At 41.4% G+C, this 288,358-nt stretch overlaps 4 protein-coding genes and 4 long non-coding RNA genes across 24 annotated transcripts; 3 read left to right on the forward strand and 5 right to left on the reverse strand.

Moving 5' to 3' along the window:
• The first annotated feature begins 42,737 nt into the window (after positions 1–42,737).
• Positions 42,738–48,666, forward strand: LOC113996964. Its single transcript, XR_003543953.2, has 2 exons — positions 42,738–42,833; positions 47,275–48,666. It is a non-coding gene; the product is annotated as an uncharacterized LOC113996964 (long non-coding RNA).
• SNX10 (sorting nexin 10) lies at positions 44,580–82,953 on the reverse strand. The gene is made up of 7 exons (XM_027738422.2): positions 82,916–82,953; positions 66,246–66,301; positions 60,978–61,064; positions 56,221–56,321; positions 55,535–55,633; positions 47,217–47,432; positions 44,580–46,773 (listed from the first exon to the last, which is right to left on the reverse strand). The coding sequence occupies exons 2-7, from the start codon at positions 66,267–66,269 to the stop codon at positions 46,695–46,697; spliced, it is 606 nt and encodes a 201-aa protein (XP_027594223.1). The 5' UTR covers positions 66,270–66,301; positions 82,916–82,953; the 3' UTR covers positions 44,580–46,694.
• A 1,550-nt stretch (positions 82,954–84,503) lies between these two features.
• LOC120325212 lies at positions 84,504–86,121 on the forward strand. Its single transcript, XR_005567109.1, has 2 exons — positions 84,504–84,607; positions 85,918–86,121. It is a non-coding gene; the product is annotated as an uncharacterized LOC120325212 (long non-coding RNA).
• Positions 86,122–92,881: 6,760 nt separating this feature from the next.
• LOC120325223 lies at positions 92,882–93,935 on the reverse strand. The gene is made up of 2 exons (XR_005567119.1): positions 93,622–93,935; positions 92,882–93,180 (listed from the first exon to the last, which is right to left on the reverse strand). It is a non-coding gene; the product is annotated as an uncharacterized LOC120325223 (long non-coding RNA).
• An 11,404-nt stretch (positions 93,936–105,339) lies between these two features.
• CBX3 (chromobox 3) lies at positions 105,340–116,231 on the reverse strand. 8 transcript variants are annotated; one of them, XM_027738383.2, is made up of 7 exons: positions 116,118–116,231; positions 112,612–112,761; positions 111,216–111,359; positions 110,621–110,763; positions 108,949–109,114; positions 107,524–107,618; positions 105,340–106,001 (listed from the first exon to the last, which is right to left on the reverse strand). In XM_027738383.2, the coding sequence occupies exons 2-7, from the start codon at positions 112,651–112,653 to the stop codon at positions 105,875–105,877; spliced, it is 717 nt and encodes a 238-aa protein (XP_027594184.1). In that variant the 5' UTR covers positions 112,654–112,761; positions 116,118–116,231; the 3' UTR covers positions 105,340–105,874. The 8 variants fall into 8 exon arrangements, with proteins under 8 accessions (XP_027594184.1, XP_027594185.1, XP_027594188.1 ...); XM_027738384.2 differs by lacking the exon at positions 112,612–112,761 and adding an exon at positions 114,544–114,594; XM_027738387.2 differs by lacking the exon at positions 111,216–111,359 and adding an exon at positions 114,544–114,594 and having other exon boundaries at positions 116,118–116,224.
• A 17-nt stretch (positions 116,232–116,248) lies between these two features.
• On the forward strand, positions 116,249–133,026 carry HNRNPA2B1 (heterogeneous nuclear ribonucleoprotein A2/B1). Of its 9 annotated transcripts, none has more exons than XR_003543948.2 (12): positions 116,249–116,503; positions 121,424–121,534; positions 122,501–122,647; positions 123,971–124,181; positions 124,518–124,619; positions 124,702–124,791; positions 125,211–125,273; positions 125,737–125,856; positions 126,128–126,250; positions 127,239–127,321; positions 128,637–128,767; positions 129,599–133,026. XR_003543948.2 is itself a non-coding variant. In XM_027738377.2 (11 exons), the coding sequence occupies exons 1-10, from the start codon at positions 116,474–116,476 to the stop codon at positions 127,298–127,300; spliced, it is 1,059 nt and encodes a 352-aa protein (XP_027594178.1). In that variant the 5' UTR covers positions 116,249–116,473; the 3' UTR covers positions 127,301–127,321; positions 129,599–133,026. The 9 variants fall into 9 exon arrangements, 7 of the variants coding, with proteins under 7 accessions (XP_027594178.1, XP_027594180.1, XP_027594176.1 ...); XR_003543949.2 differs by having other exon boundaries at positions 124,702–124,782; XM_027738377.2 differs by lacking the exon at positions 128,637–128,767.
• A 1,376-nt stretch (positions 133,027–134,402) lies between these two features.
• Positions 134,403–152,855, reverse strand: NFE2L3 (nuclear factor, erythroid 2 like 3). Of its 2 annotated transcripts, XM_039390921.1 has the most exons (5): positions 152,809–152,855; positions 152,535–152,596; positions 140,844–140,948; positions 140,037–140,120; positions 134,403–137,221 (listed from the first exon to the last, which is right to left on the reverse strand). In XM_039390921.1, the coding sequence occupies exons 1-5, from the start codon at positions 152,816–152,818 to the stop codon at positions 136,013–136,015; spliced, it is 1,470 nt and encodes a 489-aa protein (XP_039246855.1). In that variant the 5' UTR covers positions 152,819–152,855; the 3' UTR covers positions 134,403–136,012. The 2 variants fall into 2 exon arrangements, with proteins under 2 accessions (XP_039246855.1, XP_027594174.1); XM_027738373.2 differs by lacking the exons at positions 152,535–152,596; positions 152,809–152,855 and adding an exon at positions 152,095–152,432.
• A 25,916-nt stretch (positions 152,856–178,771) lies between these two features.
• LOC120325218 lies at positions 178,772–183,954 on the reverse strand. The gene is made up of 3 exons (XR_005567115.1): positions 183,556–183,954; positions 181,470–181,558; positions 178,772–179,327 (listed from the first exon to the last, which is right to left on the reverse strand). It is a non-coding gene; the product is annotated as an uncharacterized LOC120325218 (long non-coding RNA).
• Between the last annotated feature and the right edge of the window lie 104,404 nt (positions 183,955–288,358).

Below are 288,358 nucleotides of genomic sequence, written 5' to 3' on the forward strand. Positions count from 1 at the left end.
CTTTCTTGCTTGGTTAACATTTTGTGGCTCTAGATGAACTATCTTCATGAAAGGTTGGATGGGCACCAAAGCCAGCTCGGAGGTGGGGGTGGCAGAGCACGGCATGGCTGGAAGCAGTGTTGGCAGGACCAAGATTGATCTTTTCTGCAGGAAAAAAAAGTTGTATTGCTCAGTCATAACATTACATCCCACCTCATATCTATTCCATCTCTGTGCAAAAGCTGTAGGAGTTACCATACTTCTGATGTACATTTGCCAAATTTGACTGACAGGTCAAATTTCAAAACAGTTTGGGTAAGACCCAAAACCTATAGAGTGTGTGGAAACCCAGCTAAAAGCACATACATCTAAACTTGGATCCTGTAGATAGGAGCATCTTCATATAGATAATGTCAGCCACAACAGTGTTCTGCAGGTTCACTTTAACAGAATTCCTTGTTTCAGGATATGAAGGTTTTGGGGGCTGCCTCCCTCCCTCCGTTCCTTCCTTCCTTCCTTCCTTCTTTTTTTTTTTTTTAAAGAGAGATTCACTAGAATATAAGATCAAAATACTTGTTGCAGTAAATTTAAATAATAGTCACTGGATAAGCAGACCACGTTGGTTAGTGCATATAGTACATTTTTATTTACTTTTTTCTGACACTAACATTTTTATTTGGGGTCATTTGCTTTTACAATCCTTCATTTTTATTCTCCTTTTGATCTGGGTTTATGAGATCTCATCAATCACAGTAAATTTCAATCTGTGAGGAGACAGCCCTCAATTCAGACAACTGTAACAAACAATCAATAAGATTATTTTGCCTTTAATGATTCACCTGCGTGAAAATCAAAAGTTGCTCTCTTCATTAGACCTTGCTATAAGCATGCTTTCTTTTCCTCCCTGGATATTTTCACAGCTGACAAGACATGTGCCCGGGTCTTGAACGACCAAATATTTGAGTGATTCAGATTGCTGTGCAGTGCAGAGGGCCAGACAGGAACACACTGCAGCACAGGAGAAGTCAGCCTTGCCCTGCAGCCCCCTGTTTGTCCCACATGCACAGAGAGCCCACACAGGAGGGGCAGCAGGCTGAGAGTGTCTTGGAACAAGGAGGGAGCATGAAGACAGAACTCTTCCCAGCAGAGCCCTCTCCAGCACTTCCACAGCCATGTGGACCAGCTGGCAGGGGAATTTTAACCCTTGAGGCAAGGGCTCCTGCTGGAAAGGGGCCCCACGGCACATCATTCCCTCTGTGGGATTCCTCTCCAGGTCATCCTGTAGGAAGCATGGAAAATGCATCTGCTTACCAGCACAGCATGCCCGTTGGGCCTTCTTCATCCTGTAAATTTCCTTAAAGTGCATTTTTGTCCACGGTGCTTACAGACACAGGGAAGGAGAAACAGGACTGTATACTTACGCTGGCTTTTCATTTTGTTTTCAAATTACCATGCAAATCTCTCAACTTTTCATCTAATTTAGTTGAACCCTCAAATTCCTCATGAGTGCAAGCAGAGGGTCTGGCCTCCGATGAAGTTACTTACAGAGATTTACTGCGTAACTACTGCGGAAATTATAGCTGTTGTTCATTATTAATATTTTATATTATTTAATTCATTTTATTAAATAAGAGTAGCAATAATTTAGACCAAAATATTTTGGAAGGTTAATAAAGACTAGAGACCAAATCTCTCTTATGCAGTCCTCAGTTCAGAATCATGTTGTGCCAATAACTGCAATAATGGAATAACTCACAGGAGATCCTGGCACAAGGCATAGCTGAAATCTTTGTCCCAAAAGTCTACAGCAACATAGTCACTGTCTTTTCAGGGACAGAATTTCAGACAAAAAGCCATTTCTATTATATGCTAAGGAACATCTGACCTTGAATCAGAGATGAACTCCAGCCAGAAATAAGAAGCAAAAGGTTTTCTTCAGAAGTTGACTGAAAGTTTGATTAGCAGAGATGATAACTCAGATTATAAATATTTCCCAGACAACAAACAAAATGAAAATACCCAACACATGCAAAACTGAGATAGAACAAAACCAGAAGATAACTATCTTCTAAATCAAACATTCCTGCTGCAGTCATCGTTCCAGTGAGACTAGGGTCTAAATGATCACAGCAGAAGTGGGTGTAAGTAACTCTGGTCTGAAGATGCTTTTGAAAGGTGGCAGGAGGGTTCCAAGATGCAAAAATAAGTAGCTGATAACAATTTCTAACTCAGCCAACACTCCTTTTTTCCCCTCACTGTTTTGACACTGAGGAGAGGTTCAGGTTAGATATTAGAAAAAGGTTCAGGTTAGATATTAGAAAAAGGTTCTTCGCTCAGAGGGTGGCTAGGCACTGGAACAAACTTGCCAGAGAAGTGGTCAGAGCACCAAGCCTGACAGAGTTCAAGAAGCGTTTGGACAATACTCTCAGACACAGGGTGTGACTCTTGGGGATGGTTCTGTGCAGGGCCGGGAGTTGGACTCGATGATCCTTGTGGATCCCTTCCAACTTGGCATATTCTCTGATTCTGTAGTATCTTTGTTAGTCCACAAAAACAATTCTTTATAAATACACCGAATAGTAATTACTAGTGTGGTAACTTTACTGACTACTGTGTGTGCTTGTTTGCACGAGGGAGAATTTGACCTTCTTAGCCCCACTCTAAATTATTGGAAACAATTGAATTTATAGTTCTTTTATAGCATAAATACACACATAAAATTTTGAGATGTTTAGGAAAACTTAATAGCAGAGCTTTGTGTAGCATCTTGCCTAGGCAGCACAGATAGAGGCCACTTCTAATGTTCCTCCAGAGTTTATACAGAATACAAAGATGCCTTTGTCTTTTCTTGCCTTTGTTTCTGCCTCTGGTACCAAAGTTTGTTGGTACCATCTTAAATAAAAAAGGGTTGCTTTTCCAATCCATCAGAATTGCTGTATGAACACATTTTGCACTGTAACCTTAAAAGTAGTTATGCTTCTTGCTTTTGTTCTTTCATTATGTGAGACTCACAGTTATTCAGTATTTTATTCTCATTAGAACACTGCTTGTCACATGTTCTCAGCAGATACATTCATCACCAAGGTCAAAGGGTGAATATCGTGATCTATTATGCTTAGAGGAATCTAATGAAAAGCCACATAATTATCCAATTTTAAGAGAAGCATGTTAAAAAAAAAGAGGGGGGGGCACTTGCTATAATTTAAATTGTTTTGTTTCCCTGAAGCAAAATTCAGCACCTGATTGACAGGACATAATGATAATTCTTATTGATATGGTGATGTTAATTGGGTAGAGATATTTAATAAGTCCCATATTCCTGAAGTAAATGCATGCTCTTAACCTGCACCTGAACCTGATTTTTGATGCAGTCTGAGGATGAGGCAAAGATACAGATAACTGAGCACAAGTGGATTTTCAGTCTTGTGTGGCAGAATGGAAATTGGAATCTTCAGAATCTATTAGAAGAACAATTCTGCAGTTGCTCACACTTTTATAAATTATGCTGTATATGATGCTAAGAAACAAAGTCAGGAGTTTCAATTGGGGAAAATTACCATGACTGTACTGCATCTGCAAGAGGAGGCTTTTTTTTCCTTTTTTTTTCCAAAAAGGGGTTAAATAGCAGTTTGCATTTTAATAGAGACATACTTAAAGAAGATGAAAAACATTCTATCACTTAACCCACTGACTGGCTTGTCCTCTAAATGTGGGACAAATAGCAGAAACAATAGACACAACAAAAGCATGTAAGGCAGAAAGCTACAAACAGCAGAACCATTTAAATGTATTTTACATTCACATTTCCATTTTGGTGATAATCACCAGCTGTAACAAGAACAGGGTGGAAACATGAAGGGTTACTGAAGTGGTTGAGAACAGGAGTGGGTTTCAGAAAGAAACAGGTTATATATCTGGATTTCCCCTGAGGACACATGCCTTGACATTGACTAAGTTCTTCAACCTCCCTGTGTACCTTAATTCTTCTCTCTTTGCAATGGAGATAATGATTCTTTTTTTTTTTCTTTTCCTTTCTTTTTTTTTTTAACACATCAAGTTGGAAGCCCGCAATTTGAATAATGTGTTGAGATTGATCCATTTGGGGCTTGATAGCCCCAAGATGCTCAGCACTTCAAATACTGATTCATATTTCAGCACATGCCTGAAGCTCACTGGGATCTTCCATGCATTAAGAACTAAGCACATGCTTACTTGCTCCGCTAGAAGGTGCCCCCAATGTGCTGCAGGGAAAAGGCTTCAGTTCACCCTGAGGAATATGTCAGAGGGCTCCCTGTGTTAAACACACTGAAATCACAGAACCTGATGTCCTTTGCTGCTAAAGCTCTTCTTTCAGAAGCCATACTATGACACTGCAGGCACTCAGAGGGGTGACAGTATCTCTTGCTTTAAGCTGTCCACCCAGAAGAATCCATAGCTGATTCAACAAGGTGTTGATATGTAAAGTAAAGCCACATCCTTCCTTTTCTTGGGATGTGGGGAACTTGGCCTTGCCTATGCTTACCGTATCAGAGAGCCTACAGAGCTAGTCATGGTTGAGCACTGGACCAGGTCCTAAGGATCTCTCTCTGACACCTGCCCCAACATTGTCACCCTGTTACTGATACCAGCCCAGCTTGCTAAGCCCGGCTGTGCTTTGCGGTCTCACTCCATCAAAGGCAGAGAGGGGGGTGAGGATGACAGTTATCCAAAAGAGCCGAAGGGTGTGAGACCTCCCAGCAGAGTTTTTCTGCCAGCTGCCCCTACTATAAACTAATGTGTGCGCTGCCCTACGCATGTTTATTTCTCTCCGGAGGAGGAGGAGGCGGGTTGGGAAGCCTGGAGCTTGCTCCTGGCCACCCACAGAACAAAGGCCGGGTTGTCCTTCTCCTGAAATCCAGGACAGAAACAAAATTACTTCCTCCAGAGCAAGGTGGAAACAGGGTAGAGACTGTGGCTTGGAGGGGAGCCGCAGGGTTATAATGCCTCCCTGGGGTGCTCTGGGTTTGGTACAGCGTGTGTCCCACCCTGTCTGGGGGCACTGACCGAATACAAACCCAAACTCATGAGGAGGGCTGGTCCTTACTCTTCAGGCTTAGCCACACGCTTTTTGCAGTTCCTGTAGTCTGGAAATTGATCCTGTTAATGTAATTCACAAAGACTTGCAATTTAGGACTCAGAATGTTCCACTATGGTAGCAGAAGTGACTTAAGGAGCAACCAAGATTAATGAAACAATCAGGGACAAATCCAAAATGAGGCAAGCAACTTCAAAAATTATATATATGCAGCCTGAACACAGAGGGGAGGATAGGAGATAGAGTGTTTAAAACTGAGTAAAACACCCATAAACTAAACCCCAAATCACATTTCTAAACATTAATAACACTTTAAATAAGCTGCTATAAAGCTGCCAAAAATAATATATTAACTTTGAAAATAGCATTTACAGCACTTACACATAAAACTGAAATGCACTTGTGGTCCAATGTGTAGTGTGCTCATTAGATGAGCAGCCAAGGATCAATAACTCTGCAGGACAACTGTTAAGAATGGCTTAGATAAGATAATTTCAGCCTCTATTTTTTATGAACATGTGTAGTAGTTGGAAGTACCTCATGTAACAGCCTCCTAGCTTTGGATTTGGTTTTCATCTTACAACATGTAGGCAAGAAATTATTATATTTTAAATGTACATCTTGCAGTCAAATATTTCCTTGTTAAGTGAAACCATTATCAGAAGATGCTAGCTGTTTATTTTTAAAGACAGTCTTTGGATAACAGGACAAGGAGCGAACATTTTGAAGAGAAAAAAATGTACTTAACTAAGTGCCACAATGGTCAGTGGGCATACACAGGATAACTGTACCAACCTCAGCCACTTCACTGAGAAATCATAGAATCATAAAATCATTTAGTTTCAAAAAGACCCTTAAGATCATTGACTTCAACCATTAAGATGAAAGCAGAGTACAAAATACATCATTTTCATAAAGAGCTAGTCTTCAGCAGACTCCCCCATCATTAAAAAAAAAAAAAGTCTGAAGATAAAAAATCAAAGCTATTTTGGCCACTGAACAATCATGACATGGACCATGGACAGTGCTTCTGAGACTGCACTACAAATAGTGTTCATTCATGTTCCAACTGGGAAAAAATTATGCTAAAAAGCTCTATTTCATCTTCATGGGTTTTTTTGCACTGATTGTTTAGCAGACTTGTGCTTCTTTCCATCAGAACTGTTATATCTATCTAAAGAACCCTTACAATCAAGTCTTTAAAATATTGGACATCTTTCTACGCACTGAGCATGCCCATAAAGAACTAACAAAAATAACTAAAGGTCAAGAGGGATTGATGTGTAAGGAAAAAATAATGAAATAAATTGGGATTGATCTTGAACTGATTAACTCAAAGCAGCATATTGAAGACAGTAAGATTTTACTATTTTAGATCCATTGTAAGTGAATAAAGGCCCTTTATTATCTGACTTGAAGGTAAATGGGAGGAAGTTACTGTAATGCGAGATGGCCTATTACGTCAGAGAGGGGAAGAGATCAGATATAGACTAGAATATAACAGTTTGCAGGGTGGCAGATCTATAAACTATATTCTTAGAGGTATCACAGACATGTCATATGAAAGGGTCTCCTTGAAATCCAGCTACTTGGGCAATTCCTACATTGAGTGGATAGGGCTAAGGATGCACATATCCTTCGGTGGCCCATATACTGGATTTTTCTTTCAACAAAATCCAGTGTGAAAGTAGAAAAGAAGCCAATATTCAGCCTGTTCTCACATATAAGTGAAACACATATCCAGACTCATGAATTTTGATACGTTTCTGGATCCATTGACATAGACATAGTTCTGATTACCACTTGAAAAGACAATTCAGATTCTGAAGAGGCAAGAGGATCCTGGAGCAGGCTGTAGGGATTTGCCCAGTAACAAAGCCTGACAACTTTAGTAAGGGCAAATATCCACTGTAGAAATAGAGTAGTCAAGGAAATATGTCTGCAGAGGCCATAGGATCTTTGACAGATCAAGTAAGTTCATTTTTATAGGCATGACTTGCTGTACCTGAATAGAAGTTGAATCCAAACAACTCTAGGCTTTATGACAGTGCTCTTTTCTGGTCAGAGATCTGCTGGATCTCCTGGAAGAAGCAGAGTCACTAACTTAGCCAGATTCCACAGATATGACCAGGTCTGCATCAAGGTTTATCACCGCCAACAAGAAATTCAGAATTCAAATTCCAAATTCTCATACATGTTATTCTGTGTAATTATCATGAGGTGACCCTAAAGTTTATGGATAAGGTCATTGGAGAAATTCCCCTGTGCAGGGACAGTGTCACACAGGCAGTTAAGACAGTACAACACCCTTCTGCACAGCTTTACCTGTAGTTCCATGGCTAACGAGAAGGGACATACCAAGATGGGTTCAGAAGAAGGAGGTAGACAGCAGTGAGGCATAACAGAACAGCACTGTGTTATGTACTACAGTCCTTTTTACTTGCTAGATATCTAGCTGTTATAAATTAACTCAGAGCTGGAATGCTCTATGGTGCTAAGAGTTTAATAGAGTTAAGAATTAGGGTCTGTACCATATGAAACTTGTATGTCCCTCACTTTTGACCACAGAAGAGAGTCAGCTTCAAAGCTGGAGAGGAAGCCTTCATTAGGTACAACACGACATAATTAGACAAAACAGTATAAATGATGGCTGCCCAGCAGTTATGTGAGATGTTCAAGTTTCTAGTCTATCACAAACTTTTTGTGGAGCCTAGAGCAAGCTAGCTACCCAGCTGTCCTCCATGCTTCTTCCACAAAACTGGAATAGCAATACTTTCCCTTTCCCTTTTAAATGGATGAAAATGATCATGCAGCTGCAGAGGGGATCTTCTGCTTGGCAGGCAGCTTGACAGAAGGATTTCTTACAAAGTTGACCCAAAAGAGTTGTGGTGGAAATCCTGTCATTTGAACTGTTCCCAGAGGAATGAATATGGCCTAGGAGAAGCCTGTCTCAACAAGCTGTTGCAAGTAGATTGAAAGTTAAACTTTTGCACCTTGTAGACTATCCTTTTGTGTCAAGACAACAGATCAGATAACTTTGATTTATGAGAAGCAAATCCTGAGAAGTGCTGGACATGCCTAACAAATTGATGGGTGACACCTACCCTGAAATGCTCCCAGACTAAGAAAACTGTGCAAGTCAGAAGTCGAGTACAAGACTACAACAAAAGGCAGATAACTCCAGAGCTGACTAGTCTTAACAATCAGGTACTGAATTCCAAACCCCCGCCAATGCCCTCTAAATCATATTTCACTATAGGAATCCCTTTGCTCCTGGGATTAGTTTAGTCACCTCGCATGTCACAGCCCAAATCCACAGGGAACAACTACCAAAATGATTGTTTTGACCAGGCGTCATAGATTGTAAGCTTTTATCACAGTAGCCTGTGTACTTGTGGCATAATAGGAGATTAGGACTCACTTGAGAAAGAAATAGCTTGTCACTGCATCGACCAGAAGGTCGTACAAGCGACCAGTGTTGCCATCATCTTGGAACAGGGGCAAGTTTCAGGAGAGACAAGGAAGTTACTGTAGCTACTGAAGAGACATAGACTGCCTCCCTATTCACACCTGGCCAGTTACTTTAACCATCAAGTTAAGGTAGAAAATTGCATGACAGATTGAAGATATGTCTATGTCAAACTGTGAACTCCATTTTGTTCTATGAAATGTGTTTTGTGTCAATGCCTTTATATGCTGCTGTGACCTTCATTGAAGAATGTCACCGTGTGTCGGACTGCAAACTCATTTGTAGATTATAACATAGATTTTACTGCAGAAGCAAACAAGACATCAGACATAAAAAGCTCTTTCCTTTGGGAACAAATGTATTTTACTGGATTTTATCTTTGGATAACACTCCCAACCACAGCTAAGGTGGAGGTTGATGGTAAAGTCTGGAAGAAGAAGCATATGGAGCAATTAAAGCAGAGCTCAAAAGCAAGCCGGATGGAAGAAAACTTGCTGACTCTTGGGCTTACGACTTCCTCAGTATTAGACTGCAGGAGAGTTGTGCTCAAGATTTGTGTACTTTCTAGAGTGATTTGCTAATGGTGAAGTGTTTGAAATTAAGAACATCCTTTCCTCCTGATCCACTGTTCCTGGGATGCTGCTAGAGCGTCCTGCATGTAGGGCCTAGGGAAAACTGTCTAAGCAGCCAAGGAATTGGGAAAGCAGAGATTAATTTAGAGGGGCATACCTGCACTCAGAGGATCATGCCCACAAGGGCCAGAACTAGGTAAAACCACCAATTTCTAGAGATGTATCTATCAAATTTAGAGGAAAAGATGATTACATCATATTTGCCAAGAGGGTAATACTCACTGCAGATGGTTCTGACCATTACCCCTCTGCACGTGTAATGCTCTTCACTCAGACCATGCATCCAGACCTAAAGCAGTGGCTTTAAAATTGAACCTTCAAAAAAAGAACCTCACCCTATGCTTGTGTGAGCAGGAAAAGGACATTTACATACTGTTCAAACAAGTAAGACAGATGCACTGTCTAATTCAGGGGGACTGATTATAGGTTGCTGTGCTGGCCATAACAAGTTGTGACTACCAGGAGACCTTTCCATGAAATGCTCTAGGACAATCCATAAGCACTGCTCCTCAGGAATTTCTTTCTGACAGTTGTTCTGCCTAAGAACCAGTGAGGTTTGGCAGCAAAATCTATGAGGGACAAATGAAAAAATGTTGAATTACACAAAAATAAAAGGAAATAGTCTCTTCTGCTGTAGGATATACCCCCCTGGTGTCCCTGTTAGGGTTCCCAGCCATCTGTTTTATTGAGTTGAGATTACAGTCAGAATTTCCCTGTTTGAAAATCTTATTTCATCCTTTCTTTTTTCTTCTACGGATGAAGACAGAAAACTGCACCTAAATCTGGAAGTGGTATTGAGGCAGCTTACCCATCAAAAACAGTAGGGGCTGAGGGTCCTTCTGCTTTATCATGTCTGTTTAATGGTTTGATGTACTCACAGTAAAATTCATGGGAAGAAATAGCATAGTCATGGTGATTTCCTTCCTGAATTTTAAAGGCCCACTATATAAAATTAAAGATGGTAAAATCTAGACCTTTATTTAGTCTCTCTCTCTTGACAGTCATGTCTGTGTGAGCCAGAGACTGAAGGGAGGCATTCAGTGACCGTGTCAGAAAGCTCTGTGTGTCTCTTTGTCAGATGCCCCATGAGAGAGAAATGCCTTTCATTACAAGTCTAGTTCAAGGAAAAATAGCAATAAGATGAGAGAGAAATATAAACAGATAAACTCACAGTGAGTCTGGCTGTATATTTTTTTGGAAAATTTCTCAGGTGTCTGTGCCCAAGTGTGTGGATTCTCCAGCAATGGGATGAAATTGGAAGATTTTTTTTTGAAATCCGCAATTACATATCCAAACTAATCCTGCCTAACTAGTAAACAAGATGTGAGTTAGGACAAATACATACTGTCAGATGTAATACAGTGAAACAAATCACATTTTATCCTCCTTCATCTGATTATTTCCGCATTGTATTGTTTATCCTTGTAGACCACAGAGTTTTGGACTGTGAGCTGGGATATGCTCTTGGCAGTATTTTCTGGAATAGAAGAAATGTTTTTGAGTCTATCTAGGTAATTTGTGGGTTTTACTTCTCCTAATGGACCCAAGGGCACGTTTCTGCTGAATTCATCCAGGGCAAGAGACAGCAAAGCATGATGCATGGTGCTTCTCGTCAGGACACAGGGTTAGCTAAAAGGAGTGGAAGGACATAGCTTGAGTAAAGGCAAGAGAAGGCAATGGAAGTTCACTGGAGAAAATTACTCAGATCTGAGCAAAATTTCTCAGTGGAACATAACAGCAACCACCTCTTTCAGCTATTTTTAGATCAAAATACTGCGGAACAACACACATACTATGTTTCTCAGTGCAGAAGAAACATATGGCATCTGTATGAATAATCTGTGTTTTACAATGTGGGTATATGGAGAAGTACTTTTACTCACACAAACTGACAGAGAAGGTCATCATATTTGACAATGAATATACTTGTGACAATGCTGACATGCTCCTGGGGTTGCAGAAACACATGTTCATTACAAATGGGTTATAACAAAGAAAAAATGTCTGAGTCAAGTTCCAAACTTGAAAAGCATGTGAAAATATGGTGAGCCTAATTTATATATATTTAAAAATAAGACTCATACCTACTAGACATAGGATCTATTACAACTAACATTTGCTGTAGAAAACATGCATTGAAGATTTTTTTACCCTGCATTCTTACAATTTGCTGCACATATGGTATTTCTACACATGCTGCTGCTACCTCTGTAATACTAAGGTACACTGGGAGTAGCATAAGGTCAAAGTCTGAATGTACAGGACAGAAAGAAAGACTGTATTTTCTGTCCTAGTATATTGGCTGAAGGGCTGAATCTCGCTGGACTGGATCCAGTTCTCACTGAAGGGAACGCAAGAGAACAGTGCAGCCAGCTGGACTGCTTGTCCTAAATCAGGCAAGATTCAGCAGCCTGAGGGTGGACCCACAGTGCAGGACCCACTCTACAGGCAGGGAGCTGCACCCAGAGAGCATACAGTATGTACACTAAATGCTGCTTCTGAATATACTCCGTATGTCTCTGGAAGAACCAGTCGTTTATGACCTTAAAACATATACCTCATCCACTTCTCCTCCCCTGCCACTGGGCCAGAGACTTTAGCAGTTTAATTTATCCAATAATGAAGTAGTGCCTGGTCCTTGGTTTCTTTAAACGAAAAGTTCCTTTACAAATGGAAGGAAAAAAATATAGATTCCTTCTTAAAGTTGTCATAAACAACTGCAAAATCAGGGTACAGATTTAAACTTTTTGCTACTGTTTTTTTACAGGAAGGATATCCTTACTGTAAGTATTAAATATTAAAAATTAAGTGATCAAATGCTTCATGATATTCACAGAGAGCTGTGAATAGGCTTTTACATAGGCTTTTACCTGGGTACATGTAGAGATGCCTACATGCATGCACACTCCAAAAGCTAGATAGACATACATTCATTCAGTCACCGTTTATCCTGCAAAGACTACACCTCAGCTGGGATCATTCAGACATGCTCCTTGGTGAAAAAATGCTGATTTACATAACTGAGGCCCTGGCCCTGGAAACACTGCTGATCCAGTCATTGTTGCTTCCTGTTTCCCCAGCCATTTCCAAGAGGTGGAATAACACATTATGGAATTTTCAAGCCTAACTCCCAACCCCAGGAAACCCATCAAGCTAGGAGTGCCAACTCTGGACATCTGCAGTGTGGGGCAGCATAGCAGTTATGAGCAGCGACTTACAGCAACCCCCCTGGCACCCCACAGAAAATGGACTGCTCTGCCCTGCTCTGAGAATGTGCTCAGGCACCACTTCCTTGGAGTGCCACTTTAGCAGTGGTCTAACACAATACATCTCAAGGAGCATTTATGCTGTGTTCACTGCGCATTCAACTGTGGCCACTTCAAAGGTTTAACCAAGTATTTTATGGCCATGGTAAAGGGTTCTTATTGATTTAAATTGCAAGCCTGGCTCCCATCAGCTTCACTTGAGGGCAAAAATGCAATAAAATATCCCACACTAGAGGGACAGACGTATCACATTCAAAATCTTAAGACATCCTTTTCACTATTATCACCTTTAGTGGTGTGCTGTTTTTCCTTTTTTTTTTAAGGACAAGGTTATCATAGACATTTCTTCATCTACAGATTTGATAGGGGCTGCCTCTAAAACTTGCCAGCAGGCCCACTCAGCAGTAGGCATGAACCAAACCCTCGTGTGTAACTTCACCAGGATGACATTGATACACTGGCAAATGTTAGCACAGAGTTGTAGAGTTTGGTCATTAAATCATTTGTATACACTGCAAGCAAACCCCAGGCAACTCAGAGAGGTATGGGGGCCCTTTCTCTGCCCCCGGAATCCTCTGCCATCACTGGCGTACCTGCTGCCATGTCAGGGAACCCCGCTCCAGTCTGGGAAAGTCCTTTCACTTTGGCATGGTTTTAATAAAGGAGAAATGCTGTCAGTTCAGAGCATTTTTTATCATCTGCTCGTCACAGAGATGCTCTATTGCAGCCACAAAGGAGGTCTCCTTACTGGAGCTGCGTGAAAAAACAGACAATACTTTTTTCTGTACTTCACAGGCAGTTTCTTTAAAATAATTTACCTGAAATGCACCCGAGGTGAAGATAACCTCCGGACACATCCGGAAAATAGGAAACGATTGCTAGGTATCTGACATTTGAAATAACATGTTTCTGGAGGGTTGACATTACAAGAGTCATTTCACTTCAAAATGTTATTCCTAATGTAATTTTTTCAAATTCATAAGAGGCGCTTGCTAGGATTCAACGCAGCACTGGAGTCACTCGAAAGACAGAGGTCAAATTCATTTCATTTCTTTTATGTTTTCCTCTCCTCGCTAGATGAAACAAATGATTGAGCCGGGAACACTTGGCAGGTCGGTGGCTGTGTGCGGCGGCGCCATCGCAAGATCGATTTTCCCCATCCGGGGGGCTTGGGCGGCGTGGGTGACATCTGTCGCAGTTGTCATGGCAGCCCGTGGCGCGGCCAGGGTCAGGCCTGACAGGGAGGGCCTCCCTGCCTCCGCCCGACGCGCTTCAAGGTTAACAGCCAATGGACCAAAGAAATAGGCAATTATAGTGCAGTCAATTCTGGTTAGGGAAATACCCGAGAAGTAAATATATCTGATCAGTGGACGAAAATGAAGCAGCCCGGTGCTGTGGGCGGGGGGGTAGCAGTGCCCTCCGGGCATGGGGCTGTGCCCTCCCAGACTTAGCGGCTGCCATCACCCATCTACAGTTCTGCCTCGTGGGCGGAAGGTGCAGAGGGTAGCTCTCCTCTTTTGCCTATGGATGGTTTCTGTCTGGGTCTCCAGCCTGGTGAAGGGCCAATGCTACCTCCAGGGGAAATTTTCCCTCTCGACGAGTCTGTGACTGTCTGTCTCATGCCTGGACACTTGTAGACACTGCACAACCCACCCAAGGGGTCTAATCAATGGCTTCAATAAATTATACCTCAATCTAACCAGCTACACACGTGTATTCTAATGTTGATACCTTTTCTGTGGATAGGCTGGTTGTTCAAGCAAGAGGGGGCAGAGGTGAGGGTTCCACAGCTTCAGCGCCTTAGCAGGAGTGGACATCAGCCCTCGAGGCAAACCAAGCCACCATCATCCCCAGCAGGGCACTGCAGCAGAGTGTCAGAGCCCAGCACCTTCAAAGCGTCACAGTCTGCCTCTGCTTTGTCTTCCCTGAAGAGAAGGGTAAATGTAGGAGGCTGCCCTAGAGCAGCTGTGATGCAGATGGGGGAGGAGAAGGCGAGCAGCTGGGTCCCTGGGCTGGTGAGGTCCCTGCACCTTCAAGTCAGCTGTAATGTTTGAGGATGACAGCAATATATTTTCCCCCTTCCACAGGGGCAGGGGTGAGGCATCAGGAGGTAGCACGCAGAGACATCCAAAGATGCCTGGGCATGAGAAGTCCCACAGCATCCAACCCATCTCCACTCCTCAGTGATTTTGGAGATGAGGCTGTTTGTTGTGGACCTCCTGTCCCTCAAGCAATGGATCCCCCAGCTAACTCCAGAGATATGCTGTCTCCTGCACGGATTTCCTGCTGCTGCTGCTGAGAACAGCCCAAGGAGGATGGGATAGAGGCCACCTTAGGGACAGCAGAAAAAGGCTGGGACTAGCTTCATGGGCTGTCTCTGCATGCCCTATCATCACAGACAGGCTGGAAACACTTTTCTCTGCCCCTTGATGCTCATGGAAAGGAGGAAAATCCCCTCTGGCTCAGTGCTGCAACGGCTGCTTTTGCTGAAATGCAAGCACCAGTTCCTGTACCTCGGGTCTGCCCAAACCAGAGCCCCTTGTCAATCACTCCTGGCTCCCAGAGGGATCAGCACAGCAGAATGGAGGCTTGTTTGTCCCGGCAGCTGCAGCTTCTCCAGAAAAAAGCTTTCCAAATCAATGAAAACATTCAGTTTTAATGACCACAGAAAAGAAATCCCTCAAGATCATGCGTGTGTTTCAAATGATGGATCAAAAGCAATACTGCCATTTCTTTCTGAAGACATTTTCCCAATATCTCAGTGTGGTAACAGACTTTCTCCCTACACTTTTGACTTTAATCCAGAGCTACAACTTGAATAAGATAAAACTTTCGAATTCCAAGAGCATGGGGAACTACAGAAAAATTTTCACAATTCTGAATTTTGTCTGCAATTCCAGTTGATTCATCACATCTTTTTGCCTGTATCTGTTTTCCACTTGATCACCCACAGTGCTCCTGTGTGCAGCCATCTGTGGGATCAGAGCAGGGTGCTGAGACTCAGCCTCAATCCTGCGGCCTCAGCGCAAAGGTCCAGCCACTGCTAATCTCCCTTGACAATGTTCACGGTTCCAAAAAGTTTCTTGCTAGAGTTTATTTGACCCCATCCCTCTTTGTTATCACATTTTGGATTTGTCTTGCACACAAAATAAACATTTTTATGGATCTTGTGTTTCTAAAGAAATTAATGATTGGGGAGCCAAGCTTTGCTGCCTTTTTTTTTTTCTGAGAAGCCTTTCTTCTCATCTGCCCTAAACAGTCTTTTCCACTGAGAAAAGCTTGCATAGAACTGATTGCTGCTCACAAGACTTGTTATTGATGACAAAGGGAAGTAACAAAACCTGAAGATTTTATTTCTTTTAGTTACTAGTGTCTCAGTTGTCATCCTGGTCTGAGATTCTGTTGATTTCCTGTTTCCCTGCTACCTTTCTGTCGATCTCCTCAGCAAATTGCTTGGGTACCAAATTATTTGGCATTGCCCATCAGATACCCTCTAGATTCATTACATGGCTAATAGTGTCTGTGTTACTATCTCCATCTGCTGAGGAATTACTTCCAAAGTATACTGTGTTTTCCTTAAGATCTCCCTCTGGTATGCTAAAAAAGAAATATTTAGTCCTAAGAAGGTCACCACCTCTATTTAGTTACCTGTTGAATGGATTCAAGATGCTTTGATTGCAAGCTTTCTGGGGCAGGTTTTCTTTGTGGTACCCATTGATACTCAGCATCTGTTAAAATGATCCTGTACTTTGGAAGGAGTCTTCATCTATTACTGCAGCAGAAATAAACACACAAAAAAAAACCGCTTTCCAGATCTGGGGTCAGAGTGATACCATTTTTCCCCATTTTGGTCATATTTGTTGTCCCACAAAAAATGATTCATGAAGTCATTTAATTTCTCAATCCTTTATGTGATCTACGCAGCAAAATTTATAATGCCTATATACTCTGTGAAAGGCACCAGCATGTTGCAGCATTTTAACCTTTTAAATATTCCGTATTTCAGCTGGCTAGCCATCCTACCCCTTCTGCACAGTTCACTGCAGCTGTAAATAGTGGAGGGAGAGGAACAGACAGCCAATCAAATTACAAAAAGCTGAAAAGGTCAAAACCGCACAATTTACTACTACCTTTTCCAAAATACAGGAGACTTTAAGATTCCATTATTTTCTCTTGAAATACTTAATTAAAAGAAGCAAAAATTGTGTAAAGGAATATGTGGGTAGAAAAATTAGTAAGTCAGTCCTTGTGTAATATGTGTCACCAGTGTAACTGTTTCTTTACAGTCTTAATGTCAACTACTTCTGGTCTTTCTCCGTTATTAAGAGCCAGTCCTGCAGCTGCCTTCCTCAATTTTCTGTAGGGCATCCCAGTGACTGGCTAGTCCTTAGCTCTCCACCCTTCCTCTGCTTTTGATCTGTTCTTATGAGCGATTCAGTGAAAAACTGGCAATTTTCTTCAGGGAGAGAAATTTTGCTAACACACAAAAATTCACTGCACAGCTTCCATTGTACTGCAGAGTGGAGGACACCAATACTTAGAAAAGGAAGAAGACAAGAATCTATCTTGAGATATGCCACCCCTAGAAAACACTATAATCTGCATTCACTTGAGTGATATGCATGGAGCCCTCTTTTAGGCTGAAGATGACACGGGAAAATGTTCCTCCCTCTATATTTGCAACACCACCTCCATATTGCAAGTCAGTTTGCTCTTTTTCCTGGCAGGATCAATGTCTGCAGCATTGCACTAGCATCCCTGTCCTCTCCTCGCAGCTGTCCTTCCATCCATTGTAAATAATTCAAAAAAATTCCTGCTGTAGACAGAAAGTAGCATCACCCCTCTGCTCTTTGGTACACGAAGAAACAGCTCAAGGATTAGAGACTGGCACAGCTCTGTCGCCCCCAGGTGTGGGCTGCTCCCAAGACTCCACAAATTGCAAGCAGAAAAGTAATTTTTGTTCTGAGTAACTTACTAAACCGTTTCAGCATGTGGAAAAGAGGCCGCTGCTACTTAGTCATTTCAGTTGACTGCTCTTTTCTGTGCAAATGTTGGCAAATAATCATTAGGATGTGTTTTTTTGAGACTTCTTGCTTTTTTCCTTCTGTTGAAATCACATTCATGTCATTTTATGAATTTCTGCTTGGATATCTTTGGCAGTAAAATAAAGCAAAAGCAACAGAAAATGAACGGAAGATAGATGCTTTGAGTTTTTTATACACTAGAAACAGGGAAAAGACAAAAAAATAAATGTAAAAGGCGGAAAGGAAATATCCCCACTCCTGCTTTTCCACAGCTATTCAATGGAAAAGTTTAAAGAGTACCAAAATAGTTTTTCTTCTCTCAGGCCCTACATATATTTTCCTAAGGAAAAAAAATAAGAGCTCATAGAGGCTTACTCATTTGGTCTTATTTTCTTTCCTTTTTTTCTTTTTTTAATAAGAAATTGTGCAGAAAGGATCCCCACTTTTTTATGTCTGGTCTGTATTGTGTTTGGTAGAGGAGATTCAGATGAGGATGTGCCCTTGCAGCGCTACAGCTCTGCACCAGGACAAGAAATCATCCCAGTGCCAGTGTGGCTTAGTGGACACCACCTGTCTTCCTCTAGGGCTGAACAGTGGCCCCAAACATGTAACTGGGAAGGATATAACTATACTGGGGCTTGGATGAAGGGGCCCCTGCTCAAATCAAGCTGGGTCAAGTGTTGCCAGTTTAGCTGAGAGGGACTGAAGCTGGAGCTGACACGGCATTGCATCCATGCAGTCAAGAGGCAGAGGTCAGTCACAGAGCGTGGATGCCAAGAAGGAGGCAGCAATGTGTAACCTCATGCCCAGGGTACAAGGGACTGACCACAGGTTGCACCAGGCTGGTGGGCAGTGATTCTTCTGAGATTGCCTTCAGGTCATGCTGTCTGAGGGTTCACAAGTATAACGTGGAATCATGTCATTAATAGAAAGGTGCCATTTCCAGATGTCTTTATAAACAGACCAGCTTTCTATTCACTGGGCTCAAAACACTGAAGAGAGAATTCTCAGACATCCTATTTTGTTAGAAAAGCATCTTAGTCTGGACTTTGCATGCTCAGTCATGGGGAAATGGCCCCCACTCCAGGTAAATCATTCTAATGGTCAGTTACTCTCTGTGTAAACACTTCAGTGTTTATATGATGAAAGGGAGCTTTTGTCATCAACCTGTAGCCATTTCCTTTTACTTCCTACTTTACTTGTGTTTTCTACTTCCTCATCTCATTTTACTCTCAACTATTGTTTGTCGTCTTCCCCCTCAGCTTTGCTTCCTACCCAATTGCTATTGTTTCTGTTTTCTCAGCCTTTTTGACCCTGTACTCCTTCTCCTTCCCCATTTCCTCTTACAACATCTGCTGTATTCTGAATTTATCTGCTCTGCAGAATTCCACGGTGTCCAAATACAACCCTGGCACAAAGCTGACTGTGATTTAGTCACCTGCAATCTGTAGCTTAACCATACTGAAACCCTGTCCTGAACAAAATTCCATCATCATATGAGAGGAATTTCCTGTATGGAAATTATATTATTGGATGAGAAGGGCATTTCTCCCGTGGCAACTCTCCCCCCAACACCCATTCTTTGCAGAGCCAAAAATTGCATTTGCTTCAGTTTAAGAGAATGCCAAGCAGGGCCTTTTGGGAAGGGAAGAAATAGTGTAAAATACTGATAATAAAGATAGATCAAGCCATGACGTAGAACATAAGAACTAAGCTCCATTCAATTCAGCTAGGGAGCTCCACTTGTTCAGCACTGTAGGTTATTTTCCATTTGTAATTAGAGCAACAAAGAAACAGCCTTTCCCTGTTCTGCTCCATCAGCACAGCCCCAGCAAACATCCTCATTTTCAATAACTCTTCCCCTTTATCTCACTCTGCCTGATGCCTAATAAGCTGATTGCTATTTACTTTAGACCAACAGCTAATCTGTTAATGATTGATTTTAAATTTTTACAGCCATTTGTCTTTGGCAGGACTTGAGAGTGTGAGCAGCAGTCTTTCCTACCTGATGAATTGGCTTTTCTTTAAAAAAAAAAAAAGATTTAAGTCAAAAGTCTTCACTGTTATGTTTTGCTGACAAACAGCTGACACACAGTGAGCAAAGCTTAGACAAAAGGGTAAATTTTCATCTGAAATTTCATCAGCCTTTGTAACCACCAGCAAATAATATAAGTGGACATTTTGTTAATAGTTGTAGAGGGGTAAAGACCTACTTATGAAGTAAAACATAATTGTACTATAAATTCATGGGGCTTAAAATTCTTAATTAACAAAATTGATGCTTGTAATGATGGTAAGGTGGGGAATAAGAACTAATATTGCTACTGTGCTCCAAAATGATCTAAATTGTATACCATATGATATATGTATTACCATGATATATGCCTAAAAGTGAATTTCATTTCCCATTAAAGGACTGCCAAATAGACAGTAGTTATTTTAATTGCTACAACACAGCAGTGCAGTGCAATTTAATCGTTGATTCTAAAAATGGAAAAGTGAATAATAACATCTTGGCCTGTATATCTGAAAAGAATAGGAAAAATTCTATACCAGGAAGCTATGCATATTTATAAATGTTGTTTCTTCAATGAGCCATTTAGGGATAGGCCCTGCAAGGAAATAAATCATGCTTAGAATGCCTATACTGTGTCTTGCCCATAGATCTCAAAGCTCCTTACAAAGCTATGCAAGTTGTGTGATTATCATTTTACAGAGGAGAGAAGCCAAATATCAAAAAGTGATTTCCCTAACATCCAGAATGATCCAGATCCAGAGTTTCCTTCAAGACTCACAATGAAAAAGTAATCCCCATTCAGGAAGCCAGTGAAACCACTTTGTGCTAAATTATCAGCAAGTTCTAATAATAAATGCCTTTTAATCAGTCAACAACCGATTTATACGTTGATCTTCAAAGCTGTGTATGTTCACTTGTGCACACATATGCATCCAGGATCAAGGTATATAATGACAAATAATCTGACAGAAACAGGTAGGTAACCCAAGTGGTTGTCCCCCTGCTCTGTCCCCTCACTGACAAAGAAATAGCAGAGGAGAATGTTGTTTAATCCTCATCAGTCCCATACCACAGCTGTGGTACCACAGATAGTCTCTGGCAAGCTTGAGTTAGGGTAGCCTAAGAACTCCTCCCAAAAAACCCCAAAAGCAGGCTAGTGTACATGGAAGTTGTGAGCCACCATTTCCATATATATATATATATATATATATTGCATAATTTGGCCAGAACAGATAAGCTGTAACAAAACATAAACTCTGTATGTACAGCCAAACCTCTCAGCTCCAGACTGAGTTATCCAAAGCTACTATTTTCTAAAAAAATTCTGAACCTGTGGCTAGCTTAAAATGCAAACTGGCATTTTCTCAAAGAAAATGAGCACCAGTGTAACCAATAAAATTTGGGCAATACCAGCACAGGACAGCAACCATCGCTACAGGGGCTTTGCATTCTGTGGACTGGATGCATAATTGCAAAGCACTGAAAAGGAAACACTGAACCGTTTGAAGGATGGAAGCTCTAATCTCATTAATATTTTAGATGCCACAAGACATGGAAGCTCCACCTGCCGTCAGCAATATCATGGAGAGAATCAAGGTGACTTGGGAACAGGACTCATGGGCCTCCACAATGGTCTATTGACCTTCTGGTGAAGCAGATACCGTGTGACAGAGATTGCCTATCTCAGCAGGCAAGATGGAAACAGGAGAAAGTGTTAAATATAACCAGGTAGACAGTGATGAATTGACATGCTGAAAAATCGAACGCTTCAGTAATCAGCCTAAGGATCTGATATCAACAACATTTTTCAGTTTTGTCTGAATTCATTGAAAGGTGTAGTTTAGCAAGCTCACTTCTCGTTGGTAAGACCTTTCATCTTTATGCAGGTTTTCTGATTGGATTCTGAGACGTCATCACTGGGCTCTGTGTCATTGCTGTTCTTTGCATAGAAAACAGAGAAAACTCTTGCATGAGAGCAAAGTGGCCTGAGCAAACCCAGAACTGGAGAAATGACTTGGTTTGCAACATTCATTAAAAAGCGTTACCTCACTCCACTTACAGTGAGAAGTTAGGGCCAGATTCAGCCCCAACATTCACACACATGGTTGTGCAAGACCTCCACGTGATTTCCAAAACATAACTGTGGTCCTTACCTGATGTCAAGGAAACATCAGCCTGAGAAATGATGGATCTATCTGAGCCTTTGTTGCAAGCTGGAGATGACATTTAATTGAGGCATGCTCCACAGCAGCCCGCAAAGAGAGGATCTTGGAAGGCTGTGGGTGGCCTGGAGGAGCTGATCTCCATAAATGTAGTTTCATGGGTTATTTGCCCGGTTTGAGAGGAGGTGAGCCCTCTCAGGAGTTTGGAGGTGAATTCCACCTCCACAGCTCTGAGTTCTTCCCCTGGATTAAATCTGTTTACTAAAAATTTGAAACAATTAAATACTGCAAGTATATTTAGCACTGAAGCTTTCACAACTATAATTCTAATTACAGAAGTCTAATGAATGTTTTTATGGCTTCATTAAATCTTTGGGATATTTACATTATCCAAAGAAATAATCTCCATCCATTAAGAGTGCATAAATCCTGAACCAGAACTTTAGATATTGCTACAGATATGCTTATTTCATTGCAGAAGACATATAGAGAATTTAAAGAAATCCGTTAATAGGATTATATACCTTTCTCCTAAAATATATTTTGAACATAATATTTTATTGCAGAGGTCTGACTGCTAGCAAAGCAGTACAGGAGAGGACATTCTAAAGTAATTACTCAGATGGTCAAATGGGCAAAAATTATTCAGCTAATGTTTGAAAGATCTTTCATAAGGGAAAAGTTCAGTATAGTTTTCATCTGCATAAAGAAGCCAGGTTCCTTTAATCTCAAAATTAAATACTAAGGGTACAAATGTCAAAATTTGGAAGTTAAAAAAAAAAAAAGAAAAAAGGGGTATTTTTCAGGGTATATTTATCTCAGGCATGCGCACAGGAATGAAAGATTCTCAAGATAGCTATAAATTGCACATGCAGACCACCAGTTTTGCAACAAGATGTGTGTTTTTTGTGGGATTTATTCTATTACCCAGATAAGGGGGCTGATGGCCTTGGGCAGCTGGGATAGCCTTCAGCTGCCACTACAGATGGGTATAGATCTCCCACAGCTCCTGTGTCAGCCCACCCAGCCCTAACTGACCCCTGAAGCGGCTAAGGACATCTCCGATGGAATGAGACAACCATGTATAGATAACTGAGTTTCACCCCATCCACCTTCATACGCATCTCATGCAGCTTTATCCCAGAGTGTGTCAGAAGGTGTTCCCAGTCCCTGAGGAGCTCTTCTCTCCAGACACCCACTGAAAAGTGAGTCTTACCACCCGAGAAAAAAACCCCACTTCTAAGGCACAGGTGTATTTCCTGCGTTCATTCTTTAGTGGCCAATTATGTCCCTTTTCCCTTTCTCACTTCTGAGGAAAAACGAGCCTCATATCCTTCCCTGACCTGACTCATTCAGATCCAAGTAGATCCTGATTGCCAAACTGAAATCAAGAACGAGCTTTTCCTTTCCCTTTTCCCTTCATTTCTGCATCTATTTTCTATTTGGACTTTGCATTCTTCTATATGTACCAGGACTATGGCCACACTCTTTTATTCTTTAACGACTTGAGAGATGGGGCTCTAATTTGCAGCGTGATTTTGACCACAGTAGTAATTGGCATTCTCTAGGTTTCTCAAGAAGGAGAGATAATATAATTATTCTTCTTCTGGCCTTTCAATTTCTGTATGGGCTGCATCACATCCATCTTAGGTTTTACATTCTTGCATAATTTCCCATTAATATTGCAAAGAAAAGCAGTATTCTCCCCAAACTGGCTGAAGTGTGCAGTACATCTAGGAGCAACCTCAGCAAGAGATAGGTAGTGGCTGTCCCCAGTGCATCCTACAGCTACTGATGAGGGCAGATTCAGCCCTATTCAGACACTAAGTGGTGCTACTGAAAGTATACCAAGCATCTCTGCACGGAACATTTTCAGAAAAATAGGAATTTGCTGTAAAATTATATGTGCATGTGTGTGCGTGTGTATGTGTGCGCTTATTCATAGGTCTCTTACTGAGAATAAACTCTGTGGACTATGTCAGAAGGCTAAGGCCATGGCAGATCGATGTGGAAAGCAAGTAGGTACTAGGGATGCCATAACCCAGAGGGGTTTGCTAGTATCATGGACCCAGATGTGCAGAGATGGTGGTTTGCAGGTGCTGGTATTCTCTGAGCAGCAATAGCTGAGGGCTGCACTAAGCAATACAGACTATGCACTATACTGAGATAAAATCACGGAGCTTATGCTGAGATTCAGCTGGAAGAAGGCTGAATGACTCTAACAGGGCTCATCAATGGCAGCATTTCAGTTTGTAGCAGAGGCCAGAAGAAGCAGAAGCAAAAATCTCTTGACTGTCCCCATTTACTTCATATTGGGTCAGGCTGCGAAACTGTCTTGGAGCACTGAACTAATTTTAGAGGAAAATGAACCAGAAGATAAGCTTCAGGATTGTACCTGATACACTTACTAATGGGTGTTCAGTCCTCAGGGTCAGGCTAGAGTTCATCTAAAGTAAAACCCTGAAGAACATAAAGCGTGTGGTCAGCACTGACTATTTTATCCCGCGCATCCACTACTGTTGGGTGACATTACTTTTTCAGGTACACATAGCACAGATAACTATCAACAGCTAAAAAAAATTTAAACATTGATATGCCTGGGGAGGAAATAGAAATGTAGAGCTGTGTCTTCCTGCTGCCTGCACTCTTCATCTTTCTTTATAGAAATAGGTACCATTTGTTGTGCTTTACCCCAGCCCCATTGAACATACAATAGTGACTCCTTGGACTTTGGTCAGCTTAGGTGAAATATTTAGTTCATTTCTGTATACACCAGGAACTGGTGAAAGTGCCTCAGAGCAAGATATGCAAGAGGCTCATTCTGGTTAGCTTACCAAAACAATCATATAATTATTTTTTTAAGTAGTAAATAATGTGGGAAGTATTATTTTTTCTTTTTGATAGTGCAATTTCACAATGTGCATGTTTACGAACAAAGGAGTGAAGAGGAAGGTTGGCTAAAAATGGAGCTAAAATTTGTAGAAGGAAAGTTCTTGACCAGAAAAAGTCTTTATAGTTATCAAGATGGATGAATTCAGAGTATATATATACATACAGGGTGTGCTTAGAGTGTTTGTGCTAGTAATAAAGAAATTCATAGTTTGTCTCATGTATAATGTATTCATTTAAATTGTAACCACAATAAAAGACTTGCTCTTCTTTTCAATTAAATGTATTCAGAGTACTATGAGTTTCTTCTGAGATAGCTCTGTCGAGGTTGATGGTACTCCAATTTTAATCGTATATTTAAAATTTTATATTTTCTTTTTTCAATCATCTCCTGGAACCTTCAGAATCACCTTTACTTATTAAAATAATCAAGCTCCCCAATATGTTTTCTACTAAAGACAAATGCACCTGTAAATGATAAAAATTATCTGGCCCACTCTACGTGCATTAACAGGACAAGTGCTCTGTACTTAGCAACTGCTGTTCCAGTGAAACTCTCCATAATTGTGCCCATGATTCTTTCTGCACAAACAGCACTCACTGTATCCATGGCACCTGCCCTTTTCCATTTTCTCCTCATGATCCCGTTACATGCACGGTGTTTATTCTGGCTTTTTTTGTCAGTCATCTGTGTCTTTCCTTCTTCTGGAGAAGAAACAACTCCAAGATTTAAAATGCAAAGCCAATTCAGGAATCTCCTTTGAAATATCTGCTTTATCAGGTTCAGAAGAGAAATTCCCAACACAAGTGTTGGCTTAGATGTCTGATTTCTTTCACCTGCATGTCCAGGAGTTCTGCTGTTTGAATGGGATCAGGTAGAAAAAGCTAGGTGAAGCAGATAGATAATCATGGCCCCGAGACAACCTTTTTCTGTCTTCACTATAGCACTTTTTTCTTTTTTATAAAAGGTTTTTGACTCTGCCTCTCCTGCTGTTGCATTTGCAACCAGATTTTTTTGTCATCTTAACTTTTCCTCTGCCCTAGCAATTTTAAATCTAGAATAGCTGAAGGTGAGAGTGGTGATTCAGGATGCTGCAAATGCCAGACTATTTGGATGGTAAACACTCCCTAAGACTCTCTTCTTACCTGTCTCTAAAGGCCTTCCTGTCTTCTTCTCTTGCATAGTCTCCACAGATATGGCCCAAGGACTACACAGTCTTTATTTTTCTCCAACGTGTTGAACCACCACTCTTGGGTTTGAGACATATTAGAAAAGGCTGTGTTTTGGTCCCAGTTGCACGGTGGTCACAGGTTTACCAAATTAAACTCGTTATATCCCAACTTTCCACTTTGTTCAAGCAAAGGTTTTCAGCTGTTGGAGAGGAATTTTCTGAAAAGCAAATAACAGAATAATTATGCATTATTATGGTTTGGGTTTCCATGTCCTCTCCCCATCCTACTCTGTAATAGGGAGAGCTTTGATCTTTTGTATAGGAAGTCGATCTATATCTAGGATGAGTCTCCCTCAGTTTGAGCCTTGCTATCCTTAATGACAGTGACAAAATTTTAGTGTGAGAGTCCTTCTCTGTATGAAGAAAGATATATGCATATATAATGTATAAAATTGCACTTGTCCATAGCTTTTTATATGAACCCATGTACATACACAGAAGTCACCCAGACTACAGAACTGCACTACTGAAGGCATTCCTCAATTAATGTGAAGGAAAAGAATGTTGTGAAAACATGGTCCATGTTCCTGTAGTACCCAAAATAGTCAATATGACTTAAGTGGGACAATTTTGGCTTTTCCATTAGGAACCAAAACAACTCTGGTCTCAGTGGATCTGCACAAGACACTGTCATTATCACCGGATCATTGACACGATAGACCAAAACAGCTCCAGTCTATCGTGTCAATGTGCACTTAGGGAGTCCTTAATCCATGGATCATTGGCATACGATGCTGTAAAATCTCTGTAGGAGACGTTATGGTGTAGCAAGTCAATGCACACTTAGGGACTCCTCCATTTGTGAATCATTTACAGTGCATCACGCCAGTTTATACTCATGGAGCCTTTAATCTGCAGGTTGGTGCTTGTAGCATAGCCCTGTATACTGGAAATACTTGCAGGTTAGCTGTTGTACTGTAAACATAAAGTTCACTTACGTACATTTCGGTTTGCTCAAAAAGGAGCTCCTGAAGGCATATGAATTTCAGTGGCACAATGATGTAACATGCCATGAAAATTTGTAGCTTGCTGGGGTTCTACGGAATCTTTCAAAATCTCATTGTAAGAACAAAGGCCAAAAAAATGCTGCTGCTGAAACCTTTGTGGTTTTGACCCTCCTGTAAGTTTTTAAAAAATGCTTGAACCAGTCTTTTTAGCACGCTGCTTACAAAATAAATTAATCCCAAGGGCCTTCTGTGCTAAAGGATCATTGATCATTTTCATAAGAGCACAGAAAGTATCCTTTTCTGCAAATAATGAATGAGCTGCTGATCCAAAAATAAGACTATCAAGGCAGCTAAATATTTACCAGAATGATGAATTTTTTTAATGGTCTTCAGTTCCACAATGTATATTTGACAACTTGCAGATGCTTACCTACCTACTGACATGGCTCCATTAAGCCTAGAAGGTATGATTGGCTCCTGCAGGCTTGTGACCGCTAGTGGGTCCAGTTACTGAAAGCAGAGAAAAGGAAAGCTTCCTTTTAAGTATCCATTCCTCAAGCCTTCATCCTGGTATAAATCACTGTCATTCCATTGACTTCAGTAGGTTTGTGCCAATTAACACCAGCTGACAACCTAGCCCCATATTCAGTAAAAGCTAGTTTCCAAGGCTAATGGGGTTGAGTCAAACGTTTTGCTTACCAGGCAGCTTTGCCACAGGGAATTTTTAAATTTTTTTCTCCCCAAAATGGACGTAAAATTTACCAAACGCCAGTTCTGACTGCCTTGTTATTATGATCTCGTGGTTTCTTTTATGAGGACAAGGTAGGTCTACAAGGCCCTTTGCCAACATCCCCTCAGCACTGGTGAACACAAATGCTGTGTACCACTTGGTTACTGTCTCTCTTCCAGCTGCATGCACAGTTTGCATCATGCTCTGCTGCTCCACAGCAAAAGGGCATGGTAGGCATGCCAACCACGAACATGCCACCTCATTTAGAGAATCTACTGAAATGTGAAGCCTTTCTCTTCTGTTTGACCACAACAAAATGCCCCAGATGTTCAAGCTGGGATAAATGGGTGCCCTGGGCAGCTTTCCCTGCAAACTCGGCAGGACTGCTGCTGCAGACTTGCTGCAGGCAGGGCCATGGCATGACTGTCCAGGGCACTTGCCACTCATCATCAGGCAGCCCATGACACTCCATGTGTGCAGGCAGCATGGTGCACGTGGGCCAGCGTGGGAGCGCGGGCAGCAGTGCGCAGGCAGCTGAAGCTGCCTGTTCCCTGACTTGGAAACAAAAGCTCTTGACAGGGGCAAGAGTGCAAGCACAGTCAGAACTGGGGAGCCAGTGAAGCAGTAATCCAGGGAGTCAGTAGATCAGCTGTGGGGATGGGGGGAGAGCGGGGAGCAGAGGGTGGTGGCAAGGAGGGGGGAGAGCTGGCAGGTCTATTTGAATATCAGGCTCTGCCACACTCGAGGCTCCACTGACAACTTCATTACCTACACATATAAAAATGACTGCAGGGTAATGCAAATGGCTTTTGCGTTGTACACTCGCCTGCATCCTGCATGCTGGCTGCAGGCTCAAAAGACCTGGCGATGGAGCCTGGAGGCAGATGAGCTTTTGTCCAATTTAATAGGATATCTCTTCAAGGCATAATCCTCCCCTCCCACTCCCCATGCATTATGGAGTCCGGTCACCTGGCTTTTCAAGCATGGGGAGAGAAGGGGGGCTGCCTCCATCTTGACCTCATCTGTCAATCACAAAAGAAAGAAAGAGCAGGGGGAGAAGGAGGGAGGGATGCCTATCTATCTATAAGAAATTTCTAATGAATGTTAAGCAAATTTCTTACAGCCTGACATGGTGATCTAATTAATATTATAGAAATGTCGACGGAATATCATTCTGCAGATAGGATTTATCACCTTGAACTGCTGTATAACTGATGGTGAAGGAATAGGCACCCCCGTCCCCCCGATGCTGATTAAATTAGACATAAGCATCAATATGTTACTTATTGGAGACTAGAATTTCATGCTATTACTCTTCAGTTAATCAGAGAACTGTATCTTTTTTTAAAAGATATCAGACTCACAGTTCTGCTTGTCTGATAAAACAGATGAACAATTTGACTATGCAACACTCACTGTGTGGGCAAAAAATTCAAAAAGAATTCCCACCTAAAGCAGGCTTAAAGGTCTTGCAACGACTTTGGGTAAGCTCATCCTGAATCCACCCAAAATTTGGAATGGCATTGATTCAAATGAAAGGAGCAGGAATATAATAATTATTGTCCCTTTATTCAGCATGAAGAGACTGTTGAGGAGGAGGTCTGCCATTCATTTGCCCAAGGTGTTTAGAGACAAGTCTTTTCCTGCTATACAAGATGCACACAAGCCTTATTCCCTGGAACAAGGGCACCTGAGAGTGCCTGAGAACACTGGGCTGCAACAGAGTTCTGCTGCCTCTTGCCTGAACCAGTCAGAACCCACTGAGCTCTGACATTTACCTATCTACCAAACCCTCAAAATACAGAGTGAGCCTTAAGGTCTTCTTCTGAGGAGTTTTATCCTAATTATTTTTTGTTAGGGGACTCATGTGTGAGCAGCAAACTCCTCTTTCCATAGTAGTACATAACACCTGAAGTTGGTGGGTTTTTTTCCTAGACTTCCCTTTGTTCAGCCTTTATCATCCTTCCTCAAAGGATGTGTGCAGAAAACTCTTCCTCTTGGAGCAACTTTGTTCAGTGCTGAATGATCAGGGCACCTCAGCACCTGAACATCACCAATAATGATACCAGTGGTTGAAATAACTGACTTTTCCTTTATGTGTTTAGTGGCCAGGAATCATTATACAAAAAAAAAAAAAAAGGCAGGCAGGGAGGACGATGCTAGCTCTCATTACGTTTTGCAACGATGTGGCTATGAAAGAAGGTAGAGCTGTTCAAGAATGTGTAACTAGGCAAAAAGGGATGAGTCTAAGCATAGGAAAATTGTGACAGAATATCAGGAAACATTTCCTCACGGTGAGGCCTTCAATTGTGTAATGGTCACCCCAGGGAAGTGATAGAAGTCTTGGCACTTGAGTAATTTAAAATTAGAGTGGGTAAAGCACAGGGGAATATCCTGTTGGGAGCAATCCTGTATTGATAGTTGAATAGGCAGAGTCACCTAATTGGTCTTTTCAGGCAGAAGTGGGAGTCTGTGATGACTGATCTGTCCCTTAGGCATTAGGTTGCAGAATGACCATTTTGCATCACTAAATGCCTGTTCCTGATTTTCTGGTTGGACAGTTTAATGCATTTCTAAGCTTGACTAGCAGAGATGAATATTGTTGCATCCTATATGGGGCATAAAAATGTTAAGCTTGAAAGAAGCTCTTACGGCAGATAAGAGGATTTGTGATTCTGATCCAGAATGTTGTGATTAAAATCTAACAGCGTGATACAAAATTTAATGAATGGCTGTCAGCATCCTTTTGCTCAGGGTTCAATTTCACAATTCGTTTAATTTTGCACTGCTACCAGCAGCAGCAACCCTACCACTTCACAACACTGGCAACTGCTGCCTTCCCATCTTCTTTCTCCCTTGTGCCAGCACTAGTGACTGTGGGGCTGTGTGGTCAGCTAGATCTCTAAAAATGAAAAGTTACCCTGTGATACCTCCCAAAGACTTGTGCTCAGCCAAATCAGCTCTCAAAGCAGCTGCCTGCTGTGCTATGTGGATGCTGAGGCCAGCAGAAGCGAGGGATATGGATATACAGTTAGGCAGCTTCAGGTTGGGGGCTTTCAGTGACAGCCCAGACTTAGGTCAGTCTCTGCTGATCAGCAAATCCAGTCCTTTTTATTTTAATGTTTTGGAGAAATAAGGCACAGCCAGCATAAGCACTTTGCTGTGGTTGCATGGTCAGTCTCCAAGAGCTTCAGTTACCTTGGGGTCATCGTGTCATAACCTTCCCTTTAAGATCATGGGTAGAAGTCAGATACAGCACAGATGCGTAGTGTGGGATTCAGCTCATCTCATTTAGTTAGTTAGGCTTCCAGTATCAGCTTTCTGCAGCCCAAGAAGAGACACAGCATCTCCAGAGAGTGATTCACCTCCTGTATCTTAGGCTTAGCCTCGAGCGCCAGTTTCAGGCTGCGATGAATCTCAATGAGTGTAGAGGGAGCCCAGATGACTAATTCAGACTAGATATCTAATTTTCCACAGCAAAAGTGAGCTGGGGTGAATGCCTATCCTTGGATATAGAGAATTAGCCCATGAAGTGCTTGTGATAATGATAAGCTTCAAAATGATATTGAAATATTGTTTTAAATATACATTTAGCAATCAAATATTCTTTCAGAGAGGGAGCTCTGAAAAGTACCTTTTGGGATTGAGAAATGTTCTTTGTGGTCCCACAATGACAGTTCTCTGTCTCAAACAGGTGTTTCATCTCTCTCAGACATTCTTCTCAGACCCCAGAAGGAATAAACTCGCAGATTAATTTTGTTTTGTTTTTTATTAACTAGAACCATTTCCCCCTTAATCTGCAAAAAGCAGAAACAACTTGATAGCAAGCTAAGGCAAAGGGGTGGTAAGAGTGACGTGGGACATAGTCCCATTGTTAAAGCCTATTAGTGTGGCTTGTATACTCCTGGGTGCAGGCGCAGCCACACAGCTCCTCGCTCAGGTCACCACCCTTGGCATTAAGGTTTGTGATCGTGTGGACCACACAAATCACCCATGGCCCAAAAAGTACTCAGATGCACCACTTCACTTGTAATAGATGGTCTCACAGTTGTTACAACTGGCTACGAACTTGGACCTTTAAAAGCTGAGCTTTTCTAATACGTGTATGTTCTAGGCAGACACATTGTGTGAAGACTATGGCTGTGTGACTTCTGCTAATGCAGGAGATGACACACAACACAAATAAACACGGGCTGGATCACCCACCATTTTGTACTGTCTGTGTCCTATCCCCCTTACAAATGTACAGTCACATTTGTGGTTGTGTATAAGCATTCATTCATCACCCTTAGTCCTAAAGTACCAGGAGGCAAATACAGTGCAGTTCATCCCCTTTAAACATATAGGAACTCCTGTGTCCTAAGGAAAGCAAGGCTGGGGTATAACATTATGGGCTTTAAATTACACAAAGCTGCAAAATCCCTCTACTTTGATAGCTGTCTGTTTGCAGAGTGATGACAAAGTGCACCTTCCCAGCACAACTTAAAGACTGATCTTATACATTTACAGTAGAGATGAGGAAAATATATAAGGATTTACTAACATTCTGAAATGATGAAATGCAATAAGAGAGGAATGATAACTTTCCTTTTCAGCAACTGCTCTAACCTACACTAATGAGTAGACTGTTAGGAATTTTCTTCACTTAGCATTTCTCATTATTAATAAATTTTGCACTGACAACTATAAAGTGAACACTCTGGATTTATGCACCTAACCTAATTACATATGCTGCATGTACGCATTTCATTATTTACTTGACAGATTCATTCCTTGATACCATAAATAATTAAAGAAGGATCAAATATTAACAATCAGATACATGTTAATTCTCCTCAAATCTGGGGAAACAAACACATTTTATTTTCCATCCAATAAAAATGAGGTAAAATAAAATGCTTTCATTAGAAGGATTTAAAAAAACAGGTAAAGTTCTAAAGTGTCATTTTTATTTTGTATAGAGTGAAAATTAAAATGTCCAGCTGCTCTCTAGTTCCTTTACATGAACATATATAGCAATTTTAATAAGTATAAAATGTTAGTAATTCCTTTTTGACAGTTTCTAAATGAAGCATTTTGGTTTAGTGTTTGTCAGGCAATCTCAGAGCAAGGCAGCTTCAAATAAAAAGTCTGATCCTGTCTCCATGAATGTCAACAACAAATTTGTACTGAACTTCAGGTAAAACAGCATCCATTCCATTATTTCCTATGTATTAGCGGTTCATTTCCTTCCAGACTGGAAACCCAAACTTTCCCTCTTCCACCAAGCACTATCAGCTGAGCAAGTGCCTGATCCTATTCACTGGGGAGGGCCGACAGTGCCCAGGGGTAGCCAAGAGCCCAATGTGTGCAGGATTCAGCCCTAATGTGAATAAAAGGGGAAATTCTGCTCCTACCCCTTTCTACTGCTATGTTACATCCTCTCTGGAAGCATCCTGCTCTGATTTGGTGGCGTTTTCTGTAGAGGGTGTTGCACAGCAGGAACCAGGCAAGGCAAGGAACTATGTGGCCCTTCCTGTGCCAGCAATGGCTGGGGGGCAAGAGCTGCCAGACAGCTTCAAGAGCTGTTCAGGACCTCCAGAGTAAGGGCTCTTCTCAGAAGAGTTACTGCTTAAGCTTTGAGTTATAATTAAATCTGCAGGCGAATTATTTGTGACGGAAAGCTGCTCCCAGTCACAAACCCGTACAAACTGTCTTGCCTGCTGTGCAATTTAAATTGATGTTTAAATATTTTTCTACACATTATTCAATATCTCCATTTGATCAAAAATATTCTCCAATTTGAACAAATTTACTTTTGGATATCACATCCCACAATTTTATCATTTTAAAGGTGTTAAAAATTCATAGATTGCCACATTATTCATCATGCAAGATTAATGCCAGCCTGACAGGTTTTTCAAAGATGTGGGTTTTTTTTTCCTAAGTGCATATACCATATCTGTATGAGATGTACCATGGTTGTTGAATATTGATTATTCACATCCCCTTTCTTATTTTTGATGCTAAAGAGAGAATATTAGGGTGTGATTGTCAGGGTTAGCGTCTCTCTGACCTACACATGTACTATTAATAATTTATGAGTTGATTTGAAATAGATCTCTGCAAAATGAGCTGGCAATAAGCAGGGCTGTCTAAGATGACAAAGATTCAGAACAGGCCAACTCATGTACATTAGCTTCCTGGTTTCAGATTTTCAATCTGAAAACAAAACGAAACAAAAACTCAGTGTGGTTTATGCAGTAGTTAGGAATTTATTATTTGAATACACCAAGAAATATCAGTGCTACATATTAAAAGCTAAGTCTGGATGATGAAGTTGATATATTGATTGAACATTCTAAAGTATTACGCTTGTTCAACTGTATAAATATATATATATGATGCATGAAGAAGCAATAAAAAGTATGGCAATCTGTTGGTCAAGTGGATGAGCATCAGCTTACAAATACAGAGCCAGCTCATAGACTCCTAATTCCATTTAAGAGTTGTCTCCTTGAACCCAAAGAAGATAAAAATAACAAAGGTCAAGACCTGCAAATGCAGCTGCTGGATTGGCTTGTGGTTGCCAGCATCTAATGGGAGCTCTTCAAAGATTAATATCACGGATTTTTTACTTCTTTCTTTGCACTTTATCTCTTAAATTAGAAAGCAACCCTGCTTATGTCCACAGACTTACTGAGGATGCCCACATTGCATTTAAGGGGTGTCCTCAGGAGCAGACCTGGAAAAGGCAGCCTGTCCCCTTTCACTGATGTCAGGCACACCCTGACAAGGTGCCTCTGGCAGAGCTGAACCCTGCCACAGCACTCATGGAGAGGAGGGTGAACCCTGGCAAGGGACAGTGAGAGCACAAAGTGTCCCACCAGAGCAGGGCAGGGGTGGCCACACTTCAGGACCTCCCAGACAGGATTATGTGTGATGGCAGCAAGTGAGACGGCTAAGAAACCACAGCAAGGGTGCCCACTGCTTTTCAAAGGGCATTCCTATCAGTTTTGTAGTAAACAAGTAAACTCCGCCAGCTCCCCCAAAAGAAACAGATCTAGTAAATGTCAGGCCTCATCACCTGACGTTGGGCTTCTCTACGTCTGCCTTTTTTTCTTGTCTACTGGACTAAGTGTTTTTGTTACTCACTGACAAAGTGTATTTCTGGTTTCCTTGTCACACACACTGATGTGATCCTGAGCCCTTAACCTGCATGGAAATATAGCATATAAGGTGGAAGTTTTTTTTAAAATGTGATGCAAAATCAAATGGCAAAAGCAGAAGTCCAGCTGACCTGAAAAGGAAGGATACTGTTACTTAAACTGCTAACAGCCAACAGTTAGGCAGAGGGCAACTAGTTAATACCTTGTTACAATTCTAAAATAAAGATGTTCAACCAAGGAAATTACACTGAGCAGCATAAGCCAGAGCAGCACAGAGCAGCACGTCAAGAGTCACAGGAGTGTTGCAGTGACGCAGAGACAATGAAATGGGATGACACCAGCTCTTCTCAGTGGGAGGATTTTCTCCATCTGTCTCCTGGGAGTTTTGCTGCACATCCATTGCAGGAAACCTTTCCACCAAAAGTGCCAGCAAGCCTTTTGGGAATCTTATTAATATTCTTCCTCAGTGCTGTAAAGTATGCTGCAGACAGGAGATGACAGTTGCCTTACTATGAGCAAGGGATGAGCAGGAGGCTAACACCAGCGCTGACACACTCCAGTAAAACTGCACTGCTGGTATCTCGAAATAAGAAATGAATCAGGAGGGAGAATTGACTCATAAGCGCAAGCCCAGCCAGCAGCTAAAGTGGTTATTTATTATTTGCAGTATGGTGCACTGAACACGTGCTTCCCAGACAAATCGCAGGGCAAGGTCCTTGCCCTGAAGAACATACAATTTATGGAGCCGACCCTGCAAGATGCTGCAGGCCCTCCCGGGAAGACCAGAGCAATTTCATCTCAGGATCATTTTGGCACATCTTGGGAGGTCTTGCCTCTCCTGCTAACACAAATGGTTCTTTTGACCCCAGGGGATGACTTCTGTAAGTGGGGGTGATTTGGTTGTTAATCTGTGATTCATGAGAAGTAAAATCTTTTATCTGTCTGCAGAGTTTCTGCATGTGCACAGTATTAATACCTGCCTAAGTGAGAGGGAAGCTTGAACTCTCCAGATCTATCACGAGAGCTGCAAAGAGTCATGCATTCAAGTGGCAGAGTTCAGCACATGTCTCTCAGCAGACCTCAAAGCACCATTTCCTGGGGGGAATCTGAGCAGGGTGAAACCACATCAAAGTGGTGCAAACAGGGAATGAGCAAGAGAAGTGACTTTCCTGCTGCTGATATGCCTGACACTAACCCACAGCCAAAGAAGTCTCCGTCAGCTGTGGCAGGAGGGTTTCATCCAGGGGCTCCTCCTTGCCTTCCCAGCTATGGCAAACAGAGAAACAGAGAACTGCTGGAAGATCCTTCTCTAGGAACTACATTTCACTTTACAAAGCCAAATCTTTGAGGTCTCTCCTTCTTGAGCTATTCCCACATGGGAATTTGGACACTGCCTGCAAAGAAATTTCAGGGCATGCAAAAGTTGATAGTTACGAACTAGTGCAAGCACATCGCCACCACGGCCATGAACTGGCTCTCCAAATTATGTTTCACTAAATTTAACATTCAGGACTCTGCTTCCTTGTGTTGCATCCAGAAAAACACCAAGTACTTGGTTCTCAGACCAGCAAAATTCTTTGTGGAATCCCAAGCCCTGAAGTAGCCCAGAATACTCCTCTCCTTACAGGATGCAACACATCAGGGCACATCCAGCTCTTCAATACAAAGCATCAATGAGTTTGCCATCTTCAGAAGGAAACATAAACCTCATCTTTTTACAATGGCTCCAACATTATCCAGGAACAAGGAGGGACAAACTAAACCAAGGAATTTCCTAATGGCTTTCTTCTGTGGGAAAGAGGAAAGATAACATTGTACTTCTGGCTCTTGGAAAGGACAAGAACTTTCTTATTTACAGGCAGTGGCCTGTGCTGATAAATGCATTGTAGGAAGCCATTGTGATTAGTAAGGAACAAAGTGGGAGGGAAGATCCAGTAGAGCTCCAGCACAGCACAATGCCCTGTCCTTGGCACAGTCTTCATCTCCTTCTCAGAAGTCATTGACTCTTTCTACAAACAATGCAGAATTAAGGATAGGCTTGCAGAGCCTTCTGGTGAAGTGTTTCAGTCACCAGCCACCTCAAGAAAAAGATCTGCCCAGAAACTAAAATATGAACCTTAAAAGATTCTTCTTGGTTTTAATTAAATGAGCTGTTGTAATCTAAAAAAAATGTATTTACCTATAATGTTTATATTTTAAGTCAATTTTTGAGACTTTTTTTACTTATGAAAGGTCAGACCATACATCCCATCAGCAGAAGAAATTCACACCATGAGGACATCTGCTGGAATCAGCTGAACGGGCAACACAACTTTGGTAAGGGAAGTTTGCTGTGCTCATTCGCACAAATGGTCTTCAGTCATGTTAGCGGCTCCAAATTGTTTTAGTAAGTACTGTCATGGATGGATGAGTAAAGACTGAAAGATCTGGCCAAAGTCAATCTTTCTTATACTTTTCAGTCAACATCAGCTCCACTTCCTTCAGTCCAGTTCCAATGTTAACACCATCTGATGGCAACAAAACCACAGCACTTCTCCAAGTACCCCTCAGAGAAAATCCTGTCAGTGCTGCTTATTTAACCAAGCTAAACAAGGTACCATAATTGCCTCTCTTCTCTCCTCCTGATTTTTTAATTAGCGAGAAGACTGAGTAACTCTCTTTTTACAAAACAGACATAAATTTCTGTTCTGAACACTGCAACCCCAAAGATAATTAGCCCAAAATTTTCAAATGCAACAGATGCCAGAGGGAGTTTGATTTCCAAGTGCCGGAGTGCCCAGTGCTTGGAAGTAAAAGAAAAAGCCTTTCAGGTGTTTTAAATCAAACATCAATAACTGGGACCCCTCTGCTACCTCTTAGAAGTGCTTCATGCTGATAGCTGGGGTGAGATTTTCACAAAGAGCATGGCACTTTGTCTCTCTCATCAGGTAAAGCAGCGGAGCCCAGCAGCAGGAGGAACGCTGTTCTTCCCTTATCTGTGAGAGATGCCTGGTACATCATTGTGGTCACTTCACTGTTCCTCAGTTTCCTCAGCTGTAAAATAGTAGATCCTGTTTATTGTAAGGATGAATTAATTCCTCATCACAAAAGGCTTTGAAACTCTGGACGGGGAAGTTTTATCCTAAACACAGACAAATTATTAACTTCCTATATCCAGCCCATGATGTGCTGACTCTGGTGCCAAGGTGGAGCTTTGACTTCGCAGCAAAATTCAAACCATCCAGGATCAAAACTTGCTTTTATACTTCTTTTTGTGCGTGACCAAATTGGCAGCATTTTTATGGGTAGACAGTCATATCCCACCTCCTCTCCCATTGCTTTAGATCACTAGAAGTAGCAAGAGTTTTAGGTCTTTTGGAGAGCAGAAAATAGTAATAAAATAGAAGATTCATAGAAACAGCACTTAAAAGGCATTTCTTGCCATGCAATAAGAAGCTATCCTATTACTATAAACAGGTTACTCTTCCAATGAAGTTACTTCTTGTGGTTAAGTACTACTGTTCCAAGGTGGACATTCACACGGTTACTTTTCTGTCATAAGACTGGGTCTTGAACATCAAGACCCTTGAACATCAGGGGTGTGGTGAGCTTCTTCAGGGAATGAGTCAAAGCAACTAAATTTGTTTAGGAACCAATCTCCCTAAGCCAATGTTAACTTCTGAGAAAAGCTCTGCCCACATTTTTAGTGCTTCAGTCTCATAATTCAACACGCAGAGCTTTCAAATGATCATTGGAAGTAAAAGGTGGTGTGCAGACACAAATGGGAACACAGGAACCTGGACCTTGTGGGTTAACTCCTGTCCCACATTGAGATCTCTTAATAAAGCCAATTTCAAGGGATAAGCTGGATCCAGATCAAGTTGTATCTTACTACCTGACAGCCATTGTCTTCAAAAAAGCAAGAACTGGGTCAAACCAGCAGTTACTGTGACTCTGAATCTGCTTTCAGACAGGGGCCACCAGCAAATGCTGAAAGTAGACTGCAAGGGCAAGACAGGAATAGGGAGAAGCCTCCCTCCTGGGACACCTGCCCATCTCTCAGCCCCACACTAACTGTTTTCATCTCCACACAGGGATAAATACACAAGCCCAAAATTTGGGAAAAAAGCCTCCAAGAAGTAATCACATATCCAGATGAACACAACTCAGGGAGTGAGCTGTTAAAATATCTCAGAGCATCCAGGCCCAAGTGAGAAGTGCTCTGAAGAACTCAGGGCTGCATTTTCAAGTTTTTAACACCTTCATCCAACTCAAGCTTTTAAGATGTTTGGCCACCTATGGCCGCTGACTGCCTTTTCCTCACAGAAACCTGTTAAGAATGTATTGCTTAAATAGAAAATAAAACAGAATCAAGATTCCTGATGCTCAGCTCAGAGGCGTGACTTCAGAAAAATCACAAGTACTCCCTTTCTGAAGAACAAGGAGATACTGTCTTTTGAAACAGTTTTCATTACCTGTTCAAGTAACAGGAAACAAGAACCTATGCAAGGTCTTAGCAACTGGAAATACATGGCACTTTAAAAGCACAAACATACAAAAAAGAAAGGATAAACTTCACAGTCCACTTTATCATCACTATTATTGATCAGTTAGGACAAGGGGTGATGGCTTTAAACTTAAAGAGGGTAGGTTAAAATTTGATATTAGGAAGAAATTCTTTACTGTGAGGTGGTGAGGCACTGGAATAGGCAGCCCAGAGAAGTCGTTGACAACCCATCCCCCAAGTGTTCAAGGCCAGGTTGGATGGGGCTTTGAGCAAGCTGGTCAAGTGGAAAGAGTCTCTGCCTCTGGTAGGGGAGTTGGAGCTAGATGATCTTTAATGTTGCTTTCAACCCAACCCATTCTATGATCCTATGATACCACACATTGAAGACTCATGACTTAATATAAGCATAAGTACACCAAAAATAGAAAATAAATCCAGAACTTCATCTACTACCTATTATCTTTCACAAACAAAAAATGAGTTTGCACCATATTTGAAAATGACTGTTTTAAAATGTTCTCTATTTCAAAGCAGACATTTTTTCTGTTTTGAGGGAGAAATTAACTATAGCACATTTTAAAAGGCCACCTATTTGTTCAAACAAAAATGTCATTTTTAATCTGAGTGCCTTTCAGAAGATAGAATGTTTTCACCCTCAGCATAAGAAGCATGAAGTTTTTACCATTGACTTCAACTGAACCAGCACTTGATATGTCTTAACCAATTCTACTGTGAAATTTGCATTTAGTATTTGTACTGGTATTGTTGTAAGTTACAAAATATCTGAAGCAAATATGTTTTTATTCAGAAGGCTTAACTGTTTTTTTTTTCTGTATTCAGTTTTCTGTATCATGTTTTCACTTTGTTTTCCGATTAACCATGAAAGAATAAAAATAACGTAAGAATCTGACAAAATATTCATCTCAGCTGATGACTGTTTTCTTACAAGCAAAAAAAATAAAAAGGAGAAGACACTATGAGTAATTTTGCAAGCACTCAAGATCATCACTGCCACAGGAAAGTTCTGCCACTCAGGCATGTTTTAAATATAACCATGGGAAAAAATCAGAGAAAGTGCAAATACTTGTAATTACAGCATCCATTTAAACTTTACAATGTATTTTATTGCTGTTAGAAATAATTCTAAGCTCAGGCATATGCTGGCACATTTAACATGGAAATTAGCTGTGACTGATAAAAATTTAGTACATTTTAGTAAAACCTATAGCTGCAGCACTACCTGAGTAGTTTGCTCCTCCTGATCATTAAAAAAAGCAAAGATAAACTAAGTAAGACAATGGTTGAGTTTGGTGTACCATCACAAAAGATAAATTATTCCCTACCTTTGGGGAAATGTGTGATAGCTGACACATGTGAAGATTTTTTAATTTATCAGGAGACAGTAAAATAAAATACATTCTTTGAAGGAGCACAATCAAATTGCAATCTCTTGATCTGGATTGGGTTTAATTGTTCTTTTGAATGGAGGAGATTAAAACTATGATCCAGATTATTAGCTGACAACTACAAGAGCAATGTGAAGCATACAATGGAGCTAGATCTATATGCCCAAGACACAGCAGCCCTTCTTCAAAGAGTTTACAACGTGGTGAGGACTCCAGCACTAAGTGCTTAACTCTTAGAAGATTCCCAAATTTAGGACTGAATGCTCAAGTTTTGGTACTGTGATTCGTGTAATCATTCCAATACAATGATGGACAACAAGACAATATGTATATGGCCAAAGATGTCCAGAGGACTCAAGCCACATAGGCCTTATTAGTTGTGTTTTATTTTTAATCTGCATTTGCCCTTACAGTCGTTGCAAACAATTGTGTTTTTACTGTCCAAACCCCTGTTTTACATCTTTTCCTTTCTCCACAGAAGCAAATGGCAGATCTAAGCAATCATGAAGGGGAAATGTTCAACTATCAAAGGGCATAAAGAAAAGAAACAATAAGAAAAGGAAAAATACCCCTCCATCTCTGCATAGCATTTATCACAAGAGCAGGGAAACACTTAGCATGTAGAAATATGATGATGCATCATGAAAACCTTTTAATGTCTTGGCTAACAACTGTATTCACTACCAGGGCAGTCATTAACAGGTTGCCAGGAGAGAAAATAAAAGCTCCTAGACTGTTTCCATACTGTCTGCACTCAATGGTATTGGTAATTGGTATATATAACTATTATACCAATGCCAAGAAATTATAATGGGATGAGGGCCCGCCCCAGCCAGGCACCATGAAAAACCATACTGAGAGGTTGTCAGGAACCAGTGGACAAAGGGAGTTTTCTTACTCTTGTCTTGAAGTTGAGGCATATCATGTGCAGCAGAGCCACGCTTGCCATGGCTGCATGGAGGCCTGTCCTTGTCCCTGGATCTGGTTCTTACCCACCCTGAGCATCCTTTTCCCCACTGGGGAGGGAGTCTCAGTTCAGGCTGAAAGAGAGGTACCTCCCACTCCTGCCTTCCCCAGTATCATGACATCTCTATCTCTAAATCCCTCCAGCTCTTGGCAGCCTAGACCCTGTTACCAGAACCTCTGGCACTGCAGCCTCAGGTGCTTAGTGGCTCCCAGGAGACCCCATCTGAAGGTCTGCCTGAGGCAGCAAGGCCTATGCTGATGCTACAGACCTTCAGGCACTTTCCCTATACATCATCCCAGGGCTGCCTTTGAGGCATTTTCATTGCCACGGAGCTGGGAAAATCCAACTCTGGTGCCAGTGCTCTCCAGGATATATCCCTCCTCTCCCTCCCCTGCTTTGCTCCATACATGAATACATTTCTCTCTCTCTTTTTTTTTTTTTCTTTGGGTATTTATTTTTTTCCTCTTTCCCATTACCCCTTTAATGCAGAGCAGGGCTGCTGATTACAAAAGAGGCAGTTTGACTTGAGCAATAGGTCTTCTTCACTAATCCTCACTGTCATGGAAATTCCAGCTGCTACAAGAATAAGAGGCTCAATCCATATTTGCCAGCTCTAATATGAAATCTGTCAGGGCCCAAATTAATGAGTTCCAAATTCCTTACATCACGATAACAGGTTAAGACTGGTCAATTAATTACATAAATCCTTCCCGATTCATTGTGCATTTTCAGGAGAGATTGTGTCTTACATAACTGGGTGACACAAGGCCTTTTGGCTCTTGCTGTTCCGCAGAAAGGCCTCCATTTAAGAGCCGCCTGCCTGCCACCGAGGCTGGCAAATGTCTCGCCTTTGCTCTGCGCTGCGCCGTAATCGCTTTTGTATAAAAATATAAATAAATAAACGACACGTAAAATATATTTTAAAAACACAGCAGAGCCGTGGGGGGCAGGTGCAGCCCCTCCCTGCCCCGGCTGCGCCCCATCCCCAGCGCGGTGGGCACCTCCCTTGTTTCGCCCGATTGCGGAGCTGCGCGGCTGCGGGAGGGGCTCAGGGGTGGGGGGGCTGATGGGGAGCATAAAAAACTAGAAATAAAGGAAAAAGGCTCGGTCGCCCCCGCGGAGGGCCGCGGGCACGGAGCGGGCGCGGAGCGCGCACGCAGCGCGGGGCCCCGCCCGGCCCGGGTCCGCCGGCGCGCTCCCGCTGGCGCACAGCGCCCCCTGGTGGCCGTGCGGGCCGCGGCGGGGGCCCGGGCGGGCTGTGCCACCTCCCTTCCGCGGGGCCCTCGCGCCCCCCCGCCGTTGCCATGGGCTGCGGTTGCCACGGTTACCGGATGGAGGCTGGGAGGCCCCGCTCCCTGCCTGGCGGGCGCGGGGCGGAGCGGGGCGGACAGCGCGGCGGCCCCAGGTAAGGCTCTCGCCCCGCTCCGCGTCCCCCGGGCAAGGCAGGGCAGGGCGAAAGGAAGGGCCGGGCCGGGGCGCAGCGGGGAGCGCGGTCTGGGATGCTGCCTGCCCGCCTTTTCTCTTTTTTTCCCCTGTTGGTTGTTTTTTTTTCCCCCTCCCTCCTTTTTTTAAGTCCTGCCCCGCGCTCGTCGCTCGCACCGGCGGCAGAGCCCCGCGGGCAGCCGGCGCTGCCGCTCCCATCCCCGCCGGTACGGATGCTACGGGCGCCACGAAGTCAAACCCGCGGGATTCGAGCCCAAAGGCGAGAGTTCGATTTCTGTTTTACAAGGCCACTTGAATTAATTTCTAAGGAGGTTTTGTTCCAGAAGGCAAAGAAGCGAGCTAAACCGTTATACAGCATTTTTAACGCCGAAGAAGAGAATAGTTGTGTCTTTCCTAAAGGTGTTTAGGCCTTTCGTGAAAAGAATCAGTCTGAGACTGGAAATCATTATTTACATTTTTGCAACATTGTAAAAGCTAGAGAAGAAGGGTAAAGTCCCGTCCTTCGCCCTGTGCCTAGTCCTGCAATTACAGGGAGACGACACAAGAACATGGAAGGTTTATTCTTTTGACTTTATCTGCACTATGTAATTTACAACAGAGCGAGTCACAAACACTGTGTTTTAATAATTCATAATAATTATAAAAATTTAAATATTCCTCTGGAGAAAAAAAAAATATCGGTATATCACATGTCAAAAAAAGACCTGGACACTGAAGTTTGCAGTGAGGCATTCTGAGTATAATTTTTTCTCGGTGCTATAGATCTACATTGCTATTTAAACATATTTCATTCCCAATACACCAGCTTTCTCATCTTTCTGTTGTTTTTTTGCTGTTCTTTTTGTAAAAATCAAAATGAAGTGAAAACCCAAGCACAACAGTGTGGGTGTGTATATATATACACAGTGTGTGTATCTCTCTCTCTCTCTCTCTCCACACACACATATATACACACTGTATATATATAGTGTATTTACATATGTGTATATATATACATATTACAAAAATAATTGAAGAGTAAATCACACATGATAAGTCATAAGGTGATTAGGATATTGATATTGAAATAAAGGAAAGCTCACTGTCAGGTTTAAACATGAGCTAGAAAGTAGTAACTTGTTTTATTTAATTACTTAAAAGCTTTTAGGAAATCATCATAAAAATGAGGATATAAAGTTCTAAGCAAAAGATAAAGCACAGCTTTTGAGGGCAGAAATACTGCAGTTAGATAGAATGTAATCTGATTACTATTTCTAATTTATAAATTAGATATTAGCCTGTTAAAAACAAAATAAAACAAACTAACAGGAAATGTCAGCATTATTTAAAACTAAAAAATGAGAATCAAAATACCAGTGATCAACTGATCAAACTGCATGCCAGTGTTGAGAAATCACCAAATCACTGAGGTCACAAAGGACATTAAAAATCTTTTTTTTAACATTTAAATTTGTAATGAAACAAAATGTCTTAAAGCATTTATATGCCATTACATACAGCTGATACAGAAAGTGGACATACTAGAGAGCATGGAATATTTTTCCTCACCCTTTCATACAAAAAATTCCAGTAATACTAGCTACACAAGCAACATTCAAAAGATAAATATTTAAACAAATCTCTGTCAAAGCTGAGAAGAAAGTTCTGTTATAGTAGTCTTAAAATTTTTTAACAGAGTGACGAGAAAATAACAGAACAACAACAGAGCTATTAGAAAACAAATATTTATTTCAGAAACATCTTCATTTGAAAAACACTCACTGGCCTACAGATAAGCTCCTAGAATTAAAAAATCAAAAAACCACCACAAAGGCTTTCCAAACCTTGTGTTTCTGTAATTTTTTGCAGATCTTGAAGATGTCCTAGGAGGCCAGAACTGTAAAGTGCTTCAACAGTTTAGCTCAATCTTTTAAAACAAAAGAAAAAAACCACACTGTATTAAATAAAAACATTAGTATCCTTCTCAGACATTATTCCAGTTTTTGGTTTTATATCCTTCCCGTTTTTTAAATAAATTCGCTAAACAATTTTTCTTGTAATGTGCCAACTTATTTAAAAAAAAAAAAAAAAGAAGAGAAGTCAAGAAATCAAAATCTGTGCCTGGCAATAACAGCTACTTTTAAGCTACTTTTTTATGATAACTTGTTGCTTTAATTAAATGTTATCACTTTTAGATTAAAATAACATTGCTGCTAACTCACACACAAGCTGAGAAAGTGAATAGATACATTTGTGCAAATCAGTACGACCAAAGGAAAAGAAACATGGATATTTATCTTTAAAAAGTGCTGCCATCAACAAAATACAGTGGCTTAAAGTAGTTTCCTAAGAGATGTTATTCTCAAGGCTATTAAAACACGGTTCTAAAATTACACAGATTCCCATCTGGATGCTTTAAAAAAGCATGCCCACACATGTCTATGCTAGCCCTTATTAGCTGGCCATTTAATAATCTATTGTTTCTGTAATTCACAGGTTTAAAATGTTCCTTCTTTGAAAGTAACCACATAATTCTTACCAAAAAAAAAAAAAAAGCAAGCATGTATTTATATCCATTTCTAGGCCGGTAACTACAGCACTGAAGTTAATGGAAGCTTTGCTAGGGTGATCAGACCCCCTAGCTCTTTTTAATAGCAGTTAAATGTCAAATATAAATACAACACCACAGTGAAACATACTCCTTTGACAGAATCTGGGACAAGACACTACGCAGCTGCTGTGAACAATAAAGAGCAAAACTGACATTTAATCAAAATAAGTGTTGGTGGTTCCGAAGTTGTGTTTAAGCCTGCCTTTTGTTTGTGAAAAAGTCAATATTCCAACGTGTTAACTACAGCCACAATGAAATAAGCAGCTCCTGTTACTCCCAAAGAGTGGAGAGGACAACATCCGTACGGCGTGTTATAGCTATGTGATTATCATCACATCTCCATTTCAGCTGCTAAACTAAAACATCTCTCCCAGCATCTTCAATTATAAGTGCCAAAAGTAAAACATGTTGGGTGAAATCCTGGCCTTAGCAAGGTCATTGCAAAATTCAGCCATTGGTTTCAATGAGCCTTATCCAGGATTTTCACTGCGAATGAGTATCCATAATGCTCTGGGAACTGAGAACCTCCATCAAGCCTAGAAATGATGTAATTTTTATTTATATTTCTAAACTTCTAAGCAACCATATTCGAAAATTTTTGCCTTCAGTACTCGCGCATGATAAAACCAGGCTTTCTGTAAACACTACAGAAAGACCATGGAAACATGTATTTATTTATATCTCAAATTGTCAGCAGCATATAGTTTGTATGAATGTTGTTTTGCTGATGTTGCTGAGCTACTTTAAAAAGTGAGTACCTTGGTGGGGTGTGTAATTTCATCACCAGTGTTAAATGACTTCTAAAGATGAAACTTCTCTGCTGCAAATTACAAAAAGATGCTTTGAATATGTTTAATACGATATACCAACTTTTAAGATGAGGAATTAAGTTATCTTTATTTTTCTGATCCAAGACGTGCACTCACCGAGGGAAATATTTTAATTGCCACGTATGCCAGAAAAGGACTTACCCAATACTGAGATTTTAACAGTCACAAAAACATAAACAGGTAACATGTAGACCTGAATCAAGATACATTAGAAAAAAAAAAATCAACAAAAAGATAGTATCGAGGTCTGTTTTGACTATTTCGTAAGGACATATGGTTGTACTGATGATGGGTCTTTAGGTACATGTTACCAGACAGCCCTGCTTATGTGGCACACGTAACCAGTAAACAGAGCAGGAACTGCTTTGTACTGTCCTTAAGATAGTAATAGAGGAATGATTTTTCATGATTCTTCAGAAGCTGGGCTTGCTTTACATCCACATGAAATGCTGTCATCACTAGGTCGGAGCCCGGAGGATGAACTGCAGAAAAGGGGAGAGGGGGGGAGAAAAAAAAAAAAATAAAAGGAGGAAATTGGTTTTCACAACACACTCAAAGCCTGAGTAACAGAGGAGAACTTTAATTATCTCCAGTCACAAAGAGAGACAGGAAATTTGGACTTTTAATTAGCCATTTGGAGTGCAGTTGGATATTTTTTTAGCAAGATAATTTAAACGCGAATAATTCAAGTCTGACTAAATGAAATTCACATAATCAGAATGCAGATAATTGAATTTCTACTGCATTCATTAATTCAGTGTGGAGGTGTGTGTGAAGACTTCTATGATGAGCTGTCACAGCTCAATAAAATCTCAGTCAATTAATTTTTTCATTATCTTAGTATTACATCAACAAAAAAAGTGAAGCATGCGCGTGTGTACGTATGGATATATAACCTAAGAAAGTAAGGAAATACAGAAATCACCTCTCTGAATCAGAGCCTGCATCATTTTTTCCTTTTTTTCTCTCTTCATCTTCTATAGGAAAACGTCTGTTCAAAGAGGCGAACTCGTGAATCGCATCAGCAACAGAATATTTGGTCTGTCCAGACACACAAGCCTCCATATCTTCTGGGCTAAGCTGAGTCTGTAAGAAGAGGTGAAGCCTACTATCTGAAAGCAATAATGCGTCTTGTAGGATCCTGGAGAAAGAAAAAAAGGCAAATGTTTATATATAAGCTGCGCACAGACACATATATTCTAAACTGTTTTCTCAGAACGAATTCTAAATTATGTCCTGCTTTTAAGTTTTCAGATGAATCCTAAATCAGTAACAGAAGGTAACGAACATATTAAAATGATTAGGTGCGTGTTACTTTCTTATTGCATTATTTGGAATTTTAGGTGAGTAAAAACACGAAGCTAATAGTTAGGCACATCTGCTATTAGAATAACTTCAAGGACATTTCTTCCATTTAACCATCTGTTATTACCACATGGATCAATTAATGAATTTTAGGCAGTTGGAGGCATATACTCTTACAAAAACTTGGTCTTTTTTGTTTGTTGTGTTTTTTTTTCTTTTAATAGCTAAACTTTTATAAAAATTACAAGTCATCAATTTGTTTGGTGGAATAAAGAAGTATGTAGAGAGACAGTGTGTAGACAGAACAGATTTCATACACGTGCAACATCAAGACTTTGCCATACCTGTAAACAATAGAGCCAACATTAGACAAAATTATTTACTCTGTTACAAATATGCATATATTTAAGCTAGAATGAAAATGTTAATACTGAATATCGATTTTAGTTTACTTGCAAACAGTTTTCAGGGACTCTTAAATTTTATTTAATTCCAGCTATTATTTTAAAAAGTCCATTTTAATATTTAGTTCATATATATTTTAAGTCTCCAAATAAATTTAGCACAGTGTATTTACTTAACACACATGAGAGTAAACAAAATACAATCCATTCCAGTAACACAGAAAGTTGCAGAGTTACTTTTTCAAAGCCTCAGAATTGAGGATCATCATCACTATTTTGAAAAAAAAAAAGATATGCAACTCTTCTTCAACATTCCTTTACAGAAGGAATTCTTTAATATGTAAATCCTAGAATGATTAACAAGAGACTTCTTTTATATGTGCACGTAATTTTACTCATGTAATAAAGATATCAGAACCTATGACCATGCCAAAGAGTGCTTCACAGAAAATTATTAAAATATCTTTAAACAACTCAAAACTATTAAGAGTCAGTCAATATTTACCTATTTCTACCCATTTTTACCAAAAAAATATTACTATGCAACAGGAAACAAGAGATTATATTAATGTAAGAACTAGTAAGAGCAGAAAGAAATATTGCATTTTAAAGGTACTCTGACTAAAATAAAAAGTATAACTGATTAGTTCCTTCGCTTGGATAAGATTAATGGTGTGTTTGGACTGTAATGTTTTAAAACACAAATACGTTCTGAAAACTGTTCTCTAAAGTGGCCAACATTACAATAGTGTTTAATAAACACACAAAAGGATTTTTTGGCTTCATTCAAGCCTATAAAATCCGTCAAATTAAAAATAAGTAATAAGAGGTATCTACTTGAAAACACGAGATACTTGCACACATGCACATTTCACTGGCCTAGGTAAACACACACACACGCAGTCTCAAACAAATAACTCAAACTCTTACACCTTCCAGTGAGGAAATGTCTGCAATGACCCTAACGATCTACCCAGGTACTACTGAAATTCAGTCTCAGAAAGACCAGATTTTGCTGAAGTTCAAAATAAGCACACACTCATACCTGGAGAAAGACTTTTTAATCCAATCTAAATTCTGACAATTTTACTTAAATACAAACATAGCAAATAGACGTGTAAAAATCAATGCGTGTAGTGTATTAATACACAGAAAAACTTTGTAGTCTATAAGCCAGCAAATGCTGTGTAAAAATTATTCAAAACACAGAATTTAGAGGTCCACACACCTTGACAGCAACAGCTTCATGATTACAGTTTGAAAAGCCATCATTCAGCAGCCACTAAAATAGGATTTCAGCCTTGACTCTTGATAAACACACATTCCAAACAAAGACAAACATTGCAACAAAAAGTAAAAGTATCATTCCAGACAATAAATCCACTTTTACAGTTTATGCAATCGAGGGAATAAATATCCTCCTTCCTCTTCCCTTCCCCTCAAAAAGAAAGAAAAAAAAAAGAAAAAAGAAAAAGAAAAGAAAAATAACATGCTGGAGTTTACTGTAGAGTAACTCTACTGTTACTGTTTTTCACAGGCACCATGAGGGGATGCACATTTCTGCAATTCTAACATTTGCGTGTCTAATACCAAGTAACCAAGCAAAAAGCGAAGTCATTAAATTCTGTGGATGGCATTTAGTTTCACGGATTTTCCTCTTGCCGTACTTTCAAAAGTTTCCTGCCAACCAGCAGAAACACAAGTAACTAACTGTTCATGAGATTACACTACACTTACAGCTCTGTTGCTGTTTGAAATGTATTTTATTTTCTTTATAAAATAACGGCTAATCTTTAAAATTGATTTAAGATGGTTTGAGGCATTACACCAGAGAAGTAATGAGCACTAATGTCAATGATATTGGACACAAATTCATTTTAGCTTTATTTCATGTCCAGTACAATTCTGCTAAGCCTTGAACTGCTAAAGCACTGTTATTAACTCAGCAGTAACCTAACATATGGAACAGCAAACAAAAGTGATAAGAGTACCGACTGATCAGGACCTCAAGGCTACTTTCCTTTTTCTGCAGCTATAATTCAATTTCCAATTTTACTTTACATTGGACTCATTATTTCACAGTAATTTTCTTTTCTGCTTCATAGTGCCATCTGGAGGCGAAGGGAGTGAAGAGAAACCAAGGCGAAGAAACGGAAAGATCTTTATAAAGCTAATCACACACACACTCATATATATGTGTGTGTGGGGGGGGTGTACATACATATATATATGTGTATGTGTGTGTGTGTTCACAATGTGACCAAACACTCAATGCATTTTGCAAATCTTTTAAAACCATCCTGAAAGCAAATATATGAACATCTTTCACCTGGTTGTACTCTTGAAGCATTTCTTTTTTCTCTTAATTAAAAAATAACTCCTGCTTTTCCCACCCCATCTGAACCAACAGGTTAGACTGCTTTTTAATTGCATTCTCCAAGCAATGAAAATGAAAAATAAATTCTGTGCTACCCATAAATGTTATGCTTTCCTGTTCAAAATATTCCTTCTTCAAGGAAATAACCATATATTTGTCACCAGATGGTACTAGTAGCATTAAGTGCTGGTATAGTAGTTGCACTCTGGGGCTTTCACTGTCCTGGGGACTCACTGTGTGAAGGGCTGTACATCTGAAAAATAGATTTGGCTCCAAGGACTTTAAAAATCAAAATTACAAACCACTACCTAACAAATTAAAAAGGCAAGAGGAAGGGAGGAGCATCATAATATTAATACTGGGATGTCTTCACAGAGGCTGAACGCGTGCGCAGTCTCGACATGACCAGTAGCACTCCCAGTGCTTCTTCAACACTTTTATTGCAGCCGGTGTCAGCACAAGGCTATGGTTACAGTGATGTAAATCAGCACTCGCTGCCGTTGCGCTAATGGAGGAGTCACGGCTCACGGTAATAATTCCTATAAACTGACTGAGCATATTTAGGAGAACAACAGACCTTCTATGCAAGCCTGGAATAAGAACGAAAGGCTAAATCCTGCAAGTCTTGATCCCATCAGTAGTCATTACTTGTCAGAGATCTCACTCCTCTTGGCCAGATTGCTCACATGCATAATGACTGCTTATGTGATTAAGGGGGCTGCAGGATAAGGCTCTACATTAGAATTAGAGATAATAAAATCATTTTTTATTCACAGCCATGTGAATCTTTGTTTGTAAGCTTTCAGTAAATGCTCATGATCTCTAGACCTTTAAGGAAGCAGGGTCGAAAAACATCACTTCACAACCAGAAGAAACAATGTCATTTTTGAGGAAATGCTGGATACTATACAAGGAATATTTCTCTTTCCCTGTGTTATGGCAAAAATATTTACAAAAGACAAAACATGTGTTTTGTCTTATTTGGATAAGGTCCAAAATCTGGTTTTCTTCAACATGATTTTATTAGGTATATTATACACTGTTCTGCTGGAGGAGAACAACATATGGCTGAACAGTACAACTTAATCCTAACTAAAGATTTCCTGTATCTCCTGTAACCTAATACAATGACAGATGCATGCTTGCATGTGTGTGGAAGGTTAACACTCTGGTTTTGTTTTCGACAAATTTACTCTGCCCATTTACATCATATCACGAGAGCAAGGTTAAAAACCAAGGAGCTGAGAGGCGAGGGATGACGGCCTGTGCTGTGGTGCCCTCTGTTGAGCATCCAGCCCCTCAGCCCCAGCCCACACCAAACAAAGCCCCAGCTCCCACTTAGAAAAAAGCCGACTCTGTTTCCTCCTTCATTTTTTATAAGGGAGGAAATGTTACTGGTATCAAGCAACTGCGAAGCAACTGTTGGGTATCTGATAATGTGTGCGTTTAGGAAAAGATTAAGTGACACATGCCTGCTAGACATTATTCACTCACCAGATAGGAAATACTAGCAAGGCTCCACTGGAAAGAGGCAACCACCACTTGCTGAAGGAGATCCACCTGCCCCACAGCTGCTGACGCTCCTGCCTGAGCCCCTGGCAGGAGCAAGCTGGTATCCATCCCTTTTGGAGCCAGCCTCCCACTTTCCACATCCCTGAGAGAGCACCCAGTGGGGACAACTCCAAAAGAAACCTCTGATCCTGTACCAGCTTCTGCTTGTGGGATTGCAGTGGGGAAGGCAGGGAGGTGGGAAGAAAAGGGCAAAACACCAGCCACCTTCAGAGAATAGCTCTGCCTTAGGCAGCCAAATTTTGAGTGGCTTGCTCAATCCAGCACCAAGCAAGTCCAATGCATGGCCCTCTGGACCACCAACACTGTGGATGTCCTTTATCTCCTGTGGATCCAAGCACTTCCTTTCTCAAAACTCCTGCTATGTCTTCCACCCCATCATAAACTGCATGTCTGAAAACTAATTGAAGAGTACTCCTTTTTCCTAAATCACTTAATTTTTTGACATCCAACTATATTCAATTAAAAAAAAAATAAAGTCAGTGATTGAACCCAACTTCATTCAAAATATCTTTGTTAATTAGTTTTCTCATAAGCAAATCCAAATGATCTTCTGTGGGGGTAATCTAAATCCCAAAGTTAAACCCGCACGGCTACAAAGGGATGAAAGCAAAGAGGATCTTACAGAACCTAGTATCACAAGCTAGTGTTTTAATATTGACCCCTAATTTAAGAATAAGCTTTTCCTGTGAATTTACAGGCATCCTTGAAGTATGAGGATACTTACCAGGAAAAACACATAATTTTCCTTATTCTTACTGAGTAATTCATAATTGAAAAGGGGCTAGCTGACTTCCGTTAATGCAAATGGCCTCTTGAAATATTAAATTATGTCAGACAAGAAGTGAGCCTTACAGCTCTTCATCACTCAGAGATAATAACCTGTAAGACAAGTAGGTCTTACCCTGCATTTGCGCAGCAAAACCAAATCTAAATGGGACACCTGTTTCCAGGTTTCACCAAAATCTAGTGCTTTGCTTAAGTTTTCAGCTGTTGGCCCAATTCTTATGCTACTGCGCTCAGCACAGAGAGGCTTCACAAATGCTCTAAGTATGCACCTTGCCCTTTGCTAACTTGTCCTGGAGTGAGATGCCAAGGAGGACAAGAGAATTCTGTAGCCATCCACATACAGGCAATATGGAGGTGTTCCCAGGGCCAGAAGCTGAGTACTAGAGAGCCTCCAGCTGATCGATCCTTGCTCCTCAGGCACATGGCTCCTGCATGTAGATACTACAGTAACCTGCTCATGCAGCAACAGGCACGGGGCACAAACCAAGACTTTGAAAGATCTAACCCCCCTTTTCAGAGATGGCTTGGATCCTGATAACATCAGAAGGCACCTCGTGCAGAGACGAGCTGGGATTCCTGCATCGCATGCGGGCATTTAAAACTGTTACCTGCAAACGTCTCCCTTGACAGGTCCACATAGGCTCGAATCCCATTTCTTCCTGCTGCCACAAAGAAACACTGGTGGGACTGTGAGCTTGTGCACAGTGACTGCTGGGGCGAATGGAGCTTTCAGCTTTGCAGTTGTGGGTTACACCGCCTTTCCAACACATCAGAGAGGTTCTGCTTCACCTGGCACGGCCACACCACAGAACATGCAGCATCCAGACCCACAGCTTCAGTAAAGTCAAGTGCATATAGATATATAGATATATATACGCATAATATATGTATATTATACATATATGCATATTATAAATATAGAACATACACATCTACAAAATATATGTGTATATTATACATATGTATATTATACCTATATATTATATATATGTACATTATATATATACACACACTTCTTAAGGAGTCCCACAAATTCAATTTCAGAGAAAGAATCATCCTTCGATTCAGAGTCATAAAATGGGGGCAGGGGGGAAGCATCATGGCAGCACGGCTGAGCCACTGGAAAGATGCTTCCTGTGAACAGCAGCAGCACGCAGGTGCCAGCCAGCAGAGGGCAACGGTACAGCATGTAAGGTGCCAGGCCAATTCATCACAACACAATCTCTGAAAATTCCTCCCAGTTATTCCCCAGGGCTGAGAGAAAGCCGATACCTTTCTAGTAGTCACATTCAAACATTTAAATCCTTACCTGACAACTGAGTTTGCCTCTTTTCCCAGTCCTGGACTAACAGCAGCAAAGTGAAACGCTCCATATGCTGTCGTTTTCTGCTGCCAGTACCCACTTAAACTGCAGACATCCACAAAACTGGAGCATGATGATGTGTTTTAAGAGACTCTACCTCTCTGTTTTGCCTTTTAAAGCACTGACAGTGGTTTTGAACATTTCTGATGCTGAAATACTGTACCTTGTTACCAGATTGGCCTCTTCGCTATTTTAAAATGAGAGTGTTTTTTGAAATGCACTACTCCATGGGGCAAAACAGCTAAGCTAGACCTGCTCAGACCCTGGAACTTGAGCTACCACACCCTTTGTATCATCATTAATATGCTTCTATGAGCACAGTCATTCCATTTCACTGTTTTTCTTTCCTGAGATGCAGAAAAAAACCTCTGATCATTTTCTGCTCTCCCTTCCCTGTCTCACATGCCTTCAACCAGTATTTATTGGCTGACCTTTTGGCCACAGATTCTATATAACTGTATACACAATACTATTCCTGCAGCAGTTAGCTCTCCCTGCCTTCAGCTGTTAAGCCTAACAAATGTAGCTCAGGACCAATGATTTGTAATCTGTTAGGGAGGCTTATAACACACTGACTGGAAAGAAGATGAATAGTCTCTACTTGCAGTGTTCCACTGTGCCCTTACCCCGAGCAGCAGCTAGACAGCCTGCAGATGTATGCACAGTTCCTGCCCCAGCAGCTGTGAGCAGCCTGCTCTCATTCCAGCAGTGCCAGGGCACTACAAGAATGGCAGAGAAAAAGCAGAAAATTACACCAACAGGGTCTCTGCCACTGCAGAAGGTGAAGTGGTTACAGCCGTGGGACTGAAGGATGCAGTACTGAAACTCACAGTACTGCCTTGTAACACAGGTCAGGCTCCAGCTAAGCCTGATGAATGATTTTAGACAGATTGCAGCTATACTGAAAATCGTCACAGCTGCTAGAGGTTGCTTATATTAGCGGGACTGGTAAACAAAGTAATTTGCATTATGGAAAAGCTCTGTGTTAGGAGATCTCACTTGAGAATTTTCCCAGGTTCCCAGGGGTTTAGCCCACCAAAGACACTGATTTTCCATGAATGTAAAGAGGGAGACTAGTCTGCATCTTTGCATGAGAATATCTAGCTCATTATTGAAAGCTAGAAACAGACATCACAGTGAAAGATCTCCCAACCTCCAACCTCCCAACAATTGCAAAGTGAATTAAATCCAAAACATTGCATTTATAACCAATGCAATGAAAAGGAACGGAAAGGCCCCAGTTGATGCTTCCTTATAACCAGTAGAGCTGAAGTCACATGTATGAAATATGACAGTGCAAATAAAAAACATAACCAAAATGTGTAGCAATACAGATGACCACACGGTGGCTCTCAAGTACCAGAGATGAGCTATTTTGAACCAGAAATTGATGACCTCATAGAAATTCCAACATTTCTAGGATAGGCTGTACTTACTTTTCCAGGAATTCTTGCAGACCCTGACGGCGATGGTCCACGTGATGAGGATTGTTCATATTGAAAAAGGGAGTCTTAGATGGCAGTTCAGGTAGCTGTCTTTATTAACAGGAAGAAAATATGCAGTTAAAACCAAATGTGAAACAGCAGAGAAAAATGCAATAAGCAAATGCCAACCCCAAGTTGGTGAAAATCATGGGCCATATTCCAGAAGCTCTTGAAATCAATTTGGGAACATAAGGTTGAGAAACTGGAGGGCTTCTCACACACCTCAAAGGGGAAAATAAATTAATCTGATTTTTCTGGTCCAGTTATTAAGCCTGCATGCATGTCTGGCTGGGTCTCTTATGGTGCTTGCAAAACCTAAGCAGACCCAAGAAGTGCAGAGAGGAAGTGCAGACACCTATGCTAGATTGCTATTTCTGCTACCTGTGCATAGCAAAAGAAAACACAGATCAAATCTCTTACAAATTAGAGGGGACCTCACCAAACAAAGGCTATCAGTACAAACCACATTCTTCTGGGTTTAAAGCACATAAAAAGCCTTGTACAGAATGAACTTGTCCAAATAAGAAACACAGGACATTTTTCAGATCTGATTTCTGTGGTTCTCAGAATTAAGATGAAACAATCCTTCCCTTCCTTGCCTGACAGATTATGAAATAGCCATGTATAAAGTTGCTCACATAAGCACCGCATTGCTCTGAAGCCTCTGACGAAGCCAAACAAATTCTCTAAAGCGACGTCTAACACAGGATGTTTTCCTTGTAAAGCACATACTGTTTGTCTGTTGAGAAATAAAAAAACATTTTATTTTGTGAATCAGTGCAGGCATGGTATTAAAAACACATCTGAGATTCTATAGTAATGGCCAAGACACAAATGGAAAGCTTGACATTAATTCAGTTTATGTTAAGGACTTTGCTTTATCTCAGGCAGGACTGGTGACAGTTTCTACTGCTTCCCAGGGAAGTATTTTTCATTTGCTTCCTTTTTAAAAGGAAGAGATTTGGATTACTGTACAACTTACACTAACAGGAACAAAAAGACCTCAGAAAAAAAGTTTCAGCAGATAATGTCAATCTTTGCAGGGGAAAAAGATCATCTTTAGCTATTCTAGTTATAATCCTGCAAACAGCTACATAGAGGTCTTCCAGTGTGCAGTCTCACTTATATCAAACCAAAGAAACCAATGTGATTGCTCTCTGCAAGTAGCAGCATTTGGAAATTTTCCCAAAGAACACTCTTAGTTCACTGGAAAAATGACAATTCATCAAAAAAGAAACAATTTGTGGAAATTAAATACTTTTGCTAAATTTTCCCATGGAGTATACATTTAGCTGAAATCCCACCTACCACACAAGACTCCATTAGAAAACTACCAGCAGCCCAACCTACCCTCCTCGCCTGTCAGGAGCCATAGCCCCAGAAGATGCAGACTCTAGAGAGCACAAAGATGACAGCTTTCTGGAATAGAGGAGTATCCAGAATCATGGCTAGGCTTCGCGAACGAAGATTTGGGAAGGCTCTATCCACATTTGCTGCAGGCACGCTGGTGGCTTATGAGGCCAATACGTGACAGACAAATCCGATTGCAAAAGGCACAGCAGAAAGACTCCTTAGATGGTGTATTCTGCAATACCCGGTTCTTTCTGCGTTGCCTTTTTTCCTCGAGGGTGATCCTGCGTGTGTTCTCAAAGGAGACAGCTGCGTTATAGATGGTGTGTCTCCAGGCCTCCCGATTTGAGGCCAGAGTAGACCAGTTATGGTGATCAATATGGCCAAGGCTGAGATGTTGTTTCAGGGAGTCCTTGTATCTTTTCTTCGGGGCTCCTCTCAAGCGGCAGCCAGTGGCAAGTTCACCGTAAAGCAAGATCTTAGGAAGGCGGTGGTCCTTCATCCTGGAGACATGACCTGCCCAACGCAGCTGTGTTCTCATCAGCATGGCCTCGATACTTGTGATAGCTGCTTGCTCTAGAACAGATGTATTGGTCACATAGTCTGACCAGTGGATGTTTAGAATTGTACGGAGGCAGCGTTGATGGAAGCGTTCTAAGAGACGCAGGTGGTGGCGGTAGATGATCCATGATTCAGATCCATATAAGAGAGTAGACAACACTATGGCTTTGTAAACACTGATCTTGGTGCTTTTCTTCAAGTGTTTATTACGCCATACTCTTTTATGGAGTTTTCCAAAAGCACTATATGCCTTTGCTAATCTGTTGTCTATCCGTCAATCTTACCATCTGAGGAGATGAGGCTACCGAGGTAATTAAACTGTTGGACTGATTTGAGCTCTGATTGACCAATGGTGATGTGGGGATGATGGGGGACATCCTGAGGTGCAGGCTGATGGAGGACCTCTGTCTTCTTTAAGCTGACCTCCAGACCAAAGAGCTCAGCAGCATCTGCAAAGCAGGATGTTAAACGCTGCAGAGCTGCTTCTGTGTGGGCGACAAGGGCGGCGTCATCAGCATAAAGCAGCTCCCGGACAAGATGGTTTCAGGTCTTAGTGTGGGCCTTCAGTCGCCTTAGATTGAATAGACTTCCATCAGTATGATATCGAATGTAGATACCGTCCTGATCATTGAGGTCTGCTGTGGCCCTTTGCAGCATCATGCTAAAGAAGACGGTGAATAGGGTAGGAGCGAGAACGCAGCCTTGTTTCACACCATTCTTAATTAAAAAGGGCTCAGAAAGTGCGTTGCCATATCTGACTTGGCCGTGCTGATCCTCATGGAGTGAGATAATCATTTTGAGGAATTTAGGGGGACAACCTAAACGTTCCAAAATCTGCCACAGACCTTTTCTGCTCACAGTGTCAAAAGCCTTGGTGAGGTCGACAAAGGTTACATAGAGACCTCTGTTCTGTTCCCTACACTTCTCTTGCAGTTGTCTGAGGACAAATACCATGTCTGTGGTGCTCCTGTTGGCTCTGAAACCGCACTGACTTTCAGGAAGGATACCTTCTGCTATAGTGGGTATTAGTCTGTTCAAGAGTATTCTTGCCAGGATTTTGCCAGCAATGGAGAGCAGAGTAATACCACGATAGTTTGAGCAGTCAGATTTAATTCCTTTCTTCTTATACAAGGTGATGATGACTGCATCATGAAGGTCAGATGGTAGTTCGCCGAGTTCCCAACAGCGCACCACGAACTCATGGAATTTGGTGTGGAGTGCAGGGCCCCCATGTTTCCAGATTTCAGGTGGAATTCCATCAATCCCAGCTGCCTTGCCAATTTTCACCTGCTGTATGGCCTTGAGGGTTTCTCCTAAAGTGGGGGCAGTATCCAATTCATACTTTACTGGTTGTTGTGTGATGGACTGAATTGCTGAGTCTTGGACTGTGCAGTTGGTACTGAATAGAGTCTGAAAGTGTTCAGACCATCGATTCAGAATGGAGGTTTTATCTGTCAGAAGTGTTTGACCATCAGCGCTGAGTAGAGGGCTTTGTACCTGGTATGTAGGCCCGTATGCTGTTTTCAGGGCCTCATAGAAACCTCTGTGATCACCTGTATCTGCGCATAATTGAGTTTTTTCAGCTAGATCAATCCACCATTTGTTCTGGAAGTATCCAGAATATCTCACAGTTTAAGAAGCCAAATGCTCTAGGAGCTGGGTAGAAGAGGAACTCAACTGGCTTAAGAGCATGGCAGACAGAACAACTTAAATCCACTGAGAAGTCTGGATGGTAGGACTGACCTAGGGAGTTGGTCTCCAAAAGCCCTGGCATTGTGATGGCAGGAAGCTGAGCTGGTGCTTAACAGCTTCACAGATGCCCAGTGCTGGAGAGTTAATTTTCTTCACAGTAGCTGGTATGGGGTGTGTTTTGGATCCATGCTGAAAACAGCATTGATAACACAGGGATGTTTTTGTTATTGCTGAGCTGTGCTTGCTCAGAGCCGAGGTCTTTTCTGCTCCTCATCCGTGAGCAGGCTGGGGTTGCACAAGAGGTTGGAGGGGACACAGCTGGGACAGCTGACCCCAACTGACCAAACGGATATTCCGTATCATATGGTGTCATGCTTAGCAATAAACTAGGGTGGAGGTTGGCTTGGGGCCGCTGCTCAGGGACTGGCTGGGCATTGGTTGGTTGGTGGTGAGCAAATGTTTCCATTTGCATCACTTGTCTTTCTTTGGTTTTATTTCTCTGTTGTCTTCCTTTTTAATAATGATGATGATTATTATTGAAAATTATTGAACTGTCTTTATCTCAACCCATGAGTTTTCTCACTTTTACCCTTCCAATTCTCTTCCCTCCATCCTGCTGGTGGGGCAGGGTGGGCAGTGAGCAAGCAGCTGTGTTGTGCTTAGTTACCAGCTGGAGTTGAATCACGGCACACTGGGTCTAAATGCAATCTCCCCAACTTAGCAATTGCAGAGAAAACCAGTAATACACTTCTATTCAGAGGCACCAGTGCCAGTGAAACTAATATAGCACTCACCCTGCCAAATCCACAGAATTTCTATTTACCAGAAATCAAAAATATAATTGATTTGGAACCAGCACTTGCAGCAAATTGCAAAATGTAAAAGTTTCACAGTTCTGATTGCTACACAGGAGAGAAGTACTTGTCACACAGACATTTAATAAGTCATCATTTGACTGCTTGCTTTCATTACACTGAATGCTTAACTCTTCCACACAGGAAGGAAATGCTTTTGGTCTTGTGCCAAGCATTAACCATGTAACTTGGTGCTCTCCAATTCTTTACCTTTAGTAGATATAATTCACAAAAAAATTATTTTACACTGCAGTTAACATCCCTGGATCTAGATTTGGTAAATCAGGATAATGCCTTCCATACGTCATCCATCAAAGAACAATCAAGGAAACAAAATTAGGTATAGGACAGATGTAAGGCACACAAGAACCATAATTCTAGGTGCACTTCCATTACATATGGTGGACTACAATCATAAACCCAAATGCACTTATTTGACACATCCAAGCACAAGTAAACTAGCATAATATGAATGTAAAGGTATGCTGAAAACAACCACCTTGCAGCAACCAAATAACTTGGCAAAAAGAACTGAGGAGAATTTGAAGTACAAATAACCAAATAATTACTCTAAAAGAAAGATTTTTCCCACCAATACCTGAACATCAACATTGTTCTATAACGGTAAGATGTCACTGACTCTGACAGTCTTCTGGCTGATAAGTAAAGCTAAGAATCATCTCTGTTGCAAGACATAGTGGAATGCACATGTGAACAAAACAGGTCCAACTTCCAACCCTCCCAGACCTACTACATGGCTATTGGTCAACTCACCTTACCTGTTTCACTGCATCTCAGTTGCTGAAAGGACAATAATAGCCTCCAGCCTTCCAGAAGTAGTATACAGAAAATTCCACTAATATCCCAAAGACAACCCTGGCTTGGACAGAAACAGCAACAAGAGCACAAAGAATCTGTGGTGATATTTTTATACTTACATGTATAAATATCTCATAGTCTATGTAAGAATGCCATGAGTCTTCTTTCTGTGTCCTGGGGTCTCTCACCAAGACAGTTACAAATTCCTGCAAGGGCATAATAAAAATCAAGCAATTAATTTCAGAAAGCAAAGGCAGACTTAAAGACTCTCTTGATTGTTCTCCTGTTCCACAAACTACTGTGCTCAGATTAAAAGCTAAACTGCTGTTTTATTGAATTTTGCAACCCTATAAATGGAGAAGCAAAAAGCAATGAATCATCTGAGCTACACCATGTGTCTGGGAAATTCCCTGCCAAACTGCTATCTGAAAAGGAGTATTTCAGATTAAGTAATACTGTGAAAACTCATACACGTTTCATGCATGGGAGATGTGTCTTGGTAGCTACAAACTAAAAACCTAATATTCAAAGCTGCACATGTAAAGGAGAACTATGCAGGTACTTTAGGCTTTCCCCACACTTGTAATCAACATTTACAGAGAGACGAAGATGCAGCACCTGGGCACTTCTGTTCCGATCTGCCCATCCACCTGTCCAAGGAAGCAACACAGCTGCACTGTAGAGCATAATTCCCCATTTCAGGGGGACAATGATATAGCGTATTTGTTGTAGAAATTGTCATATCTTGTCTATTACCTTGTAATTTCTACATTTATATAATAACTTAGAGGGATTCCAAAAGAGAAAAAGAAGCCTGTGTGCATTACTGTAATGTAACTGGTCATCTCTAATGGGAGTCAGAAGAGACTGAAGAATTAAATGTTCCCAAGTATCATCAGCTAATGATCAAAACTTGTATTTTAGAAAAAACAGAAAACGAAAACCAAAAAGCCTGATAAATCTGTATATTTATACTAAGATGGAAAAGACTCCTTTCAAATACAAAGGTCAAAACTGTGCTTAAGTACCCGTTATTCCAAAGCAAACAAGCAGGCTGCCCTACTCCAGTTGCTTACATAAGCTATTCACCCAAAAAGCTAAGCCAATCACTTAGCAATGACTCAGTTAAAGAAAAGCATATCACTTTAAGCTGTAGATACACTCCCTCCGAGAGAAAGGCACTGCACAAGATCTCCAGGTACAGGATTCAGCTGTGGGAGGAATGACAGTGCCTCTGGTAAATAACATGCTTTTTTAGTACATATTTGCATAAATCAAGAAATCTTGAACTAGAAAGCTCTCAAAATGTGTCTTCCCATGCCCAAACCAGAGACACCAAAATAAAAGCTTTTCTCTTCAGACAAGTCTTCTGCCCCTGCCACACACTTCAACACGTCACCAATGGCAACTTTCAATGGACCAACAGGGGAACAATGACAACCTTGAAAGGAAAAGATATATTTTTCCCTGAACAGCCATTGCACTCAGTACATGGCAGGGAGGTATTCAAGGTCTGGATTAAGTTATTTACTACTCTGATTTCCAGGTGGTACTGCTTCAGGCTGTGCCTGATGGCTGGACACAACCCACAGTTTTACGTCACTTAGTCCAGCTCCTAGTCACAGCAGCGTCATCTGCATAATTGCTGGATACCATCTTGGTGAGTAACATGAGTACCTCGCCAAAGAAAGACCATTTGAAAGGCTCCCACAACCTCTGCTGCTTCTTTCCTCACTGAAGAGCACTGGAGGGCCAATTCTCCTCTGCAGCTTTTAAACCCCGTGCCAGTGTGAGACAAGAGGAACAAATGAACAGAGCTGTAATCATTTCTACCAGCTGAGGGTCATGCCTTTCCTTTTACGAAAACACCAGTGGGAGAAATGAGGAAGTTATTTCCACTCCTGAGATGATCATGAGCAATGTGCTGGACACGGGAGAGACGACCATTTTTTTGGTTGCTTTTCTCCACCTGCCTCACTGTCTATCATATTTGGCATGCATATATAGACAGAACATACTTTCATACCCACTGTAACATCTTTTCGTATCCACAGTCTGAGGTTCTCCCAAGTTTTTGTCTTCCCCAAACTCCTATTTCCCTGTGTCCCACTCCTCTCCAGAGCTGCAACCACTTCTAAACATACTGCCTTTTCTTTGCTGAGCACTAAATGCATCGGTCCTGCAAGAGGAAGAAGAGGAATTATGCCAGGAAGCTTCCAACAGGATGCTGCTTTCCTCCTCCCTTCAACTGCTGCAGCCCTGGAGTCACAACTGCAGTCAGCCTGCTTATAACCTGATCTCAGTCCCTTTCCTCTCATCTACTGCTGTATCAGCTTCTTGTTGACCTTCCTTTTGACCAGGTTCCCCAAATTACTCCATTTCCATGTAACCTTCTATAACCCTGGTCCTTTGTATATAATCAAAATAGTCTTTGAAGTAAAATACTTCTTTCAAACCTTTATTATACCGAAGTTGCTATCGGATATGCTGTGGGTTAGCTATGGCTTACCTTGCAAATCATTCCAGACCACAAGATTTACACAAAAAGTTTTGTACTCTTTCAACTCACACTTAACTAATCACTAAATTTCAATACAGAGGAAGTTAAAGCCCTTCACACTCTACCTACTAAAGAAAAGAGACCTGCTGTAGGCACTCTGGCAGGCAGGCGTCTAAGCAGTAAAGCACTGAGCCAAGAGCAAAAATGATCTGCAGAACAGCAGAGCACCTCATCGAACTGCAGTCCTCATACAGTCATTGTCAGCTCTGATTTAACACACCAGGATTTCAGCAGAAGTTCCTTTTCCCCCTTTATTTACCAAAGAATGTTAATACTGAGTTTAGAATGAAGCAAGGTAAACATTAGGCAACTAGAAATAAAAAATAATGTACAGCCTTTCCCAAGATCTAGGGTTACTTCCCCTAGAAACCTCATGAATCTAGGAAGTGTTAATCCCAGTTCCTCTTGCAAAGGTTCTGCTGCTCTGAAACAGTGTCATTGCACATGTAGACTACTCCTTATCTTTTGACCTTTAATTCTTCTCCAGGATACAAGATCCCTCAGGGAAAACAGTATTGATTTAATCAAAGCAGACCTAACTGTCCAGTATAAATGACGATCCACTCACAGAAAAGGTGCTTATGCTTTTGCATCCCTAGAAAAGTAGGCTTGTAAAGACCAATATTCACATATAGGCTATGTTAGGGTCCAAGCAGAGTCAGCTGGTAGAATATTCCTCTGTCAGATTGCTGTTTTATGCTCAGTCCATCCTGCATTCACTACTCACAAACAATCACAAGATTTCAGCAGTTCTGGGTAATAATTGCCTTTATCCTCTGTATATACTCCACTCCCTCCCTATCTTGCTATAAAAATTAGGATACTCTCAACAGACACATCTATCCTCTGTCCACCTGGGGGAGGTGATGCTGACCTCTTCCTCCCACAGCCCACTTGAAGACTAACTTAATTATTTGTCACAAAACTGGATTGCAGACCAGCTGTACAACATGGGAAGCTCAGCCCAAAGAGAGACAAGGTTTCAGGGACTTTTTACTTTTGCCAGCTGCAATCCTTTCCAAGGTGCCTCCTTCTCCTGCCTAGTGCTGCTTGGTTTTTCTAGAATTGCAGATCTAGTTATTATGCAACACTACATATACTTTCAGTTTTGTTTGGGGTTTTTTACTTGATTGTGCTGTTTTGCTTTTTCTAATCGAGGGGCACAACACATGCATATATATCATGCATTCAAGAATGATATGTGTCCTGTAACACTTCAGTGCAACAATTCTCTCAAACCAGAATTTACTGCTGACACTTCAAAGTGTCCAGGCTTGGGCATGGAGGCCTACTGCACTAGGCACAATATAGACTCAACAGAAAGCTACTGAAGTGTCATCTCCATTTATTCCTTCTCCCTGCAAACCGCTAAATTAAACGCAAAACATTTCCTGTCCTAACTGCTAATGCTATAGCTTTGATATGGATCCCAGCAGCCATGCTGGCCTGGACATCCTCACGAATATTCAGAATTTTCAAATCTGCAGCAAAAGTAGTTATAACTACTTAACAAGCAGGAATTGCAGAGCAGTTTCTCTGACTGGATGTGCCTTTTAATTCCTGGCTAAAACAGCCAGTTTAAGCCTGGCACTGATGGTATTTTGCTACCTTGTCCTCAAGGCTGGGAGTAGTCCAAGCAGTTAGCGTCACTGACAAAATGGCCAAAGTGACACCTAAATCTCATTTACACCTTCTCCCTCATGGTTATAGATCTGTGCAAAGAACATGAGTGCTGATAGCAGAGTAAAAGGGCAGCACTGAGGTCACATAGACACAACTATGGAAAAACGAAACGTTCCAATTTGGATTTGCCTCAAAAGGAAGAACACAACAAAAAGGCAGTTGAAGCAAACACAAGAAGTCTTTCTTTTAGTTTTTCTCTTTTTTTTTCTTCCCCCTCTCTCCTTTCTCTTGTTGGATATATTTCTGCAAAATGCAATGGATTGCTTAGAGACAAGGGTAAATCAGAAGCTTTATTATATAGAATTTGACCACAAAACTTGTCTTTCTGAGAAGTCTCTTTAACATTTTCCTACTAGGAAATAGGAAATCTGACATGGAAATATCTATTTTTAATATGAGGGAAAAATCTAACACAAGGAGGTGGAATAAAAACCGTCTCACATTGGTTGATTATTTACATTAATCATTCCAGCTGCATTTTAATTCAAATCTCTGTGCTCAGGACTGTATCAGGTGATAACCTTGTGCTCTTGTTACACATCTGATTAGTCAATAATCCCTGAAGAGTCATTTTCCACAAAGCTTCCAAGAAAAATAGCATATCCCATCAGGCTGCCTGACAGTAAAAGGATCAGCCACAAAGGACATGGGGCTTTTCACACTGGGGGTGTTGGCATCTTCACTCCACACGTGCTGTGTAATAAGGTTGATAAGAGACTATAAGCTGAGATAAAATAATTTGTTGAAACTTTTGGTGTTCATTGGAATGAGCACAATAGAACAGGCAAGTATGATAATTGTGGTCCACACAGCTGGTAATCAGAGTTCAGACCCAGCTCCAACCATTATGTCCTAGAAAATATCTAAAGACTGATGAAAAGAAGACTCCATACAAGTCCTTCTCTCCTGTCACCGTGTCTGAGCCCCTTATGCACAGTCACTTGCTCTAAATGAATATCTGATTCTTCCATCAAACTTTAACACAAGGAACTGGCACTGCATCACTTCAGAATATTCTGTATCCTGGCAACTAAAAGGATGAAGAATGCAGCCAATTTTCCCTGATCCACGTGAACCTTAATGAAGTTCAATCCACAACTGCCAAACTTCAACCCTTTTTTATTAAAGCTTAGACATGACTTACCTGTTTTTCATGTTTTGGTGTCATCCTCACTGGTACGTAGCAAAATAAAAATCAACCTGAAAAAAAACCAGAATAGACATTAGATTGGCATTTAGTAGTTTTTTTAAGGTCATTATCGCTTTTGCTACTTACTAGTAGACTGTGGAAAGAGCCAGGCTTAGTGCCATATATACTAGAAAACACGCTTGCATTAACTGTACCCCAGAAAGTATTCATTTTTTAAAAAATCCCACTTTAGAAGCACTGGGCCCAGTCCTTTTCTATTTGTATTTGTCATACATGACAGTCCAGCGATGCCTGTCCATCTCTGAAGTCACTGCTTTTCTTCATTGCTCCAAGAGCGCTCTCAGGGCTCATCCTTGCACCCACCTCCCAAGCAGCTCCGCGCAGCCAGCGTTCCCAGTACACAAACACAGCTGAGGCAGTACTGCCTGAGCCTCATCCCAGGTGCCCAAGCACAGGTCTGCGTGACCGCAGCTGAAGCCCAGAGACTCTAAAACATCTGAGTCAACAGAACCAAATGCCCCTCTCAACCATTTCCCTGAAATGGAGAGAACTGGAGAGACAAACAGGCTAGCTAAAACTCAGGCTAAATTTCACAGTGTCTGTGGTTTTAAAACCTTCATGTAGGGAAGTGTATAATTAGATCAAATCAAACCATCCTGTCATTAACTCAAGTTTTAAATCTACTCTTTCACTGAAAATCCCAATAAATTTTTAACTACCTCTGCAGTCCAAAAAACCAGACAGTTTGCTTAGGACAGATATCCACGTGAGAAGACCGGGACAGCTTTATTTACTTGCCAGCTTACATACACACCACCTGCCCAAAAACAACTGCTGTGGGAAAAGGATTTCCAATATATTTGCAATTTGCCTTTCCCCATTACCTCTCCCACATACCAGCCAGACACTGCCAGCTAACACCTACACTGACCCCCAGCTTTAGAAATATCCCATTGCCTCCTCAGCTGTTAAAAGTCAACCTCCTCTTTCCAAACTGACCCAAGCAGGATCTCCCTTTCACTTCAGGATTATAACTCCCTACACTGATGCCATGGTCAGGATGGATGCCGCTCGAGCAGGAGAAGTTGAGCAAAATCCTCCTGCACATCCCTCCAGGCAGGCACCTCGCACTGGAAAAGGTGAATTTGCAGCTTTCTTTAGGCAATCCCTAGAGTTGCTCTCAGCCACCTGCAAAATGTTCACATGTGCCAAGGCAGACACACGGCTGTATTTTTGGACATGGTTATCGTTAAGGTTTAGTGATACAAAGCTTGAAGACGCTCTTGTTATTATACAACTAGATATTTAGGTCAAGCCCAGCTAAGGAGCGCTGGACACCCCACCACTGCCCAATGCCTCTTATAAACAGCTTAACTTTCAAATTACAAACTCCACTCCCTTTAATAAAATACAGAACAAAGATAGGCACACATACATTTCTTACACCAGGAAATTATTTTGGAACAAACACACTGTTGCCAAATTTCTAGAGGATCAATTGTATTAAAATAGGATACCCTGTTTTCAAATCAAAATGTCCATACACAGGACTTCAGACATCCTAAGGGTGCCATTGTACAGTTCCCATCTCCATGATGCTGACAAAAACACAGAGGAATATCAAAAACACACTCCAAATAAATTTTCCTTTTTTTTTTTTTTTTTTTTTTTTCTTAAATGTATTTATGATTAACTTGCATGTATGTTCCGAGCTGAAGGTACAGAAGACCACTCAGACACTTCTTGCTGCACAGGCTCAGCAGCTCAAAGTACCTCTGCAAGGTGAGGCTAAGAATTTGGCTTATTGGTTCTAACTAATGTTAATACAAAAGTATATTAGGAACTTTCCTTTTGGGGACATAAATAGCTTTTATGTTACAGGAGAGTACGAGCCCACATCACAAACCAATCTCTTCCCATTTGGTATAGCTGTTATTGAGGTTATTTTCCCCCCTTTCTGCTTTGGTTGAATATGTTGTGGTTTCTTTCAAGATGGCAATTCAATTTTTTTCCTCAGTAATATATCTTTATTCCATCAAATGATGCAGTGTGTTTCTCCCCTGTCTCTAAACTGATTTATGTAAGAAATTATGCAAGCCCAAAATACCTCATTCCTGACACAGCTCGTGAATGACAAGGCTGAAATAATACATTTCATTTTTTCATCTGTTTCTCTAAAGACTGAGTTATGTGCTAGTGCAGGTTAGAAAGAATAGCTTAAACTCTGAACAGCCATCCCACTTTTAAATCCTTAGTGACAGAAAATGAATATTTCAACACAAAAAAGCTTCCTAAAATATTTAAAATACATCAGTTCTTCATCAAGTAATTTGAAAAAAAAAATCAATAATGGAAACGCAAGCCCCCCAAAGCTGCCTTTTTCCACTGATTTCAGCGAGATTGCCTAGTCATGCTGCAGCCACTCGCAAACACACCGAACGCAACATTCTGTCTGGTAGCAAGATATATATTTGGGGACTTCTTTAACACATACAGAAGCCAGTGAAGCAGAACGGTTCAACTCTCTGCTTAAGAAGTTGTCTTTTTATCTTGAGAAAAAAACTACCCAAAATAGCAGTGATGGAGAGGAGCAGCCATCAGAAGACAAATAGAAGGCTGCTGGTCTCTTTAGTCATTAAAAAAAAATTTCCTCTGACAGAGAAATGAAGGGCTGCCAGGAAAAAGAATCAAAAAAGGTAGTGGTAGATCTGTAGTTTTGATAAAACACTTTCTGCTGTGACTGGGGAAAAAACCCCATTGGTTTCTGTATGTTTTTGTTCTGCTTTTGATCCATTATCAGTCTGAAGACTTCCTTTTTTTTTTTTAAGTTAGTTTTATATACTTAGTATATCAACTGCTCCTTGCAGTACATATTTTTGACGGTTCTTAATTGTATAACCAACAAAACTACCAGGAAGCAGCTCCACAAATGCCAACAACAATCACCTCAAAGCAAAAAGATTACGTAGGATGAATTGCCATACTTCTGTTGCCTAAAAGAGAATCGTGAAGTGGGGAACAAACCCAAGTACTGCAGTGCTTTTCTTGGAGAAAACAGGTAAACTGCTGTGCTCTTCTTCAGGGTAAGAGATAAATAATACCGAGTATTATATTTCATTTAATATTTTAGAGATTATTTTATATTTTAAAATCTAAATTAAAACAGGTAATTTGATATTACTAGAGGAATACCCTTTTATCATGTAAATGGATTCCTCTTAAAGGAGGAAGTAACTTGTCCCCTACATTGCCAAACTGCAAGATGAAAACTGAAGCTGTAGCACCGACAAAATCCATGACAACAGAACAGCATGCACAAATGAAATCCTCCTGGCTGCCTCACTAGTAGCTGTGTTCAGTTGCACTGAAATTTTATTATTTCATTCCTTGCTGGGCAGTGGCCTATGCAATGTGCTTGTCCACTCTGGGAGTGCTGATGGATTCTACGTGGCCAGTGTTTCCCCTCAAGGATGAATGCTGATCTTCAGCTCATCCATCCACACACCTTTCGTTATTTCTAATCATATAACTAAACGACCACCTTCAGGCTTTAATGGGGAAGAGTGATTTATTTTTAGACCTTGGTGATGACTGAAAGCACTATCCAGTCACAAGCAAAGCCCTCAGCTGCACTTTCAAGGTTGTTCCCATCATCAGTATCAAATGAAACTTTTATTCAGGGCTTCAATGTGACCAAGTGAGAGAGATGAAAATTGAATCTCTAAATGCTTTCAGATCTTTCCTGTATTTTATGTTTTGCTTATTCAAGACTCAAAAAGTCATAATAATTTTAATCTAAAGCCTGTAGAAAGTTCAGCTGCATCCATACATTGAGTTCGTTATCACAGAACGCGCCCACATGCACCTGACCACACTATGTTCCCGAAAGGCAAGTAATCCATACGGATTTATATGGAAGATACACATGCAGGGGTGATGGTGGGAGGGGGAGAATAAATAAGAGAAGATATTAGCTCTGTAGAGTTCAAAAAAAAGACCATAATAAACTCAATTCCATGCTAAAACAAAACTGCTACTTAGATTTGGTATAGGATAATCCTAATTTCTTTTGGGGAACATTCACTGCATTTGCAGAAGCATCGGGTTCTGGACTAATTCTTAAAGGTCAGTCACTGGCAGGGAAAGTCACTGATGCAGAAAGACCATCTCTCACAGTTCCTGGATAGATCAGACGACCCAAGAGGCGTCTGTGCCACTGCTGTTGCAAGGGAATAGGAAATAAAGGAGCTAAATCCCCACTTAGTACTAACTCAAAGCTAGCCAGAAGCATGGATGAAATATTACTATAGGTTTCAAACGAAAGGATAATAAATGGGAGAAAGCAATGTTAACTTGTTTATGGAAAAAAACTGCCTGAAACCATAAGATCGGACATAGTGCATATATTAGTGGAAAGGTCCATCCAGTCCAACAATGACTTAGATGGTGACTCACAGTGGAACAAGTACAAGAAACAGGCAACACTTTGAGTGCTTATTCCCATGTTTTGAGGGGAAAATTATGTAAATTATATATGTATAAATGTATGCTGCCTGTATAAAGTGTACCATTCTGTGATGCCAAACCGACCACATCAAACACAGTTTGGTATTTACAGCAATTGTGTACATGGCTATCATGGTTATCCCATCTTGTTGACGGGAAAAAGCCTTATTCAAATGCTGTTCCCCAAGCAAGGATTTTCAGTCCATCCAGAGAAACTCAGTCTCAGCATAAGCGAATGTATTGTACTTCACCTGGTCCACTTTAATACCTGGGGTCAACCCAACTGTGCTGATCAGAGTCATGTGTTGCCTTCTGTTCCTCACTGCCCATGAACCAGATGGTGAGGACTGAAACTCCAGACTGAGCAGGTCACAGAGCATCTTCCCTTCTTTCATCTATTCTGATGACCCCTCACCCTCCTTCAGCAAATCACCATAGGGGTCTGCTCATCAGAAGTGAAAAGAATATGAAAGACATCAGCATTTTCATCTAAACTCTGCACAACAGTCAGGGGTGCACAGATTACTTAGTGAAGTCAACAAAATAAGGTACCCCTTTAGCAAATCCATCTCACTTTCCTGGATCAAGGTACCCCTTTCATCAGTGTTGTAGAACAGTAGCAGAAGAATCACCTTGTTGCTGAGCAGGAAACAAGCACACCGTCTAACCTGCTTTTAAAACAACAAAAGCTTTCCAAACCACTGACAGAATTCACACACCTTCCCTCCAACCACAACACCACAAAGAAACATACTGCCAAAAAAACCACGTGTTTGCAGCTGCACTTGAAATTCTGACTTCCAGCCTCCACTGCCAAGAGGCTTAGTTAACTACTCTTTTCCTATGGGATTTCAGTCCATTTGGTTGCTAAATGCATGTTTATGGCCACCAGGTATGTTATGCTAACATAACCATTATGTTAGCATTTCTCCCCAGTCAGCCATTCCTTTGTCCTGCAATCTTCCTAGATATTAAGACCTCTTTTACCAAAAGAATGAATTTGGTTCATTTAAAAAAAAAAAAAAAAACAAAACCAAAACACGATACAAGAAATTTTAATTTATTTCAGAGGAAATTCAGAATCAAAGAGTTAATCAAAGATACTAATTTCCCTTTCCCCTCCAAAATAAATACATCACATGGATTACAGTGTCAGGTGTGGATCACAGATTTCCAATTACCTTGGTATTATACCACACTTTGAACTGCTTCAAATTAACACCATATTGCTGGACGCAGCATGACTCACCCACCAAGCCTCTGTGAAACGTCTAAAAGCCCAAACAAGGAATAAGTACTAAGAAATCTGTTCACAGTAAGAGAGAGCATCAGATGTTTCCTCATCATCCTCTTTTTTTCTTTTTTTTGTTTGTTTGTTTTTCAGTCTCAAATTGCAGACGTATCCTCAACCAAAGGACTTCATGAAGATTCTGCAGTTTCGGTGGGTTGCTGATCCCAGAGCAACTATTACTTCCGTTTTCTCATATTAGAAAATACTGATAAGGCTAACACTGGGAGCTAGGACTTTTAGGCAGTGGCTAGCGAACAGTAACTGTAGGTCAAGACACCGGAAGAACAGTACCTGTCAGACTTCCTCACAGCAAGTATCTGATGCTTGCCACAGTTTCTGCAGACAACCTGGGGACCACTCAAAACTCTCCTGCAGCTTTGGCTCCTGTGTTTTCCAGGCAGCCTGTCAAGCTGGTCTGCCATGTGAGCCTGCCTTTGCTACTCTTTCCAGTTATTATGGTGCATAGTAAGTAGCTTAAACTACGTGAAATGATTTTGTGGCATAAATGATCACAGGTTCTGGCCAGTTTTTTGCTATGGCATTTTCAGAAGGCCAATAAAGAAATAAGGCAGTCTTTGAAGGGAAGCATTGGTGACTTTCAAGGTGAAGTTTCAGAAAGCATGCTTGCTCCAGAGAGCTTTTGAGATCCCTTGAGCTAGAAGAAACCAATTTCAGAAGAAACAGCAACCTTAGCGATCTGGCAAATTCAACCATCTTTTAGCTACAGCCATACTTCAGATGGAAAATACTGGACAAGCACTAGGCTTCTTACTGATACACAGAAAGGGCACACCACTGGCACTGAAACTACTTTTGAAAACAGAGGGGAAAAAAGCAAGTAATTTCCAGGCTAAAACCACTTGCTGACATAGTACCTGTGTACTTTCCAAGTGAGAGTTCTGTTCAGTTACAAAAGCGATGAGTGAAGATGTACATATTGTGCACACATAAATGACACCAGATTTTATCAGATATACCAACAGGGACAGACGAGCAACCCCTAGGTATTTTTTACATGATGCCAGTTACAAACAACACATCAGACAGCTTTTACTTTACAAGCTGGATTACAAACCAACAAGATGGAGGTTGTAAAGAGAAACTAAATTATCAGCATTTCAGAACACAGATGAAATTCCTAAGAAAAATATTAAATGCTTCTTCTGAAGAAAGGTTCAGAGAATGTATGTCTTTCTCTCGAAAATTAAATTGCCTTAAAAATAGCATCTTCCTCCAGGAATCTCTCTGTAATAACTAATTTTTACTTATCACAGGAAAAGAAGGGCGGAGGGAAGCTGTGTCTTTGCTGCTGAGTAAGCAGAGCAAATTCAGCAAATGCCATACAGTCTTATTGCAACATTTCTTTCTCTGTTCTCTCAAATGCTGCCATCACCTCATCCTTCCTTTCCTGACTCACCTGCTGGAACATTTTGAATCTCATGTGCCAGAAATTTCTCATTTTTTGTTCATTTCAAACTCTTTTAATTTATGATACAATTTTTGTCTGCTGATTGAATTGTTGTTACTTAGCGCTGCGTGTTTTAGCTTGGCTTCCTTCCTGCTGCAGATTTCCTTATTCTACCAAAACGGCTGTTTTTGTGACATGCCACCTAGTCCAATCCAGGAAATGCTAGGACTTGGTCTTGTCCCCAGAGAGGAAAGTGAAGCAAAAGACATGTCTCGACCATAACCACAGAATTAGAAGTCCCAGTCTCATGACATTTGTCTGGGGAGATGGCTGGGAAAGACCAAGCACAAATACAGACAAAACCAAAATGAATAGTTAAGCAGTAACATCCTGAGACAGATCGATCCTAAGCAGTCTGTGTAACTGCAGCTCAAAACAGGCGGATAAGATAGGAAATACTGCAGTCAATACAGTGTGCCCATAAAACTTTTTGATCAATTCTCTTCAAACTGCTGTGTTTCTTGTGTCTTTTAAGTTGACCACGCCCATGAGGGATCATTACAACAGTGCAGCTGGATCAGATGTCCAGTCTTTCACAATGTGGCAATTCACCCTTCAGGCTCTCTTCCCCTGAAGAATGTATCAGATGGCCCACTGTTACCACAAAACCTTACTGTTGTTGCATATCTGTGTAGCTGCATCCACATATTGCGCTAGTTTGTGAGCTGGATGTATTAACCATCAAATTAACCACTTATGAGTATATTAACAATGAATTCAACTGGGCAGTTTGCTTGTTCAACAGGCTTTGTTCATTTTCTGTGCTAGCCTATGCCAGTAGCCTGAAAACAGTATTTTAGAAGTAAATAGCTTCTAAATACTGTTACTTATTACTAAAGAAGACAATTCTGAGAAGCAAACGCCATTTGGCAGGAGGAACTTTTCATGAGACTGACCAATAAGAAAAACAGGTGGAAAATCAGTGATTCATCCATGTCCTGGATTTTCTATTTCTTGTTTATTTTGTGCCTACTAAATCTCAAGATGTGATTTTAGTTGTTTTTGCCTCACTGCTGCAGCATGAACTTTATAAGGCTGACATCACCTTTTGGCCAGCTCTTGGCACAGAAGGCACATTTCTAGTATGGTAAACTTTTTTCAGAAGTTGTGAGAGAACAGCAGGACACATGTCAAACACACCAAAACGGGAGGGAGAGAAGAAAAGCAGCACTTGGGTTTGACTGTTCTGCCATCACAGCCAAGTCAAAGAAGTCGCTGATCAGCCTGGAACAAACCCTGGTTCAAGGTCAAGTGATAAAAGAAGGAAAGACAGAAAACTTAATGCCTGCAGGACAAATATAACCCACAGCTTGTTTTCACAGTGCCCAAACCCATGTGATATTTTTCCAGCAATTAATTCAGGTTGACCAAGTGGTCTGAAGGACAACTTCTGCCTTCAGTAGGAGAAAGACTTCCCACTCACGGAGCAGATGCTGCCTAAATGAGCAGATTGTACAGATTTTGTATTGCAAGATTTGGATCAGATGAAACTGGTTTGTATTAAATAAGGCTTATTTCAAGTTCACTTAAATATATCTATTTCAGGCCAAAAAAAGCACAGTTCGATCTTAAAATAGAACAATGTCAATTTATATAATCGCACCCTTAGCTATAGCCAGTTGAAACCTACACATTCTGTATGGACATATTTAAAATACTACTTTGTGGTCCTACAGTTAAATCCATAATAAACATCTATCACATGGCTGGTGGGATCGGACAACCACCAAGAGATTCTGTCCAGCTCTACTGTTCTGTAGAAACACGGTAATGTCGCAGGGGCCACAGTTTCTCAGCCCAGGGCTGAACAAAACTGCAATCAAGGCAACTCAATGAAACAAATGGCCCAGATGGTACCAGTTACAGCACATCCCCTGCAGCTGGAAGCCCACAGAGAAAAGCCCCACCGCAGGTATCCAGCCTACTCCGTCACTGCCTGTAAATCTTCTGTAGAACTGACACAACTGGGTCACTACTGCAACCAGAGATGTAAACAGCCATCACTGAGGATGCATTCCACCTTATAGGTGAGTTTCAAATCCTGCACCACTTTATACAAAGGCAAGTGCCTTACATACTCAGAAAGCACTATATAAGGATAGCACTGTCCTTGACAGGGTTTGTATTATTGTTCCAGCAGGAGAACAGGAACAAGAATGGTTGTCATCAAGCCTAAAAACAACACAGCTTTTGCAACTGTAAAAGCTAGCCATTAAATGACTGCTGAAATCCAGAATTTAAGACAGACTAAAGCTATTCAAAGTTTGAAAGTTATCTAGTTTAGCCGAGCTCATGGAGAAAAGACAGTTCTCCTTAGAATAAAGTTTTGGTAGAAATCCAGTGAAGGATAATCATATGCACCAGACTCAATCATTTTTCTACACCGCTAGCAGACTTATATTTCAGATGTCTAGGACAAGTCAATTACTATCCAAGGTTTGAATGACAGAAGCTCTAGTGATCCTCAGGCAGTAAAAATAATTCTGTAGTGTCAACTAGTGTTTGTTGCAGTGTTGTTCAAATGCTGTAAATCCCAAAGCCTTACGTTTCCAAACAAACCTACTACTCTAAGAAAAGATATTTAGTTTGCAAAATTCTCCTTGGACAAAAAGATCTGTGGCTCTAGAAATCCTGGAGAAATTGGAAGAATCATTTTTGAAAGAAAATCACTGCTTATGAACATATGCTACAATGTACTGGTTTTTTTCAACCTGACTGAAGCTTAAGATTGCCTTTATGTTTTCTTAAAAGTAGTCCACACTACTCCAAATAATCTTTACAGTTGTTTTGCATTAGTTACAAGGTTTGATGCAAGTATTGATGGGTAGTTTTTCTGAGAAAATCTATCTGCTTTTTTTGTAAGGTGACCTGCACTATTAACACCAACCTCCTGGGGTTTGCATTAAACCCCTGTGATTCGGCTGTGGAAAGCTCATAGAAAAAGACCTCAGCTGGATCTTACATGCCTACTCTAAGATTCAGTCTTCAACTACACACTCAGTGTAGACATCCTCTCCTGGCCAGCAGGTCAAGCAGATCTTCCTTCCAAATGTATATGTGATGATGACAAAATAGCAGCTAGAAAGCTTCCTTGCAGATGAGCAGATTAGGAAGGCCTTGTTTCTGCACAAGTATTTATGTGCCTCAAACAGTTCTTCATAAAATCCCCAAAATAATATTTTGGCCATAAATTCTCTTTGATTCTTCAACCTTACTGCCCAAACTCAGTTTCATGGTCTGGGAGGTGGAGGGACTGTTTAACACAGGCACTTAGCTGCCTTCCTTGCCATCTGCACAGGAACCCCTCCCTTTGTCTACCCAGAGAGGGCAAAACAAGGGACTTTACCTCATCTGGAATAAGGGATTTGCCTTCCTGTCTCCCCAACAACCCTGTCGATTCAACTCCAAATAGTCATACCTGCACTCAGTGACCCGAGAGATCTAACAAATCACAAAATCCTTGGGGAGCAGACCAACTGTTGTCACAGGCGTTAAACATCAGACTCATTATTTCCCATGTCTGAAGACACGTGAGGGAATCTTTGGGCTGTGCCATGAGAGACAAGGCTATTAGATTCAGCTGTTCTCAAGGCAAGCATGACGACAATGACACTACACATCAATGTGACTATTTATACACACAAGTACCTGGCACGTCATAGGCTCTGGCATTATCAGCATTGTCCTTCAGGGCCTGAGACTTGCAGATATCTCCTTCTTTCTGTAACCACTCACCAACATCACCACTACCACCTTATCTTTTCGTACCTCATCAGTAGAAATTCATTTCTTCTGGGAAAAGGCACACTGCTCTTGGGAAAACAAAGCCTTCCCCTCTGGGAAGACAATGGAAGATCTCATTAAAACAGAAGCTAAAGTTATGGCTAATTTAAAACCATACATCACCATTACACAATTAAAATGATGAGACTGTTAGAAGGCACAAACTTATAATCGCGTGACTGTTGCTGTACACAAGAAGCAAGGCAGGTGAGCAGTTAGGACTTCCCTGAGGGAAAGGAGGGGCAGGAACTTGAAGGATGCGTTGGCAGCACAGAAACAGAAGTCAGGGCAAATTACTCATTGTCAGCTCCATAGTACAACAGATGCTTTGTTACCGCAGCAGAACATCTGTTTTGCTTTGAAGAGTCGTTTTACCTATAAGTGAGTGTATCTTCCTAGACATCTCTGGTAGAGAAGAAAGTGAAAGGAAGAAGTAATTTTCTTAAGCCACAAATCCTTTCAGTACCAAGAAACAGGAATTCCTTCATACCACAAAAAAGCAGGGATGCAAAATAAATGGCACTCTCTTTATACACAAGAGTTAACTGAGGGAAGATCCATACCAAAATCATTGTTGCTTTATTTATTCTCAAACAAATGAAACGTATTGGTGTGCACCCTGCTTATCAGCGCTGTGACAATCTGTAATGCCAGTCACACGAAGAAGCTAGAGCAAAAAGAAACTCCCTTCAAACCAATCATGCACCTCACAGGTACTTTGCTGACTTGCAAAGGTTTTTTGTAAGGTTCATGTCTGTTGAGGAACTCATCTGCCATACTAGGAGACAGTTTGAAATAAATCATACTGAGGTGCCAGTTGGACACCGTGCAGTGCCCGTGTACTGGGGACACCCTGAGCACGGCATCTACCCAAAGACATACCCTGCTCAACTGTAGACTTTCAGCAAAACAGAAGAAAACAGGAAAGAATGTAGTATGTACGTTATTTATGTGACTGTCCTTTAAGTACCAAAGGATATTCACAGAATATTCTGAGTTGGAAGGGATCCACAAAGATCATTGAGTCCAACTCCTAAGTGAATGGCCCACATGGGGATTGAACGCACAACCTTGCAAGTCCAGGGCCAGCACAAGGCTGGCAGACAGTGTGGGCTATTGATTCCTTTAGAGCCCACTCTGTGAAGAACATGCCCAACAAAGTCAGAAAGGAAACTGGTTTCTGAAACCAGGAGCCCTGAGGACATTCAAGGATTCTCTGAAGACATATCACTAAGTAGACCTCGAGAAGATAACTGTTATTTTGAACTTCTCTAAGTTGAAAGAGGATCCCTGGAGAAACACTGTGAGAAATGCAGGATCATTTGTGACTATATCATGGCACTATGTTCCATTAAAACTACCACTGTTCCCCCTGGTCTGCAGAAATCTGTGCAAGTAGGATTCAGACAGCTAGACATGAATATTGTGTGTCTTTGTGGGTGCTCACAAGGTGTCCTACTTACTCTTTAGCTGCTCCCCCCAAGAAAAGGGGGATCAACTGTAGGTCATGTGTCAGGGTGCCAGCCTCATAAAGGTGTCTTGGACCCCTCTGGATGGTCACCTTGAAAGGCACCAGTCACCCACATGCAGGCAACCGATCCATGCCCAAGCTGCTGGACACTGCACAGGCAGCACTTTGGTGCTACATGCACTGGGGAAGGATTGCTCAGGAGACTCTGCTCCATCTGCAACATCTCCAGCCATGAGGGTTGGTCTGTGCCAGGGCTGTTGCAAGTGGTTTCAGCTCCAAGCTGTCTTTGCAGTCTCTCTGGTTGTTCTTTCCCTCCCACGGATGCTCGATTTTAAGAGTGCAGAGAGCTGTTGACCAAGTGTGTGACTCAGTGAGAGCTTCTGCCAACAAGGAAATCACGGTGGCAGGCTGCTTTCTGTGAGCCACCTGCAGCCACCAATGAAGTGACATGATAAGCTTTTTATTTTTGCTTCCTTGTTCTTCAATATCTCTATACAAAACATGAACATTTCGTAAACACAAGGATTCCCTTGGGTTTGTTTTTTTCCTCTAAGCTGGGGAAGAAGAATGCTTATGGAAGGTGTTTCCATTCTTGAGTTCTGTGTAGAGATTTAGCAAGCAATGCTACAAAGATCCAAAGCCAAACATTACACGCCAAACTTGTGCACATAGTCATGTAGCATGATTTGCTTCTCTGTTCCAAGAATTATCTTTCCATGAAGTCAGGAAGTTCCTGTAGAAGACACAGCTATACCCTCCCCCTTGTATCTTTAGTATAGAAGAACAAAAAGGTCACTGAGGTTTGGGGTTGTTTTTTTTTTTAGATAATAAAAATATGCAAAATGTTTAATGAGAAGAAAGAAAAATCACAATATCCTAAATTAATGAGCTCTCTTTTACTTGTCTGTTTACAAAAGCCAAAAGCTTATGCATGTTGCATATCATACACATGGAAATAAGATCCATGTGACACATTGCAGAGATATGATACACCAAAGTCGTCATCTGTCTTATCCTACCTACCTACTTCCAGGAAGCAAGAAACACCCCTAGCAGTCCATCCTGCTGAGTAAATGTTTGCTTTGTGATTTATTATAGCGTGGGGTTTGTTTTTTTATTTCCGTTTGGATTTTTGTTTGCTTTTTTTTTTTTAAATCAGCCTGCCAGAGAAGTGTTTCCTTCTTTCATATGATGAAATTACAAAATTGCAAAATAAAAGCAGGGAAGGTTGCAGTAACCTGAAATTATGACAATTTGGAAAAGTACTGAGCAAAAACTGACTAAAATGATGCTGCAAGACTGATTCAGCCCTTTACAGTCAGAAAGGCCCTACCTTCTGAATTGATACCCTCGACCCTATCTCTCACTCCACAGGATCAGAGGATCAGGAGATGGGTGGCCAGAGGGGAACACCACACTGAAGCAAGCACATTTTGTACCAGCAGGCTTAGCCCCGTGGGCCAAAGGCAATGCTGCTCTATGGCAGGGATAAATAAGCTACCAGGGGAAGAAGGAGGGAAGTATGAAGGAAAGGTGCTCGAGGGTTGCTTAGCTAGAAACAGGATACAGGAGTGTTTCAACTGATGACTGATACAACATTTTTCTGGGTGGAAAAAGTTATTCTGTAAGACATCCACATGCAGGAGCAGCAGCATGAACTCTAAAATTTCTGGGAACATAGCCTTCAGCCTTATCATGTTCTGGTCCTCATCTGGTCAGTGGTACTACTTTGCACTAGTCACATCACATGTTTACCAATTGCTAGCTTGATTTAATGCTCCACTTCCTCTTATGTCTGAGAATGACACAGTTTGACCCAAATCCTCAGTAGTTTTTGCACTGTATGGCACTGTGCTCAGGAAGGGAAGTCCCAGGACATTTGGAGCCAGTGCCAGCAGGGCACCACTGACATCTGACCTGTATGCTGCATCTGCGCTAAAAGCATCACATCCCTGCGGGCATGCAATGATCACAGAATCAGCTTAAGCAGGTACACCAGGGCTGGTTAATGACACTGCCTGAGAACAGCTGTTCTTCAGGAGTTAATGTGGAAAAGCACAGCTGAAAACAACTTCTAAGTGTATAAAAAGATGAGAGAGAAAGGTCTCGATGAGTAAAGGCAATATTTATACAGGTCTGCCTGCAGTGCAGGGAACAAGGGAAAACCAAAAAAATTAAAGTCTGCTGAGAGAGGATCGAGGTAGTATTTCATGAAACACAGTACCACTGTGAAGTGATGCTACTCCAGCTTTCTACTGAACTATCCCTGACTGTTTGTACCACAAATATCCCCAATTAATTGCATAATTAATGAATAAATAAATTGACCACATGGTTCAAATACATTACTATCTTATTCAAATATAAAAACTACTACAGCAGATTCTATCATAAAATAGCTAATTTTAGAAAAGCGCATCTGCAAGCTGGCAACTACTGTTTTGCAATGGTACATGAGCACAAATCTTTACATTTTAGTAGTAATATTTTCAGAACATTTTTCTCCTTTTTCAAAAAATACTAAAATATAATTATTTTCCAAATAAAATTTAAAGTAATAATGATAATAATAATAATCTATAATAAAGCTAATACTTAAAACTATTTATATGAATACAAGTATGGTGTACCAATGCAAGATTTTTAAATTTAAATTCATTAAAAGGTAAATACTCTTTAGAGTCAACAAAAAATATACATGGTAAACAAGAAACACTTGGATTTCAAGTCAAGCATCATAAATAATACCCTAGGCTAAATCAGTCATAACTATAATTTGCATCTTCTACACACAGAAAACACTGGCATTTCCACTTTTCTAAAGGAAGTCCAGTTTTGTGTCATTCAGGAAAGCCCTGCCTTGCATTACTTTCGGTTTCAGTTGTCCTTAGCACAAACGGAAAGACCTTTCCCTTCACTTGAGCTATTTCTGTCAATGTGAGAAGCAGAGTGGGCAATGAAACCTCCAGCCGCTGTTTCCCTTGGGCAATGGGTGACGTGGGCACGTGCCAGGTGGCAGCCTCAAACACACCCGAGCGGGCCAGACCCTGATCCTCCATGGCCTGGCTCCACACCTCCGTCTCCCTTTATCCCTTCGACACTGCCAGCAGAACTAGGCAATATTTACTCAGAATTGCCACATCCTTGAAGGGCTGTGAGAACACCCAGCCTCTTGTGCTGATCCGATAGCGACTGTCTGTCTCCACGGGGATGATCCCAGTGAGTGTGTATGAGACAAACAGCAAACACAGGCGCCTCAAGAAAAAGCACAGGCAGCTGCCCCTGTGCCTCTTGTGCCCAACTCCAGAACGTATCCCATGGCAAACCCACCAATTCTCAGTCACTGGAACTTCCTTTGCTTTATAAATTGGTTAGTTTTAATTGCACGCTCTGTTTCCAAAGACTGTCTTCGTATGCACCTAAAAATTCTCGCGCTGCTTAATTTAGATTAACACAGAATTTAAAAACAAGGCAGTCTCCTGACTAAGAAAATAGTACATTGAATATGAATACATTTAATACAAATGAAGTCATGATACAGGTGTCATTATAGATTTGTATATTAGTATATAAAGTAATATGCGTGAGGTGTATACACAATAATAACAACGTGTGTGTATATATACATATACACACACGCGGAGCTTTTGCACATCCCTGTAAAAGTCACAGTTGCCAAAGGCGATGGATTTGCCATAGCGAAACAAAAAGCGGCGGTTTAAAACAAGATTAGTAATTACTTAAACCGAATTTTCCCCCTGCCCGGCGTTAGCCACTGCTCAAACCTGTCATTTACACCGCCGTAAACCGCGGCGGAGCCCTCTATCAAGGACCAGGGGAACAAACACACTTCAAAGGGCCGGGTGGAGCCGAGCGCCGCCGCCGCGGGCAGCCCGGCGAGCGGGCTCCTACCGGGGCTTCTCGAGCCGCTGCCTGGACCACGGCCGAAGGGATCGAGCTCAGGCAGCGCCCCACCGTCACCCGAGACCGGAGGAGAGCGGCCCTACACCACCGCCCCGCCGCTTCCAGCTGCACACAGACACCCCCACACACACACACAGAGCCCCAGCAATCCCGCACCGCTCCGATGACCCCGGCTGTCCGGAGGGGCTGACACCCCCAGGCCCCGCCGCCGCCCCGCTCACCCGCCGCTCCCGCCGCCGCCACACGCAGATCGGGAGAAACCGGCGCGTCACTGGCAGCGGGCGGGGCCGCGATCCCCCGCCCTGCCCGCACCCTGGAAACTCGGGACGCACGGAATGGCTTTCCTCAAACAGAGGTTTTGTTAGTCGCAAAAGCTCGGGAGATGTGTGTATGGGGTGCTGAGTCCTGAGGCCCCGCTGATGGAACAGGGCGTGGAGATTCCCTGTGATCTGCATCCTGATCAGATCTGCATCCTGTGATCAAGTCACCTTGATTGAGTTGGGCTCTTTGATGTTTACACCTTGTAACGCCTCAGTTGAAGGCACCCGATGTGCTTTATGATGTTGCACCCTAATCACGCACCTAACTCAGAATGAAGAAAGCACAGGTTTTACTGGGGCTTTTTAGAAGCCTTTCGGTTCAGGAGGGGAAGAAAATAAGATTACACCTGAAGGTGTTCAAGAAATGAGTGGGTGTGGCACTTAATGCTATGGTCTAGTTGACAACGAGGTGATGGCTCAAAGGTTGAATTTGATGACCTTGGAGGTCTTTTTCAACCTAAATGATTCTGTGACTCCATGACTGATAAGTTAATTTTTAAATTTTTTTGAAGACTGAATAAAATCTACCATGAAGGTTTATTTTCAGCTTTACTTGATTTCTCAGGAAACCAAGATACCAGTAATTTTGTTTCCTTACTGACTAGATGCTAAAGATACCAGAGGGATTTGAAATACATAACATCATATGCCAATGTTTGGAGATCTTCTTCATAATAGTACGGTGATTTTATGCCAACATCTCCAGAGCCTTTGGAATCTGGCTTATGAAAAGGAGCTTAGCAAGCTGGGAGAAATAATTTATCTGGGAGAATGCTTGTCTCTTGATTTTGAGGCTCTTTCTTAGTGCTGAAATTAAGAGGAATAAATGAAAGCACCTTGGGAAATATCCACTAATGAGAATGCACGGAAAAGAGTCAATGTTCTGCTACAAGAAGAAGTGGTGTTTCTGCTTCTGAAAAGCTTGAATGATCTTTACTTATCTATGTACTGATAAGAATCAGCAACTTCTCCTATTTTAAAAAAGAAATAATTTTAATACCATAATACATATTTACTTTATTTCTAAATACCGAAACCCCATAATATTTTCTTTTCTTAGCCTTTTTCTGTAAACAGTTGGGTTAATTTTTCCCATGATATATGAAAATATGAAGCAAATTCTAAGACAAAAATTCTCAAAGAAAATAATTATTAATTTGCCTTGAGTACCCCAAAGCTTTCATTTGATAAAAGTCCTTAAGCAAAACTCTACACAAACAGGTAGAGGTCAAAATTAATAACTACTGAATCACAGCAACAGAGTACAGAGAATTACGGGGGGTATTACATGAGGTGGCTACATCAGCCTTTTCCACAAAATATTTGCCACTTTTTGTAGTGGTGGTTCACCATCGCTGGCAGTGGAAACCCCATATGAGTGTGGACAGTGCTCCGAGTGGCACTTGTGCTGTAGTGGCAAATTTTGTGGTAGGATGGTGAAAGCGCCAAGACTGAACTTCACTTTTTTTGCTATTACTGTCAGATGCTGTGTTGAGCAGTGGCACCGAGTAACCACCCTGTCCAAGAAGTGATTCACAGAGGAAGGCCAGCATAGAAGAAGGCTGAAATGAAAGGGAAGAATGAGGCTAACTGGTAATTAAAACATTCTCTGCAGATTGCCAGTATAAACTCATTTTCAGAAATCACTTTTTCTTATATTCTAGTATTAAAAAAATATTATCAATGAGATTTATAAAAATTGGTATTCTCTGCATAAAAGTGAATAGTGCTACCTCTAAGCCACACAATTTTGCCAACAAAAGAAAATCATAATTAGATATAGTTAAATTTAGCAAAGACAGGCTAAACTGGCAAGCATTCTTAATGAAAAAAATCTAAAGAACGATTATGAAGGGAACAATTTATTTTTTAAAAAAGGTCTGTTCAAGCTTCCAAACCACTTATTTGTAGGATTTGATTCCTTAATTCCTTTTCCAGACTGTTTTTGTCCTATCTCACTTCAATGCCATACTGAATTACCACTTTTCATAAGCATATGGTGTGCAGATATATTCTAGTAAAGAATGGAAACTGAAAGACATCAGGCCTTACTAAGATGACCGTGACAAGCAGGAGAATGAACACATGAATGATGCTCCTACAGGACTTTTCTTCCTCCCTATTTTGATAGGAAACTTGCATCAAAAGGACCAGATGCCAATCATCATAATATCTACATTTTGTGGTTCTGAAGTGGAAGGTCTGTCCAAGACCTCCTTGATGAACTTCCTCAAAGGGGTGGATTTCTCTTTCCATAGCTTAGTTTAGTCAATGTATCAGTTTTTGCTACCAGAGAACCGGTGTTGCCAATTTAGTTCTGTTGACAGATGAGAATTTGCATAAGGGAAATTCCTGTGCATTTTCTGTTAAGTTCTCATGCTACTTTTTGTCCAGTTTTTTTGTGCCAGTAGAATTGTGTCCAGAGATGATGTCCAAGAATGCATTTGCTTCAAGGTTTTTTGTGAGCATTCCTCAGGGGGCAGCTGTGGTGCTGGTATGAGTGATACAGCCTCCTGCTGGCCTTGGCTGACCTGCTGGTCTGAGGGGACTTCTTCCTCTATGCCAAGAACTTCCTTCTCAATGTTGTGATAAACTAATTGCGCTTTAGGGAGTTATTGAATCTATGTAAAGTATTTTCTCCATGTTTCAGGCAAAAAGGAGGGGAACTTCATTCCACAACAGCTCTCAAAATTTCTACTGAAACAAGGTTTTATTCTGCTATCTTTACATCAGTTTGATTTATTTCAGATTAAACCTACCACAGCTATGGCCATCCATTTATTCCTATGGATAAACTTAAATGTGCCTTCATCTACATTAACATTTTGTTTCAGACGAGGTATGTATTGTTCGAAGCAAATCTCTGGTTGTCTTCCCTTCCTGCTCTTTAATTAATTTTGCAGAGCAGCCCCAGAAGACACATAAGAAATACTTCACCTGAAACATAACGAGAAGCTGCACTCCAATCACTGATGAAGCCAGACTGGAGCAAACCTTCCAGAGCATGCAGAGGGTGAAGGTCACATCCTCCACAGAAGCTGGTTTGCACTGCAGAGTTTTTCCTGTTGGCATCATGCTGCTTGCTAATATAGACCTATCCTAAGTCACAGAGTGATTATTTCATTACATTTGAATAAATTTCTGCATTCAGAAAATGCTACAGGACTCTCTGGATCTTGACTGCTTGATCATATAATGAAAACTTAGAGATAAAAAGAAAGATTCTTAAATTTGCAGAGTGCACTGCTTTGAACTAGAGAACTAGAGTTAAAGAACAAAGACACATGGCATACTATGAACACAAAATTTAAAAAAATATTTTTAAGATTTTCCTATCATTTCCTTTCTGTGGCTAAAGAGAGGAGGAAATTATGCAGCATTAGGCTGCAGTGGGATTTTAGGTGTTACTATCAGGAAGCATCAATAAAGAGTGCAGAGGAGTTGTGGCAAGGACTGCAGTTCTGAAAAACTCTTAGTAAAGATGCTTGGTGTTTTCATCTTGTTGAAAGTGTAAGGATTAAGAAAACAGTGAGAAGAAGAAAAGAAAGAACTCAGCAAATATTTCCCCTTACTGGTTTGTGTTTTGTGGTGGAAAACAAGTTGTCCCTCAACTGTGATGTCACATTGTGTTTGGCAAGTAGTGACTTCTTTGTAGCTTATTTGTAATAAAGCATGAAATCCACACATTTGCCGATGTCTTGCTAATAATTTGTATCCATTTTCCAAGTATGTATGGTGATAAATACTCCTACTTGTGAATAGGATGTTCCCTCATGCAGTTTGGGCAGATGTTCTGATATCTAAAATTGCTCAAGGAATAAAACTCTTGGCTTTGGCTTGTCCATTTATGTGAGCATGGCTAAGGCAGGACTTTGGTTCGAACAGGCAAGTTGCCAGTACACTGGACATTTTAGTGCCATAACTGCAGTAGCTTGAAACTTGATTTTGCAAGTGCTGTGCTCTCATATTCAGTAGTATCTGCTAAGTTTGCAGTCTCAAAGGTGCCTGGCTTAGAAGCACAAAGTCTGCCCAAGCAAAATTGGGTCAGACTCTGGGAGGGAGGGGATTATTTGGATTTGCATGTAATACGAAAAAGGACTGTTTATTTTGTTTCTTTTTTTTTCTTTTTTACTCATAAGTAATTCCAGTTTTCTGTATTATATCTGATCTGAAGACATGGTAAAATGAAAGACCTCAATGTTTCTCATGTGAAGAAGAAAATTACAAGAAAAAAAGGATTATTAAAGAAATCCTATGCCATCTTTTGAACTTGAGTGGAAGCCAAATGCCTTATTAAAAACTGAAAACCATCAGAAGGAGCTGTGATTCACTGCCATTCACTTGGTGTTTCATAGAGTTGTCTAGCCGGGACTTGCATGATATGCTGCAGTAAAAATAAGCAAGGATGAAAGAAAAAGAAATATTTTAAAAGGACTCCTCCTTTACACATTTGACAGAAGCAAAGTAATACAGACTCTGTTTTCCTTTTTCCTCTCTAACTTTGCTTCTTACAAGGTTTTTGTTGTTTACTCCCTTTATTTCTAGGCAATTTTTATTCAGCTTAACTTTGTTTCTCTGAGTTAGGTTTAATAAAATAACATAGACCCACTGTGTTTACTTTCATGAATCCTCCAGACTGACAAATTAAAATCAACATCCAGGGAAAATCCTACGGTAACAAAATATATAGCCCTCAAATTTGGCTTGATATTTGTGACTATTTCAGAGAAGGTAATAATAGCATAAAGCGGTGGTTGACTGGAAGAGCCTCAGGCACTGGTTTTGCATCTGCAGTTTCTTACTGGTTGTGTGCTGGTTTCTTGCAGAATATGAGACCAGAACAATCTTCCTCTTGAAGGGGATCCCAGATAAGTGTTTCCCAGTTTCCCTTCCTATTAGTGTCCCTTTTTACTGGGATGAAAGGCGTGAAGGCCAAGGAGCTGGCTGTCCTATTTTCCCTGCTTATACTCGTTACTTGGATGTTTGTAGTCAAGGCAGATACGAACATCTCTTTTAGACAATTCAGATTGCCTAGGATTTAACTTGTCCTCTGAGAACACCTCTGCCTCCAGGGGTCAGGGCAGCAGCTGAGGGCAATTCTACACCTCAAGTGGAAGATGACTGGGTCAGGCTGGCTATAAAACGGTAGTTTTGCCATGAGCTGGCATTTGGTATTTGGTTAGCACAGAAAATGTGCATGTTATACAAAAGACAGTACCTATGTGGACTACTGTGTACTACCACCATTGTCCTGATACATTCATAAAAAGGGTGGAATAAGAAGAGGCTTGTGATATTCTCAGTCCAAATACTCTCAGTTAGTACATACCTTTCTGGTTTTAATTTTGGTGAAAGAAACCTGTGATAAACTCTCATGTACCATTTATTCCAAGTTTTGAAAAATAAAACAAAATTTAAAAAATTAGCCATTCTTTATAAACGTTAGAGGGACCCCTGCTTTCAGCAGGTTGTACATGTGTGTTTCCAAATGATCATCTGTTTCCTTTGGCAGATTAGCCCACAGTTCTCGCCACACTCTTGAAGTCTTGGAAATTTGCCTCTTCTGCTCATGGTACTCCAAGACTGAGGGGCAGGTGGGTCGCATCCAGTGAGGTGACTTCTGCAGTTGACTTCTAGACAGTGTCTGTGCACTGACCTGCTAAGGTAACTTTTTGTTCCCCTCAGGCAGAAGGAAGTTGAAGCGATGGGGACCAGGGGTGACAATAAAGAAGCTGGGAGGAATTAGTCATTCTGAAAGGTGTTTGGATTGACGGGCTTTTTTCTGAGATGAGTACAGATGGGAGGGGTCAAGTTGGTGGTGAATATTTTAGGAGAAGTTGCAGCCAGGTGTCTACCAATGGAGTTAGAGGATCAAGAAAGTGAGAGGCAGTTAGGAGAAGCAGGTTTTGAAACACCAAGATTTACAGGGTCTGGCATTACTGGAGGTGGTTGGGTTACTGAGGAAGGGACCCCTTTTCCTAACAGCTGGAGGGCTTGTTCTAGTCACACACCAAACAAACATTTCCCATTGGTACATTGACAGCAAAGGCTCAGGGCTTACGCCTCTGCCAAAGATGTGGCAGCTGAACAAGTTATTGTGCATTAGCCAAGTTTCACTGACACTGCTGTTGGTTCATGTAAATGCCAGAGCATACAATCTCCTTTAGGAGGCAAGAAAACTTTAAGCTAAAGCCTGTCACCTTGCTTTCCCAGTGTTCTGACATGGATTTCTCAGGACAAGGAACAATGGGAGCTTGCTCCTGTGGTGGATTTTCCCTGCCATTATCACCCCTTGGCCCTGTGGCCTGGTTACATGCAGGGTTTGTGCTGGCGTAGGTGCCGTTTAGGGCGGTATTTTTTTACCAGAATAAATATACTGGTACAATTCCTACTATTAATGTATTATGTTGATTTAAAGCTATGTTACCTTAGTATAACTTATGCTCTTCCTCAGCACAATCATAAGCTTACACTCTCCTAATGCCAATTTAGTGAAATCTTTGACAAGTATTTATTATTTTAGACACACCTGCTTTGGCCCATTCCCAGAGAGATTTGACATCATTGGCATAAGTGAAACCTAGTGGGATGAGACCTGTGACTGGAGTGCCCTGTTGGATGGTTACAGGGTCTTCTGGAGGGACAGGCAGGGCAGAAGAGGCAGAGGGGTGGCACTGTGTGTAACAGAAGAGTTGGAATGTATGGGGCTCACAGTTGGCAATGGCACAGTTAAGAGCCTCTGCATAAGAATCAAGGGGCAAAAAAATAATGTGGTTGTCATCATGAGAGTCTGCTACAGACCTCACAGCCAGGATGCTGATGCCAACGAATTATTCTTTGAGGAACTAAGGGACGTTTCCAAGTCTACTGCTCTTGTCCTTATGGGAGCCTTCAGCTTGCCAGAAATTAGCTGGGAGCATCACACAGCTGGTACAACCCGGGCCAGAAGGTTGCTAAAAAATCTGGATGACAACTTTATGGAATAGGTCATAAGGGAGCCAACTTGGAAAGATGCCCTCCTTGATCTACTGCTTGTCAACAGAGTGGATCTCATGAGAGAAATGGAGATTGGTGGACATCTTGGCCACAGCGACCACGAGGAGATTGAGTTTAAAATCTCTGTTGACAGGAGGAAAAGTGGCAGCAAAACCTCAACTGTGGACATGAGGAAGGCAGGGCTAAGGATTGGACTTGATGAGCCTTGTGGGTCCCTTCCAGCTCAGCATGTTCTGTGATTCTGTGATTCTGTGATTCTGTGATAGTTAGAATGATACTACTCCCATGTGATGATATGACTCTTATACACAGGTAACCTCTAACTACAGTATTTAACATGTCAGTGGTTGTCACTTTTAATTATATCAATACCTTGTTGCTGCGAATAAATTTTACAAGTACCTATGGCTGAAATCTACTGAACCAGCTGTCTTGTTCAACAAAGCAGATGGGTGAGCTAAACTATCTGTTGTTCAGAATTCCCTCTTATATTTTAGGGGGTCTTGCTTAGTTCTTTCAACAGTAAGTCAGGTGGATCAGGTATCTCCTACTTCCTGGTACAGCCACATAAGACAGGCTTTGCCCTCCCTGTTTACTATGTATTCTGTTCCTTTTAGAAGAGTATATCTATTATCTTTTAGTGAATACAGCGAAGAAATGCTGCTATTTTTTTCAGACTAGTTCTAAAATCTATGTGGAATAAGCAGTCACTGCTATGTAATATTTAAACTTACAATATGAATTATACTGTATTCACTAGTACATTTAAAGCAGCTTCTTAATTGACTTAGAAACACCTGCAATGCCATTTATGGCCACAGAAACGCCTTGGAGGGTGTGAGTGCTGCTGGACTATTGTTGCTTCTTTGCAGTTGGCAGCCTGGACTTTGTGAGACTAAACGTATTAGTTGCAGCAATAGCTCAGCACCACAAGCAGCTTCTGGCTAACTATTACCTCATCATAAATCCATGTGGTCTATTGTTCCATTTCCTTCAACTTGTACATTTACAATGAAGGAGTAGTGCACTTTGGATTGATCTGTGTAAGATGGTTACTGGGAAACAATCTGAAGTGCGGAATTGAGAGCCCACCAGTTATGGTGTACCAGTTCCTCCAGGAGATGCACTTATTTTCCATGATGAATGCCTTTGTTTGCTTTCAACGTAGTTCACTTCTCATGTGTATTAAGCTAAATCACACAAATGCATCGTTAGTGCAAAAAAACATATCCCCTTGGGGAGCTGTTGCAGAACAGATACTCTGCAGTGGTTGTTCTGAGGTCTTTCCTGTGTAGACAAGCCCTGTGGTGTAGATCATTGCTTTGTCTGCCCTTAATGTCCTCATGTGGTTTTTAAAATTATATTACTTGGCAAAAAAAGCTAATGTCAAGGTCTATCTGAAGTGTGTTACTTAATTAAACATGCTTTTGGGCATTTGAGTGATTCTAGTTTCCACTCGTGGCTTTATTCCCTCTTCCTGACTTCAAATTCTAAAATATTCGGGTTTATTTTTAATTAGCTTGTAATCAATGTTGGATACTAGTGTAACATGGGAAGAATGGTAAGAATTTTTAAGTTAAATTTTTACAAAACTCATTGGTCTGACCTTCAGATTTGTTGGTAATGCCTCCTGTCTCATCTCAGTTAGGGAAGTGGGACTGCCACACGCTTGCTGTGATTTCAAGTAAGTATTTCCATGCTGTACTGTGCTGCACTCTCTCACTTCATTAGCGCAGTTAAGCAAAAAACCAAAAGCCTTTTTGCAATAATTTATTTGTTTTCTCAGAAAGTTTTTGTAATACTAAAACAAAATAAAATAAAATAATAAAAAAGCACTATGTCCCTGTGAATGGAGAGCATGGTAGCTGGGCATGCTGTTTTCCTTATACAGATTATACTCTGATTACAGATACATTGTGTAATATCTGGGGAACAGGCAGAACTAAGATTTCAAGGGAGCACATAAGCAACTCTCCCTTACCTGTCACTCTCACATGCCTTTCCATAGCATGTATTCTTTCATGTCTGCAATGTCCAGCCCTTGATACACCAAACTCCACTTAGACCAGCCTCAGACACTATGGAATTCATTTCTCACTAAGTATAGGAAAGTACAGTTTCTCACTAAGTGCATAAATTTTAAATGAGAGCCTGCCAAGTTGTCTTAATAGTGAAATGTGACTGGGTCAGACACAAAAAAATTAAGTTGGATCTGCTTTTGTGCTTATTCAAAATAGAAGCAGTGGGTAGTCTGTAGCCACTCTAATTGAGCAGCCTCAGATGGCAAGGAATATGAAGGGTGCTAAGGAAGAGCAGGATGTTTGAAACTCAGTTTTGCTTCAGATGTTTAAGCCTCAGTTCTCCACTAACAGAGAGTATCTCTAGAGTTTGTAACTCTGTCTTCGAAATCTACTCCAGTGCTCATGGCTTTAGGTACATACGTTGTCCTCTACTAGTTCAAGCTCTAGTATTGTCTTAAACTTCAGTTTTGCTTTTCCAAAGCACTATCATACCAGTTTGCCCCTCTTTAAAAATACAGCATCTCTTATTTTGGCAGCAGTTATTATTAATCATGGGAAAGAGTGAGGGACTAGGCATTAAGCCTGTGATGGCATTGGTACTGTAGGTTTCTTGCAACTGTGTTAAAAAAAAAAAAGCAAAATGCTCCATGTCTGTCCTTTTCATGTAACGTCCCCAGTATATATTCCAATAATTCTATCTGTATGGATAAAGTGCTGTCATTTTTTTCCACTGTTTTTCCTCAGGCACTTTACTGCATTGTCAGCCTTGCATCAGCAGGTCAGCTCTGTGAGTCTAGTCCAGCATTTACTGATGTTACCGCAAAAGGAACTGGAATGTTTCAGTGAGTGCTGCTTCAAGGGCTGTTTCAGCACAACAGCTTTATTGGAAAGGTAGTAATTTATCAGTGCGTAGTCTTTTAACTAATTTGAAATATTTGTATTCTGCAGAGGCAACACTTCCAACTGGTGAGAAAGTTTACCACTAAATCTGTTTACCACCATTTGATCTGGTTCTTCCGTTGCTCTTGCACGTAGGCACAGCAGGCAAACTGTGCACATCACTATGTACAGCTAGTCTGCATTCCTCCACATCTGCTCCCTCCTGCTATTCCACACCTGCCCTGGATGAAGTTAAACAGCTTCTGCCTCCTGCCCAAAAATCAGTAAAGACATTTGGAAGCCAATGAAGAAAATAGTAAGTTGTATCTTCAGGACATCACATCACCACCAGTGTGACTAGCAGCCATGAAATCACAAGCAGGAAGGTAAATATGACTCTCCCAAAATCAGTTTGAAAAGTTTTTCTTTTTCATCAGAACTATTGGCAGGATAGAAGAGTCCTTTACAGAATAGAAGAGTCCTTTACAATGTCTTTAGTAAGGGATTTTAATATTCTAATTCATGTTATCTTACATATCTCTTCCACTTAATTTAATCCTTTTAAACTTTAACATTTAGTTGTCATTCATCCTAAAAATACATTTACAAACTTCAGCATGGATCTTGCATGTCTGCCATGAGATAAAAAAAATCGAAGTCTCTTTATTCAAACCCTGATCCATATTTAAGCCGTTAATATTTAAGACTTACATTACTATCTTCATTCCCGTGGTCCATTTATTTCCCTCTAAATGAACACAACATCCTCTTAATGGAGGCACTAATCTTCATGACAGCAGCTCTGACTGCTGATCTACTGGCAGCAAATAGATTAGTCACAGAAAGGAATGAGCATAATTAGATTCCTGAAGGAGGTGTCAATGTCTGGAACCATCTTGAGGGAAGTCACTGTTCACCTCTGAAATTCTTTGGCCACTGCTTGTCATTCCATTCTCGGCACAAGCACATCCTAAGTGGAGCTTCACAAGGAGCTGCTTTCATGATCTTCTTTCTCCAGCACTGTCTATGCTACGTCACAGTGGCAAAGAATCACAGAATAGAATCACAGAATGTTTTGCATTGGAAGGGACCTTAAAGGTCACTCATTCCAACCCCCCTGCCATGAGCAGGGACACCTTCCACTAGACCAGGTTGCTCAAAGCCCCACCTTTCAACTCGTCAAAGTTGTCCACCAAGATAAGGGCCGATACGCCTGAAGAACGATTTGGTACTAGTGGTTGTCAGAAAGATGGTGCACAGTACTTTGAATACGGTACCTAGAGAGGGCATTAGCAGCAAATTTACTGAGGAGCACTGAACATGGAGAAACAGTACATTGTTAATTTGACCCCAATCCTTACTATTCTGTAGCTTGGAAAACACACCCTATGGAGCAGTCAAAAGGTATGTCATTGGAGCACAGCACACCAGCTATGAATTCTTTGCAGTTATGTGGGAAAACGCAAACATCACCCCCCAGGCATCAACAGTTTCTGAAAGGGGAGGAACAGACTTCAGCAATCTGCTGTTAAAACACAACAGCTTAAGGTCCCTTTAGCCATGAAACTCTTGGAAGAGTTAACAGCAGATGATGCCTAAAGATTTTTAGTCATTTTGTAGATTTTAATATAGCTGTATAGTTTTCTTTCACCTTAGACACTTTAGACAGTTACTTAATTTTTTCTCACGGTTTTGCAACATTCCAATGAATTTCTGTTTAACAATCTTTCCAAGGAAAGATATTTTAGCAAGGACATCCTGTTTGGGATGCGTACCTCGACCAGAATAAGAAGATATATTTTAGTCGAAACAAGATAGAGGGCCCAGAACCCTTCGAGCGGCTCCAATAGGGCAGTTCTGAGGATGGTACCAAGGGCAAAATGGTTTTCAGGTTGGATGTACCCACTAGATGTTGTAATTAGTTGAAGTTATAAAAGTGTGAGAGTTCTGTGTGTGGGTGTGTGCCTGTGTACTCCATGCACCTGAAAGCTTTCATTAAAGAACTGCTCCCTACCTTATCTGTACTAATATTGTTTGGAGAATTTTTTTTTCCATTTTAGGCATCACAGGATGGCACAAGAGTAACTCACTCCCTGCAAGACCACAACGCTGTTCAGACCATGAACAACCAGGTGTTCTCAGAGGTCCTCTGTAGTTCCCCAGCATCTTCCCCTAGTCGATGCCCACCCAGCCAGTGCAGACCTAGCCACTCCACCTGCTGGGGACTGACAGGGCTGGGTGCAGGCAAAAACATGACTCCCATGCTGGAGTGCCATCTATTGAATCACCACCATCATTACCGATGGCAGATGGGTTAGGGTTTGTTGATTTAGCCACAGCATTTGAAATAAAAGCAGCAATATGTAAGATATTTAAATTATGTCTTATACCTAACCACATGTTTAAATGCTTAACCCCAGCAACTATGCCTTCAACTGCCCCTGCAGGTGTAAAACCAACTGTAAGTCAACAACTCATTCAAAAAAGATAGATATAACTAGGATTTTTTTCTAAATTGAGAGGATAGGATAGGTTTTCTAAGCAATGATGTGCAGAATACTGACAGACATGCCCACCTCTGGGTCCATGACAATTTAGAAAAACAACATAATTTCAACAGGAAGCCCATGAATTCTGCTTTTTATCTGAAGACTACTAAAGATACTATCTAAAGACTGTATTATTCTATAAAAGTGAAAGTTTTAAGCACCTCCACCTGGATCATTAATGCAATGATTAACACTGTCAGGACACAAAGATTTCTCAGGTGACTGGAAGCGTGCCACCTGCACACTGTTTCACCTGGCTTTTGCTCAACATAAATGTGTCTTGTCCAGGCTACTTGTGGTGCTTGGTAATGGAAGGAATAAATAGGTTTTCGGTTCTTTACCCTCCCAACATGTTTAGTATAAAGAGCATTTGGTGATTCTGGGAAACCCAGAGTCACAATTCATTGCCTGCCTTTTGATTGGTAATTAAAAAAGTTGGGTAAAGAATTTCAAGCAGCCTTTGAATTGGAGAGAGTGGAAGAAAAAAAATACATTTAGCAGTCTCCTGTTGTCCAACTTGTGAGAATATATACTTCTTTATAGTAGCCGCCATAACAGTATTTATCTTTCTTGGTGTCATTCTCTTGGCTTCTTTTGAAATGGATTGTCCACAAAAATGAGAGATATTTTTAGATTGCTGACCATAGCATGTCCACACTAACAAGAAATTGTTATTGCTTATGGGCAGTATTTTTCTGTTTTATTTGTGTTTAACTGTAGTCATCTAGTTTAAACTAGCTTTTGGCTGTCGTTAAGGAAAAAGAATATCTGACTTTTTAACATCAGTTACTGAATACTTGAGAATTTGCAGCTTAGTCTATTAGAACAGACATCACTGAGAATTATACTGAAAATCAAAATTTGTAACTCCTGGTTTCTTAAGGAAGCAAAACCTCTTTATTCACTTTTACGTATGCCTCAGATGTATCTTTGTGGTATCTCTTGCCTTAAATTTCCTCATCCAAAGTGTCGCACTGACCAATTTCTTTGTCAGATTTTATATTGCAGTGAGAGCAATGGTGTGGTTGCCAAATATAAAATCTTGAATTCAGAGAGATGCATTTACTCGAAATCAACTGTGCTGTGACTTGTCAAAACCAAGAAATGTTTACCAATAGCATCCAAAACTGCAGAGTAATCAGGTACAACAGATGGAATAATACAGAATAATCAGAAATGCTGCTCAGTTAAAGACAGTGATGTTTCTGCAACAACTGTAGAATGTCTGTGAAAACAAGGTGAGATGCTGTTTCTCCCTTGAATCTCTGATTTCACTGCCTTCTCAGGATTTATGGCCTAGTACAAGAGCTGGAGTATTAAGTTTGAAGGTTCAGCATATAACATGATTGCCTTGCTTGTCCTGGTGAAAAATTTCTTCTTTCTAATAGTTTTACAGGTATATATCTGGGTTTTTTTCAATTAATCAAATAAATGAAAATTAACTGAAAACCCAAACTGCAACTCTGTTCATATGATTAAAAATGAATTAATAAAAGTACTATTTCTTTGTTATGCAGAGAAGACTCCATTATTTATCTATGATTTCACTAATATACACTTTTTTAAAATACCAGGAAGATGCTTTTCTGTGGTGCTTTTTGGTTTCAGGTCAATAGTTTCAAATTATGGTAAAGAATCCACTGAACACAAAGCCCTGAATTACAGTGGGGTCCAGTAGAATCATTAGACCTCAACATATGCACTATAACAGTCCCTTTCTTGTGGAGATGTAGAACTGGTGTGCAACTTGATGTGCAAAATGGATTCAGTACGTTGAAAAATTATGGAGAAGATCATACTGGGTACTAAGAAAGACATTTAAAGAATAATGCAATCATCAGGCACCATCGACATGCACGCCATCAGTTTTTTTTCTTAATATGTAATCTAAACCTATTCTATTCTATTGCCTGAACTCACAATTAGTTTAATAAAAGTGACACCACTATTTGCATGAAATACCAGGGTTTTGTCAGCTCCAAAAAACACTCTCAAGCACACAGAAAGGTTACAAGTGGAAAAAAGGTTTTATTTTTCTGAATCTATTTCAGAGTCGATGCTCACGAGCATTAACACAATGCACATGAGTAGCCAGGGGCAGACTTGCAGCATTTCAGAAATCTCTTTTGCATTTGTTACAGAGGGTGTTTAGAAATTTGCCAGTGTTCATTAACATTAATGTGTCTAGTCTGGAGGTTTACTTGTTGCATTACTACTTGAATGCAGCACTTCACTGATTGCTGCTTAATACCATATTGTTGACAGATCGATAAAGCACTTTGATCCCAATTTGGTTTAAAGCTATGTGGACTGAACAGGTTTTCCCTACACAACTCAGGAAAAATAAGAGTTTAAAAAATCTCAGCTACGTATCACTTAAGGGTACTGTATAGAAGGTAGATATTTAGAGACTGAAAACAAATCACCCTGGAAAGTTTGTTCACATCCTCAAAATGCAGAATGACTGTTGATCTCTCTCCCATAAGGCTTATTTCTTGAGTGATCTATCAAGAGAAAAGGGAAAGTCACTGAGCTTGTTATCGGAGATGTTACTGTAGTCTGCAGAAGACAGACTCAGCTGGGTTCATATCTGAAATGAGAAAATTTTTGTGTTGGTTTGAACAAACTCTTCTTTTAGGCATAACACCATTATCTCTCTCTCTATCATCTATGTCTATCTGTCTATAATCTATCTATCTATCTATCTATCTATCTATCTATCTATCTATCTATCTTTATATCTTTCTATATATCTCTATATCTATCCCTATCTGCTGGGAAAGTGCAAATAAATGGTGGTATCACAGCAGTACTGCTAAGTCCAGCAGAAGGCATGTGCTGAGGACACCAGTTCAAAACACCAGTGCTGCAGCCAAGGCAAAGGGAGACAAGCTGGAGGGAACTGCAGCAGCCATGCTATGGCAAGAGAGGTACATAAGCAAAGGCAGGAAACAGGAGAAGCCATGAAAGGACATGTTGCTGATTTATGCTATGTCCTGAGTTGGTACCAAAAGGGAATTGTGGGCTCTACAAGAGTAGGATAAAGAAACAGTGACCTCCTTAGGTGAAGAAAGAGACCATTTTCTGATTGAAATAATTTAATCTAGAAATGATGGAGAAAAAAAAATTGCCATCATCTTCTTTTCATTATGATTTCCCAGACCAGACATGTGCATTTGGATGTGTGAACAAATATTCTCAACTCTAGAATTTAAAATACCTTCAAGCTGAGAATAAGGTGAAGATTTGCTCATCTTCCATCCTAAGAGACATAATTCATCTTTGCTCTGTATGGGCAATGGTGCTCCACTTACAGTCGTGTGATACTACATTGCATATAGTCTCCACATCCCGTCTTGAGATTATAACTACCTTTAGGATTATTTTTTTAAAACTCTTTGGATAAAATGAAGCACTATTGGCACATTTGTATCTTAGGCAAGTTGGTGAGTGAGCCAACAAGGGGAGGCACCCAGTTGGACCTGTTCTTTGTGAACAGAGACTTGTGAGTGATGTGATGGTGTCTTGGTTGGGATAGAGTTAAATTTCTTCCTGCTAGCTGGTACAATGCTGTGTTTTGGATTTAGGATGAGAATAATGTTGATAACATATGGATGTTCAGTAGTTACTGGGTAGTGCTTACTTCAGACTTTGAGTGTCTCATGCTCTCTCAACAAGCAGGAGCACCAGAAGCCAGGAGGAAGCACAGCCAGGACAGCTGACCTGAACTGGTCAAAGGATATTCCATAACATAGAATGTCATGCTGAGTATATCAGTTGGCAGGGAACTGGCCAGGAGGCACTGATCATTCCCTGGGGGGCCGGGCACTGGTCAGTGAGTGCATTGTGCATCTCTTGTCTTTCTTGGGTTTTATTCCTCTCTCTCTCTTTTTGTTATCTCCATTTTCATCATCATCATTATTATTACCCTTATTATTATGTTTTACTTCATTTCAATTCTTAAATTGCTTCTATCTCAGCCCACAGGTTTTACCTTTTTCTGATTCTTCTTCCCATCCGACTGGGATGGGTGAGGAAATGAGCGAGTGGCTGCACAGTACTTAGTTGCTGGCTGGGGTTAAACCATGACAGAAAGTTGGAGGCCATCTTGGACATATGAAATGATAGAGTTTTTGATTGTCAGAGAAGTAAGGAGGAGGGTCAGCAGAACTGCACCTTGGACTTCCAGAGGGCAGACTTTGGCCTGTTTAGGAGACTGATTGACATAGCCCCTTGGGAGGTAGTCCTGAAGGGCAAGGGAGTCCAGGAAGGCTGGACATTCTTCAAAGAGGAAATCTTAAAGGCCGAGGAGTAGGCCATCCCCATGTGCCAAAAGATAAGCCAGTGGGGAAGACCAGCCTGGCTAAACAGTTTTGGCTAGAGCTCAGGCTGAGGTACTTAATGCCTTCTTTGCTTCAGTCTTCAATGGTAAGTCCAGTTGTTCTTGTGGTATCCAGCCCCCTGAGCTGGAAACATGGAGAGGAATTAAGCCCCCACAATTCAAGGGGAAGTGGTCATCAACCTGCTCCACCACTTGGACACACACAAGTCTGTGGGGCCGGGTAGGATCCACCCAAGTGTACTGAGGCAGCTGGCAAAAATGCTCATCAAAGCCACTATCCATCATTTATCAGCAGCTCTGGCTCACTGGCGAGGTCCCAGTTGACTGGAAGTCAGTAAATGTGATGCCCATCTGCAAGAAGGGTTGGAAGGATACAGGGAACTACAGGACTGTCAGTCTAACCTTGGTGCTGGAGAGTTAGCGAGCAGCTCATCCTGAGTGCCATCACAGAGCAAGTGCAGGACACCGACAGCGCCCCCTCTGACCGTGGTTAGAATTGCGCCAGAAGGCAGAAAGTACTGAACTGTTTTTTCATAGAATCATAGAATCATAGAATCAGCTGGGTTGGAAGGGACCTTCAAGATCATCAGGTCCAACCCTTGATCCACTACCACTGCGGTTACTAGACCATGGCACTAAGTGCCACATCCAGTCTCTTTTTAAAAATCTCCAGGGACGGAGAATCCACTACAATCCACTATCCCTGGGCAGCCCATTCCAATGTCTGACCACCCCCTCTGTAAAGAAATTCTTTCTAATATCTAACCTAAACCTCCTCTGGCACAACTTGAGACCATGCCCTCTTGTCTTGCTGATAGTTGCCTGGGAAAAGAGACCAACCCCCACCTGCCTACAACCTCCTTTTAGGTAGTTGTAGAGAGTGATGAGGTCTCCCCTGAGCCTCCTCTTCTTCAGGCTGAACAGCCCCAGCATTCTTAGCCTCTCCTCATAGGACTTGTGCTCGAGTCCCTTCACCAGCCTCGTTGCCCTCCTCTGGACCTGCTCCAGCACCTCAATATCCTTCCTGAACTGAGGGGCCCAGAACTGGACACAGCACTCCAGGTGTGGCCTCACCAGCACTGAGTACAGGGGAAGAATCACTTCCTTGGACCCGCTGGCCACACTGTTCCTGATCCAGGCCAGGATGCCATTGGCCTTCTTGGCCACCTGGGCACACTGCTGGCTCATGTTCAGCTTCCTGTCAATCCAAACTCCCAGGTCCCTCTCTGTCTGCCTGCTCTACAGCCACTCTGTTCACAGCCTGTAGCGCTGCATGGGGTTGTTGTGGCCAAAGTGGAGGACCCGGCACTTGGTCTTGTTGAACCTCATCCCTTTGGAATCAGCCCAACTCTCCAACCTATCCAGGTCCCTCTGCAGAGCCCTCCTGCCTTCCAGCTGATCGATACTCCCCCCCAGCTTAGTGTCACCTGCAAATTTGCTGATGATGGACTCAATCCCCTCATCTAAATCATCAATAAAGATATTAAACAGGACTGGGCCCAACACTGATCCCTGGGGGACACCAACTGGATGCAGCACCGTTCTCCACCACTCTCTGGGCCCAGCCCTCCAGCCAGTTCCTAACCCAGCACAGTGTCCCTGTCCAAGCCGTGGGCTGCCAGCTTTTCCAGGAGTATGCTATGGGAGATGGTGTCAAAGGCTTTGCTGAAGTCCAGGTAGACACATCCACAGCCTTCCCCTCATCCACCAGGCGGGTCACCTGATCATTAAAGGAGATCAGGTTGGTCAGACAGGACCTGCCCCTCCTAAACCTATGCTGGCTGGGTCTGATCCCTTGTCCATCCTGTAGGTGCTGTGTGATTGCACTGAGGATGATCTGCTCCATAACCTTGCCAGGCACTGAGCTCAGGCTGACGGGCCTGTAGTTTCCCGGGTCCTACTTCCGGCCCTTTTTGTGGATTAGCGTGACATTTGCCAACTTCCAATCATCTGGGACCTCCCCAGTGAGTCAGGACTGTTGGTAGATGATGGACAGTGGCTTGGCAAGCTCTTCCGCCAGCTCCTCATCACCCTTTGGTGGATCCCATCTGGTCCCATAGACTTGTGGGAATCCAAGCAGCTCAGTAGGTCACTAACTGTTTCCTTCTGGATTACAGGGGGGCTGTTCAGATTCTTGTCTCTTTCTACAAGCTCCAGAAGCCAGCTGTCCTCAGGACAACCTGTCTTACTGTTGAAAACTGAGACAAAGAAGGTGTTAAATACCTCAGCCTTTTCCTCATCTTTGATAACTATATTCCCGCCCATGTCCAGTAAAGAGTGGAGGTTTTCCTTGCCCCTCCTTTTGCTGTAGGACTGTTGATGTATCTGTAGGACTTTTTGTTATCCTTCACAGAGATGGTGAGATTCAGTTCAAGTTGTGCCTTTGTCCCTCTAATTTTCTTTCTACACGACCTAACTATATTCCTAAATTCTTCTTGAGTGGTCAGCCCTTTTTTCCATAATCGGTAGGCTCTCTTCTTTACCCTAATTTCTTTCAAAATCTCCCTGTTCAGCCAGGCCGGTTGTCTTCCCCGCCAGCTCGCCTTTCGGCACAGTGGGACAGCCTGCTCCTGTGCTTTCAAAACTTGCTTCTTGAAGTACGTCCATCCCTCCTGGACCCCTTTGTTTTCAAGGGCTGTTTCCCAGGGCACACTCTGGACTAGTCTTCTGAATAGGCCAAAATCTGCCCTCCGGAAGTCCAACGTAGAGGTTTTATTGACAGCCCTCCTTGCATCCCTGAGTATTGAAAATTCTATTATTTCATGATCACTGTGTCCCAGACATCCACTGACCACCACATCTCCCACCAGCCCCTCTCTGTTTGTGAACAGGAGGTCTAGCGGGGCTCGATCCCTGGTAGGCTCATTTACCAGCTGGAGCAGGAAATTATCCTCTATACACTCTAGCAATCTCCTAGACTGCCTCTTCTCCACTGTGTGCAGTTCCCAGCAGACATCTGGCAGGTTAAATGTAGAGAAGCAAGATTCAGGATGGGAACAGTTCCAGGCATGGAGAAAAGCATACAGCAATTGGCAGGACTTTCATATGGACTTTACTGTTATTATGTGGTTTCACTGTATTCATGCTACACAGTGCACAACTGCACATGCCCAGGCTTCCTCCTCCCCCTTTTGCCTGTGCCCTGTTCTGATTTGCTCCCCCATTTGTCTGTCTGATAGCCCACCCGATGTTCTGCCCCCTTTCCCTGGTGGGACGGTTAAGAATCGGGTACACGCCTGAATAAACAAGTCTGCTTGCACCCTTCCTCGTGTCCTGTCCCCTCTTTGGACCGCGACAGTTAAAGTCACCCACGAGAACAAGGGCGATTTTGAGACATCTGTCAGCTGCTTGTAGAATAATTCATCACCCTCATCATCCTGATTGGGTGGTCTGTAACAGACTCCCACCAGGATACCAGACTCCTTGGCCTTCCCCCGATTCTGATCCACAGGCACTCAACCTAATTGTTACTGACTTCAACTTCTACAGAGTCAAGAGACTCTTAACATATAGAGCCACTCCTCCACCTCTCCTACCCTGCCTGTCCCTTCTGAAGAGCCTGGAGAGCTACCCATGGTAGCACTCCAGTCATGCGAGTCATCCCACTACGTTTCCGTGATAGCGACCACATCATAGCTTTCCTGCTGCACAATGGCTTCCAGCTCCTCTTATTTGTTACCCATGCTGTGTGCATTGGCGTACATGCACTTCAGCTGGGCTCCTGATTTGGCTCTTAACTTGGGTTGTCCACCCTAGGGCTCCTGATTGGCTCTTAACTTGGGCTGTCCACCCTTGGGCTCCTTTCTGGAGAGCCCAGTTTCAACCTCTTCCCCCTTCAAACCTAGTTTAAAGGTTTGTAGGGAACTCTGGATGCAAAACTATTGTTTTTGTGTTCTTTTGTTGCTCTGCCAATACACATATATCCTTTAATAAAGGGCTGTTATCTTTTTCTTTCTCCATATTTCCTCAATCGGAGCCTCTTAATTTCAGATTTACAACTGCTTGGAGGGAGGAGCTTGGTCTTCCTCATAACTCATCCTCCTTAGCAAACACTTCAGTCTCATTAAACTCAGACAACAATATAAATTGTTTTTGAAACTACAGTTATAATAATATTTTGTGAAACAGTATCGAAAGAACTTCAAGCACAGGCTGAATTCCTTCATTTACTCCTCAGCACACCATGAGGGTTTCCAGGACCACCCATCTTTTTTTAATCTTCTAAAAAAAGATACTTGGGAAACATCAACTGTATCACCTTTGAGAAGGGCCACTAAGTTGGTCACAGGGCTGTAACATCTCTCTTGTGAAGACATTCTGAGAGAGTCAGGGTTCAGCCTGGAGACGAGAAGGCTCCAGCAAGACCTTAGAGCACCTTCCAGGACCTAAACAAGGCCTACAAGAAGTCTGGAGAGAGACTTTACAAAGGCATATAGTGACAGGAAAAGGGAGAATCGCTTCAAACTGAAAGAGAGTAGGTAAGATGAGAGATTATAGCAAGAAATTCTTTATTGTTAAGCTGATAAGGCACTGGCATAGGTTGCCCAGAGAAGTTGTGGCTGTTCCATCCCTGGAAGTGTTCAAGGCGAGGATGGATGGGGCTTGGAGCAACCTGGTCTAGTGGAAGGTGTCCCTGCCCATAGCAGGGGTGTTGGAACTAGATTATCCTTGAGGTCACAAACCATTCTATGATTCTATGACCCTGACAGTGTATTATGGGATTATATTTTTTAGTCAAAACTCTAAATTAAGGATAATTCTGAAACAATCTTGGTCATGGACATATAGAGGCACAGCTCAAGGCAAACTATACCATGGTAGTCAAAACACAAATAAAAGAAGGTGTGTAGATGAGAGCAACTGAAAAGATGAATGGCAACTGGAGAAAGAATGGTAAAAGGCAACTTCCCCCCCGAGTTCCCCACCCTTTACTTCTGCTCTTCTGAAGGCATTCTCCAAGCAGCTGATTATAGGACTAATTTTAAAATCCAAACAGAAACAGAAACTACATCTTTTGTTCCAAGTAACATGACTTAAGTATCTTCATTTAAATATTCCATTTTAAGGGTTGAGCTACGTAAGTATTCTTCAGGTAATGGCCTGAAGAATAATTCCTCCTGAACCAGCACTAGCGACAATATTGCCTCCTATTAAGACCTGAAATTAAAGCAAAGGCTAATGCTGTCAATACACATCAAATATTTCCTAGTATACCTGCAGAGGTCACTTGGCCTTGGGACCAACTGCCATACCTAACCCGTATGGTTGCTATCCATGACTTACACAAGTACCCAAAGCACATTCATTTCACGTGCCTTTCCTGCCTGAAAAGAACTACATCTCAGGCAGTATTCACAAAATAAAAATATTAATAATCAAAGCCTGGTACTTTTCTGGAATTAGAGAGTGGCATTGGCGTAATATTAATAATCAACCTACTCCCCAAAAAACAACTTACAATTAATATATTACAAACTGAGTTTAACATATCAAAAGTTGGGAAATATACTGCTTCAAAAGAGTCACAGCCTATCAGTATAAAGGAAGAATATAAAACTATTTTATTGACCACTGTTCACCAGTATTTACAATAAAGTAAACAATATAAGTAACAATATAATAACAAGTCTGATAACATTCAAATTACTACAAAGTTAGTTTTCACCTAGTCTTCTGAAGACCAAGCGATCCCAAATACTAAAAAGAATGACCCTAGGGGTTTAAAGGGCTAGGTTTGGGTAAAGAAGATACATGCACATCAATAGTACAGAAGACTACAAAACATCTGTGAGTTTGTTTAGACATTCATTATGATCCTGTAATAACTATGGAAATTCATCCATGTTTTATAAAAGCTTTTACCTAATATGGAGGAAGTAGTAGTATCAAATGCTCTCTTGTGATAAATGAAACAAGTTGCAGAAAGCTTTTATTTACTTGCTGTTGATGCAAAACATACTACTTCAAAAAAATATCAAATTCGAAACTGGTTAGAATGTATGCTTCTCACATTGCTAATAAATCAAACTTTAGGTTTTAATATTCTTATATATAAAAAAAGCAATGCAAACAATTATTGTGCTTCATCTTCTGGGCATGAATGCCAAGTTAGTCGTTCTTCATAAAAAGCGATTACGATCTGAGGACACTCCTTGTTAGCGTCTTTGGCCAGCACCAGATCTGCCTCATCAGAGCCTTTCCTGATGTAGAAGAGAGTGGGATTTAAGAAAAAGCAAAATCATTATTTCAAAATATTTAGCAGCTCTTGATAAGTCCTAAGTTTTAAAAGAATGTCAGCTAGAAATTGGTTTCCAGTATACCTTTCACTACAGCTACCAAGAATTTCCACACTAATGGTAATGACAAGGTTTCATAGCTCCATCTTCCTTCCCTTCCCGTATTTTTTCTGTTGGAAATGAAAACGCTTTTCAAAGGGTACCAATTATACGGTTACATACTGTAGTATGTAATGAAACAAGTAAAACTTAGTTAATTTTGTCTTTTAAAGACTAATCAAAACTTCAAAGTGAGACTTAAAAATTAATAGCACCAATCTTAAGAGGTGGTACTTACATCCAAATTATATTTACTGTTTATGCAAGTAACTTCTTGTATTCATATTGCTATTCTTGATGCTGTGTTGGGGTAACAAAACAAACTTTCCAGTCTGACATGCTTCAGATTCCATTTTTAAGTGTATGCTGCCTTTACGAGTCGGCTTTGTGCATACATAGTCATATCTATGCGTGTTACCTACGACCAATTATGAAAAACTAATCAACTGCAATGGAACTAAACAAAAAAAAGATTCTTTTTGTCCTCCGAGTCTGATTTTGCCAATTATCACTATAGAAATTCAAACACTCATAATCTTTGTTTTGCAACTCTTCTAAGTTTCACATAAAATTTATAGCAAATTTGGAAAGGCAGAAGGGAGACAATCTCCTAAAGCACTGCAGCAGTCCAGGCATGTCACATGACAAATCATGTCTCTGGAGACCACTCAGTTTGACTCCATTCAGAAAATCACATCCTTCTCAAAGGCTGTGGAAAGCTATCCTTCTTATCCCATCACTTAAAGAGATCTGACCCCTAGCAAGTGTCAATTCAATGTCTTCTCAACTGCTAGAAAGTACTAATTTTATCCCATTTGTTCAAGAAATCCTTCTGTCAGCACTATGTTACCTATCCTCCCAACAACACAAACTCCCCACATCACTGTACCCTCTTACTAGCCCATAATGGCAAGCCTCTCCATATTGTTTATTTTTCATCTCCACCTCTGCTTCCTCCACTACTCGCTTCCAGTTCCAGTTTGCTGCATGCAGAATAGTTGGCACTATGGTTGGCTATCCAGCAGCTGGCTTCTGCTTATTGAAACATATAAAGCTGTATTCCTTCCTGCCATTTCCTCAGCAAGAGCATTGCCAAGATTCAGTTTTTCCATACAAATGCCAATTTTCCCTTATTTTATGAGAAATTACCTTTCAAATTTCTACTTCTGTAAAACTAAATTAACTGAAATGAAAGATATTTTGGGTTTTGAAGGAAGAGGGATTAAGTACTAAATGAATATAGAAGGCTTGCTTTTCTAAGAATACAAGACTAATTAGGAGACCACCAGCTTCTCTGTCTTACTCTTGCAATGAAGTTGTCTCATGAGCCTAAGTGCAACTGCTGCCCTCTTGTAACATGGGTAAGAACTGTGGATGTAAGACTTACCATTTCATGAGGAACATAAGCTCTCCACTGCTATCCGTAGCCCCAATTATCCGCTCAGGAGCAAGACCCCTTGCAAACCCTCTTGGTTTATCAACCTATTGATTAAGTTAGAATACAGTTATCTAGTTTAAGATGAAATTCCATTTTGCTGCTAGATGCATACATTTTTGTACATACATATATGTATGTGTGTATCAGAACAAAAAAATACAGTCTTAAAAAACCATCAAATCTATAATTACATATTATTGTCAGAATAAGACACTGATTTTTTCATGACCAATCTTCAGGCCAAGTCATTTAGGGTCGTAACAATGAAAGAATTTTACATCCATGTTTCCAGCATTTATTTATGAAAACACAATAGATGAAAAAAGTGTTCTAAAATCATCATAGCAGATAAACAAACAAGCATGGTCAGTAAAAGTAACAAAAGCGGCAAAGCAAAAATGCATGCCTGGAAGTGGGAAAACCGCATGCTTTTCAGCAAAATAACAGGTTTAGGTTGGTTTAAACCAACAGCAAAACTCTTGGGGAACACCTCCACTCTTCTTGGCTCGCTGAGACCACACTGGTGACAAGAAATATCACAACTATTTCCTGTATTAGCTCCTTTAGAGGTTCACAATACCCTTTTAGAGACAGTGGCCACTCCTGTACCAGATGAAGCCACACAACTGACTCCATACAGAAAGTAAAATACTCATTGTACTATTCATCAACTATTTCTTCTGATACTTTCCAATCCTTTTGACAGTAACCACACGTCTAAGACTTGTCTTCATACATGAAAATGGTTGCCAATACCAGTGGTTTCAAACTGCTAATCTGAAAGTTTACGGACGAAAATGTAAACTATCGGAATGCCTTACTACAAGTGCATTATTTTGTACTTAGCAGCACTAAATGTGTCATGTTGTTCACTCATTTGTATCGCAGAAAAAATCCCCACTTTCAGAAAAAGTAGGCTTTCTGCAGTCATGCTTTCTACTCCCTCTCCACCATCACGTCTGGTCCCGATGTAAGTAACTGACTGGTCTTCACATTTTGCCATCTTGTGACTCACCTATTCAAAATCATGCTAAATACGAAAGCCAAACATCTTGGACCTTTTGCTCTAATACAAACTGATCACTTAACACCATTAATTAATAACTCTTAACCAGACTTATTTTCAATTATTCAGTAAGTGTCATGGGACAACGCAAGAACTTTTAATCATCATGTCACTCAATCATCTTTTACTTACCATTTGGATAGTCTCATTAACCACAATGAATGTATATCCTTTTCAAACCACAGTTCCAGATACTTTTAAATCAGTGTTCAGTCTCATTCTCAAAGTCACAATAGATTTTTTGGGGGATGGAGAGATAGGGAAGAAATGTAGGGGGAAAAAAGCTTAGCACATGAACATATACTTACAGAATCACGTTTTTTCTTTGATTTACTATCATCAGATTCGCTATCTGACAAAGATTTTCTTTTGGCACCGTCTGTTTTTTCTTTACCAGCTTTCTGAGAGTTCAAAAAAGCTTCAATTAGCTCTGGACAATCTAAGTTCTCTTCAGGTTCCCATGTGTTGTCAGCACTGAAACATACACACATTTATGTAAAACTAACCGCATGGCTCCTCTTAATTTAAGCAAGTGAATTTTGTCTCATTATATAAGGTAGGTTTCTTAAACTCTAAGGGTGTTTATGTAACCCTAAGGATGTTTATTGTGCCATCTTTAGTAGCCTTCATGTACTACAATTGATGACTAGAAGGTGTATGCTCAGTGTTGAAAAACAATGTTCTTAAAGAAAAGATAGGAGTTAATAGAGCTGCTTATTGTGCTTTGTTCTCAGTGGGATCATCAGAGTTAAAACAAGCAATTCCCACCCTACGAAAACCTATCTGCCCATTTACACTGACTTGCTTCTGTGGTTCCTCTAAAGACTGTCCACGCAAACAAACCATATGATACAAGCACTAAAGACGCACTCACAGGGAACAAGGTGTACACAACACTTGTTACAAACAGCTTAAATATATATATATATATATAAGCTTCCAGATACCAGGAACACTCTCTGAAGTCTCTGAGAAGTAAGCACAACTACACCTGGAACTATCTTCCTCCTTCCGTTGACTACAGGAGGGAACAAAGGTGGGCAGAGCTCGGCACTGCACGTTTCAGTGAGCGTGCATTTTGTTAACTAAAATTTTAACAAGTTCCTGCAACAACTAAGCACCTCATCAGAAGTACTCACGCACACATACTGCCACAGTGCTACTGCACAAGCAGGATATCGACTTTTAATACATTTTTTTTCCATTACTGTAACCAGTTCAAATAAGACCCTCAATTACGAAACACGTGTTTGCATTTATATATTAATCACCACACGCATTTCAGGTGCTAGAGAGCACAATGTTGCAATGCAATAATTTTGAGAGGTATGCAACAAAAATTAATCACTGCATATGTAACCACTTATGCTCAAATGTTGGGTGCATTGCCTTTTCTCAGCTAGTAAAGCAAGCTGCCATGAAGTGTCACTGGAAGGAGAGAAGAGGCACAACTGCATTCCTTCTTAAACAATCAACTTTATCATGTAAGTCCTGGGCAAGACACTCAAAAAGGCAACCATGCCACAGAATTCCTTAGGCAAATTTGCTAATTTGAGAGCAGTTCAGGAAAATTAATAATAAGCAAACTATCTACTTCAAATTCATTGCTTCAGAGCTGCCTGCAGTTTAAATCCCTGCATAATTTCTTACTCAGAAGTAACATTCATTCCACTACATATGTAACAACTGTCATTCTAGCTTACCTTGATAGATATTCACAGAACCTATATCAGAGAACAATCACTAAGGACCTGGTTAAAGTCCTCGACTATTTTATGTAGCACAAACACTGAGCTACATTATCTTCTATTTTATTTTCAGACTTGACTGTCCCACCTGAATATGCATTTACGGATGTCCTTCCCTCAAGGTTCTTTAAAGTGGATCCCCATCACCCAATCTCCTCTCTGTACAGTTATCTCAAATAAATGGTTCGTGTTTATCATTCTATCAGGAAAAAAAAAAAAGGAAATGCCTTACTCTGTAAATCCTTTCCACTTCAAGAAGTATTCCACCTTTCCATTTTGAACACGTCTGTCGAGGACCTTCTCTACAACAAATTCTTCAGACTCTGCCTCTTCAACTTTTTTACCTTTGCCATTCTGTTTCTTTCCCATTTTGTGCTACAAAAGAAATTCAGAACGGCATTATTAATTCTTTTGCTTTATACGGTTACTTCACTGGCCAAATCCAACTTTGCTCAGTAAACAGCAACGAATCATGTACTTATTAACACTAAAGCCAGAAGCTCAGACTCCTTTTACGTTAGTGCATGTGGTCAGGTAACCTGAGCAAGACATATTAATGTTTTGGGTTTTTTTTCAGCTGCTTAATGAGATACCCAACAGCAGTTTTTAAAAAGATTAAATTTTTTGTCCACATACTCAGTGACTATACTCCCCTTATAAATTTAATTCTCAGTCCTACATGCTCAAAAAAATATGAAGCTTCTAAAATTTAACTCTATGCCTGTGAAAAGGCAGAGGGCAAGGCAGAAATAAAGAAAAGAAATAAGAGAACTGTGAAAATGCATAAAATAGAAAAGAGATGGTACTCAAAAAAAGGTGGTTACTACCTGTTCCAAAAAACCAAGGAGAAACTGATGGCAGCGAAGTTTATAGCGTAGTGCTACAATAAGCAAAATACTCAACAATAACCCGTAACTACTGAACAGGACACATGCTAGGAGCATTCCATTACTGCTGTTTCTTCCACGCACCTATGTAAGTTACAAAGATGTGTCACAAAGGTGCATAAATTTAAGATTGCTATCCTTAAGTACAGCTGTTAACACATTAATGAAATGTTGCTAACTTAAAAAACCGTGTTTCAAGTTTACATTTGCTGTTTCGAACAATATTAAGTTCTTAAAATAAATATTACATCCACATCATCCTCAAGGCATTCCCAGTTTAATAAGGCACAATCAAATCGTAGTAGAAGGACACATTTCAGAATTCCCTTGTTTGTAATCTCAAAAAGGTTGGAACAAGCCTATCATGTTGTGTCACATTTCTGGAGGACTGGCAGACCAAAATCATTCTGCTTGCCATTTTGGACCACACCTTATAAGGAAATGGTTAAAGCGGCAGCCATAAACTTTTAAGCTCTTAAAACATATAGTCATGCAGCACCCTAAATCAAAGAGGAGAGAACTAAAGCACTTTCTATACAACAGAAAGCAGACAAGCAAAAACCACAAAGCACCTTTATTTGCTTGATGGCCTGTCTCTATTCCTCTCTATAACTGATGTGGGTTAGTTTGAGAATATTGCAATTTGGGAATTTTCAATTTTTTAGACTTCATAGAATTTTATCTTGATGTGGTGAAAGGTAAAAAAAAAAAAGTATGTTAGACACAAAAAAATTGTCTCATTTTTGTAAACTGAAGATTTGAAGATGATTATCTTGCCAAAGCCCTGTCTTCGTACCCTTTATTTTTCATAATTAATTTTTTCCCTCCCTCCCTCTCTCTCCAAAATAGCTTTACTCTGGGTTAGCAGCCCATAAATTGAAGGTGCAAACGACAAAGAGGAGAAAAAGTTTCTAGTTTCTTATTGAAACAAGAAGTTTCTGTATAGATTATACCTTGCATGGCAATTGTTTTGATTTGGAAGCATAGAAGAGAGATTATCTAGAACAGAGTATGTATTTCCAATTAGATTTTAACTGCCTGCATATCCCAGGTGTATTTTGACCACAGCATTCATGTCTGAAAAGTGTCAACTTAAGCACACTGGCTTTTTTTTTGCCTCCACAGGAAAAAGAATGCAAGACTGAAATTGAAAGGAAATAAAACATGAAGATGTCCAATGCTTCTATGAAGGCAGCTTCTTTCAAGAAATGGAAATGTGAAAAAGAGAAAGGGGTAGAGATGAGGAAAAGAAACAAACAATAAAAGAAGCAGAGGAAAAAACAACAACACAGTAAAAGACAGACTCACTATACCATAGTAATAACATTATAATTACTGGTGATGAGGCAAGCAGGCTACAAGTGGGGAACATCTCCATCTGTATTCTCCGTTGGACTAAAATTCTTTGATTCAATGGAAGATTGTTTTCTGGTACTCTTTTCGGCTTCACTAATTCTTGTCACTTAAAGATCAATGTTTTGGATTTCTGTATCAAAGCAACAATTTTTTTTTTTACTTTCTAAGACTTAAGTATATTAAGTATCTTCCACAGAAGAAAATTAATGTCATGGGGGGTCTGTATTTTTTTCTTGAAGTGCAATAAGAAATAACAAAATCAAGACTATGCTGCTTTTAGTATTAAAGATTTAATTGGGTCTCGTGCATCAGCACTAATCTCCAAAGTCTTGAACTTATTAAAATAATACTTGGTTGCAGAGCCTGCAGAAATACTGAACATGTTAAAAAAGCTGTACATTCTGAGATTATACATGCCCATGCAAATCTCAGCCCACATGTGAATGTGATATCTGACTGAAGTTAAAGGGTACTAAATGTCCACTAGGCCCCTGAATCTCCCTTCTCTGTGGTTGCATGATATAAGCTGTAACTTAGGCACTTGACACTGAAGGCTTTTCTATGGCTTGTTTCCCTTTCTGCATTCAGAAGTCACATGTGACAGATGCAGAGCTATGGCTAACCACTCTTTCTTTTAGGGGCAAGGTTAAAACACTGAAGTGACACTGTGGTGTACGGTTTTAACATACAAGAGGTAAGAAAATCAGAATTACAGCTCTAGGGCTACCCTATCCCCTAATACATTTAGGTTTTGCATGCAAATACATAATGAAGCAGAATTAGTTACGGTTCCCATGGGAACCATAACTGATTTTCCTGACCTGTGCAGCAAAATTCTTAACAACATTGAAAGATTAAAAATTCTGCATTCATAGATTTTTTCCTCTCTCTGAGGCACCCTCCCCCCAGGCTGGCTAACTCTTCTCTTCCTCAAGTTAGGGATAAGTGGTCAATCAATTACAAACAGAAAGTTCAGACTTTCACCTTGGTGAAATCTTTTAAAATAGCTTGTTATCATACAACATAGAGGAAGCACGCCATTGCACCTCTAAGCCAGGAGTTAATACAAGTTTTTAATATAACTCAAGCTGAGTGAACTAGTAATCATTTCAGTAAATTTAAGAACAGGTCTTTTGAGTTTATTATAAAGCAGTTGTTCTGCTATCCAAATTTTGAATTGTGCACGTATATTTTTTGCTTACTTCCCCATCTCAAACTCAGATGTATCTCACACTATACTTTTTAAGTTCTGTTTTTCACAAAACTATATATCATCATTAGTTGAATGGTAACCAGCAACCAACTGCCCTTAGAAGTCCATATTTTAATGTCAAGCAAAGCTTTACAGGACTTGAGATCCATGAATGCATCATTAAAATGGTCCAGGAAGGGTTGACATCTGATAATCTCTGCTCCTATGAAATTCAAAGAAACTGTTATTTGTTAAAAATCATTTCAAAAGGCATCTTAACTATGCCACATCATTTCTCAATAATATTACTTTTCATCTGTAAAAACTGCCTTTTCTCAGGCAATTAGTTTTCTCTAAATACACTGGGAGAAATTAAATCAGTACATGACTTCAATTTTATTTTTTACATGTATGATGAATTACATGGTGTGCTGAAAGGAAGCTAAAAAAATCCTTAGTATTTTCTACCGTAGGACAGATGAAATAGTACAGAGTCCTTTCACACTTTTTTTTTTCCCAACATGTCTCTTTAGAAATGGCAGATTTATTAAAGCCAATGTCCTTTCTAGTAGCCTTACTTTCTGGATCTGAAATTTTGGTCAGAATAATGCTGGGGAGGGGAGATGTGGATGTATCTTTTAAATGGAGATGCCAAGTTATAGGTTTGAAGAAAAATATGTTGATTAAATCCTTATATACTTTAGGTGTGCATGAACTTACCAATGTAGTTTTATTGGAGGCCATTTTTATTGCAGACTTGCAGAGCTTTTACTAGAAAAATGCATGACAATTAAAAGGAAGTTTGCATAACTCGAAGAAAGGCATCCCAAGACAAACATGGTCCTTGTTCCAACCCCCATGTATTCACTGCATATAACATTTCTTATACGGATTAAATCCAGAACAAAAAGTAGGTTATTACTTTGTCTGGCATAACGCAGTTACGCACCATTACACTAGCCAGGATAAATGATACTGACAAGGTGGTAGATAGGGTTAAAAAAGGTTTTTCCCAAGGCCTTCAAAGGCTTAGAGATGTTTCTAGGGAAAAGGGGGAGGACCATCAGGGATGCTTATTTCCTTAAACCCAACAGAACAGGATTTCAGATTCTAGCAGTTGGAGATATACCTCAGGTATATTAACTGCGAATCTGGTGGGGAACAGCTACATATCTGTGGTGTAATGAATCACCCACTACTCTTACATGGTAGCAAATGCTTATAAACAGCAAATATTTATCTTAATGCAACTATAACGTTGCCTTCTAATTCTCACGTTTGCAAGAGTTAAGGTCCTAGAGCAATATTAACTCAGCTAAGCCATACATACTACATAATTAAGCTACGCAAATGATGTTGAACGCAATTCATTCCCTTTTCCATGTCATTTCTCATACCGACCAGATCCTTAGGCATGTATTGTCCCCACCCCACTGCGAGCTATAGAACTGTTAGAATTCCCCATTTGCCTGGGCAAGGCAAAAGAGAAAAGTCCTTCAAGGCCAGAATACCTCCCGGACTCAGTAATCCCGCCCAATCCTCCCCTTGACAGGGGAGTGGATTTTGGCAGCCACATAGGCGGTGGGGTAGGCGAGGTGGGAGAAGGGCAGGGGCCAGGGCCCCAGCGCGAAGACTCTTGCCTTGTGTCCCCCTCTTGAAAGGCAGGAGAAAGGGGAAAACCCCCCAACAAAACCAGTAACAAATCCTCCGTCAGAAAACAGGCAGCCCTGCGGAGGCCTGCTGGGGGCGGCTGCGCCTCGGGCCTGTGGCGGGCGAACATGAGGCCGGCGGGGCCGCCCCGGGCGAGGTAACGGGGCCGGGAGAGGGGGCCCTGGGCCGCTCCCGCCCCCGCCCCCGGGGCCCCTTCCACGCCGTCCCCTTGCCCCCGCCCCGCCACGTTTCTCCCGGGCCCGGCAGGGACACAGGGACGGCCGCGGGCCGGCTTTGTCTGCCGCGCTGGTGCCGCTGCCCCCGCCCCCGGCGCTGCCCTCCTTCCCCGCGGCGGCAGCGCCCGCGGCTCCGGGGGCCTCCCTCCCTTCCTCCCTCCTTCTCTCTCTCCCTCGCCGAGCGGGCGCCGGGGCCGCGACCCCCCGGCAGCCCCGCTCCGCCCGCCACCCCCCACCGCCAAGGAAGCGGGGGTGGAGGTGGGTGGGCTGCGCTCCGCATCTCCCCGCGACGGCCCGCAGCAAGCCGTAGAGGGAAGAGGAATCAGGGAAGAGGACTCGGGAGCGGGTGGGGTGGAAGGAGGCGGCTGCAGCGAGAGAAAATAGGGAGAGAGAGAGAAGGATACAGACTTCAATGGCGCCCAGCCGCTTGGGTCTCCCGTCTCCTCCTCGCTCCCGCCCTGCGCGCACTGAGCGGCGGCGGCAGCAACAGCGACATCCGCGGGGGGCTGAGGCAGCGGGTGGGGGCAGGGAGGGAAGGAGGGAGGGCGGGGAGCAGCGCGGCGGCGGCTGGCGGGGCTGGGCTGGGCTGGGCGAGCACTGCGCGCCGGCGGCTGTGACGGGGCAGAGCGCACGACGCCGCCACCGCCTACGCGCGAGCCGCTACAACCTCCGACCGTCGTCGCCGCCGGCACAGGAGGGGGGCCAAGACGTCTCTCCAACGCGGGGCGAGCGCAGGACCGCGCCAGGCGTCCAAAAGAAGGAAGATGCCTCGCGGCGACAGGGAAAGCGACTGGGTGAGGTGGGGGGAGCAGAGCGGGCCTGCGGACCCCGGCCGCCATGATGGCCGCCGCCGGGAGTCCGCGCCGGACCGGAGCCGCCCCCCGCCGCGGAGCGAGGGCCTCGCTCGTCTGGAGGGGCCCGTGTGGAGCGCGGCCATTTCCCGCGTTGAGCTGGGGAGGCCCGGCCCTAAGCGAGGGGCGGGGGTGGGGAAGCGGGTTCGGAAAGCAGCGGGGCTATGGGGCTCCAAAACTCATTCATAAGTAGAAAAAAGGGTCGGGGAGCCAGATGGGGAGGCTTCTCTGCGGGCGGAGGAGCCGCGGGTGGATCCGCGGTGGAGCTGAGGGGGAGGGGGAGCAGAGGGGGCGGGAAGAAAGGAGCCTTTCCAGCGCCATTTCTCTCGCGCGCCGGGCGGCAGCACTCACCCTCTGCTGCGGTGTGTGCGGGGCCGCCAGAGGGAGATGGAGGGAGGGGATGAAGGAGGGGAGGAGAGCAGGCAGTGTGCCCGATACCGGCGGTGAGGGGTAGAGCGGAGCGGGCTGCGGCGGAGTCCGCCTCCCTCCGCCGGGGCCCTGCGATGTGTCGGCGCTGGTGCCAAAATGTGTAGTTCGCATTTCCTCCTGCCCGGGTGGAGGGGGAAGGGGCAGGGGCCAGAGCGATATTTCGGGGGTACGGTGCGCCCGCCCGCTCCCTGCCAGTACCACGCGTATAGAGGGGCAATGCGGAGCCGCCCCGGCTAATTATAACCCGAGCTTTGAGCCTTCGGGTCCGCTCGGCAATTTCCAGAAAAATAAAATAAATAAAAAACCCAAAAACCAGCCGTGACACGGTGCCAGCGGTGGTCGGGGCCGCTTCGGCTCTGCTCGAGCACGTCTCGCGAGCCTGTTCCGTTGTCGGAAATTGCCGAGCGGGCCGGGGCAGTCGATAACTGGCTGCGTCTCTCTTTCCGGAAATTGCCGAGCGGGCGCCGAGCGCCATTTTTGCCTGCTTCGGCAGGTTCCGGAAATTGCCGAAGTGAGCCGAATGGGCTTCCGTTCCCTGTTCGGCTCTTTCCGGCGGCTGTCGAAGCGCATAAGCTCGACGACGACGGCTGCTTCGGCTCATTCCGGAGACGGCCATTACTAACGGAGTCGATGACTTTTCATTGCGCGATAAAAACACGTAGGGGCGTTATACAGAACTGCCGCCCCTCTGGAGACATTTAAGCTCCAGATTCTACCTTTTTTTTTTTAATTAATTAATCCATAATATCGGAAGCGAGCCCGGGCTGAAGAAGGAGGGCGCTAGCTCTACGCGGAGCTGAATTTCAAATTACGTAACAGTTCAGGCAGCCATTACCGACCGGTTGTACGGTACTCTCGAGCAGGAATACGTAAACCATGAAGAACATGGTACGTAGGAAGGGAGGATTCAGAGTTTGTTTTTAAGGAGGGAGGCGCATTTGCTTCTGCGGGAGGAGTGAATTTTTCCGGGGCTGGGCATTACTAGCAGGCTTGAGTCTTTGTCTGCGCGGGTCTTGGCGCCGCCGCCGGGTCGCACCGCGGGCCGGGCGCTGGGTGTCTGCGCGGAGGAAGGTTCTGGAAGGGGCGGCTGGGGCTGACGCGCAGCTGGGCAAGGCAGCGGAGGCTGAGATAACCGCGCATGGTGAACAGCGCATTCTTAAGCAGTGGCCGCGCTGCCCTGGAATGTCGTCGGAGGAAGGGGACGCGGGACTCCGGGGGTCGGTCGGTGGGCGGGCCGGGGGCCGCCTTGGCCTCGCGAGGTGCGGAGCGGCCGGGGCGGTGCAGTGGGTAATGGCGGTGCCGAGGGGGAGGGGTAAAATGGCGGCCTGGCCGAGGATCGCAGCTGCCAGGGGCTGGGGGGGTCGCTACGGGAGAGCGGGCGAGGCGGTGGGGGAAGCTGTAGTCGTTCGGTATCCGCGGGGGCGGGAAGGAGCGCCGGAGAGGTCTTCCTGGTGCCGGGTGTGTAGCTGCACGCTGGAAGCGCTTTGCAGCCCTGTCCTTGGAAGCGGCGGCTGCTCCCGGGCGCCATTTTCCCCGCCCGGCTCGGGGCCGCGGTGTTCCTGCTGCCGCCACATGGCGGAGCCGGCGCGACCGCCACGTCCCGCCCGCCTCAGGCGGCGAGCGGGGAGCCGGGCCGAGGAATTGCGGAGCTCTGGAGTTTTGGGATCCCCTATCGTTTGTCTCCGTCAAACAATTTTGTTATCCTAGTTAGTAATTCTGCGGTCGGCGTAGATTGTGTGCGCACACGTTATTGCTATATCAGACAGGTTACCTTGCTTCGGTGATTAATACTCCAGTAAAGGCTGTGCGTTTTCTAGTCCTTTCAAGTGTTTCTTTAAGCCTGTGAAGGAAAACTTAAAATGCACACAAATGAAGATTCTGCAGGGGTTGTAAAGATTTCCTCTCGCAGTCTGTTCCTGCCACAGGGTGTATTGTGGAAATCTTCAAGGAAGTGTTTGCTCCAGTTTTTATTTTGTAGGCCTTGGTAGACGTGGATTGTCGGTGTGTTTTTACCAAATGAAGATTTCCCTCAGGATTTTAAGAGGGACAGGGACTTGAGTGATGATAATTATCGTACATTTTAAACCTTCAGCATAAGCTTTACGCGCTCAGAGCTCTTTGGACCCTGGTGGGAGGTTAATGTTAGGTTAACCAGAGCTTCTTCAAACTGACAGCACTTTAAACGAATAGATTCTCCACACTCAGAGGCTGTGTGTGTGTGTTAGTGGAGCAGCATGTTTATGTTGGTTTTGCACAGTGATTTTCATTAAAGTACTGGTAATAAATTTTGTTATTGGTGTGTCCTGAGACGTGGTGCCTAGATGTCGTTCTGGGTGAGGTATGACACTGAATATGTCTGTAAAGTGTATTACTGTCCTGTTCGATGTTAGTTAGTAATGTGTGGTACGTTTTGTCATTGTTCTAGCTGATAGGTTCCATTCTTTCCTTGAATTTTATTTACACGTTTATAACTTTTCAGAGGTGAACCTAATACTTGTTGGAAAAAGCCTAGCAGCCTACTAAATGTGCTTGATTCTCATATTTGTATAATAATGTGCATTATTAAATGCATGATAATTGATTGTATAGGAAAAAGTGTCTTTTGTGAGCTTATGAAACAGTAACCACGTGGTCCCTAATTTTTAGGCAGCAGAACTGAAGTAATTTCAAGGGAGGATTTTTTTTGCAATATTATTACTTAAAAAGTTTTCTTTGCCAGCTTACTCAAATTAAAAAAAAATTATAGTATAACAGGCAGCATATGGGGGTTTTTAGCCCAGATCTGGTATGCAGTGTTCTTTATTTCTTTTATGAGATAAGGCAAAAGGAAATGACATGACATAAAACATAGGTTTGCTGCTTTTAAACTCTCGTGTGTCATTTTAGCTGTCTGTAGAAGGAGGCGACAGTACTACTTTGTCCATGTTCCTAGAAGAAAAAATATTAGATCCAGCAGCAGATTACAAGTGTTTTCAAGAGACATTTAAACTGGCGGTTCTCAAATATCTAGATCCAGACCTGCCTTGAACAACCTCAGAAAACATGTTGGTCTGCATGCAGGTTGGCTTAATACTTCTAAAAGCATATGTGCGCTGAGGTATTTTGCTTGTTTTCTAAGTCTCATTGTTTATCTAGTTTCCTTTTATCTATTTACCTTATTGTCCCATGCGTAGTTGGTCATGTTGTGTTTGCCAGTTACAGTTTTCTGTGCCTTGTTTGGGTTTTTAAAAAACCAACCACCCCCTAAAGGAAACCAAAACACCCAGGCAGATTTTCTCGATTTTTAAAGTTATATGTCAGCATAAAGCTAAAGTCATCATTGCTTTTGAATTCTCTTGTCCTTAGCAGGACAGTTTTCTTTAAAACAACATTCAGAAATGAAAAATTCTGTGAAAAGGGACCAACTTTTTAGTGCATTTTTAAATTGCTTGACATGAAATTGTAACAGGTACAAGCTACTGATACTACTGTGTGTAGAAAATGCCAATTACAATGCATGCTTGGTATCTAAACCTGCTGTAAAAGGGTTTTGAAATGATTGGAAGGTTGTCCTTCCTGCTTTGGTATATGACTACATACGAAAGAGTAAACGTAATACGGTATTACCGGTCCATTTGTTTGGGGTTTTTTGGAGGTTTTTTTATGATGTCCTTGTCATTGCAGCAGTTTTCTGCTGAACAAATGCAGTGATGGTTTCTCTGTAAGGTAATAAAGTGTTATTGGAAGCATGATTTATATTAGTGGGTACAAATGTGTATTACTCACGTGTCTGTTTTAAGGGGAGTTGTTTTGATACTGCTGCTGTTGAGGTGGAGAGGTTTGCTGCTAATTCCAATGGTGTGGGATCCCAGATCAATTTTACAGATGCTCTGACTCTCATTTATTTTAATAATTATGGAGAAAATATCAATTGTTGACCCGTTTTAGAACATCTTTAGTTGTATTTTGTTTGTTTTTATCTTTATTGCTTTGGGTAAATAGTATAGTAGTGTTCATGTACAGCAGTTTGAGCCAGAACGGTTTTTAAAAATAAATGTCGCCTAGAATAGAACTGGACAGTATGAATGATTTTGTTTTCTGTAGTGAGAACTTTGAGGTTTGTTTTTATGTTCCTTTTCTTTAAAAAGCATCTCACAAAGGTCTTTGAGAGGAATGTTCTGGAAGTCTTTGAGTGTGCTCCCTTGTTTTTGATACTTGGAGGGAGAGACAGGAATAAGCACACTAATAAAATCTGTACGGTAAAAGTGGACCTGTAGAATTGCATAAATTGTTTATTTTTTTTTAATGAGGTAGAACATTTAGAAGAGTCAATCTTGATTTTGGAAATAAGACTTAACGGAAAGTTTTTGACACTTATGAAAATCTTGGTGTTTAATTCGTTGATGAAAGAGAGGTGTTTTTAATTATATTAATGTAATCTTTTTTCTATGGCAGAGGGAAAAGGAGCAGTTCCGCAAACTGTTTATTGGTGGCTTAAGCTTTGAAACCACAGAGGAAAGCTTGAGGAGTTACTATGAGCAATGGGGAAAGCTTACAGACTGTGTGGTAAGTTTGGCATACTAATACACAACAATGGCATGGAATGTTTAGGAATTTTAAATGGGGAGTTTGTTTTCTGGATAGCTTAATGAGAATATGGAATATTAGATTTTCTTAAATGTCCAGTTTGGTTTATACAGAAATCAGTCCATGGAAGCAATGCATAGATTTTCCCTTGCAAACTCTGTTGATAGGGTTAGGGAGCGTTTACAATCTGTTTCCTGTAAAATCTTCCCAGACTATGTAACCACTGATTCCAGCAATTTAACACTGGTGTCATTGGCTGAAGTGCATAGGAAGTGCTCACACAGAGCACAGTTACGTCTGTGTGATTGGTGACATTGGCAGAAAGCTGGTGTTATGGTAAGCAGCCTTGATAAAGCTGGAAAAGGATGTCTTTCTCTGTGATGTTTTCATAGAGTCATTTAGGTTGGAAGAAACCCTTAATATTATCAACTGTTAACCCAGCCCTGCCAAGTCCACCACTGAACAATGTTCCTAAGCACCACGTCTCTATGTCTTTCAAATACCACCAGGGATGGTGGCTCTCGTAGAAGTTCTTCCACAGAATTTGTTTTGGGAGTACTAAATACCTATTTCATAACACAAATTTAAAGTTTGCAGTCTTCAGAAAGCTTAAAAGAAATTATGGGTATGATTTTTTTATTTTTTTTTTTTTTTTTTTTTTTTTTTTTTAGAAAAAACCCATAAATACAGATGTACCTCACTGATCTAGCAGCATTTCTGAGTTAACAGATAGAGTCTCGTAGGGCAACAGTGGTTTGAATTTCTGTGATGCCAAGCAGTGCCATTCATATTAAATCAGCAGAGCCTGCTACTTTATTATCATTGTGTTTCAAAATTAAGTCAAGGAAAGCGTAAATTAAGTTTATGCACTTTCTCCAAATACTGTTACTGTAAAGCTTAATATGACACAGGTATAAAAGGTTTAAATGTGTTTATTGGTTTTAGGTAATGAGGGATCCTGCAAGCAAAAGATCAAGGGGGTTTGGTTTTGTAACATTCTCTTCCATGGCTGAAGTTGATGCAGCTATGGCTGCAAGACCTCACACAATTGATGGAAGGGTGGTTGAGCCTAAGAGAGCTGTGGCTAGAGAGGTAAGTATGGCTTTGGAAGTAGATACTTAACCTGATTTGAAAAAAGATTTCTGTTTTGGTCGGACACTTAGGCTTTGTTCTTGTTTGAAATTGCCATGGTTTAAATTCTCTAGTTGAAAGGCTGCAGTTGGGGCACTATTTCCCACGCTTTTGGTCTGTTAATTGACGCAATTACATAAATGTCTGTAATTACAGTGAATTGTGAAGGTACTCTGGCTGTACTATTCATGTCTGCAAGGGATTCATCTGAGGTCTGAAAGTAGTGTTAGCAAAAACATGTTGAGTGCCTGTAATTATGGAACTGTTCCTAAGCCTCAAATTAATAAAGTCCTGTCAGTCCTTTTTGATTATTCCAGGATCATTTTGAGGTGTTTCTAAAAGGTATATAGTAAGTGACTAAAAGTAGAAAATGTAGTAGGGAAACTTTTTTTCTGATGTACAGAATCATCTTTGGACTGTGCTGGTTTTAGCCCCAGGCATACTTGATTTTCAAATTCAGGGCACAGAGCAGGTGTGTTCACAGAAATGCAGTGTACCTGTAAGCCAGGTTATGGTGGTTCAGAGGTACTTGGGGAACAAGTGTGGATTATAAGGCAAGTTCTGTTTACCACGTTGGACTCAGGTGTTTAGCATATTTGGACTAATGAGCTGGAATTAAATGAGCTGTCCCAAAGGTATGGGGAAGTGGAATTTGTAATCAATCTGTTAGCTATTCCAGTTTTCTTTCCATTCCCTGCAGAATGCAAGGTTGGTTAGCATTTGGAAAAAGGTAATTACAGCAGCATACGTGCATAGTGCTTATACACACAAAGCTACTGCTAAGCTTTAGGACTAAGTCATTCTTAGGTAGTGCAGCAGCTTGGTTATCATGCTCAAAGTGCAGAAGTAGCTCATGAATATTTGGAGTTGCCTTCGTATTTTAAATAGGGATTAAAATGCACAGTTGTTAATTTGCAGAGGTTGAAAGACGTTTTTATGAGTAAAAAATGGTTCGCTGCTGTTGGGGAATTGGGCAGAGGAAGCTGATGTATCTTGGTTTCAGTTATAAAAATCATGTTCTAGCTTAAGTTATTAAATACTTCCATGCAGTTGATCCGTTTATGTTTTAGTGCTTTTAAGGCCTTTTTAAGGGGGGAGGAAAAACCTCCAAGTGACCCTGTGTTGCTTCCCTAACAAGGTTGCCAGGGGCACGTATCGGGAGAGAGCTGTACCTCAGTGCTTGAAAAATCCTAGTTTATCAGTATTCTATTCCTGAAATCCTGGCAAAATAGTAATTTGTGAAATTGTTTTTCTTTATGCTAATTTAAAGAGTTCTTTTAACAGGAATCTGGAAAACCTGGTGCTCATGTTACTGTGAAAAAACTATTTGTTGGTGGTATTAAAGAGGACACTGAGGAGCACCACCTTCGTGACTACTTTGAAGAATATGGGAAAATCGACACTATTGAAATCATTACTGATAGACAGTCTGGTAAAAAGAGAGGGTTTGGATTTGTTACATTTGATGACCATGATCCTGTGGATAAAATTGTATGTGAGTAAGCTTCATTTCATTCTTTCTTTTAGTAGTATCAACCCTTGCAGTCTTGGTAATTGTGTAAAACTAAACTTAAAGAGATAATGATTCTGTTACGGTATATGTTATTATACGACATAAGTTATGTACTGTATATTTGCTACATCATGGTTTTGGTGAATTTTGTGGGAACATGTATTTCAAATAAGTATTGTTGTCTTTGTTTAGAGATTGTATGGTGTTTTGTATTCTTTTAAATGATTCTGAGTGTATATGGACTGGAAGTTTGATGCTCTTAGTTGTTGCCAGATCAGTACTTATATGCTGATAGTATCTTATTTGATATGGTTACAGTGCAGAAGTACCACACCATCAATGGCCATAACGCAGAAGTAAGGAAAGCTCTCTCTAGACAGGAAATGCAGGAGGTTCAGAATTCTAGGAGTGGGAGAGGAGGTACGTAAAAGTAGTGGTTTGTGGTTGATTTTTGTGTTTACTTTCCGTGACCTCACTCCTTACAAATGTTAAACTGTTACAGGGAACTTCGGTTTTGGTGATGCTCGTGGAGGTGGTGGCAACTTTGGTCCAGGACCTGGCAGCAATTTCAGAGGGGGAGCCGGTAAGACAGGCATGTTTGTAGCATTTATTTTTTTACCTTACTAATACTGTCTTTCTGGTTCTGGGTAACTTCGTAAGTTCTGCTGCTGTAATATAATGCAGTTGTAGCAGTTAGACGTTTTTCGGGAAAAATAATTTGCAAATGAAGCTTTGGGGTTTTTTAAGCTTCTGTTGAAAGCCAGAAGTAAACTAAACTTAATCATCTTGTTTGTTAAAGAATTCAGAGACTTCTCTGATTCTGTGCAGCACTCGCCTGACCTTTTAAAATTGGATATTGTACAAATGTAAGAAAAGGAAAAATTGATTAAACATTGATTGGATGTATGTGTATTGAAGTCAAGTGTACCTGTCCTTAATTTCTGAGATTTGGTTCTTAAGGTCATAGGGGTTTGAGAATTCAACTAGATTGGTTTTTTTTTCTTCCAATAGATGGGTATGGAAGTGGCCGTGGATTTGGTGATGGGTATAACGGATATGGCGGAGGACCTGGAGGTTAGTTTACTGTTGTGGTGATTGTTTTTCTCTCCCTCAGAAACACTTTTATATTTATTTAGTGTTTGTATAAAATTCATATTAATTGCCTAAACCATTTTGTCGGCTTTAAGACGCGTTACGTGGTTGTTGGCTCGTGTTAAACTTTCGTATGGTTATTTCGTGGACAACCATGCCCTTTTCTGTATAATAGGAGTGTGTCTTAGATTTCCTAAAAAACCAAAGATTTTAATTAAGCCTATCAGTGAGGCTTTTAGGCAGTCTGTCTTGTGGGGTTTGATCATGGTCCAGTTATGGTGAGGGTTGGTATGTGCCTCTAAGAATACTGTTCATAGAAATTTCTTTCCAAAATGACATTTTTTTTTCCCTGTAGACTTCTAAACACAAGAGTAGCCTTTATTTCTGTATAATTGGAGTGCCTCCTACATTGAAAAGTTTATTTTAAAGGATTGTGTTGTCACAGGTGGCAACTTCGGTGGCAGTCCTGGTTATGGAGGAGGAAGAGGAGGATATGGTGGAGGAGGACCTGGATATGGCAACCAGGGTGGGGGCTATGGAGGTGGTTATGACAACTATGGAGGAGGTAATGTTTAGACTTGGAACATCCAAGCATTTGAGTTTAAATTAGTGCAAATAATTTGAAATTGGGGTGAGGGGTATTTATAAATGTTACCTAAGGAAGCTGTTGTTTTCCAGATAGTATGACATAGAATGAAAACACTGTTTATTGCATGCCCTACTGGAATACCTATGTAATTTCTTACTTTATTAAAAATTCTAATAATGAGGTAACTTAGTGTTGTATCTGTTTTAGCTCATCTAGATATTTCTTCACTTTTGTATTGATAATGCAGGCAATTATGGAAGTGGGAACTATAATGATTTTGGAAACTACAACCAACAACCTTCAAATTACGGTCCGATGAAGAGTGGAAATTTTGGTGGCAGTAGAAACATGGGGGGACCATATGGTGGAGGTATTGTATATATGCCCTGACTTTCCTTGTAGCCAGAGTGGGTGGGCTTTTAGTCCTTTGGAGAAATAGAAAGGAAGATAGGACATGTTTTGAACTAAAGAGAGGGTATATTGGGATTAGATTTTGGGAAACTATCTTTTACTGTGAGGGTGGTGAGGCACTGGAACAGGTTGCCCAGAGAAGTTGTGCGTGGCCCATCCCTGGCAGCGTTCAAAGCAAGGCTGGATTGGGCTTTGAGCAGCCTGGTCTAGTGAAGGATACCCTGCCCGTGACAGAGGGCTTGGAACAGGTTGAAAGGTCCTTCCAACCCAGGCCATTCTGTATAATTCCAAGAGTGACGTGTAGAAATTGGGTAACTTCTGCAGTAGATGGACTGCAGCACTCATGTTCTTTCTGCAAGTTGGCTACAGTTTCCCATCTTAAAACTGCAAAGCTTGTCTTAGGGATAAAAGATAGAAACTTGCTCTACAATGTTTTGCATTTTCCAATCTGCAAAGATTTTAGTTGTTACACTTTTGTAGAGAGCATAGTTAATCACCACCGGACTTGTTGGGATTTCTTTTTTCTTTCTTCTTCTTGTGTAATTTTTTTCCTGGTGCTTCCTGGTTTTTGTTGCCTAAATGTTGTTTAATATGGCATGTAAAGCTTGTGAAATGGAAACTGAAACATAAGGCCCTTTCTTGTAAGGTTCAGCATGCAAGTAGAGTCAGCCCTCACAGGCTCAAGACGGGACAGTGTGCCAAATTACATGTAATACTGTTGAATCTTTTAAGATTTTGGCATGTAGTTCCTTCCTGTGAAAGTCTTTGGAGATTAGTTAGTGGAAGACAGCGAAATGTTAGTCTTTGTTGTATATGCTGTTTCTGGAAGTAAAGTAGATGTTAATGTTCATTCAGTCAAGCTTTGATTGATTGCTTCAGTCAAAAGCATTCCTGGATTTGAGAAGTGTACTGATGGAACGATTCGGTTTCTTGTTCTGCAATTGCAGGAAACTATGGTCCAGGAGGCAGTGGAGGAAGTGGTGGATATGGAGGGAGGAGCCGTTACTGAGTTTCTTCAAGCATACCATGGGTAAGTATGTTTATAAGTGTTAAAAATGCAGTGATTCTTGAGAGTAGCTGCAGGAGTTTAAAGCTTTTTAGGATATTGTCTTTCCTTTAAAAAATGGTTAGATGAATAATTTCATAACCTATTTTTTTACTCTTTACTTCTGTTGAAACAGGCTTCACTGTATAAATAGGAGAGGATGAGAGCCCAGAGGTAACAGAACAGCTTCAGGTTATCGAAATAACAATGTTAAGGAAACACTTATCTCAGTCATGCATAAATATGCAGTGGTATGGCAGAAGACACCAGAGCAGATGCAGAGAGCCATTTTGTGAATGGATTTGGATTATTTAATAACATTACCTTACCGTGGAGGAAGGATTGTAAAAATGCCTTTGAGACAGTTTCTTAGCTTTTTAATTGTTGTTTCTTTCTAGTGGTCTTTGTAAGTGTAGAAGCATTCCTTTGATAATGTTAAATTTGTAAGTTTCAGGTGACATGTGAAACCTTTTTTAAGATTTTTCTCAAAGTTTTGAAAAGCTTTTAGCCAGGATCATGGTGTAATAAGACATAACGTTTTCCTTTTAAAAATTTAAGTGCGTGTGTAGAGTTAAGAAGCTGTTGTACATTTATGATTTTAATAAAATAATTCTAAAGGAAATATTGTGTAATTTTAGATTTTTTTTTTAATACTGTAAAATAAGGCAAGGAGTGGGTAGTATAAGGTCCCACAAATAATATAAAGCTTTTGTTGTACGTGTAAACTAAATGCTGGTCAGAAAAAGTATGTTGTCTGTAAATGATCAGGTGTAAAATATCTAGGTAACTTAAGGGGTATCTCTGCAAGGAGAAACACCTTTTTAGATTTTTTAGATGCTGCTTCTTCAATGGCAAGGGAAGGAAATAACCCCAGCAAGGTACTCCTCCAGGGACACAGGTCTAGTACAAGAGAACTCTTGAAAACGTCACTAAGTTCAGCCAGTCTTAAAAAGCTGTGCTGTATTTCTGCAAAGCTTTAACTACAGTAGTTGATTAATAAGGATGCCAACGAAGGCTGAGGGTGTAGAGCAAAATAGTTCTAAGCTTCAGTTAAACTTCTTTAGGTAAGATCTTATTTACTTTTCCTTTCTTAATGTATCAAAACCAAATCTAATATTGTCTGACAGTATTCTTTCAGCATAGTGATTATCGTTATTTAGTTTAACATAGCAATTAATTGAGTTAACAATTACAAATTGAAAAGAAATTTGTGAATCCTGTTTTCTTGTATTAAATTTTTTACAAACAAATTTTTGTTAATTTCAGCTACTTAACATATTTTTTTCCTACTGGAATCTAGCTATGATATGAACCCTGGACAAGCATAGACTGCTGCCACTGTACACTGCTACAGTTGAACAAATGAGACCTGCAAGTGTCCATTAGTAAAGCTTTGCAAGGGTTCCATCCCTGGTGTTGGTAGTTAAAATGGTAGGTCACAAGTTAATTAAATCATACAACTTTATTTTTGCATCCTGCAACATTTTCTTTTTTCTTGGGAGTCTATGCATTATGGTGGTTGCAAGGTAATGCAATGAAGGTAGTTCTGTGCTGTTGAAAATGAACTATGTTGTTTTGTGTCTTGTCTGCTGTAATCTATTTTATATAACACGTTTCATCCTGAAGGTTCCCAAGTAACTGTAGACTGTTTACGTGTAAGGAAAAAAATTGCACCACAGAATACATCTGCCTCTGTGAAGGAATGTGTCGTCCATTCTTTTAACAACTGCATAAGCAGTTCTTTAGGAGGGGAAGTGAAAACTTCAAATGAAACTGCAGGTGGTATTTCTTTAGTGTACAATGTGTTTATGTAAATTGGAATTTGGCTAGAACGTTGAGGTTTCCACCATTTTTTATAGTTCTTGCAGCTAACAAACCTTAGTGCCAAATTCAGTCAGCCTTACTCTTACTGCATTGAATGTTTGCACCTCAAATTAATGAAAATTCATCAAGTAATAAACGAGTTATTCAGAGTAAGGATGGCATACTCTAATAGATTTGGTTTTTAAATAAAAATCAAAGAAGCCTATCAAAAAAGGCAACCAAAACATGCCCTAATTTCAAAGTTCCATTGCCTTTAAAAGGCTACCCACTGAAGAACATGGACTCAGCTAACAGAAGTCCTGTTCCTTTTGTGTTAGACACACCAGTGAACTGCTTATACTTTTTTTTTAAAAAAAATGGCTGAAGTTCCCCTATTGGTAATTTGGTTTAGACATATGTGATAAACATCTTCAGATACACTTTTTTTTTCTTTGGCAGGAAGGTGCCATGCTGCAGGTAACTAATGAAGAAGTGGTCAACCACAGAAACGCTTCAAGAAATAAGAAATTCTGTATCATCAGAAAATAGTTGTTTTTGCTGCCTTCATTAAAAATCTAGAGGTTAAATGAATACTGATAAAACATCACAATTAGTACAGCTCCCTGTAATGCTGGGTTTTTTAAATTATAGTAATAATGTCTTGTAAACCTTTCGAATAAAATTCAGATTCGTTAGGAGAAACAAATCACTAATGTTAAAATAGCAAACATTCTGTGAGTAGAAAGTTTAACTACATATATTTATAACTTTCATAGCTTTAAAATAAAGTATTTTTTATACCAAAGTAGTTCTAGTGTAATGCTTAATAAAAACTTAGTGTGTATCTAACATTAAATAATGTTGATGTGCAGCTTTTAGACCCTTTCATGATTTGAAACACTCCATTTTGAGGTGAATTTAAAACAGAATCAGTTTGATAAGTGTATTTACAGAACTTGTTTCTCTGACCGTAGGCATCTGTTCTCTGTTGGGAGAAACAGTGCTGCAACTTAAAAATGCTGATCTCTTTGCTGTTGGACACAAGTGCTTAAAAATAGATTTTTTTGGCTGTGTTTGTCAGTTTGTCAAATTGCAATAGGACAATATCCTTTTCACCTGTAAAGAGCTTTTAGGGTGAAGAGAGAAAGACCAAATGGAATGTAGAGTTCTTACTGTACCAGAACTGTATTGATAGCTGCATCTGGGGGCGGAAAAAAACCACCAAAAAAAACCCAAACAAAACAAAAACCCTACGAAATCAAACACTAAGTCTGAGCTTGGGAAAACTTCAGTTGGGAATGTATTTGAGGGAAAGTATCTTCAGTTTATACTGTTTTAACCAGTTACCTTCATACGCAGTTTATTCTAAACTTGAAATTTATATGCCGAGCTTTGGCAGAATCATCGTGTCTTTAACCTTCTTTATCATACTGTTTAAGGATTCACATGCAACTTTTTTCTGTTTCTTAAATTGAACTTTAAAATATTTGCATAGGTAACCGGTGGGCTGCAACGGAAGCAGAAAACGAAGATAAAATCTGCTTTACTTTCTTCTTTCCAACAGAATGAGTTGACCAGATCATAAAGAATTTGCCTTCTTTCCTGTAACTTAGATTTAGTTGATGGAAGTTTTTTCTTTACAGTTGCCAAGTCCACATTCATACAACATTAAAAAAAACCCTAACCACTTTGAAGGGAAGTAATTAATTCTTCTATTTCTGAGATAGTCTTTCAGTAGTTTTACAACAAGGTTTAAAATTTACTTGAATTAAATGTCTTATATTTTCCGTAATGAGGAGTTTTTAATTTTGATCTGCTGGCAGTGGGGGAAGGGAGTGTATAATGGGACAGCACTATGCAAAAATGAAGTTAGTGGATATTTAAAGTCTTGAAAACCTGGTGTTTTAAGTTTCCTGATGTCTTACTGTTGAACTTTCATGACTTATCTCTTGGTACCTTCTTAAAAGTTAAAGCAAGTGACAGTTGCAGTGTTCACCAGTGAATTTGGTGAAAGAAATCACCATTTTGTGTCAGCCTGATGCTGGAAGTCAGCAACTTCAAATAAAAACAGCAGTGTGTGTGGTCAATTCCTGGTCATCAATTTGTAGACAGTGTGTACTTCTGAATTTCTGTCAAGTTGGGTTTATGTCACTACAGCCTTCGTTTTCAAAGTAAGGGTAACATGTTTCAGTTACTAACAACTAAGGATCAGGTTGTCAGTACTAGGCCCACTTTTCCCCCAGCAAAAACACTTTCTGCAGCAGACTGAGGGAAGAATGAAAAACAACTTGTTGGTAACTGGTATGGGAGCCAAAAAATACAGTGGTTGACTTGCACATAAAGTGATGTTGAAAAGGTCAATACTAGGGGTCTGGCCATCGAGACAGTGTTATTTACAATGAAAATAGGATTTTATTAATTTCTGTTGTCCTGCAGGTGGTGAAAACCATTTAGGAAAATGTGAACAATTGGTTTTAATATTGTAAAATGAACAGGACTTGAACTTTGTTACATGGAGGGAAGAAGACTGTATTTTAGGTTTATGATGAATGTACATGATACCTTGGGGATGAAATCATACTACTTCTGGGAAGAAGAACCAAGCCCCAGAAACAGATACGAATTTTCAAGGAGTTGTCAGCTGAGCGTGTTTTGGCAGCTTGACCACATCAGTGGTGCAGGATGATTTGCTGGGAACATACTGGAACAGTGCATTCTGTGTGCCTGTAGTGTTTCAGTTCGTTTTCAAAGCTGGGTGTGTGATGTGAGCGAAACCCCATAGTAGTGCTGTTGGTTTTTTTTTCTCCTAAGGTAGATGCCCAGTCCTCGTTTATTCAGCTGTACCATTCAGTGTACTAGGGATGTATAGGAGTATTACGTGGAAGGGTTTGTCTCGGTGACACTGATCCATTTTTCCAGAAGTTGTCCCTTTTAACAGTCGTGTTCTTGCTTTGCAGCTAGTGGTGATTTGCATTGCAGCAGAAGTTTCAGTGTTGTCAGGAGTTATTCCAGTTAATGGAGAAAGAACTTGTTTATCAGCAGTAAAATTAACAGTATATAAATAGCTGTGTGAGTTGCCTGACAGTGCTGTGAACACATTTGGGGACCATGTAGTTACAAACTATGTGTGACCTCCTCTGTTGCTTCACTGTATGAAAAAGTGCGACTGGGGGAAAGTCCTAGACAATTGCTGTTACCAGTACCCCACTTTCCCTCCTTATTTGGTCTGCTTGCTCTTGGTTCATTTTGGGGCATTCATGTGTGAAAGTGAGTGGCTGATGCACTTAATGGAGTTCTAGTAGCTGTGTAGCAGGTGTCAAGTTGTAGCACTTTTACGAGGTACCCTACAGTGATAAGACTTCACAAAGTTACATGTGCCATCTCTATTTGGTTTATTTAATAAATAGTTTTTCACTACAAACTGGTGTTGAGTGTCCTGTTGCTTCATTTATAGGCCTCTGCTGACTCTCCTCAAGATTCTTGTTAATACTGTACTTCTGACTCCCATAAGATACAAATGCTGTGTGTGTGTTTTGGGACAAAGATTGACAAACTGATATGAAGCTGCTTTGTCTCTTATTGAATTTTTTTTTTCTGGTTCTCCCCTCTAAAACTAGATTGTAAGCTCTTGAGCAGGAACAGCCTTAGCTTGTAAAATTTGGCTTTGTAAAAAGCCACATCTGTTGAATAAAACCAAACCCATGAAGCTAAAGCTGCACTTCAGCGCGGTGCTGTAGTGGTCATTCAAAGCGTTTGTAGTGCTGGAGCTGTGTGCTGTGACTCCTCAGGGAGGGCTTGTCTGCAGTTTGCCTCTCTAGGAGTGTTCAGCCTTACATGTCATAAACCATATGGCGCGTATTGCAGTCTAATAAAGTACGTGGCTCGCATTTGTTTCTGGCTGGATGTTTTTCCTGAAAGGTGTGGATCTAAGAGCAGCCATGCTCTGTAGTGCCCAAGCATGTTGCTTCCAGCAATAACAGAAGTAATATATATGCACTGTGGTATCCCCACCACTCTTTTTTCTTTATACATAATCTGACCTTTTCTACCTTGAAGATAACTTCTTTTCACTATTAATGTAATGAAAAATGTAGTGTAGCTGGAAGTGTTACAGGCTACGTAATAGCTTTACCATGGGAACGATATTTTAATGACCAGTCCCACCTTGACATTTCCATTTTTTTGCTGCTGTATCAACAGCTATGTTTACAATACTCAGCTTTGCAGTGTTCTAATGTTTTTATTGTTCCTATGTCAGAGAGTTGCTTTTCTACATAGTAAGGTAGGATGCAGCCTTAACAGCTTTTTACATACCAGGTTTGATAATCCATCATATGTTTTTACACAATAAAGTTCCTGACTTGTACACTTCAGGTTTTGGGAAGACACTTCAAAAGCTAACACCAGTTGTTAGGTAATATTAATGGCAGTCTACTCAAGCTGTAAAAACAGGGCATTGGTCTGAATTCAACCTACAGTTTTGTGTGTTCCGTGAGCAGATAGTTGAATGTTCAAGAAAATCGTGCAGTACATCTAGACCTAATGCTCAGTGTTTGTGTCAGTGCTGTTACAGTCCGCTCACAATTGGTATTTTGCCTAAGAGGTTTTTGTAAGGGTATAGTAGCTAGTTGAATTCTGAGAAATTGAGATTCACACATACATTTATTGAACAATAATGATGGTTGAGTTAGTTGAGGGCAGTAACTGTTTCCCAGTTGGGTGTATGTCATATTAGCAGCTGGCTTTTGTTCAAGAGTCCACTTGCCACTGCTACTGAAGGAGTGGGCACCAAAAGGCTTAGCCTTTTTTACTTTGTTTTTTTTCCCCTGCCCTTGTGAGGCCCCAAAACAACTACTTGGCTTTCTGGATTTATCAGTTATGAGTCTAATCTAGTATCAGAATTTGTGCACATGGGAAAAGAAATAGGCTTAAAGGCCTAGTCCTGCAAAAGATAAGTGCATGGACTTTCAAATGCTTATTATGTCAATTAAGAGATTGCAATCATGCTGACTCAAATATGTACCTTTTCCCCCTGCAACTAGAAGTTAACAATTTATCATATGTTTCTGGTACCTACTGCATGTTTTGGTTGAAGTTCGTGATCTAGCTATTAGATGAATTCCTTGTGAATACCATTTAGGATAGATACGCTTCACACTGCTGCTTAACAAATTTCGTGGCCTCACTAATGAGACTTTCTGCTATGAATTTACACTATGAATTTGAGGCTGTGGTGAAAAAAATAAAACAACAGATGCACACATTTATTTGAAAGAAATCTTTTAATATAAAATGCTAAGCAAATTGTTCAAACAGGCTGATTTCATGATTGATAATCCAGTGCCCTTGGCATTGAATCAGTGCTCATTTTTTTAGAAAATATCACTTGATAAACTATCAGTTTTCTTAAACATAAGTGATTAAACCAACATGATTTACATGGTAAGGGCAGTTTTTTTCAAAAGGTATAATTTGGCATTTAAGCTTGTATATGTAGTTCTTATGTGTTTGGTACAAGCAATTTTTTAACATACCTGACTGTAAATTTGCTCCACTGACATTATGCCATGACCAATGAGAATTTTTTTTAACACCAATTTTACGTTTTGTTTATAAAATATATAAAAAATTATTTGTGCTATCTAGATGTTAGTATTTATTTTCATACCTTAGAGACTACTATACCTCAATATTCCTTCCTGGTCATTCATTACATGCCTTTTAGGCCATCTCTTTTTGCAACCTTTTCAGGTTGTAAAATAGTAAAGGACAGGATGTTGTCAATGTGTTGAGTGAATAAAGTGTCTTCTTTTTCATAGCACAAAGAAAAAAATGTCCAAACCAAAAACTTCATTCACAGTGCTATCAGTGTAAACTCATATAGTCACAAGTACAGATAAACAGTAATTTGGTTCAATTTAATTTACTTTAAAGATTAGGGAAAATATTAAACAAAAAAATCTGTAACACTGAAGACACTAAAAAATACCAGTTCAATAAAGCCAAAAAGAAAAACTAGTACTTCTCCTTGAAGGTATCAAAATGGTGAGAAAAGGGAAGGTACACAAGTAAATATATCCCAGTCACTAGAAAGCAGAATGGGAACTTGTTCACCATCAGTTGTTTTCATGAAAGAAAGCTGAGAATGATTCAGTTGCAGAGGATGAAGGTAAGACAATACTGAATCAGACACTTTTTCAGAATCTATTTGCAGATTGATCATTTGAGTTGTAAAATTAATTGGTACATTATCTTTGCTTGAAGCTGTGATGATGAAAGTAGTGAGGAAAAATACAGTAGCCTCCTGGGCTTCTCTTCTCAATGGAAAACTAGGAAAAGCAGAACAGTTCTGAACAAATGCGAAGCAAAGATTATCTCTTGAGAATATGGGAATCCACAGTGAATTTAAGTTGGAGATGCACTAGAGCTACAATTTTTCTTTCAGTGCTAGAGAATAAAATAAGGTCACTTTCTGTATGAAGAATCAAGTACTCAAGACTAAAACACATTTTTCTTGCATGTCTAACTTTGATCTAAAGCTGGCTTTTATCCCCCCACTGATGTTCTCCCCTCTCTCCCTATCACCAGCAATGAAATTCCTAGTTTTAACATAGGTATATAAAACTACACCTACACTGATGGGCTAGCTCCTTTAATTCTGACTAAAACTCTGATTTCCTCATTCAGAAGCTTCAGCTTTTAGACTTTCTAACAGATGCCAGTCAGGTGAGTTTGACAGACCTTTGAATATGAAGTGTTTCTCCTCAAGCATAGTTGTTTCTGTTTGAACTACTGTAATCACTGACCTCCAGTTTTCACACAAGTCTCCCTGTTCTTCCAGGCAAAATAAAACCTAGTTGATCTTCAGCCATTTTATCTTTGTTTCTGTGCTTTTGTGGTATCTTGTTTCTGTTCAGATTTGACCAAGTGTTTGGGTATTATGAAAGCACTACCATTATTACTGCAGTGAATGACATATTGGTGTGGGTTAACAGGTCTACCCTGGTCATCCCTCAGTCTACTGAAAATGTCACAGTACAAGTTGTTTAATTTTTGCTTTATCTGGCTGATTGATCGGCTACACTGAGAGTGCTCCTTTCTAAGGCTCTCCTTTTGCGTTTGAAGATTACACACATCTTCTTCCAAGTCAAGAATTGCATTTAGTTTGCGTTTACGGCAATTTTGGGCAGCTACTTTGTTTTTTCCTCTTCGTCTGATGTCACGTAGAAGTGATACCTGAGTGTCTGTCAGCTGGTTCTTTGCTAGCATGGTGTTGAAAGAGTCGATGGGCATGCTCACAACTTCATCGATTGAAAATGGTATTTTTAGAGCTTTTGCAGAGCATTCATCACTGCTGTGGTTTGTATCAGTAGAATTATGGCACCTATTCTTTACATCGTTTGATTTCTTCATCCATGACTGTTGATGCTCTGGAGCGGATGCTCCTTGACTTGGCAGCTGATTGTAAGTGTGGTTATGAAGAAACTGCTGAAGTGTGGCTTCCCTAGGACACTCAGCGTCACCAGGATATTCCTCATGGTCATATTTAGTGTTTTCTTTGCAATGGCCATCAACAGCTCGTACGCCATGTGAAGGAGCAGATTTAACACCACTGCTGTACCCAACAGCATCTTCACAGCAGACTGAATAAGAGGTGGTACTGTGACTTGAATTCAAAGACAGTCCCAAATCTGAGCCAGACTCTTCAAAGATCTGAGAAATTTCTATAGGACCAAAGTCTTCATCCAAAGCCAAAGACATGAGTTTAATTTCATCAAAATTATCATCATGGGCTGTTAGGTTTCTAAGGTCAGCTGCTGAAACCAGCCCTGTCAAATTTGGCCCATGAAGCAGTGATTCTGGATTCGTGATATTAGAACTTGACTGAGGAAAAGACTCTTGCCTTTGTAAATGTCTTGGTTTTGAATTTGATTGAGTTGGGTAGTCTGTTCTTAGTAGCATGGCATCAGGAGGACTGAAATAGTCGTGAAGTGTCTGGGTCAGATTTATACTGTGGTGTAAGGATGATGGGTTTTGACCTCTACTAGAAGTAGCAACTTGTGTATCTTCCAGTAAGCTCACCTAAAAGATAATGGGGGGAAAAATGGGATCTTTATAAAATTAATGCCTCTATATCCCTCGCCTACACAGTCACAATCAATTTGTTTTTTAATAATCCACTGCTTGACTCTATTAAAGCCAAATTTTTATATGTCAAACTCTTCTTCTAGCTATTCTGAATGCTGTTTCCTGTCTTTACAAAGCATAACCTGTACTGGCATATGGCAAAAGGAAATGGGAAGGGTGCAGAAGTAAGTGACTTAAGGAATGGGAGAAGGACTTGCAAAGGACAGTGTGGGACTGATGAGCATTGAGAGGTAGAAATGGGACTGTTGCCAAGTGTACATCAAACTACACTTGTGTGTTACACCTGATCCGGTCTAAGAAAAGGTCTTTCTTGGAGGAGTGGTCATGGCCTGTAACGGTCCAAAGCTATCATGATCCCAGATATGGGGGCAAAATCTGAAATGATTTATTGAACACGCAAGTGCTATTTAAGGGTCTCGGGAGGCTTACATGCTAATGAGGAGGCAGGGTTATTCTGAACAGGGGTTTCCACAATCTATTAGCATTTCCAGTAACAGGGGTGAGATAAGGGGAAAAATGGATTTACATTTCTCAGATACACTATTTACATTTTGTGGTAAAAGGTTTGATATTTCCAGTAAGCAGGGTTACATTGGGGAAGGGTGATCAGCTTTTACCAGAAAGAAGGATTTACACAGGGAGGGAGAAAACAATGGGATATCTGATAGCATCATGCAAAGTCTCTCTACATCCTGCTGGGGGAGATCAGGACAATGGATCTTGTCTGGTCTTTTAGATGGTGGTTTTTCTCCAGCCCCTGTGGCCCAAGGTTTCCTGTTTAATCCTATCAGTTCCTTTTCTTTTGGTATCCAGTTCAGACTGCAACAATGGCCCTTCACTGGTAGTGGTATTGATGATTGAAAGGTGAGCTGGTTCAATGTGCTAACACGCTAGAAAATTAACTTTTTAAAGAAGATAAATAGCTCACCTACAGAAGTTAACCAGTGAGAACACTGGTGAATAAAAGAAGGGTGGAAGACAGGAACGTTAGGATCTTGCTGTCACAGTCTCACTACTTTTCTTTCACAGTTTATAAAGCTTTGGGGGCTGTGAGGTGCCAGATTTGGCTTAGGTCTTCTTAACTGACATCTGTTGCAACCAGATTTCAACCAAATTCCTTTGCTAGTAAGTTTAGAGGAAACAGCCCCCCCAAGATCACACCTTTTTTGGATGTCTTTTGACTTTAAATTACCATTCACTTTTTCTTTACAAAAATAAAGCTGATATGTGATCCCTCAGCCCTGAAGTCCAAACAGTAAACTGGACTGATAATGCTTCAGTAGCATTAAGGTCCACCTTTTCTGGGCCTGAGTTATAGTTGCTGGGTTCTAGAAGTACAAAGCCACTGCCTGAGATTATGTCAGGGTACTTGCCGACAAGCAGAGTAGTCATATCCATAGATGGATACAAAATACTTGAGAATGTAAATACATTTAGTACGAAGCAAAAAGGATTCCTCCACCCTTACTGTGTTGCAGGAAAGGGCTTTCGGATCGCCATTCATTGAACAGACAATGTAAAAAGCACTTTCCATGAGGAAGGAATGATGTACCATAAAGACCAGAACATCTTAAAGTCTCTATTATCCTTACTGAGAGCTCAGGTAACAGAAGAAGGTCTTGCCTTATTTCTCCTAGGGAGTTACCTTGTACTAGACCCCCTGTAGAATAAAGACTTGATACCTGGAAGGATCAATCCATTTTCAACAGATAGATTGTCAGAAGATGGCACGGCATAAATAGTCTTAAATAAAATATGGAACTGTGTATTGTTAGAGCCGCATGAAGGCTACAGCCAAATTCCTTTCAAATTACGAGAATGAAGAAAACTAAACTGATGAACTTCTGCATCTTGTTAGCGTGCAATGCATTACCAGAACTGAACAGAGGAGAAGGCTAGTTTCTGGGCTGGGAGGCACTATTCAACCTAGAGATTATCAAATCTAGGTAGTTATGTTCCCAAATCTATGAAGTTATATGGAAAACACTATTGACCCTGGAAGAGGCTCCTACGATGAAGTGGATGTAAGATGCCCTTGAAGTGTTGCAAAAAAGGAATGTAGAGAATAGCTTCATGGTTAATGATTGCAGCTATGAGCTGTGGGAGAGAAGGGAGACTCCAATTAAAATAACTACTGTTTTTTTTTTGTCAAGACAGGCACACAGAAAGTAAACAATAGTATCAGAAGGCCACAAACTGAATGGGTTTGCTGCTAATGCTGACTGACCTGATTTGCAGTGAAGATGGGTCTGTCCTCCTTGAGGGTAGAGACCTTGTAAGCACATGACCCAGTATTTATGACAACTGTAATCTTTCATCATAAATGCTCAATAGCTGCTACTGTGTAATAACTCAGTGTTGCTCTGGAGAAACACACCAAGAGCTGCTGTATAAATATGAAATGGCATTAGGTTTCAGAAAAGCAACTATTAGTTGAAATAATTAGGTTGTCCAGTGGCTCCATCCAACTTTGAACACTAGATCGCAGTAAAGACAGAGCTCTGTAGCTTTCATATCCCAGACAAGTTCCTGGGGGAAATTTTTCAAGTAGAGCCAATGACAGCTGCTGTAAAAGGTGGATAGGAGCATCTTTAGCATCTTCAGGTAAGATTTACTACATTGATTTGCTGGTATATTCCTAGAGTGGGTGAGGTAGGCTGTAGTTATTAGCTGAAACAGAATAAGTCATTACCCAGTAATTGCTGACTGTATTCCAATCTATTAGCAATACATGTTTTTTCTCATTTACCTCTAGCATGTTTTCCATCTGCGATGACAGAAGCTGTAAATAGCCCTCGAGGGAGAGAAGGGAATCTACATGGTTGCGGTTGCTCTGTGATAGAAGAAAGAGAAACATGTTGTAAAGGACAGTTATTTTACATAAAAGGAGGTAAAAATCACAGTCTGAGAGGAAAAAGAGCACAGCTCTGTGAAATAATGCTGCTGACCCCATCATCAAGTCCTCATACTGATGGGAGATAACACGTTGCTAGAATTAGCAGAACAGCTCAGCTTTCACAAGGTCTCAAGAAGATTGAGTGCCCTTTTCATTGTAGCTCTCAGGGAGAACAAACCCCAAAATGCACAGAACGGTCCAGTGTCCCAAATGGAACTCTACATCCAATCATTAAGCTTTACATAAATGGTGAGAGCAGTATAATTTATCATCCATGTCTCTAGTGTTTGTAGGCAAACAAAGCACAAGCCCACAAGCACAACACCTTCATGATGAAGGAGATCAAACCAAATGGAAAAATGGTTATTTGCAAGTGTTTTTTGTAAACTTTAGAATATTTCAACTACATAAACTGTACTGGGGGATGGAGAGGAGGAGGTGGTTTTCGAGAAGGTGTACAAGGGCATCATTCACAAAGTGTCCTCTAAAGTGACCATTCCTTTCCTGCCCTTGCAAGGGATATTCCAAATGAAAAGAGGAAATAAGATATTCCTTTCAAAACCTTTAACTCCATTTCTTTTCACTTCTCCTTATCTTGATAAGGATATATCCTCCCTCACTTCCTCTTCAGAGTTTTCTCCCACTTTTTTCATCATTTACTTGATTTATGTCTTTCTCCTCCTCCTCTTGCAGTTCCAGCTGATCATTTCCTCGGTGTGGACAGCAGTCATCCAAAGCTTCCTGACATGTTTTCAGATCAACATCCTGAAGATACAAACAAAACAGTTCTATTACGTAACACACTGTCAAAATCAATGTTTAAAATGCACTTTTTTCTTTTTTCTACAGCTATAGCATTTCAAATAAAATATACACTGAACAGGTCATGTGGATGAACTGACTGTGTGGACTTTGAGGGCAGAATGAGACCAGTGTCAGTTCGGGTGGGCAGCCACCACTGACTGTTCTGGTGCCTAGGCACTGAACCCATCTGCAGTAGAAATGGACACTGGAAACAAGTTCTTCTAATACAGACATAGGATGATGTGATTTCATAAAAAGTTCGGGCTATCGATGTCATTTGTATGTCATTTCACAACAACATATCCAAGCTGGATATATATTCAATGATGGAATTATATATGACTGGTTAGCAAAATCCCTCACTTACATGTATTGTAATAGCAGCTCTCTTTCCCATCACTTCACTACCCATTCCCATTTATCCAAATGATGAGTTTTTTTAATCTCTAGTGATGAAGTTGTTCAGATTTAGTGGTCTCAGAAGCAATCTTCAAGTTTTGTTTTATCTATAGTCATATCATCAGACTTCTAAAATATTTATTATAGGGCTCGTATTGCTAGGGTAAGAAGGAATCAGTGCTAATTTATATTTTTTAAAAATGCATTTTTAAAAAATATGCTGATATTTCAGCTTTTATAGGGCAAGTTGGTGTTATTAAAATGTGAAACTCAGTGGAATGGCAGCCAGGAAACCAAGTGGCCACACTGTATTAGTTCCACATATTCCCAACAAAATGCTGTGGCAGGAGCAGAAAAGACAAGCTTTCAACAGCAGCAAACATAATGAGATGGTGTTCTGTTCTAAAAATCGCAACAGATTTATTTACTTTACAGGTTTGATATGAAAGCGTAAACTATATAAAAACTGCAGTTCTAATAGTCATCAAAACGTATAAGAGTTTTTAAATTATTGCTTCATACAAAACACATTAAAGATTAAATGTAAAAAGGTTTAAAACAGGATATTGGAGTAAGATTAAATATATTTTCAAAATAAATTATTACTTTCAATTTTATACATTCTATTGAAATATTTTAAAATATGAAAATTATTTTTATTTTAAACTGATTTTATTTTTTGCTTTCAATTTTTCTGAACTTTCTTTTCAAGATTGGAAGGGAACTTTAGCTTTATAAACAATCATTTGTAAAAAAAGATAGACACACAGGGCACTCATCTGTCACTGTGATGTAAGTACTTTCCTTCAGTGATGCCTAACACAATTTCCAGTCGTTGGAAATGATATTCCAATACACTATGTCTTCTTTGTCAGCCGCAGTTGGAAATGACCAGATGACTTGTTATTGCAACTATGAGAAGACAAATTTACTTGCCTAAGCACATACATACACGCACAAAACAACAACAATAAAACCCCAACCAACAGTTTTCTCTATGTAGTAAAACAGAAAAAGAGGCAATGTAGTACACAGGACACTGAGAACATGGTATGTAGCTACTTGCAAACACTTAAATGAGTTCAATGGAGCTACTCACAGGCATGAAATTAGTCCCATAGTTATGTGCTTGCAAGATTAGGGGTAGTCTTTAATTTTACAGAGAACCAAACTAATATTTATCCAATGAATATGATCTGCTAATCATTCTAATTAATAAAATTCATCACCATCAAAAGTGAATAAGAAATCAAGGACAACTGCTATTAAAGACCTCTAGAGCCAAGTGGCCTGGAAAGATGCTCTTGCAGCAGAGTCTTCAGCTGCTGAACAAAACAGCAAATTCATTATTCTCTTGGCTGCAGAAGAGGCAAATACAGGAAATAGTTAGAAATGTGATATCTATAGTGTGATGCCTCAAAAAACCCACAGTAAACACTGGTTTTGAATACAGAAAGTGTAAGAGTGACAATTCAATGACTCCTATTGAAATTTTCAGGAGTACAAACTTATTTCACTGCCAGAGAAAAGAAAAGCTTGCAGTAACTTTGGGAAGAGTCTATGGCATGTCCACAGATCATTTTAAACCCTCACAGTTCAACTTGCTTACAGTGCAAATCTGACTGCAAATGATGTTGGTCTGCTAAAATCTATGATGGAGACGGTCCTTCCCAAGACCATTGCGAGGAGAACTGAATTTTTGATGTGCCTGAGGGGACAGCTCTTTTCTGAGGGGAAATTAAATGCTCCTGAAGCTCACTGAAATTTGTGAAGACTATAATGGATTCAGTTTCCCCAGAGTGTCAAAGACAACTGAATTTTCAGGTCTTTTCCTATCAATATATAAAGCTATTGACCACTAAGGAGATGGGGAATATTTCCAAACACAAATGTTAAGATTTCTCTGGAGTCTGCATTGATTTTTATGTATTTTTTAGGAAAAAAAAATATAATCTGACTATTTACTCTGCTCAGCCATAGACAGTATCTTGGTACCTTTAGTTTCCAGGCTGAGAGCCACCAACTGCACTACAGGATCACGTACAATTTTGCCCTAAGGCCCCTTTGGCTTAAGCACAGCACGAAGGTCAGAGTCTCCATCCTTTTTGCCTTTTTTTTGTACAAAGTTCCTACTCATGTGAATGGAACAGAGGTGCCAATGGGGATGGGAGGGAAGCAGGGTCTCGCATTTCCAGACATGACCATTTCCTGTAGCTTACCAAAGGGAATGTATCATCTCTTCTGAAAGAGTCTAATAATGCTGCACCATGTGGCTTTGAATATTAGCCTTACCAACGCTGCTTCTTCCTCCAGCAGATAGAATTAAAATATACTCATGGCTGCTCACACTGATTGTTACTGCAATAAGTTATCCATCCTCAGAAAAAAACCTGTTTTCATCACTACTAGGGCAGTTTCTGAAGGATCATGGCCCTGTAACCAGCTTTTCACAACAGTGGTGGTATAGATACAGCACATGTAAGATTGTTCACATCACCAACTTCTACATATGCGATCATTTCAGTGAAACCCTCTATGGAAATCGAGTAACGCAACCAGAACCTTTTCCTCTTCATTTCTTAGTTTTGGCTTTTACCACAAATCCGTGGATTATGCTGATAAATGTTTATACTCTGACATTACACTTTCCACCAGCTTGTAGGTCTTCCCCAGTGATGAAGAACAGCTGAACAGTACAGCTCAACAACAGAATGCTTCCCAAGTGCCTGTGCATCACTTGGGATTGACTGCTGGACTACCGCTATGGGGAGAATAGGAGGTATGTCTCCCCTAGAAACAGCCATATTATGCTTTTCAGTAAGGCATTTCTTTAAAGATAACATAATTTTAGAGCCTGGATATACATCTAATGACAAGAGAGGGACTGGGTGTAGATACTACTTACTCAGTACTGTGCTGCCACACTTGGTGTTTCTGTCCTGTTCCTTATTTTGCAACAATGGTGTCAGAAGAATAATTGAATTACAGTAATACCACTATGAACCCAAGAGATCAGGACAGCATGTGGTTGTCTCTATACAGAGAAAAAGACTTGATTTTTGCTGATTGTGGAAGATTTAATGTTACCACCAAGCCCATTTACTGCAGCAGCCTTTCCACTTCTACCACTGGAGGGTGTGGAAGTTCACACCTCCCACAGCAGGCTGTTTCCAAATGCTAAACTGCAACTCTACCTGAAGGCAACCTTTGATTTGCATTTGGAAGGATTTCTGCACAAGCACAAAGACAGAGAATTACACTGAAACTCCAAGAAAAAATAATAATTAAAAAAATAAAATCTCAAGTATCTCGAGTTCTCGTCTTGTTTTTGCATTTACTAGTCTGAGGTGGGTTAATGAACAATCTGAGACTAAGTCTGATTTACCAAATTATACACCAGCCTTGTAGGAGGAGGGCTGGGCTCTAACTGTGCATCTGCCCTTTTCCTAAGGCACAATTTACCTCAGGTCAACTGTTGACTTCAGTTTGTCAGTCTACGGAATATGAAAAATAGTAATTTATGTCAAATCTGCTACTTAAGGTGGTCCCACACCCATGCATTACCTGTTGTCCATAAAAGAATGTATAGGGAGCAGAACCTGTAATGATAACAAAATACGAATAGGCTTATGTGATGTGTTGGATGGGTGAACAAGGCACCTCTCTAGGAGCAGCAGAAAGCACGAACATGCTGTTTTCAGCTATTGATCTATGCGGAGTTGGCAAACGGGGCTAAAACTACACAGCTCAGGGCTACAAGTGCACACAAATATCTGAACTAGCTCTGGAGTAACAGGAAGGTCTTGCCAGAGCAGAACAAAGCAGACAGGGTAATTTGCCTGGGTGCACACAGAGCACTGAGGGGGGAAGGTGGTACCTGCCCCTTGAAAGCTGTTCCACTGCAGTCAGACTCTGAGTTACCATTACAAATATCCCAGTGCCAGAGCGAACGTACATGACCACAATTATTTGCAAAAGGACGTTTTATTTTGTGCTGATTACTCATGTATCCCATTCACGTGCTGTCTTCTAATTACTCTACATTACATTCTCCATTTGAGTTGTCAAGCTTTAAATTGCTTCATTGATGTCATTAACCTTAGAGATGATTTTCTGCAAACTTCTGTCCCTTCTCCTTTATTAACTGCATTTCTCTGTTAAACTGGCCCTCTCCTTGTTATTAGCTGAAAAGATGCAGCACAGGCCTGGTGATCTTTGCCACGTTTTGAATAATTAAGTAGCATTTCCAGAACAGAATCATAGAATGAACCTTAAAGATTGTCCAATACCAATAGAAGTTAGGTAAAAGAAATACAGCCTCTAGTAACATAACCAGTAGTTCCATTTTGCTACTTTGTAGGATTAAATAAAATTAATAATTAAATATAATGATGCATAGCCAATATCATTCAGCTCTGAGGTTAATGATGTCGCTTTCTGCCTGTATACTTTAACTATGTGATGATAATTAATCTCACCAATTGATACCTACTTAATTGCAGTTAAAAAGGAAAACATTTCTTGCTGTTTGTCTATATTCATAATGAGCCCTAAAATATCCTGAAAATACCAGAATAGAAGAGTACTTTATTATTTGAAATGCAACCATGGTTTAGAAAGCATGGAGGGTGGAATGGTGGATGGAAGCACCAATTCCATTTTATGTTATATATAGCTAGACTTGAGATGACAATAAACCCTGCTAATCAGCAATTCAATTGAGTAAATCAAGTGGTGCATAGCTGTGACTCCAAATGTGGCACCTGTAAAATGTTTATGACATATCTACTCTAAATCCTAATGATACCATCTGGGCTTCAATCAAACACACATGTGAGAGGCACTCCCATGTGTTGCAGTGAGATGGTAGCCCCTCTCTAACCACGTGCATTTCAGGGGTTTATATAGTATGGCTCAGCTACTACAAAACACACATAATCTGTGCACTCTGTTACAACATAAACACAAAATTAACACCAATCTACTCCCCAAAGGGAGGCAGAGAAAGGTACAAGTGGAAGACACAGACAGCAATAGTGTTGTCACTGATTTCAATTAAGACATCAGTTGTCATCCTGAAAACAGCTCAATATCCTCTTCAAAATGAACTTTTAAAACACTTTTAACATATAGACCAAACAGGTTTACGCTCCAGCCATTTGGTCCTGCCTGCGTTGATGTTTTCCACCAGAAACTGATGTCATCATAAAGGATGCAATATACCTGACAGTAAATGTGATTAAGGTTATTACATTTATTCAGTCACTCTTTCAGATTGAGCACAGTAAAAAACAAAACAAAAACACACCTGCCCAAAAAAAACCAAACCAAAAAAAACCCCAAAAAACCCAAACCAAAAACCCAAGAGCTCTTTCTATGCCTCTATGCCCAAGATGCTTTCTATTCTGGTCAGTGAACTACATGACATGAGGGTTCTGTAAGACACCTCCCTCCCTTCCTCCTGTACGTTTACCCTAGATTGGTTGAATATCCTCACTGGTATCATGTAGTCACTACTGAATAAACATAAAAGTATCCAGGGACCACCTTTTCTGATAAACCTTTGTTCACAACTGAGCTCCAGATGTTTTCCTTGTGAGGTATTCTACTCCCAGCTTTCCTAAGGTACTGACACCATTGCAACACCAAATGCCTAACAACTCATAGCTCTGAATAGGGAAAGCTGTTAAAATCCACAGTCTGACACTTTATTCCTTTAGGATTTGAATATCTTCACCTTCCCTCTGACACTATGTAATTCCTCTTCTATTTTCCACATTTACCACGCTCCAATTCCAATATTCCCCTAATCTACTCTCACATGCACTTTTCATGCACTTCCCTCACTGGAAATACCTTCCCCACTTTCTAGAAAGCAGGAAAATGCTGCTGTAGGTCAGCCCTACACCACCAACTCACTCTAACACCCTTCCTGCACACTCCATTGACTTGGCTTTTTCAAACCCTTGTGCCTCCTGCAAGACATCATAACAAAAGTCAAAAATCACAGTCTTTCAAGACTATACGTACCTTGGAAGTTTGAGGTTCTTCTCTTACCCCACCTGTCTCTGGAACACCAAGTGATCCTTCCCACAGCTCCTTATTAAACCTAGGTGAGTTCTGGCTAACTGGTAAGAGCCATCCACAAGCAGGGACCCAGCCCATTTATCTATTTGTGGATGTCCCTCCACTGCAATATTTCCAGGTCCTAGTGCTGAATAAGTTCGAAAGAAAAAAAGAAAAGAATAATTTGAAATACATTCTGTAAGCTAAGCACACAGCTTCAGTGGGACTGCTCTCAAATGGACTGGAGAAAAGCCTTCAGAACAAAACAAAAAAAAAATCCGTAACTCAAATTATTCTTCCTCAATGTAAATATTTCAAATGGTGCCCAAAGTCTGGGATGGATTCCTGCCTTCCAGTACTTTAATACCATGAAACTCTGCCTCTAACAGTGTTCAAAGAACTGTGCTTGTATGAGGTTTTACATAACCTGACTCAAACTGCCCTTTCTAAACAGGAACATAGAGACAACAGTACAAACAATACAAACTATCCACTGTGCATCTTCTTCCTTAAATTTTGTAATTCACAAACTGTTAATGTTATGCTGTTAATTAGTAATAAGAGTAAGTGTTCTTTAATCAAGTGCAGGAATTCAGCTTTTGGGAAGGTTTTCAAAACCTGAAAAAAGAATTTAATACATCCAGATATAACAAACCTACTTGATTTGGGTGGGAGCTGACCCTTCCTTCTCTGTGTCAGCCTGAGCTGGAGCTTGTCTCATGAACTGTGCAATGACCCAGCACAGCTACTGCTGCCCTTATTCAGGCACTGCCTCTTTTGTGACATGGGCTGTATCAGTGCTTGGGGGTTCATGGGATTTGGAAAGAACAGTTTTATTCTAGGATTTAGAGAGATAAAAAGCTGAAGAGCTACGTAGTCCATTCTTGCTAATCTAAATATTTCCCCATGTATATTCTGTAAAAGACAAAGAACCCACTGAATTTTTAAACTCCCTTTCTTCAAAGAAAGAATATATACACACATAACATGCACACATAGAAATATTGATATTAAAAGAAAAAAGAAAGGGAAAAGAAAACCATTGAATCAAGTAGGGCAGCTCTTGCAAGACCTTCAGCTAAGATGTTGTTGTATGATAACCTTCCTGAGACTTTCTCTGTATTTGGGAGTTCTATTACCATATACGTAGGACTGCTGCCACGCTTGCAGCACTAAGGCCTCTAGTTTCTCCACACACAGTTTTTAAGGTGCTTCAGAAAATGCGTCTCATTCGTTTTGCATATGGACTTAGAGCTTAATGTAACAGCTTTTAGAAGTGTTATTGGGGCAATGTTACATTGAGAAGTTGGCAGGGTGGGGCACGAACTGCATCTCAGGTTATGTGCCCATGGAACGACTTCTCTTTTTTTCCCCACCATTATAAGACCTATACTCAGTGTCAGCTGCAAGTCCTGCCCACCCCACTTTTTTTTCCCTGGATTTTTCTGTGCTTAAAACTTCAAAATGTACATAGCCACAGAGTGCCTCAATTTCAATTTAGTGTTTTCCTTAGAAAAGCTATTTCCCTGAGCAATCCAAGAATAATTTACAAACACATTGGGAAAAAATAAGCAGACATGCCTACCTTTACCTGTGTAAGTCAATGTATCCTACTCACATACGGCCTACTCAATGGGACCTACTTGTGAGAACAGGTTAGAGTAGGAAAAAAAAGTTAGGCACCATGTGTTCAGTAGTGGATGTCAGTATTCAAATAGGCACTGAATATTAAGGAGTAAGTGGTGCTCCCCTTATAAATCCTTTCTTAAGAAAAAAACCAGGATTGCAATCACTTTTTTCAGCAAATTGTGAAGAGAAAGACTAGGTGCAGCAAAAACACTGTTGTATCTGGAAAAAAAAAAAAACAGGAGAAATAATCAGCCCCCAAAAGACCAGGTTCACTTTTAGGCTTTTTATCTCTTTCCTTTGCAAACATACCACTGGAACCTTAACTCTTGATCTGGGTTGCTCTGCAAACAGGTTGGACTTGAACCACCTTTCATTACTACAGAAATTAATCCATTTCCTTGCATGAACTGATGCATGTTTTCTGGCTATTCGAAGTAAAAGTTAATTTTTTCTTCTTTTCCTCTGAAGATGTAACTCATGGTTCCCAGACAGGAACTCTAGTACTTTAGTCTCAATCTTAAACATCCATGAAAGCCAAATCTACGGGCTGACCCAGATCAGAACAGCACAGAGGCACTAAACTAATACTCTAAGCCATAGGGCGCATCTTCTACCAACCACCCACTATGACCTGCTGTAGGCAATGCAGGACAGTGCAGCATGGACAGGACCTGGAAAAAAATACTTCTTTTTATGTAGTTTCTGCTGTGCTACAAACATATTTATCCCTGGTCCTGTTACACACATACATCTAAGAGAATGAATAGCAAGACACTGAGATAATATGATTATTTTCTCCATTAAAAGGTGTATTCCAGAAGAAACATGTTTTGTTATTTTTATTACTAAGGCAATTATTGTCGGGTTTACATTTCATCAGCAAATGTAAGTTTGATTACAGAAATGAACAGGCTGACTCCTGTCTGCTGGGCAGCAAGCTGAGTGTAGGAACCCACCTGTTTGCTTTACCCATTGTCAAAAATGAAGTGCTCAGGCTGTCCTAACACTACACTGCACCTCATCTTAGCACAGGACAGAAAAATAGGCCAGGCAAACCCATTCAGTTTAGCATGTTTCAGCCATTGAATTAATTTTCTTTTTTATCGGCAGTTGTCTTCCAGAGTAGTTTTGCATACCCGATCCCTAACAAAGGGGACCAACAGCTTGCATTGTGTTGCCAGCAACGTTCTCAGCAGGGACTGGAGTCCAATGAATAAAATTAATCCAGGGTTGGATAAATCCAGCTGCTAACTTTTCATGATGCCACACAATACCAAGCAGAACAAAACAAATACTTTCATCTGTTTACAGAGACTCCTTGTCTTGCTCTAGTGTGGATATGAGAGATGCAAAAAATAGCTCAAAGCTATTTTTACAAAAGGCAAAATGAAGATTATAAATCAGCTGAACCACTCTGAAATCCATCATACTATTACAATAACATTTTGACAACACAACTACACTTAGTCAAATCTACCAAAGGTCACCTTTAAAACAAAGATCAACTTTTTCCTCTGTGTTCCATGTTTTAGATTTGCCATGTGCTTCAAGAAAAGTCTGGTGGAAGAGACATAGGGGTTTTCACATAAAAGTCCCTTACCTTTTAGGTCAAGAACTGAACACTGCCTTATTTTGCTTCAATCATTATTTCACTTAAATAAAATGTGCTAAAGAGAGAGGCACAGACCTACATTTAGCAAAGAAATGAATCATCTTCTCTCCGCAGAAAGGACTGATCCCTTACAGTCAGGGTTTGAAACTAGTTTTTCAACTACTTTACAAAAATAACCAAGCTAACACATGGGGAAATAGGGAAAGAAAAAAACAAAATAAAAAGGAAAAAAAGAAATCTGCCCTGCATGACAAATTTAATAAATATCCATTAATGCTGGTCCATTAATTCATATTAAGAAGCAGCTATTCACAATGGTTCTTAACCAACTTGAAAAATGTTGGTAGTTCAACTTGATATTTCAAAATGTACTGAACATCAGTCACAAACCCACCAACTCGGCATTCCTGTATCTTTTGTATCCACTCAGTGTATCACAAAATTCCCAGATCATAAACTACTCAGGAAACAATGAAACTCTATGCCAACAGAAACTTAACTGAGAAAAGCTGGCCCTGCAACTGAATGGCTTGGCTAATCTTTAGACTACAGCTGTGCACAGCTGTACAGCTCTGTGCGGGACAACGGCCTGAATGGGTGCAAGCAGACAAAAGTGCAGTAAGGGCTGCATGTGCTGTGACCAAGATAGGGACACTGGTCAAGATGCTGCACTGATAACAGAGGGCCGATAAAAGGAGCCTGGAGGTTAGTCCCTGCAGAGTAAGTCCCCCGAGATGTATGAAATGTTCCTGACAAGTGTAGTTACCCGAGTACACACACGCGCCCTGTGCCAAGATGAGGGGTGCAGCAAGATGTGATGCACTGTGGAGAAGCTGCATTTCTGCAGCCGCGCGATATTCTTGAGAAGCCTTTGTGCCCACATGAAAAAAACAGAGACGATTTCCGAGGAAATGCCACGCAGAACTGTCAGTCCTGGCCTTGCAACCCTGCCTGGCAGGTGCCAGCGGCGCTGGGGCCAGGCGTATGCCTGGGCAGCTCTGCGGGGCTGCCCCCGCTCCGGTGCCGGGAGCCTCCGCCGGTCACTCCGTTCGCAGAGGTTGCGCGGCATCGCTCCGCAGCACGGCCCCGCTTGGGCTGCCCGCCGTCCGGGACCCCCGCCTGGGACACAGGGAGGGCACGGGCCACCCCTCCGGCGGTGTATGTCTTTTTTCCTTTTTTTTTTGAGGGGGGGAGGGGAGGGAGGTAAGCGTCTGGCTCAGAAAACCGTCCTCCTTCGCGTCCCCACAGCTCGTCCCCCCCGAACACTCCCAGACAGCCCGCCCGCCCGCGCCGGTGCGCACCCCCGTCGCTCGGCCGAGGCGGCCGGGACAGAGCCGCGCCCGCCGCTGCTGTTCCAGTGCCTGCCCGGCCGGGACAGCCCCCCGCGCTCCGAGCCCTTACCTCCGCCATGGGGCAGCGACTCCGCGCGGGGCCACCGCGCCGCCCCATCCTCCTCCCGCGGCGGGGCGGGGGCGGCTCCGCCCGGGCGGGGCGGGCAGAGTCGGGCGGCGCCGCTTCTCCCTCGGGGACAGGGGCTGGGGCTGGGGCTTACACCCGCTGGGGCAGGTCCGGGAGGTTCGGGGGGCCAGTGGCCCATGGCTGCCCGACGCAGTCCCGCCGATCCCCGCAGCCGACGCGCCACGTAGGTGTGTGTTTGCGGGGGCAGACGGACCAGCAGCCCCGGCCCCCGCAGCGTGCCGCAAACCCGCCCTGCGCTCCTCCGCTCCCCGCGCACACCCCGCGCCGCCGCACGACCCTTCTCACGGGCGGGAGGCGGCGCCGGAACGGGACGGAGGCGCGGACACCTCGGCACCCCCTCACCGCGGGCCCGGGAGCCCCACCTGTGTCCTGGGGGCTTCCTGCGTGCCCGGGGGCAGGAAGAGTCTGCGGTTGCTGCAGCGAGCTAGAAATAAAAGGGACAAGTTAGGAAGGACAACTGGGAGGAAAAAAAAAAAAAAGCGAAAAGGTTCTCCACCTCCCCCTTTTTTAAAAAAAACTTAATAAAATACGGGTAAAGCTTTTAGCTACAATCAACCCCGTGTCTAAGTATCTCTCCAATGGCTCTGCTTTCCGACCTATTGATCTGCATTTTCCCTCAGCGGTACACCAACTTACCCTCATACATGCTAGAGATATCTTTTCCAGCTGTTTTGTTCTCTCTGTCCTCCCAAAAAACCCTCTTATCGCTTCTCATCACTTCTACTTATCTGAGTGTTTCAGACTTGTTTTGGCATTTACAAGGCGTTTGCGCTGTTTGGGCAGACTCTGAAAGTGTCACTTCTGCAGTGATAACTGTGTGTGAAGGGTGCAGTGTCTCAATTTTGCTGTTATCACAGATGACATTTCCCTTTTTTCGTTGTGTCCAGTGTGATACCATGCACTGGGGTAGTGTGTGTTATAGTATTCCTAGAGTTTTATTGCAATTTGTTTCTTGAATTCCAACACAGTAACAGTTTTCTTTTAAAAAAATCCAAATATACTGGAATAGGATACAATCTTCCATTGCCAGCTGTTTATTTTTTTTTCTTCCCTGGCAGAGTGAGATCTCTGGCTTTTAAAGTGGAAGCAATGTTGATTTTGTTGTTGGAAAAATAAATTAAATATGTGTTAAGCTAAACATATTTACAATCATGATTCAATCGTGATTACAATCATGATTCACTGCACAAATACCAACACAGACAGCCACCACAAGTCCTTATATTCCACATATTTATTGGTGTTAAACCTTTTGGTTTTGGGTTTTTTTTTCAGCATGGTCAAAATCTTTGCACATATTTTTTAAGTTTGTAGATAAGAGATTATATGACAATTGGATATAGCCTGTAGTATTTCTTACAAGAGATAGAGAAGAAAATGAGGTTGGCACATTCCACTCCCCAAGGGAGGCAAGAGCTTCTTTGTGGCCACTGTAGGCCACTACAACAATATACATAAAACAGGCCTATTTAATCATTTAGTCTTTTCCTTTAACAAGATGTGTTTCAAATGTTTAACAGAAGCTCTGAACTGTTGCAGTAGCTTTTGGCTGTTAGTTTTTCATCTGAACTGGGTTTTGAGTCACAGAATCATGGAATATGCCGAGTTGGAAGGGACCCACAAGGATCATTGAGTCCAACTCCTGGCCCTGCACAGGACCATCCCCAAGAGTCACACCATGTGCACGAGAGTATTGTCCGAACACTTCTTGAACTGTCAGGCTTGGTTGGCGCTGTGATCACTTCCCTGGGAAACCTGTTCCAGTGCCCAGCCACTCTTTCTGTGAAGAACCTTTTTCTAATATCCAACCTAAACCTCCCCTGACACAACTTCAGGACATCCCCTCAGGTTCTGTCACTGATCACCACAGAGAAGAGATCAGTGCCTGCCCCTCCTCTTCCCCTCATGAGGAAGTTGTAACTGCAATGAGGTCTCCCTTCAGTCTCCTCTTCTCCAGGCTGAACAGACCAAGTGCCCTCAGCTGCTCCTCATACAGCTTCTGCCCTAGGCCCTTCACTATCTTCATTGCTCTCTTTTGGACACTCTATAGTAGCCAAATATCTTTCTTATATTGTGGCACCCAAAACTGCACATGATGTTCAAGGTGAGGCCACACCAGTGCAGAGCAGAGTGGGACAATCCCCTCCCTTGACCGGCTGGAGATGTTTTGCCTGATGCCCCCCAGGACATGGTTGGCCCTCCTGGCTACCAGGGCATGTAAAAATGAAAGCTGCCTTTTCCTTTTTTACCTTTGTTTGCAATGTAGTAACTTCTCAGAGTTTCTCCTGACTTACTCAAATCGCAGAGTCAATCCCTCTGGCATGTGGTCCCTTACACTTGTCTCTACATACAGGAAAGCTGGGCACAGAGCCCGGATAAGTGCCACCAAGTTTTTATAAGACTTCTTATCTGAATTCCTAGAGAACAAAGAGTGCATATGTGTCTGTGTATGGAGCTACAGGTGAGCTTAGATTACATCCCAGCTGTTTACAGCTCCTAAGTGCATCTATAGTCATTTATTTCAGAGAAAGCTCTCAGTAATATTGAATACTCAGTCTTACATTCAGTGAATCTAGTAAATAACTGCTAAATTATAATAACAATTTTTTTTTTAATAACACATGAGCAAAGTTTCTTGCATGTCACACTCCATGCATTATTTCTGCTTATTTCAATTTATAAACCCACTTCTTGTGAAACATACTTTTAATCAAGGTAAGCTATTCAAATAATCTTCTCTCAGAGAAGCATTAACATCAGCTTTGGTAAGTGTGTTACTCGACTGTTGGTATTGATTCTGCTGTGTTAGACGGATGCATTGCTCCCCAGCACGCTTTTGTGCTTCATGCCAGTGTTGAAAAGGGAGGACAGGCTCTTTATCACCAGAGCATTTACAGTGGAGGTCAAGCGATGGAGCAGAAATCCTCTCAGCAGCTGATAAGTATGAAGTTCGGACTCTTATTCAGAGCAGGCAGGTACTGTCAGTCACAAACATACAAATGTCAAGAATTTTCTGCCTGGTTTTAAACTGTAATCATTTTCCTACTTTATTATCTGACTGATTTCTCACAGTGGCATTAGTTTATGACCCTGACTGTGACAATGTAGCAACATTTTTATTACTTTGCTAATGTTAATGCCTCTGTTCTAATTTTACTTTCATACTTCATGTGTCATAGGAGATTCTACCACTTGTACTGGATTTAGCCACTCTCTTGCAAATCTTTCCATGCATAAGTGGCTTCAGTTATTAGACCTAATAGTTGTAGCTGTAAAATATAACAAAACAACAACAAAAAATTAATTTTGGTCAGATTTTTGCTCTCTGCTTTTAAAAAAAAATTAATTCATTACAGGTGTTTGCATGGGCAGAAAGGAGAAAAAGAGAATGAATCTGCAGTGGCCAGATCTAGCGTGTTCTGAATCAAATGGCACAAGCTGAGCACATATGTTGGACTCACTTTTCTATATGTCACACTTTTATCACATTAACACACTCAAAACAGCTCTCCTTTATGACAGATACAGAGATACCATGACAGTGAAATCACTGTATAAATACCAGGATGGATCACGTATTTTATCAAGCTCTTCCTACAAATCCTTTGGAAGGGCTCTGAAATAGCTGCATTAGCACTGTTGAAGCCATGGCTTTTGGAGCTGGACACAGATCATGAGAGAGTGGCTCACGAAGTCCTCCTACACAGGAGGACTGTAATGCATGCATGCCTTCATGCCTTGTCTCTCGTTATACCCCCTTGCAAGTGATATAAACAGATACAGATACAGATCTAGACCTATCATCCATCCATCCATCCATCCATCCATCTATCTATCTATCTAATCTATCTAATCTATCTATCTAATCTATCTATCTATCTATCTATCATCTAATCTATCTATCTATCTATCTATCTATCTATCTATCTATCTATCTATCATCTATCTATCTACCTACCTACCTACCTACCTACCTACCTACCTACCTATACTCAAGGGTAGGAAGCCAATTATGTCTCAACACAGAGAGATCTTATGTTCTAGGTATTGAAAGAGTAAAAAGTAAAAAGCCTTGTCCCCTGGACATTGAGACACTTATTCACAGATTTAACTAGTTAAGTATGTGACAAGAGGTGACATGAAGCTGCAACTCACTTTCTTTTTACAACCTCTCCTCTAGATTCATCCTGACTACTTTAGCTGCCAACTCTCCTTTTCCAAAACCTTACCCAAACTGCCCCCCAATTGCTGGCACTCTGCCTATGCACAGCAGTCTCCCGTAGAAAAGTGAGGGACCCTAGTTTTCTCTTTTGACTCATATCATCCACCTACTTAGTGTATTTCTCTCTACCATCTGGTGAATATAAAATAAATGTCAATTCCTTTTAAAACTGGGGAGGTATCATTTTTCCTTCTTTACATACAGTTCAAAACATAGCAGACCTCCAAAGTCCAGCATCATGTTTTTTAAGGTTTGCCTGGATATGACCCAGCTCCCTCTCCATCCTCCATGAGGGAGGCCATTTGTCCTGGGCTGGTAGCCTTAGCTCAGGAAATCCTTTGTTCTTCTATGACATATTTTTGTTATATCAATTAATGTCAGTACAAGGACAGTTGGTGGCAGCCCTGTATAGTTGGGTGTTAGGCACCTAAGGGGTTTTTGGGAATCTGCACCTTAATGCCTTAAATTCCTTCTTCAGACAGTAGTTGGGGACCAGATGAGGCTGCAGCTCAGCAGGAATTCCTCCTACCAACACAGTCACAAAGGCATGTGCCACAGGAGAAGACAGAACACATGTACAGAGACACACTTGGAGTGCAGGACTGTGGAAATAACAGCTGTGACCTGGAACACTTGGCTTCTTCTTGGAGAGGGTGATAAATCAGAAGTGATTGGTCTTCCACACACACAAAAGAACCAGACAGTGAAACCCAAAAGACAAAAACAAAAAACCCCAGTAGGGACACTAGCTGAAAGCTAAGGAAGAGAAGATGGACGAAAAAAAAATACAAGGAGGAAATCCCTTAAATAATCTCAACCAGAACAAAATAAGGTGAAATGCAGAAAATATAATAATTTGATATATGTGGCAGGAATGTCTTGGCTATGTTTGGGAAGAGGATAAAAGTCATCACTTGTTACACTTGGTTATCACTTGTCATTTGAAAGAACTACATTTCCATTTCTTTTTCAGTTAAAGCTGTCACTTCCATAGTAGTGGCACCTGTGGAATTCAAGGATTCCACAGGTGTGGAATGATGAGAAGTCCTGTCTTTATGGAGGCAGTCAATGCCTTGATACTCCTGATAGCCTGAAGCACTATGCTACTTTAAGCCACTAACTAGCAAAGCACAGGAGAACAGTAGAGACAGACCACTTGGTGCTTTTGAGATGTGTTTATATATGGTTTCTTTTTCCTTATTGAAACAGTTGTATGCCAGGAACAATTTGTCACTGAGACTGTGGTAACTTGGGATAGAAAGGCAAGATACTGCAAGGTGAAAGGGGAGATTGCATTCTATTTTGCAGTCACAGCATTTAGAAAGCTAGTATCCAGACAGCAATGGAGTTCATGGCTAAATGCTGAACACGTTTTGACTTGTGGATTTGCTGGAACATAAAGAGTTCAGAGAAGTAGCTCTGCAATTTACCTCAGTCTTAAACGACTTAGCAATTTTAGGAGTTTAACTTAGAGATTTCAACTGGAACATGGGAGTTTTTCTTTAGCTGAAGTCTTCAGCAGGTCAAACCCATGACATCCTTTACAGTTGGGATCACTTACACAAAACAATTAACCTTTACCAGATTGAAAATCTTCTGCAAAACATCTTCAGCACCAATTCCTCCAAGTGATAAGCATGTTGAAAGGCACCAGCTATGCATGCCTAAATGAAAACTGAAGTTCCTTTTATCTTCTGGGATCCTGCATCTCATATTTATTTTAAATCCCTTAGTATGGTTGCTGTTGCTAAAATACCAACAGGGATAACAATAGCAATAACAGTAATATTTGAAGAGTCCACAAAGAACACAAATTCTGCTAGTGACAGAGGCTACTACCTGCATTTATGTGCAAATGGTATGTCGGCTGAACCACTCTCTTCTGTCTTGGTGTGTATTGGATGCACAAGACCAATAGAATAAAGGTTATTCGTAACATTTATTCCTAACCTTTACAGGACTTGGAATCCCATAATTAAATTAGAATCACCACTTTCTCAAAAACCCTAAAAATCCTTTGCCTTCTTTAAAGACTTTGTGTTAGTGAAAACTTGACACCATTTTGAATCCAGAGCTTTTTTTTTGGGCACTCTGTAGGGAATGTTTTTAAATGTCTGAATGGCATAGATCTTCACAGAAGGCAGTGAAAAAAGAAACCGTCCCCTGTGGATCTGTGGGTTGATGCAGTGAGCACAGACACCTGCTGGATAACCCACTGAGGTGCTGCTGGCTGCACAGCTCACAAGGCAGCATCACCAATATTTGTGGTCAAAAGGAGCTGGCAGAGCAGGAGATGTGAATTGCTGCCAAGTCATATCCCTCACATCACTTTGTTGGGGACTGAATGAGATCCATCCGTCTTTTTCTGGAGTAGGGTCTTACAAGAACCTTGCTCCTGACCTTGCTTTCCTCCTCCCACAGTGTCAGATGCTGACCTGCCTGATAAATTAGTTAATTTAATAATGGGTCTTTCTTCTCTGCTATACCTGTTCCTTGAGTCATTCAGATGATACCAGTACGCTCTTGGCTACATTTTAAATAAAACTTTTTAAAAAATTATTTAAAATAATAATAAAGAATGAGATACTGTCTCCTTAAATCACAGTCCTGGGTAATTACAGCTAGGTTAAGCAATGAAGATCAGAAATCAAACCCAAACTATGCAATTGCCATAGCTAAAAAATAATATTCCCCATGATTCTGTAGCAGGATGCTCTACCTAAGCTGGGATACAGCAGCTCAAACTCTGTCTTATTTACAACTTATCAGTGATGGATTGAGCAAGGAGAATCTGCTGGTCCCTGATAAGATTGAGCAAGGAGGGTCTGCTGTTTTTAGCATTGAAAGGTGCTGAGACCAACTTGACTAAACTGTCAGACCCACCATGAGGACATGCAAGTCGGGTGCTTCCTGACTGAGACGGGAATCAGGAAGGATGTGCAGGCCCTGATATGGAAGTAAGAGTCAGAATTGTCAGACAGAAGCAACCAAAGAGCTCATAGCATCTTTTTCAGCAACAAAGTGTATTTTGCTGAGTAAGCCTGATAACACATAATCTACAAATGTATATAACTGACAGTCAAACACTTTATACTATAAAAGGCAAGTCCTACTGTTCCATGGTGAGGGCTTCTAGCATAAGGCGTGTGAAGATCCTTCCCTGGAGTGAGGATGCCCATCAGAGTTACTCCTCAAGGCTGAATGAAAGAGATTTGCCCATGGTCATTGGTATGAGTGTGTAACATCCATCTCTACTTAATAATTGCCTTTGATAGCTTTAATATAATTGCTTCAATATTGCTTGAAAAAGTGCACTATACTAGCAGTTATAGCTATCTATATTGAGTAGTAAATAATTCTGATTAAGGTCTTTTTTTCCCTAGTCATTACCCTTATTGTAATTAATTTAAATAATTAGTTTGTTTTATCTATAGAAATATATTTTGTTTGTCATCTGTAATGCTGTGAGACAAAGCTGCATAAAGGTTCAATTACACCTGTATAATCCTTTAGACATGAAATGCTGACAAAGTCTGGGGCTAAGATTGGATCCAGCCACACGTAGACTGCTCTCTGAGAAGGAGTTCAGTTCTCCTATTTCCTGGCCTACTTAACATGGATTTAATGTAGCCCAACATCTGGGCTATTGCCTTCAATAGCTAGAGCTGTATTTGATGTCCCAGCCTCTAGCAAACTGTTTTCACAACAGTCAGCAACCATCTACCTGTTGAAAGAAGAAAATTCTCCCACACCGTTTGCTTGTGTGTTAACCTTTCCCTCCCTTATTCTTTATTTTTCAAATGTACATAAAGAATCATAGAGTCACGGACTGATTTGGGTCGGAAGGGACTTTAAAGACCATCTGGTTCCAACCCTCCTGCCATGGGCAGGGACACCTTCCACTAGACCAGGTTGATCAGAGCCCCATCCAACCCGACTTTGAGTGCTGTCAAGAAATGTTGGGGATTTCAAAGAGAAAAAGGAGGAATCGTGGATCTGAAATGGGAAAGGGGGTGACAGAGGAACAGTCCTGAGGCATCCAGTAGCTAAGGAGGAGTATTTAGGCTGTATTTGGCACTGACATAGCTAGCTGCTATTTATTTTTTATATTCATAATGACATCATCCACTAGAGTGATACAGAGCTGTTGGCTAAAGCATACATTCACAGCCATACTTTCCAAAAATACTGACATTATGCACATAGCTAAGTATTTCTGGAATAGTCCAAGCATCTTTTCAGTACTTCAACAAATTATTTTCTTTCCAAGAATTCTTTGTCTTTCACTTATCAGCTCTGTTTACCATCTCACGCCACTTATTGCTTTTTACAAACTTCTCAAAATATTTTAAGACTAGAGTTCAAACATTACAGTGACATGAACCAAAATTCAGGCTTCCTATGCCAACAGTGAAAAGCAAAATCTTAGGTTTAGTTGTAATAGGAGATAATACAACTACCAGATTTGTGATTCCCTGCAACCAACACCACAGGACGTGGTTTTACTGATGGTAGACAACTCTGCCCTCTCTTACTCATGCTGGGTGTTTAGTATTTTTAAACCCCCCCTGGTTCTAGAAGAATATTCCAGGAGACCAAACACGCTACTGGCTATGGTGCATATTCTCTGAACTCCTAATGGAAAGGGAACCTGTGTGCCATGCAGCCTTGTCTAGTAACCAAATGGGAACCAAAGCACTCTAGTGTGTGGCAAGTTCATTACTTGCATTTGCTTTTTTCTTTAGAATTTGCTACTTTTGAATATGCTCCACAGCAATGTCCTTGATTGTCAACTACATAAGTCTGGTTTTGCCTTGACTACAAAGATCTGTAACTTCTTGACTCTTTTACCAGCAGTATTCTCATTTGGTAAACTTGCAGAAAAAAATTAGGACAAGGTTACAAAGAAATGAGAAGTTGTGCTGTGACTCACTCAGTGGAAGCAAGATGTCTGATTCTGGCAAATTAAAATTTATTTTAATAATAAATTTTTTCAAGATGGATAACAAGGTTATTTCAGGAAGATTTGCCACTCGTCTAGAACTTAGGCAGTAGACAAAATACGAAGTACTGAAAAACATGGGTTGTCAAGTTCAAAACCAACCTTTAATTTTATGCCTCAGTTTTCATATTTGAAATTTACTGGATGTGCATTTTGGCAAGAATTATTACATTTAGATAACAGCTATCAGCATGGAGATCTCCAATTGAGGTGCAACTCTTAGGTCAGAAATCAAATGTGTGGTTTCCACATAGGATGGCTGAGCATCTAAATGGGTTGCATCTGCCATTACCTATAATTTTGTGTCTGCAATTCAAAACAAAGAGCTTTCGATCCTCATTTCAATATTCAGTCCACAACACTCATTTATTAGAACTTTCTCTTTCCAGTATTCAGCTGCACATAATGACACCAAAAAACTAAGGCTAGACATTCATGACCAGTTGATGGTACCAGAATAGTAAGTCAAAGAAAGTGTCTTGTAGATGACTGGTCAATAAATCTGCTTGACAATTTAATTGGTATAATTGATAAAATCCATACAACTACCAGGGAGGAAATTAAATTACTTTATACAAATCAGATTGGGATTTAGATTAAAATTTTCTGGGTCAATTCGCTCTCTGCAAATTATGTTATGGAAGACCCCCTGGCTTGGAACATACTTATTAAACTTTCTCATAAAAAGTGTATTAATTTATGTAGAATGGCATAGCCTAGTATCCCTATACACAATGTATGTATGTTTCCCATGTGGTCTTCAAACTTCCACATGGAGATAATATACATATGCACAAAAATGCCACAATAACCACAGGTAGTACTGCTGTCTTATTCTTACATGCTCAGATAGTGCTTTAAGAGACACAGCAGGTTGTAGCAATGCTCTGACCCGAGGGGTGTTAAAACACCATTCACTGGTGTTATTCATGAAGGCCTTTTACTGTATTAATGGTTAGTTTTAGGGCTTCACTGAGTTCTCAACTAAAGAGAAGATATCTAGAATTGCTGAATGGAGGTCCACTGTTTGTATTATACAGAGGTAGAAAATAATAATTACAACAGATTCTTTCAGCCTTAAAACCCATGAAAGGAAATACATTTAATTTTTGCTTTTCCAGCTTGATGGAGAGCAAAGGAAGAGGTTTTTCTTTCTGGTGTGTAGAAAAAAAGTGAAAGGATTTTTTCTCATCCTGTTGTTTCTGTGATGATGCATCTGGATCTTCTCAAGTCCTGAGGGACAGATATGATTGCTTCTTCCATGTCTCAGAAATCTCTACCTATTTCTGAGACAGGAGAGTTTAATGTGAGGCAGTAATCCTGGCATGCAGCCTTGGGAGTGCCTGAACACACATTTGTAGGAAAGACAATAGGAACATTGTAGGAGACACACAGGAAAATGGTGCTCTCAGATGTGAGGGATGGACAAAGCCTAAAGGCAACTCCAGTCCCATAGCCTGCTTCAAGGAGATGGTACTGCAGTCTCTGAGAGAGGAAGATGCTTTTTATTGGAACATAACAACATCTACCGATTGTCAAGGAAAAGAAATGGTGGTAAGCCTGCTGCTTGTGTTTACATGCCTGCATACCAGCTGTACAGTAATATTGTAATAAAAGCTGTTTGGGCAATCATTGTTATGCTGCTGCTGTTTAGCAGCTTGCTTTCAATATTGCATTACAGAAATTACATATTTCATGTAATCAGGTCTGTCTCTTACTTAATCATCCTACTCTGCATATAAATCTCTAAAGTGGACAGGTCTATAAATCACATGCATTTTTCATTTACCATTTATTCTAAGCCAGGCAGTTTCTTATTTAAATTGCCATATGAATAAATCTAATAATCCTTATTCACTTACATCATCTCAAACTTTAAATCTAGTTCTGACTGAGGTCATAAGTGAAATCAGTATTAGGGGCAAAACTAGCAGCTGTAACAACTATAATAGCTCACCAAATTATGTTAACGGACTGAAATAACATTAAAAATGAGGAAAAATTGAATTACATTATTAAAGCATGCTATGCTGATTCAGGCAAACATTTAGCCTAACCAGAGATCCTGAATGTGCATGTACTGAGTTTATCATCACACTAGTCCATATACCCTGGATAGATGAGCAGTAAAGACACTCGCCCAAATGTGTTTATTTATAAACTGCATTTCTATATGGTATTACACAGACTTCTGTAATGCAATAAGAAAATTCTAAACAACTGTCCTTACACTTAGAGCCAGAAATGCACTCATTGGCTTAGAACAGGCAGTTTTGCAGGTCTTTTATTGTGTAATTCCGATCCTTTTTATCACCAATACAGAAGACCTCATGGAGGAAATATCAAAATTATTTCCCCCTCTTCCTTGAAAACCCAACAAATCCTATTTTGCTGTTAAAGAAATTGAAAGAAGGACTGACTCAAGCACTCCATCTGTCTAAGAAACAACTTACAATTTCTATGAAAATTCACACACAAAAGGAAGTGAAAGATTTCTTTGGTGGTGAAGGAAACATGTGTCACAGAGGAGGGTCTGAAAACCTCCAGCATTACTCCCGAGGGTGATGGATTTCAGAGGCTTTGCTTACAGCTGTCACCTGGCTGTCACAGCGCTTGCCTTTACGTGGAACTTCATGCAGCAGGTTCTGCAAGAAAGTTTCCCTCCAGAGCTCGAACAGAAGAAGGATGCAGTTCACATTCTCACAGCGATTTTTAATAATAAGTGGGACTTGTTATTTGTGTGGAATTGTTATTTAGTGTTTGGATCACTGCAGCCTATAAACAACACCTATTACATTTACATGTTCCCAGCACTGACAGGAACAGTGTAAGGATCAGGGTAGGATCCTTCCTATGCTGGTCCCTTCCAGCTGCTGGCAATGCACCACACAGGGTCTTCCTTTGCCGGAGGTTGCATCTGAGCTGCCATGTTTTTCAGCTGTCCTGGGCCTGTTTCTTATGAATTCGTCAAATTCCCTTTTGAATTCATTTGCACTTTAGGTGTTCAAAATATCCTCATATGTTGCTTGGGATGACCCACTGTCTGATCATTTTATTGTCCTTTGTATCATATGATCTGTGTTATGAGAAACATTAACAAAGCAAAACAAAACAAAACATTCTTTGTTGTAGAAATGTTACAGATTTTTTCTCAGTCAAAACTTCATGTGAGCTAGTCCATTCTTCCAATCCATCTTCTCGCCTGCTTCCACGCCTTTCTACACACAGTGTTGGTGGTTTATGCAGTGGCATAAAGATGGTTTGTTTCCCATTTGATTTCCAAGACAGCATAACATTTTATTTACTGGTAGGGTGGTTAGGATATCCCTGGGCTGGCCCTGGGACAAGGAGAGGAGAAGCAAAGCCTCGGCTCCCCAGACTCTCTTAGAACCAGCCACATCAGCACTGCTGGAGCTGAGGGCAAGCCTGAGCATCCTCAGGCAATCATTGCTTCTGTAGATTTCTTCAATTCTGTGCATTTTGAAAGAATAAATCCAGATTGCCTTTATGCATCCTTTTGTTATTATAACAGATTTTCTAGAAACAGGATAATTGGCACGAGTAACCAAGAACTGCTGCAAATTGTTTTTTTTTTTAATCACTGTCATTCAGGAAATTCAGCAAGAATTCACACACACATAAATAAGGTCAGGATAATGCATTGGAAGACACTCCTACCTCCTTTATTTTGCCATCTGTAATTATTTTTTATTGTTTATAAAACCAAATAGTACAATAAAATTTCATAGTCAATATGCAGCAATTGCCAGAGCACCATGGGGGCTGGGTGCTCCCTGGGGTCTCTGAGGTTCCCGGGGGCAGCAGGTCAGGACCTCGCAGGTAGGACCTGTCTCACCACCCCAGCCTGGGATCAGGACACCCTTGGGCAGCCCCAGGTCTTAGCATAGGCATCCCCCTGAGGACAGCTGAGGGACCCCAGGGTCAGGACAGAGTTCATTAGTGGCACAGCAGAGTGGGGAACTCCTGAAATGTGACAGAACTCAAACCAAGTTGAAACCATAGCGGATGCTTCTGTGCTGAGCACTGCAGGTTGTGATACCTTGTCATATATTAAGTAAAATAATTAAATTTTAGCACTATGGGCCTTTACACTGTTAGCCAGTGTCATATTTTTACTGGGAGACAGGTTATCTGTCGTCTTTTAGTGACAGTGACTGAGTTACAGTTATTGGAGAATGGATTGAGACCTTCCAGTAGGTAGAAAAGAGCAACTTTTCTGTTAGTCAAATAAAGATATTTGCTAAGGCTTTACTTGAATTCAGAGTTAAGTAATTGCCATAATTATGTTCTTTTTATCCATATTATTAAACTATGTTCCTATACATTTTAAATATATGTCTACAAATTAGCAAAGAAGAACCTGCAAATATTTCGTAATAAATCCCTGAGGAGGGTGCTAGGCCCTTCTAGATTTTAAGTGTACTTAGTAAGCAAAGCCACATCTGTGTGTACCAAGAAGATACAGTAAACATCTGCTGCTCTCTATCAAATGGGACGGTGCTGGCTTCATAAGCAACCTCAAAGGAAATCATATTAGGTCTTTGTGCCTTCATTACCTTTTCTATGACTTTAGCATTTTCTGTGACTTTGCAAATGCTGACAGCTGTCAAGAATAAATAGGGCACATTTGAGTGGCTGCCATTCAGTGCAAGAGATCTTCAAGTGATTAACTAACAGAGGTCTTCATTATTCCTGCATACCACCTGCCTATTCTTTCAGTACATTCAGTCCTTACACATCCAAAGATGCTGCTCTGGAGATGTCAGATCTCATTTCTCTCTGTAGACAAGATTTAAAACTAAATCTATCATATTACCCCTGTTCTGAGCTGGTCCTGTACTTTAGCAAATGTACTGGTTCTGGCTGGGATGGAGTAAATTTTCTCCATAGTAGCTAGTGATACCTTTGAATTTTTAGGATTTTTAGATTTTTGTAGATTTTAATGTAGCTGTATAGTCTGTCACACTTTGAAATAGTAGTTAATATTTACTAAACCCTATTCCCACATTTCATATTGAATTTTCTAAATTCTTTAGATTGTTTAGGCTCCTTTCAAGGTAGGACTGTAATAAACACGTTCTGTTTAAGAACATTTGCACCCCAGGCCTGAACAACAAGATACTCTCATAGTCAAAGCAACCTTCAAGCCCGAAAGGAACCTTGGAGAAGCTCCAAAGACAGTATCTGCTGTGAAGAAAAGGAAGGTGAGGAAGAAAGGGGTCTTGGGACCTCTGACTCAATTTCCAGGGAGGTGTGCCAGAGGGGCAGATCTGGGGGTGTGTAGTTTTCGGATTAGACCATAAATTGTGGAACTCCTGGACATGGGGGCGTGCGCAATTTTTGTACTTCTCGTGCCAGAAGGCCTTCATTAAAAAGCTGTTCTCTATCTTATCTACTAAATTAGCCTGGTGAGTCTTTTTTGGCTCCAGATTTTAAGGCAACACTATCATGGAGCTGGGGTTAAACCGTGACAGAATGGAGGGAACCTTTGTGGACAAGTAATCTTCATTTTCAGTAATAACTTCTTTTTATTGATGGAATCAGAGAAGAAATGGAGGCTTTGGGGGGCAGGCATGGGAGACGAAGTCTCTGTGGGGAGAAAAATTCCCTTTTTGCATCTAGGTGTGCTGGTAAGGATCGGTGGTGGGAGCTCCACAAGCAGAGTGGGTTAACCTCTCCTTTTCCTCCAGCTGTCCAGGGGAAAAGTAACTCAGAGACTTCTGGGAGTTGCAGTTCTGCCTTTAGCAGAGGAATCTGGCAAAAATCCCTGCTTGAAAGAGCAGGGTGTTTACACAGAGCTCTCTCTGCGCATGGGAGCATTTAAGGAAGTCCAAAGTGTAAACCCCTGTTCCAAAATGTTGAGGAGATTCCTCTCTTCTCCTTCTCCTGCAGGATTCAAAACCCAGAGCAGCTCTTGGCTCCCTACCCCAGGGGTGAAACCCTCTCTCTTTCTTTCCTGCCTTGCTCATTTAACCCCTAATCCTCCAAGCAGTCCTGTTGAATACAGAGGTGTCACTTTTGAAGTGCCTGTCTCAGGGCCATGTCATGCACTGCCATCCACTTGGCACCCTGAGCCTGGTATCTTCTCCATAGAGTACATGCATATAATTAAATTTTTTTAGGGAACTATAAGAACAGCCTTTTTTTCCTTCTTTTTCTTTTTTTCCCCCTTTTTTTCTTTCCTTTTAGTAAAAGCACACTCAAGCTGTTTACCTTTCATTTAATGGTCTGGTTAAAATATCCTGTCTGAGAAGCCATGAATTTTGGACTTTTTTCCACATAAGAGAGATGTTTCATCTCCTGTCTCTTCATGACCTCCATGTGAGGAGAAAGAAATTACAAGTTTATGGGTGACCCAGACTCTCTCACCTGGTCAGAGGGGTGGTCAGCAGGAAGGGAGGATTCTTGTGTTCAGGGCATGGGTGGTGGTGGTGGTATTCACACTTTCAGAAAATCTATGACCATCTTGGGAGCTGTGCTTGCTGTGCTGCCTGGTGGCACAGCTTCACAAACCACTCAGCCCAGCCAGAAACCTGGTACCATTCTGGATATAAAAGATGGGAATTTGAACCCCTTTGGGCCAAGAAGGAAAATCTTCAGGTTACTTAGGTTGCATGCAGAAGAGGGATGATAGCTCCTGCTCTAGCTCAGCCTTTTCTCTATGTGCCTGTGTACAGGGACAGGGTGGGTCAGACTTGGAAGATTTTGGCTGCCTGTGACCCTGCAAGCTGATGCAGGGCAGGAGCTCCAGCTTGTGCTGCCTGGGCACCTCTGGAAGCAGGACCATATGCACTGCCAGGGGTGGATGTAGGTAAGTCAGGCATCCACACGATTCAGCAGCAGCTGTGTTGCCTTTTGGAAGATGGTTTTAGCCTCTGATGCCCACAGCTTGCCTAATCCGTCTCTAGAATCTGGATGCTGAGGCTTAGATAAAGACACTGAAGTGAAGACGTGATGTCAGAAGGGAGCTGGAAAATCTCATCCCTGTTAAGACTGGGCCATGAGTACGGGCGCTTCTACAGAGACTTGCCAGGAGAGGGCTCAGGATCTTGAGGAGCAGTCCACCTGTGCCTCCACACCCAGGCAAGTCCCATCCAGCTCCCTCGGCTCATCTGGCTTTTCTGTCCTGGGAGCTTATAAAGGGTGAATGGGTAAAATTCATCCCTGTGATAATACATACAAATGATCTAATGTATTATATTTCAACTCAAACTGATGCACATCTGTGCTTGAAGGTATGAGGAATTTAGGGCATTATTCAAGTTTCTTCTAGCGCAGTAATTCACACTCAGCACAAACGGGGAAATGATGCACTGCACTGTATAACAACTATGCCTTAGTAAGATCTTAGTAAGAGCTTACATCTTCTGTAAGCTCTGACATGCTTCTACATTAATAGGAACAAATGAAATCATAGAGCAGTTGAGCCAAATTAATTATAGAACCATGTGATACAATTTCAAAATGAAATATAACTGTTGCTCCATTTTTATTTACAAATAGGTAAATAAATTCTTGTCAAGGTAATGCCTTAATGGTCTGCCTGTACAAAAAAGCAGCATTGGTAGACAGGTTTACAGGACAAGATCTATGAATGTAATTTATGAGCTTTTTTTTGCATTAAAGAGTATGCTCTGGACTTGAGTTTCTCTCAAATAAAACACTGGAAAATCTCCTCTGGAAGAGGTTTTTAATATTTTTTGAATTTACATAATGTACCATGCTCTGTACCTTTAAAACAGTATCAAGCAGTACCTGCCAATCTCCATTGCCAAGAGATAAGAAACAGTGTTCTGTTCTATATGAAATGCCAACCAAAAAAAAAAAAAAGGAAAATTAACAGTTGATGTGCAAAGTCTTGATTCTGTCAGACCAAAAAATGCCTCTCTTCTGCATCCTGCCTCTTTCTGCCTTCAAATATTTAACATACTTTAGGGAGCTGTATAAATAAATAATGCTTTTATTTGATGATAATGTTCCAGAAAGAGTAATTTGTGAGGAGGAGAAGGGGCTTCACGAAGGTAAGTCTTAATCTCCCATTTTGCAATCTCTGTCATGCTATAATCTATAGTACAAACTACTTGAGACAGGGATTAGCTCTTGAATTTAGGTCACTACAGTGTCTAGTCCAAAGCATTAGGTTTGATTTCTATTTCTACAATACTTTTTATTTCTGAGCTGTTCTGACTGCTGCAGTTCTTGATCAGTACTGGTAGATAAAAATGCAATGCAAATTCATTGCAAAATTATTGGCTGCAAAATTAGCCAGTATTATTAATTAGTTAGTGGTGAGGTTTTCTTTTTCAAATAAATAGCACTATTCCAAGTATCAGCAGAAGCTAAGTGAAGTAATTTACATTGTTTTTACTGAAAAGGAGGTGATGCAGGAGGAGATCTGAAAAAGATGATTTTTGTAAGGGCAGGGATAAATGCAAATAATTAGGGCACATCAAAAATTAAGCAAAGCACCACACCTAGCATGAAAGTTAGCACATTTGTCTTGTAAACACCAGTGGGCTGAAATCACACATTCTTCAAATGGAGGAGCTAATGGCCTTCTTTCCATGTACATGTCTCTTTCTTTTTTTTTTTTTTTTACTCAAAACTGTGCACTGTTCAGATTCAGAAGATTTTTTCCAGCAGAAATTGAATCATCAGAGCCCATATTCACCTGACGACAGTTTGAACTTGATATATACAAAGGTTTGGATCACAGGCTTCATAGCTTACTTCCTTTTTTCTCTTGCTCCTCTGGTGGTTGTATACTTCATCCCATCCTTGATTCTCTTTCTTTTACATGCTGGATTCAAATAAACTCCCTATCCTTTCCCTATCCTTATTCTTTGTCTGACTAAATTTCTGCACAGAAGGAAAGGTCTTTTAGGTAGTGTGAGGTGTTCTGTCTCCACTCGTCTCCACTGCCCTCTGGCATAATTTTGGCCAGGCCTGTGCAGGAAATGTGCTGGATCTTTAACACTGTAGTAGATTTGCAGGTTGTCTTTGTGGTATTGTTTCTTTGACAAAAAGGTTTTGTAGATATGACTGTGTATATGTATATATGTATAAAACTCCTTGTTTGTCACTTGCTGAACAGATGTATTCATGAAGAAAAAATTATTTTTGCCAGCACATGCTTTTTATTGGCACAAATTACAAAAGCAAACGTCTTTTGATAGGAATGAGGCATAGCCCTCACCTAACTCTCACCTAATGCTCTGCCTTTCTTCCTCTCCTTGAGTCATATGTGCTCTCAAGAAACACTTTGCACTTGGATCAGCCGCTCCTTCATTAAGATAATTCCTTCTTTGCTTTCTAAATTCTCTTCAGATGTTCTTCCTTCCACTTAGACTTCACTCAAAGTGCCCTCCCCCCTTCTTCCCACCCCCCCACCCCCCCGGCACTATCTGCAACCACCTCTTCACTTGATCTTTTTGTTCTTATCTTCTATATTTGGATTAAATTATCTTCTTCTTAGGGCAGAGATCTTGTTTCCTATGCCCTTATGAAGGGATATTTTCATGTCCATGAATGCAGAACTAGGAGAATACAAGCCAAAAGAAAATGTTTTCAAATCCTATTCTGAAATTTCAGCTGTAATTTTGCTGTTGGATAGGCAAACTGAAACCACTGTTTAAAATCTACCAGTGTAATCTCCAGAAGCAATAAAACCCCAAACCCTTGAGCTCAGCAATTAGAAAATGAAAGAAGATTGCTTTCCAGAGATGTGTTATGATTTGTAAAGACCTAGATACAGGAATGAATAGCTAATTCATTAGCACATATTATCATTTAATAGCCAAATCTGCTAAACACAACCCTGACTTGAAAGAAATCTAAGAATAGGAGGCATGCAAATTACTGTAATCCTTAAATTACTTATATCTTTCAAAATCTTCTATCAATGTCTTAGGTTTTTCTTCATAGTTGGTTTCTGCACCTCCTCCACAATGCAAAACAAGACATTGGTTTATTCCAATAAATGTTGAGCCTGAGGGGCTCCTATTTTTTGGTAGGAATTAAATAATTCAAGGGATGAGCCCTTGTCATACAGATCTAAAAGGAGTTTTGGTCCATCAGATCTTACATCTTGTTTCAGAAGTGATCAGCAGGTAGAGGAAGATGCTCTGCTTCTGTTCCCCAGAAGGGAATCAATTATTCAAAAAATGTTAATGTAGAAGGCAAGCAGAGGAAAATTTTCTCCTTCAGTAAATAAAGAAAACCTTTCACATCTGTCTGAATCAGAAAAATGCAGATACAAGATGATTTTGGGTTTCAATTTAAGAATCCTAAAATAAGAGCATCTGTTGGCTGTAAAGGTAATCAATATACAAACATATGGGTATACAATGAGAGAAAAAAAGTATATATCATCATCTTTTTGTGGCTTATACAGTAAAAGGCGGGGGTAGCTCACTTGCATGACAAAGGAGGCAGAGCCTTAGGGTACGGATTTTGAGAAGAGTGCTCATTCTTGAAGATAAGCCAGTATATAGATTATTCTTAATGCGAGGTCTGAATGCACACAATTGGATTTGAGGGGAAATGGAACTGCAGAGCTGCTCTCCCTTGCTTTCATGGGGAATTTCTACTACTTTAACTCTTCTGCTACGATGGCACAGCCTCCCCTCAGTGGATTCAACTCTGGAGATGCAGAGATTCTAAGGGCTGAAATTTTTGTCCTGGTCAAATAATATTTTAATTTTATTTTAAAATTATTTAAATCCTGAAAACATGGGTCACAGGTTGCAAGTCTCTTTCCAAAGCTTCTGAAAGTGTCGTGAGACTCCTGAAGGAGGATGATTGTTGATATTTCCTTTACTAATGTCATAACTCCTTTCTTTGCACCTGCAGCCTTATGACCTGAATTGAATATGAAACTGGTCAAGCTCATATGGTCTTTTGAGCTTAATAACTAAGACAGTTAAAGCACAAGAATAACATTGCCACCATCAAGTCCAGCCACCTTTGGCTCTCTGGCTCCACCACCAAATACCTCCTTATGAATGGGTGAGGTTCAGTTCTGAGTCTCGAGCAAGCACTTCTCTGTCCTGCTTCAGCATGGGTCAGAGCTACTGTACCTCCCACTGTACCCTGACAGAGGTTAGGCTATGCCATGCGCTGTGTTTTGGTTAAACCATAATTATTCATGAGTACCGATAACATTTAATATGCTTTGTTTCTGTATAATCTTCTAGAATATCCATATTCCTCACAATGGTTGTGACAGGAGTATGGCAGAGAGATTTAAGTCTCCAGATCCCATTTTTTGTATAGGTTCAATTTGTCGTTGTTTGCTAGAAGAATTTAGGCCATGTTTTTGAGACCAAATAACAGTCTGATTGCAACAACTCTGCTTGCATATACTAATCAAGTAAATGCAAATGCTTGACACCTCCCTTTGGAACATTTGTGCATGTAGTTGTCCACGTGCAGGTGTAATAGAGAGAAATATCAGATTCATGGTCTCAAAGACATCCCCCTTCTGTGCAAAAAAGAAAACTCCAGGCATCAACAGAATAGGGGACCAAGTCTCATGGTAATTGATTGACTCAAAGTCTGCCTAGAGAGTCTGTTAAAACTCTGCTGCCAGATAGGACTATCAATTAAATATAAGTCTAGCAGTGGTTTTTGCAATATGATCTTCAAAATGCTGGACTTGAATTAAAAATTTGTCTTATGGAGTCTATGGACAGATGGATTCCACGGACTGATACTGAATCAGTGCTATCCAAATGCATCTCGAGGCATCCAGTTCTCCTGGCAGGCTCTGAAGAACTGCAGTCATTATGTGTGATTTTGAATTATTTTTCTTTTTTGATGTGTACATTTAGAAAATTTTTTTATTGCCATAATCAATTATCAAGAATTATATAGCTGCAATTAGCAATTTAATCCATGGGATGCCATTTTCCTTTGTTAGGGGAAGACTTTTTATTTACACACTTTTTGACATGTGGGGATACCCTCAAATGGTTTGTTTAGATAAACATCCTAAGAAAGCTCCAGTTTGAGACAAGTCTTGGGGCAATCCTCTATAGCATTTTAAGAGGCAGATCAAAACTTCTTACATTAGCTAAAAAAGCTCCCCTCAACCCTTGCATTTATGTGTGGGTGTGTTCTAATTAGAACTTGTTGGATTATGAACAATTTATCCAAAATCTTTCACCTCCTTTGTTTGCAGATTGTCAACAACAAGATCACAGTTTTCTTCAATTTCTTACTGGAAATTACTCTTCGGGCCTCAATTATTTCTACTTTTTACTGATCTCTACCTTTTTAGTGTCTTATTTTTCTTCTGTTTTTTCTCTTTGGACTCTAACCACATGTGATCTATATGTGTCACTAACTTTGTACCTTTGTACACACTACATGTCACTGCATTGCATTCAGACACTGCTCTTGCCACTTTTTACCCCTAAATCTTTGGAGTCACCCACACCCAGACAAAATGGATCTAAATGGTGTCAGCTCAGAACTGGAATTTTTTATGCTGTTTTTTTTAATCAGTTTATAGACTCATAAATACATATGTAGGTGCAAGGAAGTTGAAAAGAACCTCAATCCATTATGGTTCATCTTCTTATTTTACATTTAGCTGCTAAGATACTGTAAAGATTTTGATAAAGTTGCTACATTTTCACTTAATATTTTTCGTGTCTTGTCTTATCATTCTTTTTTCCTAGTTCCCTAACTTTTTCTTTGTTTTTGGCACAACCACCATTTCTGTAAAGTTACATATTTGCCTGGGAAGGAAGAGCAGTGACAACTCAGCAATAGCAGTAGCTCATTTGTATTTCTTTCAGATGCAGAAATGATAGTCTTGTATTACTCAACTCTAATATTGTGGTAGAGATACAACTGGTTATAGTTTCCCATCCTATTCCAACTTTCTGAGACCCATTCAGATGCTGTAACCCCCATGCATGGGGGACCTTTCACCAGTTCACAGAAATTCCAAGTCCAGTGGCAGTGCTGGATATAGAATTAGGATCTAACCATTTTTATCACTTGGCACCAGCCCCACTCAACCTCTCTTGATCACACAGACTCAGAAGATCTTCGGGCAGGCTGCATCCTTGGAAGTCTAGTTATTCTCTTCTAACCTGGAAGAAATTCTTTAATTGCAGGTTCAGACTGTGCAGAATGCTAGAGATGCCAACACAATCACATGCACACGGAGGGAAAACAGGCATGCTGCTGTCCCTAGCAGGAAATCGCTATGTCTAAAAAAGACTTTGGACACAAAAGGTCTTATTCTATTAAAAAGAGCATATAGGAAATCTTTCCTGTGCCTTCACATTTTCTTAGTATCAGTGTGGCTTTGAGAAAAAACTACTTCTTGGGTTTTTATGGCCACTATGGATCCTGCTAGGATCCTGCAATCTTTTACTTTTGCTAGAAATATGTGGAAAACACTACTGAACATGAGAGACCTGATAGTAAAACATGATTATGTTGGGGAGTTTTTTCTTCAAGTAACACATGACTGAAATTAAGAAACAAAGTTGGAAGTAAAAAGCATGGCTAAAACAGTTTAAAAATAGAGGAAAGAGGCAGATTTTAGATTAATTTCAAAGTGTTTTTTATGGTTCAGAGCATGAACATAGTTATGTTCACACCGATGTCATTTCAGGGAGGCTTTAACTGTGTACATGAAACAAGTCCAGTGCTGCCAGAGGCTCCTCACTGGACCCACTACTCTTGTTTCCAATGCACTAGAAAACAACAAACAAGTTTCAGGCAGAATCCAAACTCTAGATTTGACAAGAGCAAAACAGAAGTGGCAAACCTTTAACTGTCTGAACCATAGAAACAGTACTAATTCAACACTGAAGCCTCCTATATCTAATACCCAGAGGTTTTTGGCTTCTAGATAGTGACTTTCTTTAGATTGTTTCATAAGTGACACTAAAATGTACAAAGCAAAACCCTGAAAGGTCTATCTGCTCCAAAACCAAATATTTTAAATTCTGGCAGCTTTATTGCTGTACAACAGGTGTGGAAGTCATAGGAGAAATGGTTTGCAAAAATGGCTTGTTTCATTTTCTGTTCCTTTATTACAACTCTCCCTAAAAAACTGAACAATTCTTTAAAAATGTTTCTATTTATTGTCCATCTAACTTCTGACTTCTGCTGCCTCACTTCCAAGTAACTGCCTTGAACACATAAAAATCTACTGGTGTACTCTTATCCCTCCTCCTTCCCCCCATCCTGACAATCAAGGCCATTAAAAATAATGTTTTGTGGATTGTTGCATTATTTAGTTATTTAGTGCTGGTGTCACTAGAATGTGGGCATGTTTCAATCAACCATTAAAATACACTTACGTGTTTCAGAGCACAAAAATACATCAGCTTCTTGTCTCTGGGTCTGACTCTGGAAACAAAAAATAACCCTGAAACACTTGGGTTAAGTATAGGTATGCAAAGCTTTGTTTCCTGTATGGCAGAGGCACCAAAAACATTGAAACCTCTAACTTCTTCTAGCTTCAATGACTGTGGGCTATGTTGCATACCTAGCTTCACTCAAAGCTGGTTTGTCTGCTTTTCTGAGGGAGGTGCAAACTACCTAAAGGGCACTGGTTTCTTGGCAAAGCCGCAAGCTAATTTTTTATGATAAGAAACGAGAGGTGCAAGTTAATACCCGGTCCCCAAGTGGTTCTGACTTAATGTGCCTTACAGTGACCAAAGTTCTACCAGGTAAAAATAGCTTATGGGGGTCATAATGCCAAACACTGGTTGTGTTGTGTTACCAGCTTGTAACATAAGATAATTCTTCTGACTTTACTGGAATTTGCCCTCACAAAACCAGGTTTTTACCTGGTAGCAGTAGGTAAGCCAGCTGCTTGAGAAGAAAATCTGCACTGTAAAAGTGGGAAAAAGCTGCCTAGATCCACTGCATGTGGGACAAAAAGATGTCCAACAGAGTCCTACTTCTCCATTTTGTTCCAGCAGCCCATAGTCACCCCTGAGCTTTGACAGCTCCAGGATACAATCTGTGGTGGGGTGTTCAATCACTGCTGTGCAAATGTGTGTCACCTCATTGCAGAACTGTCTTCTAGGCTAGCACCTTGACCTTGTGATAAGCATAGCAGACTTGCTTGAAATGATGGGATTTCCAAAGGAGTCTGGAAGATTTGGGTACAATGTGTACGGCACTACAGGTTTTCGTTAGGGATGTGTTCTCCTGCCCTGCAACTAACTAGGGCACAGGAATCAAGATGGGTACCTGCTCTCTAATGGGGACACACCTGCAGGTGGCTTGCCTGTCTTGAAACTGTGAAACCAGAATGCGACATCCACTCTTCATTTTCATAGCCATCGACACTCCCCTTCTCATGAGGCTGTTCTCTGTGGCATTTAGGGGAACCCTGTAGCACCATGAAGCAAGAGGCACAACCCAGCTACTGGCCACCACTCTCCCTCAGTGTGGCCATCACTGACATGGGGTTGCCAAGGTTTAGGGGGCCCCTGGGGGAAGATGCTGTGAATGATGGAGTGAAGCAGCTGGCACAGGGGTGTGCAGGGGCAGCAGGCAGCGGGTGGTGCTTGTTCTTCACTGGTGTTTTATTGTAGAAGGTTTTCCTATTGCCATTCAGGCACAATTTGTCTCAGTCTGGCAGAGTTGGGTACTGCAGGTGCCTGGTCAACAGGCACTGCATGGTATTCATGGAGTTTCTGGCATGTTTTGCTTCTTGGGGTAAGGATGCTGTGCATGATGTGTGAGATCTCTGCTATGGAAAGGACAATCTTGCTTGAACCTTGTGAGCCCCTCGAAAGCCAGGACCCCAGCCTCTTCCATGGCAGCTTTCCAGCCCATCCTTGGCCGGAGCTGAAGGAGATGTGCACAGGGGGTGAAAGCAGGGAAAACAGCAAAGCGTGACCAGACCAGGGCATCAGCTTTGTAAAGCAAATTTGGCAGTAATAACTGGACAGGATAGTGGACAGGAGAATCGTTAGGGCACAGTGTCTAGATCTCTAAAATCCACCTTGGCAACTGCCAGCTACCAGTTTGATGTTCAACTCTACACACTCACTCTTCCTTTTGGACTGTGAGCTTTTAGAACGGATGTGGGGGGAACCTTTCTCACCCACTGTGGGTACTGATGTCAAAAGGTTTATGTATTTAATTGTCCATCAAGCTGAACAAAGGCAGGACCCTAGCTTAAATGTGCTGTTTCACCTCTCTCCACTGAACATCTCAGAAACTTCCACACTTGATACTTATTTTAGGCACTTGAGGGAGGCACCATAGATTTAGCTTGCTGTGCTGCATCAGAGACACTCACAGCACCATAATCTAGTGACAATAATCTAACACTAATAAATGAAGAGTAATCTCGGATTGTTTTAGAATGTATGTCAATGATAAACATCTATTTTGTTACAGACAGCATTTGTGACAACAGCTCTATTCTTGTTGGAGTATAATTAAATGGTCTGTGATGATGTAGTCACAGCATAGGATGATTCCCATATTGTTTTAGACTGGTGGGCTTTTAAAAGTCTCTTGGGCCAAATTATTTACTTCTTTGCACCTCATATCATTAACTTCACCGGGAAAAAAAATCAATCCGATCAGTGCAGCCACTGTGCAATAGAGATGACTTAGTACAGGGAGAAGCAATCAGGAGTCTGAACTGCACCAACTCTACTCCTTCCCCAACTTAATTCTTCCCCAACTTATATCTTTCCTATCTGTTCAAGAATTACTGGTTAATGAGATTATTAACCACTGACCCACTCTCTACCTTAATTATAAGCGAGTATTTTTGGTGGACTGACAAAAAGGAGAAGTTTTAGGCACCCCTGAAAGTAACATTGCATCTTTGCGTTTGATTACTACTCTTATTATGAATATATTCTGCATTTTCACTCTTCCATTACTTTCCCAGTGCAGATGAGCATAGATATTTGAAAAGTAATAAAGACCACTATTGAAAACAATGGTTTGGAAAATAAATGAATGAGTAATAAATTGCACACCCTTTTATCTGCGTATTATTTGTTTAAAGCCAGTATGAAGGTGAACTTGATTAAAATAAGCATTTTTTAGGGATTCAAAGGTTTCTGCACCAGTGATCTGGTTGTGCCAGTCCAATTGTCACTACAGCTGGTTGGACTCAGCAGGTGATTTCATAAACATAAGGATGGACCCTAATCACTGGGATTTTTACCGCCTATCACATCTCTACAAGAAGGTATTTGCTTACTGTGACAGAGCAAACTACTTTAGCGCAAGCTTAAGTGAAGACATGTGAGTATTCCCAATGAAATCAACAAGTCTTTAGCATACCATGCAGCTACTGGGTATGGAAAACATTATTCCCAAAACTGAGCATTTTCTTCACAGAATTTAAACCTTAATCAATGTTTAATTATAAAGGTTTCTTTTTCAAACAGTTTACAGGTAAAATATCGCTATATGTAGGACTGTTTCACAAAAGACATTTAAGTAAATGTACGGAGGAAACATCATACTGCATAAGGCAACCCAGGTCTGTAATGAATAATGTGTTTTGTGGAGCTTATACTTAACATAAGAGAAAATTGCTTCAGGAAACTAAAATATGCAAAGATGCATAGCAAGCATTTATGGTGGTCTCAGTCATGAAAAGTAATAAAAATATGAAATGCATCCATGTGGTTTAAATAAATGGAAACGTGTGTTCTGAGTTAATAAAACATGCTTAGAGGAGAACCATTCCTTCTTCTGCTGGGAAGCTGGAATATAGCATCACCTTGTGCTCCAACCAAGCCAGTAAGGCCCCTCTTCTGAGGACCAATGCCAGTATGTCCAGATGTGGAGTGGTGTAGTCAAGGCTACCGTGTTTGATTCTTAATTCTGGCCCTTGGACACTGGGGAGGATTCCCTTGGCCTGAAGTGCCATTCCTCGTAGAGTTCTCATGCCTTAGCAAGACAAGGTCAAGAGAAGGGGAGAAGGAGGAAGCAGATGTGACCAAAAGTAATGCTATTGCTACAGTTATAGAGTGCAATATCACTGTGGCAATAATAATTACTGAAAAAAATCCCCAAATTTGTAACCGCAGCTAGTCCTGAAAGCAAGCTGTAAGCTCCACACTGTTGGGCATCTGAGGAATGGAGCCAGGCAGATGGCTGGAGTTTTAAACTCCTCAGTGGTATCCTGCCGGGCCACTGCTGCAGTCAGAGTTGGAGAGACTTTGGTAGGCTTTGCATCACCTTTGTCTTTTAAAGAACAAAAGCAACTAAATACAAAGCAGCACTTCTTTACATTGTGCTTTCTAGTAAACATATGGTAGAGTGTCCCATATACCACGTGATAATACAGCTAATGAAAAATATTTACAAATACATTAAAAAAATCAACAAATTATTGACCTCAGCTTTTCAAGATCTTTTTAAAGTGTCAGAAGTATCACACTATGTATTCCATGAACAATCTTAATTCCACCCAGTCCTGCCTCTGGGTGGAAAACTTCTTGATGTGAGGCAGCAAGAAGGCTTTTGAAGTTCATTGCCAATTCCCTATCAAGGAGACCTTAGGGTGAATCAGATAAGGGCCTGATTGTACCCCTTAAAACCAGGCTCTGCATGTGCATTCAAGTATTCTGTGTGAATGCAATGAGTAGGTATTGAATTAAACTCCTCTCCCAGCCTATATATCTTACCATTTTTTGGTCTAAGAGGGATGGTTTGAGAAAAGTCTATGGGGTGCAGAGGAAGAGGAAAACAAGGTAACATTTTATGAAATCTCTGATCATGTATTATTTGTTTTCTGCTCCATCAACTACCGGTTTGATAGTATCTTCAGGCTATTCCCCTGATGGATGAGATAGGATCACGCAAACAGGCAGCAGAGCCAACGTTACAGAACCCTTGTAATCATGGGCAAAAACAATTTGGAAGGAATTTTGTGTGCAACACATACATATGCAACAAAAATGACTGAGCATTCTTAATTGATTAAGAAAAAAAGGCTCAAGTTGCTACCCTCATGAGCAAAAAATGTTAACTATGTTTGGGTAATTAATATATCTGGTGAAATTTCAAACTAAGTGCAGCTGTTATACAACCACAAAAAGCAGAAAATTTGTGTATAATTGCTCACTCAGCTATATTAATTGATACTGCAAAACAAATACTGTTTCTGTGTTTATGGGAAATAGAAACTTCTACAATAAATTACATTTCATCAATGAGATTTTTCTGATGAAATTTTACCTATCAGGTTTCAGCTTAGCAACTTTTGTCCATCCTTTCCTTTGAAGAAAATGGGGATTTTGAACATGTAGAATAAACAGGATCAGATTTACGACATTACAGTTGACCCTGATACATTTAGTCACCTTAGGGAAAGTCAGAATTATTTAAAACATGAACTCCTTCATCAAGCAGAGTGCTTAGCAGTCACAGCTAGAGGAATATATTTTATAAACATCTAGTGGTATTTATTTCTGAAACACTTTATGCTTTAAAGGACTCTTTTTGGTAGACATTGTTCCTGGTACATGAAGACTAGAGAAAACATGTGACTAAATTATCTTTTTTTTTTTGCGTAGCAGTGCAATATATTATTGAGTAAATAAAGACGTTTCTATAGGGATAGAAAATGTATCTCAGCTCAGAACCGCATAAAATCTTGTAAATAAATTTTTGGCCTAATAAAAACTACGTGATGAATGTATGGAATTCAGAGAATGTATTTATCTTGGAAGCTCCTGAGATCTTGTTCTTGTGTTTCTCTGGAAAGTATATAGCTTCTTCTTTTTTTTGGTGTTACAGGATAGGACAGGTACTGGGAAGCATTTATGAAAACAGAGGTAAGATGACCTTGAGGCACTGAGGGTTGCAGTTTATTGCAAGGACTACAGAAATAAAGAAATGCTGTGATACTTTTGAACCTCAATAACTACTTCAGAACCAATTTTATGGCAAGCAACTCAGAATGCACCACATATCACACTACGCATATTTTGTTGGAAGTTGTGACATTTTCTTTAAGGAGTCAAGGAAAAGAAACAAGGGCGGGAAAGTGACAATTACCCTGCTCTGCATCAAGTGCTGTCTCACCTTCATAAATCTCATGAAGATTTTGTGGCTCCACCAGACCTCAGGAGTCTCACGGACATAAAGCGGTGAGTAGATCCTCCTCTACAGCTCTACATGGAAAAAAGCAAACACATTGTTGGCAGCAGTTTCAGGGGGTCAACTTTTATATCTCATCACACTCGAGGATGAAAGGAAAAAGAAAAAAAAATGATATTCAGCTCCTTCAATTTTATTGCTAGAGGTTTTATTGGCTGCCCTCTAGTGAGACTGCTCAGTGGCAGAGTCCCTAACCTCAGTGTAGGAGTTGACTGGGCAGGAGTCAAGATGCTGTGCTTAACCTCCTTATCTTGGTCTGGAGTATTTAGATCTGCAGCATTTCATTCTCAAGCAATTAGGCAGTGGACACATGGGGAGAGGGGGGCAGGAATGAGAAGATGTGAGGTACTATCCTGCGAATTTCTCAGCATTGTCTTGATGACAATTAAAGGGTGAATTTCTCGTTAAAAACATGGGTAACAGCATGTAGTAGCTTTTCAGAGTTATTTTACATTCTAAAATTTAAGGATGGATGATTGTTAATTGTTATCCATGAAAGATCATCTTGCCCATGTGGTTTAAAGTCTGGTTTAGCTAGCTAAGTGTGATACTCATTACAGGCCACCATTTCTTACAAAATCTGTCTTGAACATAAAGTTGTTCTTTCTTCACTTCAAATACCTTAAAACCCCTATGAAACTGTGATATTCTCAGAGCCTTTGCAGCCACATCTTCCAGCATGTTCTGACTTTCTAGGTGATCCCTACCTAGCAAAACCTGTGTTCAACTTGAGGTTCAGGAGTCCTCTTGCCTGGTGCTGGTCAGACCTACACTAGCAGGTCTGTACACTCAGAGTGTGCTTCCACACCTGGGCATGCTGCTAGCATGTTTGGTTTAGCTCATGTTTGACTTTTGAAATAAAGAGAGAAGGTCGGGCCACATGAAAGAGGCTTGATAACTCTGGGAAATGAGACAAAGGCTCCTTCTTCTGAGTTGCTTTCAGTTCCTATGACCCACATTTTCATACAAGAACATAATTTCCCAACAGTCACTTGATGTGCAGAGGCCTCTCTTGAACCCACATCTGTAACGGTTGCAGGGCCTCCTGTTTTAGTTCTCTCCAGTACTACGTTTTTTCCCCCTGAGTCTTTGCTCAAGCTGTACTCACATGGAAGGGTCTGAGCACCCAAAACAGTTGTGAGTGAAGTGCTCATACTTCAAGAAGCACCTTTACATGTTCTATATCAGTCGGTGTTGGAAAGGATGGGTCAAAGCTGTATGATCAGAAAGCTGGACAAAGCCATTCCACTTTTGGCAATGGATGTATCGTAAGAAAATATTATTTTATAGCACTTCCAATTTAGTTTGCAATAATCATAGTTTGGCACACACCCTCTGCCACAGCAGGTGAAACGCTATTAAATTGTGTCAGATGTAAGGGAAAAATAATGAAATTTTTCTTCCATAAATCATAAAACCCTAAGTCTTTGGAATCTTGTAGTGGTCTTGTAATCCCAGTCCCTGCTTACATTACTTTATCTTTATGAAGGTGATAAAGAAAACATAACACACTGTACTTGATTATAAATTATAATTTTATAAGCATCAAAAAATGCAAACTTGCAAAGCTTTTGTTCATGCTTATGTTTTCACATGCTTAAGTGCCAGCAGATGTTCAATGATCAATAAAACTCAATTTATATAGATTATTCTGAAGCATCCTTGATCATAAATACGGGCTGGGAATGTCTAACTTCACTCTGAGTAAGAATGATGATAATAGACTACAAAGTTGCAATACAGAATGCTATTGTGGTAAGTTTTACTTCAATTCTAGAAATAAAACATTTCTTGATTTTTGTTGAGACTGCTGGGACAGAGCTCATGATTTAGAACCTACACTGTAGATTCATGGAAACAGCAAGTGACTAAAATTAACTTCAACATTGTCAGGCATGGTTGACTGAAAAGGATCTTGTTTATTATGGTTAAATGTCCCTAGAGGCTATAGACTTTATAACAAGGTGTCCCTGATTGTGGTGTTTGCATTTGCAAGGACAAACAAGCATACCTTTATTGGGGGGGTGACCACTGGTGCACACAGAGATCATAGGAAAGCAGGTTCAAAGAGGAACTTCTTTTCAGAACTGACTCTCCAAAGACAAAAGCTTGGAGTGTAAGACGATGCATATGAGCTCATGTCCATCTCATGAGAGTATGACTGGAAGAACAAACCATTCTGAAACCAGGTGTCTGTCAGATGTAATAGAAGATGGTTAAAAGTGGAGCAAGAAGGACCACTTTTATGCATTTAATTTGTTAAATAAAAAAGATGAAACAAACAGCAGAAGCTAAAAAGGTGAAGTGATATGTTGTCTTGCTTTTTCCTGTCTCTTCACTCCACTTTGTCCACAGATTTAGCAAGCCCAGCAGAATTAGACAAGAGTAACAACAGATCAGCCCATTTCCCCTCAGCCGTAGAGTTACTTCAGTACTGAAACTATAATTTCCGTTTTTCCTGATCTCTGCACTTTACCCCCTGCCTTGGATACAAATGGGACATTTGATCAGTCAGAAGTTTTAACTTTGCTTCGACAGTCGCCAGGCTCCTGTTCCTACAGCATACAAAGCCAGCTGTGAGATTGCTGCTGCCCATCCCCTTCCAGCATGGACATTGTACAACGCCATTCCACTACGTCAGTGAAGAATTTGCATTCGAGAGAAACAGGTTAGGCCAGCCACTTCCCAACTGTAAGCTCCCATAAGAACAATCGTGTATAGTTACAACCCTCAGGTAATTTTTCAAAGTTACTTTTTCTGTAAACTCCAAATTGTTTTTTCAAATATAATCTCAAATTACTTTCTCTTTTGTTGAAATACTTCCTTTTAATTGGTAGTTGTAGTTTAAATTAAAAAAAAACAGCCTGCAGAATTAGTCTATAAATCTTTGCAACTGCCTAACATGGTGGAGAAACTAGCCTAATAATTATTTTGCTTTGCTACTTAAAGCTGGTTTTTTTAGATACAAACAGTGCTTATGTTATTCTTGGTTAAGACTAAGCCTATGAGAGTATACCCATGAAATTTTCAACTGTAAATTTTCTTAGTATAAAACTCCTTTGAAATATGATAAGTTGTGGAGCTCAGAGATGCTTTTGTTCGCACTGTAGATGTTTATTTTTGTCATATAATCTTCTGAAAGGGTGCATGTTGTAATTTTTGCTTAAACCATTCATGTACAGGCAATGCCTGTATCCAGTTCTACATAATATCTGTCAACAAATTCATTACTGATGGTGAAAAGAATTTTCTGCCAACGCTTTTTTTTCCTTGTTTATCCAGCTACAACCCTTCTTTCATTCCAAAAGTCATCCTGATTCAGAATTCACAAACTCAGTTGGCACTTTATTGCTAATGATACTGGGCTTTCAATTGGGTTCTTGCTCCTTCTGCCCACTGAGGCAGTATTGCTAGGGTTTTCTTAATCATTTAGTGATGTACTGTTCAGATATTTGTACCTAACCCACCTGTCATAAATTTCTTTTCTCAAGAGGCTATAATATAATTTTTCCTATGTAATTCTCTTGCCAGTCTCTTGAGCCCCTCACATGCTAGTACTTTCACAGGTGCTTTCACACTGAAATGAAAAAAATATCCTTTCCCAAAAGTATTGGCATATGTTCTTGCTGGAGCAGTCTGAATTGCATACACAGAATGTCATGCTGCCCCAGAGACTGCGACCTTGTTTCTCAGAAATGCACAACAGAAAGTCAGCACGAGGAGGGAAGACTCAGCGTGAAACCCCAAGTTTCTATGCAAAGAAGGTCTTGTTGCTGGTTCAGCAGGCAGTCCTCCTATTGCATTAGTACTGAACCAGCATTCCAAAATATGATGAGGCACTTTTCAAGACATGTCATCTTCAACTTGTTGCTGTTAAATGTCTCCTTATGCCATACAGTAATTTACTGACTTCCTCCAACCACTGCATTGCTGATATTCATTTAATATGCATTCACAAATATCAAAAATTGTAGAGTGCCCTTTCATAAGTCAGTTTTTGAGGCAAAGATACATCTTTGAGACAACATTAGTATTTAACAACTCTTATTAAGACAAACTTAGTTTTACGCTTGACAGGACTTGGTCATGTCTAACTTCAAAAATTACATATTTAATCTTTTCACACGTGTATCTTTCACTGGTTAAACTGAACAAAATTATTGGCATAATTCATGGTGAGAACACAGCACACAAAGACAGGACATGGAGCCAAATAAAGAAATATGATTTTCACCTTAGTAATAATTTCTAGGTGTTCTGATACACATCTGGAAGCTGTAGTTTGGATGTAAAGTTTTTGACTGCATTTTTTAAGGTTTTCTTCTCTGAATATTTTGCCAAATCCACGCATTTTGCGCTTGATCTATACGGACCACTGCACTTGAAACAGACTTTTCCATTGAGCTGCTTTCCCAGAACAACAGCAATACCATTCATGTAGGTTTGTGTCCAAGGGACACAGAGGTTGGCTCCTCTCATCGCCCTCAGCTCCAGGTGTATGCGGCTATGCGTCACAGCTGGCACCGTGTGCCTCCTTGGGCTCTGGGGGACCTTCTTGTGTAAATAATTGCAGAGAGTTGATAAACGGGTACTTTGTATTGTGCCAGTGGCAGGGTTTTGTTAACATTTCCTTTGATCGTTTTGTAAGGAAACTGCTGTTATTTATCCAGGAGGTACTCACAGTAATATGTTCATTTACTAAGTCAGAACATAAAGGATCAAGCTGCACTGCCTCTAAACTGCGGACGTGCTAAATGCTCCCTGTGTCTGGAAGAAGTCACACCGAGGAGAGATGTGCCATCTGCAAATAATTTTCTAAAAATCTCCAAAGAGTAAGGGACTCTCATTTGAAAATTCTTTTATTCGAAAAATCAATGTGTCCTTCTTTTGATCCTTAATTGCCTTGGGGAGAAACATTTGAGCTTCCTCTTTGGAAAAATACTTCTTCTTTTACACAGCTGTCTAATATATTGATGATGAAATTCATTCTCTTCTCTGGAAAAACGTCTAGTAATAAGGGGAAGAAAGAGTGTAAACTTCAAAGGCAAAAAAGACAGAGGTCTTCCTTTCCTTTTAGATTATAGTCTATAAATCCTCCCAATTTCTCTAGATAAAGGTGGTCGAGACCCCAAAATGCTGCTACTGGCACTCATGTAGTCATTGAACACAATCCCACAAGCTGTGTGCAGAGTGAGGCAGAGACGACGTGACCTTACTGGCAGTGCCCCTCATTGCTGAGATGCCTTGTCCCCTGCAGGTTTTGGAGAGTGGTAGTGGAGACTGCCCAGTCAGCAGAACATTTACTGTTTTCTTGGCCCTTAAATGGACCTCTTAATTGGTATCTGATATTCTGGTACCACCAGAAGTCAGTTTGTACTGAGCTTTGAACAATTTAAGTTCTTTTGGTCTCTGTGCCAGCACAAGCCTTATACAAACCAACAGACCCATGTCCTGGGACTTCAGCATCTTTCCCTGGCATTTTTACCCCTAGCAATTGGGTCTTAAGCACAGAAATTCCCTGTTGAACTCCAAGCAGCTTCACATGATGGGGGGAATTTCTTTAAATTGCCCAAATTCCTCCAAAATTATCCAAGCTTCCTACAAAAAGCTGCAAGCAGGTGATCTCACTGCTCTTATACACCCGTATCATCTTATCGTGGTGTAGTGTCATAGGACTTACTCTGAAACTCACTGGGCTCTTCACTGGAGCAGTTCAGCTTATGAAGCTGGCAGAGAGCTGTGTGCAGTTTTCTGATGGCTTTAGTTTTCTCCTGGGCTCCTGAGTCGAGAAGGTCTATGGCGGGTTGTGCTGTACGCCAGACTTGGCACAAGGAAAGCTGACATGGAAACTGGAGCCAGCAGGGGAGCTGAGAAGAGGATCTTCTTTCCTTTTCGGCACCAGCACTAATCAGATTTGTGTGTGTGTATGTCTTCACACTCAGGTAATGTCGAGCCTTCTATAGTCGGTGGAGGAATATAAGTCCTTCAGACAGTGACTGGAAAGCACAAGTTGTTTCTGCAAGCAGGTCCTATGCTCATACTGATCTTATGAAGGTACTCATTTCAAAATTAAGAGGAGAGGGGTTTTATTTTGACGTTTCCTCATTCTCCAAAAGATCAGAGGATAGAGACCTATTGGGCTAATAAGACAAAATTTTAAAAGACTTCTCTAGCCGAAAATTTTCATTTGTTTGAGGTTAATGTCTTACCAATAGCAGTTTATCCTCAGAGCCAAACAAACAGTACATGCTTCTCTCAGCCTCCAGGACCTTTATTTCCAGTATTGCAATGCACAAGATTCAGAGGCAGAGTAGCAAATTTGCAACTTGCGAGTATGAAGTGTTACTCTCTCACCTTCAGACAGCACTCAGGATTTTTTGCAAACTGCCTTAGAAAGATAAAAAACTGTAAAATCATACCTGTAATAGCAGATTCTGCATTTGTCCCCTTGATAATGCCTGAAAATAAAAATAAGGCAATACTGATTGTAGTAGAAAATAAACACTCCAAACCAATGAGGATTTATTTAGAAAACAGATTTCAAGTTGTTCTGGACTCATACAGCCTCCTATAGCTTCACCTCAGGACATCAGATGGCTTCATTTCCTGGCATGGAGATTAGCTGGCTGACTCTCTCAGTAAGAACATTTGATTTGAACTCCTAAACATCCTGATTCAGAGCAGAAAATACTCCACAGAACACATGTATTCTGCAAAATGGGGAGATTAGCAATATGGTCCTCACGGTGTCAACTGCCATCGTGCTGATCACAGTGTCCTGATATGCTGGAGCATCTTCTGGAGAAAAAGAAGTCAGGAACATGCTTGACCTTGCTAAAGGTTCATTCTGACACCCTTGAGAAGTGACATTTTGATAGATGCTTAACCATGGGCTTCTGAGATCTGTCTGAAGGATATGCCCAATGCATCCAAATCCTATTTAAATGTTCGGATGGGGCTTCCTTATGAGCACCTGCAAACACAACTTAAATTGAAAATTTAAACTTTTAACACTTCACTTCAAACTATGTAATCAATGAAAAATGCATCTATTTACTGCTTCCTTGCTAATCATCTTTCAGAAAGGTGAGAAGCTTACAAGATTTATTTACAATGCTGCCACAGATCAACTTCCAAGAAGATAAATTTCCGGTGTGACCTCATTCAAAATACCATTCCAATTTCCAATTTCTGTTGAGATCACATGTTTCAGAGTTTGCTTCTTGGAAATTTGAGGATTTGCCTGCAGTTATGTATGGTATTTAATTTCTCTGCAGTAGAAAGAAATAGGGTGGGGTAAAGGACATATTTGGCAGCAAGAACTTCTTTCCAAAACATAGCATGCAGTAAGAAGTGCCTGGCCTTGAACACGCTGTGAGAAGCAGTCTTCACTGGGGTGATGCTTTAATACTTTATCTGGCTCTGGTACTTCTGTAGCAGCATCTTTATTTTGTCTCACTTTGCAGCACCAAACAACCTTAATGACAGGAGAAGGCAACAGGTTTATTCAGCAAGAATTCTGGCAGGAGTTTTGGTTATGAGATTGGAAACAAAAGGTTGTAGGAAGGGTAGTTGTGAAACATAATTCCAGTCAAAGTGCATCAACTGGATCATCTTGGCAACTTCTTATTCCAGTTTACTTGGGAGACTTGAAGTGTCTTTGCTGTTAGGACTGGGGCTGGTACCTCTCAGCAGCACCCTGATTTTGAGGGCTGCCCTTGGGTTTGCAGTAGGCTGCTCTAGGAATGAGCCCAGATCATGCTGCTGCTGGGCTGTGCCTTGGCTTGGGCTCTCCCCTCCTGGGCAGTAATTTCCTTGCTGCTGTACCAGCCCTGAGGGCGGCTGACCTGACTTGCATCTACTAATTCCCGTATATGCACAAGCAAGTAATTTTTTTTTCTCTCTCTCTCCCCCTCATTTACTTTGCATACTACTTCCTGATTCATATTTGCTACTGACACAGTCTGAAAATCTTCCACTTGCCACGTAGACTGGTTCACGTGCCCTGCTCTGGACTACTGAGGCAACTACTCACGGCAGCCTTGTTTCAGCCTGGAAACCTGAAGAGCAAGCTCTCCTGCGCTCTGCTCATACCTAATCCACCTGTGGGAAGATTCAATTTTCACCTAATCTAAACTGTTACCTTTTACATTTAAACAAGAATTGCAGCTTCCAACAGGTGATATTTGATACTATAGAGGATATTAGTTATACACATACTTTATATACTGTAAAGTTCACAAAATCATACTATAAACGGGTATTTGACCAGCTCTCTATGAAGCCCATATGCACCACATGAGCAAAGCAGCAAATAAAGCCAGTGACAAAGGTATTTTGTCCACCTTCCCCATGGCTTTAGAGTTTCAGCTTTCCCAAACCACAAACAAGCAATACAAAACACTGCAACTTGGATGCTGTCTGGGTGTCTTCACCATGCAGCACAAAGCCTTTCAGGCCCCATTCTGGCTTGAGACCCTGGGTGAGGACACAAACTGTGCTTGCTCAAAAGCTCTGAGTAAGCTGCTAGTAGCTTCTCCCAACAACCAAGCTTTCTCCTTCCCTCCTCCAGCCATTTGTTTCCACCCTGCAAACATACTGGCACATCCTGGCACAACTATTCATGCAGCTACATGGGGACCCAGATTGAGTTAAAAATAACTCAGCAAAAGAAAAGGTTATTTTTAACCCAGCTGAGTTCTCCAGTCCAGTTTCAGAAGCAGCCGTAGTACACAGGGAAGGTGTAGCATGAGACCTACAGGAAATGACAGAAGTGAAGGGAGAGGTAGGAGCTGCCTGGGCTGCCACTGCTGCTGGGTGACATCCATGTCATCCCTCACTGCAATTTACAGCTCCTGTAGAAAGTGCATCAGGTAAGCTGGTGCTTGTGAGGTGATGAAGGCAAGGACATAGGATGATGTTCTGCCAGCCTGGGCAGGGAAGGCTAGTCTGGCAGGTGTACCTAGGGGTTTCATCCTACATTGTTCCCTTGAACTCAGCTCTCACGGCAGAGACAGTGACTGTGTTAGATGGCTGTAATGGTCTGAAGATGGCCCAGTATCTGTGTATACAAACACATAAAGAGAAAGGTCTCTTGTGCTGTAAGTGTTCATTTTCTTCTACTGCAGATTGTGAAATATAGAACAAATTAACCACTGATATGACCCTATACTCTCACATTTCTGAGTAGCTCATAATACTGATAGACAATCACTAGATCTGCAAGACGTACAAGAGAAGAATGGTCCAGATTTTTGCTCCACACTGATGGAAATCAGGATTAGCTTTGGACACTGATTTATGTCTGTTTGAAACCGTTGTGAGTAGTGGGAAAGATCTGGAGTGCTGGCAGAGAGGATCCTCCTTCCACTTATGCTGATGCATTTGTGTGAGTTGCTTTTCAAGAGTTCAGAGATAGCTGGCTGCAAACATCCTTCCCCTTTAGCCTTTGAACACACTATTAATGATGTGATTTTCATCTGATGTATCTAACAGGCAGGTATTTCCTTCCTGCCCTTCCCCTTGCTCTTTTGGAATGGCTCCATAGCTTCTTTCTGGCAGATGTACTTCATATACTGTGTTCAAAGAACTCTATAAGAGCAACAGCACGACAGACAACCCATAAAACATGAAAGGGCTGCTCGTATCATGGTGCATGTCAAGCTAATGTTACCCTCCAGCCATATGCAACCATTATACCTACCATAATCATTAAAAACTGTATAAAATGCTTTGCAAAGAATAGCACTGCCTTAGCAAGGGATAGCACAGATAACATAAAGGTCCTTCTCTCCACTGCCTGCTATAGTATTATTTTGTATGTAAATATACAGTATTACTGTACATATATAATATATATGTATTATATAAAAATATACAGTATTACAGTATAATTATCCTCAGAAAATGAGTCACTTCTTTCTCAAAGTAGCAGGCAAAGATCTCTAGCTTCTTCTGTCATACCAAAACAAAATAGGTTTCAATGGGGTTTCTTCAAAACTGTTAGAAAAATGAAAGTATCTTCAGGTTTTAGAGTGTGAGTTCCTTTCAGAAGATACAGTCCTAAATGAAGCCTTGGAAAATAATATTGAAAAAATACTTTATATGGCAAGGGGAAATGTATGTGATCACTTAACTAGTACTTGAAATTTATTATGGCAACTATTACAAAACCAGATGTTGGAACACACCATTTTCATATGAATATAAAATATATGAATTTTGTTACAATGCCTTGATAAGATCTATTGCCTCAATAACTCAGATGTTTCCAAACGAGCACAGCATCACAGACAATGAGGCTTGTAGGGACCTGTGAAAATCATCTAGTTCTTATCCTTGTGCCTCAGTGGCTTGTGTAACTAAGTCTTAAAAACTTCCAGTTCAGTACTTAGCTACCCTTAGAGTTAGAAAAAGTTTTTTCTAATGGTTAGTTTAATTCTTTCTTCATTTTAATCCCATTATTCCTTGTCCTGTCCTACATGTGAAACATCTCTTTTTTGGAGTCCTCTGCCAAATACTTCATGACTTTTATCTTGTTGCTGAGTTTTCTTTTCTCTAGATGAAACATCTCCAATTTTAAGATCTCCAACCCAAACTCTGCCTTATTGGTCTATATATTTCTTGAAACTCATTTCCTAAAACTGGGCACAGGCCTCCAGCTGAGCTTCTATTAATGCTGAGTAGAGTGCAATATTACTTCAAATGTCCTACAGACAATAATTCTCTTCAGTCATCCCACTGTCATATTTACCTTTTTCATACCAGGGGGACCTTGTCGACTCCTATTCAACTTGTGATCTACAACAAGCCCTGGATCCTTTTCTGCAGAACTCTTGCCTACCCAGTTAATCCTTATTCTTTCTTTGTGCAGTTAATCACTCTTGCTTGAAAGATTTTGCAGTTGCAAGGCCTTTTTCTTTTTTGATTTCATTTTATTTCTAGGTTATTTTTTTAGTTTGCCAAGATCCTTTGCAGTTCTTCTCCTTCCTTCCAGCCTTCCAGGTTTGCATCTATAATATTAATGCACACACATTTTTCCACCTCACAAATAAAAAATATGAAAAGCACCTTAAGACAGACACTTTGAAGAGCTAAGAAATACTTCTTGAGTAGTTTTCTGGCCAATTGTGTCCCCACTCTTTGGCAAGTTCATTCCTTTATATTTGCTTAGCTAGCCCATTTAGGGAGTTTTTACTAAAGTCATGAAATATGACAGCTATTCCTTCTCTGTATTCACATGGTTCACTACCTACCAAAAATTTAGTTGCTTTGGTCCAATTTGTCCTTAACAAATCAGTGGCAGCCATTATTTGTCTCACTTTTTTATTGTAGCTGATTGTAAACTGTTCCAAGGTTTTTCTGGGAATTAAATTTTGGCTGACCCCATTGCTCCTTTCAGCCTCCTTTGCAGACAGTCATGTCTCTCCCTTGGTGCTGCCCAGGGAAAAAAAATGCATGTAGTTATTTAGTGTCAGGGGATGCCTCTGTTACCCAGCGTAAATGACATCCTTCTCCCATGATGACACATGAGATGACAGTCATACAAACTTTTTCATCCTTCCGTGATCAGATTACACAGCACAGTTAGTAAAGAACCAGGATCACGATATACTTTTTTCACCACTGGTTCCTCTCTTGACCACTATTTTGCAGGCACTAGGCTTATGGTGTAATTCAATTGAAGTAAAACTTGCATCAGACTCTGCTAAGTACACTTGGGTTTTGAGTACCAGAGATAATAGTGACCAGCATACCATGACCCACTGCAGATCTTGAAGTAGACATTACTTGGGCAACTTATCAATGCTTCTTTGCTCTTTTTCTGCTGGTTCTCCTGTTGAAACAAAGTCACACAGGCATTAGTAATATCTCCATTCAGTAGGATTATTTCATTGTCACAAAACTGACTCTTCTTATATCTAATTTGAAGTCAAATTTTCTTTCTGTTTTCATTCTCTGATTATAGGTTTGAATAATGTCCTTTTGTCTAGGTAGCTTGCAGGAAACAACATATTAAGAGGTAATTCATTTTTGTGATGCAACATGGGTGAAACTGTGATCCAAATAAAGCTTACAGGATTTTCACCACTGGCATGACAAGACTCAGAGTTTCACCCTGAGCAGATTTTTATTTTTTTAATACCAATGGCAAAATAAAAATACTGGATTGAATGATTATTCACCAGTTGTCCTTAGTGCAAATACAGATGTGCACTCTACCCCTCAAAGGTTGTCTACAAATTTCCTCTTTCCCAGAGAGTGGTGCTTGGCAAGTGTCTAGATATCAACATTTTCCCTTTGAAAATTATTGATTATATAGTTCTAACAATTGATAAATCCTTCATTGGTTGAGCCAAACTTTGTCTTTGTTTAGAGGCCAAAAGGAAGATAAGGAAACATTCTTGTCTTGAGGTAAAGAAAAATTATAATATTTAAGTGGAGAGAAGCAGATAACAGTCAAAAGAATATGTAAGGCATCTGGTTTTCATATTCTACAATTTGTTTAAGCTGGTGACTATTTTCTGATGAAAAAAAAACCTTACAGAAAAAACAAAAGAGAAATCAGCAAGAGCCTTTACCTACAGCAAAGTATGAAATAAATTAATTAAGCATATTGACCTGGTATCGCATATTTATAAGAAAAGTAATTTTCTTGCACCACAACAGTGCTCTCCCTCTTTGTTTTTTTTGGTTTATTTTCTAAGTTGAGAACAAAGTTATTTCCTTCCATTTTTTTTTTTCTCTTTTTAAACCACAGTGCAGGTATGATGTTCCCAGAGACTCTATAAAGAAAATGTTATACCTTCTGTTTTGCTTTGATTCCTTTACCCTCCTCATCTCATTGCGGATGGAAACACAATGGCAGCTCGGCTGGGATGTATCAGCTCTGACACTGGGTGTTTCCAAGCACCATGTGCACAATCCCAGCCATGGAGTACATTAACAGGCAACCCAGTTCGCAGCACTGTCGCAGTTTTAGTGGTCTGCTCTGAAGTTTTAAGAATACAATCCCTTTTGTGATTTTGCATTGTTTTGCTAATGTCTGCAAAGCAGAAATGCAGCTTTTTAAGCAGGGAGTATCTTATCTTCTGTGTGCAATAGCTAAATAAGTTCACATTGAGACTATTGACTTTAATGGCATCATTCTTCTGGCGCTGCCATCCTTCACCATGTGTTGCAGACAAATGAGTAATGATGACCTAGATGATTGTATAGTTACTCATAAGTTATGCTGAAGTGGCAAGCAGAAATTAATTTTCTAAGACCCGATGTGGGCAGGAGAAGATTATTTTTTCCTTGACATTTGCTTTTTCTTTTCCATCTATCTGGATAGCTTCCATTTCTTTCAAATCTTTTCTTGATATCTTTCTTGCACTCCTATTTGGTCCTGTATTAAAAAAGTACATTTAAAGTAGGGGACATGGAAGTGCCAGTGCTCAGTCTCCGTTAATATGTGGCCACATGAAATCATAGAAAACTTCAGAGACAGCACAACCTAGATTACTCTTGGAAAATATGGAGAGTCTAACTTTCAGTGTCTCACTCCCTGTCAAACAACAAATAGGAGATTTCTGAAATACGGCAGGATTCGTGTCTGAATCTTTTGTCTTTTCCATCAAATTTTGATTCCTCTGTTTCGATGTCATCCACAGAAAACAGGATTTGTCTTGATATTTTGGGCAACCACGCTTGTGACTAATGATTATTACATTAACACATATTAATAGTGTTGGCCCTAAACATGTCTTCAAACCATCTGTAATAAAGGTATATTTAAGGGACTTCCACAGGCAGAAATTAGCTCTAACTATAACTTAGGAAGCATGTACTTTTTACTCAGTGGCTCCTCAGCATATCCATGTGATATACTTACCTAACAGCAGCACTCACGCACATGGGTTTCAAGGAATCATGAGCCTCTAACCAGGGTATGAGCAGAATTTGATTCTGGAGATTCTTTACTAATCAAAATCGGATGTAAAACATTGAAGTAGACCAGCTGAGCTTGGGATGGATTAATGGTGCCACTGCAGAGACCACAAGTTGTAAGAGCACTTTCTCTCCATTTAATGTTTGTGATGCCTCTGTGTTCTAGTCCCTTCACTCATGGCAGTCAGTGAAGAGCCCAAATTGGTCTAGTTATGCCCGGGAGAAGTAACAGGGATAAAGATCTAATGTTGAAGCAATAAGACCTTCCATAGGAGATGGTAAAGTAGAGCTTGCTTAAAGAACATTAAGATATGCAGATACTGCAGGTGAAGCCAAGGGTCCATAGTCTGCTAGTGATGATGAGAGAGTCATTCCACTCCTTTTCCAGGATGTTTGCACTCCAGGTCCAGACTGTGGATATCAGTGTTTAATTTCCTTAGCCTTGCAGTGTTGTTACGAATCAGATAAAAATGAAAGGATGGGGTGGGAGGGTGTTTTGTGGGGAAAAAAAAGTCCATGACCATCCAAAAGGGAAGGTAGAACTAGAAAACACAGCAAAGCTAAGAGCTTGAGCACTTCCTTGCACCTTGATTTATCTAGTAAATTTTGGCCATCACTTCACGTTGCAGTAATTACTCCATTTCTGCAGACACCTCCAGCCAGGGAGAGATTCCAACCAATCTTACCTCTCATTCAGACTGTTAATAGAGAAGATACCAATCACTACAATGCAGTGATAATGGTAGTTGGTTTAATCCTTAGCCTTTTCCATAAAAAGACATGAGACAGTCCTAAAGACAGCCACCCAAGACAAAGCTCCAGGCAGAAAACTCTTAACATAAAAATTTCTGCAGAGTGATATTCAGAGGGGATTTAGGGACACTGCAGAACTAGTGCTCCTTTCTTGAAAGCAAAGGTGTTTTTAGGGAGTCATGGACCTTGAAAATGGTGGCTTTTGCTATATGGTGGTGGATGCATGTGTGGGGAATCATCACGTTTTTTGACTAATGATAATTTTCTAATTAAGACCCATATAGTTTGGCCTGGCCAAACTATACTGAGTACAGGGAAAAGGAGCGGGATTGATTTGGCATGGAAGAAAAACTGAGTTGAAGCAAGCTTTTTTTTTTTTTCTGATTTCTCTGTTCATTAAGAGCATACAGTGAAGGCAACAGCCACTGTGGAGAAGGAAATCTGGTAAAGTGACTGCTCTGAACTGGCATAACAAGTTGTATGATCCAAGAGCTCCAGAAGAGCATAACAAAGGCTATCTGTCATGGTGAAACATTGACTTTACACATCAGCTTTTGCTACTGTGTGCAGTTTGACAAATGATGCAAAGATAAAAATAACTGATATAAAAAAATATTAAAAGAAGCATTACCAGGATACCAATCATTCAGTGGAGGGCAAATCAGAACCCAGTGAGTCTACAGGTAATGCTAATTATAGTGGTGAGTAAACATGTGAAGCAGGCTACTAGTAATCTTTGCATGTATTGGGAAAGTCAGGTTGGGATGCTTGGTTCCAAAAGAAAGTTTGGTTTGCATTAGATTGTTTTATTGTAGACTTCTTGCTGCTATAAATGTTCAATATACAATCCTATTCCTGGGAGGGAGAACTCTGCAGCCTTCATTAATGTGTTTGCTCAAGTAGCTTCACAACTAGGATTTTGTCCTCACTCTAAGACCCAAATCTGCTTTGCTGCTGACAAAACTCACTTCTTTTTGTCCTACCAACTCCCAATGGACCACCCTCTATGTGACAAGCTTATGCACTGGAAACCTGCTGTCGTGCCCCCTGTCATTCCCCTCAGGAAGGAGGCGACTCAGTCTCTCCCAACACTCTTAATATGTTCTTATTGCTTTTGTTGATTCTGTCTACTACTCTCTAATTCACCTATCTTTTCAAGCATGTCTGGAGCTGGAAAAGGGATTTCTGCTGAAAATTCCTAACCCCCACTTCTTATACACAGTTTTGCTCTGAAAACATGTAACAGTACCATGTTATTAGTTCATTGAGTTTGAAATCTATCATATCTTGAGTTGTTTTTTTCCCTGAAAATATTGTGTTTATTTCCTATTGTATAAATGTTCATTTTTTAAACTGAACTCCACCTCATTTGTTTCATTTGGAGTGAAGGCTATTTTGAATTCAAATCCTGGTTTCCAAAGCACCTGGAAGCTCTCCCCTCCCTATTCCTCACTGCCACATGTGAATTTTGTAGGTGTGTTTTCTCTTTCCAATACTCATATCATCCATACCAAGCAGAAACCAGATATGCAGGATCTTCCAGTGAGATTCCATTTAAAATATCACCCCTGTGTGTCACATAACTGTGTCTGTAACTTTTTGTGTGCAGTCATTTAGACAGCAATTTTACTTGCACTTAACCAGACAACATTTTCAGTTAGTCTCCATCTTGTTCATAAGAATGTCAAAAAGAGTCATGCCAGAGCTCTTGCTAAAATAAAGATACAGCATATTGAATGCTGTGAGTGTGAGTTATCTGGGAAACGAAGGAAATCAATCTGACTGGGCGTGACGGGGCCTTAGTTTTACTTTTTAACACCTTCTTACCCTCCAAGTGCTTGTAAGTATATTGTACACTGAGTTGTTGGAGTCTCTTTCTAGTTGTCAGAGGTAGGCTGGCTGTTTTATAATTAATTTTCTCCTTTTAACAGACAGGTACTGTATTATATTTATACTTATATCTATTCTATTCTATCCTAAATTTCCCTCATGTCCCTCAGGTCAGCATACTCTCAGGCAAGTTCTAACAGCTCAGACATTAACTGTGACTTGTTCCTTCAGTACTTCTGGATAAGTGTGGTCATGCCTTGAATATTGCTTTAGATAAGCATTTCTAACTGTTCCCTCTCTACTCTGGTCTGACCTATTATTCTTTTGTTTAATTTCATTAGGCATTCCACACAACAGGCTTTTTTAGTGAAGACTGAAACAATTAATTCTTTGGCCTCTCTTGTGCAGTATGTTATTTGCTCTCTCTGTTATATTGCTATACTTCTTTTATCATAGTATGTTCTGGTAACATTTTCTGGTTCCTTTTTATGCCTCCTACTATTTGTAGCTCCTTGTATGCCCAAATGTTTTGCTTTGTCCTTCCATATTATATACTCAGACATAGAGAGGTGTCCTGATTTTCCAGGATTTCTATGGGGCTTTGATTTCCAGGTGCCTAAAGAACACCATATCAATCTGCAGTTGTGCTTTCTTTTCCCTTTATATCTGAACAGTTTATTGAAAAACCTTTAATATGTATTTTCTTCAGTATTCTTTTATTCTTCCAATTACCTTCTCAAGAGACCTCCACACCAGCTTATGAATTTTTAGAAATCTGTTCTTTGTAGTTCGTCCTTAATAGTAAGGCTATTCTTAAAATAGTGGTCTGCCATTTCACACTTGCTTTCTTTCACCCAGACTGCCTTCCACATTTTTAAGCAACCTCTCATTATTAGCTGAAACAAATTCAGTTTAGCTGTGTCCCCAGATGTTATCCTTCCTCACACTCCATCTTCTGAGAGAAGAACTGCCTTCCATGTATTCCATGACCCTGACAGCTGTCTGTGTCCTCCTCTATTGCTTTTCATAAGACATTATGCTATTCAATGTGCCTTGTAGGAGCAAGGTCAACTCTTGAACCTCTCTGTGAGTTGTTCAAGGAAAACCAGCCTCATGTATTTCTTCTTTCCCATGATTTAGTTTTCTCCAAAAGACATTCAACAAGACATCCATCTTGTTCTTTTCTTTCCTCGTTTTCAAGCAAAGGTAGTCAGAAGCCAGCTTCCTAGCTCTCACTGAAGTCGAAAGCAAGTATAAACATCTAAATGCCTTGTTGTGTCTATTCTTCTGGGGAAAAAAGCTGTATCTGTGTCCCTGTTCCAACTCCCTGATTTCTTCCATCAGGACTTCATGGCACCTATGATGTCATGGGTTTTTGCATAAGAAGACTTTGAATTTTCCTGTTTAATCGACATTACTGATGTTGCATATAGCAATTTTGGATATTCAGCTGTTTGCCCCATCACTCTCTCTCAGGTCTTTCTTGTGTTTTTTGGTAACCTCTTCCTTATGGAGACTATTAACAAAGTACTAATTACTGCCAAATGAAGGGTATAGTGGTGGCTTTGTGATGCAGATACTGGTCAGCCAGGAACTCGACTCAGACTACAAAATTACTGTAATTCCCATCTATCTCTGGACAGACTCCAGATAGTAGTAGCTTTCAGTCTCTGCCAACCTGGTTTGGAGCAGTTTCCCTGTGTGTGATTTCTCATGTCTGTCAGCCAAATCAGAGAGCCAGTCCAAAAATCTTGTACTTAGAGGGTGTTTGATATCCATGGGAGCTGTCTGGGTCAGGAAACTAAAGACTAGTTTATAACAGATTGGAAAAAAAAATTAAAAAATGGTAGAAATGATATGGCTAGCATTTTAGTTACAAATACAGTGGTCATTAAATGCAAATTAACAATGTAAATCAGAATATCTTTTTTTTTTTTTTTTGTGCAAGTGTTGCCTGGTAGTCTTGATAGAGATTGAAGTTGAGCTAGAATTGTTGATACAGAACATGAAAAGGAGTTGCAGCCTCCCTTGACGTGTGACAGTTGTCAATGAAGTGTCACACTGGTTGTTTTACAGAGCCTACAATGTGCAGCTTAGGTGAAAGTCACAGCTGGAGAAGCTGCCACTGAGAGGTCCTTCACTCCTCCCAGATGCAAGTCCTTGATCAGAGAGTAACACCAAAAGCATTGAGAAAATCATCATCCTTTACAGGGCATTATTGGCAGATCTCTTAGAGCCCTGACCTATACACATAGCATTCCTTTGTATACCTCAGATATTATTATTTAATTCAACATTATGAATAATTAATATGTATAATTAATAACATGTTAATATACTTCATACACTATAAGGAGGAAAATGCTAAAGCTTGTTAGAACACTTTTAGTTGTTATGAATTACAAATAGGCAACAAAACTGAAAATGCAATTTGCCATTCATGTGAGTTACTTTCTAACCGGATTTTATATGTATACCGACTTCTCTGTTCCTGATTTATGGGAATGTTTGCGCATTTTCAGATAAAGACAGATTTGTGCTCATCTATTTCTTCATAGATATTGCAAGGAGATGAGTAGGAAGCCCATCCTGGACCAGACAGATAGAATGTTCTGAACTACATGTTCAGAAGACAAATGACTGAGAAGTCCTATTTGTTTTCATTTAACACAGCAAGTCAGACATAATCACACATTAAATACCATTATGAACTATGACCAGTAATAATCCATATTTGCCAAGTGTAAGAGAAAAGCCAGTTTAAGCACTCCCTGTTCAGCAAATCCTTCCCACTAAATTCTACCTTTTCAAAAATCTCAAATCTATAAAAAAGAAAAGCCAGTTTAAGCACTCCCTGTTCAGCAGATCCTTCTCACTAAATTCTACCTTTTCAAAAATCTCAAATCTATAAAAACTCTTGCAAAAATCTTGGGATCTAGTGCACCAAAGCAAAGCAATAGTCATGAGCCCTTTACTAAAAACGACCTGTCCTAAGCCTGTAGCTAAGCATATCCAGATACTATTTGCTTCTGAATCCCAGTTTATCTCAGCTGCTGGGTAAAACCAGAGGGACTAGTTTTTTAGACACTTGTGACAAGGGTAAAATTATAAAATAACTCACATACAAACCTTGAACTGCACCTGGGTAGAAGTGGGAACTAACACTCTTTACAGAGGCGTGTGTTCCTCGTACACACAAGTACAGAATGCTAAAAATTGATAATTTTGGCTTTAAATGGACAGAAGGACTTCTTTAACATCTCAGAAGCCCTCAAAACCAGCTGATCTACCCCAGAGACTGGGCAGCTCAGAGCAGGATGCAAGATAAATGTCTTTAGTGAATATACAGAATAAGCCCCTTTTTTTGGCTTCTCCAGAATTTATTCAAGCTAATATCTAATTAGAACTGAGAACTTGCTGTGCTCTTTGCTACTGCTGCTATGACAGTTCCTAAAAGCGTTTTGTGAACATCAGTTGTGTGTGGTAGTTCTGCAATGAGCTCCCAAGCTACTGAAGGAGAAGAGAGGGACAACATGAGCTCTGTTTTATTATTGCATAGTACAGATAATGATACACTAACCATATCAAAAGGAGCTTTGTAATTATTGGCTCAGGAGCTCTTGTGGTTATTTTACATTTAACCCACATACCAATTTGGTGTCTGCTGGCACATGGTGGCCATATGGAGGGCAGAAAGCATTATTGCCTACCACAGGAGAACATAATCTGGAAAGCGGAGGAATTTTCATGTGTTGAACAAAGTTCCACCCACATCATAAATTGGTCATTCTGCCACATCATAAGCTGCAGAAAAAAAAATCACATAAATCTTCACAGAGACTCTACAGGACTTCAATCAGAGGCTGTCTTCTGTGCAGCCTATGAATGCACAGCATTAGAAAAACAAGCAATAGTCATATGTCTGCTACCAATGCATTTTCTTGTGCAATACTTGTACATATTTTTGGAGCAGTGTTGAAAGGCACACAAACTCTTTCCCCTCCATGAAAATGTTAATGAAACAAATTGTCTCCTGATTAAGATGGGCAAAGAAAAGTATGGAAATTTATGCAAGATGAGAATACATAGGGATTGTTTGTAATTGTATCTTTTCATCTGTTGACTTTCAGGAATCAAAGTTTAAAAATGGCTGAAGAATATATATATATATGTGCAATTTTGTATTGATTATTTTGTATTATCACACACAAAAATATTTCTGTGGACAAAACACAGTTGCCTGTCCACCTACATATATGTGCTTTTATTTATGTGTGTGTGTGTGTTCCTCTACCTGTGTGTTTGTTGGGAAGGGGTGCTGTAGAACTTTCATTCAGGTCCTACATGTATACCAACATTTTGGGCAAGCTGTATGATTCCTTTTTTGAGAGGAGACTGAAAATGAGACAAAAAAAATTGTTTGAAGTTAAATACTCAGTTGTCTTGCTGGTCTTGTACTACAGTATAGCATAAATGGCAAGGGAATTTAAACACATGGAAGGGGGGATTTTGTTTGCATTGCCTAAACAAATATTTTTTAGTAGTATAAAAATAGGTGGAACAGGAAGATAGGCAGGACCAATGCAGAAGAAAAGTATGTTTGTGCCCAATTCACCGGAGAGATTGCTAAAGAACATTTTATCATAATGAAAACATTACCCTTGGAATGCCAGCAAGATCAATGTCAATTCAAGTTGCCTGTTCTTTTTACTTCTAGTCGCTAAACTTAGACTTGTCCTAGAGCTTTTGTGACTAGCTGATTTTTTTTTTATTTCAGAAAATGTTCTCTTTCATTCACGAATCAATAGCTCTTTGCTAATCCTGGCTTTGCTGCTTGCACTTCTCTGTCAGCCCTTGCTAAGGACTGTTGCTAAGGGCCAGAGGAAGTGTCCTGTTGCATTCTGCTCAGAAATCGGGGAGGAAAAGCACATTTCTGTGAGGTGCAAATGAAGCACTTTGCCCACTGCTGTCCTGCAACATAGGAAATATGATCTAGCTGGAACAAGCTGCTCATGATTAGGATCCCCCTGCGTTTCAGAATTTTGACAGGCTATTCCTAATCTCATAAAATTAAGAGAGTGACGTGGTGGGATCTAGAGAGCAACATTTTTCTTACAGTAAAGGACTCCAAGGAATCTATTTCAAAACGAAACTTGTGTAAATTTTCCTCCTTCACTTGATGAAGCTAACAGAAATCTTTCTATGGATTTCAATGAGAAAAGAAAGTCCTTTAGTCAGACAGCTTTTCTAATGTTTTTATTTGAAAGCAGCTGAGTGGGAGATATATAAATTTGTTAAAATTTTTAGACAACAAACTAAAAAATTTAGTGAAATTCTCCATTTAATGATACAGATTCTAGCTGGAGGGAACAGAAACCTTCAGACCCATGCAATACACATAATTTATTTTCTGATGTATTTAATTTTGAAAACACTCTTCAGTTATTCTGATTTTTTATTTAAATACATTTTATGGTGTGTTGTACAGCTAGCTTTGACAAAATCATATAGTTTTCAAAAAGAGACATACTCATATTGTGGCTTACTATGCCTAGGAAGTCTTGCACAGCCATTACACCACTCTTTCAAGTTACTCAATTAATAACTGATGACTGCATCAATTAGTAGTTTTGCTGCAGAGTTACCCTCCAGCACAGCAGAAATACAGTTCTTTGGAAAGTTGCGTGCAGGGGAAGCTGCGCTATCCAGGTTTCTCATGCACGTGAGTTTGGGATCAAACAGCCTGCACTATTGAGGTCATGTGTGCATTGATAAGGAACGATAGTCAGAGTTATATGATCAATATAAACATGAATACATAATCCAATCACATCAGGAAAGCCCATGTGGTTGCATCTGCACTACTCCGTCCGAGGGCTGAACACTGTCTCTATGCTTACTGCTTACAGTGCTAATGAGCCTGTCTTGTCTCCTCTGAACAATCTGTGCTGGAGTTGGAATATATTTCCTGTGGTTCATGAGAAGAACTGGCAAGCAAACAAGGCTGACAGATGTAGTTCAGACCTATGAGGATTTCCTGGTAAGATTGTTTTTTCCCTGTTCAACTAATTGTGAAAGTAATGGTGGAGATGAAGATCCATTTCCCTTTGTTTGCAGTTGCAAAAGTTTGGCATTCACTGATGTTTCCTGACGGTGTAGAAAACCCAGAAGAGTAATGGGTTGCTGGAACGGTTTGGCCCGAAGATTCTTCCTGTAGACCTAAGCGGATGGCGAACTGAATTATGCGTCCCGCAAGGTGTAAGCCGTAAATCAGGCCTGAGCAGAAGTGAAAGTCTAAGTGACCATTAATGTTCTGAACTTCAAACCTCATTTCACCCCTTCAAGACTTGGACAGGACAAAGACACTTTTCCTGCTTTAGAATAAGGAAACAGTGAAAGAGGAAACTTTTGAACTGTATTCTTCAGAAATTCCCAGGAGGCGTGATGAGTGCACTTCCTCTTCCAAGACTATTATGGAAAGCCATAGTGTTCTGAAGGAGGGTACAGATGGCCTCTGAAGGCTGGTTGTATGATGCTTCATTCTGTGGGATTCCAAGTCATCATACCCAGTCTGTTACCTCAGAGACAGAAGCTGATGTTTTAAACATGATCATGGAGCTGGGTACCTTCTGGAGTAGTCAGGCTGCATCCTGGATGAATATTGAAGCTGCCAAGTGTTCAGCACTGCGACAGTCTCCAAGGAAGCTAGAACTGGTATGACCCAGGAAAACCCACAGCTCTGGGATTCATCTGGAAGCATAGCATCTCTTCCATCCCAAGTTAACTAAAGCCTTTCCATTAGATTAGGTCTTTCCTAATCAAATGCCTCTGTGTCATAGGATTGTTTAAGAATTTGTGATGTATGTCTAAGGAGACTGAGGAAAGGGCTCTTCTGGTAAAGATTCAGTTTCTTTCCCCTGAATAAACATACCTTCCCCAAATTCATGCTTTGATGTAGATAGTAGGAATGAAATACATGTGGTAGAGATATTCTGATGTTGAATGTTCATTGGATATTATTTTTAAAGATATTTTTAAATAGTAGTTACTACCCAGGATTTTATTGCTTTGGGTACTTATCAAGTAGGTTTCAAATAATATTTGTGTTTGTTCCCTGAGGGTGAGATGTGTGTAAGACCCTAAAAATTAAGAAAAAAAATAAATAAAGAAGGGATTTGCCAGGCAAATGGTTTGGAGGAGGATTAGAAAAACTGTCGCACAACACAACTGTCACATATGTTTTTTCCACTACCCTCTATCTTCTTTGGTTATTCAGCATGTAAGAATAGTGTTAATTTCCCAAATGCTTACCAAACTTCCCTACAAGACTAGTATCTGCAAATGATATAACTTTTACCCAGAGAAAATGTGTTTGCAGGGAGGATGGGGTGCCTTCTTTAATATTCTTTGTACTCAACTAGTCTGCAGTTGTATTACTGCAGTACTGACATTTACTCATTAAATTTTGCCACATGAATTCTTTCCCTCAGCCTTGGTCACCAGCTGAGATTTGCTAGGCTTGAGAAGCTTTAGGTTAGATATTAGGAAAAGGTTCTTCAGTGGGTGGCTGGGCACTGGAACAGGCTCCCCAGAGAAGTGGTCACAGCACCAAGTCTGACAGAGTTCAAGAAGCATTTGGACAGTGCTCTCAGGCACGTGGTGTGATTCTTGGGATGTACAGGGCCAAGACTTGGACTTCCTAGTCTTTGTGGGTCCCTTCCAACTCAGGATATTCTATGATCATATAAGAAAATGTTGCAATTGAATACTGAGGCCACAGGGACATGCCCACTGGAAAAATGGCAGTGATGGTGTTGGGCATTAGAACTTTCACCACAGGAATAGCCTATGCAAGTGCTTCTCCATCACTGTGAAAGCAATTGGTTTAACTCAAACTGCCAATGTAGGGCAGACAGAACAAGTAGGTAATTTCACGACTTTTCCAGCCATTTCTGCAAGAAGCATTTGACTACAGCCCACATAGTTCTCATTCTAGTTATTTACCTTTTTTTCACATTGTTGCAGCCACAAGATTGTTAAGTGCCTTTTTAGGGCAGGTTTGAATTCAGTGAGACTACTTACATAAGTAGCTGTTTGCCAATTTGAGCAACCCTTGGTTTCCATTTCTAGGACACATCGTTCAAGAAACTTAGGCCCCTTACGTCAATAAGCTCTCAGTTGCTCCTTCTCGGTCCTGATCCTGCAGTCTGATGAAAGCTTCAGCACAATCCCCATTAAAGTTATTATAAACTGAATAAATTGTGGCTTGTGGTGGATGGTACAGAATTTGGTTGTTTATTTATCCCTGGCTGATTTTCTTGTATCAGTGATTTCTAAAAATGAGAGGTTAAATGCTTTCAAGTCTTTGTCCTAGATACTGCCATGTCAGTGTGTTTGAACCCTACAGAGGATCATATGTGTATCCCTTTGTAAATGCCATTCCAATAATTCTCCCTTGCATGATTTTTTCTGAAAGGCTCCAAAGTAAAGCCTGGTGGGAATTTTCCCACAGTATATTTATTTGTATCCAAAAATGCTGACTTGCTGAAATGGAACCTTTTTGTGGGAAAGTATTTGTTCTAGTAAGAAGGCTTCTCAGATTCAGAAGTGAATTTCTGGAAGGAAAAAAAAAAAACAACAAACTTTCACTTCTTTTCCTCAAAATAGATGGCTGCTCACTGCTCAGGCGTTCCCTGGAGAAAATGGGCAAGAGAGGTTCAAACCCCATTGTGACTCAGTGTTAGCCTCTTTCTCGGCCAGCAAGGCAAAGTTGAATGGCTTCAGACAGAGTAAAAAGAGTATTCTTACTGGGTTCAGTCTTTTTATGCCTGTTTGGCATTTTTCTCAGAAGGATCCTAATTTCATTTTAATGCTCAACAAAAGCACATTTTAAAATGTCTATTGTTTTCAAAAATACTAATGTTTTCCAGATAGTCTTACACTAACCCAGCAGTGATTGTCTTGCAGATCCGTTCATATCTTCTTTAAAATGAGGGCGACAGATACACTCTGTTTGGGATCTGTAATGTATACGGAGTCCTTCTGACTTTTTTTAGGAGACATCTGGGGTTTGAGCCTGCAAATTTTTAAAGTACAAGCTGTTATGAGCTTTAGTTACTTAACTAATGGAGGTATTCATACACTTGATGCCAGCATGTTACAAATTGATAAAAGTATTTAAAGTCAATAGAAAGATTTCCACTGGACTCGAATGAAAGCGCATTATGTCCTTGCAGCTTAAAGTTTTGATTTGACAGCTGATCTTGTCTTATTTTGTCATGTTCACATTTTAGCAAAATTACATCAGTCACGCATCTCTACAATTACAGAAAGAAGTATCAACTTTGTCTGCTTTTTAGAGAGAGAGTGGGAATTGAGGAAATCTGGATCCTTCTCTGACTTACCATTGACTGACTTAGACTATCTGTCATTATTTATTAACTTTAGTAATTAATTTTATGATTTTAAGATGCAAGGAAATTTAAGCACTAGGAAATATAACATTCAGTATAATATTGCATTACAGTGCTTATAATCTTAATTTACTCAATGGCAATTTCACAATTAGGACCTTATAATGCAGTTTTAATGCTCATTTTTTATAATAATGAAGATCAGAATTACACAAATATAACACAAATCATATTTAATCAAGAGCAATCTCAGATAATAACAGCTAAGAATTAGAATTATATGCCACTGAGTTTCTGTGTATCATTTTTCTTTTATCAATAAGTAATGCTACAAATTTTCATAATATAAATCGTTTATATTTGTTTTAAAACATTCTATAATATTGATTGATGCCTTTGGCTGAGTACTTATTGTACAAATACCATAAAAGTTCTCCAACTAATGAGAAAATTAATTTTCCATCCTGAATAACTCCAGTTTCCAACTAGATTTAAATACTAATTCTCACAGCTTACTAATTGCTTCAAAATGAAAAAAACCACAAACCATCAACAACAAACCAAACCAAAATAAAAACACAAGCCCTCACCCCCCCTTAATTTACTATTTCACAAAGCTGGCAGAGGAAGACCCCTGCAAAACAGTCTTCTGTTCATATAAGTAAATACTGTAACAAAACTGTCCCACCTTTTAAGTTAAGGCTACTATCTGTCAAATATTGTTCAGCCTTACTTCACAAGAAGTCACAGCCTGGTCCTCTCTATCATCTGCTTTTGTCTGTCTTGCATAGTAACCACATCCTTGAATTTTCTTTGTTGGAAGCATGCTGACAAAACAGATGGACTCAAAGTAAAATGCAACACTAATTATTATTTCTTAATCTTCATTTATGAGTTTTACCTTATAATTTAAATTGGAATAATACTCTTACTGAAGTTTATCCCACTTAAACTGAGAAAAACATTCCAGAATTAAGCAAGATATTATATCATAGTGGTTTTAATATATTTTACATTTTATTTTATTACAGTACTATTTTTTAAACTATAGCTGAAATATTTTAGGACATATTTTATGTCTTGAGGTACATTTTTAAGAGTGGCAAATGCATAGGTTTCCAGCAACTGGTAATACTAAAACAAACACTTCTTCAAAACAGTGAAACATATATCAGAAGTCAGTGGTCAGTGACCAAAGAAAATCAACTGACTTTTGAGAAAGCCCAGTGTAGTGTGCATTTGTAGGTAGCAGTATTTTGCATTTGGAAGCTTTCTCCATGAGTCATGTTCTAAACCTGAGTTGTAACTGAAAGATGATGTTACTGCTCCAGCCCCGCGTGCCTCCGCAGCCACAAATGCCAAATCATTCTCCAATTATTAATGCAAATGACGAAAGAATAAATAGCTTTGCCTTTTTGCTGAATAGGAGGGCCCCCATAGCATCTCGAAATGTATGTTATTCAGGACAAAGCATCGTAACATTCACAAACATAACACTCCACTGTGTGTTCTGTGGATCTGTACTCACTGCTGCAGTGAGAGATTTTGGTGGATGAGAAATAGCCTCTGACAAAACCAGCGGATAAAATTATTAAGTAAAGATAAAACCGTATCAAGCCTCCCCAGAGCTGTGAAACAATAGTTAGCTTACACTAGTCTTGACTCTGAGCCTGAGAATGCAGTGGTTTCTCATGTCATCGCACCAAGTACTTTTGCTACATTTTAAAGCATGATGCAACGGTTTAAAAAGCGGAAAATATATCATGGAGAATATTCTGGCTGAAATCCCAGCTCCACTAAAATCAATGGGAGTTTTTGCTCTGGTTTTATGTCATGCATTGGTTATTTCTCCTCCCTTGTTCTTTTCACTTATACTCATTTTGGGATACTCTTTGGTACATGCCACTATATTGGAGTTCATTAAAGCACTGCATGTTTCATTACATAATCAGAAGGCAAGTTTGCACCAAACATAGGAACGTTATTTCTATTTGCAGAAACAAAAATTATGCATTTTTCCTCACAACTGTTGTTTGATAGATATATGATGGATAAGGGGAAGAGGGGGGTTTATTAAACTTTAAAAAAACTGACTGTACATCTGTCGCATGCTTTTTTTGTATGTCACCTGTAATATGTGACCTTCTGTTGGATATGACTTAAAAGTAACTGTGTGCCCTGCTGTAAGTTAAACACTAGATCATAAATACCTACATTTTATCTGAAGCAGACAATAAAATAAGAAAACATATTTCCATTTTCTGACTGACCTCAATCTCCGAATGAGGACCCCTGTACATTACATTAGCAGGCTGGGCTCCATTACATTGCTGTATGCTCTGCTCAATCTACTGAAATATTGATTTTTTTTACAGAGCATACACACTGTAAAATCAATATTCTTGTACACACAGTCGAGTGGCAGTGGCATAGCTGGGGCCTACTCTGTGGCCTAGCAGAGAGAGTGTATGTGGAGGGAGTAGGGATGGAGGGGGAACAGGAAGATAGGAGATACTACTACACATGGAAAACTGCAGCAAGATGAAATAGTGCTGATGACTCAAGAGCATGGTGAAGGTACAGACAGGGAGGGTGGAACATGTTTCGCAAACGTAACAAAAAGCCTTGGGAAAGACTTGCCATTTCTGTTTTTGCAGACAAAAGAGCTAAAGAAGGAGAGACAAAATCTAATTGCAAAGCATTTTTCAGTTTATTTCCCTTTCGTATACTGAAATAGCAGCCTCGGGTTTTGGTTAACAGGTATCGCTGTGATCCTGCAACAAGGACCACCTAAATGCTGGAGTTCACCAGCGCAGCAATGCTGCTGCAGGACAGGGTCCGCACGTCTCCTCCCACGAACACCTTCATGTACACAGCGCTTGTATTGGTGAACGGTTCTCCTGGAACTACTCAAGTGTCTGAAGCACAGCAACAGCATTTTTACAGTTGAGGCCTCCATGACTGGAGTAGCCCTGGATCAGTGCTTCAAACTGTGAGCAGCGCTAGCCTAGTGAACATGCTGAACAGTAAGACTGGATTAAGTTCTAGGCTTTAATTCAATGTAAGAGATAGAGACAATTGCAGGAATTATTTTCAAATCTTTATTTAGGCAACTGTGCACTATCAGTTTACTATGAGTTCCACACAGAACTAGCGGAGTCCTGACACCTTCTCAGGAGGAGAGCAGAAAATACTGCTTTCAGATAGCAAATGTCCCTCAGTTTTTCTTTTGGGGAGAGGGAACATATTCTTCATTAAAAGCTATTATATTCTTTCCAAAGTCCTTCAAATTCGAAGTGGGAACTGGAGATAGCCGAGGATTCTCCTGCTCTCACCGCAGCTCCGGCTGCTGTCTCGGGGGGGACGCCAGGACACCTGAAGTAGCCGTGGAATCGAGCACGGCAGCAGCCAGAGTCCAGCAGCAACACCTTCGCCCCTGAAACCGAGTCACTGCCCCGCGGGGGCTGCGGGAGGCGGGCCGGGGCCGCCGAGGACGGGGCTGGGCGGGACCCGGCCGGGGCGGTACCGCTGCGGGGCCGGCGCACCGAGAACCGGCGCGGAGTCCCCGCCCCCAGCGGGCCCGCGGGCACCTCCCGCCAGCCCGCCCCGCACCCCCAGCTCCGTCCCGCGGCCGCCCGAGCCGAGTCGGCGGGCACGGAGCCCCCCGAGCGCCGCCGCCCCCACCCCCTCCCCTGCGCCCCAGCCCCCGCACCGCCCCAGCCTGCGGGGCCCCGCGGGCGGCACCGCCCCCGGGCGGGCGGGGCGGGGCGGGGCCGCCTGCGAGGCGGCTTTGGCGCGGAGCGGCGACAGCAGCCGTGACCTCCGACCCCGCCCGCCGCCGGCCAATAAGAGCGCGGCTCGTCCCCGAACCCAAAATTTCCACGTCGGCAAAAGTCAAGATGGAGCGGCGGGCGCGCGGCGCGGGCGGGCGAGCGACACCGGCCACCGCCGGCACTGCCGCCCCGCGGGACGCGGCCGCACCGCACTGGACGGGGCCGCCGCCGCCGTGGGGGCTGCGGGCGGCGCCGGGCGGGCCGGACCTGTTGCGCTCGTCGTCGGGGGAAGGGTTGGCGGGGCGGGGGGGCGCCGCTCGGGTCCCTCCCGCGGGGGGCTGCGGGGCCGCGGGGGGATGCCCGGCGCTGTCCGAAGCCGCCGCAGGGCCGCGGCACCGGGGCTGTCAGCGGCAGCCGGCAGCCCCCGCTGGCTGCACCGGCAGAGCTCCGGGCAGCTCCTCGGCCGCGGCTTGCGCAGGGCGGCCCGTTAGCTCCGGGTGGCGGGGGGTGAAGGGGTTGCTTTTTGGGTATTCCTTTAAGAAAAAAAAAATCTCTTTGGCTTCTTACCCCCCTTCCCAGGCCAGCGGGTCTCCCGCCGAGCCGCGGGGGAGGAGGAGGGGGCTCCCTTCCCCACCTTTAACCGTGCGCGCCTTCCCTTCCCAGGCAGGGAAACTTGTGCTGGCGGGCGGCCTCGGTGCCGGTACCGGCGGAGGACTGGAGCCTCCGGAAGCAAAGTTCTGTGACACTCCGACTCTGGGTACAATAGCAGTCAGTGCACTACAGAACTTTGTCTCCGGCGGCGGCGGCGGCCCCGGAGCCTCAGGTGGACACGTCACTGCGGGGATGGCGAGCCCGGGCGCAGCCGAGCGCTGGAACCTGCGCTGCAGCCTCGGAATAAAGTCTGTGCTGTCGTGGCCTCCCGCTCTGAAGTTTTGTTGGGGTGTCTTTGTTTTGATTTTCCACGGTAAAAATAGCGCAACATCTGAATACCGAGGGTTGTTTCAGTGCAGTCAGGCCGGCCTGGCTGTCGGCATAAATGTGAAACTAACTGGTGCTTGGTGCAGCTGAGTCGCTGGTGGGTATGTGAATGTGCTTGATGCTGCGCCTAACTGTGCATTGTTTTAAGTGTGTAACACAATATAGTAGCCTACCTAGGGACGGGAATGTGGTAAGACTTCATACTCCTAGCAAAAATCTGAGCCACAGAGCCCTGGTGTAACACAATGCAGTCAGTGTGCTTATTCAGTGTTTAGGCCTTGCCGTGTGGCTCTGGGCTGTTTTCCTCTTTAGGAACCTCAGACTTCAAACTTCAGTTGAATAGTAAGCTACAGCTTCAAGTCTCTGCATATTCAAAGATCACAAGGTTTGTTGTGAGTGGGTACTGCAAGGCTTCATCCTCACTGATGCAGGTAGGAGGCTTTGAAAGGATAAATGGCACCTGTATTAGTGCAATTGCAAGGTTTTATAACGTAACCTTGTTTAACACCTGCACAATACTTAACGTGGACAGTGGCTTTAAGGGCAGAGAAAGGAAGGGCCAAACTCAACTTTTTTCAGTTTAAGTTGATGTCTGGCAGAAGTACAGGAGCTGACCTGCCTTTCAGAAATTTTGCAGAGTTTCTTGATGTGTAAACTAAGTTGTGGAGTTCTTGTGAGGTGGATATAATTAGCTGATCAGCTTTCATCATAATGAGAGTAATATGAAAAAACATATTGCTAGAGGATCAGATGGAATAAGGTATGGCAATTTTTTTTAAATTGAAAACCAGTATGTGCTGTAGAGTATGTTTGCAAGGAAGTCTTTTACAGCAGCTGCATTCTATGGCAGATATGCTGCTTTTATATTTATATATATACGTATACATAAATATGCGTGTGTGTACGCATATATGTTAGAGGTCTCATATTCTGTTAGCTTTTTGTAGCTAATGATCCCCTTTGAGCTCACCAGAAACCTAAATGAACTTTTCCTTTCTACCATACTGAATGTGGAAGGTACAGCAAGATTATACAGTTCATGGAATTGGGCTGGAAACTGAAATGCTATTCTAAGTACATGCTTTTTAGCTCAAACTGTTTAATCAAAGGGTAGGTAAAGTGAGGAGCACTTACTGTATGGCAGCCCATGTGACCAGCTAGGGCTATATTTGGATGCTGGGGGTTTAAGGAATCCTTTTTGCTAACCATTTTTGGCCAATTGCCTGCAGCTTTATGTTGTACAGTGTGACGTCTGCTAAAAAGGACTTGGAGGTCTGGTGTCTGCAAACTGTTTAATCAGTGCAGTTATAGGGAAACACCTTGTACTGTCAGGGCCAAACTCCCACTGTATTTAATTTAGGGGTGGTTCCTGCCTAGCAGGATATGTAATGCAAATTGCAGTTTCCAATTTTTGTACTAAATAGCCTTTTAGAGCGTGTGCGTTGGGGTGCAGTAGAACTTAAAGAGGCTTTTAGATACTCAGATTTGGTGGTTAAAACTCTATATAGATTGTTACAGTTCTGGAAACCCACAGACTGGAGCATAGGCTTACACTTTCTGGGTAAGTGTAACGTGTTTGTAACGTCTTAGCTTGTTGTAGTATAAATTCAGCCCAGACTAGGGGGACAGAATACTGAAGTCACTTGCAGTGGATTGGGTGTGATGGCAGATGGCAAACCTGAGTCCAGCTGTGGTGGGAATTAAGAGTTCATTTGCCTTCTCTTTAAAATGTTACAGCTGGAACCGATACTCTGCCTGCTTTAGTTTCCTGGTAATCAGGCTGACCAGTTTTAAAGGCAAGGCGAGTGAATATTGCTTGGCCTCTTGGTAGCCCTCACTTGTGCTTGCCACACGTCTGCAGCATGTTGTACCTCCTGTCCTACAAGTAATACTTGAATAGTGACCTTTTGGTGACACTTCTGCTTTGATACAGGAAATCATGTGGCCTTCAGATAAGAGTAAAAAAGATCTTAACACTTCCGATTTTGTGCTTTATTCTTACACTGAAGTGTATGGGATCTGATAGTACCCTGGCATTTGAACTTTCTCATTTCTTTGCAGTGTAAGACTCACAAAGCAAGCTTGAGGTGTGAGGCAGTGCTTGGGGCCTTGAATGGGAGATAAAGTTTTGGCTAACCTATTAACAGTAGTTTTTGATTAAGATGATGCAGGAATTGGAAACAGAGAAAGAACTAGAGATGCTATTTAATATAAAGTCTAAATGCCAAACTCTAAATGCATTTATACACGTTATTTTCCAATGACTCATTGGCATTGTCTGCTTCCCTTCCAGTGCATCACTGGAGACGTACTCTAAACTGCTGCTTTATTTTTTAGTGCTTTTTGACACTTCAGAGTGTCTATTCCAATTACAGTCCTTTCCTCATTGGAAGAGTGGCAAATGAGCATGCTGAGTAAATTACAAGAATTTCCAAAATAGTACAAGTCTGTTATTTGAAGGGGCAGAGGCAGAGGAAATTATACCAACCTATTTATTGTTCTGCAAACTGGAGAAGAATAAGGGAGTTTGCTGTAAAGTACTCTGAAGGTTGAAACTGAAAGGATCTGAGCATGGGCCAGACTCCCTTGTATTGATTTAGCTGTATGTATGTGCTTGAAATCTGGACAGAGGTGCTGAAGTTCGAATTCAGAATTTTAAAAGAGATATTTTAGAATTTTAAAATATAAAAGGTATTATCCCATGCCTTTTTGTTTCTGCCAGGTTGGGATTTCCTTAATTGCCAAGATTTAGGTATGTCTTGCACTGCTGAATGATGGGCGAGTGTGCAAGTTAAAGTGTTGGTGCTTTTTTTTTTTTTAATTTGTGCTGGGAGGATAACTAGGAGCGCAGGGAATATAGACTATAGGCAAGTTGCACAGCCTTTAGCTGGTTAGTCTCAGAATGCCACTGGACCTGACAGAGCTGAGGAATGTGCTTACTTTAGCTTCCAGAGGTTGGATTTTTAGCTGAAGTTTTAAGCAAAAATCTAACTCTTTTACAAAAAAATGCTGTTAAAATTGATGAAAACGACAAACCTTTCACATGTGTTTTCATGGAACTGACTTGTTCTGTTTTACTAGAAACAGAGGTAGACTTACTGACTTTCTAGCAACTGTGTGATAAACAATTTATAAATAGAGCATAGAGTCTCAGGAAATATAAATAAAGTATTGGAAGTCATGACCTGACTACCAAAAGCCCTGGAATATTTATATTTATCTTCTGCCTGGGCCGTTATATTCAGGAAACTTCTCTGGAACCACATAAAGTGAAGTGCCCTGAAAGCCCACCCGGAACAGCAACTTCTGGAGTCTTGTTTGTTTTGTTTCTGGAGGTAGCGATGGTCTTTTCCCAAAACCTTCGGGCAGCGGGATAGAAATGTTTTACAGGATACCCAAGTTACCAACACACAAGAAGTAGAAGTAGAGTTGCAGTATTTGAGGTGGGTTAATGATGCCGTGCAGTGTACTTGGAGACAGAGGAGGCAAACCTGGTCCTGGTACAAACAGGACATTGCACTATAAGTAAGTGGATTTGTAGGACAGGAAGTGAACTGCTAAGCAATCCTGAATTTATTTTCCATTTTATTTTGGGAGGGAAGTAAAAATTACAAAAACTTGACAAATGCCATTCAAATAAGGTTATTTTCTTGCGTTGTGTAGCAGACAAGGTAGGAACTCAGCCAGGTGCCCATTGTGCTTACTGTACTCTGCAAATAATCTCTGCTGTAACCAGGATTTGTTTTTTGGAATACTAATGCTAATACTATTGAAGATAGGTCAGAGCAGTTGAGTCTATATTTAAGATATTAGAGATGGTGTGCTGAAAACTCATCCTAATTAGCTGCAGAATGAGGGAGCTGAAACTTGGCTTCATATAGCCAACATAAAAGTAATTACTTGCTGAATTATATATACGTATATATTAACTTTCTGAAATGAGCATACAAAATCCTGAGCCTTATGAAAAAACATTAGACTATTGGTGAATGATTGCTGCTTTATTTTGAGTTCAGTTGCGCTGCCTTTTTGTGCAATGACAGTTTTTACCTTGTCTGATGGCTCTTACCTTTCAAGTTTTGTAAACCACATTCTTGCACCAACACTTTGTCTCTTGCAGAGTTCCTATGAATGTTCTTCAGCTGTAGTAAAAGGATGAATTTTTCTTCTTTTTAAAAGTAAGTCTTGATGCTGAATATTGACCCACTTGCACAGTAAAATATTAAATGTGTTTTGTAGTAACTTGCAGTAGCACTAGTTGTGAAAAATATCATTGACAGTATGGCAGTAGCATATTTAACTGGTGCGAGTAGTCCCGTTGAGGCAAGCAGAAACTATTTAATACTCTGCATTTTGGCAGCTGGGTGACTTGAATGTGTCTAAATTTATATATATAGTCAAGTAAGTTCAATTGCAGTGAGTTCTATCATTTTTGCTATAGTGACTCCCAGCTCCCATTAGCACATCCCCAAATTGTGGCTGACTGTAACAGTTTCTTCAGGTGCTGCTTCCTTGCAAGAGGCAGAGAAAGGATGGTCTTTGTTTGTGGAAATGTACATAGATACAGCAATCAACTGTCATCCTTTAGTGTCTTTTTTCACAAACTGAAACACAGGAGGCTCTGTCTGAACATCAGGAAGCACTTCTTCACTGTGATGGTGACCGAGCACTTACACAGGTTGCCCAGGGAGGTTATAAAGTCTCCATACTTGAAGATATCTAAAAGCTGTCTGGATAGAATCGTGGGCAGTCTGCTCTAGGTGGCCCTTCTCGAGCATGGGGTTGGACCAGATGACCTCTAGAGTTCCCTTCCAACCTCAACCATTCTGTGATTCTGTAATTCTTTTCCTCACTTTATACACAATGAACTATTTTACTTTTGCTTCTATCTTTTTCATATTTCACAGTTTCTTCCATTGTTGCTTATTGTCACATGAGTAATCCTTTCATTAGTAAAGCCGGGGGGGAGGAAGGGTTACAGAAGGTCAATATTCATCTGAATAAATGTAATGTAAAGCATGTAGCGATCACCTTTGACTCGTGTGTTATTTAGCTTGAGTTGAGGCTTAAGTGTTTAAAAAAAAAATGAATCCCATCAGAAGTATGTTCATGATTTAACCTTCATAACTAATAAAGTACAGGATTAAATATGTGTTTAATGCAGAGAAATTATCACTTTCCTGATGACTCTTAATTGCTTACAAGTAGTGGGTTTTGCTATTCAGTTGTGGCTGGGCCTGAGGAAGCAACTGAAGCTCGGAGATTTCTTTTGCATAAGGCTTTCCCAGTGCAGTGATGTCAATAGGCTGATGAGATATTCCTAGTGTGATTGCAGCTCTTAACCAAGTGCCAGTGAGACTTGCTCCTTGCCCCTTCACCAGGGAAAAGGAGCTGTTCTGAGGGGGGGGAAATCATGGAAGGACATGACAAACCACGCTTTCATACAGAGGTAAGGAAATGTGAATGAGGTGAGGATTTGCTGCAGTTGAAGATGAAAGGAGCTGCCAAGTAGTGTCAGATAGGTATGGAGGCTCCAAATAATATCTGCTTGGCTGCACTGACTCCTTTTCAAGGTCGCCTGTGTTTAGTCTTCAGGGAGTTGCATCACTGTATCCCCCACGCAGCCATTAAGGCAAGAAGCTGATAGTGTAGAGCAAGCCTTGGAGAAAAGGTGCACTTCACACTAGTTGTTAAACTCTTGTAATCCTTGCCTTGAAGAGCAAATATGCTAGGGAGTGTTAGCTTTGCTGCTGCTTTGTGACATACTGCACTCTCCTGCAGGTATGGCTTGAGGGACCAGGAGGAAGAAGGAAATGTAGATACATCTGGGAAGAGAAGCAAAAAGTGGGAGAGGATAATGCAGAGGGTGGAGGGTGGAAGAGGCTGTAGAAGTTGCCAAAGGAGCAAGATTTAGATTCTGCTCTGAAGTTTGATGTCCATGTGACCATGACTTGGTAAGCACTTTTCAAGATGTTAAGCTGCTGGACTGTACATTGACCAAGCTAATTTGGGAGCTTTATGTATAATTACACTGTGTGAGAGGAGCTTTTGCCTCTTGAGATACTTTAATAAGTACCTGAAACATGATGTTAATAAAATACTATAATTACATAACATGGGGCTAAAATTTATGTTGTGCATTAATTTGAAAATAAAAATAACTTCGAATTCTGCATTCTTATGGCTTTTATCATATAAATCCATTAGTTCAAATATGTTAGCTAAAAGAATGAGGACTTGCAGTACTCAAGCAATTGTTGTTGGCAAAGAAACTATAATTAACTCTCTTTAGAGAGAAACAGGAGACACTATAGAACACTCCATGAAAGTGGAGCTGTGTTAAACCCTTACACAGTAAACAATCAATAGAGTCCTAAAGAAAGAGGGAAGACTCTCAAGTTCTCCAAGGTGAAAGTTTCAGACAACAGCGTCATAAGGAAATAAATGGATGACAACAACTTTGATTTCCAACCTGATGTGTTCTCTGCCAGTCAAATCCAAAATGGAACTGAAAGGCATGGAATAGTGCATGGAGGCAAAGCTCAGTGGTCAAGAAGAGCTGCTCTCTGGATCACTCCTGGAAGAGAAAACAGGCTCAAGCCTGCAGGAGGGTGCTTCTTTCATCCAAGGCTTTTTCAGAAATATTTTAAAATAACCTCTTCAACTTATGCTCAGTTGTGGTTTTATGTACTGGCTGGCTTGTTGAAATATTAATCTTGTAGTTTCGTTAAGCACAATGCATACCATGTGGGTTTGATTAAAAAGCAAGAATAAAAATACAATGAAAATTGAATTCTGTCTTTAAAATATTTCATTACTCAAATTGTATGTTCTTGGCTTAATGGTAGGCATTCAGTTCTGGATTGGTTCACATATTGTTTAAATCTTGGTCTTAAATATAATTGGGATCAAGCAAACAAAATGGGAAGATGTAAAAGCAACTTTTAGCAGTTGGATGTAAATGAAGGAAGGGCATGTGGGCAGTGTAGCTCAGAGCCTAGGTTCACAGCATTTAGTGCTGAGATTCTTCCTTTATTGTTATATGGACCACTTGCTATGTACAGTAAGCAGCATGAAGGCTAGTGAAAGCATGGAAAGCTTGTATTGCAGGCCCATGTTGATTTTGGTCTCAGTACTTTGAAATCTTTGTGTTCAAATCATGTTAAACCGGCAACTTATTTTTATGGTAATGTTAAAATGATGAGTTTTATATAACCACATTTACTCTCTGCCTGAAAGGAGGCAGTAGTGAGGTGGGGTCAGTCTCTTCTCTCAAGTAACAAGTGATAGGACAAGAGGAAATGGCCTCAAGTTGTGCTAAGGGAGATTTAGATTGGATATTAGGAAAAAATTCTTCACTTGAAAGGTTGTCAGGCATTGGAACAAGCTGTCCAGGGAAGTGGCTGAGTTACCAAGACATGTGAATGTGGTGCTTAGGGACATGGTTGTGATGGACTTGGCGGTGCTGAGTTAACAGTTGGACATGGTGATCTTAAAGGTCTTTTTTAACCTAAACGATTCTATGATTCTGTTAAGCTCACTAAGACAGATATACTGGTGACAGTCACTGTTTCAGTGTAGAAGACAATAAGTGGAAGTATTGCTAGCTGTGTAAAACTTCCAATGAAACGTTGTCAGTTGCATTCAAAGTTATTGAATGTGAAAAGAAACCTAATAAAACACTTTGAACTACAAATAGATTTTATAGTTTCCAGACTGAAATTATTTCCCTGCACTAAGAATAAAAAACATTTGGGAGGACTTGCTGTTGGATCATGTTTTGCCGAATTGATGCTATTTATTCTGCTTCATAAACTGTTATTTTGGGGTGGAAAAAAGTTGAATGATATATGATTATCTAAATATATACATATAAACACACATATATGGATGTAAAAACTATAGCTTTATATTTTGATCTTTATGAATTTTTTCAAGTGCATGGTATACAGAAGGGATTTTTTTGAGCATAGATTTTGTATAGCCAAAAAGTAATTCACTGCAGATGCTAATATGTCTGCTTTTTTTGAGGTAAGATTTGATTACACCACATGTAATAACAGAGTGGTTGCATGCGGGGGGGGGAGGAATACCTGTGTGCAGCATTGGGCAAAGGATGTCAGCCCTGCCAGCTTGGGGAATTCCTTTTGAGCAATGAGCATTGCAGCAAAATATCCATCTTGTCCAAGGCACTGTATTCTCTTGAGGAAAAGGGACAAAGAATTAAAGGACGTGTTCACAAGCATAGGAAACTTTTCATGACTCATGCTGTATAGACAAAGTAAAATATTTGGGAGGTAAGTAAGGTTAGTACTGTGAACCACTGAAAAAGTGGGGAAATCCAAAAGTGGATTTGCAATTCTACTTGCAAAAAAAAAATATTTTTTTTTAATTATGCAAATATTTTCATCAAATAGGGAGTAAAAGTTATATATAGAAGAACAAACACATGAAGGATGTGCTGTGGAGAAAGGCATGCAGCTAAAATTTTTCAAGTGCTTTGAGTATCAGAGTTTGGGAGATGCAGTTAGGCTGTGATGCATCCAACAGAACTGGTTTTGAAGACAGTATTTGTATATCTATTTGGCCCAATCTAGTAGTTTTTCTAAGGGTAAGGACTATACCACTGTTGCACAAACATCCTCAGTGATAAAACTGGGGGACAACAGGAAATGAGTAGGGGCTCTGAGCAGCTTTGGATATAATTGCTAAAGTAGAGGATGATAGGGTCTCCTTCAACCAAAACAAGTGGGTGAGAAGCTGGGATGGCATGGAGAAAGCAGGATGGTTGGGCATCTGGCATGCAGAGAGGTGATACAAAGCCTCTGAGAACAGAGGATTATGTGAGGAAGTTTGTGTCTTTTGTGGCTGTTTGAATCATCAGTTGCCAAGCAAGGCTGTGAAGATGCCATGTATTTGTAGGAGCCAGATCTTAATAAAGAGAGTGAGGAGCTGAAGGCATTTGTAAACAAAGACACAGTTACTGTACATGATGATGGAAAGCACAAAATGCATCCCAGCCAGAGGTGCTGAGGAGTTCTTAGTGATAAAACTGTCAAAACTGGAGCCTGGTGGTTTAGGTGGTAACAGGAGCAAAGTGCTGATACATTCAAACAGAAAAGTAGCTTTGGCTTTAATTCATAGATGTGAAAAGTTTCATGCCTATTCATGAACAAACATTATCTGTAACTTGGTGTAACACATTCTTTGTGCTCACCTAAATGAACTGGAAAATGCTACTTCTTAAATTGACAAGTACATGATGTGCAGATTGAATATAACCAGAGAGAGATTTACTGTTGCAAATGTACTCTCTGTAGTGTGTAACAAGAGTGCTGTGAAGCAAAATCTGGACCTAAACTGCATACCTACCCCTTCTCTCTCAGACAACAAAACCTATGTTTTTGTGGGGACATAGCATAGACAGTGAGCTGGGCTGCAGCTCTGGAGCAGATCTTTCAGGTGACAAATAAGGCTGCCAGCAGTAGGATGAACTGGTAGTGTGTTGCTTGCCCACAAGACTTCAAATGGAGGTGTTTTTGGACTTGGGATTTCTTTCTAAGCTGTCGAACCATCCCCGTTTATGATCATCCCCACAGTATTATAGAGGAATACTTGAAGAGTGAGGAAAGTCATCTAGGGGGTCACAAACCTAAGAAGGGCTGGAGACAGTTTATGTTGGCTTGAAATGAAGAAACAACTTATTGCACAAGTTGAAAACAGAAGTGACTTTCTATGCTTGATCTGTATCCAAGCCTTCCGCTGAAGATGTGGACAGTCCATTGTGTATTGACAGTCCTGCATAGTCTTAAGTGTTTGTGTAGGCTCATAATTAACATGATCCAGCCTTCTCCTGATAGGACTTGTTTGATATTTTTATTACTGCTTTGGACTGAAAAGCTGGACCTACTCATCTAGTGGGCCTCCCTTTTAAAGGCACTGGTCTTCTTGCCTTGCTGAAGCACTGATGTGCAATGTGCCTACGGGAGCTACCTATCATGTTTTGGAGCTGGTGACTGGGCAATGTCAGTGTCTAGGAAAAAGACACCTTTGAAGGCATTTGAATCTGCATGAGAAACTGCAAAACCAGCAATAAGCATCCTGTTAAATGCATATATTACATTGTAGCCTATTTAAAGTTTTTAAAGTTCTTGCTTTTCAACAGTCATTGTCCCCATTCAAAAGTGCAGAGGTTTTAAACATGTTCCATTTTAATGTGAACACCAAAGACAAAAAAGAGAGCAGGCACCACAGGGGTTAAGGTGCTTACTAGCCAAAAAAGAAAGGAATAGTAACAGGTAGCAGGCAAATGCAAAATGACTGGTTTTGGCCTGCAGTCTTTTGGCAGGGAAAAATTTAAAAGGTGGATGAGAAAGGCTCCCTGCTAAATAGTTCCAGTAACGAGACAGTCCTGTGCATGCCCATGGGCAATATCTGCACCAATAATCCTATCAGTTTGTGAATTTCTGTGTCATGCTGTCCCTAATGAATAAATCCCTCGATATGCCAGAGACATTTATTGCTGATACATCTCATAATTTCCTTAGCATTGCTTCTCAAAATTATTCTATGGGAGAACAAAACTAAAATCTGTCTTTTCACTTCAGCACTTTCAAAACAAAAAGTAGTCTGTAGTGTATCGCAAGTGTTCAGTTATTCAAAATCAGTCCTTCCTATGTTTATTTAATTCCTTATTCTTGCATTTAAATCAGTACAATTCTGCCAGGAAGACACATATTGAGGAGTTATCTCATAAAAGAAAGAGTCAAGCTTGTCTGTCTTTTTCAAGGAGATACCAGACTGCAAATAGATTATGAAACATTACTTAAGTCATTACTAACCACAGCCTCACAAAAGAGGAACAATAAAATCTCAGATTCTCTATGTGGATTTGAACTGTGCAATCAGAAAAGTTTCTTAATGATGGAGTTGCACAGAAGACAAAAGAAAACCCAGCATATATGAGGTTGCTAGAAAACAGAATGATCAGTTAGAAGGGTTTTGCTGACATTATATACATTAATATTGATAATTACAGGACTCCTTCTCCCCCCCCCCCCACGTTTTCCTAAAGTATTTAACAGTATCTTAAAACCTAAGCTGGATAGAAATCTGCACCTGAGTTTCTAGGTTTAAAAATGAAACCTCAACGCCATAATTTTAATTCTTTCATAGAAGGTTTTGTTCACATTTGAAAGCTGCTAAACAAAACAAAAGAAAAAACCCACGTTTTATATTCCAAAATAAATGATTCTTCACCTTTAAACATGGAGTTCCTTAGCTTTAGTTATTTGTAGTATGAGCATTATTCATCTGAGCTCATGCACTAGAATATTTATAACTCAGAGCAGGAGAAGTGAAAGACATCAGATCTAGAGAAATATTTCCTTCCTCTGTGCTGGGAGGAATCCGGCTGCTGCTGTTCATTAGTGAAGGTTGTGCAGCAATGTTCTGCAATAAGTGACGCTGTGGCAGCTTGATGGTTGGTTTTGTATGAGGTATTAAGGGCCACCCTGGAAAACCAGCCTCTGTTTAAATGCCAGTCAAACAGTCGACAAAAGTGATCCCAGCAACAGAGACAAACTGCTTTTTAAATCACTTCTACTTCCAATGCAGCTCAAAACAGAAAAAAATATCCACTGTGAATGAACGACCTTACTGTATCATAGCCCTTGCTCACGTGTGCAAACACTGCACGCACCTTTGAAAATTCATTCTGCCCCAGTTCTGTCAATGTGCAGCATCCCATTTGGAGCTGATGGTCGTCCTAATGGGAGAAGGGTAGAAACAACAGCTAAGAGTGGACAGTGTATTTTCAAAACTAAAGCAAAAAATAAGATTAATGTGCTCATCCTCAAGAGCTCCATATATATGTGTAATAGTATGATCCTATTTTGGGGAGGTTTGTTTATTTCTTCACCTTAAAAAAGTAACAAAGACTGATGAACAGAATAAACTGTTAAAAACATGGAGGACATCTGAAGCTCAAAACTCAGAACACAATTTCCAGGACTGGTGGCCATTACCATTAATTCTGTTGATCTGCTCTGTAACCTCTTACGTAATTAGCTTTTCAGTTCTTTCATTGATGGATATCTCTTGAACTGGGAAAAATCGAGTCCCTGTTGGTATGAATGATAATATCTTTAAAAAAATTTAGAAGACTCATAAGTTGTACCATGGTCCTGCAGCAGTTGTACCAGCAGACCAGTATTATGTGCTCCCCTGCAAGTCACAAACTGCTCATGGCAATGGTCACAATTCTGTCATGTACTTACGTAGTGGTAAGTAACGAAGGCTTCCTAGTGCTGCTATAGAAATAACATCACCAGATAACAGCCATAATGATGAGCTCTAAAAATTTAAGTGACCATCTCCCAGCCCAGTTATCCTTGGCATTAAAGCCACTAATCCATATGAACCCAGCTTTATTTTATGGTCAACCACCAATAACAATATTAAGTGAACATTAGATGTTATACTCTTTACACAAGTGATGAAAGCCCTCTTCTCCTCACATTAATTGAAAGTGGACTGGTTTTTTTGTCGCAGTGAAGGAACTCAATTACCTCTGTTACTTTTTTACCAATGGCAAAGTGCTGTAGGACTTCCAGTGTGTTTCTCCCTCTGAACAACTCCAGCAGAGGTTCTCAGGAAAGAATGATGTGAAGCCAGGATGGCCTTTGTCAGCCCTCAGACTGACTCCCTCCCTCCACCAGTGCTTACAGAAGCTGACGGAGATCCTTCAGAAAGCAATAATGAAAAATGTTAAATTTGTGTGTTTGGCATTAATTCTGTCCATCCACTAATTCCACAGACCAGGTTCTGGGGTGTATGGACCAAGCAGGAACAGTGCCCTCGTTCAGCTGGCCTGGAGCATCAGCGGGACAAGGACCAGACTAGACCTCCAGAAGTAATTTCAAAGACCATGATAGTCATCAAGATCCATCAGCAAGCAAGGTACTGGACACCAGCTGCTCAGGCATGCCCATTTCACACAGCTAAGAACACCAACACACCTCTCCCTCCCACTCAGCCACTAGCAAAACCCACTCCTGACGTAACCTGACTAGCAAGACATTCTTGAATTAATTTCCTTCTTTCAGTAGCCTCTTGAGGGTTTCAGATACCTGAGGGGACTTTACCTCATCAAATAACCCTTGTAACACTCACTATTCCTCACCTCAAGACCTATAAAAATTACACTTTTTCAATTCTTCTACCAAGCTGCTTCTGCCTCATAAAAAATCCATATTCTTCCCTACAGTGTAGAAATCCTCCTAGTAATTCCAGCCACTTGGCACTGAGAACAAAAGCTAGTATAAATATGCAGTGATATTAGTAAGCAGAAGGCTAAGAACCAGCCTGCTGAAGCTGCAGAGAAAGACAACAGAGGAGCTAATGTTCTCCTTATCTGGAAATGTCAGTGCTTGATAGGAATCACTTGAGGCATTTGAAAGTGGTTCCATTTTACAGAAACTCAAATTAGCAACCCACAGAGTACAATGCTGAAGCAAATGGCTGCTTTCCTTCCAAGCTCTCCAAAATAATTTGTGGAGAAGATGCTTTGCTCCCTCAGGAGGTCAGACAGCATATTTTCCAATGAAACTCTAGAAATATGAAAAAAAAATCTGAGAAATCCTTTTGCTAGTGCCAGTATTTTAACTGCATTCTCACATATATAGGCTACTGGTTTTCCTCCAGGAAGGAAAGCATTTAATTTAAAGATCAGCCCTTATACTTTTCTATGGTATAAGAAAATTCAATTTGAATTAATTTCAAATTTAATTTCAAATAATCTACTTTGAATGTACTGTTGAGCTAGGAATTACCTAGATATGATTAATAAATGGTGATATTTAACAAAAGGGAAAAATTTCCCAGAAGAAATATTAACTAACTACATTTCTTTTCCTTACAATTTCTTAGCTCAATACACTTAATGATGTCTGTACTACCTACGACACTTTGTATTTAAGCTCTTCTTCTTAAGAAGAGCTAATATAATACTTTAACTTTTGTTCATTTTAGTGCTAACACTCAGTTTGGGGGAAGAAAAAAAATTAAGCAACCTTTCACATACTGTAAATGGTATAATTCATCATCCCACTCATACATTGTTTATGTGATTGCTATCATGCATGCTGATTTAGGACACTGATCCATCATTTCCTATGTTCCGGGTTGGCAAGTGGCTCCGTGTTAACTCATTCCTCATGTGTCCTGGGAATGCACCCATCAGAAAAAATTCCCTGCCACTCACTGAAGAGCTCAGAACACATCTTTTTTTTGAGCGAAAAGCATGTCTTAAATCTATGGACTGTCTGAACAAAGCTTGCATGCAAACATGAAAAGCAACTCTATCTTAAATAATGCAAAAAAAAGTTTAAGAATTATGAATCCTATGAAGAGTGGAGCAAATATGCCCAGAATATCCAGAGACTTCAGTCAGTGATCAGTTAGCTGTAAATAATGGTTAAATTTTGGGAAATGTGAAATAAGATTCAATTTGTTTATGCCTCAGGTGTGGCACTTACAATTTTTGATCAATATCTGGTAGGTTTGTAAATATTTTAAGACTGAACCTACCCCTCCTGCATGCAGAAGGTTAGATCCTCAGCTGCCACAAGATTTGTAACTGACGAATGTCTATAATTAAGCAAATTACATCAAGTATAGTTTTCTTTATATGTCTGCTTTTTGGTAGGACATTTGATATTTTGAGACATTAACAGGTCTGAAAGACTCCCCAGGGACCACCCGTTTCCAGCTACTGGCAGACCAGTTTCAGTGCTTGGCCACAAGCTGGGGACATGGAGGCTGGGGCACCATCTGGCAGAGTTATTACTGCACAGGTTCCTCTCTGAAAAGTCAACACCCTTTGGCCACCCCATATATGGGACATGATGTTTATGCACATAGCCAAGTTCAGCCCCAGAGAATTATTGCTGTAGCTGCTATCAGATTCCTTGGGGGTGTCACTGCTTCCTTTCTCTGCCAGGGACCTTCCTCCCATGGAGGGATGGGGCCTATTTCTTTCCACATCTCCAAAAAATATTATAGCAGTGGAGACCTTGCCTTGAACTGTCTTTGTCTGGAGAGCTCCCTGGTGCTCCTTCCCACCAGGCTTCTGATCTGTTGCTGCTTTTTGAGATTAGCTATAGAAATTCAGTTTTCACACAGCTTTGGTAGAACGCCCCTGTCCCCTATCTCTTCAGAGGGAGAGAACAGCTGTAACGATATCACATATTGGTGCAGCCTGCCATTCCCCAACCATGGGGCCAGGGGTATCAAGGATGTGGCAGGGCTTGGGAACAGACTGGGTAAAATGTATAACCACAAGGAGGCAGTGATATGGGAAAGGAAGATGATTTTGGTAAAGGGTATCCCTCACCTAGGTTATCAGTCTGCATGGAGATGAGAGCTCCCACTACAGATCACATGTGCCTGGAAACAATATGGATCATTTCAACTAAAAAAATACACACATTCTGTAAAGTTGTCTTTTTTCCCCTAAAATTCAGTTCAGGTAAACTCCATGGCTATTGAGAACAGTTATTGCCTTCATATGGAGAGCTCTGCTTTTGTATGTATCTAATAGGAGCTTGGTTTTTGAGATAAGTCCAATTTGATTGATTTCTTTCATCTGTGGGAAATGTAATTTCTAAGTTGCCCTTATTTTGGTCATTCATCAGATCCAGGCATCTTTACTATCTCATAACATTGCTGTTGTGTAAATACTGCCTAGAAAATGTTATGTAAAATTAGTTAATCTCATCTAAATGTATTTGGCATAGGGCTTTGGTTTGAAGGAATTCTTAAAAAACTACAGTTTTATAATGTAAGTGGCCAATTTTTCATCTAGGTCTGCTAACCAGTTTGGTTAGAAAATGTAGAGGTCATATGGCCCTCTAAAACAAATCAGTAACGCAAAGTGATAATGGTAGCATGAAGCAGAATAGTTTTCTGTTGGGGAGGAGAAATTTATGTAGGGCAACAGTCTGAGGCACTCCTAGGGCATCAGTGGAGTGCTGTGGGAGCAGGGGCTGGAGCAGGACCAGGGGTGTCACAGCAGCAGTCCTGGAGTCAGAAGATGGGATCCATGGCCTTCAGCCACCACCATGCTTGGGGGTAAGGGCTAGGTGTCAAAAGACTTTAATCAGGCTTCCTGTCAGATTAAAGACTGCTGAACCTCGTAAATAATGTCCTCAGCGTTTAAAGAAGAGGGGAAGAATCATCAAAGGGGAAGACTACAGACTTACCAGGATAAAAACATTCTGGTTTCTCAGGTCTTGGTGTATCTGTGGGAATATTTTGTGATTAGTGCCTTGTATCTTTTACCTCTCTTTCGTGTTGTACTGATAAGAAATATCTTGGTGCATGTGTGGGAACTGAAGGCCAGCACTTTAAGAGATTTCAAGGAGGCATCCATAAAAGCACTGAGCAAGTCTGTTTGTTTAGGGGAGAGAACCCCAGTCCTGGGTGCTAGCTTTTGTTGATATGCCTCCTTCTGTTTGGAGAGAAGCTGATGAAGGCAGTTGACTATTCTCCCTGTGGAAATGAGAATGGGTCTGCAAGAACACACCTGTGCTAGCGATGCATCCCAGTGAGGTATCCTTCCCACCATCTGCACTTTGGATGTGAAAATATCACCTGGTTCTAGTGTTGGCTTTTTCAGTGATAAGTGTTGAGGATAACACGCATACATGCTTGTTTCCTTTCAGCAAAACTGATATCCTGAAGGCTTCTGTTTCCAAAATACAACATGGAAAATTACTCTCTAAACTTTGAAACTTTATGTGTTGTCACTCTCTTTTTAGCAGATTTGAGAAATTGTTATTTCACATCAGCAAGAGTTGTTACTCTGCTTCTTTGGAAGGAATTTGTCACTGGTAACTACTAAAAGAGATATTTAACAAGGCATTTAAGGCAGAAAGGCTATTTACATTTGTCTCAGGGAAGTTACATGAGGGTCTGTGGTGCTTCATCTGAAAGGCTTTGCTTATCGTAGTTGGAACCATATGGTCAAAGAACAAAAGCATTAGTCTTTGCTAACTAAGGAATAGTCTCACTTTAACAAACCATCCATCTGGTGACATTTCAACCCACAACTGTTAGCAAAGAGGACACTGTTTTATGCAAGCACAAAGCAAAACCATCAGATAACTGCTGTGCTCCTATTCTGCCCTAGTCAGGCAATTCGAACCCTGCCATCTTTCTCTAATATAATTTATATTATTTTGTTTACTACTTACTCTTTGCAAACTGCAGTGAAGGTGATGTGGAAATGACTGTCGCTTTCCAAATTTGACATTTGAAAATAGAATACCATTGGCACAGAGACTAGCTCAGATGATAGTTCAGACTGTGATGAGAAGAAACTTCTACATATCTTCTAGGACTGATTTGCATTTAATTGTGAAGCACAGATATGTTTGTTTTGCTTGTGTCTTACGTGGCTATTCAGATGATTCAGGGAGAAAAAAGTGGTACTGGAGCATATCCAAAGATAGTGAAGGGTCTGGAGCACAGGTTTCATGAGGAGCAACTGGGAAAGCTGGGGTTGTTTAGCCTGAAGAAAAGAAGCTCAGAGGAGATCTTGTCACTCTCTACAACTACCCGAAAGGATGGTGTAGGAGGGTAGGGGTCAGTCTGTTCTCCCAAGTAACAAGCAATAGAACAAGAGGAAATGTCTTCAAGTTGTGCCAGGGGAGGTTTAGATTGGATATTAAGAAAAATTTCTTCACCGAAAGGGTTACCAAATCTTTTCTTAGGCTGCCCAGGGAAATGGTTGAGTTGCCATCCCTGGAGGTATTTAAAAAATGTGTACATGGGGCATTTGGGGACATGGTTTAGCAGTGGACTTGGCAGAGCTGGGTTAATGGTTGGACTCAAAGGTGTTTTCCAACCTAAATTACTCTGTGATTCTATGATTCTATGGCTTAGAAATCCTGAATTACCCAGTACTTATATCAGCAGGCTTAAACATTGTTCTCCACCTATCATTCAACTGTTATATGTCTGCCCCATCATCCACTCATGGAACAAAAACAATAGCCAATGGCTAATGATATATTATAAACTGCTGGATTATGAATTATTGCCATGAGAAATTTGTTAGCCATACAGATGGGGTTGCTGGCTGATGAGAATCTCAGCATGAGCTGTCAATGTGCATTTGCAGCCCAGAAATCCAACCATACCCTGGACTGCACTAAAAAGCAGTGTGGCTAGTAGGGCAAGGGAGGTGATTCTACCCCTCTACTCTGCTCTCATGAGACCTTAGAAGAAGTACTGCATCCTTCTCTGGGGCCCTCAGCACAGAAAAGATATGGACGTGCTGGAGCAAGTCCAGAAGAAGGCCACAAAGATGATCAGAGGGCTGGAGCACCTCTCCTGTGAAGACAGGCTAAGACAGTTGGGGTAGTTTAGCCTGGAGAAGTCTCTAGGGACACCTGGTAGCACCTTCCAGTGCCTAAAAGGGGCCTACAGGAAAGCTGGAGGTGGACATTTTACAAGGACATGTAGTGACAGGACAAGGGGTAATGGCTTCAAACTGCAAGAGTGTAGGTTTAGGTTAGATATTATGAAAAAATTCTTCACTATGAGGGTTGTGAGGCACCGGCACAGGTTGCCCAGAGAAGCTGTGGATGCCGTATCCCTGGAAGTATTGAAGGCCAGCATTGATGGTACTTTGAGCAACCTGATCTAGTGGAAGATGTCCCTGCCTATGGGGATTGGAACCAGATGGTTGCTTCCAACCCAAACCATTCTATAATTCTGCACTTCTTCTTTTTGTAAATATCTTATAATAATACAAATTACTTACACAGGCTTTGGAAAGGATTTTTCAAACACGAGAGGCTCAACAGAAACTTCCTTGACTGACTTGGAAGAAAATGTTGAAAGATGTGTAGTTTTCAGTCTTGCTTGGGTACACTTAATTTTTGGAGAAGCTACCTGTGGGCAAGTGAGAAGGGCCAGGCCCTAAGATCTGGATCACTGGGATACAATTTTCTTCACATGTCCAGGCTATTTTATCTCAGCTCTTGATCTCTTAATATGAGGTCCCCTCAGTACTGACTACTGCTGATTTGGTATTCTGCACCTCTTCATCATTAGCTTCATTCAAATCAACAGATCTTTTGGGACAGTCTCAAACAGCTATTCTAGAGTAGCACTCTTCTGTCCCTGTCATATATGCGCTAACTAGAGATCAAAAACTCTGCATTTCTTTTCCACCTGAGCCACCTTGTGGGCCCTTTTCCTATAGCAAAAATGTCACTTTTAAGAGAAAAGATACCATTCACAGTGTACATTTCAGGGAACCATAATGCAAACTGATGAAGAAGACAGCAGCACTGTGGGACTTGACCCATCATTGCTTGATCATCAGACTCTTCAGTGACCTTTTGGAAAAAAATTACCTTGTTGTGATGTAGTTCCCAGAAGACCAACATCTCAAAAATCAAGACTGAGCACCTGGACAGTCATGTCCAGACATAGACATGGACATGGGTATGGCAACAGATTTGCTCCCTTGATTAACACTGACATTGCCAGGACTCTCAAATACATTTAACCAAGTTCATCAACGGATTTTCTTGACACTGCTCTCACATCAGAAAGAAATCTAGGAATTCACAAAGTTAGGTTTAACATTGCCTTCCAGCCCCTGACAGAGAAGCCATTCTATCAGTGGAGATGGGAATCATTTGTTAGGGTGCTCTTCTCCTTATTATACAAAGTATCTTGAATAATGTCCCAGGGGGCAATAGTGTGGGGGAAACTTAAGCCAGTGAAAATGCAGTGGGTCCATGTGAAATGGTTTTCATAGAATCAGAGAATGGTTTGGCTCAGAAGGGACCTTTTAAGATCACCTAGTCCAACTCCTCTGCTGTGGACAGGGATATCTGCCACTAGAACAGCTTGCTCAAAGACCTGTCCAACCTGACCTTGAGCACTTCCACTGATGGTACTTCCACAACTACTTTAGCAAATGAAAGGAAGAGTTTAACAGAGGGGGATTTCTGTGTCCTTCACAGCCAGCCCACTGAGGCTTTGTTATATTTTTTTCACAAGCAAAGAGCATGCAGATGCTTCTAGACTCCATCCTTGGTTTTTTGAATCACATATGGCAAAAAATAGGATAAACAACAATGTCAGCCTCCAGAAGTCAGCATGGTGTGCCCCTCTTTCGGCACAGGACCCTCTGATCTGTTAGTACCACATCTCTGGCTCCTCTGGAAAGGAATATGCAGCAAAGAAGACATTTCTTGATGATATTTTCTTGCATATAAGTAGTGGACTGTGGGTCCCAGGGCTCCTTCTCAGACACAGAGTTCTTAGAAGTCGCTATGATGCTCCAGAGGTGAGGGAACTCACATATATGAGCAGGGAGGGTTTGGTCACTCAGTTAAAGCAGAGGCCCCATAAAAATACTTCCACTGTGCTGCATCTGAAGTGTGCCAAAACCTGGCCTTGGCAGGCAGCAAGGGGAGGGAGGTCCAAAGGTTTATTTATTAAGTTCCTGGATGGGCTGTTGAGCAGGTGGGTAGGGAACTCTGGACATTGCTGGCTGTAGAGGTGAGCATGAGGGCAGCACTGCTGCTCAGTATTTTTAGTGATGAGGAGCAAAGTACTCACTGTAACCCCACGTCAAGGAGCGCAGGGTTAACACTCGGCTTGCTGTGTGTGCTTGGGTGGTAAGACCAGCAATTGTCAAATTTCCAGCCTTTGCTTGAGGAATTTATCAACATGAAAACAAACAACCAACATGTTTTCTGTTTCTCTTGCATTTCTCAGGGTTGCTGAGCAGATTTTTCAATTCTTCCAGCTCCACAGCAGAACTAAAGGTTTGGTGTGACTGTCATTTTCCTTCTTTCCTTCCTACCCCTTTTTTTTCCTCTCCAGACCAGAACCACCTGGAGGGCAGCACCTTCCTGATGCCCATAGTGCTTGGAGAAAACCCAGCACAGGCTAAGTGATGATTCCTTGGCCTGCTAGTCTCAAAACCTATTTATGTGAATGTACACCATCACATAGAAGTTTCTTTCTGTATCAGGATGAGAAGGTTTGGTGGTTTTTGTTTTTTTTTCCGTTCAGATTAAAGGTAACGTAAAGAGTGTTTTATCCGCTCTGGGCTGTGCTTTGAGTTTCTGGGTTGCTCCATCAGAATCTGCTGATAGTGCTAAGCCCTGAAATGTGAAAACAGCTACTTTAGCTGACACATTACCAATGCAATGACTACCTTTGTGATGCCTGCACAACACACACAGAAAATACATATATAATTTTAAAAGGCTTCTTTATGGAATTTATATTGGAGCAATTCTGAAACAGCATCTTTGCCTGCCTGGCACTGCTGTCTGCCCATAGCTAAGATCAGGCTTTGCTCCATACCCTGAGAAGATTTGGATTTCAAATTAATTTGTGCCTTTTAAAAAACACAAAGGCCTACAAATATTTCAGGCAAAATTTGAGATTATTGCCCAGTGAGACAATAAGCTGTAAGTGCTCTGACCTCGCAGTATCACTAAATTATTATGTTCCTGAACAATACTGTATTGTGGAAACAAGAAGCACTGGCTGCAGCCTTCTGTTATCAATCAGCCAGCAGTACAGCAGTAAAGTTACTTAACTCCCACTCTCAAAAACACACCAATCAATACCACTGTGTATGAAGCAGATACGGACAGCCAGACCTTGATGTTTAATTAATTCTAAATTACTATTAGTTCATAAATGCCCAGACTTAAGATGTGTAAGCAACAGGATATTACCATTGTGAGTATCTATATTTCTCAAAACCTAGAAGAGGCATCTGAGACCACAGCAAGTCAGGGGAAGCACACACAGCTGAGCAATTGCAACTGCGTGCTATTTTTAAAAGCAGTTCTCAGTTTCTAGCTGATGTCACTAACTGAAATGAATTGAGTCTGTGCAATGATAGCACATAGTCTTTGTTCCTAAGGCTTATGCCTCAGCCTTTTAAATTCATTCACTTATGTCTTAAAGTCCTACTGTATCAAGCTGGGGTTGGATTTTAGATATGCTTATTTAATTTGTACTTCTTTTTTTATTTTTGCACAGATGCTACTTGACCTCCAGTTCTACCCCTCTGCTTTGGGGAAGAATTTTTGCTTTTTTGTTTTGATTTTTTTTGTGTGTGTGTGTGTGTTTTGGTTTTGTTTTTTTTTTTTTTTTTTTCTGTTTGGTTGGTGTTTTTTCAATCCTTTTTACATCATCGGGTTTCGTACTTTTAATTCTGTCGCGGGGAAGGAGCGGGAATAACATGTCTGTGGAGACATTTGTATGCAGAGGGATGTGCGGGCCTGTGCACACCTGTGGTGTGGGCACCCACACGTATAGGCACTCACATGAATAGGCACTCGCACGTATAGGCACACGCGCACGTTTATTCCTAATTGCAGGCATTAGGAGGATGAAGAGCTCCTTAGGGAATCGGGAGGAGCACCCGGCGCGGAGCCAGCGGCTGCGCGGTCGCGGAGCTCCCCCTGCTGTCCGCCCGCCGCCACGCCGCGCTCCTCCCGCCGGTTGAGCGGGGCTGTGCGGGATCCTTAGGAGAGAGAGGTCTCACACCTTCCTGTGTGGGAAGCAGGTCCCAGGTACCCACCCGACTAACTGGAAATTTCCCAACACCACACCACACACGTTGCTGCTAAAACCTCTGTTGCCTAATATGAGAGGGAAGGCTGGTGAGATGTCCCTACTGCAGGCAGGGATGAGCCATGGACCTTGCAGCCAGGGAACTTCTCTGTCGCTCTGACAGAAGCATCTTTCAGTTTGAACTGAAAATGACCTAAAGCACAGTGTTTCCACTGAACAAGAATCGTGCTTTCTGCCCACCTCTCTCCAGCCTGACCCGTGTCCCCCTTTTATACCAGCAGAGCATATTCCCTCCTATTGTATTAAAGAAGTGTGTGACACCGAATACAGCGTGCAGTGGACAGCAGCACTGCCCATAATATATGATATGACGTATATCATATATAATATATAACGATATGACAGAAGTTCCCTTGTGGGTTCACAGGTTTTCTTGTCATTGCTCTGCCACCACAAGTGAAAGGGATTTGTAATTGTGCATATTTCGAAAAGGTGAAGTGAAATGATTCCTTCAGCTGAAGTTATGCCTGTGCAGATCTGACTGTGGAAGCTGAGACCTAATATCCCTACCCTAATAGTTTGGGCATGAGCCTGTAACAGGCTCAAGTAATCTTGAGCCAAGGCAAGCGGAGATGGCTAAACTGTCCACATCATCCAGGTTAGGAAGGGATCAACACCATATATTCTCACCTACTCTTAAATACACGGTTAGTTAGTGGGCAGGATGAAAAGCTGGTGCCATGATATACAATGAGATTAATGGAAGCTGGGCGAGGGAAGTGGGGGGGGGAGAGGAGGGGTGGCACTAGGGAGGAATATGTTGCCTTTGAGTCCAAGGTGACCCTTTGGCCTTCTGGCCAATGCAGAAATTCTCTGCTCTATGATGAAGGCAATGCTGTGACCTGGCCTCATTCTAGGATTGCCAAATAGTCTGGATTATAAAGAATAACCTCTACTATTTTTGCATTGAACATCCTGCATTAAAAGTTTATGAGTAATGGACTTCCTTGGATTTTCACTGCATTCACTGCTTGTCTGACAACCCAAAACCTGCAAGACCAGAGATGCAGCTATTTCACACAAGCAAATAAATAATGTATTTACTGTACAAATTACCCTTCATGCACAATGAGGTCCATCTCATTGGACAAAGGCAACTCATCTAAGACTATTCCAGATTTTGATAAGCAAAATGTACCAGCCCTACCTAGTGTGTAGCCCTGTCTCTGCAAAAGTAACTATCCCTTCATGGGCTGCTGGTTTATAAATCATGGGTTTTATTTCTCCATTGCAGGAATGTACTGCAGATTTATAAAGCATTTAAGACCCTGTGGTTAATGTTTCATCTGCTCATGAATATCCTGAGGGACCAAACTATTGTTTAATCTTCTACAGAATTAACAGTGATTTATAAAAAAAGTTGTTTGAAACATATTTCTTTTATTAGCAATACCACTGAAAGCCAAAAACAGAACCTAGATTTATCTACCATTCATGCTGCCCATATAATATATAATGCTTTACGCATTAAGTAAGGAAAAAGTAAATATTGCTCCTGCTGAGTGAAGGTCTACAGATAGATGGCTTAATTTTAAAGGTGATTTGGATCTAGATCAACATCCAACAGCCTTATGAGTTAATAGAGCACTGAGTGTGCTAGAGGTCTAAGGCACTTCTTGCCTTTAGAGTGGCTTTGTGAGTCAAAGTGAAAAAAACCCCAACCAACCAACCAAACAAACAAAAAATTAGTTTTGTTTGCCCTGTCTGGCTGCCAGAGTGCTGCTTGGATTTCTTCATATAGTTCAGGTTGGACACTGGGGACACAAAAATCACTAGCTTTTGAAAAACTGGTATAGAAAAACATGATTTTAACTGGGAATCAAAATTAGAGTCTGCTACAATTGTAGAAGTTCTGAAAAGGCCTGTATAAAGGGAATGACCAAGGGGTATCAGGTCTCACAGATTCTGTTTCCCAGAAGTTACTGGACAAAACCTTCTTTCTCTTCATCCTTTAGACTCTAGAGGCAACAAGTCCTTCTGCATCATGTCACATGTCTGGTCATTTATAGGCTGAACAGGGACCTCAGAGCCACCATGCGCTTGCAATCATCTCAGTCCTATCAGCAAGACAGGCCCCAGGTCTCAACCTGAGCTCAAATCATTTTTGCACAACCCTCAGGAGCAAGAAGTAAGAGAAAAAAACTGAGGTTCAACATCAACATCTGGGATGATGCATACAGGCAAGAAAAGCAGTGATAAATATTTGTGTTTAGTCACTTCTCAAGGGGCACATTAGAGGAGGAAGTGTGTTTGTTATTCTCAGTCAGAAACAACAGTGGGACTCAGGGGCTGAGGTTGAAAGTGCATATCAATAATTCAGTGTAGAATATATTATGGGGATACAGTGTAATTATCAAAAGCAAAACAAAGAAATGAAGAAAAAGTCACTACAGCTCTCCAATTACATTTTGTCAGAAAGTGTTTTTCTTTTTCTTTCTATTTTTTTACTTTTTATTTGAGAAACAGAAGGGGAGTCTTTGGTTAGCACCTCTGCACTTTTGGTTTTCAATCCCATCTTAGAATCTCAAACTTTTCTGCACGGAGAAGGCAAGATGCAAGGAAAAAGAAGAGTGACTGAGCTGGAAACTTTTTTCTCTAGGAGTATAAACTCAGTTAATAATCACAGGAAGGTCAGAATTAAAGTTACATTTTAACTAATGGTGAGATACAATAAGTATCTTAAAACTTCAGAATGTTGTCAATCTCCCCAAGAAACCAGAACTTGCCTTATGGAGACAGTGTAACAAACATAGGAATTAAACTGAGGATTTTGGTGGCTTTGATCAGATTCAAGCAAAAAATTCTCCTTGTTTTCAGTTGTATGTTAGCACAGGCAAGTGCATAAGGAGAAACCTCGTGTACTTGAGCCCTACCTCACTTAAGTACATTTTATTTCACTCCCCATTCAAGAGCAATGCTAATTCTTGATATCAGTGAGTGAAATTCAAAATCAGTGTGTGCAATTCTCGTAAAGAAGGGTAAAGATAGGCCTTTGGTTCCAAGCCTCTTTTTGTCAGTACTATGGCTGTGCCATCTGAACAGTGGTCTGAGAGAAGGAAGGATTGGATCCATGAAGTGAGTAGAAATATGGAAGAGAGACTCCGCTGACATTACCTCATGCAGCTTCCCTGGACCAGCTGGTATCAGCAGAGAAATGGACTTTGCTTCGTGAAAGATGCCCTTCTGTTTCACTCTTCCTTGTCAGGAAAGAGAGATTGATGGTGCCAAACCATCAGGCCTTCAAATTTTCCATGGTTTCACAGTATATTTACCTGCTGCAACAGAGACTCTGGAAATGAGATTCAAGAGCCATCACGGATCTCAGGAAAAAAAAAAAGCTAAGAAGCTATTACTCTAATCTGGCCTTACTTTGGTCATCCCGGTAGGACCTAAAGCAAAGATTGTCTTCTCTCTTTTCCTCCTTCTGCTCTTCCCCTACCCCACCCTTAACATTAAGACTGTTATTAGCTATTGATATTGTACCATCATTTGCTGACATAATTAATTATTTGGGCCTCATTTCACTGTAATTCTTGGCAGCTCTCCTTATTGAAACTCTCAGCTTCCAGACGAGTAAAAACAGATATAAAAATGTTCATTCAATACCTATGCATAGAAAAAAGAAAGGAAAGAAAAAAATCATTCTAGCAATAAATCACTGTCTTAGTTATGGTTTCTTTTGCCATCTAAATGACTCTTCTTGCCTAACCACAAATCCTAGCAGCAGAAGATTAGTGGGGAAAGAGCTACCTTTCCTCTGATTTTAAGACAGCTATGCAGGATACCTGTGCTATCAGAAATGCAAGAGTTGTTCAGCAGAAGAACAACTTCTGGTCTTTTTCCCCAAGGGTGAGGGTGACCTCTTATTAGATAATAACCGTAACATTAGGCATAAGGGACAAAAACTGTAGAAGTCAAGACCTCACCAATATCACAAACACGTTTTTAATCAGGATAGATGAAAATAGATATACATGAGCTGTTAAAAGCAAAAGACTGCTGAAAAGCAAGTGATATATCACTCTTCCACTGAACTTTCCCCATATGGTTCTCAGGAACCTTCACATAAAAAAAGCTGGATCCCTTTTATCTTATTCTCTGTTTTGTAAATCAACGCAGATAAGGTGTTAAAGATGTGAGGTTTCGGGCTCTCCTAGGAAATCTCATCAGAAGGGAGTATGGTTCTCAGAAAGTCCTCTCTTCCCCTAACTGGGAATTTGGTGGGACAAGATTTACATTCCATTCTCCCACTCCAGGGGCAGCAACCTGCCTGTCAGAGCCCTGCGTGCTTACCCTGCATGGTAAGCCCCATCAGATAGCTGGCACTGCACAGCCTCTTACAGACTCATTCACAGGACAGCAATTCACAGCAATCCAAAATGGCCTAGAAATATTCTATTGTGATTGAATAGACCCCACGTTTCAGTTTAGTTGACTAAAAAGATATACTTGATAAAAATAAGGTGTTATTCTACCCAAATTTGACTGATAGGATTTGTGAAAGAAAGTGTAATAAACAAAAGATCAAGAAACAAATTTAGCCTTAGTTTATACTTATCCGTTGATTTCAGTGTCTACAAAAGAGCTTCAGTTTTGCCCCTAATAAAAAATCTATTTTCCAGAGATAATACGCTCAAAACCTTTTATGAGACTGCTATAAGTAATAGTGAAAAGAAGAACTTGGACACAACTAAAAGGCACACTGGTGAGAAGAAATCTCATTCTGAGCAGAAATCTTTCTACTTGGTTACCGCACAATCTAATCCTGACAGTGCACTCCACTTGAAAAATGACATCCCCATCTCTAAGAATTGAAAGGTGGCAGAAAAAGCAGGCACTCGGTGCTTTAGTCTAAAGCAATTATGAGCTCCTCACAAGCTCGAAGACAAGAATTGATTTTCATTTCTAGATTATCAAGAGGAGGGGGCAAGCAGGTCAGGAAATCTGACCCTATCTTGACCTGGTGGATTGGATTGTTCTCAGACCTGTTCAATATTGAAAAGGACTGTTTGGGATGGAAGAGGGGGAGGAAAAGAGAAATCCTTTGGTGTATTTTGTACCCGTTAATATCTAAGAATCCTTTTTTACCTCATTTTATGATCTTAATAATTCAACATGCAGTCAAGTATTTTTAAGTGCTTATTTGAAAGACATTTGCCCATAAATGACCAAATCTGATAAAGACAGCAGAAACTGAGGAATGCTGAATCAGGAGAGTGTAAAAGCAATATAGAAATAAGCACAGTCTGGCTTTAGAGGGGACCTGTAAATCTTTAGATCACTCCTTTGCTATACCTACACCTATAAACCAATCAGATAACCTATATATTTTGCTATATATTTGTGTAACACTATCTATTTCTAAAGACTTCAAACCCCAAACCCTTCCCCCATTACTTGGCTTCCACAGAAATTTTACCATTTACTGAGTTGAGACATGAAGGGAAACACAAAGAAACTTTGCTAATTCAAGTGCATAGGGACCACATCATTACTTGGATTACTGAAAACTGGAATAACTGTAATGTTGCTTTATTTTTCTGTTGATGCTTTAGATAAACTCATGCAACTTTTTTTCCCCATTATGAAATAGTATTTTGTGTACAGGGAATAATACACAAGTTAAACAATAACTTCTGGGAGCAGGTATGAAAAATATAAACCTAGTAGAGGAACTAGAAGCAGAAGGAGGTCAGGAATACATCAAACACTAACCTAGTGTTGTGTTTTAACCTGGCAGTCAGCTAAACAGCACACGGCTATTCACTGACTTCTCCCCCCTCGGTGGGATGGGGGAGAGAATTGGACAAAAAGTAAAATTTGTAGATTGAGATAAAGACAGTTTAAAAGGACAGAAAATTAATGGGGAAAATTAATAATAATAATTACAGTAATAATAACAAATATAAAATAATTGCAATGTACAAAACAAGTGATGCTAAATGCTATTGCTCATCACCTACTGCCCAGACAATTCCTGAGCAGCGTCCCCTGGCCAGGTGTCCCCCCAGTTTATATGCTGGGGTATATATGTCATATGATATAAAATATCCCTTTGGCCAGTTTGGGTTAGATGTTGTGCCTGTGTCTCCTCCCAACTTCTTGTGTTCTCAGCCCACTCAATGGCTGAATATGAGGAGCTGAAGAGTCCTTGACCACCACTTAGCAACAACTAAAACAGCAGTGTGTTATCAACATTATTCTCATTTTAACTCCAAAACACAGCACTGCACCAGCTACTGGGAAGAAAATCAACTCTATCTCAGCTGAAACCAGGACACCTGTTGTGCAGGTTATCACAAATCACCTCCAGCACATAGCTAACTTCTTCAGGTACAAGATACCTCTCTCCATGTTGGTCCACTTGCCTGGGTGACATATCATCCTTGAAGGAATATCTTTCCTTCACACCTGAACAGGAGTTGCCTTCAGAGGCTGAGGATCTCATGACCCTTTTCCAAACATTTTGTCAATGCCCCCTACCCTAGAAATGAATCTCAGCTGTTTGGCATCCCTACCCTCTAATTCCAGGCTAGTTAGCCCCATTAGCCCAGCATTGGAACAGACAAGGGACAATGGGCTCGCTTGGAAGATGGTTGAAATCTTTTCACGTATCTCACTGCAAACTCAGGGATAGAGATTGGATTGTCACTACCTTGTTTATGAGTTCTTGTATCTTCCCACTTCTGTTCTCTTGGTGGTATTACTTTGGAGTAGTCTACCTCATCCACTTCTTCCCTTAGTAAGGGAAGTTTCTTCCTTTATTAGATGATTTGACTTCCAACATTTCTTCTTGTGTATAGGAGTGACTGATAACGACAGAGGTTGGTTCTCCAGTTCTGCCATGATGCCCATCATGGAGTTTGGAGTAGCTGCAATACCTGTCACTCTGTTGTCAGATTAGGAGACCTTCTCTTCCCCCAGAGGGTACTGAGTAGTGTTCAACAGGGCTCAGTAGGCATGAGCCAGGCCCTAGCATCTTGCAATGATTTGTGTCTCTCTGGAACTGCCAGTGTAACAGCTCACTTCTCGCAAACATTTTACTGTTTTTTCAGAGTTCCGCTCTTGTTCAGGGGTGAAGTTCAAAACATTGGAGGTACACACTGTCTTAGGTGCTTTCCTGTACTGTCCCATGCACTCTGACACTCAGAAATATCCGGCCTTGAGGCAGACCTCTTGGAGGTATTCTTAAATAGTTGTTTAACTTTAAACAAGACCAAGAACACATTTAGTAACATGGGACATGTCAACAGGAACATGTCGGTGTGAACATCCCAAGAATATTCAAAATTCTCAAGAGCTATTGTAATTAGCCTGGAGAATTAAAAAAAGGGGAAGGAGAAAAGGAGGGTAAAGGAGTGGGAGACACTTTCCCCCACTTTTTCTCACCTGTAGCTTGGCTCTCTAAGGAGAAGACATAAAGAGTGTAATTATCACTGGTTTCTGAGAGATGGCTCCCAGAGTATGGAGATGACAACAGCGCTGATTACAGATACCAGATTAGTCTCATGACCAGCAATTTTATCATATCATAAGTCAGTATTGGGAGACATGATAAACACTTTTTCTCACCTGTAGCTTGGCTCTCTAAGGAGAAGACATAAAGAGTGTAATTATCACTGGTTTCTGAGAGATGGCTCCCAGAGTATGGAGATGACAACAGCGCTGATTACAGATACCAGATTAGTCTCATGACCAGCAATTTTATCATATCATAAGTCAGTATTACAAACCGCAACAAAATGATAAACATAAGCCAGACCCCAGAGGTGATAAACACCACTATAAGGAACATATACAGCAAGTAAGATGCTATATAATACATCTCTGAGAACAAATAAATCACCATTGTGATCAGTGACTATTCAACTAATACAATGAATGCTTATAAAAAATTTGTTTCAATACACTCTGGTCAGACTTGTCATTATCTTCACCCTCTGGACACCATGTTTGGTGTCAGAAAAATTACTGTTGTGGCTTAACCCAGAAGGCAGATAAACACCACACAGCAGCTCACTCACTCCTTTCCTCTCTCCCTTCAGCAGGATGGGGGAGAAAATAAGAAAGGAAGAATAAAGTTTGTGGGATGAGATAAAGATGGTTTAATAGGACAGGAAAGGAAGAGGGGGGACATTATTATTATTATTATTATTATTATTATTATTATTATTACTACTACTACTGCAGTTGTTGTTTTGGGTTTTTATTTTTATTATCAGAATATAAAAATGTTATTGCTTACCACCCACTGACCATTGCCCAGACAGTTTCCAGTTCCTGGACACTGTCCCCTGTCCAGTTTCCCCCTAGTTTGTATACTGAGCATGTTGCCATTATGATATGGAATATTCCATTGGCCAGTTTGGGTCAGCTGTCCCAGCTGCGTCCCCTCCCAACTTCTTGTGTCCCCAGCCTACTTGCTGGCAGGGCAATATGAGAAGCTGAAGAGTCTTTGACCGCTGCTTAGCAGCAACTAAAACATCAGAGTGTTATCAACATTATTCTCATCCTAAATCCAAAACACAGCACTGCACCAGTTACTGGGAAGAAAATTAACTCTATCCCCATGGAAACCAGGGCACTCAGCCAATCAGATGAATCAGTTCCGGAGCAATGGGCTCTCACTCTAAAGCCACCACTGAAACATTGCCATTTCTGTCAGAAATGCCACAGCTGCCTAACAGCCCACATTGACAGAAGTCCTCAAAGGAGAGAATGGGAAACAAATACTGAACTCAACATTTAGCTAACTGTAACTGCAGGACTGCTACAGCAAAATGGAGTTGGTCACTGGGAATTGTGTTACTGCAACCATCTGGTTTTCCAAATCCCCAGGAAAAGTGAAGGTTTTATGAAAGGGTGATGGAAAGAGGCAAGCAAAGCCATGCATGCATTGCAGCTAAATGGAGGCATTCAGGGCAGCGGGGCAGCCACTAACACAAACAGAAATTATGTTTTCTGTCTGGCTAACACATTATAATGGCCAGCATTTTCACTCCAATTTTAAACTGATGTCTACCTTCAAAGTAAGAATAAACAGGCCATTTTGCCTTTTTGCTGATGTGTTACTGCCATAAATCAAGCAAAAAAATTAAAATGAAAAAGTCTAAAATGTCCCAAAGTAGATCAGTTCTTCAGTGAGCCTTCTAATTTGAAAATCTAAAGAGAAATTATCTGTGAGCAGACCCCATTGAAAATAACAAATGAACATCTAAGTGTAATTGTAGTGTCTTGCTTACAGGACTCTCAACCAGGAATCTGAGGCACAACGGCTCTGCATACATAAATGCTATAAAATTAGTGCAGACAGCTGGCAAAGCATTAATTAACAGCAGTAATGATTTCAAACCAGAGCTCTGGGGACTCCACAGGAAATAGGAAGTACACTGATTCTGCTTTCATGTATGTCTCTGACCTGGTTTCTTCACCCTAAATAAGAAAAAAAACCAATCCATGTGTGAGCCAGAATATCACACAAGCCACCACCAGCAATCCTTGAGATAATACACACTCTGAGAAGCACAGAAAGCTTACTTTAAGTATGCTCTAGCATCAGACAGCTGCAAAAATTACTCTGGAATACTATGCATACAGTGCTAGATAATTAATCACAAAGACTATTCTAAAGAATTCAAAATTTAGAAAAAAAAAAGGTAGTTTTCCCCCTTTCTATTGTAGCCTAATTTTAACATATTAGATGATTCATATTGTTCCCTGGATTGTCCCCAGGAGTATCACACAAATAGAAGTGCACATAAATGCTAAGCTAATATGTAAATGAGAAATAATCTGAAGATTTATCTATGAACTCCAGCTTCTTTTAGCAAATTAATTCATTGACAGCAGAAGGGTTACTGTCTCTCTGTGAAACATAAGAGGGAAAATGTTGGTTCACAGAAGATTTATTTCTACAATAGACCTAACAGGTCCAATAATTATTATAGTTCACCATGTTGTTCCTGGGTTTGTGCTGAAGATTGCATTCCCTGTTAGCATAAAATATATCTGCAGGGAAAAGACAAGGAGAACAATTTAAAATGCATAATATTTTCTCCTGAGAATGAACTCTACTAGAGCAGCATCTCCATATGCACAAGATGGAAGTGATAATCTGGAAATTATGTACTAGTAAAGCTCTGGGGAACAGACAAAGAACAGTGATGTTATGGCAATAGAGAAATCGGCTGGCCTCAAATGTGCCATTTGTGCTATCCTTTCTACAGTGAAAAAAAGAAAGTTCAACCCTTTCTGCTTTGAGCTGGTAACCGTGGGTTCTACCACCTCAGAGCCAGCCTGAGCCTTCCTGGCACCCTTGGCTCTGATCTGGGAAGGTGGGGGTGTGAGGGCAGGCGTTTAGGTAGAGAAAAACACAAACATACAGACTGCCCAGGGCTGGGAGGAGGCAGTGTGTGGGCACCTCCAGATCACCCAGTCTCCACAGGATTGTGGGTTCTCCTGCTCTCTGTGCATTCAGCACAGCAGCCCCAGAGCTGTATGCCACGTGGTGCATGGGAACAGGGAATGATATATGCATGGGGACATCCATTGAAATGACAAAACCTTTGCCTTTTCTGCCTCCGTAGGAAGAGACTGAATATTACACCTGTCCCTGCCTTTCTGCATCAGAAATACACCAGCTCCCTGGTGCCTCCTCAATTGCTCTGTGTGCTTGAGCTTTGTTTGTTTTGTTTTGTGTTGATATTGAACAAGATTTCTTATGAGTAAAAAACCATAGAATGGCTATTTTGACTTATTAGTGAGAAAAGGGGCTGAGGAACCAAAACTGGTTGTACAAAACTGCTTAGCATTGGGGGAAAAAAAAAAACCAAACAAAACTCCCCAAACCCTGAAGTATTTATATAACTGCATATTAAACCATAAACCTGACCAAGAGATGTAAATTCACCTTGCGTTCAGAGCGAGTGCTAATCTGAGCTAATGCGGCTCATGTTTCTCTAAGATGTCATTAATTCCTGTCCTTCCCTTACTCTGTTTCCCTTTTGTCCATTCTGGTTTGCTGCCATGGGATTCAAACCAAGGGCTGAAGAAGCACTTCGATGCTACAGTTCAGTGTTTCCGCAGTCCCCCAACCCTCCTGCGGCAGATTAAAGAATTACCTCCGTGCCCTGCTTGCCTGCCCGGGCGATAACACAGCCCTCTTCCTCTGAGAGGTGAGAGCTGCAAACCTGCCCTCATTTCTCAGAGCAGCTAGGTAGGACTCCAGAGCTCGTGCTGCCACCTGAACAAGCCTGAGACCTTGCACACTAACAGAGTCTTGAGTGGTTAACCATTTTATTACGTGACACTCCGGTCTTTTTATTCTGTGGTGCAGCAATGTTCAGGATGATGTTCACATTCGTAAGAACTTGGTGTTTGCAAAGCTGCACGCATATAGGTTGTTTCTTTGTTTGTTTGTTTGGTTTGTTGTTTGTTGTTGTTTTTTTTGGTTTTTTTTTTTGGTTTTTTTTTCTAAAAGAAGGCAAGGGATGGTTTCTAGAGCCCCTGTGACATGAGGTTCACAGTGAACAGTCAGGATACATGAGCGCAATAGACTTTACCATGACTGAATAATTCAAATAGAATTAGAGGGGCAGGTTGGGAACTCACAATTATAATGGTCCAAAGTGAAACAAATGGCTTACACCACCAAAATGTAACATAATTCTAGTTCACCAGAAATTATGAGGAGGAAGATTTCTGTTGCTGGTTTTCAGAAGCTCATGGCTTGAAAAAAACCCACAAAATATTAAGAAAACCTAAAGCAAACCACAAAAAAAATCAGTTTCAAGTGGTCAACTTACTACAGTGTGCTTTATACATGCTCTTTCCCCCCCATGTCTGGAAAGCACAATTTCTGCACTTACTTTAAAGTAGATTTAGTTTGTGTTTGGTGTAGGGAAACTCAGTCTTCTGATGCAGCCATGAATTATCCCTGATATTTTTGACCTATATCCGCAGTAGGAATGTTTCTGGCATGCAAGAGCTCTGTTATTTCTGTATTTCTGACACTGCTTCTACACAATGCTTTGTATTTCCAAAAGTCTTTCAACGGTGACTCTTGGAGCACTGCAGACAAGATTCCTAACCTGCTTCAACGCAGCAAACTCTGAGTTACTATCTATAGACCTGTAAATTGAGAGAAGGTCACACACCTGGTTGGTCCTGAGGGTGAGAAACAGAAACTAGGAGTTGCACTCAGCTATTCTGTCCTCATCATCAGGCAATACAGCCTCAGGTGTAAACCACTCCTGAATCTCTGTTGCAAAAATTTGCACTTGTGAACTCTCTGTGTAGTTCACTGCTCCACTCTTTCTTTCTGTGAGCAGCTACCTATACAACTTACTGGGACGAATTAAATAAATGTGGAAGAACAAATCTGTTTCTCTAACATGCATAAAATGGACATAATCTGCAAAATGTGTTATGTAGCAATTGTGTAAATCACAATAATTGTAATACCGAGAAAAATAGATCTAATCAGATTTCATGCTTATTTATTCTTTGGCATTGCATGAAATATAGTGAAATATAGTGTATGACTCCTTTAGGGCATAATCCAATGTCTGTCAGATTCACTGGGAAAACTCCCTCTTATTTTAACGGGAAACAGACCATGAAGAAATATGATGACTTAAGATATTCAAAAAGGAAAATACAGATGAGCATTGACAAAAATAAAAGTATTTATTTTGGTGTTATTTTTTCAGAGAGATATCGGTCCCAGAAGTAAGGGACAACAGGCAACTGCATAGTAAAGAATTATGAAAAAACCTGCACCAGGAAACACCCTTTCCAACAATGTAAATCTGGTCACTGTTTTACACTCCAGTGTATTAATATTTGTAGCCCTTATATATGCCTGTATTACCAGTACTTTGCTTTTTATTATACATACAGCTACATAATCCTTTTAAAAGTCTTACTAGGCTATTTGGATCAGCAGAATTTTCTGCTGTTGACTTCCAGACATCTTGATGAACTGTATCACAACAGTAATTTTGAAAGTTAAACTAAAACAGGATTTAAAACACAATAAAAGAAGCTGAAACCAATTGTTCAGCGATTGACTCTTTTTGTTGTTTTGTTTGTTTTATTTTGCGTGGGCCCGATCCTGTATCTTTATCCATCAAAACTCCCTTTGCAGGCTTGAGTAAATTAAATTCCAGGACCTTAATAGCAAATAAATCTGTCAATATCACAGATTCCCAGCTAGTAGGAAATGTTCCTACCTATGCCAATTTAGGTCAGGTAAAGAATCAAGCTCATGCAGTTATCTCTTCCTGCTGTGCTCCTCTGCAGCAGTAATACTCTTATAGGAACAGCCAGTGATTTATTTGCATATTTGAAAGTATTTCTAAGTAACAAGAAGCAGACGGTGTCTAGAAAAATACACAATTAAGCTAGAAATTAGTCCTGTCATGTAGGTTTAGAACAACAATCTAGCTATCTTTTGCCTGTTTTCAGTGTTTTACCATGTCATTTCTGTCAGCAACAATATGGCAAATATGCACAACTCTCCTATTGAATTATGCAAGCAACAGAACCACTGAAAAACAGTGTACGAAATTTTTCACTAAAAAAACCAAAACAAAAAAACCCAACCAAACAAACAAAAAACCCCCAAGAAACCAAAACAAACCCCACAAAAATAAAACCCCGAAGCAAAGGCATTTCACATATTTTGAAGTAAAGTAAGCACGTATTTTTAATATAAAAATAACTCCCCCGAAGGCATGCTGTCAAGCACAGAAAGATATGCATTGTAGACTTGCACTTTCCCCTCTTTGGCACTGCGGGAGCTTCATACACGAAATATACTAACACAGCGAACTTCAGAATGATCAGGTTTTCAATCTCATGTCCTACAACCACGTTCTGGGTGTACTTCTAATTTTCTACCCAAGTCTGTTCCCTGACAATGAGCTATATCCAGCATTTTGTATAGTTCCCTTAATTGTTCATTATGAGATTTATTTTTCATTAGGTGGATTTTTCAATCTTCATTTGCTTGATTTTTAAAGCAGGGGCTTGGCCCCTAGTTTTGCAAAAATTATGAACAATTTGTCCTAGAAGTCCTGATAAACAGCAAACACTCACTCCATTAGCGGTTACAGGATCAGAGCCCAGACTTGCTTCCCTGCTTGACGGCCCGGCTCTCAGGCTGTCAATTAACGAAATACGTGGCAAGATTTTTTACTTTGTGCTCAGAACAAACATTGCAAAAAGCCTTCACGAACAGAGAGCGGTGCATTACAAACCACCTCATGTACCAACTGCAATGTGCTGTAGAGAAGTGTTTGCTGCCGTTCTGAGAGATTTCGGCATGATTTATGCATTTGCTTGGTCTGCTCTGCGTTAAGTTCTGAAGGCACAGTTACACCTTAACTTTTGCTATATTATTTCCCCGAAGTTTTTATGTCAGCTGTCAATTCTGAGTATTCAAGAAATACAGTGTAGAACAGCTTGTAAAGTACCGTGTCAAAGTTAAGGAGCGAACTGTAAAAAAAAACAAAAAATAAAAATAGTAAATAACGGTGAAAAATTATTATTCTCATATATATATATGTGTGTACACTTTCAGATGTTCTTTAGTATTAAGCTGCTAGTGAAAAATAAAACCTTTAAAACGGTGCCTTTAAGACCTCACAGACCGCCAGGAGATTTTTGTTTTGAAAACCACTTTGAACGAAAACGCCGAGATGATCGCTTGAGGCAAGACGATCACTTAAATCACTTCAGATAACTACCTAAATCATGACGAAGTGACGTTCGGGCGCTTAAAAAGCACGAAGCCGCCTAAGGCGAATAGTTCTAATGCTATTTGCTTCATTTAAAAACCGCAGCGCGAAGGCTGGGAGAAGGCTTAAATTGGTGCTCAGACACCGCCGCAGTGGCTCGGAGGCGTCGCTTCGTTATCGGCATTTTTTCTATTAACCGCGTAGGTGCGACTTGCTCTGTTTTTCTCCGTAGCACATGAAGTGATGAATAAAAACAGGGGGCCAAGAGGGGAACAACAAGGGGCCAGCCCCGCATCACCGCTGCACGGCGACACGCCTCTTTCGAACCCGGCCCTTCTCGTCGCAACCCGCTGGTTCCTCTCCCCTCTCTCCACCAGTTTTCCCCGCTCAGACTCCCTTTCCTGCCCCCCTCCCTTTGTACTGCGCACCCACCGCCGGCAGCCGGGGAACACCAGCCCGCCCCCACGGCCAGAGAGGGAGCGAACGGCCGGCTGGGCTGAGGGGCGGTGGCGGCTTCGCAGCAGCCGGGGCAGGGCCGGGGGCGGGCACAGAGACATCGGAGGGGCGGGGTGCCCGGGGCGGTGCCCGGGGCGGAGCTCGGGGCGGTGCCCGGAGCGGCGGGGGCGGAGCAGGCGGAGCGCGGGGGCCGCGCCCCGCCTCAGCCCCGCCCTCCCGCCCTCGCGCGGCCCCGCCTCGCCCCGCCTCCACCCTCATCCAATCGCGAGCCGTTGCCTCCCCCCCGGGCGGGGCCGCCCGGGCGCCGGCGCCGCGCGACCAATCCTCGGCGGCGGGATGCGCACCGCCCCCTGTATATTTGCATCCGGAGCCGCTATTGGCTGAGCGGCGCGCGCGGGGGGCGTTCCTTGGGGAGGAGGGGAGGGCGGGCGCACGCTCGGTGGCAACCCGAGACTGAGGCCGCTCTCATTGGAGGATCGTCCCGGAGACGTCACGCTGAGGGCGGAGTTATTCAAATCAGGGTCCGGCACTGCCCCCGCCCCCAGCGCTCACGGCCCGGGGCGGAGCCGGGGCCCTGATTTGCGTAGAGACACTGAGGTTTGCATATGCATGAGGGGCGGGGCGGGGCACGCGCCGTATCCGTGTCCCGCCGTGTTTTATGGCGCCCCAGCCCCGCTGGCTCCCAGGTCCCTTCCGCCCCGCCGCGATAATTGGTGCGATGTGTGGTCCCGGCTCCCCGCTCTCTCTGCTTTCGCCTCGCCTCTGTAACCCAAGCCCACTCCCTCCCTCGCCGTTTTTAATAACGCCGAAACCTGGCCCAGATGGGAACCATTAGCGGTCCCAGCCCCTCTTGCTGATCTTTATAATCTTATTAGTTTAATGGGTCACGCAGTGCAGGACCTATTTCCTACGGATCAAAGGGAAAGCAAACAGGATAATATCCCACCGGGCTTCCTCCGCGCTGCCCCCACGGGTGCTGCTGCCGCTGGAAATGTCCCTTCTTATTAGCCCGCACCGGCCGCAAGTTTTAAGAATCTCCTGCGCTGCTCTCACCCCAGGCGGGGGCTCTATCCTGCCCGCACCGCACCGCGGCCTGTCCCAGCCCGGGATTCCCGGCTGCCCCGGACCGGCATTGGCACCGCCGCCACCCGGGGCTGCGGAAGTTTCCCGCTTCTCCCGTTTAATCGGGTACGGTTTCCTGCCCTTCGTTTCCGCGCTCTCCTTTATCAGATACTAGGAAAACATATTTCCCGCCGCGTTACTGGGGGATCGCGTTGCAGTATGCCGTGCGAGGTTTTTTGTTGTATTTTTTTTCCCCTAAAAAGCATGAAAGCGGTATCACATGGGATGGATGATGGGGCCGAATCGGATACCCCGTGGCTTTGCCCGGCTGACCCAAGGGCGGTGTTTTCCGCTCAGTGGCAAAACGCTTATTTGTAGTCCGAGACCCCCTCCCGCAGCCCCTGCAATAACTTTTAGCACAATAAATTAGATGTACACGCACTGTGGTCCATTACGAAGGAGTGTTGTGTGACGGCTTCTGTCAAAGGTTACCGGCCCTCATGTAGCCGCATAAAGCGTATCTCTCGAGGGTAAATATTTGGACTTAATAAAGGGCCTGGAAGCTGTGAACTACGGTAGGGAATAAAGCCCGGGTGATCCCCGCTCCCGGGCAGCCGGCTCTCTAGCCTGTGCCGGGGCTGCCTCTCTCGGCAGCCCTCTTCCCCCTTCCCAACTCTGCCTCCACCCCACGGCCGCTCCGCGCCCCTGTCTCTGCACGGCGGTACCTGGCGGGAACCATCGCCACCGACCCCGGAGACCGAGGTCGGGGACCTGTCAGGGTCCCGCGGAGCCGAGAGTCACATAATTTATCTACATTTTTTTTGCTAAATGTACGCACATATATAATATATACACACGTGAAAAATATTTATCCATAAAATACATATAAAGTACATATGAATGCAATACCTAGGGAAAACTAAACCTCTGGATGGAAAGCCCCTAAATCGTATCGTTTAACACCCACCGGTGTCCTTTCACGGGTTTGGTGGAAATCCCTATTCAAAGGGCAGTACGCGTGTGTGTGTGCAGAAGGGTGCGTGTGTGCGGGCACACACCCGCGTGTGCGCAAAGAGAGAACAGAACGACTTAATACCCTCGCAAATCTCTGGGATTTTATTTTCCAAACTTCTAACGGCTTTTCGAGGGGGAAAAAAATGTTGATGGATTTTTTTAAAATATCTCATAGAAAATCCATTATTTCCAGTTGCGTAGTCTGGCTCATAGAATATTTGACTTGAAAAACCCCCACTTGTTGAAATATTGGGAATGATATATTGTTCTCCCAGCTCGGAAATTAGATCTCAATATGTGTGCAGGCAAACGCAGACGTACATTGATTTATCACTGCGTGCTAATGGGTATATGTATATGCCCCCTTTAATACTACCTGCACAGGTTATCTAACACATTGAGAACTGGACGGTGAGTGTAGCCATATGCGCACGAACCACACACACACACAGACAGTAAACTTTATTTTATTAGAGCCTATTAATACACAAGCCCATAAAAATCTACCCCTATTTAAATTTTATGGCAGTCTAAGCTTTAAGTGAGCCTGCTTGTTCATGGAAAGGGAATTGTGAACATATAATTGTATATACACACTGAGCTTGCTTTTTTTCCCCCTTTTATATGTGTGTATTGCAAAATACACACAACAAGAATTATTATAAAATGAGTGATTAAAATGCCTATTGCAAATGTAAATATCCACTTAAGGACGACTTAAGACATGACAGACAGCGCTTTCCCCTATCCGTACAGCCAGTAGCCACTATGCCAGGTTTTGATTCTGTGTGGGGGGTTTTTTTGCCATATTTTTGCCCTGGAAACAGATGTGTACTTTATTTCAGGCGAGCATTCGGCTTTTTTTTTTTTTTTTTTCCCTTAACCTGCTAATTCCCCGAGTTTATTCGTGCCATAGACAATAAAGCCATAAAGCTGACTGCAGAAATTTGTTTGCCATAACGATGTGTTATTTGAGTCTCGACTTTCGGGGCTCTGACACTTGGCCAGATCAAAGAGCCCCCTTTAAAACACCGTGTGATTCAGAGCCGGCGTGTGCGTGTGCAGGGAACAGCAAGGCAGCCCTGACGGAAACCAGTAAGGGAAGAGCCCGGGGGCGCCTCCGCGGCTCCCGGCACCGCGGCTGGTCGTCCCCCCCTTCCCCATTCCCGCACCCCGCCGGGGCTCCTCGGGCTGCTGTTCCCCTTCTCTCCCGTGCCGTTTCCAGCATAGGCTCACTCCCCCTCGCTCTCAGGCTCAGAACAAGAGAGTTTAAGTGTCGTTTTCCGAATTCCCCCGCCCCAGGTTCGCCTCCTGGTTTTGGGTATGTGCCCCTTCGGACTGCACCTACCCCGAAGTGGTTTTAAAGCACCACGTCTAATTTCCCGGTGTTAGTTTTATTACCAGATATCGGCTCCTGAAAAGTGGATTTAAATTACGTGTTAGAGAAGGGATACTATAAAGCGGCAGAAACCAGAATCCTTCCTCAAACACGTTTATGGGCTCAGTCTGCAAAGATCACAGACTTCAGGTTTTGCCTTCGGTTTAAAGGCTGTCCCGGCACGGGAAGTCATTTGATAAACCTTTAAGCTGTACTTCATAATCTTTACTGCTTTATGGAGCTTTCCAAATCTTTAACACGCTGTAACCTTTTCAAGACAGATTGCCAGACAACATTTCGGTGTTAGGTTTACTTAATGCAATTCTTGCGAGGAAGTGAATTTTCACGGTACCCACATTACCGCCGGGCACTCCCCCTCTCCCGCCCCCGCGGAGCCGTCGCCTACGAAGATTTATTAAACCTCTTGATTTATAATATCTCCCGCATGAAGTTTGATCCGTCAGATCACAGCCTACGCGGGCTCTGAGGCTGCCGATGGTGAAGGGCGCTTTTGGGACATATTCCTCCTATTAGCGCGTTCCTGGAGGGGAGGGAAGCTATGATTTATTGCCATGTTCAGTAGTCTAGGAAGCTAAATTATCCCTAGAATAGCTCCAACCCTTTTGAAGTTCACGGTTTGTTTTCCTTACTGTACAGAGAGCGGATCAAAGGCTCGAAACGCCCTCTCGTGTTTACTTTATTTTGCGAGGAAAAAGGGGGAAAAAGAGAAAAAGAAAAAAGAGGGGGAAAACCAGAGCTGCTTCGGCAATTAAAGCGTAAACTCGCCGCCTCCGCGGAAATCCAACACCCGGCGGCAGCCGCGATGTCGGCGCTGCCGCGGGGGAACCACAACTCCTCGGTACTACCCCCCCGTGACGAAACGGCCCCTCCCTAGTGACGTCACCTAGACCGCCTTAGGGGCTGCTCCGGCCTCTACTTCTGAACTGGGCAGTGAAACAGTCAGGACGCACCTAGGGCTGGTTTTGTTTTGTTTTGTGTTTTCTGTAAACATGCCTAAGAGGGCAAAGCCGGCCGCGTCGTACCCCATCGCCCAGGGGGCGGCGGGGCGGCCGGGCAGCGCCTCAGCGCGTCCTGCGGAGCGGCCGCTGCAATTTCTGTCCTCCAAAACACCGGGGGGGGCGCGGGCGGACTGGGGGGGAGCTCGGGGCTGGCTGATACCCCCGTGTGACCCCCTCGGCCTTCCAGACCCGCCATAGCGCCAGCGGATCTTTCTCCCAGTCGCCTCCCAAAGCGCGTGAATCACCGCGCCCTCGCAGCCCGCTCCTGGTTGTGCCAGCCGGCCGTGACGCGGGGGGCCGGCGGGATGACGTGCAGCGCCCGTCGGTAACGCGGGCGGCTCTGGAGGGCAGAGCCGGCGCGGAGGGCGGCGGGGGCCGGGGCCGACGCGGATCGAAGGCGCCGCTTCCCGTGTGTGCAGCGAGGGAAGGGCTGCGGGCTGTTTCCACCCCCGCGTCATTTTTTTTCCCGCTGCAGGAGCCGCGCTCGGCGTTGTCCCGCACGATGGACACGCTGCTACACTGCCTCTCTCCCTTGAGCGTGTCCTGGCCCTCCCGACTCACGTCCCGCGGGGAGACGTGGGGGAGGGAATGTGTAGCGTAAACGGGCCGACGGCGGCCAGGGCGATGCAGGGGGACCTGCGGCTTTGCCTCTCCCTCCTGCCGCCGGAGGAGGCGGGCACACGGGTACAGCCGCCACGAATACACGCACCACAGACACACGCCACAAACACACGCGTGTGCCGGTGCCTCAGCGCGGGGTGACTGCGTTTCAGCGCGATGGCCGCAGACGCAGTGCCCCGCCAGGCCGTGCCCCGCCAGGCCGCGCGGGCAGCGCCGCCGCTCCGCACAGCGCCACGCGCGGGGCGGTGCCAGCGGTGGCCGCCGCTGTCACGTGCGGTGGCTCCGCGTGACCGCCGGGCCCACCCCTCGCTCCCACGGCGGGCGCGCGCGCGCCCGCATGCAAATCACGCCTGATTGACGTCCCTACGGGCAGCCAATGGCGGCGCTCCCGGGGAGCCATTGGCCAGGCAGCGCTGGCGTCAGAGGTGACGAGAGGGATAACGCCAACCAATCCGCACCGCGTATGCAAATAGCGAGGCCGCGGGGGGGCCGTGGCGGCGGCGGCGGGCGCCGCCCCGTGGCCGCGCTGGGCGCTGCAGCCGGGTCGGGCCGGACCGGGCGGGAACGCGGTCGGGGACGGGACCGCACGGCACTGCACCGGGCTATTGCGCTCGGGGCTGCCCCAACGCTGCTGCTGGGCAAGTCGCAAATACCCACGGGCTGCAGAGGGCAGCAGGGAGACCGAGCGGTCAACCGGTTGCGCCGCTTGAGTATTTATTTTTTCAATCTTTTTCCACATCTGCCCTGGGACATAAAAGAAATTCGGAAACTAAGCACAGGGGCACCCGGGAGCTTCACTGTACTCCCTGAATTCTGTGTAGGGCGAATTTCGTTTCCATGGTCAGGGAAGTAGCATTTATTACTAAAATTAATTACACAAAGCAAACCAGCTCCCATTCTCTTTCCCCCGGCAAGGGACGGGACAGAAGTGCTTCGGAGGTTGGTTCAGTGGCAGCTCCGAAGCGGCTCACGCTGGAGCCGCTGCTGCCGGAGCCGGCTTTGGGGCTGGCCGGGGCCTCCTCGGCTAGCGGCGAAACCCGCGCCGGGGGCTGCGGGACCGGGGGCACCACCTGGAGCACCGTCCCACGCCGGACAGGCAGACACGCACTCAGTAGGCTGACCTGGGTCGGGGCCACCCCCGTTAGCACCTATGCGGGGTAGAGAGCGGCCCCGAGCTCTCCCCGCAGCCCTCCGCTGTGCATTGCCCGCAGCAGCAGCCCAGCGCGCCCGGCTCCTACCGAAACGCTTCGGGTGTGATCCAGGTCTGCCCGCCCGGGTCCCTGCGCCGGCACTGCAAATATACACATACGGGGATGGGTTTCTATTTTATACGTGTAATTTTAAGTGTAAAACTTAAGTGTAAAAGGAAAGTTATCCTCTAAACAACGTCCCCGAGCCGATGAGCTCACTGGATCTGCTCCTATCTTCTCCAAGCTCCGTGACTGTCACAGCGAGCCCTGTCCCTTGGGCCAAGGCTGGCCGGCGAGCTCCCGCCACCACTCCCTCTGGGTCCTGCCCGTCTTCTTATCCCGCTTTCGCGGAGTTTACATTTTTGTCTTCAGGGGAGCTTGCAGTCCCTTTTCAGCTGTTGTTCAGTTTGGTTTAGCAGACGAGGTACTCTGTGGCCACAGTTTGCTGTTTAGACAACTATTAATGGGCTACGAGACATCATGTTATGCCTCTGCCCGGCATGGCAATAACGCACAGGGATACAAGGACACACTGTGTCTGTGTGAGCCTCTCGCAGTTGGACTGTGACACCTCACAAGTGCTTAAGTGCGTGGGAGAGCGCTTGAATTCAGTGCTCGGCATTGAAAAATAAGCCCACGAAAGAATTAATGTGATGTTTGTATGTAGCAAGGAACGGATTTTTCTTTTGGGGTGGGTAGGAGAGGTGGTGAGGGGGAGGGAGGATATTCTGCTCTTGTGACTTGAAAAAAAAAATTAAAATCAATGCTATTTGCGTGATGCTCCATGACAGTTTATTCTACAGTGACCCTACACAAGAAAATCATTTCCCTTTTATAGGAGAAGGGTGAAAAGCCACCTTTTTTGACAGAGAAATTTTACCAATATCTCTGTATCACGTGGCTGGAAGAAGTGGGGCTGTGTGTGTGCAGGAGAGGTTAGCAGGGGGATAAAGAGACTGCGTGCATTGGGAAAGCAGCCATCTCTGAGAACCCATGTGGAGTTGCTCCCCCCTTCTGCCCTTAAAATCCTAAACAGACATTCCAAGAAGGAGGAAACAATCCTGATTTGTTTTCATTCGAGGTAGTAAAGCAAGACCCAAACAGAGTTAGAAACATAAACCAACTGAAAGTTCTCCCAGCTGTTTAGCTGCTGTTTCTAAACAAGTCTGTTCTCTTTTTTTCTCTCTCCCCTCCCAGATCTCCCTGGCTTGTGGTTTCTCTCTAAATAAGGAAGGTTCCCTAGAGAATAACTTGCTGGAATTCACTCCCACAAGAAATGTCTGCGTGGTTTGGTGAGAAGTGAAAGGGGCCTTGAGTCGGGGAGAGCTCAGGGAAATAGAGATGGCTCCACAGTCGAGGGATATATCTGCTATGGTAATGAGGAGAAACAAATGCCACACTTCAGTGCACAAGTCTGATTACCCACTGGGCTTGGAAAGAATCTCCTCTCCCACCCCCAAATAATCGGAAATAATTGACCCTGTGCAAAATTGGTCCCCAATCCTCTCTTTTCCCAGTATACTGGTCATTCCCAGGGACTGCACTGGGAGTTAAGCATGCCCTGCGGTAAAATGCATGTGTTTGCTGATGAGCTCGTTAGGGTCACTGCTGAACCGTAGCATTCCCACTCATTTTCTCCCCTTCTCTTACTGATCCTCTGCCCCTAACCCCCTCCCAGTCCTTCTCCAGTATCCCACTTAATTTCTGGCCTGTTCTTGGACAACCATTTCTTTTGGTTTTATTCAGGCCACTTTGCGCCTTAGGGTTTTGAATACAGAGCCTCTGGTTTTCTAGTCTGTTTTCATGCAAAGTCAGAGAAGTGTGACTTTAAAATGCTTTCACTGCATACTTTTTTTGTTTCTACAGCGCAGGCTGTCTCGCAAAAACCTGAAATCTTCCCCCTCAACCCTCGGCTTGCTCCTTTCCATGAAGTTAAGGCACTGCAGAAGAATGCTGGCCGGAAAACAGCCAGATCTGTGCCGGGGGCGATGAAGCAGGACAAAGTACAACTCGGCATCTTTCCCACAGTGTCGTGTCTGCAAATTCGACAAGGGAAAGTGATTCCCTGAGGGGTGAGGGGGTTGGAGTGTAAAACTAGCAACAACAAAGCAACCAAGCAATCAACAAAAAAAAAGGAAAAAAAAAGGGAAAAGTAAGAGTTTCCACCGCCTCCCCCCATCTTGTGTTGCAGCTATTGCCGTGACACGGATTATTTCCTTCCACACTGATGTGTTTGTTGGGGCTTGGGAGTCTGTGCGTGTGTTTATCTGGTATTGGGTGTTATCTTTTTGCCCTGATGAGGGAGCATTATGCAGTGTCGCTAAATGCTGTCCCCAGATCCCATGAATTGCGTTCCCAAAGCCATGAGAAGTGCAAGGGGCGGTTTGGGGTCAAGGGGAATTTGTTATTAAGAGACACCAGACGCCATATATATATATATATACGTGTGTGTGTGTGTGTGTAGGTACCTGCATATGTAGGTGTATGTATAGATGTATGTATATTTATATGTACGTATATATGTGTATACATATATAAAATATAACACGTATGTGTCTGCCTGTGTCTCTGCCTGTGCCCACGCGTGTACACACGGATGTAGCCCGTCCCGGGCAGTGACGGCGAGTGGCCACCGGGGGTCAGCAGACACCGAGGAGCGGCCCCGAACGGCTCGGGCGAGGCGCGGCCCCTCCGACCGCCGCTACCGCAGGTTCCCTTTTCCAGCAGTTTTTCTTCCCCGAGCAAGTCTGCCGGCCGGTTTTCTGCTGAGACAATGGGTTTATTTAATACAATGGGAAAGCTGGTGAAAATCTGGCTTAGTAGAAGCTGAATTCCTGCAAAGAAAAACTTGAAATATTTTCCACACCCATGCCCCGATTCCTCTAGCCTTAGCAAGGGAGCTAATCCCTTTCTAGAAACATTTCTGCAGCTTGAAAAATATCAAGAAAAATTTTTGAAGTTATTGTAGCTGGCTTGGGAAGATTTTCACATCACTTCCCTCACAGAAAACAGCAAGAAAATGCTGGAAACTCTGAGGGCTGTCTTGCTGTCATCTAAATGCAATTGTGGGATCTTAAGAAATTCTAAGAAAATATATGCTTTTAATTCAGGAGAGAGCTTTTAACACAAGGCAGGCAATGTATACACAAACCGGATCTGGATACATAGTGGAGTGTCGTTTCACTGGTGAATTTTCACTTGAACTTTCTGTGCAGTCCACTTTGTCCATCTTGATGCTTCTTTGAGTTCTCAGCATCACTCATATAATGGAATTTTGAGACCCCCAAATGGCTGCAAAAGGCAAATTTGCCCAGTTGCCTTCTGTTGGCACTTTCATCAGCAACCTGCTCATACGCTCCAGCTGGGGACCACCACCACTTACCCAACTGCAAGAAAGCGAGATGCTTAAGCAGTCAACCCTAGAATAAACAAAACTCACAGAAAAAAGAAAAGATGTATGTCATTTTAACAGTGATTTGCGCGCCAGAGCAGGTAAAGGAGACTCCATTCTTTTGTTGATGATTTCACAGTGCTCTTGCAAAACTGCTCACCAAAGACAGAATAAATTAGTTTAAGTTTAAATTGTTTCTTCTAATGCTGTAAAAAATGGTCAAATGTTTAGATTTCATGCATGCTGCATAATGTAAGTGCTGTGCTGGAGAGGGCAGATGGATTCCCAATGTTACACTGCTCGGTCCGGGTGATCATGGAGCTCAGCGGACTTTGTGAATATGTATTAAGTCCGTAACCTGTGGCTGAAGGTCCTGATCCCTTGGAGCCTGCAATAGCTGCTGGTGACATGGTAACCGCAGTTCCTGTCATGTCAGTGATCGGGAGATAAAAGGCTATTGAGCGTGGGGATGCTTGGAGCTGAATAGGAGCACTGCGGCAGTTTCAGAGTGAGAGTCTCTATACATGACATTCAAGACAGATTCTTTCTTCTCTTTTTCAAAACAAAGAAACAAACGAAACAGGAAACACTCGGCAAAGAAGCTCAGATGCTTTCTCATCCTCCTCCTCCGGGCCTTGGTGCACTGCTCTGTGGATGCAGAGGGAGCATGACAAGCGACACTGTGAGCTTGCAGCAAAGTGGCTGATAACACAGATGATGTGATGTACGGGCAAAGAAAGGCCTCTGCTCTAGAGGTGCTCTGGCCCTACTCCAAGCACAGTTGATAAGCAGTTTTGAATGTTTTGCCTATTGGCAGTAATGTGATCTTTCCAAAGGGTAACGTATTTTGGTTTGGACATTGCAAGCCTCATTGTCGGCCAGCCAGATAAAATGACTATTCTGACATTTTGCCTGTGCTGTCATCTACATGCATAAAATACCATCCTGAAAAGCAGACATTTATTGTTTCATTACCCAGAAAAATAAGCCAGGTTCCCTGCAGAGGTACAATGTACAATGTTTTGGTATTTTCTGGATAAACTCTGGGAAAAAAATTTCATCTAGTTTTTGATAGCATGGTCCTGTTGCTGTATTTTTTCCATATATAAAATGAAAAAACAGACCAAGAGGCAGATGCTTATTTTTGGAAGGTGGGAAGCCCCTCTCATTTTGACCAACTGTGGGATTGTAAACAGAAATTCACTTGCTGTGAAGATTACGAGTTGTAGCTCTCAGATGGTACGTGGGAATGAATGCTGTGGTCGATGCAAAAGCTTTGAACTGCAGGAAGGGGTAGCAGAAGAGTAAACAAAGTGTGTTTGGGGTTTTTGGTTTGAAAAATAACCAAAACCATGCATCAGGGGAGAACCCAGAAAGTTTTCTTTCTCATGAGCCTGAACTTTAGAAATAGTTCTTCCCAGGCATGTGAGAACCATCCACACAGACTCAGGTAAGACTTAGTTTAGGGAGACACTAAGTATGAAAACCATCTTGCAATTACTGCTGAGAATAGGATACCTCAAATGAGAAAATTTAGCCCCAGGCTCTACACCTTTTTCTTGGCAAGGAAATCTTGGTGGCTCAAAGGTTCCTGCAAGTGCAGTGAATGCAAAGAGAAACACTGTACTTTGCACTTCCACAGGGCGTCCATAAAAATGTATCTTTCATGTGTCTGTGAGCAAGGAATAACTAGGATTTGCTTCTTGTTATACTCACATCACAAACTAAGCAGCAACAGGAAACTTCAGAGAAGGGCACATTAAAATTGCCTTACATTGGGTGTAAAAAGCATAGTCCAGAGACTGACATCACGACCAGGGCTAGGACGTCATGTTTGTGGTTGAGCTGGGGAACTATGCTTTCTCTTGGGACAAGGAGTGCTGGGGAATGTGTCCCCATCATACACCCACAAAGATGAAGGTTGAGGTGCTCTGAATGAAAGGGGATTGAGAATGTAGCTTTTCCATCCTGGAATGCACTGTCATGGATTTCTAAAAGTGCATGGAGGTCAGGACCATCCTGATCTGTATACATACAACCCCGATCTTCTCCTAGGTACATAACTGTGAAAGTTGTGGCATTTGTGTGTGTGTGTGCTTTTTTTTCCCCAGCTATTTGTCATTTTTGAAGGCTTCAAGGACATGAGTCCCCTGGAATGCCAGCTATGCATCTCCCACAGAAGGGCTGCAATAGGCCCCTTTGGGCACCTTGCCCAGCACAAGCCACAGAGCCTCAGGAAGGAGGAGGGATGGGGAAGGTGCTGGGGTGAAGAGTTGTGGAGAAGAAAGAGTGATTTACAAAAGAGGTGATTTGAAGATTGCTCTTCCTCAGGATGTTTAGCTGAGTGTGAATGTAATTGATTGATGATTGCCAGATAATCAAGAAGTCTAGTGGAATTTTGCATAGATATAGGCAGTATTTTCCATGTAACTCAGGGGAACTTCCTTTTGCCGGAAAGAAAGATTTCTCTATTTCTTTTTATTTTCTTCCCTCTTTTCCTCTTCCTTCCATGGGTCTGCAAAACTAGTTTTCTTAAAATTAGCTGTTTTTCTCCTTCCTGCTTCCAGAGCTGGTGCTTCTAGAAAAGGAGGTGGAAGAGCCCATCATGGTGTGCAGACTGCAATGATGCCCCAAGGACTGTGGGCAACTCCCATCCTGTGACAGGGGGTTTCTCTGACCCTCTGCTTCCCCAGAAACTGTCCTCCCTGTGGCAGCAGTTTGGGAGCAGCAGACAGAGTCTGAAAGCATTAACAAAAAGTCTCTTTAACCTGTGACTCACCCCCTTCCCCTGCCTGGCAGGTCTCTGCTTGAAGGATTTATTCTGCTCCTCAGTAATTTTTCTATTTGGGCTGATCATCAAGTGCAGTGATCCTGTGAAGGGTGGTTTATTTCTTAAGCAGGCAATCTTCAGCAGGGTATAACTTCAACAACCCTCTGACATAAACTTTCAGGCCTAATACAGTGATATATCCACAACTTTAAGGGCAGAGCAGGACTCCAAATGAGGGGGACAGGTTAAAAAATAATAATAGAAAAAGGCTTTTCCTTTCACGTAAGAACTGGTTGATTTGTGGTTTGGACACCCTCACTAGATACTGAACAGAGGGCATGGAAAAGGTTTGTTCGGCTTGAGCTTGACTTTCCCTGCTCTTGTAGCTTTTGGCAGGGCTGCAGTCCAGGCTGGTCCCCTGCTGGCCCCGCTGGCTTGCTCTCTCCAAGGTGTTGACAGAGTTTTTCAGCTGCACCAGAGGCCGCAGATCTGGTGTCAGGCTTTGAGATACACGTCTTGACAAACACATCTGCCTCCAGCAGTTGGCAGTGCTCTTTCTGGAAAGGAAAACAAAAAGTGGCTTTATGTAAACAGGCTCAGCGGTGTGTGGGGTGCAGCACAGCATGGCTTGGGAGGCATGGCTGAGTTTTTGCCCCTCCTGCCACTGGGCTTTCATTGATGAGGAAGCGGCCATTTGCTGACAAGGCATTGGCAGGGGCTGTGTCTTGCAGGACTGTGTCAGAAGCCCTTGCTTCACTGGCTGCCCTCTGCCAGGGTAGAAGGGTTGGCCAAGCCACCGTGGCTGCCCTGACAGAAAATGTGGTCACCCTATCATCCACCATGGCTGCTCCAGCCAGCCTATTGTTATTAAAATGTTCTCAGAGGATCTACTTCCATATAACTTGGCCCTTTAACCACCATCAGTTTGAAATGCTGAGACCACTGATGTTACTCACAGCTCGTGGAAATGGACATATATTGGTCTTGACAAGACAGCATGGCTGTTGGGAAGGCAGAAGACACCCTTAGTCTCAGGGAAGTACCCTCCCTGCTTCCAGTCCCTGCTCCTCTTTGGTGTTACCTGATCACAGAATCATACAATCATTAGGGTTGGAAAAGACCTCTAAGATTGAGTTCAACCATCAATCCAGCACTGTCAAATACATCACTAAACCATGTTTCCTTTGAATATTTCCAGGGATGGTGACTCCATCACTTCCCTGGGCAGCCTGTTTTAATACTTGACCACCCTTTCAGTGAAGAAATTTTTCTTAATGTCTATTCTAAACCTTCACTAGCACAATGTAATATCAGTTCCTCTTGTCCTATAGCTTGTTATTTCAGAGCGGAGATGGATTCCCACTGAGTGGTCTGTGTCTGGAAGATGGCTGGGAGAGGGATCATCTCTTGCTGAACATGAGTGCTTTGTAGAAGTATGAATAATGATGCAAATCTCTGATCTCTTGCGCCCTGAAAAAAGAGCTGCTAGCTATGGTGGTGGCTGAGGGAGAATGGATTTCTCTTAAACAGAAGTCACAAGGTTTGGTCAGCACTAGCCCCGTCCCAGGAGGATGGTAAGTTCCCCTATGTGTCTCTTGTAAACGGGACCATTTTTATCAGGCTAATACAGACACTGACTGGTGTTTTTGGACTGATGCTATAGCAGTACAATGAGAGTTGCTAAACTCCCTTGCCTGTTTGCTAGGAGAGTACAGAGTGGGGAGCATTTGAAAACCAGCACAGCTCCTTAGAGCTTATGATCGTCGTCTTTTCTTCTGCCATCTCTCACCTGATCGCTGTTTCAGATTGCTGTATGAAGGAACCATTTAAGTCTCTGCTCAGTCACTTCCTGGGGCCCTTGAAGACAACTGCTGGGTGCTTTCGGTGCACCACACTGGCATAAACGCAGTCTGTAACTGCTGGGTTCTTCCCACTGCAAATGGTTCTGTCAAAGGCTGATGACACTCCTGTTCAACAGGCAGGTTTGACAGCTGTTTGTCAGGAAAAAAAAGACTGCCTAAGCTCTAGGCACTGGATAAGAATCTTGAAAAAAAAAATCAATGGACTTAAGAAAATAAAAATCCAGAGCAGATGTTGAAAGTCCCTTCTTTTTATATTTTATCCCCCCTGAGGGGAGAAAGGGAGGAAAAAACCCTTCTGCACAAATGCAGCTTAAAGAAGGAAATGGCTTCCTGGTGGGGGCCTTCCTTTATATCTTGAAACTCCTGAGGCTGTCTGCTGTTCCCTGTTTAGTTATCAGGATAGACAGGGCACAGCAAACGTTCTGCAAATGCATTCTCCCCCAGGGCTCAGGGTGGTGAACAGAGCTGCTGGAGGCTTTTACCTTCCCAACTGGGTACACGTGGCAAACTTCACTTTGCAACTGCACATTTGTAAGGTTTCCTCTGGGGCTCATGATTTTCCTGTTTCTGAAGTGGCTGGGGAGCACTAAGCTTGAAGGGCAGGGTGTGTTTGGAATATACTGCTCCTTTTGTATATTCTTCCCTTTCTTAAATCAGAGTTTGATTTAAAATGCTGTGGCTTGAACAATTCAGTGCAAGCGAGAAAAATAACACAGTGGGGGGTAAGAACAGAGCATGGTTTCATTCTCAGTCATACTAATCATCTGCCTTTACAACAGACTGCAATATGTTCGAGGGAGTGATTTATCCCTCAGCAGTACAAGGTGACTTTAATAGGAGACTCCATCCTTCCATCCAGAAGCCCTTATCCCTCAAATGTCTTTTATTTCTGTCAAATGTTTTTTCTTCCTATAAATTCCCTTGCACAAACTATACTTTTGAAGCAATGGGATTATGCATCTTGTGTCTTGTAAACCATTGATGGCTTCGGCCATATTTTGGGATAGGAGTGTGTGAGGATCAAGGAAATTTGGGTGCTATGGAATGTGAAGACTATTCCCCTCTCCCCATCTACACAATTAGCAAGGTCACTGTGCCTTGTAGGTTTACTTCTATAAGTGGAAAAACATGTAAGCTCTATCCTGTTTTTTTGCAGAGAGCTGGTGTGGCTGTCATGTGTTGTTACCTGTTTGTCAAAAGAACAGCACCGGTGTCGTACAACAGTCCGGATGCAAATAAGGGAAAAGATGCGTGTCCTGGATTGGTAAATGGAGCCTCTGTGTTTTCTGTGACCTCTTCTTCCTCTGCTGATTGTGGATCATAACGATCGCTGCCATTTGGACAGGAATAATTAATGAGGTAAGTGTAGGTTAGTGGCTTGTGAGCAGCCAAGGGCAAGGCTGCCTGTCCATTTCAGCTCAGCCTAAACCATGGGGGGCACTTCCTTCCTGAGTCAATAGTGATCCTGTAATGCTAACAAAAGACCCTCATTGATCATTGCCCTCTGGTAATTGCTGCCAGTGTGAGCCTGCCTCTCACAACTTGTTGACATCTCTGGACAATTTGACTCAGCCCCTTTAAAAGGTCTCTGCAAAAGAAGCAGGCTGAGGTCTGTAACAGTGTAGGTCAGGAATGTAAGGACAAATGAGATTTTCCCCAAAGATGCCAGGGCAGGGTACACACGGAGTTCTAAGTCAAGACGCTTTTATGGTGTTATAGGAGGTCTCCACATCTAGCTTCAGTGCTATTTTACTTCTCATTTACCTCACTGGGAGACCTGGCCAAAAAAGTGGCATTTCTGTTCCATGGGAATATGTATTGTGCATGTACAGAATACTAGCACTGGTTTGAAACAGACACAAACCCAACTGACCTTTTTGTGGGAAACTGTACCCTTCTCCAAGCTGGAAGTTCCCCATATTCAGCAGGCTCTTTATTTGAAGATATTCTCAGGAGTTTCACTGTAGATCAGTTGTCAGGTTATGGGGAGCTGGTGTGAACTCGTTGGTGTATATTCTTGCCTTGACATTTATTTTCTTGAATTGTCCTGGGCTTGTCTGTACCCTGCTTGTAGACAAACTTTCTGGGCAAGTCTGTAGGTAAAGGCCTTATATTCCAGAAACATTCTGAGGAATTGAGGCACAGGTTACAAGAACCCTGACTTGGAAGAACATTAGTACAGACTGAGATGATTCGAATGAAACATCCTGGGTACCAAGAAGTTACCCAGCAGCAATATTGTCTTGGTTTTTTGATGCCATGGAGACTTCTGTTCCTGATATATTCTTCAGGAAACCTAAAGAACAGAATATTATTTCTGGTGAAATTCATCATGGATTGCTGGAAAAAAGAAGATAGAAAGAAAATAAATCCAATGAGAAGCACCCTGGCAACTCCTGCACAGAAGCAGAACGGGGAGGGCCAATTTACTATCACTGCTGCTTCATTCCATGGCTCTGGGATGGAGAGGGGTGCCTCGGGGAAGCATGACCAAGAAAGAATTGGAGAGGGGTGCCTAGGGCAAGCATGGCCCAGAAAGAATTGGACACCCAGTCTACACTAGATGCTGTCATGAAGTAAGCAGAGGTTCATGACATCATTCCAGCTCAGGGGATGGAAGATTGGTCACAGAGGAAATGAATTTCTTACTCAAAGGTTGGGAGCTGGGTTCTTCATGGAAATTTCACATTTCTGCTTTTTCTTCTGGGTTAACTGTTAATGGAGTCTTTCAGTGACTGATGGTTGTCTTGCATCTGATGTGCAGGTTTGATGTTCTAGTAACACCAGATGACACTTTACCCTTTACAATATTGTTGAATCAATAAATGCAGACCTTGTTTATTAAGTACAGCTGACATTGTCTTGCCAGGGACTCATGTAAAACAGATCTGGGTAAAACTGCAGTTCAGTAATGACAGCCTATATTAAAGGAGCAGCATAAGGCTGGAGCTTTACCACAGGATATTGGTTTCCTACAGATTCTAGTAGAGTAAGATCAGTGTCTCATCTTGCCAGTATGGATAAATAGACTAACATGCTCTGTGCTGTGCGGAGATCTTTTGAAGGACACTGGAAAACTAAGAGATTTTTTCAGCTGTCAGAATTCCTGTAGCAATTTTGGGAAGAGATGCTCCAGTACCCGTGGCCAGCATCTGCCATTCCCTCCTTCTTGCACTATTGCTTTGTGAACTGGTACCATCTATCCACTAGACGTAGCCCCTTCAAGTGGTATTTAGAGGAAGGCTTGTTAAGGTGTGAGATGTCTTGCTGTGTAATATCTTAGGTGAGGTGTTTATCAACACCCAAAAATGGCTGTACGTTGTCCCAGCCCCATCCTGGTTATTCCATTTTTTTCTGTCCTGTGTACCGTAACTTGGCCCCTCTGTTAAACTCTGCTGTTTCCCTGCCTGGCCCACGGTTAAGGCTGGTACTTCACTGTGGTCCAAGAGACCTTCTGGGAGAGAGCAGGGTGGACAGAGTAAACAGATGGACCTCAGCCAGACCCTCAAAGGTCTGACTATTCCATGATCATGTTACAGTGGTCCTCTGTAGTAAGTTGCACACTGGCAGAGCTGTGGCACACTGACGTTCAGCCACAGCCTTCTGAATCAACCCTCTGAAAACTGCTCAGCGTATGAGAACCTTGAGACATATTCACTAGTGAAGAGCAAGAAGACCCTTTTCTTCCCAAATGACAGTCAAAACTAAACACGAGTCATGCACAGACCGTCCTGGTCAGGCTTTCAAATAGCTGATTCTCAGCTCCAGGAAAAGTGCTACCATGTCAGTCTAGCTCCTCATGCCTCTCTGTCATACTGCTCAAAATGGTATACCTGAGAGTTTGTAAATGATAAGTGGATTTCCCTCCCCTCAAACCCAGAGAAAAAAGACATAACCCCAGATAAAAAAGACACCTCTGCTTTCTGTATCCTGCCCTGCTATTTCTTCCTTGAGCATTTTCTCTACCTGGTCTGGCTGAGTTCTGTCTTTTCAACTCACTGCCTGACTCAGTTGTGGCACCACAAGGATGACTAACTAGACTGTTGGAAAGAGATCTTAGCTGGAGGAGCAGTTATAGAAACAAACAAGCATTAGAATTATTCTTCTGGCTCCTAGTTTCCTTAATGTCTTCAACTTTGAGCCAGTGCAAGGTATTACAAGGTGACTCACCCTGTGCAACACATCTTTCCCAAAAAGAAATCCCTTTTCAAACACTTTCAGGAATTCTTACCTCCTCCCCAACCAGAGGTATAGATATATGGAAAGCTATTATATTTTCCTGACATTTTGTATTACTGCATTCACAGAGACTTCTTTTTTCCCCCCAATACTAAAAGAAAATAGTATTTCTAAAACTAATCATCATCTGATGACTATTTTAAAGGTAAGGTATCTGGTTCTTCTGGAATACTGTTTTTCTTGGTCTTAGCCTAAACCCCACTGGGGGCTTGGATGTTACAAGCAGACTAGCATTTCCTTAGCAAGCAAATAGGAAAATAGGATGAAGCCTGGAGAGACAGAATAGGTACTTTTCATAACCAAAAAATGATCTAGCATAAAGCATTTTCCATGCCAAATACCACAAGAAGTATGTAAACCTTAGTAAAGAAAGAAAAAGAATAGCAGTCAATTAACAAAGTATACATTAGCCATTCTTGCAGAGAAGCAAGACCTACAAAAAATGACCTGTGAGTGAGAGGTCCAGAGTTTGAATCCTTGCTTATTCAAAATAAGCTTTTGACCTGTGAGTCCTTCAACCTATCTTGATATAATTTGGACAGCCTGAAATATCAAAGCTAAGGGAAAAGTGAGAAGGGAAACAGAAGAGGTAAAACAGAGACAAAGGGCTGGATAAATTTGAAGGTGCGGTTTTGTGTGTATTTGTATTCTGTTCAAGGGGAAGTAATCAGAAAAGATGTAGAAATACTTACCTGTTTAGACTCCATCATGGAATGGGCAAAAAATCAGATAGCAAAAAACCAGATAGCTCATGGGCTGACTGGGAATTAACTTCTTCCTAATTTAGATACCTAGTTTCTTCAGGTTACTTCAGAAAGCCCAGTCTGTGTGTTTGTCAGCTGCCACAGAGTGAGTCGGGGCAGAAATGAAGGTTTGTGGAGCTCAGCTCGGTCCCAACTGTCCCCCCATCCTCCACTCCACAGTTTTCTGTCCCTGTGTGCCATCAGTGATGGACGGGTTGTACAAAACTCTGCTCAAGTTCACACTGTTGTGAAAGACCTCTGAATATGTCCAGTCTTTCAGTGCTTGTAAAGCATTGCACCTGTTGAAAATATGGAAGAAAAGTAAAAAATACTGTAGTGCAACTGTTGCATTATTAAGTGCATTTATATACACTTGTCCTCAGACTACTGAAGCCTAAATCTCCAGAAATGAGTGATTGGCTTAAAAAGGCCTGTAACGTGAACATCATGCAATTGGTTTTCATCGAAGACAATTACCTGGGCGACATTATTTGGGGGATATGTTGGTTCTTGGTGCTTGTTATCCAGATGGGACTGGATGTCATTAACCATCAGGGAGTATGGAAAGGAAAGAGCAGAGTATGTATTATTCCCAGCAGGGTGATTTTTAACCCCTTGATGAAGAGAGCCAGAATTTCCTGAGGCTTAAGAGGCAATTCTGGTGCCAGAGCTAAAGGAGATATGGAGTTCATTTTATTTTGAGAAGGTTTTATGTGTTGATCTCTGGCATTTCACACAGATGGATTCCACCACATTCTCACACGTGCAATAGCTTTTTTTCTCCCTGACAAAGGTAAAGCAGAGATATACAATTTGCATGAAGGCCAAATATATATCCAACCAGGACAAAAGCAAGTGCTTTCTTTCTTCAAAGTATTTAGCATAGTTCAATATTTTGGTTTTGCTTCCACTTATTTTCTAGGTGCAGTTCAAAATGCTGATACAAAAAACTTTTCCAGTTCACATTTTAGCTATATTAGAGCTTTCTGCATTTTTATGCTAAGCTTTGAGACTACCCAGGAAACTAGAGTTGCCTGTGCCTACTCCCTGTTACCACCTCCATCCACATTCACTTTAAATTGATCATAGTTTCACAAAAAGCTTCACTTTGGCTCCTGAGACATGCTGAATTGCAGCAAAATGAACTCGACTTTTTTGCTCTGCAATGAAATCTGAAGACCCAGGCATTTTCTCCTGGTTTCAACTTTCACAGGGACAGTTCCATGTAGCTTGAGTCCTTTGAGAAGTGCCAGGCTCCTAATGAAAAGGAGGTGGAATTGCTAGTTGAGGTTTCATGAGCAGGTGGGAGGGAAAGAAAAAGTGAAATTCTGCATTACCCAGAACTTGTGCTGACAGATGAATTAAAATGTAAATCTAGGCTAAGATTTCCAACACCAGGACATAAAGTTAAGCTCCTGGGTTTCTCCTCAGTCTCTTAAATAAATCCTAATTTTAAGAAACCCTCACTGCTTCAGCATTCCCCTGTAGAAAATTTAAACAGGGTTTTAGGAGAATCCAGTTGTAAAAGCCTTGGCCCAGTTCTCTGAATATATGCCACTGTAAATCATGATTCACAGTTGAAAAGGGGAAGGAAACCACAGCTTTAAAATTGAACGAGATGCTGTTCTTGTGTTCGAAGTCTTTGCAAAGTGTGAAGAAAATATTCAAATCTACACCAAACCAAAAGCGAGACTCAAAACAAAACTAATCACCAAAACCAGAGTGTGCTGATGTGTTCAAGAGGGAAAAAAATCCCGCTCAAAAAAAAAATCAACAAAAGAAAACCCCAAGAAACAAAATAATAAAAAATAAAGTCACATTTTCTGGAGTAAATCCTATGTTGAGATTTTTGGGCAAGTCCATTTCTCTGTCAGACAAAAGGCAGGAAAAAAGAGTCCTATTTGAATTTTACTCCTCTGCAGTGGGGTGTACTGCTTCTCATGACTGTCTTTTTGAGAAGTATAAAATATCTGAGAAGTACAAAATGTCTGAGATTTATTTAGTGAACCAATGAAACTGAGTTGAGTAGTTCTGCTGGAAAGTGCTGCTGCTCATTTGGTCTCTTTGCTTGGCCTGGAATTGCCCTTGAAAATGTGGTCCCTGGTCAGCTACCCATGGAAATTTCTGCCTGGCCATCTTCCATGCCAATGTGAGGCACACAACAAAGAGTGTGAATGTGCATCTTTGATGAGGCCAACATATTTCATGGTCACATCTTTTCTGAAACTTGGTGAGATGATTTGCTGAATCAAGACACAAAACCAGTTTGGGATACCTTTTATTTGGCTGACTGAAGCTGACTGAAGCTGATTGAAATATATAACATATTTCTTTTGTATGTTGCATGGATGTCAAAAAACCCTGTCAAGTGGCACTGCTGCAGTGGGATTTGGATAACATTTTTTCATCCCTCATTCCACTGGGAAGATTGATCCATCAGGGTTTGTTTTGGCAGGAGCTTGCCTATCATGGATTGTAGAACACATGGGAGAACTTCCAGTGGCTAGGGATGGACATGACATTTTTTAATGAGATATTTTGTTAAATATTTTACTTATTCTAAACATCAGAAACTAAGATTCTTTTAAAAACAGGAAGAAAATAATGTCAGGGAAGTACATAAATAATTACTTAGATGTCTTTGAGTATGAGGTCTTGTGGCAGCAGAAATATGACATGAAACTTTGCAAGAGGAGAGACCATCATTTTAAAACAATTAGGCCCATTTCCAGCCTATAATTTCCATGGATATTCATATCTAGAATGACAGTAACTTCACGTATGCAAGGAATACAGTGTTGAGAAAATGAGGCAGCAAAATAATTCTGCCCTTTTATAAAGTCAAGAATGTTTTTAAACCAGGCAATAATCACCCATCCCAGCCACAAATTCTGGAAAAAAGTCCATGTTGAGTTCTGAAAAGTCACCAAGTTCTTCTTCTTGTGAGGCTGGAAAGAGCTGTGACTATTTGTGCCATGTAATATTTTGGGCTGGGAACTTGACTCTTAGTTTTAATCTGAAACAGCCTTGTGCTTGGTTGCATATGCCAGCTGCTGTAGACTGCGTTAGGCAGCAGTGCAAGCTGCTCCCAGGGATGGGAGCAAAAAAACTGATTTTCTTCCTAGGACCACAGGGAGTCTGATGCTGGCTGAGCTGGGCAGATGCTCAGAGAATTGGTGATCTGTAAACAAGAGGGTTTGACACAAGCTCTTCAGCAGTGTGTGCAAAGCCGCCTAGTCACATTCCTTCCAGGTGAGGTGAAGCCTGAATAGGTAGTGTTGTTGGGAAAAACCTTTGAAAGTTGAAAAGGATGTCCTGCTGTCCAAGCCAGGAGGCTGTGCTCAGCTGCTCAGGGCTGGAAGCCACTCACTGTCTGAACATGGTGGTACCTTTACAATGGTTGACTTTACAGGATGCAACAACTGACTCTGCTCGTGGGTCATCAGCTCATATTGGCTAATAAAATCCACACGCTACCCACAGGCACTGTTGGTCAATGTGCCTCCTTGCTTATGGCGGTATAAAATGATACCATACTGTTTGGTGCAGCTGTACACAGGGGAATTACATTTAAATTTGACCATAAAAGATCCATTACTTTACAGCGATATTAAAAGAAACCATTTATGAGTGTTAAATTTTTATTTAAATATAATCCTTACCATGTGTTGGGTGAAAAAGGCAGCAGCCTGTAACATAAAGAAGGTATTCTTAGTATGTGTGGCTTTAGAAGTGCTTAATTTTCTAGATTTTTGGGTGGAGAGTGAATTCTGTTTTGATTGGGGGTAGTCCAATTTCTGCCTGACCAAACCACACAAGAAATTGTCTATTTATTTATTTATTTGATCATGCAAACAAATAATGTTTGCCATAATTATGTGTCTGACCTTTGGCATATGAAGGAACTGAAAGAGTGACCTATTCTGCTCCCTGCCCCAAATATCACCTAATTCAGGGTATATGGTATGGTTAAACACTGTGGAAGCAGCTGTGCCCTCCGCATATCTCCCCACTCTGTGGTTTCCTGGTCTGTATGCCATACTATGTTCACCATACCTGCAACACTGTCTGATTTTCCTCTAGCACCAAAATAACATAATTTTCTTGTGTTGACAAGTAATGCTCTTCTCCTAATACTCCATGATGGATTGTTCCAAAAGGCACCTTAAGCTCTTGAAAACCTCTTGCCAAGGCTGTTAGACAAGGCAAGAGCTCAAAGCCACTTGTCCTTGAAAGATTCATCTCAGGCTGAAATCCCACTGCTAGCAGGGGCAGTGGGAGGCATGGGGAAAGCCCCACATCTGAAAACTTTCCTCTATTGGGGAATTCCAACATATTTTTCAAGAAAGAGAAGAAAAATCAGTCAGACCAAAACATTTGTGTGAGAAACATACATTTTTTTGAAAGGGAGCAGCTGCTGGATTTTATATTTTTCTTTTGTTTGGACTTATTTTTTCCCCCTTACTTTTTTTTAAAAGGAAAAACCTGACCTATGCTCTTTTTCCTTTGTGCTTGTCAAAATTTTCCTCAAGAAAAATATTTGATCATCTCTTCTTATGGCTATGAATGCTACTGGAGGCATCTAACAAGGCCTCTACCCAGAGAGATGGAAGAGGGAAGAGCAAGAAAGATCCTTGCAGCCTTTTCTTTTTTAAAACATTGTTTCAGAAGTGTGCAGAGATTTCCTCAGAACCTGTAATACAGCAGTGGCCATATTTATTTTTTCAAATCTCCAGGACAACTGGGAATATCTTTTTCTATTGACCCAAAGAAATCACATCCTATTAATCTAATTCATGCTGAAATGTTGGTGCATCCAGCTTATCCAAGTATCTATGTAAATAGTCAACTAAAAATCTGTGTAGACTAATAGTGTCATTTTTACTTAACAAGGCAAATCTTGACAACATACTAGCCATAGTTTTTTTTCTCAGCATCCATGTCTGAAGACATTTTCATTCCTTACAAGAGAATAAAAAGACATGGCATGCAATATGAGGAATAACTTATCCCAGACAAAACACAGGGTAGAATGCAAAGAAGAACAAAAATAATTTGTTGTCTGATATTTATTTTATAGTGATGTGTTTGCATTGTACCATTTTCCATGCTTTTCTTGTAGCATTTTTTTTTTGTTTATATCTTATAAATGTTATCAGAAATGAAGGGAGCATAGCAGAAAGGGTGAGTAAAATTTGCTTATCTGTACATATAATTAGAATTGGAGCAGGACATAAATATGGATTAAATAAGCAGAAAAGAAAATAGTAAACTTTATTAAGCATTATGTAAGTTAGTACAAAGCATTTCCTAATGTAGTGTTGATAAAACCATTGTTAATTTTTCTAATTAATTCTTATGTTAGAATAACCATTTATTATACAATCAGTGTAGGTCAGTGGCAATCTTTGGACTGGGCCTTAAATCCAGGGTGGCTCTGCTGATATTGGTGCTGGTACTTCAGATTAAGACCACAGTAACTGATCTCAGAATCTGATCCACAGCCTTAGCTCATATTATTCCAAGAGGAGTAAACCTTGTTAAGTACGTGTGATTTTTTTTTCCTGATTTTGTGGGTTCCCTCCAATATTCCAGCCACTCTTCCCTTCACCTCTAGTTGCATGGCAGTTATTCCCATCAACAAGACACAGTGGATGTGCTGTTAAGTGGCAGAGTGGAGCAGAGATTAAAATTGCTCTTGCAAATACATCCAGTGCCTTCAGGAAGATTAATCTGAGTGAAGTACCTGAAAAGCTGGAAAAGCCTCCATATGCTTTTGAATCCACATATTCATTTGGAGCTGATTGCCATTTCTCTGATGCCCTGTAAATCCTTGAGGAATGCAGTTGAGGTCTGGGACCTTCCACAAAGGGATTTAAAGAGGTTGTGAACAGAAAAATAGAGGATTTGTCTAACTTTTATAAATCTGACAGTTTTAATATATTTTTATAGAGAATTTTTTAGTCATACATTTATCAATAAAACCATGCAGCTTGAGAGAATCCTACATGAACCAACCAGTCCTATTAGCCATGGCTGTATTCAGTATTCATAAGTTTTTGCCAGAAAATTTGAATCAATAATTCTCAGGCAAGAGGTTTTCTCATGAGCTTTTTTCTATTTATTACTTGTGATTGACCACATAGCCTGGTTTTGCTTCCTTACTTATGTAATAAAGATGGGAGAATGGTAAGTACAAATAATGAATAATGAGTTTCTGTATTCATGCAGAACCAGTGGTCAAAAATCTTGACAAAAAGGAGTCACATTGAGGTAATGCAGCTCATATTCAAAATGTGCAAGTGGATTTATTTCACTTCATGACTCCTGTGTCTTACACAAAATAATCTCCTTTGGGTTTGGTAGAATTGGTTAATTTAATTCTTTTAAATCCAGATGTGGTAGTGAGTGGGATGCAAAGATGAGGGGCAATCCAAATGCTCAGCCTTAAGGGCCTTGTATGCCTTTTAGGTTCCCAGTCTGCCTGAGCTATCCATGTAGTCAGGAGTATTAGCTGAAGAACAGATCATAGACACCTTTAGGAAAAATGCTGTGAATGTTCTGAAACTGCTGAGTCAAATTCTTTCTAATTTTTTGATATCAAATCAATTGTTGATGCAGATCTAAGGGCATTTGCTCTGTGGACTGTAGATTTCATGAATTTAATATAGATGCACAAATGACATCTTAGTTAAAACTTTCACTAGAATAGTATTTCTGATACTGTGTATTTATCACTGTTTCTCAGGGGTCAGTTTTCCAGTCAGGACAGTGAAACAAAACAGTAACTGTTGAGTAACTAATCTCAGACACAAGGAGTCTGGTAGTTTTTTGGCAAAGTAGAGTGCATTTTGGGACAGACAGTGACAATTTGCAAATGTGTTCCTGTTTTGGCAAAACTGTCACAGAGAGAGAGATACTTCAGATTCAGACCATAATTTCAGGACAAAACGTGAGAGAGAAACCCAGAGTGCTCAGTAGTCCAGAGGGCTTTTCTGGCACCTTAGAGGGGTGGGAAATCCCATAGCTCAAGCATTTGGGAAAGAGTGTTTCCTGGTCTCTCCCAGGCAGGCAATTCCACTTCATACAAGTCACTGTGGGTGTCCTTAAGCAGGACCCTGAATCTGAGATACTGTGATTCCAGACAGTATCTGGATCAGTAGTCCATCATAACATTACTTGCAAGCATGGAAAGAGGGAGAAGAGAGGAAGTTATCTTCAGCCTGAAATGGAGTGAGAATGTTTTTGAAACTTTTTGCTTTCTCAGTGTAGGAGGGAAACGTTTTTTACCCATCACCAGGAATGGATAGTGACTATAAAAGCTGTCCAGGGCCTGTAAGCTGACACAAATTCAAGTCACTAGCATATTGGTAGAAAACAAATTAATGGGAGAACCAGTTCTTCTCCCTCTTGCATTGTAATGTGCTGTGTTGAGACAAGGAACTGCTGCTTCTCTGTTCTATGGATTTTCTGCAATGTATTTTGAGTTTTTCTGTATTACAGGCTACCTCTGATTCTTCTTTAGGACAATATAGGTGTTCTGCTGCATTCCTGTCTAGGCTAAGTGTAAGGACAGACCTAAATTCTATGGAGCACTTGACTCTTGTCAGAGGAAAAAATAGTTATTTGTCTTCTCCTGAGTTGAATGTAGCCTACAGCTTAGGTTTTTTTTAATACAGTTAAGTGAGAAAAAACTTACTGGTAGAGGTTTTTTATTTAGTGCTCTGTAGAGCTTTGGCTTTTATTTAAAGATATTTTTTTTCCTGAATTGGATATTTTAAAATTGAGTTTGACTAATGACCTTTCAGAAAACTTGGATCATTTGTCATCTTGCATGAGAGAATGTAGCTGGTTGCAGCCAATTTTATTTAGAGGTTTTTTTTTTTTTTTTTTTTTTTTTTTTTTTTTTTTTGTTCCCATGCTGCTTACAGAAACCATTTGAATCTCATTCCCTGGAGGAAAAACAAGAAACATATTTGTGATCATTTGTTAATATGACTATCTTCCTGAGATGCAGGCACAGATATGCTTGGTACATATCTCTGGCCATGTAGTTTTGTGCCTCCTGTGACAGAATGGAATATGCTCACTCTACTGACTGCTTGCCGGAATGAGCCCAAGAAACAGTCAAGATTTATTGCACAAAATAATTTGTAGAAATGCTGCCTTTCTATGGAGATACCCAAGATGTTTTCCTTCTTGTTCTTACAGTTGCAGGTGGTTTACATAATTGTTGTTATCACATCTGATATATCCCACTGTACATCACTTTGTATGTGGTTTGTGCTATCGAAAAAGAAGAAATGGTGAAGCCGAAATTCTGTGGAGTATTCAAGTTGTTGCACATGTATTATTTGACCTTGGATTACTGTGATTTTTTAGAAAAGGGCCAGCAAGGCTTGGTATGTAGTGGATAAAGCACTAGCTTTGCTTTTTGAGTATTTTTATTAGAAATTTGGATCATGGTTCAAATCACAACTAGAGAACTAAATGGAATGAGTCTGTGTTTTCATCTGAGTCCCCCAGTGGACAATAATCCAGATCATAAAATATACCACTTAAACTTTGGCAGTCTTCTGTTCTCAGGAAGCTTTATTGCTTTGTATTACCTTAACTCAAAGATAGTGCTTACAGGACTCAGTTCAAGCTGAGGTTATTCAAAGAACAAAGTTTGTATTTCTAACTAAATCTGGTCTATGGATAAATGTAAGCTCCAATAGGGTTACAAAGCAAGCTCACATACCTTTCTGCTGTATCTTAATGAAATTTAGCTGTTTGGCAGGAAGGAGTGTCAAATCATTCCCCCTGTATATCCAAAATGGAGCCAGAATGAGATGGGCACACCTCGGGAAAATTAGCCCTTGAATCCCTAGAGCCAGAAGCCTTCTGACATCATCACTGATGGCTCAGATATTTTAAAGGAATTCAGCTCAATTTGGGATCAATGGATGCAAAAGGTCACAATTGACAGCCTATATTTTTTGATCCTTACACTTCTCCTTACCTAAGTGTCTGTGGGTCAGAGCGTGGCAGCCTGTGCTTGAGGGGTGACCACTGCGGTTTGTGCACTGCCTCTTGCCAGCAGAGCGACCCCTGGGCCTCAGAACCTGTGCTGAGCCCAGCTGCATCGCAGGAATGGGAGCATAACTGGCTAGAACTCCTCTGGATCTACATGATGTAACTGAAGTCTCACTTTAGCCCTCAGCATCCTGTGCTGTCTTCATTTGATGTCATGAATGTGTGCTATTTTTTGTGCTTTGATAATAGAAGTGGTGCCTTGCTTCAAAGGAAATCGGGCTTGGAACATCCCGTAGCATCTCAGAGACAAATGTGTTATCAATATAAACACCTTTTCCTAATGATTGATCTGACATAGTAGTCCTTCCAAAACAAGAGGCATGGATGCGCTGTGAATTAAAATTTGACATCTTTCCATGCACACCAGAAATAAAGGGAAAAGGTTCATGCAAATGTCATGGATTGTGGATGGATCTCATCCAGGTGAAATTCCTTCTGGTTATTTTAAATGTAACAACAACTGACATTGGAAGCATTTTTTTTACCCTGAAGGTGAAACACTTTTCATACTGTAACTTAAAACCAGTTCTCAGTTGCATAAGTGTAAATCTGTGCCAAATAACTCCGGTGAGGCCAGTGGAGTTGTTGGGGATTTACACGGGTGTAATTCTGAGTAGAGTTTGACCCTTTGTGGATATAGAAATGCACTCAATTTATTGCACTATTACACCACAAGCAGGTGTGCAGGGACATCCACTGGGGAAGGAAAAATATAAGTCCTAACTACAGGTCACTTCATATCCTTTTTCTCAGGCTTGCTGTATTTCCAAATCAAAAATCACAGACAGAACAAATCAACTTGAACTACTGGGTAATAACCACTCAAGGCCATTTCATCTTCAGCCCTACACAAAGAAAAGTGGGCTGTCTTTACTCCTACTATCTTCTTTTACACTTTGTCCCCTTCCCCAACTGTAGTCTTACCTTAATGAGGGCTGTGATGGCAGGAAGTGGGTAGGTCTTTTTATGCTCATGGCATCTTGATATATATATGTGCAAGTGAATGACTATAAATGCAGATGCATACACAGGGGGGTATTGTGCTTGTGATGGCACCTTTGATGATCTAAAATAATTTGTGTGCATGTAGCTGTCCGGATGGGTTCCTGCTGAGATAGATACATAGAGGGCCAGAGCTGTAGATCAGGTTTATTGCTTATCATCTGATATTAATTCGAGGTTGTGTGCTACGTAATAGTGGCTACATAATAGTATTTTTAGGAACAAATGCCTAAAGTGAAATGATGGGATGAATTGTAGGAAAGTGACTTATAATAGGAAAGTAGCATATGGAGTTTGACCAGCATGCCTGGGTAAAGATCCTTGGGGCCAGAGTGTATGTAAAAAAGGGCCAGCAAATCTTTAATGAGAGTAAGTAATCTGGATTCTGGTTTTATGCTTCCATTGAAATGATATCTCCAGCGGGTTGTAGCCTCTTTCTTAAACCATGGGCTTAAATGAAAGCATTATACTTTATATCCCGTCTCTTTATCATTCACATTCTTGGTCATGCCTCTTCATGGTGTATATGTCTGCTTGCGGTTCATTCTTGCTGTCTCTTACCTTTACCCACTATGTGTCAGGAAGGCTTTCCTTCCTCACAGTCCCACAGTTTCTAAGTCATTGTATTTCTGCCTTGAACAGCCCATAGGCCTCATCCAGCTACCAAAATGGTGAAAAGAATACTTGAAAATTTCTCTTTCCATGGCTTCTTCAACCCTGAAATCTCAGCTCCTGTTGCTGAGGCATAACACTGTCATACAAACCTGGTGATGTTTACTTTGGTTAAATTCTTTCCTTGCCTTTGTACCAGTCTGCAGTCCTCACTCAGACTCCTCCTTCTTGAGATCAGCACTCTTCAGGGCAGGGATCTAACTTCTCATAATGTTAGGTACCATCATAGCTCTCACAATAAGACATAATCATTGATGATCCAAACGTGAATAGTGATTATTACCCAGATCAGTGCTGGATGGATAGATGTGCAGATGGAGATTAGTTTTGAAACTTCGCTCTCCAACAGTTGAGAGTCACCTTTTATATTTTCTGGTGTTGAGAGAAGAATATAATTTACTGCACCAGCTTTTGCTCTGCCAGGGCAACTCATGATGCTTTGCTCATGAGATGCTGGACAAAGCTTGGAGAGGGCTATGTGCTCACACTGCTGTTTGGAAACCAGAAGCCTCAAATGAATTCCATGGGAAAGTCAAGGAACATGAAGTTTCCTTCCAAAACAACAACAACAAAAAAAGCTTGGTTTGTTTTTTGTTTTGTTTTGTTTTTTCTTTAATATAGTTCTTTAATATCTTCCTATCAAGTTTTAGATTAAGAATCACCTTTTAGGTATTAAAAATCAGTTAAAAAATGGAAAAATTTTTACATCTGAGCAGAGCCAACTTAGCTATTTTTTGTTCCTGTGAGTGAAATATGCAATGCTACCCTCTCCCTGTGTACATAGAGTGCACTACACCAATTGTTTTGTTAGCTTATCAAGTTAAAAAAAGTATTCTGGTGCTCAGGGCAAAAACTGTCCTATTTGCTCACAAATCAGGTTAATCTTGCACCAGGGTGCTTAAAAATTATCAATCCACTAAACAAAAATCTTCCCTAATCTAGTTGCAGACAATTTGTTAGTGTCATGAATTATCCTGATCTATTGTCTTTAAACCTTTGTAAAAGGAGAGACATGCTGTGTAAGCTTCTCATAGTCTGGGTTTGAACTAATCGACTTCTACCAAAAGTGCATATTTTCTATAGGTATAGAGTTAGAGCTGGTGATAAAATAGATACAGATTATTTAGAACAGAAAAGACCTTTTTAATTTTTTTCCAATTTTCAGTTTTCAAAAGTACTAACAAACCAGTTTGAGATTTACACCCACCTTTCCTACAGCTTAGTAAAGTTGTACTTTTCTGTTGTACTTTTCTGTTTCTTGCATTTCCTCTCTTGTGCTGGTGCTCAAGAGAAGATGTGGGAGAAAAAATAATGAAGGACGGAAAAGTGGAGTCGAAAAATGAGAGACTAAAAGCCAAGTAAAGGCAGGAAGGAAGGAAGGAAAAAGAGATACAGAAGGAAAATAAAATCAACCTCTCGAGAAACATTTATGAAAACTATTTGAAATAAAGTTTAGCTCCTTTTTTTTTAAACTTCCCCCCCCCCCCCATTTTTCTTTCCATTGTGGTCTTCCAGGGAAGGAGAGAGAGGTTTCTTCCCTGTGACCAGACAACAAGATAAAGGTGATGCTTCTACATGGCTAGTCCCAGTTGAGCAGAACTGAGCTGTCGCAGCTGCCAACACATGAGCAGAGCGACTGGGGAAGTGCTATGGACAACCAGGGACTGGGCAAGGACTTTTAATGACTGCTGGCAGGAGGTAGCTAGTATGAAAAACACCTAAGTTTAGAAACTGAGAGGTGTTAGGGTGTTTCATAAAAATTCTGTTGCCCATGTAGAGAGAGGATGGCCTCCTGACTGTTTTAGGTCAAAGCAACATATGATACTGATGGTTCAGGTATGTGCATAGTCTTTTCTAGTTTAGACTTGCAAAACTGTATCCCATGTCAAAGGTTAGAGTTTGGCTTACTTTGGAAAACAATTTTCTCACTATAAATGCCTGCTTCATGCAGGCCTGCCAAATGCAGTTCAGGCTTTTTTTTGGAATTCCCTGGAACAGCAACAAAATGCAAAAATGCTGAAGACAGTGCACAGCATCAGAAAAGTAAAACTGTTGGGCCCCTCCACCACTAAGCAAAAGCCAAGATCCTAAGGCAGAAGGAGGTGTGCCCTCGGAGAGAAAGTAGAAAAGTTGGAAGTGCTCCACTGCTGTGGCTCACTGACACCTCCCTCAGTGCAGTGATATGCACTTGTCTTCTGTAAATATCTCTCAGGAAGCTCATTTGAAAGTGGCCTGCCAGACCTCAGCTGTTTCATCCCAACACCTTCACCGTGTGGCCAGTATGAGGTTGAAGCTAACACATCAATGGCACACATTAACTAATAATCCCATCTGACTTCATGTGTTTGGTTTAAAGGTTTCACTACAGATTTTATTAGCTTGTGATTCAAATCCCAACCCTGTCACAGTTGCCAGGTTGTCCAGATGCTTGCAAATGATAATAAATTAGAAATACTTAATGCTAAAGATATTTAGTATTATGTGAGGATAGAGACCTCCAAGCTGGAACACTGTGCCATGTGTGCTTTTACCTTGAGCTTGTTGTGGGATGTTTGTCTAAAATTTATTTTTTTTTAAATTTTTTTGTTTATTTTAACTTACATTATTTTAGTGGTCTCACAGGTTAGAGAGACACTCAGAACCTGAAGCATTTCCATTCAGTTCTGCTTGTAGCACTTCATACTTCTAAGTATAAACATCAGAAGGTTTGCTAGACCCATTGTGTAAGGCAGTATACTGGGGCTGACCACAGCAGTCTTCATAAAGTGAGATGGATTCATCTGTGTGTCTGACAGAGCTTTGCTGCAGTTATGTCTACATGTAGTGTATAAACCCCTGCCTATTTAGGAGAGATTTTTAAGGCTTTTGTTAAATACAAGGCAAACCCTGCACCAGCGGTGTTCACCCTCGGGTGTGGCATTGCTTGATACAGCTAAAGGTGCTGAGAAGCTCTGCAGATTTCTCTTGAAAAATATATCTGTTGAATTCTACATTCAGAAGGGAATTGTTTACACCACAGTCCTCCCCCTGCTATCAGATTTGTAGAATCAGGCTGTTCCACACCCTCATTTCAGATCCTTGGGTACACAAGAAATAGAGGAAGTATAAGACTGGGCCTGTAGGTTGATAAAACCAAAAGAGGTTTTAACACCACATAGTACAGATAGATATCTCACCTTTATTAACAGGGTTTAATGCTCTGCAAAACAGGGAAGGGGTTAAGGTATCAGCATCTGGGAAGCAGCTGGTGGGCTGGGAGGAAGAGTGCAGAAATAGGACTTAAAGCAAGGCTGCAGGTGTGCCTCTGAAATGTTTGGGGCTGATCTGTCAGACTGCAGCCAGCAGTGACGGAGGGCAGGTCCTGGGTGGAGTGAGGGTGATAGTCGTCAGGGCTGAGGTGGGAAATGATGCCCAGGAGCCCAGCTGTGGGTTCTTGGTTAGAGCAGATAAAATAGCAAAGCTGAGGGAGCAGCTGGCAGTGTGAAGATGGCAAAGCTGATGCTTGTTATCAAGCAACACCAGTGGTTGATTTTTAGGCTTGAGACAAAGTGCTAGTACATCTGTTAGAGTCAATCCCATTTCAGTGCTGAGGTATAAGACTTTTGGGATTGGACAAAGCAGTTTGAACTTTGTGTTCCTGTATCCTTCTGTATTCCTTCTGTGACCTCTCAGGAAGGACCTATCTGTTTCTGAGGCATTAATTTCTAAATTTATGTAGCTCTGTTACCACCAGCAATGGCTTCTAAGCTTTTTTCTTATGACAGTGATAGTCTAAGCCTCTGTCAGGCTGGTGACCCTGTTGAGGTTTGCAGCCCCTTGTCCACAAGCCTGTTGTCAGGATTAGGACAGAGGCAATCTCTTAGCCCCTCAAAGCCCATTAGAAGCCACTCAGCAAGACAGACACCCTATAAATACTCTGACTAGCTGTAATTTGAGTTTTTTTGGTTGTAGTTCCCTAGTGTGTTTGGCTACCTGCAACATGTGTGAAGTGACACAAGCTCCAGGACCACTCCTTACAATGGATGCAGCTCTTGTTCTTGGGCAGGTTACTCAGGCTGGAGGGCTTTCTTCAGGTTACTTATTTTTGCCTTCCCCCACTACAGTGGGCTTTACTCCTATTCAGTAAATAGGTAGTGTGAGACCACCTGTCTTGAGAGCTACTTCTCCACATTGAAAGCTGACTGCTAGGCATTTTGGTAACTTAGTCTCTGTTTTGGAATGTTTCTGGACAAATCTTGTTGCAACACCTATCCATGCATGCAAAACCTTGTGGTTCAGCCAAAGTCTCTTAGATACCTTGTTTCCTTCAAAATATGCAATATTTGGCCAAATATGAACAAATCTGGAACATACCAGTTCTCAGGGGCGATCTCCCCCAGGAAAAATGTCCTTTTCCATTACTCCAGCGAGACGGCGTCCTGTCTTTGTCTTATGGAAACTCCAAAACCAAAATAGACAACCCCAAATATAAATACCTTTCGTCAACAGGCAGCGTTCTTGTCCAGCCCCTGCAGGAAGCTACCGAAGAGGGGGAGCCCCTTTGGGTAAAAACTTACCCGAGGGCACCCAAGGGGGTCCTGAACTCTGACAGATTCCGTAGCTGGGTGGAGAAGGTTTCATGCCTGTGGTCGCCAAATGATGCTGAAAAACCCAGCATGAAGAACTGCTCAGAGACTTTTTGTCTTTAAACAGCAAAGGTATTTATTTGTGACGTTGGGAGCGAGGCAGGTCACCCTGCACAAACTCACTCAAAGGTATCACACAACATCAGGGTTTTTATACAGTTTTCATACATGATTTTTATACATATTCATATGATTGCAACATCTATCTGTACATATTAATGATAGGCAGAGTCTAGGCAGAGCTTAGGGCAGTGCTTCTCTTGGCAAATAATTTCAGTGGTAGATCTGGTCTTTGGCCTTGAGTCGGGGGTCTTTTTCTCATCTTCCTCTTTCTGACCTCTCTACCTTTCTTGCCCCGGTCACTGAAGCCAGGAGAAAGCCTTGGCTCCATGCCTATTTCTCCTATTCAAATGTCTACCTTATGTAACCTTATTACCTCTAGGCTTATTTATACTGCTTCTAGCATTCTTCTAAGTTTTTGGTCCATTGAACAGAACAGAACGAGTCTTAGCAGTACAGGCAGAGTAGGTGTTAGGGGGACCTATCTTAGTTAACTCCTTTAGGCCTGACCCTCGTTTCACTTGCTGCTGCTCTATCCTTTCTGAACACTTGAGGTGTCTGCAGTGTAAGCACATAAATGTGCACAAAGTGGTACACGGTTTGGAAAACATGAGGATTTTCAAAGGAATGGCTTCTGTAGTCTGCTTAGAGGTTAGGAAACATCTGAGCCTCCAATTCTAGTAAATTGCTCTCTGATGTTTCTGGTTTTATTATATAGTTATCTACTTTTCAGAAACAGAGGTACCCCTGAAAGCTTTAAAAGAAGTTCTCTCAATTTGTTGTTCAAGTCATCAGGTAAGTATGTTTTCTAGCAAGAAGGTTCATAGGGACTGGTCTGGTAAACCCCAGCCCATTTGGAAATGGACAGGTGAGCAAAGCCACATGTAGAACAGTCTGGGATCATGGTGTTCCTCATGGGTAACACAGAGCGTCACTCTGGGACTTCTCACAATGTTGAGTGCTATAAGGATTGCACTGTTTGGCCACAAATGGCTAATGTTGTGCAGAGCCTCCACTTGAGCTTTAATTAAATGTTTGAGTTTTGTTAAACAGAGAATGCTTTCCAAGGAATGCAGAATGCAGAGGATCTCTTCCAATCAGGCTGGAGACCAGTGCTGGGATGGGGTTGGCAGTGCAGAAGACCAGGTGCAAGGACTCGGGGCTCATAAACAACCTTCACCTTTGGACTGCAGGCACATCTCATCAGGAAAAGCAAGTACAGAGCTCAGGCTTCAGCCTCACCATGTGTGGGGGATTTGAATGCAGAGACTGAAGCTGGAAGAAAGGCTATGCCAAGCACTTCTCTGATACTCAGCAGTAGGAAAATGTTGCTCATATCATTAAAAAGTGTCCATACTCTTTCTAAAGGGTTTGGTTGAGAAAGAAACCAGAAGACAACAAACATGTTTATATAAAGCCATTCCCTGAGTTAAGAGATGTCAGATATAAATTGTCATCGTTTATACTCCTAAACACAAGAGGAAATAGCCTTTGGTTTAAATTTTTGGCAGGCCAAGTTATATAGCCTGCCCTGAGGGATACTTGCAGCAACAAAGGAGGAGCTTTTCTCAGACAGAGAGACTTCTGGGGGGACATCAGCTGGGCATGGCACAATGCTAACGTGGCTGCCCAAGTTGTGCTGCTCTGCACTAGAGCTTGGTGTTGCTGTCATTGTGCTACAGCTGCCGTGGGCACCCTTAGTGCACAGTAGGTCTGTGTATCGGTACCTTCTCCTCCTGCACAGTCCTTCCTGCCCAGAGGTGTGTGTGGGCAGCAGGCAGCTGCTGACAGATCCTCTGTGTGCCCAAAGACAGCGGCCCGGCAGGCTGCTGCCCTGGCAGCAGCACACAGCTGAGCCCCTGCAACACTGCCCTGGGCTGTGGGCTCACCCCAGGGCAGGGAATGATGACCAATCCAGTGTGTTGGCAAACAGATGGTTACAGCCAAAGAAAATAAAATTAACTAATATAAGCTCCATCAAGGTGCCTACATTCCACTTAGAAAATATTCAAGACACAAATACACTGCAGAAATGCACTTAACCACCTGGATCCGTATGGGGTGGAGGCGCTAGGTGCTTAAGCTTGCCCCTCTGAAGGTACAGTTTCCAGGGCCAGATAGGAGTACCTAGTTTATGTTCAATGCCTCCTTGCAGCCCTGTTTACTATGCTTCTGATTTAAGCTGTGTTAGAGGTAAAACCAGACTGTCAGTGAACATGCAGTGCTTGTCATACAATCTGTTGCTCGACTTTTTTTGCAGTCCAGTACAGGAAACAATGAATTCTTAGGATGTAATGTGTGTTGGCTTTTTTTCCCCCCCCAGGATTTTTCTTGAAATATAACATATTTTGTTGATTCAATTTTTATGTATAACCATTTTTATTAGACATGGTTATGAAGATTTTTGTGTTTTGTTCTCTGCCCTGTGTTGTCTGGCTCCTCTTTAAAAGAAGGGGGTGCCGCAACCTGTTCATCTGCTCATCTGCCAGACCATCTGCAGTATAACTGCTGAACCTGCAGACCATTTTTAACATCTCTAGACAGAGCAGTAACCATCTCAGATATGCGCTCCTAAACCTTGGAAAACTGATAGATGTGCAAAGATAGAAAAAAGATTCAGGGAAGAAAATCTGTAGGGGGTATTCAAACATTTAATGTTATTTAATGTTCCAGCTCATCAAAGCCACACATGTATGGGTTGGTCAGCCACAAGTGCCTCATTTGGAGCCAGTCATTTGCTCAGGTTTTAGTGAGGGGAGGGAGGGGTCAGCTGATGGCACTGTTCAGTAGTGGGAAAGGGAAGGGAACAGGAACAGCGGTGGGGATGAAGCCAAGGACCTGTAGTTACTGCAGAACGGAATGCATAACTGTAGAGAAGCCAGCTTTGTTAATTTTGCAGTGTCTTTTTCTGTTTTTACCCAGGAAAACTGGTGTGTTGTGGGGGGAAAGGACTGTAGGGGTAAGACAAGAAAAAATATCAACCCAGAGTTGAAACAGTTTTTTATCTCTAGAGGAAAAAAAAGGTGTCAAAATGAAGATTCTGCTCAATGCTGAGCAGTCACTTTTCTGTGATGTATCAAAATTTAATTAGCTCTTGTAGAAGCTTTGGTATTGATGCAGAGCAATGGGAAAACATAAGACATAAACCAAGAATATTTGTAAAAATGCCATTAAAGAGTTCTCTTTTCAAGAAGTGACAGATTAACTAACAAAATAATCAATTTTATTGGACAAATTGGTTAGAAAAGTGTGTTGCCTGGCTTATCTCCAACACCAATAATACTATTAAGAGCAGCCATGGAATTGATGCCAAATTAAAAGAAGAACAGTCTGAACTCTGAGTGACAGAAGTGGCCTTCTGCCAGTAAAGGCAAGTATGAATGCACAAGGAATATTTTCTTTTTGTTTTTGTATTTACATTTGGCATTAAGAAACCACCAAAAGACTGTTAACATCTGAGGTGGTATAAATCTAAATGGGTAAAGGACAGAACAGATTTTAAAAGCGTTTCCCAGCAATTAAT

The sequence above is a fragment of the Pipra filicauda genome, unplaced genomic scaffold, assembly GCF_003945595.2.
Source record: "Pipra filicauda isolate LSUMZ 115617 unplaced genomic scaffold, ASM394559v2 scaffold88_size2543281_pilon, whole genome shotgun sequence".
Lineage (NCBI taxonomy): Eukaryota > Metazoa > Chordata > Aves > Passeriformes > Pipridae > Pipra > Pipra filicauda.

Excerpts from the sequence above, each read along its gene's own strand:
- SNX10 (XM_027738422.2), bottom strand. The coding sequence starts at position 66,269 with ATGACACCAAAACATGAAAAACAG. Across the intron at positions 56,322-60,977 it reads ACTATGAGATATTTATACAT|ACAAACAGTATGTGCTTTAC; the intron begins GTAAGTATAAAA and ends ATTTCTCAACAG. Across the intron at positions 47,433-55,534 it reads CTGCAAGAATTCCTGGAAAA|GATCCTACAAGACGCATTAT; the intron begins GTAAGTACAGCC and ends TTCTTTCTCCAG.
- CBX3 (XM_027738383.2), bottom strand. The coding sequence starts at position 112,653 with ATGGAGATGTTCCCCACTTGTAGCCTGCTTGCCTCATCACCA. Across the intron at positions 111,360-112,611 it reads GCCTGCTTGCCTCATCACCA|GTGCGTGGAAGAAACAGCAG; the intron begins GTAATTATAATG and ends TAACTTACATAG. Across the intron at positions 107,619-108,948 it reads CAAAGAAAAAACGTGATTCT|GTTGATAAACCAAGAGGGTT; the intron begins GTAAGTATATGT and ends CTTAATCAATAG.
- HNRNPA2B1 (XM_027738377.2), top strand. The coding sequence starts at position 116,474 with ATGCCTCGCGGCGACAGGGAAAGCGACTGG. Across the intron at positions 116,504-121,423 it reads GCGACAGGGAAAGCGACTGG|AGGGAAAAGGAGCAGTTCCG; the intron begins GTGAGGTGGGGG and ends TTTCTATGGCAG. Across the intron at positions 125,274-125,736 it reads ATATGGCGGAGGACCTGGAG|GTGGCAACTTCGGTGGCAGT; the intron begins GTTAGTTTACTG and ends GTGTTGTCACAG.
- NFE2L3 (XM_039390921.1), bottom strand. Across the intron at positions 140,949-152,534 it reads AGGAAGCCCCCAGGACACAG|GATGTTGATCTGAAAACATG; the intron begins GTGGGGCTCCCG and ends TTGTATCTTCAG. Across the intron at positions 137,222-140,036 it reads AGATGGAAAACATGCTAGAG|GTGAGCTTACTGGAAGATAC; the intron begins GTAAATGAGAAA and ends ATTATCTTTTAG.